Below are 288,358 nucleotides of genomic sequence, written 5' to 3' on the forward strand. Positions count from 1 at the left end.
GCCCATCCTTTGAGTGTACCTGGGACTGACATCCAGTGAGTAGCTCATGGTTGATTATCCCTGGTCAGTGTCAATATAAGTAAAGACATGTGGGTTACTACATGGTAGAGTGGACTAGGATGGCCAGGGAATAGGTGCTCTTAGACCATTGGGTAGACATCTGCTGTTACTCCAGCATATGATTACAAGTTTTTCACATAATAATAAAAAAGAAGTCCTTATATCATACTTCTCAGAGCAAGCCCCTGCTTTAAATGCTGATTGTATTTTACCTTGTTTATTTCTTGCATCAACCCTATGAGGAAACAACAGCACAGACTATAAATGAGCTACCAAGGTCACACTGCTTGTGGGTCTGAGACCTGACCTCAGGCCAACTGGTTCCTAAGTGTGTGTTCTCACCCTCACATCCGGATCAAGGAAGGATATTTGGATACTGTATATTGTAAACAAGTTGAAAGATTTTTTTTTTTTTCCTAGCACAGTGGCTGAAAACAACTAAAACGTCTGGAATATGTATCAAGAACCTTTTTTTTTTTTTTTTTTAATATTTTATTCATTCATGAGAGAGAGAGAGAGAGAGACACAGGCAGAGGGAGAAACAGGCTCCATGCAGGGAGCAAGACATGGGAATCGATCCCCTGATCCCCAGGACCAGGCCCTGGGCTGAAGGCGGCACTAAACTGCTGAGCCACCTGGATTGCCCCTCAAGAACCATTTTTTTTTTAAAGATTTATTTATTTATTCATTCGTGATAGACAGAGAGTCAGAGACACAGGAGGAGGGAGAAGAAGGCTCCGTGCCGGGAGCCTGAGGTGGGACTTGATCTGGGGACTCCAGGATCGCGCCCTGGGCCAAAGGCAGGCGCTAAACTGCTGAGCCACCCAGGGATCCCCAAGAACCATTTTTAAAAATGGATCAGTGAACTGCAAAATAACAAGTCTCAAAACTTTAATGCTACTTCCATAGTAGAAACACAGATAATTAGGACACTCGTGCCACCTTTACCCTTAGGATATTTGCCAAGTATCAAAGTGAGCTTTATTTTTCATCACCTGGGTTGGGGAAGAGACATTAGCATAGCAAACAAAGCTGAGGGCCTGCCCAAGGTGAGAGGGATAGAGACCTCATAAAGTTGAGACCTCGAAAAGATAGGCTTATTGTAAGGGCGAACTGAACAAATCTGCCTGCCTCTTCCCTCTCCAATCTCCATTTGTCCTCCCTCACTCCCCCAGGTAGCAAGGAAGATTGCCAGTCCTGAGAGAATACATCTCCATCTCCCCTGAGAATATATACAGATTTGCCACAAGCAGCTCTGAAGGTGGTTTGTTTGAACCATCTGGGTAGTCTTAAAACAATCTCACGCTGAAAATTTAAAGTGATATCAGGTCTTTAGGGCCTTCCAGGTAACCGACGGAAGCAAAACGTATGGTCTTTGGAAGAACTCAAATGGTTTCAAGGAATAGAAGTTGGCAGTCAAAAATCAAAAACACAGATAGATGAGAGCCAGCAGAAACAGTGGACAGAAGAAGCAGACCTACAAAGACTTAAGCTATTAAGACTTACCAGACATAATATAATCTATGTTTTATATTTAAAGAAATAAGGGAGATTAAAGAGCATGATTGTAAAAATACCAAATGGAAATCTAGGAATAAGGAACACTAATTGAAAGTTCAGTGGATTGGCTTACATAACGGCAGGCTAGGTACCACTGAGAAAATAATAATAGGAAGGAAAAGGGGTGTTTTCAGACTTGCAAAAGACTTATCACCAGATGTTCATTATGAGAAAAAGCTCTTCAGGCAGAAGGAAAATGATAGCAGATGGAAATCTAGATCTACACAAAAGGCTGAAGAGCGCTGGAAATAGTAACAATGGGTAAATGTATGATTTATTATTATTTAAACCTCTAATACTTAATTGTCTAAACAAATTACAGAAAAGTGGTGTGGACTTAATGTAGAAGCAGAATGGATGACAAGAATAGCTTAACAGCAGGGAAATAGACTGTAAGTAAGCATACTTTTTGTTAGGTTCTTGAACCATATCTGAAATGAGTTACCATTATTTAAATGTAGACTGTGCTAAGTACAGATGTATACTACAAGCCCTAAAGCAACCACTAATATAACCAAGGATTATAGCTGTGAAACTATACAGAGAAAATGGAATAAAGACAGTGAATTAATCCAAAAAATGACAAGAGATAAAAGGGTAGAGAACAGATGGGATAAATAGAAAATAAATAGCAAGATGACAGATTCAAACCTAACCATATCAATAGTCACATTAAATGTAAATAGTCTAGACATCCCAATCGAAAGCCAGAGATTGCCAGATTGGATTTAAAAAAAGCAGTGTGCCTTCAAGAAATGTACTTTAAAGATACAAGTAGGTTAAAAGTAAAAGGATAGAAAAAAGGTAACCCATGCTAACATCAAAAGAAAGCGGGAATGAGCATATTAATAACAAAATCGATTTTAGAGCAAAGACTATTAACAGCAATTAAAGATTATTTCATACCGATAATGGGGTCAGTTAATGAGTAGCTGATGGCAATCCTAAATGATAGGAAAACCTCACTGCAAGGAAAAAATGGACAAATACACAATTATCAAAGATTTTAGTACTTCCTTTATAAACTGAGAGCAAGTTGGGAGAACAAAAAGATAGTATATTTGAACAGTAACAGCCAATTTGACCTGGTCAATATTTATAGAACATTTCACCCTGCCACAGCAGAACACAAAAGTGCACACGGAATATTTATGAAGGTAAACCACATTATGGCCCATTAAAAAAAAATCTCAAATTTGAAAGTATTCATCATACCAAGTATGTTCTTTGGCTACAAGGAATTATGTTAGAAATCAATAACAAAAAGATGCTTGACAATCCTCAAATATTTGGAAACTAATGAGTCCCAGAAATCTAAAGGGAAATTAAGAAAGTAATTTAGAGTAAGAAATTGTAGGTTGCGGGCAGCCCCAGTGGCGCAGCAGTTTAGTGCTGCCTGCAGCCCAGGGCGTGATCCTGGAGACCCTGGATCGAGTCCCACATCAGGCTCTCTGTATGATGCCTGCTTCTCCCTCTGCCTGTGTCTCTGCCTCTCTCTCTCTGTCTCTATGAATAAATAAATAAAATCTTAAAAAAAAAAAAAAAGAAATTGTAGGTTGCACTAAAGCAGTACTTGGAGGGAAACTTGTAGTATTAAGTACTAATATTAGGAAGGAAGGTCTCAAATCAGTGACCTGAGTTTCCACTTTAAGAAACTAGAAAAAGAAGAAATTAGATACAAGGTAAGCAGAAGAAAAGGAATAATAAAGATCAAGATCAAAGTGGCAATCAATGAAATAAAAGACAAAAACAATAGAGAACAATCCGTGAAACCAAAAGCTTGTTCTTGGGGGGAAAGACCAATAAAATTGGCAAGTCTCCAGCCACAGTAGGGAGTGAAAAAAGATAATGTAAGGACTGAGAGAAGTAACATCACTACAGGTCCTACAGATGTTAAAGAGAATATTAGAAGCACCTTTTTGCCAATAAATTCAACATCCTTGAAGAAACCAACAAATTCCTTGAAAGATATAAATTACCAAAGCTCACTAAAAAAGAAATAGATAACCTGAACAGCCCTACAAAAGAAGTTGAAATTGCAGTTTTAAAAACTTCCTATAACAAAAATCCAGGCCCAGGTGGCATTAGTGGTGAGGTTTACCAAACACTTCAGGAAGAAATAATACCAATTCTACACAGACTCAAAAAAATCAAAATGGGAATACTTTCCAATTCATTCTGAGGCCAGTGTACTGTCACCAAAATTATCCTGGTACCTCAGCCAGACAAACATTACATGAAAAGCTGCAAAACAATTCCACATAAACATAGGTCCAATAATTCTAAGGAAAAGTTTTGTAAATCGAATCCTATGGCATAATGAAAGGATAATATATCATGGTCATGGGATTTATCATAGGAATTCAGGGTGGATTAGCATTCACATAATCATCTCAATCAATACGAGAAAATCATTTGACAAAATCCACCATCTATTTCGGGGAAAAACTCAGGGAAACTAGGAATGAAGGGAACTTCTCCAATTTGATAAAGGACATCTACAAAAACCCTAGAGCTAACATCCTACTTAATTGTGAAGGATTGAATACTTTCCCCCTAACATCAGGAACAAATAGGGATGTCTTTATCCAACATTGTAAGGAGATTCTAGACTGCACAATCGGGCAAGAAAGGACATCAAGATTGGAAAGAAAAAACAAATTTGCCTTTATTCACAGATAACATCTTCAGACATGAAAAAATGTACATGGAATCTACAAACTATTAGAATAATTGACTTTATCAAAGTTGCAAGATACAAAGCAACATATAAAAACCATGTTTTGCATGTATAGTAACAATTTGAAATGAAAAATTTGCAATAGCTTAAAATAGGAATTTAGGAAAAAAATCTGACAAAAAAAAATGTGAAAGACCCATACTTTGAAAACTACACACACACACACACACACACACACACAAGAAAACTACAAAATATTACTGTGATAAAACCTAAATAAACAATAATATATACCATGTTTGTGGGCCAAGAGATTCAGCATTGTTAAAATGTCATATTCCCAAAATACAGATTCAATACAATCCCAATCCAAATCCCAGCAGGTGTGTGTGTGTGTGTGTGTGTGTGTGTGTGTGTGTATTTCTGTAGAACTGCAGTGGCCCTAGAATAGCCTCCAGGACTGCTTTAGAACTTGACAGTATTAACACCAAAAGCTTCCAGCTGCTCCATTCTCTGCCTCAACATGATGCAAACCACCAGCCCAAGCATCGGAAGGTGTTCCCGTTCCCTCTGATTATCTGTGTGAGCGCATGCCAACTGAGAGGAAGTATTGTAATAGGGAACCTAATTTAGGAGGTGTCAATTGAATTTGGGAATAAGATTTATTGCTGTTTCATTCTTTGGAATAATCTGGGGTTGATTAGTGTTTTCAAACTGTATCTGCCAGTTAATACCATATTCAACTATTTTCTACATAAGATTAAAATAAAAATCTGATATAAAGGATTTTCTAAAGACTGAGGTGATGAATTTATATGCATAGGAAGAGACTTGTAGCTCTTCAAGGAACAAGTGTCAAGAGGTTTCCAGAAAAAAAAGAAGGGAGAGAGAGAGAAGGAAAGAAAGACCTACAAATTACCAAGGCAGTTTTCTTAAGTTTGGAGCAGGGAGATGGTAACATAGCAACCGACAAAAAAAACCTATGCCAGAAGCATCCCTTTTAAGGAGCTAAGATTGTGCTCAAATTCTTTTAGTGTCATTTGCTGGGACTTGAAGACCAGAGGGACTACTGCAAGCATATTCTTCAGAATCCAGATTAGGGGAAAAGGTTATGCTTTGGATGCAAAGTTACTGCTGTATTCATCTTAATAAATCAAATTAAATTACTTGGCAGAAAGCCAAGTGTGGCCCACCCATTTCTGAGGAAATGACCAGAGGTCAAAGATGATTATTTTCATCTCTTAGAACTGAAGAAATATTCGTCTTGTTTTCCTATTGCCCAAGGTTGGTGTTTCCTTCCTCCTTCTGGCATGTTTTCTCTAAACCCATGTGCCATTTTCACCACAAAGTTCCCTGGATTCTTCAGAGACACGGAACCAATAGAATATGTATTTATAGGGATGTCTGGGTGGCTCAGCAGTTAAGCATCTGCCTTCAGCTTGGGGCGTGGTCCCGGAGCCCCTGGATCGAGTCCCACATCGGGCTCCCTGCATGGAGCCTGCTTTTCCCTCTGCCTGGGTCTCTGCCTCTGTGTGTGTGTGTCTCATGAATAAATAAATATTTTTTTTTAAAAAAAGAATACGTACTTATACATGTTTTTATATATTATGAAAATGTATAATGACGAATTGGCTCACAGTTTTGGAGGCTAGTAGTCCCACAATAGCCGCTGCCTGCAAGCTGGAGAACCCAGGAGAGCTGGTGGTGTAGTTCATTCCAGCCCAAACCCCTGAGGACTAGGAGAGCCAGTGGTGTGAGTCCTAGTCCAGCGGTCAGGAAGAGAGGGTACAGATTCCCCCTTTCTCACCATTTTGCTCTATCCAGGCCCTCAAGGGATTGGATGAGGACCCACCCATACGAAGGAGGGCAATCTGTTTACTGAGTCCACGGATTCAAATGCTAGTCTCATTCAGAGACCCCCTCCCAGACACACCCAGAAAGAATGTTTAGCCAAATATCTGGATACTGCAATGATCCACACAAAACTAACCATCACACACCCTCATGGATTACTACTTTAGTCTGTAGTGTTTGCTGAGCATCTAGTTTACACCCAGTAGTTCCCTGTGCAGGCTATGAGAACAGAACAAATTGTTAACATGACTTCTCCTTTTGAGGAAAAGCTAGTCAGGAGGATTGATGTCTCTACCTTGACTCCATTAGCTCTTGACTCCAGCTAACATGGTACACTAGTCCATGAAGGAGCTGAATGAACAGTCTGGAAGGGATGGAGTTTCAGGTCAGCTAGGGCTCTTCCCTTGGGGAGGAAAACCACCTGGGAGCTTCCTGGTCTTGGAGTTACTCTCTTTCAGTCTACCCCCTCAACCCCTGTTTGGGAAGACATTGCTCAACAGGACACCAGCTCTCTTTGGCTAGAGCTTGGTAGGAGCCATTTTCCTCTAAAGATGAAAGAAAAAGTTGTCTTAAGAGAATGCATTAATTTATAGAAACAACCATTTTCCTAGGTATAGCCTGGTGCCCCACTTACGGGCCAGCTGTTCATGCATTGCTTCTAAAGAGTGACTCTCCTTATATTAGGACAGAGAAAACTCATGGAAAAGGCATCTGGGCTTGGGATAGGATTGGTTTTTTTCTTTCTCTTTTAATATCCTCATTGAGCTGGGCGGGTGGGGGTGGTCAGTGGAGGAGGTTGCAGCAGCCGACCAAGTGTGAAGGAACTGCCGAAAGCCATCACAATCACTCAAGCACCATTGGCAGGGAAAGCCTCAGTGGGAAAGGTGGAAATGTAAAGAAATTCAGGGGCTGGAATCTGGGCTATCACCCTATTAGCATCAGTGAGCCCTTTCTGAGGGAAAAACAGGCCCACACACAAAAGTATATTCCTGCAGACTTTCTTTGTTTCCCTCAACTAATGAGGAAAGTTGGAGCCCTTTTCATTTATGAAGAACTCACATCTGGCTCTTATTTCAGATAACAATTGGCAGCTTCAAGGCAGTGCATTCTGTAAATCTTAGTAAGTCTCTTGGCTTTTAGGCCAGGCTGCCTGCTACTCTTCTGGGTGAGAGACCCAGATAAGATTTGGAGGCCTTGAGAATGTAGGGCAGTCTCTTGGGTCTCTAAGCGGACAGAATTTGTGATGTTTCTCATCGGCCTGTAACAGGCCTCAACGTCTTTGTTCCTGAGGGAAAGTTATGGGCAGATAACGCCTTCCGAACTTCTAACGCTTGTCTCGGTTTCTCAACTGGTAAACTTTGCCCCTGTTTCATTTCGAATTTGTTCTAAAGTCCTCAGAATAGAAGTAGCAGCCAGTATATCCAATCTCATAGTAACAGCTGACCTTTACTGAGCACTTACTGTGTGTTTAGGCAGGCTAAGCATTTTATACACGTTCCGTCAGTAAATGCCCACTAAAGACACTTGAAGCGGGCGTTATCCATATTCTGCAGGCAAGATTGGAGAAATTAAGTAATCTTCTCGAAGCTACATGGCTAGGTAAGCAGTGAGACCAAACTGACAAATTAAGCTTGGTTTGGGGTACCGGGATGGCGTAGTTGGTTAAGTGTCTGCCTTTGGCTCGGGTCATGATCCCGGGGTCTTGGGATGGAGCCCCACATCGGGCTCCCTATTCAGTGGGGAGCCTGCTCCTCCCTCTTCCTCTGCTCCTCCCCACAACTCATGCTCTCTCACACTCTCTCTCTCAAATAAAAAAATAAAATATTTAAAAAAAAGCTTGATTTCATAGCTGGAGATTTTACATATGAAGACATAGTATCTCTTGCAAATTCCCTTATTCCTGTGTGATAACCAAAATGAGGTTGGGAAGATGAAAAGGAATTGTTTCAGCCATCCATCCTAAGGTCACAAAACGGCCCTACAACTTAATGGCTTACCACGACAATCTATTATTTCTCATGACTCAGCTGGTTGACCAGGAGGCCCTCTGTTTTACTTTATGATGGGTTGGCTGGACAGTCCGAAATGGCTTCTTTCGCATGGGCCCCTCTGTGTGACTGCTTGGGATTTCTCACAGCATGGTTGACTGGGCTCTACGAAGGAACATTCCAAGAGGATAAGCCCGGTCTTGAGAGTGTGTATTAAGGTCCACTTTTAACATACTTGCTAATGGCCCATTGGCCAAAGTTAGTCTCATGGCCAAGCCCTGAGTCAGTGTGGGAGACTATACAAGGACATGAGTCTTAGGAGGTGTGGTTCACTGGGGGCCGAGGTAACAGTAACAGACATTATGTGGTAATATTTTATTTACCTGAGAAGCATCCATCTCTTCCTCTCAGGCTCATAGCAAAGACACCAGTTAGAGTTTCAAATTACACATATAGCTATTGGCCTATAAACCTTGCAATTTTGAGTGGCGGTGTTCAGGTTGCTAAATAAATCAATAATTGGCAAGTCCGGGCAGCCCTGGTGGCCCAGCGGTTTAGCGCCGCCTTCAGCTCAGGGCCTGATCCTGGAGACCAGGGATCGAGTCCCACGTCAGCCTCCCTGAATAGAGCCTGCTTCCCCCTCTGCCTTTGTCTCTGCCTCTCTCTCTGTGTGCGCCTGTCATGAATAAATAAATAAAATCTTTTAAAAAAATAATTGGCAAGTTCATTTATTAACTTAATATTCTCTGTTTCCAAGGAGAGTTAGCTTGTCAACACACTCATTATTTGGTTTAATAGTCACAAAACCCCAGTTCTATTATGATCTCTACTTTACAGATGAGAAGTGGAAATAACTTGGCCCAGGTCACATGCCTGGTTCTCAGTGGACCTAGTTTTGAGGAGCTATTGGACTCCAAAGCCATGCTCCTTCCTCCTTCCCAATCCATCTCTGGTGCTGAACAGAAATTTGGGGATCTAAGGAGTAAGCAACACGGGACACTTTTGTAAGGTTTGTAAGGAAGGGTGAAGTTGTTTTTGTTTTGTTTGTTTTGTTTTTAATTTTTTTAAAGATTTTATTTATTTATTCATGAGAGACAGAGAGAGAGAGAGAGAGACCCAGGCAGAGGGAGAAGCAGGCTCCATGCAGGGAGCCCGACACCGGACTAGATCCGAAGGCGGCGCCAAACCTCTGAGCCACTGGGGCTACCCATAGTTTGGTTTTTAAGTAAGTTCTACATCCAACACAGGGCTTGAACTCACAATCCTGAGATCAAGTTGCCTGCTCTACCTACTGAGCCAGCCAGGCACCCTGCGTGATTTTTTAAAAGCAATTGCAATCAAGTGGAAGAAGAAGCTCACAGGAGCAAAAGCTGGGAGCTTTTGGTTCATTTTGTGCTGCTGTGTTAAACTAGTAGGCCTGGTCTTTCTCTCTCTCTTTTTAAAATTTTTATTTATTTTAGAGAGAGAGAGAACAGTGGGAGGGGCAGAGGGAGAAGGAGAGAATCTCAAGCAGATTCTATGCTGAGCATGGAGCCAGACGTTGGGCTTGATCCCACAACCCTGAGCTGAAACCAAGAGTTGAATGCTTAACTGACTGAGCCACACAGGCACCCCTAGTGGGCCTGGTCTTAAATTTTCATCATCTCTAACACTTAAAAAAAAATTACATTGAAGTATACATAAGATGAAATTTACCATCTTAACCATATTGAAGTTTAAAGTTCAGCGGCATGGAGTATACTCATTGTGTGACCGTCACTATCAGCCATCTCCAGAAAAGAAGAAATTTTGAAACTGTATTTGGAAGGGAAGTGCTGGGTACCTGGCCTTTATTTATTTATTTTAAAGTCTTTATGTGTTTATTCATAAGAGATACACACACACACACAGAGAGAGAGAGAGAGAGAGAGAGAGACCTGCAGAGGGAGAAGCAGGCTCCCTGCACAGAGCCCAACGTGGGACTCGATCCCAGGACCCCAGGATCACGCCCTGAGCCCAAGGCTCAACCACTGAGCCACCAAGGTGTCCTGGGTACATGGCTTTTATCAAGGCACGTTGGGCTGATCAGGACTGGGCACCTCGAGGTCCCATCAGGTCACCTTTGGAAGTTTTCCTAAAGTTAGAGGGGCCACTTGGGGTACACGGTCACTGAAAAGGCAGCCACGATTGGTATCATCGGGAGGTGTTTAGAGGGAACTTGCTGTTATGGGCTGAGTTATGTCTCCAAAAATTCATATGCTGAAGTCCTAAACCACAACCACTCCACATCAGAAGGCAAATGTATTTAGAAATGAGACCTTTAAAGAAGTGAATAAGGTAAAATGAAATCATATAGATGGGTGCTAAGCCAATATAACTGGTGTTTTTGTTGAAAAACGAAATTAGGACACAGACACAGAGGGAAGACCATGTGAAGTCACAGGGAGAAGGTGGCAACTGCAAGGCAAGGAGAGAGGCCTCAGAGGAAACCAACCCTGCTGACAACCTTGATCTGAGACTTCCAGCCTCCAGAACCGTGACTGAATGAGTTTCTGCTGCTTAAACCACCCAGTCTGGGGTATTTGTCATTGTGGGCCTGTCAGACCAACTCAGTGGTGAAGGGCCCAGAGGCTCGGGGCCCAGAAAGCTGTGGGGCCTCAGTTCTGAAATGGGCCAAGGGAGGGAAGCTCCTGGTGGTCACAAGCAGTAGTGTCAGGAAAAGAGAGGCTGATTGCTAATGTCCCCGCCACGGGGTGCAGGTGCTTTCAGCCAGAGGGCCACCATGTGCTTTCAGAAGCTCCGCGCACACCTGGCGGGCCTTGGGTTGGGAACTGCTGTCCCACTGACAAGACGGAGCCGTGGCCGTCAGCACTGATTCTACACGTTGGGCAGCAGCCCCCTCAGGGTTTTCGTTTGTTTGCTTTTTGGGGTAACTTTTAAGTTGTGACAAAAAAACGGGTACAGGCATACCTCGGAGACGTTGTGGGTTCTGTTCCAGACAATAAAGTGGACAGCGGTAAAGCAAGTGAAATGAATTTTTTGGTTTCCCAGTGCATGTAAAAGTTATGTTCATACTGGAGTCTATTAAGTCTGTGATAGCATTATGTTAAGAAAAAAACCAAAACCCAAAAACCCGTGTACAGGGTACCTGGGTGGCTCAGTCGGTTAGGAGTCTGGTTCTTGGTTTCAGCTCAGGTAGTAATCTCAGGGTCACAAGATCAAGCCCCAGGTCAGCCTGCATGCTCAGTACAGAATCTGCTTCTCCCTCTCCCACTGCTCCTCCCCCAGCTCTCTCTCTCTCTCTCTCTCAAATAAATAAATAAATAAATAAATAAATAAATAAATAATTTTTTTAAAGTACATTAAAAAAGACTTCATTAAAAGGACTTTACGGCCAAAAAAAAATGCTAACCATCATGTGACCTTTTAGTGAATAATCTTCTTGCTGGTGGAGGATCTTGTGTCCATGTGGACGGCTGCTGCCTGGTCAGGGTCATGGTTGCTGAAGGTGGGGTGACTACGGCGATTCCTTAAAATAAGACAACGATGAAGTCGGCGACACCTCCTGACTCTTCCTTTCAGGAACAATTTCTCTGTAGCTTGTGATGCTGTTTGATAGTGTTTTACCCACAGTGGAACTTCTTTCAAAATAGAGTCCATCCTCTCCCCACTGCTTGATCAGCTGAGTTATATCATATTCTAAACCCTCTGATGTCATCTCAACAGTCTTGATGGCATCTTCCCCAAGAGTAGATGCCATGTCAGGAAACCACTTTCTTGGCTCATCCCTAAGAAGCGACTCTTCATCCCTTCAGGTTTATCATGAGATGGCAGCAGTTCAGTCCCGTCTTCAGGCTGCGTTTCTAACTCTAGTCCTCCTGCTGTTTCTACCACATCTGCAGTTCCTTCCTCCGCTGGAATCCTGACGCCCTCAAAGTCATCCATGGGGGTGGGAATCAACTTCTTCCAAACCCCTGTTCATGTTCATATTTTTACCTCCTCCCCTGAATCCGGAATGTTCTGAAAGGCATGTCGCATGGCGAAGCCTTTCCAGAAGGTTTTCAATTGACTTGGTCCAGCTCCATCAGAGCCATCACTACCTTTGGCAGCTACAGCCTCATGAAATGTTTTCCTTGAATAATAAGACTTGAAAGTTGAAATGACTCCTTGATCCATGGGCCATAGAACGGATGTTGTGTTAGTGGGCCTGAACACAACATTTCATCTCTTTGCGCATCCCCGTCAGAACTTCAGGATGAACAGGTGCGTTGTCAACAAGCAGGAATATTTTTTTTTAATTTTTTTAAATTTATTTATTTATGATAGTCACAGAGAGAGAGAGAGAGAGAGAGAGAGAGAGAGAGGCAGAGACACAGGCAGAGGGAGAAGCAGGCTCCATGCAGGGAGCCCAACTGGGACTTGATCCCGGGGTCTCCAGGATCACGCCCTGGGCCAAAGGCAGGCGCCAAACCGCTGCGCCACCCAGGGATCCCAAGCAGGAATATTTTGAAAGGAATCTTCTTTTCTGAGCAGTAGGTCTCCACAGTGCGCTTAAAATATTCAGTGAGTCAACATGGGATTCCTCCTCTCACTTGGAAATCTAGAGGCTGTTTCAGGGTCATCAATTGGTCTGACGTCAATACTGTTGTGTCTCAGAGCGGGGAGGCCCGAGGAGGGGGAGGGGGTCGGAAACAACGGGCTGGTGGGGCAGTCAGGACACAAACACATCTGTTAGGCTTGCTTCTTATACGGCTGTGATTCACGGTGCCCCCAAATAGAGTAATCTCGAAAAAGTTTATAATATTGCAAGAATTACCAAAATGTGACACAGAGATGTGAAACGAGGAAATCCCGTTGAAAACAACGGTGCCAACAGTCTTGTTTGACCCAAACCTTTAATTTGTGAAAAACAAAACAAAATGAAAAACTGCAGTATCTGCAAAGCACAATCCAATGACGTGCAATAAAATGAGGTCTGGCTGTAACATACAGTGGGCTGTCCTAACCATTTTTTTAAAGATTTTATTTATTTGAGAGCGAGGGAGAGAGAGGGAGCGAGCACGTGTACGAGCAGGGGAGGGGCAGAGGGAGAAGGAGAAGCAGGCTCCCCGCTGAGCAGGGAGCCCGATGCGGGGCTCGGTCCCAGGACCCTGGGGTCATGACCTGAGCCGAAGGCAGATGCCTAACCCACTGAGCCACCCAGGCGCCCCCAGCTGAACCATTTGTAAGTGTGCAGTTCAGTTAACATTAACTGTGTTCACACTGTTGTGTGACAGATTTCCAGAAGTTTTTCTTGCACAACTGAAACTCTGCACCCATTTCAGATTTCAGAGGGAGGACCCGCTGACCTCAGAATTCACCCAGCTGGCTCTAGGAGGCTGAGCACCTTGGATTCTTGGTCTACACGTTGTGCAGACCCGCATGTACTACCCGAGGACTGAATTCTGACTGGGGCCTGCAGTCGGAGGAGATTAAATCGACAGAAGCCCTGGTGCAGGCCTTACCCATCTCGTTCTCCCCGGGACCCAGCAGGTGGGCTCACGAATGGTGTCCCTCTCGGGCAAGTCTGTGCACCGAGCTTCTCTTTAGTTTTTATTCTCACTGCCGTGGTTCGAAGTCATTTGTCGTCACTCGGGGGAGTGGGGGGGTGATGGCCTTTGTGCACTGGGCCCTTCTGGTCTGACCATGAAGCCAGCGTCTGACTTTGGGGGGGGGGGGCTGGGCTGAGACAGGGCCTTCAGCCCGGACGGAAGCAGGGCCCTAGAACAGCTGGCAGGCTGGCTCCCACTGGGGGGGGGGGGTGCAGCCCCCCGGGGGGCAGAGGAGGACTGGAGCTGCCGCCCGCTCCTGGATCCCATCCCTGAAGGAAGATGCTCCCGGGCTGGGGCTCCTGGGAGTCCCTGGGAGCCAGGTGACCCAATTCCTGGCCTTTCTGGAAGGGGGCTTCCCCCAGCCCCTTGTGTCCGGGCATCAACCGCCTCTGGCCAGTGTGGACCACCCGGATCCAGGCCCGGCTCCCCGCAGCTTCACCCTCGTGGAGTGTCTCCGTGTGCAGGGCGGCGGGAGAGGAGCCGCCTGAGCCCCCAGAATCTTCCCAGGTGGACTCACGGGGGAAGCTTCTTTCCCAAGATGCTGTTTTCCAAAAGGAAGCACGATGCTGATCTTCACCAGGATGGATATTTGCGGCGCTTCGGGGCACCGGTGAGCGCCGTTGGCTTGCACGCGGCCCGGGAACCTGACGGGCAGAGCGAGGCGGCTCAGCTTGTCCTGACGCCCGGTTCCGGGGCGCCCGCTCCCGCCGCTGGGGAGACCCGGGGCCTCGGAGCCTGCAGGTGCAGCCACCGGCCTGCCTTGGGCATATTCCAGAAGGAAACGTGTATTTACGGGGCCTGAGTTCTATGCACAAAACAAGTGGACAGGACCGGTTGGGGCGCAGCTCGGGCATCTGTCGGGGCGTCCGGCTTGCACCCCGACCCATTCCCTCGCACCCCGATCCACTCCCCCAGAGCCCCGGCGCCCCGGGCCACCATGCACAAGGCAGGCGGGCGACTCGGCTGTGCCCGCAAAGTGGGGAGTCTCAGCCCCCCGACACCTGCTCCCCGTGCCCCGCCGGCCTCACCCCGCGGCCTGGGGTCGTGGGCACAGGCTGGGCCCCGAGCCCCGAGCCGCACGTTGCACGTTCTCCTGCCCAAGCCCGAGGCAGCCAGGGAGTAGTCAGCTGCAGTGTGTAAACCCATCCCATTTGGCAACTGCTGTCTTCATTCAGAATTTTCTGGAGTTCCAGTGGCCAGCCACGGCGGGTTTTTTGTTTTTGTTTTTTTTTAAATCTTCAGACGTGTGAGGCACTTGGCCCCCTCCCTGGATGGGCCCCCCGAGGCAAGGGGACCCAGACACAGCAGGGCCAGCTGCAGGAGCCCCGTGTTCGGTGTTCGGTGGCTCCCTGGGGCCCGGCCGTCCTCCTTACACGCCAGATGCCATTTGTGACACAGCAAAGCACGGGGAAATGCGAGCAACACAAACACGTGATAGGGGCCCAGTGAAGGGCAGTGGCCCCCACTGCTGCTCTGGAAGGTCTTGCTGGTGTCCGAACCCCTGAACCCCCTCAGGCTTTGAGAAGGCCCGTACCAGCCCCTGGTAGACGCAGGCCCGGCGAGTCTCCTGCCTCATGCTTTTTTGTTTCAGATTTTATGATTGATTCCTGAGACACAGAGAGAGACAGAGACAGAGAGATAGAGACAGAGACAGAGACAGAGAGAGGCAGAGACCCAGGCAGAGGGGGAAGCAGGCTCCACGCAGGGAGCCCAACGCGGGACTCGATCCCAGGACCCCGGGGTCACGCCCTGAGCCGAAGGCAGGCGCCCAACCCCTGAGCCCCCGGGGCGCCCCGAAATGCAACACCAGTGTAGTCACCATACCGTGTTCTATCAGTTTCGGATACACAGCAGAGGGACCTGACAACTCTCTTCCGTCCTCAGGCCTCAAAATGATAAGGGCAATAATTTTTTTTTTTTTTAATTTAGAACATACCTTGAGGCTAAGGACAAAATAATGTTCTCGTTCACAAAATCCAAGTTTCTGCTCTGTTAGCCTCTGTGCCAGTCCCCTGTGCTCTCGGCCGGCCACCAGCCTTCACCGGGGGCAAGACCCCAGTCTCGAGGGGGCAGGAGTCAAGGCGAGCCTGGGTGGGCCCCTCCTCGCAGAGGGTGTAGCCCAGGGGCTCGGGGTGGGCCGGCCTGTCCCCCAGAGGCCTCTGCCTGTGCTCCCATGGCCCCCCAGGGAGGGGCCCCCGGGGTCCTGACCTGCGGTCCCTGCCCACCCCCAGGGATGCTGCCCCGCAGCCGCCCCTGCCTGAGGCTCTCCTGGGTCTCCATCCCGATGCCCTCTGGCTCCTGCCCTGGCACCCCCGGGCCCCTGCCCTGCCTCTCCTGGCATCCGGTGTCCCCAGCCCCCTTCCTGCCACCTGCTGGCAAGACAAGGTTGAGGTCGGGGGTGGGCCCATCCTGAGATGGGGACCCAGACACACCCAGGGGGAGGACCGCCTGAGATGGGGAGGGAGGAGAGGTGGCACCTGCACACGAGGACAGCGGCCTCCGGGGCACCTTGGTCTTGCACTTCCAGCCTCCGGAGGTCCCTATGGAGCTGGTCCTGGTCCTACTCGCCCTCCCCTGGGCTCCCCACTCTGCTAGTCCCGGGGTGCTGGTGCCCGGATGTGCTGTCCTTTCCACCTGCATCCCCCGGCCTCCCCATCTCCTGCCACCTCCCACCTCCCCAGGCCCCCTACCCCTGCATCTCCCACCTCCCACCTCCCAGTATCCCTCTAACCCTCCCCCCCCATCTCCCATCTCTGCCGGGCCACCTACTCCCCACCTTCCCCTACTCCCCCACCTCCCACCCCCCAACCTCCCGCCTCCCTGGGCCCCCGGGGAAGCCCCCTCCTCCCACCTCCCCTTACCTCTCCACCTCCCCCCACCCCCTCCCACTTCCTCCTACCCCCTTAGCCCTCCCCCCTCCTCGCCCCTCCACGCCACCTCCCCAGGGCCCCTACCCCCCCACCACCTCCCAGCTCCTCCTACCCCGCCACCTCCCCCCTCTGCCCCCTCCCGCCTCCCGGGCCCCCAGGGCGGCCCCACCCACCTGTGCCCCTGGACTTTGCTCCATGAGCGCCTGGCACCCGAGTGGCTGGAAACTCAGTGCACGGCCCTCCTCCCCCTCCCCCGCTCCTCCCCGGCCCTCCTCCCCCTCCTCCCCCTCCTCCCCCTCCACCTCCTCCCCGAGGCTCCCTGCCCCCTCCCCCTCCTCCCGCCCCCTCCCCCTCCTCCCCCTCCTCCCCTCCTACCCTCCTCCCCGACCGTCCTCCCCCTCCTCCCCGGGGCTCCCGGTCCCCTCTGCAAACCAGAGGCTCCCCTTTCCCTCCAACCTAACCAAACAGGGTCCCGCTGCTTCACCCTCGGCAGCTGCCGTCCCTTATGGGCTGAACCGGCAGGGGCCCGGGGGCGCCGAGGCCCGGAGCCCCCCCCCGCCCCCGGCCGCCCCCGCCCCCGCCCGCGCCCTCTCTAGCTGTCGCTCCTCTGAGATCCCCTCCAGGGGCGCCGGGTCCCTGGACCCAGTCCCACGTCGGGCTCCCTGCACGGAGCCTGCTCCTCCCCCTGCCCGGGTCTGCCTCTCTCTGTGTCTCTCACGAATAAATACATTTTTTCCTTTAAATCTCCTCCAGAAAAGGCACCGTGAGCTCCTCGGGGGGTCTTGATGCTCCCATGGCCACCGGGTGCCCCCCATCACTGTAACCGTCCTCTGCTCCTCCTCATCCCAGACATGGAGCAGGGTCGACCCCAGGGCCCGCACCGTGTGTGGGGCACTGGCTAACCACTTTAATTAATTGATTGATTGATTAATTAAAAGATTTTATTTATTCATTCATGAGAGACACAGAGAGAGAGGTAGAGACACAGGCAGAGGGAGAAGCAGGCTCCATGCAGGGAGCCTGACGTAGGACTCGATCCCAGGACCCCAGGGTCACGTCCTTAGCTGAAGGCAGATGCTCAACCACTGAGCCACTCAGGTGCCTCTGCTAACCGCTTTACGTGCTTGACCTCGCTTCATCCTTCAACAACCCTGGGAGGGGGGTGCCTTCTGTAACCCCCAGCTCACAGATGAAGAAACTGAGGCACAGGGAGGTGCAACAACCTGTCTGGGGTCATAGTCCACGGCTGGTATAGTTGACAACGTTCCTATCATCCCCTTGAATTGTGCTCTGCTTCCGTGGCTCCCTGCTCTGGAGAATAGGAACCACATCTGATTTATGGTGGGGTCCCTAAGGCTCAGGATGACTTCTGATAAGTAGTAGTTGCCATGTGGGACCGAGGAGAGTAAAACAGCATGTCCCCCTGGGTCAGCCGGCCCAGCAAAGGCCAGGTGCCTCAGGAGGCTTGGCTCGCGTTTGGCTCTTGCTGGGCCGAGGCTGGCTTTGGGGTAGGCCCAGTGCGCGCCCACGTGTGATCCGTGCTGGCTCTAAGAAAGGAAGCCTCCCTCGCCAAAAATGAGCTTTCCTACCTTCTCTACCAAGTTTCGAATCTCTGCAACTGAACAAAGACCTTCGATCTGTAAGTATAAGCAGAGATTCCAAAGAAAATACAGCCAGTTTTTGGTTTGGCATTTCCCGATTTTACCTGTTGTTCACTTTGTTGATATAGAGACTAACCCTTCCCCTTTATCCATTAAATCCAGAATCCATAATGCTCTTTTTTTTTTTTAAGTCACAACGAATGTATGTGTAAGTATAGTTAGCACGTGGCCACCAGTCTACTAAAAGCTTTCCAGCTTTTTGTTATTTTATGTGGGGCATGAAGATCAAGTGAGGATGATAATTAGAAGGTTTGTTTTAAAGAAAACAGAATGCCTCTTTATCAGTAGGAGCTTTATAAAATAAACTTAAAAATGGGAGTGTAATATACACAGAGAAAACCCACCAATCCTGAGAACATAGCCCAGTGAATTATCACAAAGTGAGGCATCTGGACCACTGGCCTCCAGATCGGGAGACAGAGCATTACCAGAGTCACCTTCCCCCCCAAGCACCCCCTCGTAGCACTAGGGTAATCGGTGTAGTGATCTGTAATGCCGTAGGTTAGTTTTACCTGCTTTTGAACTTCATATCTATGGACTCCTATAGGACGCATTCTTCTGCCTCTGGCTTCTTTTGCTCATCATCATGTCGGTGGGATTCATCAAGTAAACACAGGAGCCACATACTAATCCGTTTTCACTTCCCTAAGAATTCCTTTTATGGATGTACTGCCACGTGCCTATCCGTCCTCCTGGTGCTGGACATTTGGTGCTGTTATGAATATTGCTGCTGTAAACGTTCTAGTGCCCCTCACCAGTGACAATATGCACGCATTTCTTTGGAGTCTATGCCTAGGACTGGAATTTCTGGATAACAGGGTATGCTCAGCTTTACTGGATACTCCTAAAGAGTGTCCCAAGGTGGTTGTGCTCTTTTATACTTCCCCTGTGGAATGAGTGGGAATGGGTGGGAACGAGTGGGAATGAGTGGATGACGCCGTGGTTACTCTGCATTCTCCCTGGCCCTGGGGATTAACAGTCTTCAATGTCAGCCATTCTGGTAGGTGTGTGCTGGTTTCTTACTGTGGGTTAAGTTTGTCATATAGCTTATGAGGTCGAATATGTGTTTTTTGTTTATTCATGAGAGACACAGAGAGGCGGAGACACAAGCAGAGGGAGAAGCAGGCTCCCTGCGGGCAGCCCGATGCGGGACTCGATCCCAGGACCCCAGGATCATGACCTGAAGTAGATGCTCAACCACTGAGCCACCCAGGTGCCCCAGATGAATACTTTTTATATGCCTTTTGGACATTCAGATACCCGTCCTTCCCTTTTTGGTGAGGGATCTGTTCATTTATTTATTTAATTAATGAGATTACTTTTTATTATGGTGACATATATATAGTATTTAACTTTTTTCAACATCCAATCCCATGGTATCAGTACATGCATGCTGTCATGCAGTCACCACCATCCACTTCTAGGTTGCTCATCTCTTAAGTTCTTTTTTTCAATCGGGTTATCGCCTTTTTCTTCTTAATTTGTAGGCCCTCGTTACATTTTCTGGACGTGAGTACTGTGTCTGTTATATATATTATGAATATATTGCTCCATCTATGACCCTTTCACTCTCTTATTTTATAACTAAAAAGCATAGAAAAAATGAAAATGCAAAGGCAACCTATGGAATGGGAGTAAATATTTAAAAAACACACATCTAGTAAGAGGTTCAGATCCAAAATAGATAAGGAGCTCATGTACCTCAATAGCAAATGATGATAATAATAATAACACAATAATAATAATCCAACTTGAAAATGACCGAAGGGCCTGAATAGACATTTTTTCCAAAGAAGACATCCAAATGGCAAAAGGGACGTGAAAAAGTTCTCAATATCACTCATCATCAGGAACCAAATCCAGGCCACAACGAGATGGCACGTCACACTTGTTAAAATGGCTATGATCAAAAAGACGAGCGAGAACAAGTGGTGGTGAGGATGTGGAGAAGAGGGGACCTTTGTGCACTGTTGGTAGGGATGTAAATTGGTGCAGCCACTGGGGAAAACTGTATGTGTAGATTATTTTAAAAATTAAATATAGAACTACCCTCTGATCTGGCAATTCTACTGCTGAGTGTATTTCTGAAGGAGATAAAATCACTCTCTGACTGCGCTCTCTGTGCCTCATGTTGGTCACGGCATCTCCTACAAAGGCTAAGACACAGAGACAATCTAAGTGTCTGTCAATGGATGAATGGATAAGACGGGTATAGGTCTATGCATCTATATGGAAAGGAATATATATGAATATCTGATATATCTGAATTATATATATGAAACCATATGAATATTATTTAGCCATAAAATAGAGGAAATTCTGTCATTTGTGACCGTGGGATGACCCCGGAGGGCATTATTCTAAGTGAGGTAAGTCAGAGAAAGTCAGATGCTGTATGTCCTCACTCATATGCACCCCCTCCCCCCAGTTGAACTCACATCAACAGGTTGGAGATTGCTGGAGGTTGGGGGAGGTGGGTGGAAAATGGGTGCGGGGAGTCAAAAGCTAGAAGCCTCCAGTTACAAGTAACGTGTAGCCTGGTGAGTAGAGTCACTGCTGTCATAGTGCATATTGGCAGTTGCTGAAAGAGTAAATCCTGAAAGTTCTCATCACAAGAAAACAGCTCGCAACCATGTGGGGGACAGATGTCAACTCAACTTCCTGTGGTGCTCATCTCACAGGACGTGCATGCGTCAGGTCGTTGTGTTGTAGGCCTCGACTTACACGGCGTTATAGGTCAAAACCGGGGAGAAAGGGATTCTTCGTTTTTACTATGGTCTGAGGTACCCATCCCTCCAGGGAGAGGAGCCGAGGCTGTGTGTGCGTGTGCGTGTGCGTGTGCGTGTGTGTGTTCTGTTGAAGAAATCCTCACCTGCCTCCTAGGGAGCTTTTAGAATCCACCCATCAATGCAGGGCACACATTTAAGGGGTGCAGGTGTCCGGGAGGCGCCCCAGCCTTTTGTGCGTCTCTGTTTCCCTCACTGTCTGGGAATGGAGAACTTTAAACACACAATAAAAAGTTCACCTACAAAAACCACCTATTTGCCTGATGGGCTCCGATCGGGTATTACAAGGAAGTACAGAACCATGAATTTGTGACAAAGAACAAGTCAGGGGCTGCTTGGGGAGAGGGAGTGTGGGGAGGGGGCAGGGGGCGGGAAGCTGGGGTGGTGGATGTTCACTATCTTTTTTATTAGAAAAAAAAAAGGAAGATTTTGTCTATTTATGAGAGACACAGAGAGAGAGGCAGAGACCCAGGCAGAGGGAGAAGCAGGCTCCTGCGGGGAACCGCATGTGGGACTCGATCCCAGGACCCTGGGGTCACGACCGGAGCCCAAGGCAGCCACTCAACCTCTGAGCCCCCCGGGCGCCCCAGATGTTCACCGTCTTGATTATGGTGATGACGTCACGGGCGTACACATACATCAAAATGGAGCAAGTTGCACCCCTTAAATAGGTGCCCTTCATTGCACGCCAGTCGGCCCTCAGTCTCCCAACACGCACACAGGCGCACATTTGCACACACACGTGTGCACACAGCTCGCTTGCAGTGAAGTGTTTCAAGAGCTGCTTCAACCACTCGACCAGGAGCATCGGTCTCCTCAGAGCCACCTGCTCTGCGGGAGCCGTGGTCCTTCCGTGTCCTGGTCACCGGGAGGCCCAGGCACCGGATGCCACGCAGGCCGGCAGAGGGAAGGCCTGGCCGGAGTCCCAGGTGGGGGGTTCACTCCTACCCCATCCCTGTCCCCGTCCCCGTCCCCGGGCTGCTACCACAACACGGTGGCTGGAGCTTTCGACTTGAAGCTCAGGGTCCCCGCCTGTCCTTCGCTGGGTCAGGGGACGAGGCCCAGCTGAGCGTCTCCCAGGTGAGCTGCGCACCGAGCTGCTGTGACAGCCGCCGTCTGCAGGGACCAAGAGTCACAGGCCACTCTGCTCTCTCCCAACCTGTTTCTGTAACAGCTCTCACCGCGGGGGCCTTCGAGCTCCAGCCGCTCAGCTTTCCAGGGATAAAGGGCAGAAGCAAGCCCAGTGGTGACTGTCGCGGGGACGGCGCGATGGGCAGGCCCTTCCAGCCACGTGTGAGCCTCGGGGACTGTGTTTCCTTCATTAAAACGGTGCTGCTGGTGCTGCTGCTGGCCCAGGGGGCGGTGCCGTGCGGGTGGTGGAGGCTCCACCTGCCACCGGGGATGTGCAGCCTTCTCTGGGGGCCCCGGCCCGTGTGTCCCGCTGGGCTGGCCCCTCCGGTGAGCAACGGCGGCTGGGGCCGCCGCCCTCGCCCCTTGGCCAGGGCTCGCAGGCCGGAGCGCCCGAGCCCACCAGGGCCTGGTCAAGCGCCGGCTCCACCGTAGGAGGAAGAGCCGCCTTGCTGAGCCCCAGAGCAAAGCGTCCCAAAGGCTCCCACTCAGCAGCCCCCAAACGCCCAGCAGTGGACCGAGGGCGACCGCGGCCTGGGGAATGAATCGTCTACTTCCTAGTGAAGTCTAGAGAGTTCACATCGGCCGTGAACGGCTGCACCTTGAACACAGGGGCGTCAGCCCAGCGAACCAGAGGTGACACCAAGGAAACCCCCATAGGAGCCAAGATCTGAATGGGGAAACCAGGGGGACAAGGCCTATGCTTGTCTGGCTGAGGGCGTTGGTGCCCGAACACTCGGGCAAGGCCTCCTGGGAGAATCTGGATTATGATTCCCCGGATAGAGACCAGGGGTATTGCACCAACTGGTGTATTTTATAGAAATCAGTTCTGGGGCAGCCTGGGTGGCTCAGCGGTTTAGGGCCACCTTCAGCCAAGGGCCTGATCCTGGGGACCTGGGATCCAGCCCCATGTCAGGCTCCCTGCTTGGAGCCTGCTTCTCCCTCTGCCTGTGTCTCTGCCTCTGTCTCTCTCTCTCTCTCTGTGTCTCTCATGAATAAATGAATAAAATCTTTAAAAAAAATAAATAAATCATTTCTGTAAACATGCTTGTAAAAATCAAAACATCACACCAATTTAGTTGAAAAGTAAACTGGCCCTTGAGGTGACTGGTGAGAGCCAAATCAAAGTCTGGTGCACTTTCTGCGCATGTGTATCGGTCTCTCACCACCCAAAGGTATTTGCTTCCTGATTTGGGCAATGAAAGGCAGATCCCGAGCTTGAGTCAGGAGGGACAGCGCATATTCCAAGTGAATTTGTTTCCTTAGTTTAAGACAGTGAAGAGCAAGAGTTTACATAACAAAGAATATATCCAAAAAGTCATCTGACTTTAGTGGGGGCCCCTAGCTGGCTCAGCCAGTAGAGCATGTGACTCTCAGTCTCAGGGTCATGAGTTCGAGCCCCATGTTGGGTGTAGAACTTACTTTAAAAAAAACAACCCGACAAAACTGAACCATAAAATTCAAGTGTAAAAAATAAAAGTCATCTGACCTTATTTGACTCTTAAGCTCGACAGTGAAAGTTTGGACAGCAAGGATTCCTATAATAACATACGTGTCACAAGTATACAAATTGCTTCTAAAGTTCAAGAGGCCATAAATGTCACATTTACATATATTTCTAGATATATTTCTAGACAAAATCAAGTCTGCTTCTTAGTTGCTCATGAGAAATGAGAAAATGGGCAAGTTCAAGGGATCACAGCTCTTTCTCCCTTCCTTGGGTTATGTATTCCAGGACCCAAGGGTCCACAGAGCTCAGGGGACAATGAGGCAGAGAAAGTGAGGTTTTGTTTTTTTTATGATTTTATTTTTTGTGTAATCTCTACACTCAACATGAGGCTCGACCTCACAACCAAGAGTCACATGCTCCGCTGACTGAGCCAGCCAGGCGCCCTGAGATAGTTGTTCTTGGGTGCAGTTCAGTTGCTGTCAAACACTGCCCCAACATTTACTATGGAATGACCTTATTTTTTTTTTTTTAAGATTTTATTTATTAGTTCATGAGAGACACAGGGAGAGAGAGAGAGGCAGAGACATAGGCAGAGGGAGAAGCAGGCTCCATGCAGGGAGCCCAACATGGGACTCAATCCCAGGACCCCAGGATCAGGCCGCTGAGCCACCTGGGCTGCTTTACGGGATGGCCTTAGAGAAATTATATAACCTTCCTAAAACTCATCTGAAAAATGGAGTATGTTATAATTCTAATACAATTAGAAATAATTAATAATTACCACTCTAAGAGATTAATATCATATGAATATTTACTACTACTACACCATCATCAATATCATATTCATTTTAAGAGTTGCACACAATTCCATTGTATGAGCATAAAACCACTTATGCATCCAGTCCCTCATAAAAGGATATTTAAATGCAAACAATAAATAGGATGTTAAAATGAAAATTTTATCTAAGACCCTACTACCTATCCTATGTATCTTTATATTTATATGTATACTTCTTATCTACCTATTGATCAAATACCAAAGTAAGCTGTGAGACTGGTCACCCCGAGCGTACTCATTATCTTCCATTGCATAACAAATTACTCTAAAACTTAGTGTCTTAAAATATCAGCGTTCATCATCTCATAGTTTCCGGAACACAGATCCAGGTATGGCTGAGCTGGATCCTGTGGCCAGCGGTCTCTAGCTGGCTGCGCTTAGAATGTTGGCCAGGCTGCATTCGTCTCACAGCTGGACTGGGTGGGGCAGGATTCCTGATTCCTTCCAAGCTCAATCATGTGGGCACTGGCAGGATTTACTCCTCTTGGGTTGTTAGCCTGAGGGCCTGAGCTCCTCACTGGCTGTTGGTGGAAATTGCCCTGTTTCTTGGCCTCTCCTGATAGCACCCCACAACCTGGCAGCTGGCTTCCCCGGAGTGAACAAGATGAGGCAGAAAGAGAACAAGTGTGTGCAAGGTGGAAGTCACCATCTTTCACAGCCAGATTTCAGAACTGACACCCCATCGCATTTTCCATAATCTATTTGTTAAAAACAAGGCATTTGGTCCATCCCACACAGAAGAGGAAGGGATTACACAAGAGTGTGAGTGTTGGGAGTTGGGATCATGGGGACCCGATTTTTCTAAATCGTTTCTATTGCCTACCAAACCCACACTCAGGAACTTGCAAAGATAAAATAACTTCGAATCAGGTACATGTTTGTTAAATTCCACACCCTCATTGAAAATGTAAGAGGGTCAGATCCTATCATTTACTGAGTAGGGTCAAAATCTCCCATAATGATGTTGTGCTTGTCACTTTTTTTGTAGTAGAGCTGTCAATTTTTGCTTTATATATTTTGGGGATAAGTTAAGTAGGGCACAGAAATTCGGTGTTTCATCTTTCAGTAGTACTCAGTCTGCTGTCATTATAAAGTAATGCTTTTTTCTAACATGCTTTTTGCTTTAATAGTTTTTGACAATATGGTTATAGCAGGGTTTTGTTGTTGTTTGGTGTCTGCACAATATATATTTTCTACCTCTTTATTAATTGAGCTTTTCAGTTTTTGACATTTTTTTTTTTTTTGGTAACTAGCATATACGTGTTTCCAGATATTTCATACATTCAGTCCCTTTCATTTAATTTTTTATATTAATATTTTGATATTAATACCATGTCAAATGTGTTTATTATTCATCCTTTTTCATTCCTTTCTTGCTTATTTTGGATCAATTAAGTATTTTCCCCATTTTCTCCCTATGTTAGTTTAGAGGATATAATAACTTTAAAAATTTTTGAGATATAATTCAAATACCATAAAAGTAACCATTTTAATGGCAGTCAATGGTTTTTAGTAGTTTTCACAAGGTTGTGCAAACATCACCACTAATTCCAGAACATTTTCACCAACCCAAAAGAAAACCCTGTACTTGTTAGCAGTTCACTTCCTATTTTGTCTCCCTTCCCCCACTTCCAGTTCCCTGGCAACCACTAATCTACTTACTGTTTCTATGGATTTGTCTATTCTGGACATTTCATATAAACGGAATCATACAATATGTGGCCTTTTGTTTCTGGCTTCTTTCTTCTACTTAGCATAATGTTTTCAAGGTTCAATCCCATTGTAGCATTTATCAATATTTACGTCCTTTTTACTGCCAGATAATAGTTCATTATTTGGATATACCATATTTTGTTTATTCGTTCACTAGTTGATAAACATTGGGGTTGTTTCCACTTTTTGACTATTATGAATAATGATGTTATGGACATTTGGGTACAGTATTTGGTTGAGAACTCGTTTTCAGTTCTCTTGAGTATATAGCCAGGAGTCCATTTATTTGCAGAGTTCACAGTAACTCTATGTTACAGCCAAGTTGTTTAGCATGGTGGCTGCACCAATTTGCATTCCTACTAGCTATGTAAGAAGATTCCAGTTTTTCCATATATTCATTGGTATTTGTTATTTTCCATTACAGCCATCCTGGTGTTGTAAAGTGCTATCTTCATGGTAGTTTTGATTTTTCTTTCCATAATGATTAATGATATTGAACATCTTTTCATGTATTTATTGACCACGTATATCTTTGGTGGAATGTCTATTCAGATCCTTTTATTATTATTTTTAAATGAGTTGTCTTTTTATTGTTGAGTTGCAAGATTTTTTGTATGAAGATTTTTGTATATTTTCTGGACACTAGACCCTTATCACACATATACTTTGCAAATACTTTCTCCATTTTATGAGTTGCCTTTTCACTTTCTTGGTAGTGTTCTTTGAAGTACAAAAGTTTATTTATTTATTTATTTTTTGAAGTACAAAAGTTTAAAAAATCTTTTAAAATTAAATCTAATTTATTGCTTTTCTTTGGTTTGCCTGTGCTTTTAATGTCATATCTAAAAAAATTATTGCCGAATTCAAGATCATGAAGTTACACCTTTGTTTTCTCCTAAGTTTTATACTTGTAGTTCCTACATTTAAAGTGTGATCCATTTTGAGTTAATTTTTGTATATGGTGAGTTCAACTTGATTCTTTGGCATTTGGATATCCAATTATCCCAGAATCATTTGTTGAAAAACACTGTTCTCTTCCCATTGAATGGTCTTGGTGCCCTCGTTGAAATTCAATTGATTACAGATGTATAGGTTTATTTAGGACTCTCAATTCTATTTCATTGATCTTTATGTGTTTCCTTAGGCTGATACCACACTGTCTTGATTACTGTAGCTTTGTAGTAAGTTTTGAAATTTGGAAGTGTGAACCCTCCAACTTTGTCTTCACTTTCAAGACTGAGTGAGTTGGCTATTCTGGGTCCCCTGCATTTCTATATGAATTTTAGGACTAGCGTGTCCATTTCTGCAAAAAAGGAGGTTGGAATTTTTACAGGGGTTATCAGTGAATCTGCATGTAGACATAGTTTTTCCATTTTAACAAGGTAAGTCTTCCTGTTCATGAATGTTTTCCTGTTTATTTAGGTCTTCTTTAATTTCTTTCAGCAGTGTTTTGTAGTTTCCAGTGCACAAGTCTTGCATTTCTTTGGTTAACTTATTCTTAAGTATTTTATTGCTTTTGATTCTATTGTAAATGAAATTATTTTCAGATTTATTGCTAGTGTATAGAAATACAACTGATTTTTGTATATTTATCTCATATCCTGCAACCTCACTGACCTTATTAGTTGTAATAGGTTTTTTCAGTGGATTCCTTAGTGTTTTCTACATATAAGATCATGTTACATGCAAATGATAATTTTACTCCTTCTTCTACCACCTAGATGTCTTTCATTTCTTTTTCTTGTCTAATCGTTCTGGCTAGAACTTTCAGTACAATGTCAAGTAGAAGTGGCAAAGGCAAACGTCTTTGTCTTGTTCCTGATTTTAAGGTGAAAGCTTTTAATTGCACCATTAAATATAATATTAACTGTGGTTTTTATGGTTTTTTTTCTTTTTAAAGGTTTTATTTATTTATTCAAGAGACAGAGAGAGAGAGGCAGAAACACAGACAGAGGGAGAAGCAGGCACCATGCAGGGAGCCCGATGTGGGACTCTATCCCGGGTCTCCAGGATCACACCCTGGGCTGAAGGCAGCACCAAACTGCTGAGCCACCCAGGCTGCCCTATTTATGTCCTTTATCAAGTTGAGGAAATTCCCTTCTGTTAAGTTGGTTTTTATTGTGATGGTTGTTGGATTTTTACTTTCCTGCATTTTTTGAGATGATCATGTAATTTTATTCTTTATCAATATATATTTTTATTATGTTGACCCAACTTTGCATTCCTGGGATAAGTCCCACTTGGTCATGGTGTATAATTTTTATATGGCGCCAGATTATTTTGTTGAGAATGTTTGCATTTGTATTATAAGGGATATTGATCTTTAGTTTTCTTGTGATATCTTTGTGTGGTTTTGGTATTAGAATTGACCACACAGAATAAGTAGTGTTCCTTCCTATTCTATTTTTTTAAAGATTTTATTTATTTATTCATGATAGACACAGAGAGAGAGAGGCAGAGGGAGAAGCAGGCTCCATGCAGGGAGCCCGATGTGGGACTTGATCCCGGGACTCCAGGATCATGCTTGGACCGAAGGCAGGAGCCAAACTGCTGAGCCACCCAGGGATCCCCCCTATTCTATTTTTTGCAAACATTTGTGAAGGACTGGTATTGATTACTTTTTAAGCATTTGATAGAATTAATGAATGAAGCCTTCTATTCTTGGACTTTTCATGGTGGGAAGCTTTTTGATTACTGAATCATTCTTTTTGTTATTGGTGTCTATGCAGGTTTTCTATTTAAGTCAGTTTCAGTAGTTTTCATCTTTCTAGGAATTAATTCATCTCATGTAGTTTACCTAATTTGTTGGCATAAAATTGTATTCTCTTAGAATTCTTTTTATTTCTAAAGTGTTGGGAGTACTGTCCTTCTTTTACTCCTGGTTTAGTAATTTGGATATTCTCTCTTTAAGCTTTTCAAAGAACTTTCCTTTTTTAAAAAATCTTTTTTTATATTCTCCATTTATACCTGCTCTAATCATTTTCATTTCCTTCATTCTGCTTGCTGTAGGTTCGGTTTGCTCTTCTTTCTCTAGTTTCTTAAGGTAGACATTAGGTTATTGATTTGGTATCTATTTACTTTTCTATTTTTAAAATACAGATGTTTTGTTAAATGAATAATTTATTATGTTTTCTTACATTGTGTTTTCAATTTCATTCATCTCCAGATCTTTTCTAATTTCTTGTAAAGTTTTTCTCTTTAAGAATGTGAGGTTTAATTTCCATATATTTTTCTGTTTCCTAAATTTGTTATTAATACCTAACTCCAACCCACTGAAGGACACACTTTCTATGATTTGAATCCTTTTAAATTCATTGAGACTTGTTTTATTGCCTAACTCATGTTCTGTTCTGGAAAATGTTCCATGTGCCTTTGAGAAGAATATGTATTCTGCTGCTGGGTGGAGGGTTCTACAGATGTGTGTATTAGGTTTACATTTTTAAATTGAAGTACAATTGATGAATATAATCTTATTATTTTCAGCTGTACATCATAGTGATTAAGTTTTTAAAAATTTATTTATGAGAGACACAGAGAGGCAGAAATATAGGCAGAGGAAGAAGCAGGCTCCCCATGCGGAGCCCGTTGTGGGACTCGATCCTAGAACTCTGGGATTATGCCCAGAGCTGAAGGCAGACGCTCAACTGCTGAGCCACCCAGGTGCCCCGTGATTCAGTATTTTTATACATTATGAAATGATCCTGTATAGGATCCTGTATATGGATCCTATATGTCCTGTATAGATCTGTATGGTCTACACTGTTGTTCAGGTGTTCTATTTCCTTGTAATCTTATGTCTAATTGTTTTATCCAGGTGATTATATATATAGTCTGTATGGATACTGATACAGTTATACAGCTACCAGTTTTAGAATACAATGTAAAATTAGAAGCTACGAATTACTGTTAAAACTAGTTAAGACGGGGATCCCTGGGTGGCTCAGCGGTTTAGCGCCTGCCTTTGGCCCAGGGCACGGTCCTGGAGTCCCAGAATCGAGTCCGCGTCGGGTTCCTGGCATGGAGCCTGCTTCTCCCTCTGCCTGTGTCTCTGCCTCTCTCTATCATAAATAAACAAATAAATAAATAAATCTTTTTTTTTAAACTAGTTAAGGCTTTAGCTTTTATTTTTAAAAATGTTCTTATTAAACATCTTATTTGTTATCTAAGGACATAATATGGCTCATATGGATCATAAAGTTGGCTTTTAACTCAGGTTTTCTTTCTTACCAAAAGAGTCACTTTTAAACCAGTGTTCAAAACCATTTCCAAGTGCCATTTTCAGAATCTCTTCAGAGACAGAGATTTCCAAGCGTCTTCAGTAATCGAAACACTTCAGGAATACTTTCTAGAGAACAGGGGGGAGTTTCCTGGGATATAGTCCTTCCTGTGTTGCCAAACATTGAGGATGTTTATTTCTAGATGCTAGTATTTAAGGTTTTGTGGACTGGTCCAGTTCCTCCAGATGTAGAAATAGTCTGTAAACCATTGAAACTCTCTAGGGAAAGGCCAGCCTCCACTTGAGAAAGCCCTAAATCCCAAGCCACCAAGCAGCCTGAAACCAGCCACTCTGCCTCACTGTCCCACTTCCACCCACAGAATCAGGTCCATGAGATGCCATAATGCATTGCGTTCTCCAGGCCACGTTCCTACCCATCACCACCCCCAGGCACGGACAGGTTAGGCTACCTGGGGTATTTGAGCATGGATCCCAGCTCAGGATTGGGATTTGTTTTCATATATAGCCAAGGCATTAAGAGTTTTCAAAGCTTTGTAGGTGATTCTAATGTGCAAGAGGTTGGATAACCACCACTCTATACTACCTGTAGCCAGTTTTCATCTCAATCTGAATTTGTCCAATAAAGGTGCTGAGGAAGGCAGGCAGGCAGACAGAAATGGACTGTGAAGAGCACTGGCTCCTCCTGGATGCCAGGCCGCTTACAGGCTGTCCAATGACGAGAAGGTCACCTGACACCTCTAGTCTGTCTCGTGTATAAATAGATGCACGCAATGTCACAGATCCTCTCCCACTCTCCAGTTCTGGGTTTTAGTCCAGGGCTAAGGCCTCTTGGAGGACTTTCACTTGCCTCGGGTCTCTTTTCCTATGAAGGCCAGGGCTCCCCCTGGCATGTTGTGCAGGCCACGAGAGTGCACTCTAGGGCAGGAAAGGCATGGACTGGGCAAAGTTGGTTATGGGAGGATAGAAAGGTGAGTAACAGGCCACCAGATAGGCCAGCTGGATTTGGGGGCAAGCAGAGGAGACTGAGCTTCCTGAGAGCAGTGACAGACCCAGCTGACACAGCTCCACATCCCCAGGCTCTCCCTCGAGGATATGTTTGTATTTGGTAAGTGCCAATTTTCCTGCGACACACACAACTTCCTTCCTTTGGAGAATAACACTTGTTCAGACAATGAACAAGATAAGCGATAAGCGAATAATGATAGGAGTGGGCTGGAGCCTCTGTGGTGTGGCTGAGACAGCTGGGCATGGAGGCTGGCCCCTGGCCCACTGGGCTCTTGCTTTGCCCAGAGGCTTGGGTTACCCCTCATTCACTCCCGACCAAGCAATGACGCCAGGGAGCAGCAGGAGCAGCCTAGCCAGCAGCTGTCCAGGCACCATCCCTCTTACATCCCGGGCATGATTTCCTTCAAAGATCTTTAAAATTCAGGGTTCTTCTCGTTTCTTGTCTTCAGTGGTCTTCTTGTCAGTCACTAGCAACTGAATCAGCCTATCAAAAGATTTTTTTTTTTTGAGAGCTTTCATTTCAGAGTGATTGTATATTACATTAATAAATCTCTGGAAATGAAGTTCCCTCAAAACAACCATGAGCTCATACAAAAGAAAAAGTGTCTGGGACAGCGCCTGGCACATCCTGCAGTGTACATGCTAGCGGTTTCACTATTAGCACAGCTGAGGAATGAAGAACAAGGGTCGGCTCTGGCCAGAGGCCCAAGAGGGCAGCAGTGCCCATCTCTGTCTGGCTTTCCACCTCCACTTGCCAAGGGCTGAGCAGTATTGAGACCCAGGAGCTGGGAAGCACATCATTTTAAGCTCTTAAAAGCATACGATGGGTGTTTTTGAGATAAGTTGCTTGATAACATGTTTTTCACCTATGATTTATAAATATTTTATTCTTAACAGCTGTGTATTACATTGCGTGGTGGTGGCATAATTATTTGAAACCCTACTGATGAGTCTGTATGCCATTTCCAGCTTTTCACAGTTAGGAGAAATCCTGAGATGAACTGCATTGCATTATGTATCTTTATTCTCGTATGTCCTGCAAGGGTTCATTCCTTATGATCAATCCTTTTTTTTTTTTTAAAGATTTTATTTATTTATTTATTTATTCATAGAGATGCAGAGAGAGACAGAGTAGCAGAGACACAGGCAGGGAGAAGCAGGCTCCATGCAGAGAGCCCGACATGGGACTCGATCCTGGGTCTCCAGGATGGCGCCCTGGGCTGCAGGCGGCACTAAACCGCTGCGCCACTGGGGCTGCCCATGATGAATCCTACGTGCACTTGCTAGATCCCGTCACGTTCTCCTCGAAGTGGAACCAGTTTAGACTCCCGCCGCTCTGAAAGACAGCATTTCCTGCCACCTTCACCCACACGGGGCACAAGCATAAGGATTTAAAGTAGCAGTTCTTCCTCCTGCTTGGGCTCGACTCGTGCGCCAGAAGTCGGAACACGAACGTTTTGCTTCAGAGAAGACAGAATGTGGTCAACGTGGCCCGGAGGTTGCAAAATCCAGGAGGATGTAGTCAGGTCTCTACCTGGAGGGAACCCGGCTGAATCAGTTCCCTCTTTGTAAATTCTAGGAAACACACAGTACGGGGTTGCCGCCAGAATCCTGGTTTGGCCACACCGACCCAGGTGGGAAGCCTGGTCCTCCCCCTACGTCGGGTGTTTCAGACTTCACGTTCTCTAACAGGAATGAAAACGCCCACATTGTGGGTTTGGGCAGAGAAGGACTAAGTTCTAAGCCTCTTAATGCTAAATTAGTCACTGAGGCTTACAGGAGACACAACGTATGAATTTCAGAAACAGGCAGGAGTCAGCCATGTACTCAGCAATGTGCACCCGACACAGGAGTGAGGACATGGGGACAAAGCCCAAGAAGCGGCAGCCTGGGGACAGTGCAGTGGGCGTGGCTGGAAGGACGGTATCTGTCACCTTCCGGCTCCTCTCCGGGCGCGGTCCACAGGTGTTCCTAACCCTCCAGCCTGTACGGATGCCCACGTGCGTATCCCACGAAAATGACTGCACATCCCACGAGAAACTTCAGGAGTGAAGAACGAGACAAACGTTTCAAATGTGTTAAGAAATATTAGTTTTATTTAACCAGTTTTCACAGCTGAATATTTATTCTATAAAAACTTTACAGATTGTACAGTTTATTATATATAGTTCAAACTACTGAACGAAAAAGTAGGTCCCACAGATGCAAAAATACTGCACCAACCAATCCAAGGTAAAGGCAGATTTACACACTGTACAGCTCTCCACGTGGCCGGGAGGTGGTCGGTTCTAAGTATAAACTTCCAAACTGTACAAAAATAAGGTTTTGATTTTATTTCATTCTTCATACATTCAATATGATTGCAAGCCCAGAAGCCTAACTAATAATAGGCGTCTGTTATCAGGAATCAGTCCCCACTCCTGAAAGGAATGTGAATGTCTATTTACACAGGGCACTCTTGGACACCACACTGTACTCCGCATATTGCGTAGACATGAAAGCAGAGACCGGGAACATTAAACAATGAATATAAGGTAGTTTTTTTTTTTTTTCTTTTAAAAGGAGTTTCTGCATTTAATAGTGTGCCAAAAGAATTTTAACTTATTAAATAAAATATATTCTAAGTGAACCTAAAAATTACACTTTATAAACATAAAAATACTTTTTTTTGGTGTAATACATCAATCATATCTGCAAATAGAAAAACCAAAACTGTATATAAAGTAGTATTTCTCACCCAGCAACAAGAAGCACTTATGTAGTTATTTTTCAAAAGGGTCAGAAAAACTCTTTAAAATCCACTAAGATTAACTTATAACTTAGATATTCATACTTAAGCTATTCAGTGATTCACTAATACTGCAAAACAAGCTTTCTTCTGGAGAGACAGTGGTTTCTTCATGTTAACTGGGTAAGAACTGGACATATGAAAAAGGAAGAATCAATGGATTTTCCAGCATGAATCCTAAGTGTACTTCAGTTTAAGGGTATGTTCGTCAGTGGGTTTTTCATCAGAAATACTTATCCTACACGATAAGTCTTACTTCTGATTTAGGACATTCCATCTCTGAGGTATCTGTACCTTTCTGGAGACAAAGGCACATCTCAGATCTTTCTGTATCTCTAACTGGGGCAGGGGAGATGAGGCTGGCTAACACCTCTTTAGATTCTGTGTTCTAGAAGGAAAAAAGATAAGGAAAACAAACATTATTCCAGACTTTTCTGCCACCCAAAACCAGCAAAACACACTTCGTTTCTTTTTTTATACAGTACTAGCTAAAGATAACAAAAATTAGAGCTTCAAAGAGCAGTCTAGAGCTCACCATTATACTTTTATACTTGTGTGTATATTAAGTATAAAATAATGACGTTTGGACAAAGGAGCTTTGTAGTTATTTATTTTAAAGTTACAGTACTTAAAAACTCCTTGATAATAAATAGCTTGGATGTTGCAAGTCCTGCTTCCAAGCATGAGCTAAAAGTGAACTTGTTTCGGGCGGTGAGGATGGAGAAGGGCAACCTGGCACCGCAGATGTCCTGCTCTATAATTCCAGTGTCACCAGCAGGCACCTGCCAATCAGAACTCATCAATCTTCCTCTGCAGGTACTTCAGCATGGAGTCCATCCCCTGGGCCGAGCCCCAGATCTTCTTCAGCACTTCACACTCCCTCTCGTTGGCCTGCTCCAGCTCCATCTTCATGTTACAGCGCACAAGGGCTTTGGATTCTTCCAGCACCTGGACCAAACGATGAGCAGTGAGTCAGCAAGGGTGCGCGTCCGCAAGCACTGGCTCTATTTGTCCCCACATTGATGGATGCACTTATCACACTTGAGTAATTGCCTGTTAAAGCCTTAAAAAGGCCACCAGTTTTTCTCAGCGCGTATCGGGTCTGAGCTAAGTCTGACGTACGCTCACACTAGGGACCAGGCAAATTCTCAACTTCAAAACAGCCACTGAGCTACATCCGGAGAGCTACGTTTCTCGTACCTTGGCACCTCTGCACGGAGACCGAGCAGCCCGGGTCCCCTGGTGCTGCTGCAGGGCTGGCCCCTGGGCGGACGTCAGCTCTTGGGATGCTCAGTGAGCACTCCACCAATCCCTGCTCGGGGATTTGCTGACCGAAATGCAGTACCAGTAACGAGGGCTGTTATGTCAGGGCGAGTCTAGATGGGAGTCCTGTCAACTGATATTAAATAACATTTCATCTTATAAGGTGCTAAATGCAGTTCTGTTACAAGGCTGAGTATTACCCAATGGATTAAACCAAAGCTCACACCTGCTGTAAGGGACAGGGGAGCAGACATGGTCATGGAGAAAAGCTCTAGAAACAGAAGGAACTATACTGATGATGTTTATAGAGTTTTCTAGGACATTTTGAAGTTACTAAATCTGACTGAAATGCATCCCTTTCATTCCTAGGCACCTGCAACCGGGAGGTAAGGCAAGCACATGTGCAAAGTGGCATCAGCCTCCACTCTGGCAGCATCTCACGTGCAGACGGCTGAGCGGAAGCAGAGGTCGGGGCCTCAGAAGACACCGTTACATGTGCGAGCTCCCTGGGGGAAAGGTCAGAGTAAAAAGAAGAAGAAAAAAAAAAGGTAACGTGTGTAAGAGAATGAATTCCACCTACAACTGGATTACAGGAGGCGAGCTCCTTGATGCGAACCATGACCTCCTGGGTGAAGGTCCCTGGCCAAAACACCTGGGACACCAGGCCTTTGCCGCATGCCTCCTGCGCCGTCAGCTTCCGTCCACTGAGCAACATTTCATTTGCCTGAAAGCAAGAAGAGTGGATACTGGTGTGAGATGTGAGCGAGAGGCAGGCGGACAAGACCCGGCCTGAAAATTCATCTAAGAGCATATTCAAAGTGAGGACGGGTGTTTGAACGTGTGGGGCCTGGTAGGCACGCGCTGCACTTCCTCCCTGGTTCCATCTAAGGAGCACTGTTCTGCAGCCCACGCACCGAGAATAAACCCAATGAGGCACGAGTGACTACGCATGACAGGTAATATACTAAATGGCAATTGAAAAAAGAAAGGTAAAAGGCTTATTTTATGATGTAATACAAAATCACGTGGGCATGACCAAGAAATCTCCCTTAGAGAAGGTGTCCTTTTTTATTTTTTTCCAAGATTTTATTTATTCGACAGAGAGCGAGAGAGCAAGTGCGCGCAGAGGCAGAGGGAGAAGCAGGCTTCCCGCTGAGCAGGGAGCTGGGTGCAGGACTCGATCCCAGGACCCTGGGATCACGACCTGAGCCGAAGGCAAATGCCCAACTGACTGAGTCCCTAGGGGTCCAGGTCAACTTGTCGTCAGCCTGAAGCTACTGGCGGGCCCCTCTCCAGTTGCCTCTTCCTTCGCAGCAGCAGCCCACATGTGAAGTCATTTAATACACAAAACAGTATCCTGGGAAACTGAGGCATAAGCAAAGCTAGAAAATTTGTAGTTTTAGGGATCTAAATCAGTCACAGTTACTACTCGGTATTTTCTAGATCTGAGAGAGGCCAATGGAGACTTCTCAGTATTCACGGACAATGTCCTAAGGGCAGTGAATGTTTCTGCTGGAGTATGACTTGGCCACATTTTACCACTTGGATGTTACAGAAACTATTCAGCACCTGAATGCATCCAAAATGACCACTACTGTAGGCTTCCTAGAAGGGTCTGACTAGGGCGTGGGTGGCTCTGCTGCTTGGGCGTCTGCCTTCGGTTCAGGTCATGATCCCAGGGTCCTGGGGTTGAGTCCCGTGTGGGGCTCCGTGCTCAGGGGGGAGTCTGCTGCTCCCTCTCTCCACCCCCCTCTGCCCTGTTCTCTCTCTCTCAAATAAGTACAGAAAATCTTGTTTTTTCTTTTTTAAAAGAAGGGTCTGACTATAATTATTTCAAATGGCTCAGTTGAGGAAATATTTGTTTTTGCATAAAAGAAGTATATATGGACACGTGTGTATGTGCACATACATGAAACTGATCTTAACTTTGTCCTGGATTCTATTTCACTTAGAGTCTCAACACGATGTGCGTAGATTTTCTCTCATTCAAATCACAGGCTCACGGATAACCAAAATAGGGAGAAAACCTAAGTGACAAGGATAGGTTCTGATCCGATGTGACAATTCCCCGACTGCTAACCTCAAACACTCGGAAGGTCACGATGAGGGCCTGACCATAATCTACTGGGCTTCAGGTAAAGCACACTCTTGGGACGTGACCTTCCTTTTCCAAAAGAGGTAAATATATTGTTATGGGAAGGCCTTACGGTTACTCAAGTATCCCTCTCAGTCGACCTGTGCGTCCCCCGTAAATGCATCAAGACGTTTTCTGCACATGAAATGCACAGTGTGGACGGCACCCAAGGAAAAAGAGCAGGTAAAGCAAGCGTCCGGGCTCGCTCACTACCCTTGTAACGCAGGCAGAGGACGGAAAGCAGGGCGGAGAGCTGGGTCCCCACGAGGACTGCAAGGTCCGTGACACTCATGACTTATTTTGGCCCCAACGTGGATCTGTTATTTGTGCCAAGTCTCGAACAAAGTCATGAATGTTTGAACAGTCTGGAGATGTTCTACTCGAAAACCTGTGTGCGAAACACCCTCTTCTCAACGAAAAGGTCTAAACAATGTGTTTAGAAATCCGACTTAACCTTGCTGTTAGCTGGTGAGATAGTTCTCCTGAAGACAGATCTAAATGCCTCGAGGAAGAGGGACAGGAGCGCTCACACAATGACTGGGTGGGAAGTGCTCACTGGTTTTCCTAAGTTGTGCTTCTTTTACTCACAACACACAGTGAAGACAACACCAGATTATGTCACTTAAGACCAGCTCGGACCACAGGGTCTTGGCTCAGGCGGGGGGATGCGAACGGGAGCCGGTTGAGAGTGGGGCGTGGGGAGGGAGTCTCCTTCACGGGTTCCCTCTCCACCCCTCTATGGGGCTGCCCCCACCCTGCCGCCTCTCTGAATACTGCTCTTTGCCCCCTGGAGGTAGAACAGAGCCCTACCCCGTCCCCCAGCCCTTTCCTGTCCCCAGGCCCGTCCTGTGCTAGCCAGCCGGGCCACCAGAGCAGTCAGTTCCGCCACGCGGTGAGCGGTCACTGCCCCAGGTCCTCCTCCCAGAGCCGGGCTAACTCCACGGCCGCTGTCCCCGGAGTCTTCCCCTCCTCAGTCTGCTCTGTTCTACGTGCAGGACAAGAGGGCGTTTCTGACTTTACCCAAGAGCACAAAAGTAGGACCGACTCCAGGTTGTTAACGTTCCTCGTGCAAGGACAGGGAGGGAGCTGGTTTAAGTTATAGGTCAACGGGTAAGACCGTAAGATCGTGGAGATCCGATGTGCACAATTTCAAGGAGCACGTGCTAGTATGCTCAACTTCCAGCAGCTTGAGCACGACAGGTTTCTAACTTCTGCTCGAGAAACGGATTTGCAAAGATCCGGTCACGGGAGGTTCACTGGCTGCCTTTTGGTTCCAGGATGGCCTAGTGTTTGTAAGAAGTTCTAATGGGACTCCCCAGACAGCCGAGTGAGAGACGCCGGAGAAGAGCAGGGGCCCCTTTTCCTTCGGCCGGAAAGGCCACACAGGAGGTGTGGTGGGGAGACCCGACCACCTGGGGAGCTCCGGGCCCTCGAGCCCAGAGCCGCAGCCTCTCCGGGACCCGCCGGAGCAAGAGCTGCCAGCTGCGTCAGCGGGGCCCCAGCACGGTGAATGCGGCGTGCCCCGAAAGCTTCCTGGGGACGGGGCGCAGCAAGCTCCAGAAGAGCAGTCCGGCCTGTGGCGAGGCTCCGCAGCTCGCTCGGGGCAGGCCCTCCTGGGCCGGGACGGGGCCCCGTGTAGAGCGCGACACGCCCTGTGCCGAGCCCACCTGCCGGGGCCTTGCCTGGGCTGCCAGGAGCTCGCGCGCACCAGAGGCTCAGGGAGGGCCTTCCCCGCAGGGTCACCTTCCACGGGCTCACAGAGGGACCTTCCCCGGGGGGTCACCTTCCATGGGGCTTACTGAGGGACCTTCCCCGGGGGGTCACCTTCCACGGGCTCACAGAGGGCCTTCCCCGGGGGGTCGGTCACCTTCCCCGGGCTCACGGAGGGCCTTCCCTGGGCCCTTCCATGAGAGCCGTCCGGGCGTGACGCAGGCCGGCGGCATCAGTTGTCCCCCACAGGGAGGCCCGAGTCTGCAGTTTTCGAGCGGACTCTCCGCTCCCCGCTCTTGCTCCGGGCAGGGTTTCTCGGCGGGCGCTAGAGGCACCGGGCCCGAGAGCCCCGAGGTGGGAGCCGGTCCTGCGACCGGCGTCGCCTCAGTGGGACGGTCGGGCCCCCGGACCCCGGCGGCCGCCTGCGGGGAGGGGGCGACGGGACATACCGCCCCGTGGGAACCCTGCACCCCGGGAGGCCACCAGGCGGCCGGGAGGGGCGCGTCTCGCAGACCGTTGGGTGAGGCAGGCGTCCGTCCGTCCGTCCGCCGTCCCGCTCGCCACCGTCCAGCCCGGAGCAGACCCCGGCCCAAGGGCTCCAGTTCCAGGAGGTCTCTGGTCTCTGCCCGAACTGCGTGTAAGCGTCAGGCTGGGAGTGCCCCGCGGCCGGCTCCTGCGTCTGCGTGACTCGGGCGTCGGCCCGGCTCCCGCGGCCTGGGCACGGAGCCCCTCCACTTCCATCTCCAGCGAGGCCTCAGGACGCGCAGGACGCTTTCACCCCGCTCCGGAGTCTCTACGACCAGTGAACTGCTAGCAAGCAACCTACCACGGTAGTGACTCAGAAGGGACCTGACGTACTTGCCCTGAGGACGACTCTGCTGCCAGCCCCGGGGGGACCCGACAGGCGGGCGCCCACCCTGCACCCGCACAACACGGAGCCCTCCCCAGGGCGGACGCATGTGCCTGCCGGTTGCTGCTGGCCGGGGGCTCGGGGACGGCCCCTCCGGGGCCCCCCCACAGCCACGCCCGCTCCGGGGCGCCTGTGCACCGGGGGCACCACTCCTCACCTCACCCTCAGCCCAGTCCGCCTCCTCCCTGCCCCGCCAAGATGCTGACCCGGTGGGCGGCCTGCCCAACCCCCAGCCTCTGCTTCCAGGAACACTAACCCGTCCCGAGTGGGAATGGGAGAGAGAGGGGACGAGGGGGCTTCGGGGCAAGCTCGCTCCCGGGCTGCCCGGTGACCGCCCCCCTCACGGGCCAGCAGAGCACCCGGGGTGCCCGGCACTGGTGGGGGCTCAAGCGCTAAAACCCTCGCGGGTGCGGGACAGCAGCTGCTCTTTGTCACTGATGCAGGCAGAGGGGCTCCGGGGTAGCAAGAAGGCAGAGAAGGCGCAGATCCAGACCCACGCTTATCATCTGGGTGGTCAAGCTGCAGACAAAGTCAGCCACCAGGAGGGTCTGTTGGGCTGCGTGGGGAGGGGCGGGCGGAGGAGGTCCTTAAACCAGGCATAGGGACTTCAGGCGGACACCCCAAGCTGAACCGCACACTCCTGTGCCCTCTGTCCCCAGTGGAACAAGCGCTGCCATCTGGCTGGAGACGACACAGAGCCCTCCCCCTGCAAGACGGCCCACTCCCCCGAAGTCCTGCCCTGCCTCCCCTCCCGGCCGCTAGGCCTGTCACCTGCTTCCTCCGTCCCAGGAGCTGCACGAAGACACAAGGGTGCCGGACTCAGAGCCAGGACACAGGGCCGGAGCTCTGCTGGGATACAAGGTTTACCTCCCTGGCAAGCGTCCGGCAGATGGTGCGACCCTGCTCCTGGGGGCGGGGGGGGGGGGGGTGCTGGTCCCCAGGCCAGGTGGAGCTGAAGTGTCAGAGCTGCCGAGCCGCCGGCCGAGCGGGTAGGACCAGATGCCTCAGGGAGCCCGGGGCACGCGCCAGAGATGACCAGGGCAGGCCCCCGGGCTTCTGAGCCGGGCTGCGCTGCTCACGGCAGAGAAGAGCGTGTCTTTTAGGAAACAACTGTGAAGTGCTTCCTGAGCCCGGGCGGAGGCGGACACCCAGCCACGGGACCCACGACCACACGTCGGAAACGTCGGCCGAGAGCCGTCCCATCGGGCCTGCCCTGGTAGGGCGCGCACCCGGGATAAGGCACACACGGCCCAGGGCAGGGTGGGCGCACGGGCGGCTGGCCCAGGCCCCCGCCTCGGCTCCCACCTGCAGCCGTTCGGGGAGTCCTGATGAGCAAGCGGGGTTCGTGGGTGGGTTGGCTCAGTCCGGGGGTTGCAAGCTGAAACACGGGCGGCGAGGGCCCTGGAGCCTCCGTGGGCAGGGGCTGGACCAGACAGTGACGGAGAAAAACACTCCAGAGCGGATGTGCCGGACCAGCTGGCGCGGAAGGAGAAGCGCATTCAAATCGGGACACGGTGCCCGAGGGCAGCGGCGACAGCCTGGCTGGCTGCTCAGGGGCCTGGAAGGCTGGGGGCCCGGGGGCCCGGCCTGTGGTGGCTGGGGAACTGGGTCCACGTCTGTGTCACACCGGCGACCCCCGCGGCGGGAGGAGCAGTCCTGGCCGCTGGCTGCCCCGCGCGGGTCTGATGCACACGCAGGGGTCCATGCGCTCGGGTGCACTGAGGCTGATTCAGTCGCTGTCACCGCAGAACAGCCAGCCTCCGGCCAGACGCCGATGCCGAGCCGCCTGCTTGGCAACGCTCCTGGGGAGACCAGCTGGTGGGCCACGTGGCGGCCGCCGACTGTTCTCACGGGAACAGATGCCTACTGTAGTCCGGGCTTGTCCTCCTGCCCGAGGTCCTCATGAGGACCACGCTCCGAGGCTCGCAGGAGGCCCAGTGTGCAGGCAGGGGCAGGCCAGGCCAGAGGACGGGGGACCAGGCCCAGGGCCCGGGGGTCCTCTGGCCACCGGAGCTGGGGACAGTCTGAGGGGCAGGCGGGGAACCGGCTTGGGGGCGGCACCCTCTCCCGAGCGACGGTGTACACAGGGCATCACAGACCTTGCCGCGGTACCATGTCCCTGACCAGAACACTCGGGACTGGGCAACAAGGGGTGGGAGCAGGCCGGGGGCACCTGCCACTGCCCCTGCGCCCCACCTGTGATCCGAGGGCCCCTGTGCCTCCTGCCGCTGAGACTGGGCTCCGCAGGTCCCCAAGGGGCACACACGGCCAGCGGACGCAGCAAGGGTCCCAGGGAACTTAAGGCTAGGACGCTCCCTGGGCCTGTGCTGCCCGCTGGGGACGTCCTGGTGCTCCCTGGCCCAGCCGCGGCCACGGGGCACGAGGGCAACTCCTCGGCAGTGGTGGGGCGGGGGGGACACCTGTGTTCCCCACACAGCACGGCCACTGGGGCTGGCAGGGGCGGCTGGGGGGAGACGACAAGGATGGGGTGGCTACTGGAGCTATGTAGGTCCACTCAACTCCTGCCTCTTTCCTCTACACTTCCTGCCAGACTTACGGAAGGATTATAAAGGCAGCACGGAGACCATACATACACCCTTTACCCAGCACTGTCTCTAACGTTAACGTCTCACATGACCTCTTACAACGAACAAAACCGGAAAGCGACTGTCAGCATGGTACTGAGCTGAGCCACAAACTGTCTGCAAAGGTCGACTGTCTTCCTAGAAAAGTCCTTCCTCTGACCCAAAAGCACGTGGGACACCCCATGGTGTGCACAGGTGCTGGGCCCCTCCGTCCCCTCCAGGGTGGGGCGGCGCCCAGGTCTCTGACCGAGCAGCTCTCTGGAAGGGCCCTGCTCACAGTCCAAAGACTGTCGCTGTCCGGGCCTGTCCAGTGCTCTCTCCAGGCTGGACGCAGGTGATGCCCACCTGGCAGGACTGGTGGACTGATGCTGTGTCATCCTCGTTGCAGCAGGTTGGGGCTGAAGACGGGCCTTATTTCTGGGAACTCCGAGCCCTTAGTAAGGTGGTGCCTGCCAGGCTCCTCTACTGTAAAGTTGCGATTGTTCCCACCGCAGATAAGGAGAGGATGCAAGTAGCCGTGTTCTCATCATACGCTTACCCGCTAACTGACATCCAGGCGGTTCTCGCCCACGACAGTCATCAGTGGCTAATCCCTGTCCTCCACATCTTGCCCTGGGAAGAGGGCCCCGAACAATGCGTATGAAAGGTGGATAGGAAAGGCCAAACGGTGGACTGTGATGGACACGGGGAAATGCCACCGAGGCCCGTCCAGGGGACGTTGTGCTGTCCCAGCTGGTGGGAGAGCTGTCAGCAGCCAGCCACCATCAGCTCCTTCGGGGACGTCCCCTGCTGCAGAGAGTCACCTCGTCCACGGTCACGACACTCTTCCCGGGCAGCCCACACTTGGCGGTGATGGACATAAAGGAACCAGCCATTTCAGTCCACTGTGGGACAACCGTGACAAGGCCGTACGTGCTCCAGGGCTCCCCACAGGTGGCCCAAGCTTCGCTGGGCCTGCCTTCTGCTGTCCAGCTCCCCACCTGCTGCCACCCTGCCCACAGGTGCAGACCATCTGATATTTCTCCACCATGCCAAAGTCCACACCTCAGGGTGGGCTTGTGGAGACCCCAACCCAAGACACCACCACTTGCCCTACTTCAAGGAGTAAGAAATACAATGTATGTAACTGCTTGAAAAAAATCAAAAGCTACAAACACTCTTATCATGGATAGATTAAATAGTTAAAAAGATAAAGCTCCACAATCACACAGGAAGACTTCTCTTATCCTGACTCACTTTGCCTTTTTTCCCTTAAAAGTACAGCTTTTAGGTTATTGGCTTTTAAGTTATCAGGCCAAGAATGGTTTGATGGCACACTCTACTGTTTGGGTTACAAACTGGGTATTTACTACGAGTGCCTATCAGTGCTCACCGAGTAAAGTCCTTCTCTAGGAAATGATGCAATGTGTCCATAAATGTTCTATGAACCAAAATATGAAAATCCATGATTTCATGAAGAATATGAGTTAATGAACAGAACTGAACCACAAGTGCATTTGATAGAAGTCCCCACAAAAATGACACCCTGTATATATTTAGAAAACCAACGACCAAACTAGATTTCCTCAGGAAGTTTTCTAGAATAATTTTTAAAAATAGAGATACTCACAGATGCTCCTCCCATAATCTTGGGAAACATAACGGTGGAACAGCCATCTGGACTCTGTCCGAAGGTAGTATAGGGTGTTTGAAACCAAGCCTTTTCATTGGCCCAAACCACATCACAAAGAGGCAATATGGAGGCTCCTAGTCCAATGGCTGGGCCATTTACTGCTACAATAATAGGCTTCTTAAACTGAATGAAAGTATTCACGAAGTTTCTAAAATGAAAAATAAATGGGAAATTACTCAAAACATTGTGTATCTGAGCAACAGAAAAATCTACTATTATAAAGTTCAATAAACCAAGAGGTGAACTATAGAAATCGGTATGAGCTGAGGTTCGCTGAAGGCCTTCTCCCGGAAGCAAGCCACGGACTTATTGACCGTGTAAGGGCCCAGAGGTGTCCTGGATGCTTTGAGAGGGTGGCTACAGGACCTGTATGAAGACTGTGGGTGAAGTCCAGTCAGAGGCTGCTCTTGGATTTGCAGCTGGCGCTCGGGCTCCAGGGCCAATCCATCTTTCTCTTCAACCTTTCTTCCTTTTAAGACATAAGGAGCCCAATAAACACTGTGGGCTTCTGATGACCAATCTAGAACTCTCCCAAAGGAAACCTGGCACAGGGCCTACCAAGACTGTCTGGTGTTGAGCAACGACTAGGAGGTTGGGGTTAGGACCCATGGCGTCTGGGTCTGGACTTGGTACGTAATTTCAGACAACTCACTATTTGGAAACACCAGAGATTTCTGGAGTGTATCCAGAATTAGATGGAATGACTCGGGGGTGCAGAACCAAGAAACGTCCAGGCTAGTGTAAGACAGGAGATCCAAGGAAGAACAGCAAGCAGCAGAGACCCATGCCTGTGCGCCACTGTGTACCCACTGTGTGCTGTCGACCATAATCACATCAGGGCTGCAAAGGAGAGCAAGACCAGGGGTAGGGAAGCCTTCACAGAGGATGTGCAGTTTTACAAAACTGAGCCAATGCTATTTTGGGATTTATTTTAGGATCAGACTGGAAAAGTGAGCTGCTTTTCAACTGAGGGTAGTAGGCTGGTGCCATGCCATACTGGGAACGTGCAGCTATCTTCCTCCCACTAGACTTTAACCTTATTTTCAGAGGTTGCTGCTTGTTAGGATTTAAGATGGTGAAGAGGACAAACATGTACTAACAAAAACAGAAGAGAATTCCTTTAAGGCAGTCAGAGTTCTAGCTCAGAATCACAGAATTCTAAACCTGACCACGATCTTTAGGACCAGAATCAACAATCTGGTTGCTCTCTGCAATTCAGCAATTTAAAGGCTATAGCACATCTCTTCAGATTATCTCTGGAAATCATGACTCATCATCTTTTTTTTTTTTTCCATGACTCAACATCTTAAATGCTCTCCCCATTTCCCCAGATAGTGACACGAGGGGTCATATATTTTTTTGGAAAGGGCAGGTTAGGAGGTTTGGGGAGCACGCGTGTGTGTGCGTGAAGAACAGAAGAGGGGACACACTGCAGAATGTGGCAGCTTGCACGCCCAGTTCCAGGGAGTGATCTCAAAGGCACCCTGCAGCCAGTGTAGACCTCAGCCCAGCCCCCAAGGTCCCCTAAGGTTTGTGGGATCTTTACATTGAGTGAGAATTGACTCATTCGAATGAATGAGTGCAGTGAGACTTTCTAAACGGGAGCCTGAGGCATTGTTAGAAAGATCACTCTGGGTTTTAATGATACAAAGAGAGCCAGACAACCTTTTAAATGGATTCTTGAAATAATGTAGACAATTTACATGAAGCTACTTCACTTGTGCCACCTCTTGAGGATTCTGGGTCAATGACATGACGGAAATACATTTTCTTTTTTTTTTTTTTGGAAATACATTTTCTATGCTCAGTCTGATGACTCTCGAAAAGGTCTCCATGATACAGAGCAGACGTTTTCAAAACACGTCCCCGGGTGCCCTGGAGTCGCCCTGCTTTCATCTGCCTCGTGTGGACAGGCGCCCGGTAGGAACTGCACCAGTGCTAACAACATCTGGAAACCATGAATGGGATGGCAGGGTAACATGAAAGAAATGACCACATATTGCAGTAAGAGAGTGACTTTATAGAGAAATGGTCAAAGGAATCAATCACCCCCCAGAGCAAGCGCTCCTGCTCACGTTGTACAGAAGAAAAAAAAAGTGCTTCTAAAATAGATACTGCAAAATCAAAGCCTGGAGAATTGTTTGAGGTTGATTCCCCACCCCCGCCCCTCAAGTTATTTTTATTTTTGCTTGGGATGATAGCTTCATTCGAAACCGGTGGCTGCTTCTGGGACACCTGAGCAAAGACCATCTTTCCTCTTTTAGAGGACACAGCGACCATTCTGACATGTGAGCTCAGAGATGTCAGAAATGAGCGTGCCCCGCCCCCGCCCCTCAAATTTGTTGTTTGAAAACAACGACAACAAACTTCATAGAAATGCTTTTCTGGGGGATCCCTGGGTGGCTCAGCGGTCTGGCGCCTGCCTTTGGCCCAGGGCATGATCCTGGAGTCCCGGGATCGAGTCCCGCATTGGGCTCCCGGCATGGAGCCTACTTCTCCCTCCTCTTGTGTCTCTGCCTCTCTCTCTGTCTATAATAAATAAATAACAAATAAATAAATAAACAAATAAACAAATAGAATCTTAAAAAAAAAAAAGATGCTTTTCTGTTTAGCAGAAACTTGCAGAGCCACAAAGGCTTGGCCACGTGGGCTGCGTATGGAGCCACCCTGGGACCAGAGACAGGGAGGCAGGGGCTGCCTTCGGGCCCAGGGACACTGCCCTCGGGAGTGTGGCCTTCAAGGAGGCACCTCTGCTGCCTCCAGGGCATCTAGAGCATGCATTCAAGCAAAACGCATGCGAGTCCAAATGTGCTCAACGCAACACACTGGATTTAAATTTCAGCTTCCTGGGAAGTGAGTGTGAACCGAGCTATCGAGGCTGTGCCGGGAATGGCACGGAAGGAAAAAGGTTATATTCTGGTCATCAGAGGAGGTGGAAAACACAACTTAACAAAAGCGAACTTCTCACCCATTCTTTGGAAGAACATTTACTACTTCATAGATGTCACCGAGAAAGTGAGAAAACCACCTCGGAACAACAGGAAACGAGGCCACTAATCGCCAGCTCCCTGCCGTGTTTCAAAGGACCTCTGCCCTCACTGTGACCGTCCGCACAGGCCTCAACGGGGAGAGGTCGCTGCCAGCTTGGCCTCCGGGTCCGGGCCGCGGTGCAAGATTCTTGCCCCCTGTGGGAGGAGCCTCCCGGTCCTTCAGGGGCTAAGAGGGAGCCACTGGTTCCCACAGACTTCCAAAGCCTCATGTTATAAATGGAGTCACAGTAACTGTGTTTTTGTCACCAACGTGCCGAATGTTTGATTCCACTGCCCCTGGTTAGGCCTGCGGCCCCAGGACCGAACTCGCTGTAGCAGGAACCCGACCGGCCCATCCGAGCCCCAGCTTCCCATTTCCCACTTCTTATGGAGGAGACTTGACACGGGGACGTCCTTCGCCCCAAAGTTTTAAGGGATCCAAGCAACACGGCAGCAACAAATATACAGCTTTATGTGTAAAGCCCATCTTATACATATAAAAATTAATTTAAATGCAAATGAGCAAGAGCGGAGGTTAAGTGAATCTGGTATAACTAATTATTGTCACACCCTGCCAGAGTACATGAAGAGGAATTCACATTGACAAAAAAAATCACTTTAAGAAGAACCAAGTGGGTTTCCGTAAAGTAGGATTTGGTCTTTTTGTTGGGGGTGAGGAAAGGGACAGTCTGGACAAGAAACGGGAGAGGGCACCTGTCTGATAAACTCCTGCAGTGACCTAAAGGTCCCACAAATGTGGTCTGTCCATCCATCTTTCCTGGATGTTTTCCAGTACCCACAATGGAAGCCTCAGCCACCGTCAAGGGCAATTCAACATGGGAAGAGTGGGCCAGGCTTGGGTGGAGACAGCGAGATTTAGGAGTGGAGCTCAGGGAAGCGTCTCCAGGGAGAAATGAGCCAGAATGCAGAAGGCACTGGCTGACAAATCCAGGTCCCTTTTTACGGCAGAGCTCCTCAAATCACAGCATCATGTGTAAAGTCAGTGTGAGCTTACAGAAAATCTACAAAGTCACCGCCTGAGGCGCAATACTTTGTATTTAAAAAATGAAAATTAAAAAAAAAAAATGAAAATTAGACCCACGTAGTTCATCCTAAAAGGATGGGATGGGTTAATAATCAGGAATACCTACAAGTTGTCTTAGAGGTACTGAGTCAAGTAATTGTGTGTATTGATCAAGAAGGTCAATTGGAAATTGAGTCATAAGATGGTCCAGTCCAGGGCACCCTGGGGTGGCTCAGCGGTTTAGCGCCACCTTCGGCCCAGGGCGTGATCCTGGAGTTCTGGGATCGAGTCCCGCATCGGGCTCCCTGCATGGAGCCTGCTTCTCCCTCTGCCTGGGTCTCTGCCTCTCTCTCTCGGTGTCTCTCATGAATAAATAAATAAAATCTTAAAAAAAAGAAAAGAAAAAAAGAAAAAAAAAAGATGGTCCAGTCTACTACACGTATGAAATTATGTAGGAGACCAGAGACGATACTTAGACAATACTTAATTAGACTGTAAAACTTCAAACTGTTTTTGAAAAAACTATCATATAATAATCTGAAAAGTGGTAATGTTTAAAAAGACGAAGGAACCTGTTGTATGCATGCATGCATCTGTATACAGTGACAAAATATACGAATTTTGAAAATTTTTAACAATTTTAACAAAGGCCAAGGCAATGCCTGGACACCCCTAGGTATGGGGTTCCAGGACTCCTCTGCCCCAGTCCGCACCACCAAGACAGAACTTCCACTGATCTCAACGTGCACCTATAGGGATGGTTGGGGGGACCAGGAAGCCCTGTGCCTCCAGGGTCAGGGCACAGGATCTTAGCCACAAAGGGCCCAATAATCACCCAAAGCAGCTCAGCTTCAACCCCAAGTATCTGGGGATTTGGAGAAGATCTGACCAAGTTTACTTTGCATGTCTGTGTGTCTAAGTTCCCATCTTCTTGAACCCCATGCAAGGCAAAAGCACATGGGAGGGTTCTCAGGGGTCACTCGGGGATATGACATTTTAGGGAGGTGGGTTAAGGCAGTACAGTGGTCTTCCTGGTTGGTGACTGGGTTTCATTCACTCCAAATAAAATTAATTTCTGAATAATTAGATATTTTAAATTATCCTTACAGTTTATTCCTCACTGGAAACTATGGAAAATGAATATGTCCCTAGATAGGCTCATGGCAGCGTCAGGTGATTCTAGGGAAGCTTTTTGCAATATTATGATATGGCAGTAAAAGATCCCCAAACAGGGGATCTCTGAAGTCACACGGTTAAACGGAAAATGCAAGTTGCAAAAGAACACACAGTATAATTCCATTTGTTTAACGGAACTAAAAATAAATCTATATTATCTGTAATACGTAAGGAATGCGTACTTGACAGTGTTTAGAAAAAGGCTGGGAAGACCTAAATGAATGGTGGGTCCCTGGGGGGCGGGGAAGACGTGAGAGAAAGGGAACTCTCACTTTCACCCTACGGGGTCTAGTTTTATGGGTCGCTGGAGCTCGGGATGGACTTGCACAAGAAGGTGCTTGTACTAAAACACGCTTTTCATGTGATGTTATGGCACCAGCGTGTCATGTAGCCCAGCCAGTGTCTTTCAGAGTCGAGCAAACGGTAAGTCATTATGGGAAAGACAATGCATCTTTCAGGGCTGAGGACAGAACCCGCTCACGGTACACACAACGGGCGCTCTGGCTCTGTGCTGCTGTCCACGCTGACCGCTGGAACGTTCCCTGAGCACGCGCTGGGCTCGAGCCAGCCTTGAAATCAGTGATTTGCTCAAGGCAAGCAGCACTTGACGCCAGGCCCACAGGAAAGACAGCTGATTTAATGAGTTTGGATCCCGGTGTCTCAGTGGAGGGCGGGCTTGCTGGAGCCTATTCTGGGGCGGGGGTCGGGGGTGCGGGGTACGCGAAAGGCAAGACCCTCCCAGAGCCGTGAGGAAACACCGGGTCTGCATACCTGATAGCTTCTGCCATTTTAGTGCTTTCTCTTTTCCTGTCGTCTGTTAAACGTCGTATAAAATAAATAAAGTCGAGCCCGCAGCAGAAGACGCTGCCCACCGCGCTGAGCAGCACGAGCTTGCTGTCGTCGGCGGCGGCCGTGCTCAGGGCGCTCTGGACTTCTTTCATTACCTGGAAGTCACCAGAAGTTAAAGTGGCAAAGAGTATTCTCGAGACAGAATCCTAAGAGCGTTCTGCGACCGGCCAGCCTGGCCCCAGAGGAAGCCTCTTTCCTGTAGCCAGCCTGGGAACGCTGGGGGCGGTGTGCGACAGGGACAGGTGAGGCCGAGTCACCTCCGCTTCCTGTCGCTGGGACTCTGGCGGGCGAGGCAAGGGACACAGGACTTCCACTTGGCATTTCTACAGTTCGGACAGCAGGTGGCACATTCAACCAGTTGAAAGAAACTAGGGTTCCCTGCTTTTTTTTCCCTTTTTTTTTTTTTTAAACACCCGCCTGCCAGAGCTGGGACGGAAACCCCAGCAGTTTGGTGCAGAAGCACAGTAAGTGCGAGCACAGCAGCAGGGGTCGTTCTAGAAGGGCACAAGCCACTGAAAAGAGAGCACGATCCCTCTGAAGCATTTACAAATACCCAGTGAAGGGACGAAGGGACAAGGGACTCTGCAGTCTAAAGGTGTACCGGATGCCAGCCCCGAGCAGGTTGGCCACGGGGCCCGGCCAGACCTACGAACTCTTGGTTTTCTCGTCTGGAAAGCACTTGGCCTGGGCGCTCCCAGGGGGAATGAGCCACCCGCGGCGTGCAGGGCTGTAAGGACGCCCGGCGCCGGCTCCGGCACTTCCCCGGAGACCCCGAGGGTTTGTTTCTGAACGTGTGCAAGCACCGCTCCCTGGACCCCGAGAGCCGACCTCGCCAGCTGCTCCCTGCGAGGAGCACGAAGGCCCTGCAGCGGGGAGCGGCGACACCGGTCCCCTGCGAGCGGGGCAGGCCAAGGGCGCAGCAGGAAGGGCGCAGAGAGCACCGGTTCGAGGCAGGCCCCGGGAACGGGCGCGCGGGGAAACGCGAAGCACGAATCGGCCAAGGAACGTGTCTCACCTCTGGGTTTAGGGAGTTATTCTCTGATGATTTTGTTGACAACAAGATGTGGGTGAAGCCATCCTGCTTCCTGACGACAATATCTCTGTATCTGTAGGCACTTTCCGTTTGCCGCACGCTGAAACGCAACCGCTTGTCAAAAGGCTGGTCTCTTCTGTCGTCAATAAATTTCCTTTTCCCGGCTGTCACTCCTGTAACAGACGTCTGTATGTTGGTCGTCCCGTTGGCTGTTAACGCGTCCATGAACGGAGACGAACCTGCCGAGAGCGTGAAATCACAGGGTCTGTGGTCTGTGGCGGCCTAGTCACCCCCGCCCCAGGGCCGCCAAAGGTCTGCTGTTAAGGGCATTTGCTTTCCTTCCAATCTCACAAGGAAATCACCCTCTCTTGCTTATCTCTCCTAAATAAATAAAGATGGATTGCTGAAAAGCTACAAACTTTGAGACTCTTAAAGAATGGGACCGAGAGAGTGGGCCTCAGGAAGAGTGCCTATTCCGGGCTCGAGAAGTGGAACGCAAAAGGGAAATTGCTTCAAAACATATCATTATTGGAGCCAAAGCTACCTGCCATTCAGCTGAAATTTCTTTTTCTGAATGCAGCCCAGCGCCCCCTGCGGGCCCCGGGGCCCCAGCCTCTCGGGAGGGCTCCCTCCCTGCCCTGGGATGTGATGCTCTCCGCCCAGCCCCTCTTAGAAACAGCCTTCTAACTAGCACTTCAAGACAATTCTCTTTCCTGCCACATGAAGTGTTGTGCTACTTCTCCCTCCTGAGTCAGCACATCACCGTGGCTGCTGCGTCTTCAACACGCGGTCTTCTGAATGGAGTGTTTCTTAGAATAGAGGCCAGAGTTTCATTTAATGCTTTTGCAGAGTTTATCAAGTTACATCCGGGTAAGAATTCAAGTATTTTCTTTTAAAGATTTTATTTACTTGACAGGGAGGGAGGGGGAAGAGGGGGGGAGGGATGGGGGAAGGGAGGGAGGGAGGGAGAGGGAGAGAGACAGAGAGAGAGAGAGAACACGCACAAGCAGGGGAAGGGGCAGAGGGAGAAGCAGATTTCCCGCCTGAGCACAGAGCCCCACCTGGGACTTGATCCCAGGACCCCAGGTTCATGACCTGAGCCAAAGGCAGATGCCCAACTGACTTGAGCCCCCAGGCGCCCAAGAATTGAAATATTAATAAAGAACTATAATCATCCTATTCATATGAATTGTCGGAGTATTATTATCACATCTGATAATATATAGAGCCTTGGGTGAAAGAAGAAAGGGAAAGAAATGTAAGAAAATTGGATCAAGCTTAACTCATAAAATTAGCAAGGGTAGAAGTTCTGTGAGGGGAAGAACACGAATTATAGGTCAGAAATATTTCTTCCACAGTGAAAGGAAATAAGCCAAAGCCACCAGAAAAGACTCAGGAATGGCCGTCTAGAGAAGTCAAATAATCTCCCTGGTCAAACAAAACGACTTTCACATTCAATTGGTAGAAAAACTTCAGAGGTTCTTTAAAAAACAAATTCAGTCTTTTGGAACTTTGGAAGAGGTTAAAATACATGCATAAGGTTCAAGAACCTACAGATGTAAGAAGGTGTGTGGTACGAGGCCCCCCAGCACCCCTGCCCTCCCCCTGCCCAGGACCCGCACCCTCCAGGTAACCACTCAGTCTGGTTTCCCGCTATCCTTCCACAGTGTCTGGATGTATCCACAAGCAAGTAAGAATATAAGTATTTCCACCCACCTTTAAAGAAAACACAAGTGGTAGTTTAGTAGACATAGTATTTTGTCCTCTCTCGCTTTTATCACTTGACAGTATCTTAGAACTTGTCTTAGCAGGTCAGCTCTCGGTCTTTTCTAAGGCTGCATTATCAGTCCACTGAGTGGAGGCTCCGTGATCCACTTTACTGACCCACACTGCAATAAACACTAACATTACCTTGGCCTCCGTCACTCCAATGCTGGGACTGCCAACTGAAAGAGCATTTGATAAGCTGCTGTTGCCAGTAACACAGGGTGTCCTGAATCCCGAGGAAGCTAGTAAGGGCCCTCTTTCTTAACTTTCAGCCTCTCCTTCATCAGAACCTCCCCCACGGTGTTCCCTCTGTCCACCATCCTCAACACACTCCACTGCAGCTAGAGGCAACGTGACCAGGTAACTTCTTGAGTAACAGGCAAATGGATCACAGATGACCCTGAAACCACTGAGCCTGGGTGCCCAGCAGATGGGGCACCCACAGGGGAGTCTGACGTAGGCTGCGGGAGGGCGAGAAGGGAGAAACGTGATTTTATCCACAGCTATTACTCAAGTGTAGATGCTCCAGAGCCCAGAAATGGGGGTGAGAGAAATCAGGGTAGAGATGAGTAGAGCTGGTGCCCAGAAGTGATGGTTGAATTGAGAAGCAGGAGCTCCAAAGGAAGAGTGAGGAGTGAGGAGCAAGCCTGCTGGAACCACATGCAGGGCCAGGAGGCAGTGGGGAGGCAGGAAGGCAGTAAGAGGCTCCCCTCGAAGGAGAAAGAAGAGGCAATGGGAGGGGAGATGAGAAGCCATTAATAAACTCGGGCAAGCAGTGTCACTGGAGTGCTAAGGGAAAAAAACCAGACTGCAGGAGACAATGAAAGACAGTTAAAGTTGTTAAATAAAAAACCATTCATGGTCAAATCAAGAATCTATTAATATGCTGTTTTAAGAAACACAGAGCTACAACTGCCAGGTAAGAGGATGCTGGGCTGGAGAAGGCAGCTGACAACAGTGACTCCCCTGCCCTAAAAGAGACCACATGAGGAGCCATCCTGTGCAGACAGGCAAGCCTGGAGGCCTCCCAACTCCGAGGTGAAAGATGATGTGACAAAAGCAAAACGAGCGGAGACGGGCTGGAGGCTCCGGCGGGCCCAGGAGGAGGGGGTTCTTGCAGACTACACAGGCCAGTGTGCTAACAAGAACAGGTGGAGAGCTGTCTGGATCCTTAAGAGTTACTAACTGCAAACTGAATTAATTGGTGCTGTATGAGAACACAGGGAGAACGACCCGGCAACCCGACCCAGCAACCCGGGGGATGGTCTGCTGAGGGTTGGATAGCTGCCTTCCGCCAAAACAAAGCCTGCTGACTTCAGATCGGGCCCCTTTCCCCTCCCTGAACTGCTCTTGCTTCTCGCAGTCTCTTCTTTCCCTATTTAAAAGGCGTGCATTCCTTAACTCTACAGGCAGATTTCCTGGTGGCTTCTTTCCCCAGAAGCGGGATTTCTGGCTATGGGGTCCGTGTAGTCTTTTTATGTGAACTTCACAAAAAGCCCATTTTCTTTTCTTTGAGGCAACAGGTCCTATGGAGCTATCCGTGGTTCTGCAAATGTGGATATGGATTCATGCTGGCTCATGCTGACCAGGATTGTTGAACTTGGCCTTCATCTCCCTGTTAAAACTGCACTGGCTCCCTGGTGCCATTTCAGTCCCTGCTGATTTCAGACCTTGGGATCTCACCAGGGCCTCAACTACCACACCCACCCCAGTAAGGACTCCTGGAACCCTCTGTTATCTACCTATGGGGCCACGTGACATCTAACTGTGTGCCCTATGTGGGTAGAGAAGTGTCACAGCAGGACTGAGTATCAGAATCAGACTGCCAGCAGGAGCCGGGTCCTGATGTCCCCCACCACCACCCCCTGCCATCGTTTGTGCCCCTGAGCCCCTCACTCATGACAACCTAGCTATGGAGGTCTCTCACCATTCTGGGTTTGTGCTCACCTCAAGGCCTTTACACTTGGCTCCTCCTTCTGCCTAGAATGTTCTTGCCTTATAGCCTCAAATGGCTGGTTCCTTCTGCTCATCTGGATGGCAGCTCGAGCATCCCATCTGTAGACAAGCCTCTGAGGAGCACCCCCTAACATGGGCCCTCCCATCACCACTCATGTTGCCCTTGTATGTTTTCCTCACAGCTCCCTTCACCAAAGGTATTTCTCTTCCTCATTTGATTTTTTTTATTTGTAGCGTCTATGTCGTTGCTGTACTCCACTGAGCTCCGTGACAGCAGCATCCCTGCCTGTCTCATTTACTAATGTATCCTCAGGGCTTGGAACACTCAATATCCACTGAAGGAAGGAATGGAAGGGCCCTTCAAGTCCCATCAGCCCAGCTCCCTCCACGGAGGGATGAGAAGGTAAGTGGCCTGCCCGACGTCACACAGCTGATCACCTGCTGCCAATCTGGGGACAGCAAGTAGTATGCTTCAGTGCAGAATCAACTGCTAATGACCAATCTAAAAGGTAAACACTGAGATTCGGGAAAAAATATCCTCCACATGTAAACTGTGTGAAAATTTACTGTGACTCCCTAAACCAACAGCTCTGATGAAAAAATGGAGCAAACGTTCTCAGCAAGCTGACAGTTTCTTAAGGATTTGGATTCAGAGACTACTAAGTGCCTTCCTAGGATTTACTGGCAGAAAAACCATTTTAGAGCCTCTCCTAATAAATGTTTTTTTTTTTTTTCCCAACATGCTCAAGAACAAAAAGGATACCCTCAAACATGTGTTTATTAATCTGTTAGAAATCACTGCTTCAAAAAGCATGTCTCTCGAAAAATGAAATGTGCCTTCTGCTTCTAAACATCGAGAGAAACAGCTGCATTTCCTTACTTGCCCGCGTAAGTGGAAAACCGAAAGGTAAAAAAAAAAAAAATCCACCAAACAACTATTTCAGATGCTGGACCATGGGCAGGGCAGGACCACGTTCTGAGCATGAAGGGGACCAAGCCTGGCAAGCTCAACAACATAGCAGGCTTTCTGCCTGGAGGCCACGTCCACACGGCGGGTGCAGGGAAGGGACACTGCATGCTGCCCAGCAGAAGTCCTAAAATCAGGAGGAGCCCAGGAGGCTATCATCCGTGGGGTGGGGTGCTGAAAAAGGAGGGAGCCACACAGAAAGTTCCAGAATGGCCTCGGGACCCTCCTGAGTCTTCCTTGAACACCAACCTGAGTATGTATGAGGTGAAATTCCACAAGGGTTGCCAGATAACAACTTTTGAGGAAAAAATGACCTATAAACCATGTAATTGCCAGAGTGTACATGGGGCTGGCAGTCGTCCCCAGCCAGAGTGGAAAGACTTCACTGAATACACTGGACACGGGGTCGAGACCCCGGAACAGGCACCTCTGGCTCTAGAACAAAGGATACTCTAGAAGTGCACTGACCACGCTTAAAAATACAAGCCTTGAAAAGGTCAAACTGATTTGCAAGTAACAAGTGGATGTTAGAACAAACCTAACACTTTTAAAAGCATAAAATAAAACCAGTGCCCCAAAATGTAAAAGTCCCAACATTTAGCAGCCCACAAACTACAGACAATGCAAAGTAGAAAACTCGGACCTATGATCAAGATGAACTCATTTAACAGAAAGAGATCTAAAAATGAGAGGTGATGGAATAATAGAAAAGGACATTTCCAAAATTGTTCTCAATCACCTCAGTGATAAAGCCCCTCAGTGTGCTCAAGAATTTAGGAGACAGCATGAATATATGAATTTTATTGGATACGTTTAACAGATTAGACACTGCACAAGAAAAGATCAGAGAACTTGAGACCTACCAACAGATTCTACCCAAAATGAAGCACAGAAAGAAGAAAAACCAAAGACTAGAGCCCGAGTGCCCTGAGGGAGAACATCGAACATCCAGCATATGCATAACTTGAGCCCAAGATGTGGTGTGTGCATGTGTGTAAAACACATTTGCAGAAATAAATGGCTCAAAGTTTTCCGTATCTGATGAAAACCAGAAGCTCACCGACCCTAGAAGCTTAACAAATACCAATCAGGATAAGCATAAAGGAAACAAAAGTAAGGCACATCATAATCACTCTGCAGAAGCTAGTGATAAATAGAAAATCTTCAAAGCACAGAGACGGAGAGAGAAAGACCCAACAGATAGAACAACATAACAGCAAGTGCATGTTTATCTTTGAAAGCAGAGAACCCCGCGGAGAAGGCTCGCATCTTTACAGTGTGGGGGGCACAAAATACGCGAACTGCATACCTGTGGCCTATCCGTCCTGCACAGAGACAGATAAAAACTTTTCCAGGCAAAAGCTGAGGAAATTGGTAGCCAGCGGACCTGCTCTACAGAAAGTGCTAAAGGAAGCTCTTCAGGCAAAAGCACACAGAAGAAGGTGGAGCCCCAGAAGTGTGAACACATGGGGGCAAGTGGCCCTGCACACACTGCACATCCCGTTCCACTGATTACAGGCCGGAGGCAGTCACTGGCCTCCTCACAGAAACGTGTCCCCTGCTTTCACACCAACCTAACCAGAATGAGTAAAAACCACTTTGTGGACGCTCCATGAATACCTTACAGTAGCTCCGAGGAATTGACAACTTTCTGGAAAAATATGCATTCTCAAGACCGATGTCTGGCACGATGAATATCCGAGGGAAGATAGAAGTAAGTTGAAGAACTGCCTCTGAAAAGTGCTGCAGGGCTGGGCACGGAAGAAAAGGCTCTGAGGCTCCGAGGAAAGCAGGAAATCTGCCAGATTCATTTTGCGGGGAAGGTAATTTAACTCTGATGTCAGCATTTGACACTGATGACACAAAACCAAACCACATGCCAATTTTACTTATGACTTGTGACACCACAGTTCTATTTTGCTAACACCAAATATCATAAAGAGATCTGTCTTCTTGATTTTAATTCTAACAGACTTCCAATTGCAACCTCAGTGGCTAAGGTTTGGCTGGAAGACAAGCTAAAATTTTTTTGAAGAGAATGATGAGCAAAATGCGCCCTGATAATTACGTATTTATAGCTCTTGAGGACATGGGGCTAGTGTAGGAGAAGATGACTAGAATTAACCTAGGACTAGTTCCTATGATGACAATCTATGGCATTGCAGACATAAAGAAGTCGGTAAGGATCATTCAGTAAGTGGTAATGAAAAACAAAGTAATTAATTTTCTTAAAACCGTCTGTTTATGTCTTTATTCAAAATAAAACACAGACACACATGAGAGATGAATACAGAAAATTCATTTGATGGAATGAAAACAGCAAAACATGAAAAACTGATCTCACAAACAAAAAATGAAACGGTCCTTTCTACCTACAGATTAGGAAACCTTTTTAAAAATGACAATTACATCAGGGCTGGTGAAGAGCACACACGCATAAACGGATTCACTTTTAGCAATTTTGTAAGGTGTATCCACCAACCTCTGCCCTTGTGATTCCACTCTTAGAATTCTAACAAAAGAAACTTTTTTGTTTCTCTTTTCTTTCTTTCTTTAGATGAGGACATGTTTTCACATATAAAAGGTATTCTTTTTTTTTTTTTTTTTTAATTTATGATAGTCACAGAGAGAGAGAGAGAGAGAGAGGCAGAGACACAGGCAGAGGGAGAAGCAGGCTCCATGCACCGGGAGCCCCACGTGGGATTCGATCCCGGGTCTCCAGGATCGCGCCCTGGGCCAAAGGCAGGCGCCAAACCGCTGCGCCACCCAGGGATCCCTATAAAAGGTCAAAAAATAAAAAATAAAAGTATCCAAATAACTTTATTTTTAAAATGGAAAAACTGTAAAGAGGCCTAACCTTAAGAGTAAGGAAATGGTTAAATGACCAACGAGATACATCTTGACACATAGGAAGCAGCCCTTACTGGGATGTTCACACTGTTAACACCCAGGTCTAAGTGTGTCACAACAGCTACCATTTATTACATGATATGTTACATATGCCAAGCTTTTAACGTAAATCTAGTTTAAAACTACTGGGGATGTCTGAAAGTGGGGCTGTGTCTGCAGATCTCCCAAGCTTGTATTCTTTTACTTTGTTACTCCCTAAATTATACAGTACAGAAATGAAAATGAAAGATCTCAAAAGTAGTATATACAGTGTAATCAACAATGCATATGTGTGAGTTTATTGGAAATGGAAATACATAAAAATGTTATTAATGGCTCTCTCTCGGTGACGGAGTTATGGGTGATTTTTAAAATATTCTTGGTACTTTGTAAACTTGTACACTATACTACCAATGTCAGGGTAAAAACCACTTGGAAACAGACTATAGCAGCCAAAAACCAGACAAAAATTTCTGGGGTACTATTTTTAAAAAGGTAAAGATTTATTGGTATTTTTCTAAGTGTATTTTAGCATAGGGTTGTTTAATCAAAAGCTGGTAAATTAATATGTTGTCAAGGCAGTATGGGTCTGAGCCGTAAGAAAAGTTCAAAACCAGCTGTTACTTTCTTTAGTCTAAAGTTACAGAGCAAACACTAGAGTGTTGATAGAATTATTAACCATCCTTTATAAAGTTTAACATTTCAAAACATCCTCCACACCGACCAACCCTAATCCTATTTAACCATAGAGAGCTTACTGCTTTATTGAGATTATATAATCTGCAAACTGAATTTATTAGCAGAGAACTTTCTGAATGAATGTGGAAGTAAAAGGGAGGCTTTAAACACAGTATCCCTTTTTTCCAGAACATGTTAAATGATTGAACCCTTTATACATAATTATAAAAGTCTCTCTGCTCCAATTCCTTCAAATACAGGTCCCCGTGTGTAGGGATCCCTGGGTCTAAGGCTATATATGCTTATTCTGAGCTGTCTTCATCAAAGACAATAATATATGGTCAGTGCTGCTAGAGGCTTTTGCTCCAACACGACTGATATACAAGTAACAATTTTGAGCATGCTGCAAATTTCATGTTCTCTTTATGCCTAATTTTGTCTGGAGAGAGTTGGTGAACGCACAACCACAACTCAGGTGACTCTAGTTGGGCAGAAAAACACAAAACACACACTGCCACCAGCCACCCCGGGTTTCAGATGCTCCTTCCACAGCCTCACAAGCTATAACCCTTCGCACGCCCACTTCCACCAGCAAACTGCATGCCTCTTTCATGATAAAGAACCACATTTATTGTAGTATTTGTTTTTCTTAAACATTTAATATGCCAAACTGTAGTACCGTTCTTATTAGGGACCTTCCTTATTTTTAAATATGCCAATGACATGATTTTTGAGTGCCGGGCTCCTATCCGTTTCCCACCTAAGCCCATGGTTTTTAGTGCATGATTTTGCATAGTGCGGTAATTTTCAGGAGTGCATACGTCGCATTATAGCAGAACTGGCTGTAAGTTTTCTTTCCATTGCTCAGTATCAAAGTCATTCTTTTTGCCTGAGTCAAGAAAGAATTTATTCACAGCCACGTTTTAGACCTGGCCTTAAAAATAAAACCATCTAACTAATGATTTGCTTCAAGAGGCCGTACATAAACCAACAAGCAACTGCTCAATGGGGAATTAGGATGGAAATGCGTACAATCAAACTCCAGATTCAGAGAGCTCTTTGGTATTCATCAGCCCAATCCTTCCCGGAGAAACTCCCTATGTCAAGCAGGGGCTCCACCCAAATGCCACCGCACAGTGCCTGGATGCTGCAGTCCCCACCCCAACGGAGTGGGCTTCCATGGCAAAGGGCCCCTAGGCTTCTGGAGCCGAAGGAAGATTCTCCCAACAACTGGAGAGAGCAGGGTGCTCTGTGTGTGTGTGTGTGTGTGTGTGTGTGTGTGTGTGTGTGTGTTCCAAAGTCCTTAAGTGGGCTTTGCTTTCTCTGTGGATCAGTCCTTTGTTCTCCACAGCAGGTTGCCCCCAAATCTCTCTTTCTACCCACAAATCTGACTTTAGAGCTTCATGATCACTTTCAAGCTAATTACATTCCTTTTTTTTTATTATTATTATTTTTTTACATTCCTTTTTGTTTCAAAGGGCAACACCTACCACCACAATCCTCCCCAAGAGACCTGTGTTTAAGGGCAATGGTACCTCAAATGCAATCCCCGCCACCCTTGATGTGCAGAGGAGCTTCTCCTCTTCCCTTCAGACCACATCACTGGCCACAACAGTCGGGAAACACGGAGGCCCCACCTGTCACCCCACAGGAGGGTTAGGAGAGTGCAAATGGTCTTTAGAATCCGTCAACACTTGTTGGCCTGTGACTCCCAGCCCACCTAGACCCTCCCTGGTAGGTCCCTCAGGATTAGCCCACAGGGCAGGTCCCCCCACAGCTGGTAAGATGTGCCTGATGACCACCTACAGCTCAGGATTTGGGATTCAGACATCCAGTGCAAGCTCATTTTTATATCACCACTGAGGCCCCTGAGTGCTGTGCTTGGGGGTGCTTTATTTTTGTGCACTGTATTAGGACAAACCCTAATTCAGAAACGTAAATTACTTAAGACATGTAATCAAATTGAAATATAAGAATCACTATCATTAAGACTAAGTCTGCGGGCACCTGGGTGGCTCAGTCAGTTAAGTGTCCAACTTTATGATCATGGGGTGATGGGATCAGCCTGAGATTGGGCTCTGCACTCAGCATGGAATCTGCTTTACCCTCTCCCTCTGCTCCCCACTCCCCTCATGCTCTCTCAAATAAGTAAATAAAATCTTAAAAAAAAAAAAGAATAAATCTGCCCAGTTTCTGCTGTATACATACATCTCCCCTGTCCTGTCCATTCCCAATGCTCGGCTATGCTGTGGATGCATTGGACATCTCTGCCTCCCTGGCCCGGACCACGTATTCTAGTCATTAGGTCCTGTGGCTCCAGCCTCTGGACCCCAAGATGGTACAGTGGCACAGCAAATGAGAGGGAAGGCCAGACTATCCTCAGTGACTAGCGCACACTTTCCATAAATGTGCTGGAAACCACAGCAATGCTCTGCGCAGGCCAGGTGAACCTGCCAGAGTCAGTCTATGATCTTAAAGCCTGAGGCAGGTGCCTTCCTATTCCAGCTGTTGCAGCAATTGTTATCCACTCTGGGTCTAGATTAGAAGGTCCCTTTCTTCTAATCATTTCAGTGTGGCTACCCTGCACCTAGACTCATCATCAGCTCTGGGGTTCTTTGGGGGTGGACAGGCAATTGAGTGCTGTGTCACCTTCCCCTGCTTACACAACAGTGCTTTGCAAGCTCTGGGACACAAAATCCCTTTCGGGGATACCAATCAGTATTCCTTTATTTAGAGAAGACTAGGAGAAACCAGAGATGGTGGCCAGCAGGACCCGGGGCCAGCAGATTAAATGTGTGTCTTACTGTGGACTGCCGCTGAAGGAGTTGGAGAAGGCTGCTTAGACTGCCAAGCAGCTGTGCATGCAACACCCATCCAGAGAGAAAGGCTGAGTAGTGTTTCTGGACACGGCCTTCCCAGGGGTCTTCCTGACGCACCAACCTGGTGTTGGTGTCACTTGAACCCTCTGGCACTTGTTGCACTGGGCTGTAAGGAGCCGACTCCCCTGAGGACACCTCTGTGCCTGGACCTCAGTATCTGATAAATGAATAAATCTGAGGCCCAAATGCCACCACTCTGATCTGCATGTCTTCGGCCTTCTCAACAGCATGATCAAGGTCTCCCCTTCCTTGGCCTGCTGTCACTCTGCGCTGCAAACACTGGGTCACTGTCCTGACTATGGCTAGAGACCTGTGGGGTCACAGGCCTCTACGTGTCACGTCTTCCCACCTTTGGAAATGGGAAGAGGGGATAGATGATTTAGGACCCTGCACACTCACATCCCGTTTGTTAACCCCTTCATAGCTCTGCCTCTGCACTGTTCTCTTGATTCGCCTGATTTTCACAGTGACTATTCTATACTGTGACCGCTCCATTAGCCTCACTGCTCCTCTGGCTTCTACTATGCTACTGCACAGTAGCCACGACAACTCTTATTGCCATGATAACTTTCTTCAAACTTTTTTTACTCAAGTGTTTTCCTTTTAACCAAAAAATTCAAACAAACCAAAACTGATCAGATGAAATAATTAAGGTTTTCCATAAGTTCAGTCTCTTTTGCATCTCTGACATTATCTCTTAAGAATTAATCAGGCACTTTGCTCCAGGGTCCAGGCACAACCATATGCATCCAAGATGTTTAATATGAGCTGCAACCATGCTAGCTGGCTGAGTGGGTTCCTAAACTCTATACCGAGTGGCTATAGGCACAGTATTAGCACTCAGAGAAACATACTCCAAACAACTCATTCTCTAAAGAGCAAAAGAATACTTAAGAATGGAGCCTGCATAAAAGCCATTTTAGTCCATGAAGCATACAAATTATTTCCTTGAAACTACTAAATAACTCATGAATGCTAGGAATATACTCGAAACAGACAAATGGAAAACTGTGAAATGAGTTAGTTAAAAAAAACCCAGAGTACACAGAATTAGGAAGCATTTTGAAAATCAACAGAAAATAGAACAGAAGCTGTGGTTTCTTCAATTAAAATCACCCTGTGTAATTATTAACTTTCAGAAAGAACCAATCTAAAAATATTAGGTATGAAAAAGCAATGAGAAGGCTTAAAGAGAAGAATATTGAGATTAAAAAGTAGCAATCGAGACTAAGTGATTTTGTTATTATTTTTTAAAGATTGTATTTATTTGAGAGGGTGGGACGAGGGAGAAGCAGACTCCTGTTGAGGAGGGAGTCTGACGCAGGGCTTGATCCCAGGACTCCAGGATCACGACCTGAGCTGAATCAGGCAGATGTTTAACTGAGCCACCCAGGCACCACAAGGCTATGGAACTTTAAGTAAACTTTAGTTAGGGGATCCCTGGGTGGCTCAGTGGTTTGGCGCCTACCTTCGGCCCAGGGCCTGATCCTGGAGACCTGGGATCGAGTCCCACGTCGGGCTCCCTGCATGGAGCTTGCTTCTCCCTCTGCCTGTGTCTCTGCCTCTCTCTGTGTGTGTCTCTCATGAATAAAGAAATAAAAGTTGGAAAAGAATTGGTTGAAATCAGCCTGTTAAGGGTTATACCAAGTTAAAAATAAGTTAAAAAGAAAATGGATTGAATGCTGGAGGCAACAGAGGACCTGCCTGTAACACCTAAACATCCAGCCTAGGAAAAGAGGACCGTGAAAGACCTTCCAGGGGCCAGAAATGTATTCTGAGCCACTTGGGGGGGAAAAAAGACCTCAGAGGCTGGAATAAGTCCCAACACATGCCCAGTCAACTGCTTGCTCAGCTGTAAGGGCTCCCAACTAGAGCGGCACGGTACTTCTGGCTCGGGTGGAGAGGAAGGGTGGGTGGAAGGGATGGCTTCCTGCGAACGGGGAGAAAAGCTCGCGGAGTCCAGTCCTGTGGACGCAGTCACCACCCGGCCTGCCCGGCCTGCGGGGAGGACGCCAGGAAGGCGCCCCGGGCAAATGCGTCCTCCCGCGGCCTTCGGGCTGGGGCACGTTCTCTGCGAGCTCTGCCCACCGCAGGGCTGCCGGGGCCGGGTGGGGATGCGCCGTGCCAGTGTGGCGATCAGAACAAACAACTGACCCAGAATTAGGTGAAGAGCCTGGCTTCGCCACTTGACTTTCACGGCCCCGGCTCTTACCCCAAGTAACGGCTGGAGCTGCCGAGGGGCAGGCGGCACCTGACTGCTCACACGGCGACCCAGGACCCCGGACGCAGTTCTGCCCCTAGAGGACATCGGCGGGCTTTGTGCTTCAGAAAATTACAGTCCAGGGCCAGCACGTCGGCCTGGTCCCAGAGCTCATCTAGTCTGTCCCCTGCCACGTGGACTCCGGGGCTCACGCAGACAGAAACGCAGGCCCCGGCCGGGGCCTACCCCGCAGGTCGCACCCACACACCTTCCACCTGCACCACCTGCCCACCACAGCACGGGACAGCTCCTCTTAAACCTCAACTGCACGTTACCACCTCAAACTTCTTTGCTTTTGTGTATCTCTCTAGATCTTTTGCAAAAGGCTTAAATAAAATATTAGCAAACAGAATTTAGAATATGCTTTTTTTTTATCGTGGACATATTATAAATTTACCATTTTAATCATTTTTAAGAGCATGAAGTATATTCACACTGTGCAACCATCACTACTACCACTCTCAGAACTCTTTGCATCTTCCCAAACCAAAACTCTGAACTCATTACACAAGAACTCGCCGTTCCCCAACACCAATATTCTACTTTTTGTGTCAATGAATTGGACCATCCTAGATACCTCACATACACAAAATCGTATGAATCTGTCCTTTCTGCCTAACTTATTTCAGTGAGAATAATGTCTTCAAGGCTCACCCATGGTGGAGCCTGCATTAGAATATCATTTCTAAGGCTGAATAACATTCCATTGTGCTAAGCCACATTTTGTTTATCCATTTATCCATCAGTGGATATTTCTGAGTTGTTTCCAACCTTTTGGCTACTGTGAATGCCACTATGAACATAAATGTACAAATATTTGAGTCCCTGCTTTCAATTCTTTGGATACTCCAGCTAGAGGTAGAATTGATAATTCTATGGATTATATAGAAACATCTGTATCTGTTTATATACAAATGGATCATCTGATAATTTCATGTTTGCTTTTTGAAATTATATTTAATATTTTCCTAAATTAGTTAGAATGTGTTTAATTAGTAATTATAATCAAACTCTTGGAGAAGATCCAAATCATGGACTGGATGGTGATTACTTCCACTTCAGTGCTATTTTCTATTTTTGTTTGTTTTCCTGAGATTGGAAACCAGAGAAGACAAGGATGTAAAATCCTTTACATGTTGAAGAGGAGTTAATATAATCACAGATAAATCGCACAAAGATCCACAGCCAATTATGAGGCGTAGTTTAGAGACAAAACCCTCATAAAGTATATCACTTGTTTCTTTTTATGGCCAGAAATTGTTTTCTGCTAGCCAATCTTGCAGTTTAAGTGTCCATATACAGGTCACATGCTTCCCTGTGGCTAGGGTCCAGGCCTCATCAAGCTTGTGCCTCTGGTTCTGACCAGTAACCTTGTTACTGAGGTCATTGAGGTCACTAAGTCTGCTGATTCTGACAGTAGGAGAAAAAAAGAATTTACGGATTTTTGTTTTTTAGAACAGAAACACTCGAATAAGCAATGTTACTGTAAACTATGCAAACATCTACGGTCAGTTCAGAGTGTAACTAAAGACAATCAAATGCCCTTGTCCACGTTTTAAAGTTCTGACGCATAAAGGTCAGTACTCTGCAGCATTATTATATGGAGAAGAATCCTCTGTCAATTTTAATCTTCATTTTGAGTTCTGTTGATCAAGCTCCTCAGAGAGCATTAAACTCTAAAGGGATTTGGATTCCCAAATCTAGAAAAGCAATGAAGTCCTTAATAGACCCAAAGAAATTTAAGCATCCATCTTTACTCAGCTTTTCAACACATATGGTGATAACACAGTTACAAAGCTGTTAGCAACCAACATTTTAGAATCAAAGTTAAGAACACCGAGGAAACTGAAATCCTTAAAAGTGAAGTATGTTATTTGAAGAGACTGACGGAAAACTTTATTTAAGCATGATCAATCTTTAATTACAAATGCAAATTCAAGCTATTAAAGTTTAATTGTACTATGACAAACCAAAACAAAAAAATGAAAAATTACTAGCAATATAAATCCTATTATTCAAACTAAGCATATCAGGGTAGGTTCAAAAATAAATCCAGTAAGATAGGCGATACTTTAAATTTAGTATATTTTATTTTCTCATTAATAGCTTTGATAGTAAGTCAAATATCAGAAAGAAAAAAAACTTACTGAAAATCTCTACACTATAACGTCACCTTAAAGTACCAAAAAACCAGAACAGAAGATAACGAGACTTACCTTCCTCTTTAGTGCTCAGAATACAGAAGGATTGACAAGAAAAACAAACACAAACACAATATAAGAATGACAACTATCTACAAGGTATAATTCTCCAACAGTGGAATCTTATTATTTATTACATCCATAAGAATTTTATTTCCTGCAATAATGATTCTGTCTTATTTGACGTAGCACTGAATTCTCTCAACACTTTTCTTCATAATGTGTACCTTGACTTTTAGGACCAACTAGTTTCTGCCACTATTGCTTTAGTGAGATAGTGAATCAATAATAATCTAATTTTTCTATTTCATTTTAATAGTACATGGGCATTCATTTCAAATTTTAGATACTAAAGGAAGATACTATCTAGCTTAGATACTTGTAGAGCATAACCAAATTTCTACTCCAAATAGAAGGAACCGTCCTGTTCCCCCTTCACCTTGCACTTTCCTACAACAGCCTAGCAAGAACTGAGTAAAAAATCAATAGAAGTCTTCCTCTAGGAGAGGGGCAAAAGCACGGAGAGAGAAATCCTCTATGACTCAGGCAGATAGAGACAACTGAAAGCTTACAAGCACACTGAGAAAACCCTTCCAGCAACCACAGCAAGGCAAAACACAAACCCAGCTCAATTCCTGGCTAGAATGACAGACTCATCCCCTACACTAGCTGCCTGAGAAGAACCATGCTCATTTTTAAGCATACATATTATTTATCTCAGTCTTTCCTATTTTTACAAGATGTCCAGCATTCAATAAAAAATTATAAAATACACAAAGATCAAGGTAAAAATAACTTATAGTCAAGAAACAAAGCAATTGAAAGAAACAGACTCCGAGATGACGGAGATAATGGTACTATCATATAGAGACATTAAAATAACTAAGATACATGTGAAAGAACCTACTAGAAAAGGTAGACAACTTGCATGAACAAATGGGGCATTCCAGTAAAGACACAGAAACTGTAAGAAAAAGTCAAGTGTTAAAACTCGAAACAACAACAAACCTTGGTGAAGGGAGGAATCTGATTTCCAGAGTTGCCATATTCTTTTAAATGTACTGTGTGTGTGTGTGTGTGTGTGTGTTTAAGATTTTACTTATTCTCATTTTGAGAGTGAGAGAGCATGAGTGGGGTGACTCACCCAAATGCCCTAAAAGTCCTGTTTTTAACAAGTCACAAGACATGCAAAGATACAAGGAAACATGACCCATACCGTAATGAAAAAAGAAGTCAACAGAAACTCACTTGAAGAAGCCCAGACACTAAACTTAACAAACACATTAATTAGCTATTTCAAATATGTTCAAAGAACAACAGAAAATAATGTCAAAGGATCTAAAGGGAAGTATGAGAAAAATGCCTTATCAAATAGTATCAATAAAGATAGACTATTTTATTTTATAAAATATTTTATTTATTTATTCATGAGAGACAGAGAGAGAGGCCACAAACATAGGCAGAGGGAAAAGCAGGCTCCCTGTGGTGAGCCCACTGTGGGACTCAATCCCCAGACCCTGGGATCATGACCTGAGCCACCCAGGCATCTCAAAATAGATTACTTTAAAAAATAGAAATTCTTGAGTTGAAAAGTACAATAATTGATGTGAAAAAAATCACTAGACCAGCTCAAGAGCAGAAATGGACTAGCAGAAGAAATAATCACCAAAGATAGGTCAATTTAGATGATCTAGTCTGAGGAACAGGATAAAAAAAAAATGAAGAAAGAGAACAGAACTTCAGAGATGCTGGGACATCCTTAAGTATAGTAACACACATTACGGGAGTCTTAAAAGGAGAAGATGGAGGCAGAAAAAATATTTCAAGAAATAATGGCCAGAAACTTCCAAAACTTAAAGGAAAACATTACTCTGTATACCGAAGAAGCTCAAGGAATTCCAAACAAAATAAAGAGATCCTTGCCTAGGCAAACCATAATGAAATTGTTGAAAGATAAAGAAAAATAATCTTGAAAGCAGGAAGAGAGAACCAACATGTTATGTTCAAGGACCTTTGATAAGATTAACAGCTTAATTCTCAGTGGAAATTATGGAGGTCAGAAGGCAGTGGAATAAATATATAAAGTAATAAAAGAAAGAAAGACTGTCAACCAAGAATTTGATATCTAGCATAATTAAACTTGAAAATGAAGGAGAAATTAAGACATTCCCAGATAAACAAAAACAGAGATTCAGTGCCTAGCCGACCTATTTTATAATACTAAAGGGAGTTCTTCAAGCTAAAATGAGAGAACACTAGATAGTAACTGAAATCCACACAAAGAAATAAAAGATACTGGCAAAGGCAACTGAAAAGGTAGTTATAAAAAAACAGGGTAAATGTTTTTCAGTTCACAATTCTCTTTCTCTTATCTAATTTAAAAGGCAAGTACATAAAGCAATAATAATAAATCTGTATTGATGGGCATATAAACGAAAATGATGGATTTTGTATGACAGTTACAAGCACAAAGGAGAGAAGAGAGAACAATGTTATTCAAGAGTGAAGTTTTTATATACTACTGAACTTAACATTTTCCTAGATTAAAATGTAAAGGCAACAACTATGAAAAAAGCTAAAAATATATCGTAAAAAAACAATAAAGGAATTAAAATGGTACATTAGACAATACCTATATAACATGAATAAAGAAGGCAATAATGGAGTAACGGAGGGAGAAAAAAAGGTGTGAGATATCAGTAATTACAAACACTCAATTTAAAAGGCAGAGCTTGGCAGAAAGGATAAAATGACCTGGTTTAACTCTATGCTATCTGTATGAGAAACACTTTATATACAAAGACTTGAAAAGGTTAAGAGACTGGGAAAGACACACGGTACATAAACAATAACCAAGAGAGACCTGAAATGCCTATTCCAAATGAGGCAAAAACAGACTTTAAAACAAATAGTTGGGGGCGCCTGGGTGGCTCAGTCAGTTAAATGTCTGCCTTTGGCTCGGGTCAGAATTCCAGAGTCCCTGGGGATCAAGCCCCGGGTTGGGCTCCTTTCTTGGCAAGGACTCTGCTTCTCCCACTCCCTCTGCTCCTCCTCTGGCTCACTCTCATTCATTCTCTCTCAAATAAAAATAAATAAAATCTTTTAAAAAATAAATAGTTATAAGAGAAAAGGAAGGCTATTTTGTAATAATAAAGTGTGAAATCATCAAAAAGCCATAACAATTATAAACTATGTGTCCCCCAAAAAAGAGCCCTAAGATGAAGTATGACAGAAATAAACCATTCAACAGTAATCACTGAGGTCTTTAATAAGTGGTCTTTAATCCACTTTCAAAATAGATACTGACCTAGATAGAACAGACTGAACAAGACAGATATCAGCAAGGAAAGAAGACTGAATACCACCATGAACCAACTAGACCAACTAGACATCTGGAGAACAACCCACTCAAACACCTGGAAACACAATGGAATGAAATTAGAAATCAGTGACCGAAGGAAATTTGGTAAACCTCCACATCAAAAAAGAAGATCTCAAACTATTAAGCCTAAGCATCCACCCTAGGATACTAAGTCAAAAAGTAAACTAAACCCAAAGCAAGCAGAAAGAAGAAAATAAAACTGAGAACACAAAGTAATGAAATATACACTAGAAAGACAAGAGCAACAGTCAAAGAAGCCAAAAGTTGGTTCTTTGAAAAAAAAAATCAACAAATTCAACAAACTTTTTAGACTGACTAGGGAAAAAAAGGAATATTCTAATTATCATAATCAGGAATGAAAGAGTGAATACCATCAACGACCTTATAGAAATAAAAAGGATTATAATGGAATACTATGAACAACTGTAGGTCAACAAATTAGATACCCTAGATGAAACAAATTCCTAGAAGGATATAAATTACTGAAACTGACTCAAGAAGAAAGAAAAAATTTGAAAAGACTTGCAACAAGAGATTAAATGAATAATCAAAAAACTTTCCACAAAAGCGTCACTGGTTAAGTCTACCAAACATAAGAAAGAATTAAAACCAATACTTCATAAACTTTTCCAAAACAAAACAAAACAAAACAAAACAAAACAAAACAAAACAAAACAAAAAAACAGAATAGAATACACCTCCAAACATTTTATGAAGCCACTCTGATACCAAAACCTCACAAGGGTAATACAAGATAACTCCCGACCAATAACCCTTATGAACATAGATCCCAAATCCCCCAACAAAATGTTAGCAAGCTGAATCCAGCAGCATACACAATTCAGTTATATACCATGACAAAGTGGGATTCACCTCAGGAAGGCAAGGTTGGGTCAACAGATGAAAATCAGTCAATGTAATAAACCACATGAAAAGAAGACAAAAAACACATGATTTAAAAAATACGGAAAAAGTGTATGATAAAATGCAATACCCTTTCATGATAAACACTAAAGAAACTAGGAATAGAAGGGAACTTTTTCTACCTGATAATGAGTATCTGTGAAAAATCCACAGCAACCATCATATCTAATTATGAAAGACTAAACACTTTCCCTATAAGATCAGGAGCAAGTCAAAGATGCCCACTCTAGTCACTTCTATTCAACACTGAATTGGGAGGCCAGGGCAATTAGGTAAGAAAATAAGACAAAAGATCAGAAAGGAAGAAGTAAATTACTTATTTTCAGATGAGACATAACTGTAAATACAGAAAATCCTAAGGAATTCACATACATATACACAATTGTTAGAACTAATGAAGGAGTTGAGCAAGGTGGCAGGACACAAGATCAATGTACAGAAATCAACTGTATTTCTCATATAGTAGCAATAGGAAATAAAATGAAATTAAAGAAACAATTTACATTTACAATAGCAGCAAAAAGAATAAAATACACAGGAATAAATTTAACCAAAGAAGTGCAAGACCTGTATACTGAAAATAACAAAAGCCACTGAAAAAAAATGAATGATCTAAATAAATGGAAAGAAGGTTCATGTATCAGAAGATTTAACATTGTTAAGGTGGCAGTTTTTCCAAAATTGATCAATGCAAATCCCAGCCGACTTTTAATAGAAATGGACAAGGTGATTCTAAAATTCATATGGAATGGCAAAGAACCTAGAATAGCAAATGATCCTGAAAAAGAACAAAACAGGACTCATACTTTCTGATTTCAAAATCCACTACAAAGCTACAGTAATCAAGGCAATGCAGAATTGGTATGTGAATAGCCATATTGATCAATGGACTAGAATTAAGAGTCCAGAGATAAACATATATCTGTGTTAACTGGCCTCTGACAAGGGTACCGAGGCCATTCAATGTAGTAAAGAATACTCTTTTTCAAATATTGCTGCTGGAACAACACAATAGCCACATACTTATACTATATATAAAAATTAACACAAAATGAATCAAAGACCTAAATGAAAGGGTAAAATCTATAAAATTCTTGGAGGAAGACCAGTATAAATCTTCCTAACCTCAGATTAGGCAAAGGTTTCTTAGCTATGACACTAAAAAGTACAAGAAGCCAAAGAAGAAAAAGATTAGATATCATCAAAATTAAAAATGTTTTTGCTTCAAAGGACACTATCAAGAAAGTGAAAGGCAACCAACAGAATGTGAGGAATGTTTGCAAATCACATGTCTCATAATGTCTTATAATATCCAGAATATATAAGGAGCTCATACCACTCAATTAAGACCCCCCCCAAAAAAATCCCAACTTAAAAACCAGGCCAAGGATCTAAACAGACCCATCTCCAAAGACATGCAAATGGAAAATGAGCACATGAAAAGATGCTCAACATCATCAGTCATTATGGAAACACCAAAACCACCTCATACCCACTAGGATGTCTATACTAAGAAGAACAGCAATAATAACAATGACAAGTATTGGTAAGAATGCAGAGAAACTAGGAACCTCCTCCACTGGTGGTGGAGATGTAAAATGGTACAGATGCTCTGGAAAAGTTTTGCAGTTCCTCAATTATTAAACACAGAGTTACTGTATTATCCAGTTATTCCCATGTATATATCCAAGAGAACTGAAAACATACGTCCATGCAAAAGCACGTATCTAAATGTTCATAGTAGCATTATTCACCACACGTAAAATGTGGTATATCCATACAATGGAATATTATTCAGTCATAAGAAGGAATGGCGTACTCATTGATGTTATGTAGATGAACTTTGAAAACATTATGTTAGGTAAAAACACAGGTACTAAATCCATGTATCTGCTTTCATTTATATGAATTGTCTAGAATAGGCAAACTCATAGAGGCAGAAAGTAAATGAGTAGTTATCAGCATCTGGCAGGAAGGTGGAAAGGAGAGTGGCTGCTGAGTATGGGTTTCTTTTTTGGAGTGATGTGAGTGTTCTGGAATTAAAAATGTCGATGGCTGCATGACTTTGTCCTTTTTTGTAAATGCAACGTAAAAGCACCTTTCAAATAGCAGAACCTCAATAGACAGTTGCTGATAGAAATAATATAAATGTTTACACTTTGCTCTGTAAGGTATTACAAGATTAAAAACAGTGAAAGTTAAAAAAATTTGAATAGCCAGATTACTACACACGAAGGGAAATGTTAGGTCAATGTCAACAATGAACTAGGATCCTTTATCTGTAACATGATTTTAATAAAGCAAATCCAGCCACATATAAAAAGCATAAAACAATCATTATCAGTTTGGGTTCATTCCAGGAACGCAAGGGTGACCTGGTGTTTTGGGTGGGCAAGGAAGGAAGAGAATCCAATGGAAATACACCTGCTTAATAAAATAAATGAGAAAGGCAAAATCTCAAAAGATAAAGGTAATTCAATATCCATTCATGACAAAAGATTTTTTTTTAACAAATTAGAAATAGAATGGAACTTCTTCATTAGTGATGGCCCCAACTGTTAACTCTTCTTTGTATCCATATGCCTTTGCCATGTAGCTTTATGTTTTTCTCCCAATGTGGATTGGCTGTCACAGTTGGTGAATCTGGAAATAGAGGTTTGAAATGGGCTTTGAACAGGAGCTTGCGCTCTTCTTGTATCTTTGATACTGCTGTGACAATATGATTAGTCTGGTTTGCTGGAGGAGGAAAGAACCAATCTGAACCACCCCAGCTGTTCCAGCTGAGGCCATTCAAGATCAGATGAGGATTTTAAATATTTACCTTCATCTGAAGCAGTACAGCTTGGGGTCCTGAATTGGACTATTTCCAGTGCTTTCTTAGCTCTGTCACTCACTAGACTAGTTGTGTGTCCTTGAGCAAGCTGCTTAGCTCTGCCCATCAATACATGGGAATGACAGTAACAGCTACATCACAGGGCTTTTATGCAATCAAATCACTGCTGTACGTAAAGTACTTACAACTGTGCCTGACATGCATTAACCAGTCAATGGACACATGCTACAACTATTACATGCCCAATATTTTAAATTGCTCCTTTCCTATCCCCTTTGGAATTGCTGTTATCTCCCATCTTCTGAACTATTTTTCAGAACAACCTATGTTCATCTTTTATAACTCTAGAATTAGAAAAAAATTATTTTTAAGAGATTGTCACTGTATTTTAATCTTTGGATTATATCTTTAGAAAGGAGTCAAATTCAATACTAATATGTTCCTATATAAAAACAGACCTGGAAGAAAGCCCAGGCAAGATCAGGGCTGCCCATCCAACAACATCAGATGTGTAAATAACAAATGTTCTATGGTACTGAGGTTTTGAGATAGTTTGTTACACAGCAGTGTAATGGCAATGGATAACTGATATGCCTGATACACAGTATTTAAAATCTCTACAGCAAACATTATTCTTAATGATGAAATCTTGCAATTTTCTTTCAGAGATTAGGATGAACAGAACAATAAACATAACATGAAAACAAAATTTAAAAGACACCATTTATAATAACATCAAAAAAATATATTTTTAAGATTTGTTTATTTATTTATGATAGAGAGAGAGAGAGAGAGAGAGAGAGAGAGACAGGGGCAGAGACACAGGAGGAGGGAGAAGCAGGCTCCATGCCGGGAGCCTGACATGGGACTCAATCCCGGGACTCCAGGATTGCGCCCTGGACCAAAGGCAGGCGCCAAACCGCTGAGCTACCCAGGGATCCCCACAAAACTTTATTAAACAACAACAACAACAACAACAACAATCTGAAGGAATCCATCTAATAACAGAAAACATGTAATAAGGTCTCTAACTCAGAAAAAAAAAAAAAGACATTAATTTTTTGTAAAGATGCCAATTTCTGTAAATGACCTGACTGAATGCTGTCTCAGTCAAAATTCCAGGAAGTTTCTTCCTGCGGAGTGGAAAATGAAAAGTTAACTGTACACTGTACAGTGACCTGGAAAGGGACAAGAGTAACCAAGGCACTGGAAGGAAACCAAGTAGGAGGGCTTTCTCTACCAGATTATTGACAAGACTTAAAGATACTACAATTAAGACAATGTGGAATTGGTGTAAGCATAGATAACAGAACGGGCTGACTTGTATACAGACAGTCCCTGGGTTATGCAGCAAAAGTGGTGTAAAACTGGACTCCTATACATACACTAGGGGAAATGACAGACCTAAATGTGAAAGCTTCTAGGAGACAACTTAAGAGAATGAACTTGGGGATTAGGGAGGATGTGTTAAACAGCATGACAAGTAGAGGGAAAAAAAGACAGATACACTGGAGTACACTAAATTAAGAACTCTGTTCATCAAAAGACCATCAGAGAATTAAAAAAAAAAAATCAAGCAAAGACTGAAAAGAGAACTTTGCAACACTTCCGACAAAGAGGTTGTACCAGAGGCTGGTGCAGAGTATGCAGGGCTTGTATTTGGAATATGTTCGGAACTTTTACAAATCGGTAAGAATAAGCCGCTGAAGTAGCAGCATGCATCCTGTTCACGTAGATGAGACGGCAGCAAAAATATGGAAGGGAGTCTAGGGTATTTTCAAGATCGTTAGGGGGGAGTGCCCTAGTTGTAGGATATCAAACTATACTTCTGAAAGTGATGGGGACGGGGGAGAAGATGGGAAAGAGCTCTAGCCAGTAGGCTAGATAGGGGTGCACGGCCCAAATCTGGGCTTCCGTCTCTGTAAACAACGTTCTGCTGGAATATCCAGCTACTACACTCATCTGTTCACACACGCTGTCTAGGGCAACTTTCCTAGGCCGAGACGTTGTAACAGGGAGCGTAGGCTCCAAAGCCTAAAATACTATCTGGCTCTTTACAGAAAAAGTGTGCTGATCCTTTGGCTACACTGTCCTCTTATGTGCAGTGTAATCATCATAGAAAGGAAGGGGGGGGGGAGGTTAGTTCCCTGGAAGACTAGAAGGAGGTAACAGTTTAGCTATTAGCAGGATTTTAAAGCAAAGATTATTTTCTACCTTCTAAATTTGTTTTGCCAACGTGCAGCCAGACTTTCTCTGGCTAAAAGCAGAAAGTGTGGCAATGTCATAGAATCACCAACCAAACAATGCCAACACAGAGATATGGGTTGTATTTAAAAACTATTAACTTAAAAAAATCAAACAAACAATTAACTTAAAAAGGGGTTACGGAGTAGTTTTTAAGGAAACCACAGATACTCCCAAACAGGTAACCTGTAACTGATCTCTTAATCAAAGCAAGCAAACATGAGCAGGCGCTAGTAATGTTACTGAGGATGAACCACCTTCAACAGGTAATTCAGGAACCTATATTCGGATATGATGCTGTCTGTATGTTGTACTCAGGCCTATCTGAGGGGCAGGTATAAAGTTCATGTTCAAAACAATTCCCTGTCCCCTGACAGTCCCAGAGCAACAAAATTATTCCTTCTCATACACTCCACAAGTATTTCTCATCCCTCACTATTTTTTTAAAATAACCCAGGCTCCCCTCTCAGTTGTCTTCTTAATTATATTTGAAACTTTAATGTACTGGAAAACCATTACCATGATTAAAAACAACTCAAATTAATGGTCATTTTTGGAGAAAAATTGTCTTGAAAACCATACAATTTTGACGTTGATCATATGATATCAGTGTGAATATTGGGTCTGCTTATTCTCCACAAATTAAAAAAAAAAAAAGAAACTGGCTAAAAATCAAATGTGTTTTTGCTGCTTCTCCCCACCCACTCCCAACAAGATTCTGATGTTTCTGATGCTCTCAGAATAATGAAGACTAACCTCAAACTCTTCAAGATTCCTATAAATCTTTTCAAAAGCTCTTTTCCTGTATCTCAAGATTTTTTCCCACATTACATCTATCTTCAGAGCTTTCACCACCTAGATGTCCATTCCAACAATCTTATAATATATTGTACCTTTCTCAAAGCATACTTCAAAGAGGTGGGCTTCCTTTCTGTTTACACAGATACAAGACAGATTGATCAGTGATTGCTTATCTCTTCATACTAACAGGCATGTCATCTTTGAAGATAAATCCACTGCCTGAAAACTGAAACTAAGAGTCTATCTGATGTTTGAAATAGGCTCTCCCACTCTTGATTAGAAAGTAATTCTTGGTAAGGATTTGTAAGAAATTTGGCACACACACATCAGCAAAATTCACTGAGGTGGCTCTGAAGTCCACCATGACTCAGTCCTTTAACGGTAAAGTTCTGAAATCAACAATTCTGAGATACGTATTTATTTTTTTTTTGAGATACGTATTTATATTTGTCATGTGACATTTAAAAAGCTGATTTAAGTTTTTATTTTCACATTAAGAGCACACAATCTAAACGATATTTTAAAAACTATGCCAACTTTAAGTTGTGAAGCAAGACCACCAGACATTTGTTACTGGATTCCCAAGGCCCTCCCTTGTCTCCCAGCCTCTTCCCCAATACATTTATCTCCCCCGATTGTAAGCAATGCCACATTTTTGGAAAGGATAATATCAGGCTTACTTGGTAGTTTCCAAAATCCCAACTCTTTTGTTAAATCAAGTTTTCATTCATAAAATGGAGCAGTACAGTTAGCTTTCAATTCTCCGTGGCAACAGGAGTTCTGCATAGTGCTAAGAGCTTGAAAACAGAAAAATAAAGATGAGCCTTCTCATTACTCACTCATTGGTTTTATGCATGCCCATGCAAGAAGGATTTTGGCAGTGTTAAAATACAGGCAAAACCTTGTGGGGTTTTTTTTTTTTTTTTTTTTTTTTTGTGTGCTTTGCTTTACTGGACTTTGCAGATATTGTGGGGTTTTTTTGGTACAAATTGAAATTTTGTGGCCACTCTGGGTTAAGTAGATTGGTACCATTTTTCCAACGGTGTTTGCTCATTTCGTGTCTGTCACATTTTGATAATTCTTGCAATATTTCAAACCTATTTCATTATTATTATATTTGTTACAATGATCTATGTTCAGGGATCACAACTTGCTGAAAGCTCAGATGATGGTTAGCATTTTTTAGCAATGAAGTATTTTTAAATTAATATACACTGTGTTTTTAGACATAATGCTATTGCACATTTAAGAGACTACAGTAGAGTGTAAACATAACTTTTATACGCACTAAGAAACGAAAAAATTCACTCTAAAAAAAAAAACTCACTTTGCTCGCTTTACTGTGATCTTCACTTCATTGCAGTGGTCTGGAATGAGCCTGTAGTACCTCTGAGGTCTGCACATATACTACCTCTTGCGGTATATCAGTGTGTTTTTACAAATTATTTTGGTTGTTTCAATCTGGCCACTCAAGTTTGATATGCTTCCGTGTCTTCTGTTTCATATATACCATCATATCTTTAAAGGTTTGTCCCATCAGGATGACCCTGAGAAGTCCCAGGTCCTGGCCTCCTGGTCCCACTTACCTTGAGATAAAATGCTAATCTGAACTTCCTGCTCTCCACAGTGTATGACCCTGCTAAGTTATAAGGACCAGCAGGGTGAAGGCTATGGGTCGCTTCCTCTTCTTTTAAGAACCTGAGACACTGTTGCTGCTGCCATCTACCCATCATCCTGCCCCTCCCACTTCGTGGCAGACTTTGGCCTCTTTACTAATTTGGAGAGAACCTTCTCTCCGTCCTCACCTGAGGGTGGGCAGGCAGATGGCCAGGTCATCTTTACTCAGCCTGGAAGACCAGGGGCAGCAGGCAGCCTTTCCCTTTCAACAAGGCTTTCTCTCCCAAGGACATAGCTGAGAACTGCCTTTGAATTAGAGAAAGAGCTCCATGGAGCCCCTCTCCACTCCTCCCAAATACACTGAAAACAACTGCTTTGGACACCATATTGGTTTGATTACCACCCAACCCCACTTCCTAGTAAGAAAGTAGCTTTTCCCTCCAGACAGGCTGCCTCCTGCTTCTGGGCTTCTGTGTACAGATGAGAGGGGGCAGGTCAGTGTCCCCACTCTCTCAGGACTAGGGGCTGCTCTGTAACACAGGATTTTTATTATTTTTGCTAACCTGGAGGTAGTGGGAGGCTCCTGCAAGAAGCTGTCTGTGAATCTGGATCCACCACAGCCAGTAGCCCTCTACCTTCTTGCTCAGAGCACTTTGGCAGAGATGTCAGAGGACCTAGTTCTGTCATTTACTAGCTCTGCGACCATAAGCCATTTGTTCTTCCTTATTGTTAAACAAGGGACAGTAATACATATAACATTTGCTTCACAGGGGACCTCAAAGTACTCAAAAGTGATTCAAACCAGATACTATACTATCACTATTACTAATATTATTGGTAAATATGCTCTTCTACAGAACAAGGCGAAGGACAGAAACTTGACGCCTCACTGGAGACCTCCTGGGAATGGCTGTTGTCACATGCCTGCACTAACACAGCGGGGGCTCTGACGCGGCTCTGTGGAAGTGCATTTCTGATATTCATGGGTATTTCTGGTCCATACCGCTTTCTGTTCAATGCAAAGAAACTAAAGGGCTTCACGAAACTCCTTAAAACCATGTACTTATGCACATACAAATATGACCATCAGCTGAAAGACATAATCACTCCTCTTGAAAAACCACCATCGACCACAAGTAAAACAACACCCGACATCTACCAATCTTCAGGTGAGGTCAGTGATGGGAGAGGACACCTGAATCCAAAGCACAAGCTCAGGTGCTTCTTTCGTTACCCTGGGAGGCTGTTCTGATTGGGATTTAGGATTTCTTTCCACCAGAGTGATTTTATTTTATGACACAGTGAAACAGACCCAGAGACAGATGTTGGTTCTTCAAAATGTTTGTAATCACACATGCACAAACGCCAGGTTGGACACAGCCCCTCCCGTGAGCCCTTCCTCCAGATTCAGGCCAGTTTGGTTAAGTGTTCTTTGAACCTTGTGCCAAAGGCAGGATACCGATGGTGGAAAGTCCACTTGCCCCACTGTGCACCTCCTGCGCTGCTTCTCCTGGGCAAGTGTTCTTTGTATGGTGGCTGGCCATTCCACCCTACCAGGAGCTCCTCAGAGGGACGGAGACTAGCTCAGCACGCCTGCCCTTTAAGTCAGGTACCAAGGGTGTAAGTACAGAAACCCCTTAGGGGGCTGCTTCACTCTTTGTGGAGTTGGATGTCTGAACGGCTATCACCTCACAAGGTCAGTGCTGAACGAAAAGGACTCATTCTTCCACCATCACTCTCTCCACACAATACCATAACTAACTCTTTAGGGTCTTTTGATGATATGGAATGTTGGTGCCCTTTTAGTATTATTTGTATGATAAGCACTATATTTTGCATATGCTACTCTGCTAAACAGAAAGCTTAAAAATAAAGACATTTAAAAACAACCCTAAAATAATTCTTAAGTAATAAGAAATAGTGTCAAAGACTACAGCCACACTGCAGAGATTTTCTTTCATTTATAGTCAACGATCAATGTCAAAATGTCAAATGGTTCACATCATGTTTCTACTTCAGCCCCTTCACCATACTGAAAAAAATTCAACCTCCTTACCCTGCCCTACAAAGCCCTACATGATTCGGCCCCTGACTATCAGCTCTTTCAACCAGCACTTTTGGTCTCTTCCTTTGATGAACAGGATGCTACTTCTCTCCTAAGCATACCCTGCAGAAAACAGATGACCCTCAAGGCCACATACAGATTAACAATGGCCTGGAGTTGTCTGAATAAATGAGAGGTGGCCCTGCTATCCATTTACTCCTGGAAAGAATGGATCAGATCAAATTCTCTAAAACCAAAGCCAACATTTTTCATCATGGTCCGAGGGAAAAAAAAATCTCCAAAGTGGAAACAAGGCTGAAGGCTAAAACAGGATGCCTACATATCACTTCAATGTCATGCCGGAGCACTGTGAGATGTGTCCACCAAAGATTATGGCCTTCTCTAGGGCTAGGTACTTTCATTTGACTTATGAATTTGGCATTGATTAGGATATTCTAGAAGTCTGTAAGCATGAATGTTAATTTTTGAGAACTGATGGTGATATACAATGAATAGCATTGGTTAGAGATACAAAGGGCAACCGCTCAGGAGAGAGGTAACACCAAAGGTTGGCTTGATGGTCCAGAAGGACGTTCACTGGTTTTGTACTTAACCCTGGGACTATTCAGGCATTCGTTCAGTGACTCTAGTCAGTCCCCTGAATTTTCTTTGAAACCAACTTAACCATCATTTTGATTCCTGCAACAAATTTTTGACATATAGTCATTCTGTATTTATGAGACCTGTGTTTATTTTTTGAAAATCTTAATTTGACAGATGCTACAGGTTTAAAACTAACAATGCTATCTCCATGTCCAGCATGGAGCCCAGAGTAGGGTTTCAAGTCAAGACCTTAACTGAGATGATGAGTCAGCTGCTTCATTGACTGAGCCACCCACGTGCCCCAAGAAGTTACTTAAATGGATCCCCTCCTGAGATTTCATTTTTATCTAAGGGGGATTTTTAGACACACTATCCTTTTTGACTTGGAACACTGAGGCCATGAACTATCATTGTTCTCTAGAACAGATACCCAGATTGCTTGGGTTTATGCCTTAAGTCACAAAGATCAGCTATTAAGAAACAACCTCCGAACCTTATATTTACTGCGAAGATGGTGGTGTTCACCAAACAGAGAAATACTCTTTCAGGTCTTACAATTGTGCCTAATTGTACTTTTACTGAGCAGCATGTGTGGGCGCGAGTGTGTGTGTGTGTGTGTGTGTTTGTGTACAAGTGTGCATGTGCTCTGTGAACGTGATTCACCTGTTCATTCTCAGGATATTCTCAGGTGAACGTGATTCACCTGTTCATTCTCAGCTTGAAGCCACATCTGTGGCTCCCTGGCAATGTTCAGTGTTGTGCACACATTCTCTACATTATCATGCTCTCAGTTTCATCGCGCTTTCATTCCTATTTGTCTTGATGTCTTCATTTGGAAAAACCAAACCTTGCAGTTTCAAATTGTAAACTGCCTTAGGTCCTTTTTCAAGTTGTGTATAAGTCACCAGAATCACTCCACTATTACTTCTTGGACCTCTGCTTACGCTTCTCTACCTAGACCACCTCTCCCAGTACAGCTGTTGTTTAACAAAACCCTACTAAATGCTTCCCTGGAGACACCTCTACCCTCTTCACCATGTTACTGCTGATCTCAGCCAGACACACTCTCTCAAGTCACTTACAGACATTTGTACACTGCCTTATGTTACAGCCTCCGTAACTGGCTTCTCATCCTAGCAAACACCAGCTCCTGGAGCAGAGAGACTAGTCACTTGTATGTCACCAGTTGGAGCTCATAATACTTGGCACACAGTGTGCAGGATGCTTAATAAATCAAGTTGAGGGAAGAAAGCAGAAAGTACAAAGGTAAATGGTCGTTAAATGCAGAGCATTCGTTCATTAATGAGCACCTACTCTGGCCAGGAACAGAGCTAATCTGGTAGGAGAAAGACAAGAAAATCAGAATGACCATTTAGCAAACCCTGGGCAGGCAGCCATTGTCTGGCGCTGTTCTGGATGCTGAAGATATGGGGCTAGAGAGTATATATAGCGTTCAACCTCCGGCAACCCACATTAATAAACACACTAAGTATCCAAGTAGAAATGTGGATGATGCTAGAAAGTCACAGAACATAAATGGTCTACTTTAGAGGTAGGGGAAAGAGTTTGGGAGAAGATCAAGGAATGCTTCTTAGAGGAACTGCCAGGGGCCCGGAAGATAAGGAATTAACCAGACAATAAAACAGAAGCACGTGTGAAACCCTGAGAAAGGAGAGAACTTAGCCAATTCCAAGACTAGAGGAAGCCTAGTGCACCTGAAGCAGATGCACTGAAGGGGCAAGCCATGGAGGGCTCTGCAGATCACAGTGAGGAGTCTGAGTCTGATCTCAAGTACATGAGAAAGCCAAGAAAGATATTTCAGCAGGATATTAATGTAGGATTATATCTCCAAAAATTCTTCTGGCGACTAAGTAAAAAATGGATTGAAAAAGACAATTAAGAAAGATGCTGGGGAAAAAAAAAAAAAGAAAGATGCTGGGGGTGCCTCAGTGGCTCAGTTGGTTAAGTGTCTGATTCTTAGTGTCGGCTCAGGTCATGATTTCAGTGTCATGAGATCAAGCCCTGCATCAAGCTCTGTGCTCAGAGAGGAGTCTGCTTGAGATGCTCTTGAGATGCTTTCTCTCCCTCTGCTGTGCCTCTCCCCTGCAAAATAAATAAATCTTTAAAAAAGAAAGATGTTGGTTACCTAGACCAGGAGGTGGCAATGGCTGGAGGTCAGGAAGGAGATGGACACTGGCACACTTGGCATGGAGTGGAGTGGGCGGCGGGGTGGTAAGGATGAGGGAGAGGGGCAGGCATGGCCCATCTGTGGCTTGTGGCTTGAGCTATTAGAGAGATGGAGGTAGCACTCACTGAGTTCCCTGTTCTCCCTGCCAGGATGAAGGAGGCCAATAATTAATGCAACTGTTTACAATGCTCCTGGTAAACAGACTCACTGTTTACCACACTCATGATGAAATTTATCACTTTAAAAAGCCTATTACAAGGACGTAAGTAATGACATGATAAATAGATCATCTTTCCTCCTGATATACTTGATTCCTTTCCCGTTCTGGATGGGTTCCTTTATGAGATTTCTCTACTCTCACAGAACCACAAGACAAATATTTTCAGATGACTGAGAACGCCTCTCTTGGCTTGGGGTCATGAGGGGTGGGGTGGGACTGGGATGGTAAGTTCGCTCACGTACACTCTAACTGTCCACCCTGGTGCATGGGCATCGACACTTGAGCCTGTACCTATTGTTTACAGCACAGAACCCTTTGTGGATTAATCAGGTGAGCAGAACCCAGTAAAGAATGGGGCATCTAGATAGACACAGAATGTGACCCCATGCCCTGAAAGCAGACCCCCTAAAGAAAGTATCACAGTATTCACTAAAGTCACACAGCACATTTCCAGGTAGGTGTAAAGAGTTGCTGGTTGAAGGATTTACAGTGGGTCAAAATGTCACAGGGCCATGTGTGGCCTACTGGTGGCCCTGTCAGAAGTAAAGTTTCATTTTTTTATGGATGGAGAGGGAAAAATGAGAAAAGACCGTGGTAAGCTCACAGGTCAGGCACTGTCTTTTAAGGAATAGCTTTAAAGTAACAGAAGGTTTTATGCTTCAGAAAATAGACCCTGCAACTAAGGGGAGCCAAGGATGAAGGCCAGCTAATGCACAGTTCCGGGGCATGCCACTAACGCCAGCCGCCACAGGAAGAAGTTCCTGATGCTGTTGCGAGGCTGGCCCGCAGCACCCGCGATCATGGAGAGCTGCCCCAGGGACTCTCGCTGTGCGTTGTCACTCTAAGCAGCCAGCTTCATCTGCAGAGCGAAAAGGCTAAGCAAACTAGACTGAAATTAAGTATCTCCTAAAGCAAATTCTAAGATAAACATCCAGCTTTAGTCCAGATTAGCACTTCTCTCTCTCTTTTTAAAAGATTTTATTTATTTATACATAAGAGACACACACAGAGAGAGAGGCAGAGTCACAGGCAGAGGGAGAAGCAGGCTCCATGCAGGGAGCTCGATGCAGGACTCGATCCCGGGTCTCCAGGATCATGCACTGAGCTAAAGGCAGATGTCAATCACTGAGCCACCCAGGCGCCCCTTAAATCCTGCACTTTTACCCTTGTGATCATCTACAAGGACTGATGATGGCCTGCCATGTGGCTTTCAGGCTCCTTTCCCATCGGGTGTAATCAGGCTGTTGCCAAGGCTCGCCGCCTTCAGCTGTGGCTCTGAGCCAGCCTTCCACAACAATCATTAAGGACGGGCCACTTCCCTCTCTGCCAGGGAGCACAGGTATTCCTAACACGCAGCGAGGGCTGAGAGCTGCGGGGACTCTTAATCAGTATTCCTCCAACTGGGGTACGAGAAGCTTCTCAAGGGTACTCCATGTGTTTGGCCTTTAGAGGAGTCCACACACCACGGACACTGAAGAATGACAGCCCTTGGACCCCTTGACAACAGGCAGGGGACTCAGAGCTCAGGACAGAGCCACGCCATCGCACCGACTACTCAACTTGACAAGGGATGTTTTGGCTGAAGGTTAGAATCACATGTTGAAAGGCAAGGGCTCACGAGAAAACATTTAACGCATCATTTTACAGATGAGGACGAAAGCTACTCAAAGGTTAAGACAGAAAACTGACCTCCACGCAACAGACTCAAAATACAAAGCAAAAAACCTGAAATACAGTGTAAAAAAAAATAAGACAGTGATTTTAAAATCCGGTTTTGAGCATCACGGACTACTTCAAAACTGTACTTGAGTCAAGTTCCAGTAGTCAGCTTTTCTTTTAATTCTTCCAGAAATCCAGGAAACAGACACCAGCAGCGGCCCCTCCGTTCCGTGTCGGGCATCTTGGGGACACCCTGTCCCTCCAGTGGTGAGGCTCTCGGGGCCACCATCTGACTTCCTCGAGCCCCCGTTTCTAATGTGGAACCCTGACTCAGTAACGTGTGCAACCCTGACGCTCGTGGCGGAGTGCCACCCTCGGTGGCCACAGGATCACCCAGATGAAAGGAGAAGGAAAACCCGGTGTGTAACTGCTTGTTAAATGCACATCAGAAAATCCCTCGAGAAAACTGGATTAGTTTGCAAGTGGAAAATTCACTAGGGCAACCGCTCCTTCCCAGCCAGACTGAGACTCCTCTTATGGCCCTCCTTGCCCCGTTATAAAGCCGTGGCAGTCCTGTCCCATCACGTGCGCTTGACCTGAAACACCAGAGCACACACCTGTGACAGGGCAACGGGACATGTGTCCCACTTTCCCTGCCAAGTCCAAAAACCAGTCTGGGTCCCAGCAGTCAGAAACAGTGTATCCAAAGCCACACCGTGGGTAAGACACGACATGCTCCAACACTGGCATGGGCCAGTGGCCCTGTCCTTCCTCCTCCAGCCCCTACGCTCGAGCTGCAGCTAGGAAGGCAGGAGGAGGCGATGCTGGCGGAGCTCACTCCGCTCTCTGGCGACACAGCAATTAAACAGCGTGAGCCTCCGCAGTCATGCTGCTAATGTTCACGTTACGTTTCCACAGTGTTCTTACAGAACCAAAATGTCATTTAACCTTTAGAGGTAATGCCAAGAACTAGCTACCAAGCTTTGCTGAAAAGTGTCATCCAAAGAAGAAAATACTACAATTACGATACTCACACGGAATACATAATTTAAGACTCTAACAGCAAGATGAAAAAGAGTCTCTGTCCCGTTATGAGCTCCAGGTAACAATGTGTGTTACATTTAATAAAAGTCCCCCTGCACATCCTTGTGGCAGGCAGAGTGTCATTTACTGGATAAAATGCAGAGCCCTCCCTCCATTAGCAACATAAAACTTAATTAAAACTGAGGGTGCACCTTCTCATATACCATGTCATCTTATTATTTGACTTTAAAATTTAATTAGAAGTAACTAAGTTCTTTCAGGGCTCCAACCACCAGAGACACAGGATTCCCACGACAATGACAGTTAACACTAGAAACGGTCCTGTGGGTCTGAGGATAAAGGTCCTGGGTGTAAGGTGTCTGACAGGTGGAAGCCAGCACTGGGGAAGGAGGGGCTCCTCCGCACGGAGCGTGCTCGGGTCTCCACGCCGCGCGGCTCTCACCCCACTGGGGCCAGTGGCCTCGCCAGTTTAATCAACGGAAACGAATGTCGTGACCTCCTCCCTTATTACTTGAAAATAATCCAGGGATTCATCCTTCCCCGCAGACTGCTTCTGAACCCACCCTCCATCAGAATTTGGCATGCCACTGCAGAAAAGACACCGAAACCCTCCTTGGTGACAGAGTACAGTTTTCCGAATGAGCCGAGCATGTCTCCTGGGAGGAGAGGCCAGCACCCATGGGCACATCATCACCTCCCATGTACTGACTCGTGACCACCCTGACATGTGGGACACTGAGCTGTCCCAGAGTGATTAAGACAGTCCTTTAGAGGTCACCAAGGACTCCAGGCAGTTTGATATTCTTAATCAAGTCTCGAGAGGGTTGGAGAGAACAGAAACTCATGTTAGTAGCCCAATCATTGAAACCAACTTCATTAAGACTGCGATACACATAATTTTTACAACCATGCTAAGGGGCCTACTATTCTTATCCAACTTTTACTTTCTGAAATTCAGGTTAACGCTGGGGTGGGTGGTGCGTCTCAGGCTGGCAAGGCAAGGCTGGCACCGTTGGCAACCTGGGGCCTGAGGATCTGCTAGGGATCAATGCCACTATTTCAGTGCACGGACTGTGCAACAGGTCCTTCTCAGCACAGAAGTGAGGGGACTATCTACAGTGCACAGCCGCACTCCAAGTGGCTAATATGGTCCTAAGTACAAGCGGCACTTGTTCCATGGGAGCAGATTTACACCTTCTCCCCAACAGCATGCTTCTCCCCAGCCCCCCAGCCGCACATACATAAATAAGAACTTAAACTGCAGACAGAAATTAGAGAGAACCGCAATTGAGATAACTGGGCAGGAAGGAGGCTGTTTGAAGGTATTTTGGGAACCCAGTATTGTCCCCATTAAAAAGACTCTTTTTAAGCACAAGCAACTCTTAAATAATGAAGCAGGAAGGGCAGACCAGATGTGATCATAAATAAACCTGATGATCAAGTGTCATCTTCCTAAAAGGTGGGGAGGGCCGTGGCATGGAGAATGGAAGAGCAAATACACAGTTCAGAAAATAACCCAGAGGAAAAAATACTTTGAAGGTTAGGATTTTAAAGTGCTTTCTTAATATTTCATATTTTGAATGCCTTGGCAGAGCCTATTTATGGTCCTAGACTGAGAGGCAATTACATTAGGTCCTTACCACTCGGGGAGATGGGTATTTACTACATGAGGGTAATTACTTTTTTTTATAGAGATAGTTCATCTCATTAGATGTCATCATTTCAGCAAGAACAGGTCTGCACAAGGATTAGTTTATTATAATTTCCCTATCAATGGTCTGGTGTGCTGTTCCTGCATTAAGCAATGTTGCCTATAACCCTAGGGTTGAACTTTCAGCACCGCAGTCTGGCCAAGAGCACAGTAGGGCTCCATCCATTTTGGGCCATTTCACCCTTGACTTTGGTGGGGAGGCAGTTTTACCTATGTTGCTACTTTCTGCCAACTGCGATGCCATTCAAATGGATCCCTAGGGTCAGAAACAAAGGCTCTTTCATGAACATTTGTCCTACACCAGGCTATGGGCTCCTAGAAGTCAGGGGCCGTATTTCACTGGGCTCTGAATTATCAGCATCCAGCAGAGCCTGGCACACAGTAAATGCTCACTGAATGCACGATAAGGAGGTGCATTCCTTATGGAAGGTGAAGCTTCCAGAAACTTCCCTGTACAAAGGTGGCTGACTGGAACATAGTCAATCAGAAATTAAAAGCAGAGTTTAAAACATGCCTTAAAGCCAGAGGAAAAACTATTTCAGGAACTCGGACTCACCAAAGGCAGTTCATCAGGAGCCAGCAACCATGCTTGGAGCCACGTAACGTGAAGCAAGCGCAGACAATTCTAGCCAAAGCCACGGGGTGGGAGAGGTAAGGGGATCCAGGAGCCCTAGTGGACCCACACTCCTTTGGAGAAAGTAAATTAGAAGCCTGCTGGTTCCCTGAGCACTCAGATAATGGCAAGTAGTTGTACACATTTTAGAGGAAAAAGTGTGCTCTTTTATCATTGCATTTGTTCAGCGAATTTAAATGAATTCTTTTAACTAGATTTTGCCCAGATAAAACAATATTGCATTAATCTTAATACGCTGTTAAAATGTAACTTTCAAATTCAATAATATCAATTAAACAGTAATTACGAAGACACGTTAGGATGAGCCATGAAGAGGAAAACGCTTTCTCTCCACTTCCCACACTGGGTGGCCACCTGTTGTGAGGCAGGGAATGGAAACCCTGGGAGAAAAGTCTTGGTTCTTGTTCTCAGGAAGGTCCCTGTACATGGGGGACACAGCTGTAAGGAGGAGCGTGTCGGGGTGCCTGGCTGGCTCAGCTGGTGGAGCATGCTGCTTGATCTTGGGGTCATAAGTTCAAGCCCCACAATGGGGGGTAGAGATTACTTTAAAAAAAAAATAAAGAGGTGTGTCAACTCCACTTACAGGGACATGTGCAAGTAGAGCGGCGCAAGAGAACGGGCGGCCTGCAGACCTTGACTGCTTTGGAAGAAGGACCCTAAGGGCTTAGGCAGCAGGAATCCCCAGCGGACGGCCCTTGGCCCCGGCTCCTGTTCCATCAGCATCCTCCCGGAGGCCCAGTGCACCAAACGTCCTTCTGCGTATGGGTGGCCATGGCAAGCAGTCTTAGGGGCTGTGCCACTTAAGGGGTAACAGAAGAACAGACACAAGGGCAAATGAGAAAAGAAACAGCCAGAGAAGTAAAAGGTGCACAAAAAACAGTAGTGTTCCTGGAACAAGCATCCCAAAAACAAAGAGGAAGCAAGAAGTATCGGGGTGAGGTTTTAAAATGTGGCAGGAAAGTAAAATGGTTCAGCTGTTAAAGAAAAGTGTCGTGGCTCCTCAAAACTAAGAATAGAATTACCACAGGATCCTGCAATTCCACTTGTGGGTGTTTATCCAAAAGCACTCAAAGCAAGGTCTTGAAGAGAGATTTATACACTCGTGTTCACTGCAGCATCAGTCACAACAGCCAAGAGACAGGAGCAACCCCAAGTCTGACAGATGAGCGCACGAAGCAAGCATGGTGTATATGTAACATGGAATATTATGCAGCCTTAGAAAAAGAGGGAAATCCTGTAACAGGCTTCAACGTAGATGAATCTCTAGGACACTGTGAGGTGATGTAAGTCAATCAGAAAAGGATAAATACGGCAGGATTCCACTCATAGGAGGTATCTAACGTAGTCAAAATCACAGAGACAGGTGTTTGCTGGGCTGTGGGGGGAGAGGGCAGAGAGTGCTAATGTTTAAAGGGTAGAGTTTGAACTGTAAGGTGAAAATGTTCTAGAGCTCTGCAGCACAGCAACGTGACTACACTTTCACCGTTTCTCAACTATACAGTTAAAGATGTTTAAGATGGTAACCTCAGGGTTTACGTGTTTTTGCCACAAAGTGAAAACAGAAACAAAGCCATGGTGCTCATATAAAAGGCTGGGAGTGGCCTGTACTGGTGAAGACAAGCACCGCACTGGAACTGGAGGTGACTGGGGCCTGGGGCCTGAGAGCACCTGCGGAGCAGCAGGGCAGGAGCCACTCTAGGCGTGGGTGGGAAAGGAAAAGGGCAAGTGATCATGGATGGAATGCTCCAGAAGTGTGGCCTAGGAGGAAAAATCAGAATCGGGGTGCAAAGCAGCAGAACCCTGAGGAAAAGGCATTAGTGAATTCTAGTCCCTTCCCGTCTTTCAGGCTGGTGTCATCAAAAACACGGGCAGGACTTAGCAGTCCCAGCCGGGGTGACCAGCAGCACATGGATGGAGTGGACCCAGCACACTGCAGGGACGCAGGAAACGCTGCCAGCAGGATGAGCCATGAGGCTGTCGTGGCTTCCGTGTGGAGCCCAGTCCTCTGGAGTGATGGTGAGCACTGGTGGGAAGGGCGGGCCAGGACCCCTAGGCCTGTCTCTGGGGAACGCGGACATAGGGCCAAGAAGTCGGTGAGGCAGACAGTAAGGAGGGGCGAGGAGAAGGAACACGCAGGCCCCGACAGAGAATTGTCCATCTGGGTTGGGAGGAGGCTGCCTCTGGCCCCCCAGGCCTCGGAGGACTGCGGATGAACACTCTGCAGTCCAGAGGCCGTGAGGGAAAGCAGGGGACCTGCGAGCAGGGCAGGTGTCTGGTTTCAGGGAGGGCAGGAAGGAAGGCGAATGGGAAATCCTCCTTCGGGAGGTTGGGAGCCTTGGGGAACTTGAGGAAGACACAGCTGTTAGCGCTGCAGGTGTGCTACTACGGTGGGGGCAGATGAGAAAGGGGAAGAAAGCAGTTCAGCGGGGATCAGATTACAGGCACAGGCTGCAGGGGCTCAGGGGCTCAGGGGCTGTGGCTTGGGAAGGCAATGAGGAAATGCAGAGAATCCCACAGTGAGGTTATTTCCATCTCACAATGACCAAGAACTAAGGCACTAGAAAGGCTCTACTGGTCTGAGGCTCAATCTAGTGACACAGCTCTGGCAGTGAATATATCTGGGTGAGGGGCCCTACTTATTACCCATAAAGTTGCCTCCTGGATATTGTCATACGGAGCAAAATTATTCACTGGTATTTTTAAAAGATGTGTGCACCATGAACCTACAGATGTTTTCTTGAGTTTTTCCAGCTCAAAGCATTACGTATCATTCCGTGTTTGCAAGCTCAAAACTTGCCCTGGCTCTTACTTCCTCAGCAATTTCTCCCAACCACCCCCACAAACCTCGTCTCTTTTTCACACGTTCCCTTTTGGGAAGACAAACACTAATGATGAAAGTAGAAGTGAAAAAAACTGCTCAGACAACTTCTTCCCTCACAACACAAATGTTAATTAAGCACCTATTATGTGTAAACAATGGGACTAGACAATGCAGAAGATTCTAAAGATTACAACGTTTGCCACAATGCTTTCCCATTCTATTATCTAAAGTTTTGTTGAATTGAATTCGTCTGTCTGTTCTGGATATTTCTCTGGCTCTCTTCCACCAGATTTTACTTCCTTGGAGATTCCCCTAAGGAATCAGGTCTCCTCTACCTAGGCTAGGCGTCCAAGCCACTTAAGACTCCACTCAAAGCAAAAGCACGCTGGGGAACAGGACTCTTTAGTGTCTTCTTTCCAGAGTTTCCTAATAAACTGATTGGAACATAGCCTTTCCTCCTTTGTAATGAAAAACGCGGCTGGCCTTGAAAAAGGCGACGTACCAAATTAGGAGGAGATAGACACCATGCTCAGCCCCCTCCAAAACAGCCACCAAGGAGGAAGAGCACACCTAGACACACAAAAATAGAAAATGCAAAGGCGAACACAGAGTTCAAGCTCATGGTGAGCAACATCCAGGTGTACTGGAAGGTCACATACGCTTTGAGAGGACTGCCCAAAAGCTCAAACATGAATTGAGACGATTGTTCAATTACTATTCCATATTTAGCACTCACGGTATTCCCTAACTTAGGAAAGCACTGTTGGATTTTAAGGGTGCTCAGTAACCTCAGGCCGGTCAACAGCTCAGCCCCCACTTCCACTCCTACCATTGAACAGCCCTGGGGTTCGCTTGGGCAACCAGAGTTTGGATGACGCTGATCTTCTCTCTTGGAACTTCTGGGAGAGTTAAGACTCTTTTCTGCCTGGCTTACTGGGAGGGTTGGGATGCCACCCAGAACTGCAGGCAGCACCAGTCTTCCCCGCAGGATGGGTCCACCTGAACGCAGCCAAGAGAGCCCAGAGGTGGGGAGAGGGACTGGGGCTGAGGGGGGGGGGGGGCTGGGGCTTGGTTACTTTTTAGGCAACGGATCCACCTATGCCTGAGCTTGCTCACCTGAGCCAACAGATGGCATTTTTGTTTGCTTGTCTGTTGAAGCCAATTTGAGTTCGGTTTCACTGAAGAAAGAACAAGTTTCGTCTAATATAATACTAGCAACACCGAATTAGGCTTGCAAAAAATGCCTTTCGCCAGCCTGACACAAACTGAAGTCAGGAGCAGGCTATAATGGGACCCTACTGTCTTATGAACTCTGCTGAGTGACTTTTTATCAAATCCCTTTCTCTTTCCCAACCAGGCTCACTTATAAAATAAGCATTCTCTGGAAGACGAGGAATAATGTGAAAGGAACTGAAGACAATAAAATCAACAGTATAGTTGGGATAAGGCTGGATGGGCTGTACACTATATACATACGTAGCTGCTCTCACTTCTAAGATATAGGATGTCCTAAGAGGAATATTCTAGAAGACCAGGACCCTGCTAAAGATAACAGCAATAAAAATGGGAATGAAGTAGTAGGGATTTGTTTCTTTTTTTAAAAAATGATTTATTTATTTGAAAGAGAGACAGCGAGCGAACAAGAGAGCCAGAGCACAAGCAGGGGCAGGGGCAGGAGGAAGGGAGAAGCAGACTGTGCTGAGCAGAGCGCCTGACATCAGGACTCGATCCCAGGACCCTGAGATCATGACCTGAGATGCAGGCAGACACTTAACCGATCGGAGCCACCCCGGTGCCCCAAGACAAGTGGGATTTGTAACAGGTGTTCAGCCCCTGGCAGCAGGTGCCAACAAGAGCACATATTTCCAAGAAAAGGAATTTCACTTGAGTTGATGACTTGTTTTTATTCTGCCCTTGTGCCAATCAGTTACAAAGTTCAAGAGGAGCAGGAACTGCAGTCAGATTCTTTCCTGACATAGGACCTAACGAACCCAAATTTCTTGTAAATTGTAAAACTCCAAGTTAATAAAATACACTTTGGTATATTCAAACCTGAGCAGGAACCATAAAATCAATGCAAATTAATTTGAGGCTTTCTCATTAAACTCTTGTAAATCCCTTAAGGCAGAGACTAGATGGCACTATTCATTCTAACCTCTGGCATGAAAGTATCTGTCCTTGAGTGGGTACTGGGAGAGCCAAAGTCAGTGACCTCTTCTGAAATGCTCCTGTTCAAAGTATGTACTTGGCAGGCCAAACACGCGGAGATTAGCGTGGCCCCTGGGCAAGGATGACGGGCGTAATTCAACAAAGTCTTTACATTTTGGAAAAACTGCACTACTCTGTCCCCCATCAACAGGCAAGAGAGTATATAAAGGGAATGAACAGAAAAAGAAATGCAAACAATTCTAACCTGTAAAAGCAGAACTTTCACAATTTAAAATTAAAACAAGGAGATACCATCTTCTACTTTAAGTATGTGACAGATATTTAAAAGTTGATTAAGAACAATAGGAAAATGGGCACTCGCAATCTTTATAGCTTGTTTAGAGAGCAATTTGGCAACATCTAGCAAAATCTTAATTACAAGCTTGTACTTTATTCTTGTTTACAGCAGCAAGTCTCCAGCTAACACTCAAACGGGTGGGAGGGGGTGCAGGGTGGATGCATATGCACATGTGTGTATGTACGTATGTGACTATATAAACACAGGCACACGCCTGCGCCTGCGGGAGGGAGAAAGTCAATGAGGCCAAACGGAAACAACTGCAGAGAAAGTGATAAAGTGTACATGTTCTTTTTGTACTGTTTTTGCAACTCTCCATAAATTTGAAATTGCATCCAAAAAGACACAAATCAAGTTTAAAACTTCAAAAGAAGGGGCAGCCTGGGTGGCTCAGCGGTTTAGCGCCGCCTTCAGTCCAGGTCATGATCCTGGAGTTCCAGGATCGAGTCCCACATCAGGCTCCCTGCGAGGATCCTGCTTCTCCCTCTGCCTGTGCCTCTCTCTCTCTCTCTCTGTCTCTATGAATAAATAAATAAAATTAAAAAAAAAAAAAACTTCAAGAAGTAAGAGTTCTGACTCTTAAAACAGAAAGCTCTCCATGACATGACACATGATGTTAAATGAAAGAGGCAGATACCAGAACAATGTACATAGTATGATTCCATAATAAGAGTGTAAGTATGTAGAAGGTCTGAAATGACACCTGTCAAACTATTAATGTTCCCTCTGGGGGAAGGAATGGTATTCTTAGGGGAGAAGGTAATGGTAAACTTTCCTATTTTGCTCAGTGTACTTCTAAATTACTTGTATAAAAATTCATAGTATTTATGGATTACTTAAGAGGTTTAAGACAGGAGGTGCATTAACATTTCTGCTGTTGCAACATCGATAAAATGTATCCATCTGTGTGGAAAAAACTCTTAACGTCTACAGCTGAGATGCTCACACAATGGATGTACCCAGACACAGGCCCTGGGCAGGCAGATGGGAATAACAGACACTGCGATCTGTCACGATGCCCAAGGCCATTACTAGCATCTTAAGGGCAGGGCCTGAGATGCTAAACCAGCAAGTGTCCAGGCCCAAAGGCCAAAGCGCCCCCTGCCGCGAAATACTGACACTAAGTCACCAGGGAGCAGGCATGTACAATAGAGTCACACCATAAAGATCCACAAAACATTTTAGAGGAACGAGATAGGGCTATTTGTGTGGATATGAAAACATATCCAAGATCTATCAAAATTAAAAATAAACCCCTAAGTTGTAGAACCGTATGGCAAGTAGGAGCCCACTGATGTATTTACAAGTTGTGCATGTTTATAAAATTTCTGGAAGGAATAAACTGTTAACAGCAGTTTTCTCTCTCTGGAGACAAGGAGGAGGAGGTGGGTCCTGGAGGGGTGCTTCTGTTTTTCTTTGAGATGTTTTAATTATTTTATAATTCTTCCTTGTCATTAAAAATTTCTAATTATAAATATTAAGACAAATTACAAAAGCCTGAAGATAGTTTTAAATCAAGCTATACGAAGGCTAAGCAACCTCATGAGAGAATAGGATCTAACTATAAGAATCTAAAATATGCTATAAACAGAAGAATTTTGTAGCGTTTTTTAATTTATTTCCCATCTTGCTGTATAAAACCAAATTTAAAATAAAGCATGGTACAGGGGGGTCGTTGCTGCACTTTGGCGAGCAGCAGAGCCACGTGGGGGTCCTGGGAAACAGGTGGCTGGGCCCAACAGACATTCCAATCCAGGAGGCGAGAGGGGGGCTTGAGCACGTGCATTTCTAACAGGCCCCCAGATGCCACTGCGGCACCTGCTCTTGGCATCAGGCTTTGAGAATTGCTGGTATAGGAAAAAATACCCAAGAGAGTGGAAACAAAAAGAGAAAACTAAACAATCACAAAAGCTCTGAAACAGGTTCATTGGGTTACCCCTCCCCAAGTCCTAATCACCTCTGAACACCACCATCAAACCCTGGAAGTTCAGGGGGCGAGGGGGTCTCTGGCAGCAGCCCCTGGGCTGCTCCTCCTGGGATGTGTGTTGGCCAAGAGCTGGCTGGGCTTCTGTCCTAAATTTCTTAGGCCAGTGGAACTTGTTACTGTATTTAATTCATTTTTACATAAGATAAGAGATATGGTTACAAGAGGTGAGCTGAGGCCTCAAGGGAAATGATGTCTAATGCTCTGGAAAGGCTCTAAGTGAAAATAACTGTCAAGTCAGGTCTAAGTGAGAAAATGGGAAAAATGAAAAAATCCCAGGACTGTGGACCCAAGACATATAAGCACCGACGTTTCTGCTCCACTTCAGTGAAATCCAAACTGGCAATAGTAGATGATGCGTTATGGATGCACTTCCCATACAACTGAGCTCCAATCAATAGATCCATTCCCAAGGAAAAGGGCTTGATTCACCAAACAAGTGGCATATCAAAGTACTCCTTTATTTAAAGGCATGGGCTTTAGATCAATGGCAAAGAGCTGCATATTTTTAGCTTTACAATGAAATGATTATGGTTTTATGTTCTCAAAGATTCCTGGAGGTGGCCAACTCTTGACACTAACAGATGGCTGCTGCTGGACAAGAGCACCTTCTGTAAGAGCTTTGTGCCTAAAACGCCACTAGATGCTTGAGTACAGGGAGTTCTGAGCCCACTGGGATCCCCTCAAGGAAGAAGGAACAACTGTGTCTGGCTACCACATCCTTCTGCCTGAAGGAAGCACCTAGTAAAATGTTCTGTGGGGTGGGGAGTTGCACATCTGCTTGCCTCAAAACTTTACTTGGTTCAATTTTAGCTTCTATAATCTGCCTATGAATAAGGTTTTTTTTTTTTTTTCCTGCAAAAAGCTTTATGAATAAGTAGGTTTGTACCCTGTGATAAGTGGAACTATCTACCATGGAATCCATTTACAAGAGGCTCCAGTAAATGTTGGTTTCCAAAGTCTTTTGTAATCAAACCCTCACTGGCACGGTCAATTGACTACTTGTTAGGCACAGCTTCGACTGTCCTCTCTTGACGTTTCCTGTTGAGGTCTGCTCAGTGGCTTCTGCGACTGGTCTCCTGATTTCTTAACTTTCCCTGGAGTTAATTCTAATCTCGGCATATAAATTGTAAATGGCCCTAGGGGACTGTGGGTCTCTTCTTCGGTTGGAGCTACTGATTTGGAACATCAGCTTCCCTGATAATGATACAGAAGGGAGGTAGATCATCAGCTTCATATTTTTATTTAGGGGAATTTATACTCCAGCTCCTCAGAAGAAGCCAAATCTTCTGAACAAGTTCTCCTGGGAGCCTTTCTTGGATGGAAATGCTCATGGGATGAAAGACTTGTGGGTAAGTTAAGGTACTTCTTCATTTTCTTCCTGAATCTTCTGGCTTTTGACTTAATAGCAGCAACCCCATGCAGTAACACTGATTGGGTTTAGACCTTTTTTTTTTTTTTTTTAAAGCGTGTTAGCAGTGTTTTCTCAAATGTCATACTTTGTCAAACGAACAATTATATATTTGAATTCACAAAAGAAAAAAATAACAAGACAGCTTTTAAAAACAATTGCTTCTTTTGTAGGATTAATTTGTTAGGCAATTAAAAGAGCAAGAAAATACTATCATTAGCTTATTGATAAAGAACAGTAGAGGGGCAGCCCAGGTGGCTCAGCGGTTTATCACCGTCTGCAGCCCAGAGCCTGATTCTGGAGACCCGGGATCAAGTCCCACGTGGGGCTCCTTGCATGGAGCCTGCTTCTCCCTCTGCCTGTGTCTCTGCCTCTCTCTCTGTCTCATGAATACATAAATAAAATCTTTTTTTTTTTTTTAAAAAAAGAACAGTAGAAAATAGACAGTGACATGGCCTAAACTTTAAAATTTTTCATATTTCTAAAAGGAAGCAATATAGTCCTCTTTTAAATCTTTGTTTCATACTTAAAACAGTTACAAACCAAATATACATATGGTTATTCTGTAAAAGCAATCCTGTGTGTTAAAATTCTCCAGAAACATTTACTCTTTTGGTTAACAGATATTTAAATATCTGTTGTGTTTGGTGGCAAAAATATCCTTCATACACACGATTAATGCTTTGAATAAGATGACTCATTTCCCAGTGACTCCATGAGTATCTGCTTCAATTAGTTTTAGAAAAACAAATCAGTTTTCTATGTAGCCCTAAAATTAATGTGGAAAGTAAAAACAAACAACTACTTTAAGAAATTACGAGTATGGACCAACAACCTGACACAGCTTCAGTACTGCTCTCTCAGAAAAGAAATGCCCTGAGGGCTAGTAATCGGTTTTCTAGAATGTTCCTGTACTTCTGGCCTCCATACCTTGTCATCTCAATAGCATTTCTTCCCTCACATTCAGTGTGACCCAGCTATAGGGTTACAAAGAACTCACTACAGTTCCTGTCTTCAGTGAGAACCCCTTCTATTGGAATCATTCCCTCCACAAACACTGGCAGAGCATCTACCCCACACAGGTACTCTCTGGACATGGTAGGATCTAGCACTGGCAAGATGCCATCCCTTCTTGGAGCTTACTTTCCAGAGGAGGGAACAAAAGCATCTTTCTGTATACAAAGAAAAGGATGAGGAGAAGCAAAGGCTCTAATCCTCTGAAGCATCTGCCTGTAGACAGCCATATATTGTCTAAGACACCATTTGCTTTTGCCGTCATATTTTGTTCAGAAAGGAAATCCCAATGGGAGGCTCCAGAGGGAAGAAGATGGTTCTTTCCCCCCTCTTCATCTGAAGCCTGATTTGATAGATCATGGCCATGTCACTTATCACTGTCCTAAAACTCTTCCCCAGTGGCTTCTATTCTTCCTTTCATCTAAGTGGAGAGTGTATTCTCAACACCATATAGGACTCCCGGCCAGGAGAAGGAGGAGGTCACAAGGGCCTTGCAAATACAGTATTACTCTCACCCCAACCAATCTAACTCCACAGAGCAAGATAAAATAATTTAAGATTTTATGCTCACACATCTCTGGTGGTTTTAACCAAAGCCACCTTTAGGGACATTTAAAAATAGTTCAAAATGGGAAGAGTAATGAAAAAGGAAGGCACTAATTCCTTCTTTAAACAGAAGTCACTATCCTTTTATAGGAAACTGAAGGCTTTGCGGAGGAAAGCCAAGCCTGTGTAAGTGTGCTCAAGAGAAAGTTTGGGAACTTTAAGGTCAAAGAAGTTCCAAAAATCAAGCCCCACATATCCCATAGAAGCTGCACGGACATACCACCTCTGTGGACATGGGGAACCACAGGTCTTCTGAAGCCCTTCGTGTCCTCTTACTTCCCAAAAATACTGTCCTAGGAGTGTGACCTTCTAGAGTAAGGATTAGCAAACTTTTCTGTGAAGAGCCAGACTGAAAGAACTCTTTCAGCTTTGCAGGCTATATAGCCTCTGTCATAATGATTCAACACTGTTGAGAGTTTAATGAGAAAGCAGCCACAGACCATGAGTGAATGAATGAATGTGTCTGGGTTCCAATCAAACTTTATTTATGGAGGGGAGGGGAGCCTGGGTAGCTCAGTCGGTTAAGTGTCTGACTCTTGATTCATGCTCAGGTCATGATCTCAGGGCTGCGGGATGGAAACCGGTGTTGGGCTCCGTGTTGGGCTCCGCGCTAGGCATGGAGCCTGCTTGAGATTCTCTCTCCTTTTGCCCTCCCCCCATCTATCTACCTCTCTCTCTCTCTCCAAAACCAAAGAAAGAACAATCTTTTTCTCTCTCTCCCCTTCTCTAAAAACCAAAGTAACCCCCCCCCCCACAACACACAAACATTATGGACACATATTTGGATTTCTTATATTTTCAATATGTCATTAAATACTATTCCTCTTGATTTTTTTCAAGCATTAGAAAACATCAAAACCATTTTTGGCTTGCAAGCCATACACTACAGGTGATGGGGTAGGTTTAGCTAATGGGCCGGTTTGCCAACACCTGCCCCGGAGTCAGCAGATGCCTAGCCCTTACCTGCTGCACCACAGCCCAGGGGAGTGCACAGCCCTGAATAATTAATCAAGAAGTAAATGCTCCTTGTCTAGTGAAGGTAGCAAGCAAAGGTGAGAACATGGGAGTAGGAAGAAAGAAACGTGTTCTGACTCCATCTCTGCCTTCAGTTCTCTCTGAACATCACAGTCTCTGTGGACTTGACTTCCCACTCCATGAAACAGAGCATACGGTTAGATGGCTGATAAAGTCTCTTCTGCCTCTGAACCTCTATAATCCTTCATTTACAACAAGGTAAAAGAAAACCGTATCTATGAGCAGGCCAATAATTCGGGAAGTCAACTCGGTAAACAAGCTCACACAAGTCCCAAGTAAGGCCGAAACTTTTAGAGTGGAAGAAAAGCAGCATTTGGGGTAAAGCGTGTTATCTGAAAGACACTAGCCAGATGGCAATTTACTGTCCAAAGGGATACCCCAGATTTCTGGATCCATCCATCTTCACTACCACACAAAGGTCTAAGCCAAAACTCACTGATACACCACAGTGAGTTGGGTTGGGCAGCATCTCAGGTAAACATTTCTCCTTTAGGGAAACAGCTCCTCCCCTCCAAACCAACACCATTTTATTTTATCTTACTCTACTAAGCATGAGGTTACAGAAACACAGAGAAAGATACAATTACAATACTGCAATACACAGGACGTGGACAGCATATGAGGCCAGAAGACACAGAGCCAGAAGGCAGAGGGGCAGTCCCAGAGGTGATCGAGGAGCAGGGGAGATGTGACGCTTCTGGCAGAGAACGGCAGGAGTGCCGACACAGAGGGAGCTGAGAGAGGCTGAGGGCCAAGCAGAGACCCAGGAGCACACCTGTTAACTAAAGCAATGGTGGCATGATCAGACTGGTGACGGGGGTGGGGGAGGGGGGGCTCCTCCCATCCAACAACTACAGTAAATGGCCAGGAACCATCAAGAGGCAGGAAGCAGGGAGACCAATGTGAAAGCTATGGCAGGTAAGAAATGATCAGGGCCTAAAGTGAGGCAAAGCTAGTGAGGCCTATATTAGAGAAACCCATAACAGAATTCTATAAAAATCAGTGGCCAGCCAAGACATGGGGACAGTAAAGCTAATCCCAGCTGGGCAGTCTTTGGAGCTGGGTCATGGAACAACCAACTAAGCTGCAGAATCCAGGAGCAGGAGCAGAAAATACCATCCCTGCTGAGTGGACTCCTATTCTGAAAAAAGGACAATGTGATCTGAACAGATGATAGATTACAGAGAAGCAAATGAAAAGTTCTATTAGGTGAATGGTACCTTCACTTGAAAGGCATTTCTGGTTATTTAAAGGGGTTGGCCAAATAAGGCTCATGACTTCTAACCAATACTGGTCACACTTAGAAAATTCAGACTCCGTATCTAAGATGTATAAAGGTTCTCGAAGAAACCTGCTAGGAAGATAAATACCAAGCGTGGTGTGCCTGGGGGGCCCAGTCAGTTAAGGGTATGCCTTCAGCTCAGGTCATGATCCGGGGTCCTGGGATGGAGCCCCACGTCGGGCTCCCTGCTACCCTCCCTTCCATCGGATTCTGCTTCTCCCTCTCCCTGCTTGTGCTCTCACTTGCTCTCTCTCAAAGAAATAAATAAAATCTTAAAAAAGAGAAAAGAAGAGAAGAGAAGAGAAGAGAAGAGAAGAGAAGAGAAGAGAAGAGAGAGAAGAGAAGAGAAGAGAAGAGAAGAGAAAAGGAAAGGAAAGGAAAGGAAAGGAAAGAAAAGAAAAGAAAAGAAAAGAAAAGAAAAGAAAAGAAAAGAAAAGAAAAGAAAAGAAAAGAAAACAGAAAAATCCCAAGCGTAACTGATTTAGAGTGGGGAGACACTGTAAAGCAGGTTGATGCGGCGGGACAGTTTGCGGACACGATTCAACAGAGACAGCTAGCGCTGACTTAGGAGAGAAATGGCAAAGTCTTCAAGGAAAGGCAGAGGCTGTACCAGCTCGGAGCTTCTAGAGCAGGCCCACCGCGGCAGCAGGGGTGCCAGTGCACCTTGAGGACATCGCCGGCACGTGGAGCCACGGCCCGTGGCCACAGATGGGGACGCTGCCGCTGAGCAGCTCACCTGGACACTCACCTTTTCCGTTGACAGCTAATCCCGTGGCCATGGCTGCAGTCACGGGCCCAGACACCTGAGGCACTAATGAGTGTATCCGGGGCCTGCTCCCCATCCTAGCTCGCTCTGCACCAGGGCCCAATAAAGCTCCGACTGGCTTTTCAGCTGCCACTTCGGGGGCCACCGTGTCCTCCTGACCCTGTTCGACGGGGTCCAGTTTCTCAGGGCTCTCACTCTGAAAGCCGTCCACTGCGGTCCTGCTCTTAATGGGGCTCTTAGGCACAAGGATCTTTATACCTGATTTTGCTAGGTCCATGTTCTTCCGGGTTGAGAGAGATGGAGCTGTGTTTTTCCTGAACTTCTGGCTGGCAGCAAATAACTGACTGTTTTTGGACTCGTGGTCTTTGCCAATCACAAGCGATTTAGGAGAGGTCTTGGAAAAGTTGCTGTTGGTGGATCTGGAGATCTGTTTCCTGGCATTGTTTGGGGATGTCCTGTTTGTTCTGGTTAGTGTGCTCTCTCTCTGCTTTTCGGTGTGGCGTCTGTTGAAGTCGTGAATGTACTCCTCACAGTTCACAAGGTGCTGTTCTGGTTCCCAGGTGTCGTCCTCACTGTCATAGCCCTTCCACCGAACCAGATATTCGGTCTTCCCTTTTTTGTTTTTCCTTTTGTCAACGATCCTTTCAACCTGTTCACACACAGAAAAGAAAGAGGTGTCAACGTATTGTCTGGAAAAAAGAGGCAAGTTTCATAAAGAAGCATCAAAAATAATAAAAACCGCAACAGGTACGGAGAATGACCTCTCTCCTCAGCCGAATCATCTGAAAAGAGAACAGGAACGGAACACTGGGGATTTTAGCAATTTCTGTGAAATTAAGTCAGACGAAATGCTAAAATTTTATGCCCAGATCACATGGATGCACACTGGGTAGCTTATTTTTCTGTATTTCAAACGGGGCTCTGTTTTTACCTCCGCCCCTGACCACCCGAGTTGGTTCTCAGTTCCAGCTGCAACAGACTAGTCATCTACAGTCTTCTGCGTGGTCATGCTTAGGGTACCAACGGCAGGTCCTCAAGCACCAGCTTGGCTGTGGTAAACAGCTATGCAGGGCTCGGAGCCTTCTGAGGTGTGCAACTGGCTCACTGAAGAAACATGGTCAGTATTGCAAGTATTATTTACTCGGTTAAAGCCGAGAGAGGTCCATAGAATTCATGATGTTGTATCAATAACAAAATGGCAAGTTATTCACCTCCGAATCTTGGTTTGAACTAATTTGGGGCTAATGTCTTTAAAGAAGATGCTGCTAATCTTTGAATTTGGTGATCAGTACATCCAGTGGCTAATTTATGAATTTACACAAATTTACGAATTTGTCATGAAAGATAGTTATAACTGTGACAAATTCTAGTACCTTCACGTTCTTAAGTGTAAATGGGAGATATCTGATGACTCATGTGAACAAAATATATTTGACCTAATATTCGGCGTGTAGTTGGGAAAATGCTTAGAATCTAGTGGAACCTCTCTATAGTTAACGTAAACACGATCAGCCTGCTCTCCCTGCGGCAGCGTGCACCTCTCTGTACCTTGCAGGGAGAGGCCCACAGCCACAGAGCAGCTCTTTAATTAAGGATGCAAAGTCAAAGTCCATCAATTACCAAGAACATCAATAAATTTCTGGCAAAGCTACAGGTCAGGTCAGATGACATAATGGTATGCCTAGTTCTCCAACATTCCAATGTAACAGGGGCTAACTTGGAATACAACAAGAGACACTTTTGGAGAAAGGGAGAATACCTTACCCCATCATTTTCCCCTCTCAAAATCCACCCCCCCTTAAAAAAAAACTCTCCAATATGTCTATCTGGGATATAGGGAATTAAAGCCCTTAACTATAGAAAAGCCTAAAGTAAATATACATTATGGCTTCTGTGCAAAAAGGTAAAGAAAGGACTTGTATCAGTAGGTGGCAGGTTTCATGCCTAACAAATCTCTACAGAGATAACTAATAATCTCTCTAGATTATTAACTAACAACTAACGTTGGATCTGCATATATAAGTCCACACAGTCCATAATGTGGCACTGAAAGCTTTGATAGTGATTTTCCTCCCTGCTCCTTTGCTTGTGAAAAATTACATATAAAGACTTATTTCTAGAAAATTCCACGTGAATCAATTTTACAGCAGAAATAGTTTAGAAGTGTTAAAGACAAGGAGTAAAGGGATGATCTCTCAAGAGAAAGCTACATTTTAATCTTATTTTTTTTCTACCTCAATTTCCATTCCAGAAGCATGAGGTACAGTTGATCCTTGAACTACATGGGAGTTAGGGGCACTGACCCCCCACCTCAAGGCAGTAAAAAAAAAAAAAAATAAATCTGCATATAACTTTTGACTCCTCTCAAAACAACTAATAATAGCTTACTACTGACTGGAAGCGTTATCGATAACATACACAATTGATTAACACATATTTTGTACATACGAGACATACTGTATTCTTATGATAAAGGAAGAGAAAAGAAAATGTTACTAAGAAAGTCTTAAGTATGAGAAGATACATTTAGAGTACTGTACTGTATTTATCAGAAAAAAATCTGCTATAAGAGGACTCATGTAGTTCAAACCTATGTTGTCCAAGAGTCAACTAAACCACACTTTCCGTCTTCCACTTTCTTAAAGCTGAGGGGGAATCTGGTAAAGTGAGATGAGATTCTTGCTCCTCCTCTCCTCGTATCATTGGTGTTTTCCTCTAGGGCCAGAACCCATGGGAACCTTCACTTGGCAGCCCCCCCACCAGGCCTGTCCCTCTCTGTCAGAGCTGTGCTGGTACATATGCTGTGTTTCATGTATACTCAGTGGCCAGACTTTGTGTAGACATGGGAGGCGGGCAGAAATGGGGGACACATTAGATTGGGGATTGGCAAACTTTAGGGGCACATGAGCCATATGGGCTCCCAACCACTGAACTCTTGTCACTGCAGCACAAAAACAGCCACAAACAACATGTAAATGACAAGACACTAAAAACAACACAGTTCTATTCATGGACCCTAAAATTAGTTTTATAAATTTACTTATATCATGAGATATTAAGCTTTTGATTGTTTCTCAAGTATTTAAAAAGGTAAACACCATTCTTTGAGCTAACCTGTAGGCCACAGTTTGCTGAGCCCCGCAGTAGACTGTGAGTAAACAACTGGACATATGACACTCAGGTTGCAGACTTGCTGTCCTACTAATTCTCATGGGGAACATGGTTTGCAAACTGACAAGACACATATGGCGGATAAGGAGCCAGCAACCATACCTTTCAAGTGGAAGGTCTACAAAAGTCACTCCGGGCACTAGACGCAGAGTAGGGTTTAGGCCAATGACCACAGTCCTCTGATACCAACTTCAGACTAAACTGGGTACATGACACCCTCTCTCCACCAGTCAAGGACACATGTTCTTCTTCCCCCTTTGAAAGCTTAAAGGTAAAGTCCTGTTGATTCCTGGGGCTAAAATAAATTAGTTTCCCACAAAAAGGCATCACCCGATTCAAAAAAATTTTACTGTAATAATAAGACTAAAATTATTTCCAGAGCACTTTTATGGTGCTAAGGGAGGAAAGCCTTGATCATAAGAGAAACACGTGAATAAATCTTCCGTCAGGTTTTCAGTCCCTTCCCGTGGAGTTCTTCCTCTCCCTGCTAACATCGCTGTTTCTACAAACTAGTGTCAGTGAACAGTCTTTTTAAAGTATATCCACGGGTATCGCCCTTTGGTTATAGAATCTCAATGCAAAGAATTTTATATAAAACAAACTTCAGAAGTATAGAACTGCAGACAAGTTCTCCTAAGATTCTTAAAAGCCAAGACAAAATGAAGAAATAAAGGCATGAAAATCTCATCCAAATTACCTAGATGTTCTCATCCAAATCACAACAGCCTTGACTACAGGTGGCAAACATAGTAAACTGATCAAAGTTCTTTTTGTTGGGATTTCCTTCTAAAACTCAACCTAAAAAGCCAAGATGTGACACAAGTCAAACAAGGCTTTCCTTAACATTACAAAGTCCTCTGATGGTTTGTGGAGCAGTGAAATTAGTCAAAAGATCATTCCAAACACCTAATCCGCCTCACTTACCTCAGAGCACATCCTGGTATCTGTGGCTCTGGGAATGTGCTGAAACGTGCCACAGAGCGGCAGAAGCCAGGACAGGATGGACAAAGGTTCCTTAACACAGAAACAAAAACCCACAGAGAAGCCCAAACTGGGTAAAGAGCTCAGGAAGAGCTGGAAGAAAGATTAACTCTGCAATTGTTACAATTAAATGCCAAACAGCCTAGAAATTGTATCAGGGCAAGGCATGCAAATATATCAGCTTACAAGAAAAGACCAAAGTTGCAAAAAACTCACAGTAGGAAAAGTTTGGCACATTGTATCATCATCGATAACCTTGTCAGCTAGATGCTGCTTGCTAATACTTGCTGTGATTCCTCCCAGCCAGAACAGTGGGAGCCGGCTGCCAAGATAACTTTGAAACCACAAGAAAGGCTGAAAGCTTTTTCTCAGATTTGGGTCTTACACCAATGGCTGGAACATTTGGGACAAGAGAGCATTGCTATGGAAAAAATGAATAAACAAAACCCCTGCTTTTATCAAGGAATTCTAGTGGATCTGTAGAAAGCAACAGCTCTTTATATAAAGAAGATGTGTTTCACCGGCCATTTAAAAGTTGTGTTTACTATTAAGAACAGGAAAAGTTGCCTGAATTACTAGGAACATTTGTTAACTATTAAAAACACAGGCAGACAGTTCCCTTGCAAGAAGTAAAGGAATAATATAGACATAGGCATTTGACAACAATGTAAAGAAACCAAAAGCCGGTAGAAATGGGGTCGGGGTGGGGGGTGGGGGAAGTGGACCCTTCAAACAAGGAAGCCCAAAGGCTTTTGCACCCCCCAATCTGCAGCTGGGAGGACTCACGCAGAGTGCAGTCTTCCGGGAGTCGGGAGTCGTAAGGCAGAGTCAGGAGTTGAGAGAGTGCTAGAAATCCAGTGGAGGTCGGACAGGAGGGCCCCACAGAAGGGGGAGCCTCCTGAAACAACATTACAAACCCTCTCAAATCTCAGGCAGATTCCTGAACTACAATAGACTGGTAGAAAACAACAACTGGTGTGTTGGGGGCACCCAGGTCCACCTCCAGGTTTGAGGACTCACTAGGAGGACTCACAGGACTTGGCATACAGTCTCACTCGTGGCTATGATTTAACACAGTGCAAGGACACTCAGCAAGATGAGCCAAGGGAAAAACATGTGGGAGAAAGTCCGAGGGAAACTGAGCACAAGCTTGCAAGGGTCCTTTCCCGGGGGAGTCACACAGGATGTGCTTCATTCCTCCAGCAACAAGTTGTCACCAACACATGGAAAATGCTGTGTATCAGAGCTCATTAAATACTTCCTGCCCAGGAGTTTTTATTGGGGCCTGGCCACAGAGGCATCCTCTGCCTAGCATGTATCAAAATTCCAGAATCTTGGGAGGAAAGCAGGTGTTTAGCATGAATCATACCAATGGACATCATAGTCAAACCTAAACAAACCAAGATAAGGGTAACGTCAACTAGCCAGCGGGTAGAGGATGGGAGGAGAAGACATTATAGACGGGGCCAAAACAATGGGGGACAGGAGACAAAGGAAACATATTTAAAGCACTGAAGGAAGGACCTGTCAACTCAGAATTCTTTATTAAAAAGAAAAAAAGCTTCAAAAGCAAAGGTGGAGTTCCAATTCAGGGATGGCGGTAAAAATAAGGAGCTCTATAAACACATTCCTCAATCAAATAAGCAAAGCTGGTAAAAACTATTACAAAAAAAAAAAAAAAAATCACAAAACCCTAAAGTCTCTGGAAATTGTCCTAAGGCCATAGAGCAAACGAAGGAACATTTATTCAAGAAAGTCTGTTAACACTCAATAAGAACAGAGAGTTTATGATATCTGAGCCAAGACCTATTTCTTTCCCCACCCACCCTCAGTTCATTCAGTATGACAGAAGCTCATTCTGAGTATGGCCAAGAATACAGGCTCGCTCTCCCCTCTCTCAGCTCCCAATCAAAGCTCATCAAATGTCGCCAGGAGAGACAGGCTACCAACATTTCTCCTCTTCCACTCAGAGTAGAAGAGGTAAAAACCACTGATTAGTATGGCTGAGAGGTCAGGGGCTCATTTCCTCTAGCTGACCCCTATTCATAAGGAGGTTCTATCCCAGGGGGACAGGGCAAAAATATTGGGGACTGTGACCAATTCTGCCCTGAGTCATTCCTAGGGGAGAGGTTTTATGTTGGCAGAGGCAAGGCAGAGAATTATCAGAGGCTACCAGTCCACTCAGCACCCAGACTAGTGGTTCAGACGGTTTGCCCTGGGGGAGAGGTAATCCATAAGAAAAGAAAACTGTTCCCCCTCCAAATAACTGACTTTGTATGAGACAGAGTAGGGGTTAAGTTTAAACCTAAGGATGCTCTTGAAAATGATAATGAAGACAACAAACTAAACCATAACTCATCTAGTCACCAGGGAAAGCCAGCTAAGAACCCTCCTAGGATAAGAACAAACCTCAGACTGCTCTCAGAAATACCTTTATCCAAGTTTACTTGGATCAGACTGTTGAGCAATTAATGCACCAGACATTGTAAAAAAAAAAAGCAAAAAAACACAAAAAACAAAACAAGAGAGTGGTCAACCAGTCATCAGTGGAGTCTTAACAGGCTAGGTGTAATACCAAATAAAGTTAGCAGCTTACAGAACCAGGGAAGGAGAGAGCCAAAGAGAGCTCTATGAAATCACTATTATTCCAGGACTGTTCAAGACTGTGCCCACTGAGGAGTCCATGGAAGTCTTTGCATAGTAGGGTAATAGATTTCACCAAAATAATATAGTCGGTCACAAAACAAACCACCAAGCAAATAACAACAAATGGCCCACACATCAGGGGGAAAGCAGGCAACAGGAACTGCTGGTGAAAGGGAGAGATATCAGGTACAGCAAACAAAGACTTCAAATAAGGACACCATGCTTAGAGAAGTAAAGTATGAAGACAGGATCACCTTAAACAAGGAATATTGTTAATGAGCTAGAAATGCAAAAAAGAACCAAAGGCAAATTCTGGAGTTGAAATGTACAATGACTAAAATAAAAAACTTTTTTTTTCTTTTTTCTTCTTCTTTTTTTTTTTAAAGGCAGGGGGCTGGGGCAGAGGGAGAGAGAGAATCTTAAGCAGGCTTCATGCTGAGTGCAGAGCCCAACATGGGGCTCGATCTCATGACTTGAGCTGAAACCAAGGTCAACCAACTGAGCCACCCAGGCATCCCTAAAAGGAACAACTTTTTAATTATGGGTGCTTGACAGACCTAATTTGGCAGAAGAATCAATCGACTTGAAAAAAAAAGATGGATGGAAATTATGCAAAGAAGAATACAGAACATACAAACGGAACCACAGAGAAAAAGGAGACATGCATCTGCACACCAACATATGTGCTAATGGGGAGCATGAGGAGAGGAAGGAGCAGAAAAGTGTTCGAAAAAATGGGTGACAACATCCCAAGTTTAGGATAAATGCAGCGATCCAGAAATACATGTTATAGTCAAAATACTGGAAGTCAGGGCGAAGAGAAAACCTGGAAGCAGCAGGAGGGATACAACTGCTCAGTTACAAGGGAATTCTAATAAGGTTAACAGCTAACTTCTTATCAGACATCATGGAGGAAAGAGGCAGTGGGACAACATTCAAGGTACTACACGAAAACAATGCCAGCTAAGAATCTGATTCAATCCAGCAATGCTATCCTTCAGAAATGAAAACAGAAAAGGGGGGACACCTGGGCGGTTCAGCGGTTGAGCATCTGCCTTCAGCTCAGGTCATGATCCTGGAGTCCCAGGAATGAGTCCCACATCAGACTCCCTACAGGGAGCCTGCTTCTCCCTCTGCCTCTGCCTCTCTTTATGTGTCTCTCCTGAATAAAAAAACAAAAAACAAAAAACAAAAAAAACAGAAAAGTTTTTCTGTGTGGTTTCAACCGTACAACAATTCTGGAAAAGGTAAAACCGTAGAGACTGTAAAAAGGTCAGTTAGCGTGGAAAGAGGAACGAACAGGTGAAACACAGAAGAGTTTTACAGCAGTGAAATTATTCTCTATGATCCTAGAATGGTAGATAAATGTCATTACGGATTTATCAAAACCCAGTGCATGTACAAGGCCAAGAGTGAACCCTAATGTAAACTATAGACTGGGTGTGATATGGCTGGTCAGTGCAGGTTCGACTGTGACAATGGCACCACTCTGGTCAGGGATGACCATGACGTGGGGGAGACCGTTCATGTGTAGGGGCAGGAAGTATATGGGAACACTGTTCTTTCTGCTCAATTTTGCCGTGAATCTTAAAACTGCTCTAAAATAAAAGTCTACAAACCACTTCCTTTCCCAAAATGAAAACAAAATAAAGATACTCCCAGATAAATAAAAATAAAATTTGTTGTTAGCAGACCTGCTTTGCAAAAAATACCCATGGAAGTTTTTCAGGCTGTAAACAGATATAAGCCAGAATTCACACACAAAAGCCCAATGAGGACCGGTAGAGATAATTATGTAATTCTTAAAGTTCAAAATGCCCATTTTTCTGCCTTCTTCTTACATAAAGAACAATTCAACAAAACAACACATATACAGTTGCACTGCTAGATCTATAACATACAGAAATATGTAATTGTTACAAGCATATCTAGTGAGAGCCAAAAAATACACAAAGCTAAGATTGACAGAAGAGTAAGAAGAGAAATGACACTTCAACAGTAAGAGTTGGAGACTTCAACTCCCACATTCAGTAATGGGCAAAGTACACAGAAGATCAACAAGGTAACAGAAGTCCAGAACACCCAGCAGACATCCAGGGAACACTCTGCTCAACAACAGCACAATGTAATTCCTTTAAGAACACATGGAACATTCCCCAGCAGGGACCATATGCCAGCCCAGAACATGAGCCTCAATAAATCTGAAGATTGAAGTCATATAAAGTCTTATCGCCAATAAAATGGAGTGAAAATGAAAATTAACAGAAAAATTTGAGAAACTTACTAATGTGGGACAAGGAAGAAATCACAAGGGAAATTAGAAAGTCCCTCAAGATAAGTTAATACAAAAACACAACACACAGTAATGAGAGGGAAATTTATAGTTGCATATGCCTACATTGAAAAAGAATTTTTTTTAAAAGATTTTATTTATTTATTCATGAGACAGAGAGAGAGAGACAGAGAGAGAGAAAGGGACACAGGCAGAGGGAGAACCAGGCTCCATGCAGGGAGCCCAACATGGGACTTGATTCCAGGTCTCCAGGATCACACCCTGGGCTGAAGGTGGCACTAAATTGCTGAGTCACCCGGGCTGCCCAAGAAGAATTTTTTTAAAAAGATTTTATTTATTTATTCATGAGAGAGAGAGAGAGACACATAGGCAGAGAGAGAAACAGGTTTCCTGGGGCAGCCTGATCCGGGACTTGATCCCAGGACCCCAGGATCATGACCTGAGCCAAAGGCAGATGCTCAACCAGTGAGCGACCCAGGTGTCCCAAAAAGAAAAATTTCAAATCAATAACCTAACCATCCACCTTAAGACACCGGAAAGGGCATCTGGGTGGCTCAGTCAGTTAAGTGTCAGACTCTTGATTTTTGGCTCAGGTGTCAGGTCCTGGGACGGACTGAGGCAGGCGTCATCTCCATGCTCAGCACAGAATCTGTTTGTCCCTCTCCCTCTATCCCTCCCCATCATAATGGATGGATGGATAAAGAAAAGAAAGAAAGAAAGAAAGAAAGAAAGAAAGAAAGAAAGAAAGAAAGAAAGAAAAAAAAAAGAAAAAGAAAAAGAAAAAGAAAAAGAAAAAGAAAGGGAAAGGGAAAGGGAAAGGGAAAGGGAAAGGGAAAGGGAAAGGAAAGGAAAGGAAAAGGAAAAGGAAAAGGAAAAGGAAAAGGAAAAGGAAAAGGAAAAGGAAAAGGAAAAGGAAAAGAAAAAGAAAAAGAAAAAGAAAAAGACAGATACTGGAAAAAGAGCAAACTAAAGCCAAAGCATGCAAAAAGAAGAAAATAATAAAATTAGAGTAGACATTCATGGAACAAAGAATAAGAAAGCAATATAAAAAAATCAACACAACTAGTTTCCTTGAAAAGATCAACAAATTTACTGAACTTGTTAGGCTAATCAAGAAAAAAGAGAACACTCCAATTATTAAAATCAGGAATGAAAAAGGTAACTACCAAAAGCAGAGAAATAAAAAGAATTATAATACCGTGAACAACAATTTGGATAACTTACAAGTTAAACGAATAACGAAATGAATAAATTCCAGGAAAGACAGAGACTCACGAAGCAGACTTAAAAATCTAAATAGACCTATAACAAAAAGATCGAATGTGTAAAAAAAACAAACCAAACCAAAATACAAAACCAACAACAAAAACAAAATGAAACAAAAACTTCCCACAAAGAAAAAGCGCAGGATCAGATTGCTTTTCTGGTGAATTCTACCAAATTTTTAAAGGAAAGATTAAGACCAACTCTTTGAATAATTAGAAGAGAGAACACTTCACAACTCATTCTATGAGGCCAGTATTACCTTGATAACAAAGCCAAGACATAATAAGAAACTGGAGATCAGTATCTTTTACAAATTTAGACACAGAAATCCTCAGCAAAATATGAGCAGTTGAATCCAGCAATATGTTAAAAAAAAAAAAAAAAAAAAAGACCATGGTCAAGAAGGATTTATTCCAGGAATTCAAGGTTGACTTAACATCTGAAAATCAATTCATTAATGTAATTTGCTATACATTAATAGGATGAAGAGAAAAATCACATCTCATTTCAACAGATGAAGAACAAGCACTTGAGAAAATTTAATAGCACTTCAGGATAAACTAGAAACTAGAAACAGAAGCTTCCTTAACCTGATAAAGGCATCTACAAAAACCATAGAACTAACATCACACACAATGGTGGAAGATTGAATGCTTTCCCCCCTAAGATCAGAAAGACAAGGATGTGTACTCTTGCCACATCTACGCGACAATCATACTAGAGCTCTTGCTGGATAATTAGGCAAGAAATAAGAAAGCATCCACACTGAAAAGGAAGAAGTAAAATTATCTCTACTTGCAAATGACATGATACAGAAAAATGGTAAGGAGTCCAATAAAAACTATTAAAACAAACAAGTTCAGCGAGATCGTAGAATACAAAACTAAATTGTATACCAGTATACTGAATTCATTGTATATAGTAGCAATGATCAAACCAAATATGAAATAAAGAAAACAGGTCCATTCAAAATAGCATCAAAAGGAAAAAATATTTAGGAATAAATTCAGCAAAAAAGGTACTAGTCTGTTACATGGAAACATTTAATTTATAAAACATTGTTGAAACAAATTAAAGACCTAATTAAATGGAAAGAAACCGCATGTTCATGGATCAGGATACATAACAATATTACTATTATTGTATTTCCCAAATTAACCTAAACATTCAATGTAATCCCTAGTAAAATTCCAGCTGACTTCTTTGGAGAAAGTGGCACGCTAATCCTAAAATCTTTATGGAACTCCAAGGGACTATATAGCTCTTCAAAAGGAAGAACAATAATCTTTAAAAAAAAAGTTAGACTCACACCTCTCTATGTCAAAATGTCCTACAAATCTATAGTAATTAAAATAGTGTGAGACTGGCATACAGACAGGTATAGAGACCAATGGGATAGATAAGAGAGCCCAGGGGAGCCTGGGTGACTCGGTTAAGCGTCTGCCTTTGGCTCAGGTCATGATCTCAGGGACCTGGGATCTGAGCCCCACATCAGGCTCCCTGCTCAGCGGGGAGTCTCCTTCTCCCTCTCTCTGCTTCCCATTCGTTCTCTCTCTCTCTCTCTCTCAAATAAATAAATGAAATCTTAAAAAAAGAGAAAGAGAAAGAGAGAGCGAGAGCCCAGAAACAAGCCCTTGTATAATGGTTTTGTATAAGTCAAATGCTTTCTACAAAGGTGCCAAGGCCGTTCAATGAGGGGAAAGAACAGTCTTTGACAAATAATGCTGGCACAGCTAGATATCCCCATGCAAAAGATCAAGTTGGACTCTTACCTCATACCACATGCAAAATTTAACTCAAATGGATCGAAGATTTATTTGTAAGAGTTAAAATTATTAAACTGGATCAGTCAATGATTTCTTAGACATGACACCAAAAGCAAAAGCAACAAAAGAATAAACTGGACATCAAAATGAAACACTTCTGTGCTTCAAAGGACCCCGTCAAGAAAGTGAAAAGACAACGCACAAAATAGGACAGAGTTTTTGCAAATTATAACTGGTAAGAGACCTATATTGAGGATACAAAAGGTCTTACACCTCAGTAATAAAAAGATAAGCCAGTTTAACAATGACAAAGGATCTGAACAGAGATTTCTCCAAAGAGGATGTACAAATGGGCAGCAAGCACACGAAAAGATGTTCAGCATCATTAGCCAGCAGGGAAATGTGTATCATAACCACAAGGAGACACCACTTCATACTCAATTAGGATGGCTATATAAAAAAGACAAGTGTTGGCAAGTATGTAGAGGAAATGAACCTTATATGCTGCTTGTGGGAATGTAAAATGGGGCAGTCATTTTGTAAAAACAATCTGTCAGATTCCCCCAAAAGTTTTTTTTTTTTTTAAAGATTTTATTTATTTATTCATGAGACACACACAGAGAGAGGCAGAGACATAGGCAGAGGGAGAAGCAGGCTCCATGCAGGGAGCCCAATGCGGAACTCGATCCCGGGACTCTAGGATCATGCCCTGGGCAGAAGGCAGGCACTAAACCCCTTGAGCCACCCAGGCACCCCGGATCCCCCAAAAGTTAAATATACAGTTACCATATGACCTAGCGATTTCACTTTTAGGTATCCACCCAAGAGAAAGGAAACTTCTGTCCCCAGCAAAACTTGTATATAAATGTTTATAGCAGCATTATTTGTTAATAGTAAACAGGTACAAACAACCCAAAAGTCCATTAACTGATGACTGGATAAACCAAATAATATATATGTGTCTACATGAGGGATTATTATTCAGCTGTAAAAAGAAATGAAGTACTTGCCACATACTACAATATGGATAAACCCTGAAAATATTAGGCCGAGTAAAAGAAGCCAGTCACAAGAGACCATAAATTATATGATTTCATTTCTAAGAAATGTCCAGAACAGGTGATTTTAGAGATAGACAACAAATTAGTGGCTGCTTGGGGCTGGAATGGGGGGCAATGGTGGGGAGAGAAGGCCATGCAGGTGGGCGTATAAGCAGGTGACAGCTAGTGGATATGGGTTTCTTTCTGAAGTGATGAAAATGGTCTAAAATTGACTGTGGTGATGGATGCAACACTGTATAAACCACAGCCAATGAAAGGTACAATTTTTTTAAAAAGATTTTATTTATTCATGAGACACAGAGAGAGAGAGAGAGAGAGAGAAAGAGAGGCAAAGACACAGGCAAAGAGAGAAGCAGGCTCCACGCAGGGAGCCCAACGTGGGACTCGATCCCAGGTCTCCAGGACCACGTCCTGGGCCCAAGGCTGTGCTAAACTGCTGAGCCACCCAGGCTGCCCTGAACTGTACAATTTAAATGGGTGAACTGTTTAGTAGGTGAATTAATCTCATAAAAGCTGTTTAAAGAAAATATTAAACATATTTTCAGGGAAAGAAGAGTTGGAAGAATTTTTTGCAACAGACCTCCAATAACTAAGAAGAATTTTTACCTGAAATTTTACCTATTTACAATCTGCTGAGTCAGCTTTTGACATTTTCATGGATGCTCTAATGCTTCTTATCAGAGAAGAAATACTCTATTACTGAGAGCAAGAGCAATAGCAATTGTCAGAGTATCAGCATTTGGTGGTACCAGCCACCTGAGCCCCAGTTCCTACAGGGCAATAGAAAGAGGGCCAGGTGACAGCTGCTCATGCAGTAGGCAGGCAAGACAGGAGTGTAACTCTCAGCCTGGGAAACCAAAATCTTTCAACGGTCAGTTAGGACGCCTACCCTCCCTTGATCATCCAAAGCTGTCAGCAAATCTACCCTAAGGTCTGAAAGGAGCCACTGTGTCTCCAAGACTGTTTGCTATACCAATATTATTGAAAAGGGTCTGGGACAAACTCGCAGTCTCTGTTCCCAAGACATAAGGAAATGCAAGAGATCCCTCGAGAACTGTGCACCAACGGTATCTACCCCTTGTATTCACACTGTCTTGGCCTCTGGCACATTTTCCTAAGTATACCACTCCATCAGCTGCTGTGATCAATCTGACCAATAGAGGCTGGGACCAAATCCATTCAATTTATCTCACACAGCACTTAATTAAAGCTACTATCTGTAGGACTCCAAGCATCAGAATGAGCTACCCGGCGGTCTTGTCTTTAACCAGGCCTCCAGTGTCCTGGACCCAGGTGGCTGAACAAATCCCATAAACTATTAGGATCTATCTCAAAAAGCCAGGTGGCTTTCTCCTTAAGTTTCTGAATTGATTTTTCCTCTTGCTCTGGGGCATTAATACAGGTACAACGGGACGCATTAGTAATTGCATAAGCTCTGTCTTCGCCCACAAGGAGGAAATCCAGAGCAATTCTAGCATCCATACAGCCCTGGCCAGTGAGCTGAGGCTGACTTGAACATCTTCCAGGGCCAAGGCATTCTTACTGCTCACTTCAGAGAAAGCCAGGAACAAATTTCCTACTGCTTTTTCTATGGCTCTCATAGTAGGGCTAACTCTCTGCAGGACATAGTAAGTCAATTATCCCTCCAGCAATTTGCTCTGAGTAATCAAGAGTAGCCTCATTTTGGAGATCTCCACAGTCTTATGAGGGTTCTATGACCTACTGGCTGCTCTTCTTTAACCACTTCTAAGTCTTCAGTGACCACCCTCAGGGTCTAAGTCACCACGTGTGTGGGAGAGAAACATGTTAATTTCTGGATTTTATACAAATACAGTCCCAATGGTGCACATGCTGGTCCTGGAAAGTATTGTTTTCGGTGACTGGGGTTCCTCCAAGTGGCCCTTTCATACACTGAAAGTGCCTCCAACATAGCTTTTCAGCTTGTTAAGGCTTACGGCTCAGTTAAAATAATTATCTTGTCCTAGTTTTCGGAGGGACTGCCTGAGCGCAGTCCCTTGCAAAAATTTGAGAGAACCACACCCAGCTCTCTTCCCCAAGTGTCAGCACTGGTGCCTTCCCTCCAACACCACATGTTCCTATTACGGCACCTGCTTGTTAATCACACCTTACCCACACCCAGACCTCTGCAATGAAGGGCCAGGTACAGGAGAAGTGAGGGCATTTTTCTGCAGCTCACACAGTCTTCCACCTTGGCCAATGTGGACCCTGTTGGTAACTCAGCAGCAGGATTAAAATAAGTGGTCGTTATCCTAATAATCTAGGTTCCCCCTATAAGTCCAGCAAGACAATTAATTCAGGTGGCTAGAGCAGAATTAAATTCAAATTCCCTAAATCCCCATTGGCTCGGCTGTCACCTAAAGCAGTCTGCAGTTGCTGTTATGGGAAAAAAAGATACCCATGAATGATCAAGGATGGAATCTAGAATTTTTGAAATGGATATATAAAAAACGTCTCATAACTTTTGTCCTAATCAAAACCCAGGAAGTGGCTAAGATGAAATGATCCCTTCCTGGGGAAACCTATATTCAGCGATCCAACTGCTTTGCTATGTTTAGAGTAGGAGGGGATGAGATGAAGGAGACAGAGTCAGAAACCTTTCTGCATGGGTTTCGAAGAGCCTAGTCCAATTCCCCCTGATGCCATATGCTATCTGTGGATGGTAGGGAACATGGCAGGCCCACTGAATGCCTTAATGGTAAGTCTATTACTAAGTGGCATTGGAGATAAAGGTATACCGATGTCAGACTGCACACAGTCTGGGAGGCTGAAAACATGGAACAGATTAGTTTCACAGGTCACTAGGTATGGCCAAAGCTGGCCAGTCGCAGTAGAACAGCAACATCATAACCTGAAAGTGTCCAGAGTCCGGAGGCACCCATTAGCTCTGAGTAAGGCTCAAACGTCCCACGTAATCAGCCTGCCAAGAGGCAGGTGGGGCAAAGACCCATGTGATATGGGTCCCCTGTCAGGCAATTAGGTAAATGTTTGGCAGGAATCGTTATGTTGGACATGCAGTGGTCACGTGTGCACCAGAAACATGAGAGTTTTTATAAGGCCTCCAGTCTGTGATGGCAGATGTGTTGTCATGTCTGGCACAATGATAGCTTAGATGGTGCAGGCTCAACCAGCAGCTTGATTCCAGCTGGTCTCATCAGACAGCAGGCACTTACCAGGGGTGTCTACATGAGCGACTACATGAGTGACTCAAAACAGTCCAGAATTTTCCAAGTGGCAGACCAAAGGCTAAGCCACAGCCCAGGAGCCAGTCCACATCTCACAGGGTTCACCAAGGGCAGAACTGAGCAGAACACTGAGCACCGCCCTGAGGTTTGCCTACTGAGCAGAGCAACCGCTTCCCATCTCAAGAGCAGGTGATGCAGATGAAGCACCATCCGTTTTCAGCTCAACTGAACCATGAGTGAACCAGGCTTGGCATCTCAGGGAACTCTATGAATCAAGGATCCTACTGAGCCAGTGGCTTGGGTTAGGGTGAAGGAGTGGGGGATACAGGTTCCTCCCACTTTTCACATAAAGCTAACGTGCCACTGGGACCAGGCATCTAGTTCTTCAATACGGCATTTCCGTTGAACAATCCAGGCCTGTTGGGCCCTTCCCGTTGGGTTAGTCACTGATTCCAAATTCACCATTCAAAATTAGAGTATCGGGCCTGAGACTTACAAGACCTCCATGGCACAGGCATTCAATTTCGACGAGGGCCTGGCAGCAAGGTGAGAACAAGCTAATAATAGCTAGCTGCCTTTCAAAAGGGGTGTACCTGCAGCCAAGACAGCTGCAGACCTCTGGACAGCTTCCAACACAACCTGCTAGACTTGGCCTCAGAGGATGCTGATTTGCAAGTTGGCCTATATAATGGACCAAGTAGAATAATGCCCAAGTGAGGCATGCACTGTCTCCAACCTCCAAAGCTCAATAAAGCACTGGACTTCCTTTCTGATGTGGGGGTTAAAGAGAGAAAAATTATTGTTGAGTGCACACGGGGGTCCAGACCATGAGTCTGCCCATAAAGCTGCTACTTTACAAAGCAAGTAGACCTCTCAATTATGTTGGGAGTCAGTCACTCTTGCTGGTGGTGATACTGCAGACAAGGCTTTTGAGACCGAGGCCTCTGACATGCCTACCAGGACACTACCCATAGAGTGAAAGCTGTGATTCCAGAGGGCAAGGGCAGTCAGTCTAAATCCTAACCTACTCACTACGGGCAATCTGCAGAGGAACTTACATACCCCCAAAGATGTACTACAATCTACACAAAGTTCCTTCTGATTGGGAGACTCCTCCCTGAAACTTACAGGATAGGGAAGCCTGTAGTAACAACACATCAATTCCCACAGCAGATTCCGATATATAGCAACAGGACACTGAACTGGCCCAATGCGCTCTACCCAAGAGGTCACGTTAACTTCTTCCCCCATTGTACAAAGCTTGACCAAAGCCCATCAGCTGAATTCAGGTCCCACCTACTCCTGCAAGACTGGACAGGATGGTGACTTGGGTGGCTGTACTCAAGAGATTTAAAAATGTTTGAGCTCCTCCCCTGTCCAAAGTTCCTAGAATATGGGGTGGGTGTGTATGCAGTCCCCTTTGAGGACAGGCAGGGCTTGGTCAGACCCCTAAACATCTTCCCCTAAAGCAGCTGGGGTCAAAGTAGAGGTGGAGAGAGGGTCAGGGGTGCAGAGAGAGGGAAAAGTGCTGTATTGGTAAATAAGCACATTCGAGTAGCACGGCAGCTCCTCCTGGCTCAACCACACTTCTAGTGTTTTCAGTCCATTGTAATGAAGCCCTTTACCAGGTGGCAAGGCCATCACTGACATCACTGATTTCAGCAGTCTCATCTGGCTGGGGCCAGTCTGCACATTTTGGTTGATTCAAGCCTGACTTGCTGAGCAGCAATTTCACGGCGTGTGACTAAACTATGGCTATTCGATGCTCCGCTGTCCTGACATCTTACATGGTTTTAGCAGAAAGGTCAGGGGAGAATTTTCCAGGCAGAGAGGCTGATGGCAACAATTTATCTCCAACTTTTAGGGCTTCTCACTCCTTAGTGGGTCACCTTCATCAACACTAGAAATCCAATCTGGGGCAGTCAAAACCCCAGGAATACCAGTCAATGTATCATCAATATTTCCCCACTGGTATTTGTCTGTCTCTGGGAAATCTCCACGAGGGCCAAACCTACCCCCCTGGCAGCCAGAACCCACTGAAAAAAACAAAACAAAACAAAACAAAAAAAACCTGAGCCTTTTACTGTCACCTCCCTATAGACCTGATGGTGGCATGACAGTGTTGGAGAAACGGTGCAGCAAGGGAGGGCAGGGCTTCCTCGCTGTTCCTGCTTTAACAAGTCCCAACCCCTCATCTCCCTAGAGAACCAGCCAAAGTCCTAACAATCCACCTGCTTTCTGCCCATTGTGGTTGTGACTTTCGGTCCTTTAACCATTCGAGAAGGGCCAGTACCGTCTGCCCATCAAACCAGTGAGGATGTCCTCCTGTCCAGGAAGGAGGTACAATAATCAGAGCAGTGTTTGGCAGCCGTGATCAAATGTGACCACGTAGTAAGGAGCTCAGTGTGCAATCACCTCCCACAATGAAGTAGACGACCATTTATTGCCAGGTTGAGGAGCTGGTCAACATGTCAAGCTACTGATCTTCATGGATTTCCCTCAAATCTCTTCAACTGACCCAGGAGGCTTTCATCCTTCCCTCTGAGAAAACCACATCCTTGTCAGCTTCCTGTCACCATAACTGAAACTGTTAAGAACTGCGACTGGTTTGTGATTTTACACTATTTGCAAGCTAACAAGTGAGCCTGCCAGTTTCATGGATGTGGGAGGAGGCAAGAGACTCCAGAGTCACAGATAAGAGGACTTCTGCTACTCATAGCAATTTGAATAGTCAGAGTACCAGTATCTTCTTTTTACAGTTCCCTGAGCCCCAGTTCCACAGGATGACACACAAGGGCCATACAATGTTTATGTTACGAGAGGAATATTGAGCTTGGGAAGCTGAGTTTTTTTATGATGGACAGTGAGTGTGCCTGCCCCAACCGCTGGTGGGAGAAACTACTGTTGTCCTCTACACAAATATCCCTAAATGATGTTCAAGGCAGGGGGTGAGGGAGGTGCAGGAACTGGATGAAGGTGGCCAAAAGGTATAAACTTCCAGTTATAAGACAAATAAGTACTGGTGATTTAATGTACAACGTGACTAGTTAACACTGCTGTATGGTATCATTTGACAGTTGCTAAGAGAGTAGATCCTAATAGTTCTCATCATATGGAAAATAATTTTTTCTCCTTTTTTGTATCTATATGAGATGATGGATGTTAACTAAACTTACTGTGGTAATCATTTTGCAAAATATATGTCAGGTCATTATGCTGTGCACTTTACACTATTTTTTTTAAGATTTTTTAAATTTATTTATTTAATCACGAGAGACATGGAGAGAGAGAGGCAGAGACACAGGCAGAGGGAGAAGCAGGCTCCATGCAGGGAGCCCAATGCGGGACCCAATCCCGGGTCCCCAGGATCACGCCCTGGGCTCACGACGGCGCTAAACTGCTGAGCCACTGGGGTTGCCCTGTGCACTTTAGACTTATACAATGCTGTATGTCAATTCTCTTTCAATGAAACCAAAAGAAAAGATGTTCATGAATTAAAAGAATATTGTTAAACAGTAAATTTTTCTCCAATGCATCTCAAATTCAGACAATCTCAATAATAATCCCAGTAAACTTTTGTGTGTAAACTGCCAAGATTTTAACATTCACATAGAAAAGCAACAACCTGAAAAGAAACCCTAGGGAATCTTGAAAAAGAAAAAAGTAGCTGTACAGCATTACTTCAAGACCTACTACCATAAAGCAACAGATTTCAAAGAGTATGGTCCGGATACACGGCCTACAGAGAGATCACTGACATAGAGCAGATAGCAAGGGAGCCCGAAGTAGACTCTCACTGATATGACCATAGATTCATTCATTCATTTATTTTTGGTAGGAAAGGCTTCCAAAGCAATCTATTTGGTTGAGTCCTTCCAGTAATCGGTGCTGCGATACTGGCTATCCATAGGTTAAAAAAAAAAAAAAAAAAAAAAAGTGAATCACAACCGTTATCACAACTTTTATACACAGAAATTGATTCAAGATTTATTACACGTTTAATTATAAAAGCTGTAGGATGTCAACTTTGTGACTTGGCTTCGAGGCAAAGCTTCCTTAGGTGATAAAAAAGATAAAAAAGTACTAACCTGAAAGAAAGAAAACTGATAAACCTGACTTCATCAAAACACCATGCTGACAAAATGTATAAACAAGTCATATATTGGAGATACTGTCCATAAAGATATCTTCAAGGACTGGTCCCAATGCCTAATAAAGTATTCTTAGCATTCAATAATGACAAAATAGAATTAAGAAGCGGGCAAAAGATCTGGGCACGCATTTCCAAAAGAAGACATGATAATGGCCAATAAACACAGTGAAAAGTGATGAATATCATCATTCTTGAGGAACGGATAGATTAAAAAATATGAGATACTACACACCCAATAAAATGGCTAACATGAAAACACACCAATGATGACCAACTGAGATATTCACACACTGTTGGGAAGATTTTAAAATGGTGCAGCCATTTTGGTAAAAGGTCTGACAGCATTTTATAAAACTAAACAAATACCTAGCCAATGATCCAGTAATTCTAATCCTAATTACTTACTCAAAAGGAATGAAAACATAGGTCTGCAAAAGATTTGTACAAAGCTATTTATAGCAGCTTGGTTCATAATGGCCCCAAACCAGAGAGAGCCCAAAGTTCCAGCAAGTGACTGGACACAGTGTGGTAAGTACAGACAGTATCATCTAACAAAAGAAAGCATTCAACTAGTGATGCATACAAGAAAATAGCTGAGCCTCAAAAACATGCTAAATGAGAAAGTCTTACTCAAAAGAATACTCATTGCATAATTCCATTTAAATGGAAATTCTTAAACAAGCCAAAAAAAAAAAAAAAAAAACCCACACCCTGTTAAAAAAAATGAAAGCAAAACAAAGGTTGGTGGGGAATTGATTGGGGGATTAAGGGGGAGCATCAGAGAACTTCCTGCGGTGACAGCTTTCTAGATTAATAAGCACTTCTGGAGTACAGAGGTATGTCTGTGCCTTTATTATTATTAATAAGCTCAGCAAATGGTATCATATTTAAGACCAGTGCATCGCATGGTTAGAAAATTTTATATCAAAGGTAAAAAGCTATAAACAATACGGAATTCTAGTTAATGAAATGCATGCTAATCAAGTTTTGTATAGGGAAATGCCCTGAAGTCAGCGTTTACTTTGAAATGTGTCAACAAATGAGATGATGGATGGAGAACGGGCGGAAAAATAAAATGTTTGTGGAAGAACATGTACTAGGCATATGAACGGTCTCTGTAAAATTCTTTCATCTTAGATGTCTAAAACTTTTTTGTAATTAAAAAATCGCGAGAAAAAGTCAATGTTGATTCTTGATTTTAAAAACTCAGAAATAAAGGAATCTACAAACAACTACTAGGAAAAAGAAGTGAATTCAGTAAAGTCACAGGATTAAATTTCAAAAAACCAAATGAATGTCATGAATTTTTATATAACAGTAGTAAATGATTAGAAAACGGAAAAAATCTCCATTTATAATATAATCAAAAAGCAAAATTAATACGAATATATTTAATAAAAATGCCTAAAACACCTATACTGAACATGACAAAACATGGTGGAGAGAAATTGAATACTTCTAAATTGAGAGACATGTCTGTTGGCAGACTCAATATAATTTAGTTGTCTATTTTTCCAAAACTGATACAGATGCAACATAATCCCAATAAAAACACCCCCAAAGCTTTTTAATAGAAATTGAAAAAGCTGACTCCAAAGTTTTATACATAGCCAGGACAATCTCGAAAAAGCAGCACAAAGTTGGACGGCTTATGTTACCTAAATTCAAGACTGACTCTACTGGCTAAAATTAAAACAAGGGTAAATGTTGATGAGGATGCAGAACACCTGGGACTCTCAAACTCTGCTGGCGAGTATGGAAAATGTCACAAACACTCTGGAAAACTGGCGCTTCCTACCTCAGCAATTCTCTTCCTAGGTATTGTACCCAAGAGAAATGGGAACAAAGGGCAACAGTAAGCCTTATGCAAGAATGTCCACAGCAGCCCTAGGTGAGGGCCAGGAAACCCTGCAGAGTGCAGCCACACGAGGAAGCATCCTCACGCCATGGACTGCCGCTCCCAATAGAAGAGCACTACTACGGATTCATGCAGCAACGCGGGTGAATCCAAACATCAGGCTGAGCAGAGGACATGAGACCCAACGGGATCTGTCCTATGTGGTTCCACTTGTATAGGGCCCCAGAAGAAGCAAAACCCACCTGTGCAACAGTGGCCGTTTGTGGCTGGGGTGGGGGCCGCAGTGGGATGCGAAGAGGGGAATGGATGGAGGCACAAGGAACTAAAGTGGTGAAAATGTTCTCTCTGTCTCTAGCAAGACGGGGGTGCCACAGGTATACGCGTTTGTTAAAATTCATCTAGCTGTACCTTTACGCCTTTATCGCATGGGAGTCATACCTCATTGAACAACCTTAACAGGAAAAAACCTAGGCGGCTCTCAGCCTGGGATGAGTCAGGGAATGAAAAGATGCTTCTGGCAGAAAACATCTGCAACCGCTGCTGCCTCCTCCCGGGCAGAGCTTCCCGCCCTGGGCAGAGCCCGCTGGTTCCCAGGGCAGAAGAGTAGGGAAGGCCCTGCCAAGCCTCAGCCCAAAGCTGGCAGTGGCAGGTCTGAACAGAAGCACTGAAAACATGTGACTGGATATATACAGGTGTATATATCTATAGAATTACCATCAAATAAAACTGACAAGCTATGGAAAGTAGAGATTAAGAGGCTATTAATCTTACTGCAGAAAAAGCCCTTTCAAATCAGTAAGGTCAGCACTGTGATAAAGCAGGTGCAGAACTGTGAGTAAGCAATTCGTATATGAAAATACAAACGGCAATAAGCCTATGACAACGTTTAACCTCACCAAGGTAAGATGTCACTTCTGTCCGTCAGGCTTACGAGGGTGTGAAGAAGCTACTTTCTTAACTGCTAAGGGGGTGCATGCGCTATTTTATGGAGGGCAATTTAACAATGAACGTCAAGAAGGGTTGTCAACAATCTTCCTCTGTATGTGAGAATTTAGTTAAGGAATAAACTCAAGGAACTAACTGAAGACATGCTCCGGGGCGCTCGTGGGGCACACACAGGGGAGCAGGGGAGCAGATGAGGTGAAATCTGCAGGCTCGAGTCCGTGATCACCCTCCCACCCCTGGCCCTCGCCCTCGCCGGGAGAAGGCATCTCCTCGATGGCTTCCACCAGGCTCTCCGAGCCCTGCTCACCGGGAGATGGGTGCCCATAGGCAAACTGAATCTCAGCTCTGAATTCTTTCAATAATGACTGGTAAAATCCTGTGTTATTAGGTCTTCATCAATTTACTCTTGAAGGAGATAGAATCAAGGTGTAAGAATTTTCAGTGGCTGCGTTTTCCAAAAGGTTAAATGTAAGTCAATCTTCTGACCAAAAACAAAGGAGAAATGCTATGATTTAGGTTGTTAGTAAATGTGGATTTCCACCTGCCCCAACAAAAATGTACGGAACAGTATCATCACTGTCCACATCTTCCCCCTCCCATAAGAATACCAGATACTCCAGCAACGTGATGCCTCTCAGTACATACACACGAAGGTGTGCGGAGGTCCTATGTACCCATCCTCTTCCTCCTTAACGTGAGATTCAGAATTCTATCTATACACAGAGTAAAGGGATTCCTTTGGCTGTAAGTGGCAACACTCACCACATCTATCCACTTTTTCTTATGTGACTTTACACAAGTAAAAATGGATAAAAAATGTTTGAAGGTTAAGTCATTTAGAAATCTTACCAGTAAGTCACATTTCTGGTGTTTTGTTCTGAATAAGAGTAGGATGGTATCTGGTACAAATAAAACCACTTGCTTCTTGCATACTTGACAAACAAATCACAAACTGAATCAGATCTATATGTGTGTAATGTATAAACAAGGCTGAATGAGAACTTTTCCTGCACAGCTGCTACAACTGAAAACCTATAAAAACATATTCATAACAACTGTATTACTCTTCAGATACCTCAAAATAGAATAAAGCATTTGTTGTTTCCACTGACAACACAAACCAAAAATGCTAAAGAGGGAGCTTGAAGAAATAATAAAGAAAATTCTGTTCTGAGTCAGAATGTTTGCTGCTATGCTTTACTGTCTGGCTTTATTAAATGAATAGAGACAAAGATGAAACTGTTCAGGAACTCAAAATAGATAAACCAAGATTTCTGAGGCTGGGAATCTGGTCCTATTTTCATAACAAAACAGCAAAATTAGAAATGACAATGGTATAGGCAAGGTTCCGTGTACTTTACATTATAAAAACCTTGTCGAAGTGTGAATTTTTAAACCTAAATGTTTTACCAAAAGCCAAAACCTACCAAAATTAAGTTAAATAATTTTGGAATATACCCAGCACATAGTAAAAGTAACATCTGTGACAGATTTCACTGATACAGTTTGATGAAAATCTCATAAACTACAAGATGACTCATGAAGAAGGTATCTTTGTGTTGAAAACCTCCTAAGTCCTCTGCTCAAGCAATGAGTACATCCACCAGAGGAATACAACCCACTCTGGGATGAAATGCAGCAGAACTGTTCTATAGCCCATAAAAGACTATTAAAACTACACAGGAATATACTTGCACACACATACTTAGACCAGTGAAAAACAAATAAAGCATTTAGGAACCAGAATATAATTGCTTTGGCCAAAACCCAAAATCTCAACTCCTGCACAGAGATCCCAGGTGCTATTATGGTAGTCATATTCCAGTTCCACAATGCAGGCTCCCAGTAGCATCTGTCAGAATGCCAATGAGGAATACTTAAGGTCAGTGCAAAGGGGTAACAGGAACTTTGGTTAGGGTTAGGGTTAGCATGAACATTAGAGACAGCATGAACCAGGTTGGGGTATTTTTTTTTGTGAGAAAGTACTCCTTTATATATCCTCCAAAGCCCCATCTAGATAAGGGTATTTAAGGGTAGACACAACACTGCCAAATGTAACTTTTATACAAAACCGTAACAAGCTACAAACTATCATGGAAGTAGTAGTCAATATATGCAGATTCTAACTAAGTTGGACAAACTCACTTTGAGATCTGCTAAATAAGAGATTCTGATCTAGAGACCCTGACAGTCTGGCTGGAGGCCCCTGAACTGAATGGATTCTAAAATCCAGTTCCACTATCATAGTCAATCCCAACAATGCCACCAATATATATGGAGACCCTACATCTGGCTGCTTCTTTTCTGAGGACACAGGAGGATACCAAAAACAGTATTTCTATTATTTTACATTCAAGTGAAAAAGTCAGGCTATATAGATATGGAAGATGTTACACATATTTAAGTGCTAAAAAGAAAAAAAAACACAGGAAGAGGACAGGGTAATGGTAGAGAGGTTGTTCAGGAGGAGGTGAGCCACTGCTGCGTGAGTGAGGAACAGCAAGAAGGCCAGCAAGGCTGAAGTGGAGCTAACAAGGGATAAATGGAGAAGACCAGTACAAGAAGGCTTAGAGGTGGGGGTAGAGGGTGGGGAAGGGATTATTTAGTGCCCTGTAGGAAGTATATATTTGGGGTTTGCTTTCAGTAAGATGGAAGCCATGGAAAGGTTTTGGGCAGATGGTATCTATTTTACATCTCAGAATTATGAGTCCAGCAACCCTGTGGAAACAAGGAAGAATGACTGGTAGGCTACTGTGATAATCCCAGTGAAAGAAGGTATCACATGGACTAGAATGGTGATACAGTACATGGTGAGAAGTAGCTGCATTTGGAGTCCAATTTAAAGGAGTGCTAATAAGATTTCCTAATGGACAGAAAGCAAGATATGAAAGAACACAAAAAGTGAAGGTTAACCAAGATACCTGGCCTGAGTAAATGAAAAGGTGGAGCTGACATTTACTGGGATGTGAGAAGACAAAAGAGTTCATTTTAAAGACATTCAGAGCAGATGCAGAATAGGCCATTTGATTTACATATTTGGAATGCATACTAAAGAAAGAAATTTGGAATTTGTAGGCATTAAAAGTCATTAAGTCTGAGATCAAGAAGGGAGTAAAGATACAGATGGATAAAGAAAAAAAGGAAGGCGTTTGAGAAGTGGGCCCTAAGATACACATTTACAAGACAGAACAAGACTCCAGCAGAGATTACAAAAAAATAATAAAGGAGTGGTGTTGGAAGAGATCCAATAAAGTGATTCCCAGAAGTCAAGTATATTAAAGAGGAGTCAATGATCACACCACTGATCTTAATGGACTAAATCAGACTTGGAAGAGTGGGACTTCCAGCTCTGGAGGAATGAAAGGTTGACAAATCCTTACCACTGAAAAAAATCACTATAAAACTTGGAAGTGGTCAAACCATTCCAGGCTTCTGGAAATCCAATAAAAGCAAACAACAGATTGAGAAACATATACCCATGAAGAATTGCTGACCTTGGGGTAAGAGTGGAAGCTGGTGGCCCTATTGCCTGGGGCTGCTCCCCACCACTGCTCCAATAGCACGGTGGTTCTACCGCCATGGGGCTAGCCTTGAAAGCCTACAGGTTGGCTGTCAAGGGGGCTGACATGATTTGAAGCAAAGGGCAGAAAACCCAAGCCAGGAAACAGAAGCTCTCCTAGTGAGAGGCTGGCATCCTGCATGTGACAGAATGGAGGAACTGGTAGAAATTTAAACTGAGACTGAGATTCTGGAAACGAGATCATGCCTTGAAGAGTCTGATGAACACTCCACATGCCCCAAATACAGTGGACATTCAAGAGAACTAGCACAGAGTAAAACCTAGGGTAGCCCTGAAAGCTGTCTGAACTTTGAATGTACTCCCAAACCAAGCATAAATCGAAAGCAGAGGGTGGAAGTCTTATGGGCTTGAAGTGTCTAAACCAAAACATGGCCCACAGATAAACTATGCAGATAAACTATGCAGACTGGCCCCTATAAAGTCTGGCCAAAAAATAAAGATGAGAACTGGGATGGAGATAGTTGGAACAGAGAAGTCAGTGGCCACACAATGTAGGGTTGACAAGACTGCTCAGATTACACCCAGGTAAATGGCTTAAAACATTCTCTCTCTCTCATTCTCTCTCTCTCTCTCTCTCTCTCTCTCTCTCTCTCACACACACACACACAAATGAAAAAAATTAAAACCCTGAAATAAACGTAAAACACCAGGAAAATAGGAGTCACATTAAGGTAAAAACTGTCCATGGAAACCATCTTTCAGTTGTCCCATAATTTGGATTTAGCAGAAAAATACTACAATTATTATAAATACATTTAAAGACTTGGGAAAAAAACACATGTAAAGAAAAGAAAAAGTGATGAAAATGACTCAAACAGGAAATAAGAAATAGACAATCAAATAAACAAAAATTCTAGAGTTGAAAAACACAGTAGTAACGGAAATGAAAAAAATCACTAGCAGATTTGAGATGGAAGAAGACTGAGAGACACACAGACTTTATCCAAACTGAAGGAGAGAAAAAGATAGAAAAAAGAGAGAGATGGTGCTATATTTTTAAAATAATGACTGAAAACATTCCAAATATGATAAAAAGCAATTATTCATTGGTTCAAGCTCAACAGAACCCAATTAATATCAATTAAAGAGCTCTTCAGAGATATAATAAATCAATGGAAGCTAAAACAAAAAATATCTTGAAAGTAATTGGAAAAATAACAAGGAAAATAACAAGTTAACATGTATTGGGGAATAAGAATATAATTAATAGTTGGCTTTTCATTAGAAACAATGGAAAGCAGAAAACGGGAATGACACAAAGCACCATAAGGAAACCAGGAATTTTATATCCAGCTAAATTACCCTCCAAAAAAAAAAAAAAAAAACGAAGGCAAAATAAAGACATTCCCAAATAAATGATACTGAGAAAATCCACTGCTGGCATAACTGTCTGGAAAAAGGAAAACAAAAAAAAAAGCAACAACACTACAAAAAATCTTATGGGTTAAAAGGAAGAAGGCTCCAGACAGCAATGTAAAACCAGGAAAAGGAAGGAAGAGCACTGGAAATAGTAAATATGTGGGTAAATATTAAAGACTAATTAAAAATTATTTTTCTTTACTCAATTTCTTTAAATAAAACAAGACTGTATAAAACAAATTATAGCACTGTACCTACCTAACAATATACAATATACAGAACTCTAACAGCCCAAAGGGGGAGAAAATGGAGATATACTGGAGTACAGGTGATATGTTGATTGGAATTAAATGTAAGTGTAAATGTAAATGTTGATTGTATTAAATGTAAGTAGATTGTGAGAAGTTAAAACATATATTATAGGGCAGCCCCAGGGGCTCAGCGGTTTACCGCCACCTTTAGTCCAGGGCGTGATCCTGGAGACCCGGGATCAAGTCCCATGTCAGGCTCCCTGCATGGAGCCTGCTCCTCCCTTTGCCTGTGTCTCTGCCCCTCTCTCTCTCTCTCATGAGTAAATAAATAAAATCTTAAAAAAATATATAATAATAATCCTTAGAACAATCACCAAGAAAATAATCCAAAGACATAGTTTTAAAAATCATACAGATTAATGTGGTATGGGTAAAAAAAGAGTTTAACATAAGAGAACACCAGAAAGGAGAAACAAGAACAAAGCAATGAGATGAACAGAAAAGAACTAGCAGATTGAGAAAGTAAATCCAGCCAAATCAATAATTACACAAAGTATGAAAGAATTAGACACTCCTAACAAAAAGCGGAGGTTATCAAGCCAGATTTTTTTTTCAAAAAAGCAACTATATACTATCTATGAGAGACACACTTTAGATTCAAAGAAAAAAATAGCATACAACTAAAAGGGCAGAAAAAGATATACCATGACTATAGTAACCACAGGAGAGTGTATTCATATTGGAGAAAACAGACTTTTAGCCAAGAAATATGACCAGAGACTGAAAGGAGCATTTTATTATGAGAAAAGGGGTAATATTTCAGGAAGATAAAATAACTATGAATGTATATATCTAAAAGAGTCTTGAAATATATGAGGCAAAAATGAATATACATGAAAGGAGAAATAGACAATACTATGTTTATAGTTGGAGATTTAGTATCCAACTACCAGTAACTGACAGAATACAACAGAAAATCAGCAATGATCTAGAAAATTTGAATGCTATCTATCAGCACTATCTGACGTTTACTGAAAACTCCATCTAGGAACAATAGGATGCACATTGTTTCCAAGTGCACACAAAACATTTACCATGTTTGAGGTAAAACAGACCATGTTTGAAGCCACACAACAAGCTTTAATAAATTTGAAAGAATTAAAGATATACAAAGAGATCCTTACTATGACACCTAATAGTCACACTAATGAAAGCTAAAGACAGAAAAATCTTGTTCACAGACAAGGGATTAAATTAGAAATCATCAATTTTGGAAGTTTTCCAAAACTGGCCATCAAACAACACATTTCTAAAAAATGGGTCCAAGAAAAAAGTGTAGGGAAATCAAAGTATTTGGAATAGAAAGAAAATGGGAAACATATAAAAACTTATGGGAAACAGCTGATGTAGTGCTTAGAGGCAATTTTATAGCTTTAAACACCCATTTAGAAGAGAAGTTAATAAAGTAAAAAAAAAATCAATAATCTAAGATTTCCACCTTGGGAAACAAAAACAAGAGAAAATTAAGCTCAAGGCAAGCACAAGGTAGTAAATAATAAAGATCTGAGCAGAAATCAATACAACAGCAAAGACAAGAACAAACCAAAACGTCAAAGAAACCAAAAGATAGTTCTTCAAACAGGTCAATAAAACTGATAAAACCTTTAACTAGACCAACTAAAAAAAGAAGAGAACACAAATAAGTAACATCAGAAATGAAAGAGAGGGTATCACTATCTACCTGGCAGAAATTAAGCAAAGGACTACAAGGGAAATACTAGGTATTATGAACAACTCTGCCAACAAATTAGGCAACTTAGATGAAATGGTGATATCCTAGGACATCTGAGTGGCTAAGCAGTTGAGTGTCTGCCTCTAGCTCAGGACACCAGGATTGAGTCCCATATTGGGCTCCCTGCATGGAGCCTGCTTCTCCCTCTGCCTGTGTCTCTGCCTCTCTATCTTTCATGTATAAATAAGTAAAATCTTAAAATAAAAAAAAAAAGAAATGGAGATATCCCAGGAAGATAAAAATTATCACAACTGACTCCAGAAGAAAGAGAAAATTTGTATAGATTTGCAAGTAAATAGTATATTTAGTAAAGTCTTCCCACAAAGAAAAGTACAGGCTCAGATGGCTTCAGTTATGAATTGCATAAAATGTCTTAAAAAAAGAAAAAAAAATCCTATAAAAACACTGCCCAAAAATAGGAAAGACCACTTCCCAACTCATTCTATCTGAGGCCAGTATTACCCAATAGTAAAGCCAAACAAAGACATCATAAAAACAAAACTAAACAAAAGGCACCCTCTACGGAACATTATTTCTTATAAGCAAAGACACAAAAATCCCAAACCAAATTGACCAACAAACATATACATAGGACTGTATACCATATCTTGCAAAACTTATCCCCCAAATGCAAGGTAGGTCAGTTGCAATCTGAAAATCAACTAATGCAATAATACACCATACTAATGGACTATATAACAAAAGCCACATGATCATCTTAATGGCCAAAGATAAAGCATTTGACAAAATACAAACTTATGACTAAACTCTCAACAAAGCAGAAGTAGAAGGGAACTTTCTTTTTTTTAAAAAAAAAAATTTTTTTTTTTATTTATTTATGATAGGCACACAGTGAGAGAGAGAGAGAGGCAGAGACACAGGCAGAGGGAGAAGCAGGCTCCATGTACCGGGAGCCCGATGTGGGATTCGATCCCGAGTCTCCAGGATCGCGCCCTGGGCCAAAGGCAGGCGCCAAACCGCTGCGCCACCCAGGGATCCCAGAAGGGAACTTTCTTAACCTGATAAGGAAGTCTACAAAAACTCAGCTAATATCATCCTTAATGTAAAAGGCTGAAGACATTCCCTTAAATATCCTAGGAACTAAAAAGGAGACGTTTATTCTTACCACTCCTACTGCCACTCCCTGTAGGCTCTACATAGCACAAAAAACACAGACTGGAAAGAGAGAAAATTGTCTCTAATTGCAGACGATGTGATTCAGTGTGAAAAAGCTAAGAAACCTACAAAATAACTATGAGAACTAATAAATGAGTTTAGCAAGGTTGAAGGATATATAGGAAGTACATAAAAATTTTGTAAATTTATTAAAAATTAAAAACCAATACATAAAAATCCATTGTATTTCTGTATGCTAGCAATGGACAATCCAAAAATGAAAATAAGCAATCTCTATTAAAAAGAATAAAAATACTTAGAAATCAACTTAATGAAAGAAGTTCAAGAATTTTACACTGAAATCTTCAAAGCATTACTGAGAGAAATTAAAGAAGATCTAAATCGCTGGGGCCTATGGGCTTCCATCTGGGGGAACGCGACAGATCTGGGAAGTGATGGGTCCTACCGTGCCCTGTGGTAAAGAGACACCAGTACTCTGGGTGCATCTTCATAGAGTTGAAGCTGGGAGAGGAAAGAATTTAAGGTTGAGGACTGTTGTGATTTGGAAGAATGATGTTGCTTGAAACCTGTGACTAGTCATTGCAAAGTTGCTGATTCTGGAGAAGCAAGCCGCAGTGTTTTGTGTCTTTGAAACACTGCTTCAGACTCTGATTTGTGGCTGCCTTCTCATGGACCAGGTATACAGCTAACATGCTGGAGAAGACGCCACCCTAAAGCAGCACTAACAGTTAGGGTTGCTCAGAAGATTAGCATTAACCATACAAGTTTGGCAGTAAAACTGGAGAATGGCACCATTTGATTTTAGAAAATCTGTAGGTCGACGCAGGCTCAGGACTTGTCCATGTATCAGGCTTAAATTTTCTCTTCAAGGTGCATTAATCTGATTTTGCCTAATTATTCTGCTCACCTGCAGGGCCAAAGCCAACCACATCCTAAGACTGGCTCTTGCTCGAATAAGAAGCACAGAAAATATAGTCTGAATGGGACCAAAAGGAAGTTTGAGTATTTCCGTTTTTGTTTATGTCCAGAAGCAGTTCCTGGCTGTGGAATCCTGCTTTACCATTATTGATCCCTTAGCTCTGGTACTGGTGATGTAGTGGTGTGACATTCCAGCTGCAGATTTATACTCCCAGCACTTGCCTTTCAATAATGATTTTAAAGTCTATACTTCATTATAAGTACTTCTTACCAGATAGATTACCCTTGCTTCACTTCATGGCAATGTTTTTTCTGGACTCCCAAAAAGCAGTATTTCAACCACACAGAAAAATGGGAGTGGTGGTGGTAGATTATCTATTATTTTGACAGCCCACCTAACTGATCAACTTTATAGGTGATATAGGGTTTTGTTTTTGTTTTTTAAAGCAATATGATACAGCTGAAACCCAGTGAGCACCTCTCTGTGATTCCATCTCCTGTCCACTTCTCAGAGGTAACAACTATTTCAAATCTGATGTTTATCATTCTCATACATTTTTGAAAAAGTATATTACTTGTGTGTGTCTAAATAGCAATATTATTTTGCATAGTTTTAAGCTCTAGACACTTTATAATCTTCATCAGTGATTTTGAAATTAATCCATATTCATACATATAGATCTAGGTCATTCATCAAGGCTATATAGTATTCCACAGTAGGAATAATTCCCTCAGCTACATATCCATTCTCATGCACATTTGAGTTGTTTATTTTTTTTTAAGAAACAGCAATGTAACAAGTATCCTTATTAACAATTCTTCATGCACATGACCTATTCTTCTAAAGTATATATCTAGAAGAAAATTAATTAAATCAGATGGTTAGAAGCACTTTCAAGTCAACTAGATATTATTAAATTGTCTGAAGTGGCTGGTTAACCATTAATACTTCAAATGAGCACAGTTTCTTCACCCTCACCAGCAAACTACTATTTTAAAGTCTGACTAGCATAGAATGCTAACTTGTTTTAATTTGTACTTTCTCAATAACTGGTGAGAACATAATTTTTTTTTTAAGATTTTATTTATTTATTCATGAGAGACAGAGAGAGAGGGAGAAGCAAGCTCCATGCAGGGAGCCTGATACCGCTGAGCCACCGGGCTGCCCCAGAATTCTTATAAAACTTTATCTTTTATTCTGGTTTCCTTTTCTGTGAAGCCCTGTTCACATATTTTGCCCATTCTGTGGATTCTCTTTTTCAATTTGTTTAAGGTTGCTTTTATAAGACTTTTGTTGTTATTGTTTTACTTTGACTAAATCCAGTTTTTTTTCTTTATAATTATTGGTTCTGATGTCTTGCTTAAAAAACTCATCTCTTTCCCAAGGTCATAAAGATAGTCTTTGATACACATATAAATGGCTTCTGTACAGTGTGAGATAGGAAATCTAATTTTGTTTCTTTCTTGCTAGTTTCTACATGACTCACTTTTATGTACTATTTGCTCCCAACATCAATACCACATTGTCTAAAATGACCTTATAATAAGCATTTGGTTCATTAAGTCATTCTACCTTGTTCTATTTGAAAACTATCTTGGCTATTCCTGGCACAAAGTTCTCCCATATAAATTACAAAACAAAGTAGTATCACACAACGACAACCCAAAAAAGGGGGCAGGGAAGGAAGAAGGCAGCAAAACAAATGAAGAATACAACATCTGATGTTGGGATTTTCATAAAAATGATTCCAAATTCATAGATTTGGGAGAACTGGACATTACAGTTATAAGCCTTCCCATCCATAAGCATGGAACTTCTCCATTTATTTGGTTCTCAAATTTCCTCCAATAAAGCTTTAGAATTCTCTCCATTAAGATTTTGCATATTTTAAGTTTGTGGTTATAGTGCTGGTGCTCTTGTCAATCTTTCAAAATTATATATTCAGATTAGTACCCTGATATACACAGTTATTAATCTTGTGTCTAACCTTACTGATGAACTCTTAATTTCTAAAAATTTGTCTACCATTTTTATGCAGTCTTATTTGTGCATAAGGATAGCTTTATTTCTTGCTTTCCAGGGTTTCTACCTTGATCTATTCCCAATTTTAAAAGTTAGGTTACTTTCAACATTCTATTATTACTATGTTTAGAGGAAGGTTAAGTAGAATTTCCTAAGAGTTTTTATCAATAAAGGAAGGTAGATTTTTTAAAGTGTTTAACCTACTGAGATGCTGTATATTAATGTAGGTTACATTAAATTTTCAAGTGTTGAACCGTCTTTGCGTTCCTAAAATACATTTCATTTGATCCTGCTCTTAATATACTGCTAAATTTTTAAATTGATACTCTAGAAAATTTTTTTGTCTATGTTCATAGATATAACTTCTGAATCTACTAATCAACCTTAATTAACATCACTATAAGTTCCACAACCAGACATCAGGTGCTCCTGATAGGATACAACAGGAAGGAAACAGTACTATCTCAAGTATTCTTGCCAAAGTGATGAACGCAAATCTAACAAGCCTCTAAATCTAGTAATTATCAATTTGTAGTAAATATAGGGGAGTGGAAGATAAGTTATACAATATTACAAGGATACAATCAGCCAGACCATACTGGAGAAATTCTAGAAGACAAACGACTTGATTCCTTCAATAAATGAATAGGATGAGGGGGGAAAAAAAGAGAAAGTTGGAAAATATTTAAGAGCCATGTCAACCAAATGTAAAGTAGTCATAATATGAATTCTAATTAAGACAAACCATTTATAAAAATGGCATTTTAAAATCTACTTTTAGTCAATGTTGTTGGCACAGTAACAGTATAATTATGTTCTTAAATCCTTACAGAGATATTTACTTAAGTATTTAGCAAAGAAATGACAAAAATGGTATTTCCTCTAAAATATCCCAGAAATGACAAATGAAACTAACCAAAAAGGTATATATGAGGAAGTACAGACAAAACATGAATGGCAAAATATTCTAATTGTTGACTGCAGATTTGTTTGCTTCAAAATATGTAGAGGAAGACAAAGCTGATGTCATTTCAGATCTATGTTCAGGGGAAATTGTTAAGTAACTTCTCTATAAGTAACAAATAGATTGAGCAGAGAGAAATTAGAAAGGTTACAAGATTTGCATATCGGAGTTTTGTTTGAGGTAGTGAACACTGCCTTCAATAAGTAGATATGTTCTTTTAAAATATGAGACCTATTCTTGTATGATGAATGATGGATGATGGGTTCAAGAGAGTTTATTATACCATGATATAATTTGAGATTTTTCATAGTAAACAGTTTAAAATAAAAAGAAAAGATCTTTCCAGAAAAGATCAATCCAGTCTCTTTTCTCTAGAAATATCTAAATAATATGTAGAGATTCCATTCCTTTGAGGTTCTGGTTGAACACATTAGTGAGCTTTCTGGGTCTGCTATCGGGGTAAGGTGCAGGGGTGGGCATATAGACTGCTGTGATTAAAATTTTTAATGGTTTCCTACTCTTCTTGAGTCAATTTCAAGTTATATATATTTCTAGGAGATCACAAAGCATTATAGCTTCTCACACTTGCTGGCACACACTTGTCTGTAGTTTTACACATTAAAAACACCTGTTGCACCTGTAGATGTAAACTCCTGTCCATTCCTACTGCTGTTTACTCATTTTTCTCATCCTTTATAAGTTCTGTCACATTTGGTATCTTCTAAGAGCTAACTCTTGGATTGGTATCCTTGTTTGGGGTGAATTTCTTTTTTTTTTTAATTTTTATTTATTTATGATAGTCACATGGAGAGAGAGAGGCAGAGACACAAGCAGAGGGAGAAGCAGGCTCCATGCAGGGAGCCCAATGTGGGACTTGATCCCGGGTCTCCAGGATCACACCCCGGGCTGCAGGCAGCACCAAACCGCTGCGCCACCAGGGCTGCCCAGGCAAGCAAGTTTAAAATTACTTTAACTTCATGGAGGATTGTTCCTTTTATCACTATTATATAATGACCCTTTATATGTTTGTCCCTTTATTGCCTTAAAGTTATATTATCCAATCTGACATACTCTTTTAAGAGACATGTTCCTTTATTTATTGTGATTACAAATATGTTTCTATTTATAGTCATTCTGACCCTGTCATTCTATTTGTCCTTGCTCTTCCTATCATTCTTTCCCCCTTCTTTCCTACATTCTGTATTTTTCTTAAGTAGCTATACCCCCCTTAAAGCTTTAGCATGTTTAACTGTTTTATTAAAATCTAAAGTTGGTTTAGTGGTTAAGCATCTGCTTTTGCTCAGGGTTGTGATCGCCGGGTCCTGGGACTGAGTCCTGCATCGGGCTCCCTAGAAGAAGCCTGCTTCTCCCTCTTCCTATGTCTCTGCCTCTCTCTTTGTGTCTCTCATGAATGAATAAAATCTTTAAAAAAAAGAAAATCTGTTCCAAGTAATAAAAGGGCAGGAGACAGCATAAATTCTGATCACCTATCTTCTCGTAACTACAAATTTTCGTTGCATCTAACTTATTACGACCTAATTTATCAACAATTTAACTATTACTGTTTTATACAACTACGGTGTGTTTGCCTGTTATTCCCAATTTCTTTCCTTATTGATCATTTATATTTCATGTCTTTCTGGGTACAACAACTTCTTTTTGAATAACTTTTGATGATCTTCTTAGAATCTACCAGCGATAAAACCTTCAGAACTTGTCTGTCTGAAAGCGTGCATTTCATTTTGCTTCTTGAATGATAGTTTGCATTAGTAAAGCAGGGCAGGTCGGCAGCTCTTTTCTCAGCTCCAGCTTCTGGCTTCACTGCCTGGTGTTCATGTCTGTGGTCGGTGTCCTGGTTGGTCTTTCTGAGGTCATCTTTCTCCATGTTTTCTCTTTGCTTCTTCAAGATCTTCTCCTTTGCCTTTCATGTTTTGCAGTTTACTCTGTCAGGGTCTGGGCTCAATTTCTTTGAGGTTTTAGTGCTTCAATTGGAGGACTTCTTTAAAAAACAAACAAATACCCAATAATGAGGGACACCTGGGTGGCTTAGTCCATTACGCAGCTGACTCTTGATTTTGGCTCAGGTCATGATCTCAGGGTCCTGGGATTGAGCCCCACACTGGGCTCCCCAACTTGGCAGAGTCTGCTTGAAGATTCTTCCTCTGCCTCTCTATCCTGCTCTCTCTCTCTCTCAAATAAATAAATAAATAAATAAATAAATAAATAAATAAATAAATAAATCTTTTTTTAAAAACCCCATAATCATATCTTCCTGGCCATTATCTTTTCCAATATTATTTCTCTAGTCCCTTGGAGTCCACTTTTCTGAAAAACATATTTTACTTAAGTTGGACCTTCTCTGGCTTGAGACAAGGCCTTGGGGGACCTGAATGAGGCAAGGAAATAGGATCTGAGTTTATCCCAACATAGACATTAAAATCCAATTCAGTCTGAGATTGGCTTCTGTGTTAAATATTTGTTTCACATACCTATAAATACCTGCAGAAGTGTATTGTTTTCCTGACTAATTTAGATGTCTGTGACACAAAATGGCTTTCTGGGAACAACAGAACATCAAGCTTTATGGGAAGTAGCATTTTGCACCAGGAAAGGGTTGCATCGAAGCTAGAGTCATTTGCAGAAGAATGTCACTACATGGAAATATCAAGCCATACCCAGGAGCTGCTAATTCCTTTGGGAGGATCATCCTTTATTAACATAAAATTGACTTTTTCTAATCCAAAAAGCATAAGGAATCACTGGACTGTTTTTTTCAATTTTTGCAATAAAGTAGGGAAAGATGTTTTAAATAAATTAGCTATCTGAAAGGAAGTCTCATTCAAACCAAGAGACACTGACGAGCTGAGAAGACCTGCCAGGTCTGTAACACCATGTTAAACCAGAGAGTCGCCACAGATAATCTAAAAAAATTACTGCCAGGGAATTTCCTTTTGAAGCTATTAATGATAAAATGATCTCGGAATTATAAACGAAGGATGAGTGAATTAGGTAACAGTCCTGATGGAAAACTTTTGCAAATTGAGCACACTGCCTGATAGTACATATTCACATGTATTAACTGGACTGCCTCCAAAGGTAGCGAACTTTGAGATTTTTACTTATTAGATGATATTTACAGCTCTAAGCTTAGTTACATGAAATATGCTTTAATAGATATAATACTTATTATTTTACTGTGAATTTTAAGTTTATATGGCTAGAGTAAAAATAGGATATGTCGTCACTAGATGGATTTGTTCATGTCTTATTTGTGGGCTTAAGGTCAACTTTATAAGCTTACACCAGAATCAAAATAAATTCACCCCTCCAGACACACACATCCCAAACAAGAACACAAACATTTAACATTTCTTTCAAAGCTAGTATGTACATACTACACCAGGAAATCAGGTGTAATTACAGGGAAGGGGGAATTTTTAATTCCCATCTTACAGTTATTTTTTAATTGAAGGATAATTAATGTATGGTGTTATATCACTCTATAACGTTTTATTTAACATGAGACATTAAAACAAAAATGCCAGGCACACACACAGACCTGCTTGGTTACTCAAAGAGGGCTATCCAGCACTCGAACAGTTCTTTTTGTCTGATTCACTACTTTCTTGTTTATTACCAGGGCTATGGAAGGCCTGTTGTGATTTAATAACAAATATATACTTCATGGTCATTGCTGGATTTTAGGAGATGGTCAAGTTAATGTAACCAGATTCATGCACCTGTAACCCAGAGTGGTGTAAACCTTTGAGTTTAAAGGTTTGTTGAGTGGACGAATAAAATTGTTCAGGGACAGAAAAACACCAGGGAGCCACTCTGTATACTGAGCACATTTAAGGAGAGAGTGGCACATGGCAACAAACCCAACTCAAAAGGACAGTTTTCAAGGGCAACAAGAAGCATACCGTTTCTTTCTACTCTTTCTAGAGAGCACTTCCATAAAATCAAAATACCTTCAGTAATAGCTTTATTAATGAAAACATCCTCAGGCATATAACACAGAGGTGAGCCACGTCTTAAGAGGTAGGTTTCCATTTCTTATCCTACCAGTTTCTTCTTACTACTTGAGGAAAAGGTGAGACATGATATACTGGCCGTCTTGGTCCTCAAAGGAATCTGATGCAGGAAAGTGGAGCTCACATGTGGCCAGGGCCTGGACCAGCTCCAGCTCAGTTCATAGGTGGCCACAAAAACCACCAGGGATGAGTGACACAACAACCTCCAAAGAGGAGTTCTGGGTCACCTCCTCTCCAGCCACCTGCCTGGTTCTGAGACAACTACCACCCTATGTGCCACCTTAGTGGTCTTCAGGCCTGGGTGTACATCGGGAGGATGTGAATCAAAGCATCACTGTGTAAGTCATTAATAGACAAAACTTAAAAGAATATGGATATTCTTCCGTAATATTTTGCTCACAGCACTACATTTTCTATGGACATTCATACATTTTAATTGCTTTGTATTTTTAGGTCCTCTGTGTCAGAAAATAAGTAACTGCTGTCAATGAATTAATCTCACTCTATACTATTCTAATTATTGGTAACAAGCTCCTAACCACCCATATGCTAACGCCTACAGGTTACAACATCATAAGCTATTAACATAAGCTCCTACCTGGTAGGTGGGGGGACAAAGAGGGAGAATATGGTTTGTAAGAGTGGCAATAATAATCATACACATTAGATACGTGTAATAACACTCAAAGGCTATAGTTCAAAAAAACCAGGAAGTATAAACTTGTTATTAAGATTCTTCTTCTTCTTTTTTTTTTTTTTGGTCTACAAAAGTCATAGTGTCAGGTTAGTTCCAAGACAGCCATCTAAACCCTTCTTTTGCTCCCTGCAGTCAGTGTAAGGTGCTAAGAGGAGGAGGAAGCAAAGCGTCAGGAGAGGTGATGCTAGTGAACAGACACCCTTTTGTTCAGCAAACATGGAACTTAAATTTTAAAAAGCTCTTTTAGGAACACCTAAAAGACAAAACAATCTCCTAAATAAGGCGGAGAGTCCCTGAAAATGCAAATTTTCAGAACTAGCCCTAATCAAAATAATCTAATAAAACCCCTAATAAAAATGTCCTTTCATGGAACAGTCACAGAAAAGGCAGCCACCATTAAATCAAGCTTCCTGGGGATCCATGGGTGGCGCAGCGGTTTGGCACCTGCCTTTGGCCCGGGGCGCGATCCTGGAAACCCGGGATCGAGTCCCGCGTCGGGCTCCCTGCATGGAGCCTACTTCTCCCTCTGCCTGTGTCTCTGCCTCTCTCTCTCTCCGTGTGACTATCATGAATAAATAAATAAAATCTTAAAAAAAAAAATCAAGCTTCCTGGACAGAATAAATGTGGCAAAAGGGCAGGGAAAGGCTCTGGAGAGCAACACTGGTTCTGCCAGGAAACCATGGCAGGTACATAACCCATGTCCTCATCGACAACACAAGGGCAAGCAACTCGAGGTGTTGAGAAGGTGAAATGACGTGTATGCTACATTAAGCAGTGCACCCAGAGCATAGCAGACCAGCAACACATCACAGCAAGTAATCCAAGGTGACTGTAATCGGAAGAAAAGACTACATGTGGAAGCACACAGCTCATGGAATGGAGCTCCCGACTGTAATAAAATTACCCTGTTGTGGTAATCCAAGGGCAGGTTTGTTCCTCAGAACACGCCTTCTACTGTGTGATCTCTATTGTGACTCACTGAACACATCACAAAATAGAAATTATTAAGGAACGTGGAACGAAACACTGCCCAGCCACCAAACACCTTACCACGGACAACACTTAAAGAAATAACATCATCAGTAAAATATGTGCACATGTACTCTAACTCCGGCACCACTGAGAGCGCTCCAAGAAAGGATCACTCATGAGTAAGCCCAGAACCATGTGAGGACACAGCAGGCAACAGACATGTATCATACTATTAACATAGCAGGACATTAGCACTTAAGGGCTTATTTGGCCATGGCTATGGCTATTTTAAGCTTTTTACATGTATTTACTTATTTAATTCTTGTAAAACCCTAGGAGGTAGATCATATCCTCTTTTTACACAGAAGGAACTGAGGCAGTGCCAATGTAAACCAAGGCAATCTGACTCCAAAGTCTACACTTAACCACCTTCAGGATGATGGCCTTAAATTTTAAGTCAATGTGTAAACAGTGAAAGAATTTCACTATATCCCCAAATTAAAAAAAAAAAAAAAAGGCAGGTTAAAAGCATGTATGGTATGTAGGGGACACTCCAACAAATGAGGGGGCAATTCCAGAGACAGCGGCTGGCCGGGCCTGGCATGCACGCCGCCGGGCTCCGGTGTGGCTGCCGGCTTGTGTGGGCTGCAGGGCTCTAGCGCACTTGGGGGCTGCAGGGGGTGGGGGGCCTACCTCCCCTTGAAAGGCTGCTGTGAGAAGTAACTGATGTGCGTAGGCGTAAAGCATTTTTGGTGCTTGGCACCTGCTGAGACTGAATTTATGTTAGTCATTATTACATATGAATAAGGAGATAATCGGTAAGAATGATCAATAAAACAAACAGTGGTTTGGATCTGACTCAGATTTTACATGTTTCCCCATCCTGCTGTAAGTTACTTTACTGCTTGAATTTTCTACATATGGCTTTTTTTTTTAATAACAACAATCCAAAAATCAGAGCTATTTATACCTGAGGGAGGAATAAAAGTCTCACTTTGGATAAGAAGAATATTTTGAGATAAGAGGAGTCAGAAAAGAAAGTGAATAAATAAGGTTTCTAGTTGAAATTTTTGCATTATTAAGTAATTTTGAAGGATATGGAAAACAGTGATCAGTGAGGTATTACAATACAAAATAAGGAAATGCGACCAGCGGATTTGTGAAGCAGACAAATCTTTAGATGAACAGATCCACACCTTTATTTTTTAAATCATGCTATTTTACCAGAGAGGTGCTCATTTTTATTCTTTAATTTTATTTTAAATTCCAGTATAGTTAACATACACTGTAATGTTAGTTTCAGGTGTACAATACAGTGATTCAACACTTCCATGCATCACCTGGTGCACATCACAGCAAACACCCTCCTTAACCCCATCACCTATTTTACCCATCCCCCTACCCTCCTGATAACCATCTATTTCCTCTCCATAGTTAAAAAGAGTCTGCTTCTTGGTTTGTCTTTTTTTTTTGTTGTTGTTGGTTTGTTTCTTAAATTTCACATATGAGTAAAATCATTTGGTATTTGGCTCTTATTCTACTTAGCATAATACTCTCCAGCTCCAACCATGTTGCTGCAAATGGCAAGATTTCATTCTTCTTCTATGGCCGAGTAATATTCCATTGTACATATACACACCACCTCTTCTTTATCCATTCCTCAGTCTGTGGACACTTACCTTATTTCCATAATATGGCTATTGTAGATAATGCTGCTATAAACATCGGGGAGCATGGATCCCTCTGACTTAGTATTTTTGTATTTTTCATGTAAATACCCAGTAGTGAGACTTTTTTAAATCAATAAATTGTTTTTAAGATTTTATATATTCATTCATGAGAGACACAGAGAGGCAGAGAGACACGGGCAGAGGGAGAAGCAGGCTCTGTGCAGGGAGCCCGATGTGGGACGCAATCCCCAGACCCGGATCACACCCTGAGCCAAAGGCAGAAACTTAACCACTGAGCCACCCAGGTGTCCCCCCAGGAGTGAGATTATTGGGCTGTCAGGTAATTCTATTTTTGAGGAAACTCCATACTGTGTTCCACAGTGGCTACACCAGTTTGCATGCATTTCCGCCAACAGAGCACGAGGGTTCCTCTGTCTCCACATCCTTGCCAACATCTGTTAATTTTTCTCCTGCTCAGAAGACTTCTCTAGGGTGGTTGAGAAAGGAACAGTCAAGAATTTAACCCCACATTAAAGTATCCAGGATAGCCGTGGACAAAAAACATCATGACTATATTTGTCAGAAAAAGTTTAGAGCTTCTCTTTCAAGCTATAATGAGGAAATGTCCGAAAATTACAAATTAAGGATCCTAATAACTTCCTGACTTTCCCAATTGCTGTAAAAGGCATGTCAAATTTTCACCTGCCCCAAACCATAATCCCCAGACCTCCAATCTAATAACCCAACGCAGCCTCCTGCCTCCAAGTTTTTTACTTGGTCACCAATTCCTCTTCTGGTTGGTGCCAACCGTGGCTCTTTTCTTTTCTACCACTTCCCGACTTTCCATAATCCAATCACCTCTCGATGTTCCCATAGCCATCATCCTGGTCCACATCACCACCTGTCTTCCTGCCTCTGCCTTTGACACCCTTCAGGTTACTGAGCTTAAGTCCTCCAAGGGCACCTGTCACTCCTCTCCTGACACCAGGAGGCTCTTGAGTCCTCCCACCCATTAGGCATTTTCTCTCTCAGGGCCTTTGCACTTGCTGTTGCCTCTGCCTGTAAAGTTCTATCCTTGAATACCTGATGGTTAAAGGATTGACTTCCTTCAGGTCTTTACTCAAAAGTTACTTTCTCAGTGAGTTTAACACCCCAACTATGCTACCTAAAACTTCAAGCTGTATCTCAACATTTCATACCCACTCCCTTTAGTTTTTTTTTTTCTCCTTAGCATTATCACAACCTGATATACTACATTTTTTATTTTATAAGAGATATTGCTTACCTCTTCTATAGAAGGCAAGAATTTTTATTTTATTCACTGTTATACCATGATGCTCTTTGTGAGCACAAAGGATGTGTGCTCACGGAACATGTGTGACTTCTACAACCTATATGAATAATGTGGTTCAGATCTCAGTACTTTTAATTGGTCATAAACTAAATTGTAACCCTCTTCTTCTAACTGCTTAAGGTAAGCATATGGCCAAGCTCAACCTGTCCTTTTCAGCAACAAATGGACACTGGGCATAAAAGCTATGTCTCAACAATATTGAATTTGACTATGATAAGACAAAGATTCTACACTTCAGCAACTTTGCACCCTGAGAGTTATATTTTTCTAACGGCAGGTGAAGACTCGTTAGTGTGTCATAAAAATTCTACCGATGACCTTACATACATGTATGGATTGTGATATAAAATCTAGTTCTAACTATGGGTTGTGGTCAAGAAAACTTTTGAGAAAAAGGGTCCAGAAATAACTTTCAAAGGGGTCTGTGACTTCTCTGACTCTTCCCCAAAGGGGGAAAAAAAAAGCTATGTGGAAAAATTCTGAGTGTGTTATGTGCAATTTTCCAGATGGAGAGTCCATGGCCTTTTGGCAGATTCCAGAGGGATCCATGGCTTAAACAGGTTAAAAATGATTGACAAAGAGGATATTAACAGTGAAAAGGGTTAGTTATTGGGCTTTCTCTGATACCTTTTTGAGAATCCATTATGGATCAATTAATATATGTAAATCATCCTTCAATCCATCTAGTCATTCTAAAATCTTAAGCTAATTATCCACGAGATAATTATTTTTGTTCATTTAACCCTAAACCAGCCTTGTCTGGATAGAGACTAGGTCTAGAATTCCAGCACTTGGTAAAAAAGTTCCTGTTTGTCCTATCCATGTATTTTATAATTGTAAACACACCTGGTCAAATTACCAGAAGCCTCATTAGACTTGCCCTGTCCTTAATCGTAGCTAGCTCTTTTTAATTTTTTTAATTTAAATTCAATTTCGTTAACATTAGTATATTCTTAGTTTCAGGAGTAGAATTTAGTGATTCATCAATTGCATGTAATACCAGTGCTCATTACATCACATGCCCTCCTTAATGCCCATCACCCGGGTACTCCATCCCCCTACCTTGCCCCCTCCAGCAACCCTCAGTTTCCTATAGTTAAGAGTCTCTTACGGTTTGTCTCCCTCTCTGATATCATTTTATTTTTCCCTCCCCTCCCCTATGATCATCTGTTTTGTTTCTAAAATTCCACATTATGAATGAAATAAAATGAATGGTATTTGTCTTTCTGACTTATTTCACTTAGCATAATACTCTCTAGTTCCATATGCATTGTTGCAAATGCAAGATTTCATTCTTTTTGACGGTTGTGTATATATGTATACATATATATACATATATACAGGACCACCTTGGCGTGTTCGGCGCTACACACACACACACATAGAGAGAGAGAGCGTGAATATATACACCACATCTTTACCTAACCTGTTGATGGACATCTGGGCTCTTTCCATACCTTGGCCATTGTGGACATTCATCTTAGCTAGCTCTTAACACAAGTGACCAAAAGAGGACTGCACAAACATAAATCACTGTGGGTGCTTCAGATATATTTCCCTGCTACATACATATAGCCTGAGGGTAAACAGATCTGGGGAGTGACAACGTCTTGGAACTGAGTCTTCCCTGTTCTGCCACTGAGAGGCCACAACTTACCTTTTCAGTAGACACATGCTAAACAGAACAAGCTTTTACCTGCCAGTCTTGGAATTACTTTTCTACTCACAAAGGACCATGAGTGTTTGGAATTTTATCCCAGGTGACTAAGCTCTCACCCTTTGAGAACACTTACCATATTGAAAGACTTGGTGTATTTATTCTCTCTCTAGAAACACGTCTAAAATGAGAGCACACATATGGAGCTCCCAGCTGAGTAAGGGCCCATGTCACCTCTTCAATGGAAATGATTCATTAGGGACCTACAGGGTACACAGAGTTCTTTGCAGTGGGAAGAACTCTCATGTTTAAACTGTGAGATCTGGTGGTAAAATACATAATGAAATGCCAAATTGTATAAAATCACATAAATAGGGTCATGTGAACTGGAGATCCTGAGTTTTTAAGAAAACAGGCATAATGAGGAAAAATGTCTTGCAGAAGAGGAGTTCTGAGCTACATCTTGCAAGATGGCTGTCATTTGGGATAAAGGAGAGTCCAAGTGACAATTCCAGGGAGGAGAACCAGAAGTCATTCTGCTCAAATGCCTATCAAAGGTCATGTGGGCTGAGGGCTAAAACGCCGTATTTGCGGGCTGGAGGAGCTGCGCGAGAGATGGGGCAGGCAGAGGTGGAGAAGGCCATGTGCGCAAGGTGGGCTGCACCCAAGGGAGACACTTCAGGGGGCATGCCGGGAACACAGACACCTTGTACAGAGAGTCAGGAAAACACATTCCCAGAAGGTGCCCATCTGTGCTGAGTTTCAAAAAAAAAATAAAAGTGGGAGGAGAATTCCAAGGAGAAGAAACCAGGTGTGCAAAGAGAGGTGCAGGAATGAGCGTCAAGCAAGGGTTCTGAGGACTGCATGCTGCTCTGTTCTGCACCTGTGCATGCTGTGGGGGGGCCCTGGGGTGTGGGGGAAACGGGCCTGTGGCTGGCTCAGGGGACGGAGCCTGGAGGGCCCGTGTGCCAGGCAGAAGAGGCTGGACTTTACTCTGTAAGCAAAAGCAATACTCACTTTATTTTTTTTTTAATCCTTATGGAAAGAATATAGATATTGGAAGGAGAAAGGCAAGAGGCAGAGAGTCAGCAGTAATCTAGAAGGACTTGAAGCAAGAAAGTATTCAGGCCGCTGAGACAAAGGGTTCAGGGGCTACTCTGGCACTACACACGGGGGAGTAGATGCGTGGGTAACATGCAATCTGGTTGCTTTGGAGGCTCTGATGCTGGAAGCCTGGATTCAGATGCAGACTCTGCCATTTAACAACTAGCTCTGGAGAAGTCGTATCACCCTTCCTTAACCTCTCTGAGGTTTAGTGTGCTCATTTTACAGAGGAAAATAAAAGTACCCATCCTCAGGGCTGCTATGAAGTTTGAATGAAGTAATGCTTTTAAAATATGAAGCAGTACCTGACATACAGGAAGTGTTCAGTAATGGTTATCTATAATTACTGTCATCAGTTACATGGGGGAAATACAGGGGGAGCCTTATTGTGCCAAAATGCAAGGAAAAACTCAAAGACTAATGAGGGGGTGTGGGCAGATGTCAAAAGAACAAAGGAGCCCACGAGAAAGAGTTCCCGCTGGCTGAAAATTGGGACAATCCAAACAAAAAAAGAATGACTGTATCAGAATCATGGAGTAAAAATCCAAAGCCCACAATGATACCCACAAAAAAATTTTAAGCCTGCACTTATCAATGAAGCTAAGAACTCTTACACTAGATCTAAACTTGGAAAATTGGTAAAATGAATTAAGCCCTGCCTTTCCCAGGAGGAACTGGAGTTCATCCCAGTTGATGAGAAAGAGAAAGCTCTTCTTTACAAAATAATTCTACCTACTAAACACAGAAAAAAAAAATGACAGAATTAGAAGTCATTATATTGCAATACCCACAGAAGATTCAGGAAGGACCATTGGCAGATGCCAAATTCACAGGCTGAGACATTAACGGAAACAGGGCTTCTGCCTGGGGCCAGGTGCGTTCCTGCCAGGCTCTGTACTAAGAGCAGGGGGCAATGCATCCCTTTCTCAATGGAGACACCACTGGCTAAGCCCTCAAGGTTGGCATTCACCAGCAGGACAACCTGCCACGGGGGTGGCAAGTAACGGGATGTGACAACACAGAGTAGCCGGCCTTCAATCCAAACTTCCAATTTACAGAAAACACAAGAGGTAGAGAAATGAGTTAGAAAACACCACCAGGAAACAATCAGATAAATCCAGGAGGCAAGACATTCAACAAAAAACTGACCTGAGCACCTTGAAAAGTCAATGTAAAAGCAAATAAATAAACGTAAGGGGGATTGTACTAGACAAGAGTATAAAACAGCACGCTGTGTTCATTAGTATCCCTATCACCACGGCTTACGCCTAGCATTTCGGTTGCTGGTGGGTGGTTTTAGCACCCTCCAGCCTGTTATCAGACCATTCCCTACATTTGATTGTTAGTCTCTCACGGTTAAATACGAAGAATGATAGCTGCGGGGTTCTACTGAAGCCGGGCTGAGAAAGCCTGACTAGATGCAGAGCCACATTTCCAGGCCTGTCAGCATCAGTGACTGCCCAGAGGCAGGTGAATGCAAAGCATCAGTAAAGGCAGTGAGGAGTTAGACAGGGATTATGGTTTCCTGCTTGGTCCTGGGGGTGAGGGTGGGGGGTGCAAGCAAATGATCTCCATTGTTTCTACCTTTCCAGAGATCCCTTAACAAGAGACAACTCCCAGACTCGAACTTCTTGCACCCACACAAGGCCGGAGGAAGTGCCGTGAATCTTGCCTGCTACAGTGACTCACTCGCAGCCACAGGGAGAGCTAAACCCTTCCAAGAGCAGGGCCCCTTCGATACGGTGGAGCGCTCATGCTTCGGAGAAAACCCTTCAGCTACACCAGTAACAACAGCTAATGATCATCATGCACTTCGTGCATCTGTGTGCAAGCACTGGGTTAGGTGCTGCATTACCTCATTTGAGTCCTACAGTCCTGTTATGTCCATGTCCAGGTGAGGAAACCAGGAGCACCAGGACGCTGGGGGACTTGCCCAACACTGTTGAATTAGCAACTGAGCTCACAGATGCTGAACCCAAATTACCTTCTATTAAACACATGTCCTCCAGCTCTGAACTATGCCTACCCATCCAAATAAGTGCTGTCACTGTCATTCATGGAGTTACGTCCCCAGAACTGAGTGTCAGCATTTTGTCTGAGTCAGTGAGGACACAGTGCTGGCTGCCCAAAATTTCTAAGGGCCTTAAGATTAAATCATAAACCCGAGTCAGTCAAGTCTTTGCTAGCCCAAGATTCTAGGTACAGAGTTGATCTTAACAAGTCACAGTGACAATGCTTGATACCTACTACAAAAGTAGTAGGAAGTAGGAAAACCCTGGTAATCAGCTCCTCCCCTCGCCCCCCAATCAGCAGGATTTTCTAGTTGTTCAATTAAGAACTCTATATTGCCTGGTAATGCATATTATTCATTTTTTCAAAGAACTTTTTAACTATTGATAATTTTTTCTTAAGTACTCAAATTATTTGTATCCTTTCCACTCCTTTTTCCCAAATGGAGAACTATTTACCTCATTTACCAATCAGCACTTCATCAGCATAGCTAAATTCCAGTACATGATTTTCACAACCTGACCGCTTTCAATTATCAAATGACATATTTCTATTTCCTGATCTATACTGTCTTCACGAAATTTATTATATTCATCATTCTTACTGAACACCATTATAAATCGAGAGCTACAGCAGAATTTTTATAAGGAAAGGAATAGAAGGAACTTCATGAATACTTTTAAAATCGATGCTTACGGAGCAAAAGCAATTACTATTTTGAGTGGTCCCAAGACCAATTAATGGGACAATGAAATCATAATGAGTTTCCTATCATAGGCTTCACTAAAATATAAACTTTTCTGGCTAATTGGCAAAAGATTGCCAAACTGAACTTTTTAATAAAAATAAAATATACAAAAGCAATTGTGAGAGGTACTAAATGCTACTTCTCTTCAACTATACCTCAAATAGAATGAGGGCAGAGATTTCTCTATTTAAAACCTAGCAATATCACTAGTGTCTAGCACAAAGACACTCAGTAATTATCTGCTAAATTAATCAAGGAATTAATCACAATAAAGGCAGTTGACTTACAGCGTTATTGTAAGGATTCAATAAGCTAATACTAAAAAAAAGGTTAACAGTTATCATTATATGAACTACTGATAAGGCCTTTTCACTAACAGTATTCCTTCTACCCACACAACCTTATGTAGCAGGTTGAACATGTACTATTTTTATCCATTTATTCATGAGAACCCAAGTTCCAGAGTTAAATGACAGACCTGTAGTCACCCAGCTGAACTGCCCTGTGTTGTGCCCACATCCCAGGGCTATGTATCCCCTCTCCTTGCTTTTTTTAAGACTTTATTTTTAAGTAGTCTCTGTACCCAACGTAGGTCCTGAACTCACAACTCTGATGATCAAGAGCTGCCTGCTTTACTGACTGAGCCAGCTGCACGTCCCCTGCCGCCACTTTTCCTGGTTTTGTTTTCTCTTGAGTTCTCAGCACCCTGTCTCTCTCTCCAGGATGGCATGTCTTTCTTCTTGATCCTGTGGGGTCTACCTGTGAGCTTTATGAAGGCAGGCAGCCCATCTGTTTTGTAGCTGGCTGTATCCCTTGAACTCGGCTAAGCGTGGGCATATAGCAGGTGCAAAATTGGAGGACTTACCTAACTGATTAAACTTGGTGGGAGGGACTTTGTTCCGGCATGACCAATTTTACCATGTGGGGGAAACTATATTAAAAATAACAAATAAGTTAAATGAACAAAGTTCTTTGAACAGTGAAGTTTATGTCCAAAAGCACTGATGTGAGAAAGAAAATACGGACACTTATTTAAATGACTGTCCCAAATAAATTAGTAACATATCATGCAGACAGAGCATTTAAAATGAATGAAATCTTTGGAAGAAACATACTGCATAAATATCATGCTGCTCAGTACTAACCTTTCTGTAGCTTCCTGTTTAAATTCAGTTACCTTCAAAAAGCACTTGTACTTGACAATCATTAATATATATTCTTCCAATGAAGATTCATTTTGTGAAAAATTATTATCTGTTTTAGTAATTGGCCTATCACTTCACATTTTTAATAAGCTTCAATACTATTACAAAGCTGCCCTACCCATAAAGTGGTGCTTCACCCAATTGTTGATTTTTAAGAAATACCAATACTTGGCTAGGGAAATTCAAAGAAAAGATTAAGAGTAAGTCAAACCGTTTTATCCAGATGGCCTCAAATAATCAGGACACTCTTATTAAATAAGACCATTTTTCTAAGGTAAACATGATTAAATTTAAAATTTGATCAATAAAAAGTATGGACACAATAATGACGACTAGGGCCTAACACATTAACGTACCATCTTTTTAACTTTGAGGTTACACAAAGAAATGTTTGGGAAAATTAGTCAAATATTAACAAAGTAAACAACAGGCTTCAAATATCCTCTCTGTGCAATAATGTTCTGCTCCTTGTCCTAAGAGGTTTCAGAGAGAAGCCTTGGAAGCAACTGGCTCAAATTCTGTCAACCATACAATGAAGGCTTAAGACCCTCAACACTCAGGGGATCCTAAAAAAAAATCAAATAAAAACTAAAACACAAATCATTGGGAAGATATAAATAGCTACGACTAAAGCTGTCCTGGGCTATTTATATACTCTCCAAGAAGAATTCTTCTCCTGATCAAAACATTTGCCTTTTCATTGACTTGAATGAAAAATTCAGGCCAGCCACTCACGCGATGCAAATGCTTTCCTGCCAGGAACACCTTCATTGTTGTCATTCTAAACAAGAAGCTGCACATTGTTCTTACATGCTTCTTCATTTATGCATTTGTCAAAAAGAGAGCATTCTCAGTATCTCGTAACAAGAAGTATTAATCTTGCTCTAAGTACTAGCAACTTAATTTCAAACTAATGGCTTAAAGAGAGGATAGCATAGATAATTCTGGGTATTTAAAAATTTTATAAAACTCTTCAATTTCTGTAAAAATTTGCTAGCAAGAAAAATTTGAAGCATCAAAGAATCAATTTGCTATACTCAAACTTTAAGTCTGAGTATATTCCTTAAACAAATATTGAGTGCCTACTATTTGTCAGATGCTGTTCGAGATCATGGAGTATCAGTATCCCGATTTCCAGCCAAGAAAAAAAAAAAATCCTATCTTATATACATGGCTTTTTTTTTTCTTAAGAAAGCCTACCACATTTAGAAAGATATTAGGTAATCATGGTTGAATTTTATGAAACTTCAATATTTATAAGCAAAAGCATAAACAAGTAACAGAAATTTGTGAATTTAACACTAGTCGTTAACTAGACTCTTACCAGAACTTAATTCAAAGTGTAAGACGTGTCCCACTGGCACAAACTCTCAGGAAAGCTTGAGCAGATATTCCCTAACCATCCTGACAGCAATCCTGATGTGCAGAAAGAACCTTGAGAATCTTACTAACACAGCTCTTGTGCTATCCCCACCGAGCTGGAGGCTTCCAACATCTTCTACTGTTGAGCCTTCACTGTTGAGCCCTATCCTTGTTGTAGAAAGGTATAGTTGCTGTTATATTTTAAAATAAAACAGTGGTTGTTAACATTTAAGGGGTTCATCTGCTCTAAAGCACAATTTTTAAAGCCTGAAACTAATAATCACCAGCACACTGATTAATTTTGGAGAAAACTTAAGTTTTAAAGGCAGAACTTAATAGGCGCAATGAGCTACGTGAAGGGACTATACAAACTCTACTTTGATTCACTCTTAACTTTCAGCTCATGACAAAAGAACAATGGAATGATCCTTACCTTGAACTTTATACCCATAATAATCATCACTAAACGGCTGCCATGAGTTTCAGGTGTCAGGTTAAGAATACAGGAGTGATTTGAGATCTAGAACCTGCTATCGCAAGATGCTTAGTCTAGAGGAAAATGGAATCAAAAAGCAATAAACATAATTTCAACACAAAGGTGTATGGTAACAGTCCTCTTGGCTGGTGGGAGATGTCCAGGTCCATGAAACGAGACACAGGGAACTACAATAGTTCAGACTGTGAGACTGGAGGGGGGATGGGAGAACACTGAAGACAGCCTGATAAGGGCCCCAACTTCCCATGTGCCAGTGAATCTAAGTCTCTGCGACAGGAAACATATTTGCACTTACCCTCACGCACTAGAGACTGATGCACACAATCACTGAAAGTCCCTTAATGACATTCATGGGTAGTTAACATGAAGTTTTTAAGCATAGGATAGACGTGATTGGGTTTGGGTCTTGTTAGCTTGCTGGATTATGTAAAAGCAACGTGTGTGGAATAAGTGGATGTGGGACCGTCAGTGAACCCTGTTAAGAAGCTACTGTGCTGACCAAATTGGGAAAAAGAAAAGAGAAGAACCATTCAAATCATAGAAAAGCTTAATTTTATGTATTGAAACAGAAGAACTGTATGTTCTGGTTTGCCTAAGACAGTCTTACTCCTGCTGTTTCAATGTCCAACCAGGTTTTGCCTGTGTCCATTTTTCACTTTTATTTAAATATTATGACTCATCATCACGTTTAAATAAGCCAGTTCCAGTAAAATATACCTCTATTTTCTGTATCTTGCTTCTGCTACAACCTCATCTAGTAGTGTACAGTGAACAGACTTCCCATTTTACAATGTGGCTACATGTGAAAATCAACCAGCAGTAAACCATCTATCTTCCAAACTCCTTCTAGGTCTACAGTTACTCCTTCCTTTTTAAAGGACACACGGCACTCATGGATTGAACAGGGTATGCTAGTGTTAAGACTCTTGTATACTTCTGAAGTCTGTGGGAAGGAGTTACATATAGAGAACAGTCTGATAGTTCTTATTACAGTGATTCTGGCATTCACTAAATGGTGTAAATAACTTTTGATTTTATTGCTTTGATTACTTGTATTTTGCAAAAAAGCATTTTATTAGCAATGAACTAAAAAAATTAAATACAGATTTAATAAAAAGATTTCATAAGTACTGCATTTCCACTTCTTAAGGAAGTTAATGATGAGTGTGTGTTTTGCAAATGTTTGCCCCTGTCATGCTCCATGAGACGCCACAGTCAGTTCAGTGAACACCAGAAGACATGTGTTCAACAAGCAACTTTAGAAGCTACCTGGTTTTTTATTTAAAACAGAGTGCCCGAAGAGAATTAATTCAGGAGTGCAGCTACAGAAGAATTTCCGTTTATAGTTATAGCATGTATATTTCTTTCTGAAGCATGACTTTTCATTTAGATCAAATAAGCATTATAATTGTGTTCATTTTCCCCTAAATTTTCTCCTACACATATAAAACTCTAGGCAGAACAGCCATTAAACACTGGCTCATTTTAAAGCAATGGGAGAGCTTTACAAGAAGTCAATTTGCGCTTTCACACAGAAAACCGATTTCATTAGTGGTTCTATTTTTTTTTTTTTCCATCCATTTCATGGAACAAAGGTCAGCAAAGTATGACCTGCAAGCCAAGTCCAGCCTGCCACCTCTTTCTTGCCATGGCCTGCAAGATAAAGGTATTTTTTTTCAGTTCTCAGTGATTGGAAAAAGGTCAAAAAAGGTATAATAACTTTTGATATGTGAAAATCATATGAAATTCACATAAATAAACTCTTATTGAGACACAGTCATGCTGATCTGTTTATATATTGTCTATAGCTACTTTCAGGTTACAGCTGCAGAACTAAGTAGCTACAGCAGATCTCTGGCCCTACAAAGTATAAAATGTTTACTATCTGGCCCTTTACAGAAGGGCTGAATTTTATCTTTGAAGACTGAACATCTGATATGATTATGAACAAATACTGTAAAAGCTCAATGTAGGACACTTTTTGTGATTTTAACATGAATACAAACTTTTATATATACACAGTGAAAAATTTCTAAAGACTGAAGTTGAATTTAAAAATGCTTCAGAGAAAAAAATAAAAATGCTTTAGCATGACAACATGCATTCTCTTTTTGCTGCTTAAGTCTTTAAGAAACTACTTTGAGGGACGCCTGGGTGGCTCAGCAGTAGAGCACCTGCCTTTGGCTCAGGTCGTGATCCTGGGATACGGGATCAAGTCTTGCATCGAGCCTGCTTCTCCCTCTGCCTGTGTCTCTCTCTGCCTCTCTCTCTTTCTCTCTTTCTGTGTCTCTCATGAATAAATAAATCTTAGAAAGGAAAAGAAAAAAAGAAAAAAGAAAAGAAAAGAAAAGAAAAGAAGAAAAGAAAAAAGAGAAAACTACCTTGAAAATCAATCCAGTATTGCAAAAATGATTTAGATTATTTTTTGTGAGAATACAAAATTTTGGATGAATTGTACTCAAAATCAGCTGGATATCTTTGGTCAAAGCTTTTATCAAACAATTTTTTTTTAAGTCTGCTTTTGAAGATTTTGGCAGACTGCAATTATTGAAATGAAGATTTGCAAGTAAGACAATGAAATTAATCCCTATTAAAAAAGCAAGGAATTAAAATGATCAAATACTCAGAGTTTAAGAAGGTATATAACAATTTTGAAATTCATTCAGTGCACTTTAGAATATATCAATTTATACAAAGAATCATTTTATAGAGCTTTTTGTTTTTAATTGGATAAATTTATATTCTGTAAAAAGAAATGAAATAGGAACTAAAAATTTTATATCATCTAAATTTCACAAATACAGTCAAAATAATCAAAGAGAAGTAATTTATTTGACAATTTTTATCTTATAAAATTATTTGCTGAACAAAGGTATTCTGAAGAGAAGTAAAAATGACTCTTGTGAAAATATTTGAGCTGAAATATTTCTCATTTTAGTTTTTAAAAAAAGACTGAAAATGATCTTCCTTCAGCACAAGTTGCTCTGAACTTACTAGATGCCTTAGCACCCAAAGGATATTATTTCAATTAAAAATAAAAAATTATGGCACATGGAAGATAAACTCAAAATGTTGACAATATCAAACCTATTACTGAAAAAAACAACTCTGAAGAAGCTTGCAGGCTGTATTATGAGAATTCTGGAAATAAAACCATGTTGGTGAAAAACATTCTTCAGAGTAACATCAGTAACACAGCACATGATAAAAGAATGAGACTAGACCAAGAATAATTACCAGCGCCTACAATACTTGGGATGACCAACTTACAAAAATTTACTTCAGATCATTTTATTTTGCAAAACAGTTTATTAAATAGAACTATTTTACAGGTCTATCAATACAATAAATTTGGTCAAAAATATTTTGATGATTATGTAACTATTTTTAGTCGCCCTTTTCCTCTCACATGTGTCCATGTGATGATAAATTATATAGTCGCTCTAATTATAAAACCCTGTGAAGGGGGTGCACACGGAGTTAAATTGGTAAAATAAAATCAACTGCCAATTTATACCGCTGGACGTGTGAGAGTTAGTGCTCGGGTGCCCACCTCCCAGAATGGCCCTGCTACCTGGTCTGGATACTGATCCATCCCACAAGAGGACAGAGGGGTGAGCCAGACAGACATGGGCAGACGTGAGCAAGCACACCCCCACTTTCCCCCTCCAGGCCAGGGACACCAGAATACAAACCCCACTTTGTTCCGTCAGGCTTCCTGGTTTCCAGGTCTAGTGGTACATGCAGGACAAGGCCTCTAGCCTCACAGGTGGCTCCTCACAGCAAGGAGCCACCTCCCCCCTGCCCCCCTCCCCCAGACATTCAGTGCAAGCACCTGTGCAGGTGGCATCCCCAGCTTCTCTCTCTTAGGCAAACTGACAGCCAAACCCACCCTGAAGTGCACGACATGTAAGCTCTTGCTGTCTTCCATCCCTTGCATGACATATGCACAAGTTATTTTTTCCCTGCTGCATGGTGGTGTGCATAGAAGAAAAAAAAAAGCCCCCTATCGTTAACAGATTAAAAAAATTTTCTCAGTAAGAAGCCCTTCAGGAGACTTGTAGAGAACAAAGTGTCTCTTGCAAAAATTGGAGAGAAGATAGTGAGAGCCATGCTCCGTGGATGCACAACAAGTGACATCATGGGAAAAGGGAAGTAGAAGGCTCAATGCCTAGGACTCTCGAGAGAGGTAGAAAAATGAAAAAATAGTAAACTAAATCACACTGAGAATTTATTACACTGGTTTATCACACCATCTCCTCTAGTGGGGGTACGTGCATAAAATAAATGAACCAAAACCTGCTTTTGGTTCCACAGTATTTTCTACCTTCCATAAGTTATGGGTGGCATTTATAGCAGACTTGGAAACCTAAACCTATGAATAACACGGAGTCATAAGTTCCCAGATTCCAGGGCACCAGGGGTGGCTCAGTTGGTTAAGCATCCAACTCTTAATTTTGGCTCAGGTCGTGATCTCAGGGTCATAAGATCGAGCCCCATGTAGGGCTCTGTGCTGGGCATGGAGCCTGCTTAAGAGTCTCTTCCCCAAAGCCCTCTTTAAAAAAACAAAAGTTCCTAGATTCAAAAGCACTAATTAAAAAACAAACAAAAAGACTTTCAGACAACAAAGCACACATGAGTTGTGAAGTGCAAAGCAAAGGTGGCTGTCACAAAGTACCTAACAGGGAAGCCTGGTCTAGAATGCAGCAGGGGCTGCTGAGACAAAATCGTCACTGCCATCCAAGCTCCCTATATACAGTAGGCAAGTATCTCCCAAAGCACAATATATGTCCTGCAGAGGCGACCCAAGATAACTTTTAGGTGGCACAAGGGTGAACGTTTCAATTTACTAACATTATATTTCAATGTGTATTAGAAAAGCCATAGCTGGGCAGCCCCGGTGGCACAGAGGTTTGGCACCGCCTGCAGCCTGGGGTGTGATCCTGGAGTCCCAGGATCGAGTCCCACATTGGGCTCCCTGCATGGAGCCTGCTTCTCCCTCTGCCTGTGTCTCTGCCTCTCTCTCTCTCTGTGTCTATGAATAAATAAATAAAATCTTAAAAAAAAAAAAAAAGAAAAGCCATAGCTAGCACCAACTGCTTAGCAAATTTACAGGGGTAGTGTGGTCCCTGTATACAGACCCTTGCACTAGTGCCCATGCACACCTTCAACATTTAAGATTTTAAGTGACCTCCCACCAGAGCCACTCAGGAGTATGGAGAGGCTCGAGGAGGTGGCGACTAGGAAGCTCTGATTTCTCACCCCCCCAAAGGAAAGAAAAAAAACAAAACCAGCAGAAACCGTCAGAAACAACTTTGTCAGAACTCTGGAAAGAAGGCAGAGACTCACAGCAATTTAGTGAACACACACTGAATAGTGAAAAAGTAACTTCCAAACAGAAAGCTTTGTGGTGTATTCACCAGGTCTCGCCCCCCCCCCCCCCCCCCACGGGGGGCAGCAGTTTGAACAGAGGCAGCTTGCATTCCCAACGTGGGCCCTGGGTCCCGGGGTGGACGGAGCAGAGCAGACTTTCCTCGGAAATTACTGTGTAGGTTATGTTCTGACCGGACAGGGCGGGCTACCTAAAGGAGTGACACAGGATGTCTGAACTTAGGCCAGAAAAGTGGTGCTCATTGCTCATAAACACCGCAAGGTAACGCAACACCATACACACCCAGGGCACACGCAACAAAGTGTAGGGAAAAAAAGCTGGGGGAGAGAAATCAATATACTCAAAAGTATTGTAAATGGGGAGATGGAAAGCCATGCACGTGCCCAAGGAAAGATGCGTGCTCAGAAAAGACCCAAGAAGACCTTTAGTTTTCACTTCAGTGCAAACCTATCTAAGTGCTGAAGGAGTGCCCTGTCACAGAGCCAACATGCAAAGACTAGGAGTGGTGGTGTTTTGTCTGAAAACAAAGCTCTCTGGTAAAGGCATATATATAAGCCAGTATTACTGTTTTTTGGGGTGGAAATCTACTTTTATTTCACACATGATTTAAAAGACAAATGCAAAACAAACCCCAACTATAAATCTATTATTAGCAACACAATGAATAAAGATATAATTCATGACACCAACATAGAGGGGGCTGAGAAAGCTATACAGAGGCAGACATTTGTACGCTACTGAAGTTGGTAGGAAATCAAGCTACACTGCTACAAATTTAGAATGTTAAATGTAATCCTCACGAAAAACACAAAGAAAATACCTAAAAAGTATATACACAAAAGGGAATGAGAAGAGTATCAAAATCGTTCACTACAAAAATCAACTAATCACATAAAGCAATAATCAAAGAAATGAAAGACGTACAGAAGAAGCGTAAGACGTACAGAACACTGCAACATGGAAGAATTAAGCCCTCCTTTAGCATATATTTTAGTGTAAACTTTCCTATCAAAAGGCAAAGTGGCAAAATGGATATAAAAGCATGATCCAACTGTAAGTTATTTACAAAAGACTCATTTTAGATCCAAGGACACAAAAAAAGACTGAAAATGGAAAAAAATAGGAAAGGATATTATATACAAATAGTAGTCAGGTGGCTATGAAATATCAGATAAAATGTATTTTAAGTCCAAACTGTTCACAAAAGACTTAGGGACACTGGCAAAAAAGGATAATTCATTGAGATGATACAACAATTAAAAGAGTTCTACATATCTCTGCCTCAAACAACAGGGCACCAAAATACATGAAGCAAACATCAACAGAAGAGCTAGACAATTTTACAATAATAATTGGAGACTTCAATACACCACTTTTCAGAAAGAACATCCGACCACGAGACCAGTAAAGAAACAGGACTTAAACAACACTGTAAACAAACTAGACCTAAGAAACATTTACAGACCACCTAACAGCAAAACACACCCTCCTTTCAAGTGTCAATACAGATCATATACTGGACCTCAACACAGCCTCACATTTTAAAAGATCAAAGTCATACAAACCATCCCCTGGAATGAAGCTAGAAACGTAAAAGGTAAACTAGGCAATTCACAAATATGTGGAAGTTAAATAAAAGAAACAACTGAAAGGGTCAGAAAGATCACAAGGAAATTAGAAGTTACTTAAGGACAAATGAAATAAAAATCACAATGTATGTTGTGATGTTATCAGATGCAGTGAATGTAGTACCTAGAAGTTTAGGGCTTTAAAAACTTACATTAAAAAAGGAGAAAAATCTCAAATCAGTAACCTAACTTTACACTCTGAGAAAATGAAGAAAGAGTGAACTAAACCCAAAGGTGGCGTAAGAATGAAAAAGATATTAGAGCAGAGATAAATAAAATGAAGGACAGAAAAACAATAGAGAAAAACCAATAAAACCAAGAGATGGTTCTCTATAAAGAGTCAATAAAATAAACCTTTAGCTGGACTGACAAAAAAGAGAAAGATTCAAATAATTAAGATCAGAAATGAAAGTGGGGACATTTTACTACCAATCTTACAGAAATCAAGAATATTTTAAGGGAAAATTATCAACAGTCATATACCAACAAATGGATACCCTAGATGGAACAAATTCCTAGAACCACACACAAATTAACTAAACTGCCCAAGAAGAAATAGAATATCTCCATCAACAGACGTGTAACAAGAGACTGAATCAGCAATCAAAACCTCCTAACAAAGAGAAGTCCAAGACCAGGCAGTTTCACTACCAAATATTTGGAGAAGGGGATCCCTGGGTGGCTCAGAGGTTTAGCGCCTGCCTTTGGCCCAGGGCGCGATCCTGGAGACCTGGGATCGAGCCCAGCATGGAGCCTGCTTCTCCCTCCTCCTGTGTCTCTGCCTCTCTCTCTCTCTCTAGGTCTATCATAAATAAATAAATGAATGAATGAATGAATAAATAAATAAATAAATAAATAAATCTTAAAAAAAAAAAAAACAAATATTAGGAGAAGAATTAGCAACAAACCTTCTCAAATTCTTCCCAAAAATAAAAGAAGAAGCACTTTCTAGCTCATTCTGTGAGGCCTGCATTATCTGATTCTAAAGCCAGGTAAAAAATATGACAAGAAAAAAAAAATCACAGGTCAATCTCTCTTATGAATATAGATGCAAAAATCCTCAACGAAATACAATAGAAACCAATATTCACAGTAGTTATGTTTTATAAAGTTGCTGCAAATACTGAATCACTGGTCCTACAGAGGTATAGACATACAAATACACCCTGCACATAGATTATAATCTTAAATCAAAAATAACTTATACCTACAGATTTTTATTTTACCAAAGAGAAAGGGAGGTTGCAAAGTGTTAAGTAACTTACCTGAGACTACCCCAAGTGCCAGAGTCAGGACTCAAACTCCGTCAACAGGCCCAGAGCCACAGCCTCTTACATTATGTTGCACTGCCCCCTACTGTTTCCATCCCCTGGTCATCTCTGTGAGAGCCAAAGTAAGAAGGCACCGGCTCCTTAGTCAATTTCAAGCGGGAAGGTGCAAATGTAGGCATATTCATGAATAATCATGACAATGCCCTATATTCATTTTGGGGTTACAAATAAACTCTATCAACATGTAGGAATTCACAAATATGGAATCCACAAAGGAGGACTGATGGTACTAGCAGCAAACTGAATCTAACAGCGTATTAAAGGGATTATGTACCATGACCCAATGTGATTATCCCAGAAATGCAAAGGTGGTTTAACAGAAGAAAATCAATGTAATACGTCACATTAACAGAACAAAGAAAAAACATATGATCATCTCAATGCAGAAAACGCACTGACAAGATTCAGTACCCTTTCATGATAAAAGCATTCAACAAACTAGAAACACAAGGGAATTTCCTCAATGATAAAAGGTATTTATGAAAAACCCACAGCTAACATCATACTCAATGGGTTAGACTAAAACTTTCAGGAACAAGACAAGGATGCCCCACTTTCAGCATTGCTATTCAACACTGTACTGGAAGTTCTAGCCACAACAATTAGACAAGAAAAAGAAATAAAAGGCATCCAATTAGAAAGGAATTAATAAAGCCATCATGATTCACAGATGACATGATCTTGTGTAAAGAAAACAGATGTAAAGTACTCACAAGAAAGCTACTTGACCTAATAAATTTAGCAAAATTGCAGGACACAAGATACACACACACAAATCAACGTGTTTCTATACAACAGCAATAGATACTAATCAAAGGGATCTATAGATTGAATGCAATCTCTACCAAAATTTCAATAGCTGTTTTTATTCCAGAAATGGAAAAGCTGATCCTTGAACTCATATGGAACTGCAAAGGACCAAGAGCCAAAACAATGTTGAAAAGAACAAAGTTAGAAGGCTCAAGCTTCCCAATTTCAAAACTTACTACAATGCTATAGTAATCAAAACAGTGTAGTCCTGACATAAGGGTAAGCACATAGACGAATGGAATAGAATTGAGGCTCCAGAAATAAATCTATATATCTATGGCCAGCTGACTTCTGATATGGGTGCCAACCTCCATTCAATGGAGGAAAGAATAGTCTTTTCAACAAATGGTTCTGGGACAACTGGAAATGCACAAGTAAAAGAATGAAGTTGGAACCCAATCTCACACCATATACAAGATGTAATTTAAAATGGATCAATAGGGATCCCTGGGTGGCACAGTGGTTTGGCGCCTGCCTTTCGCCCAGGGCGCGATCCTGGAGACCCGGGATCGAATTCCACGTCAGGCTCCCGGTGCATGGAGCCTGCTTCTCCCTCCCTCTGCCTATGTCTCTGCCTCTCTCTCTCTCTCTCTCTCTGTGTGTGACCATCATAAATAAATAAAAATTAAAAAAAATAAAATGGATCAATAATTTTAACATATAAGCAAAACCCAAAAAACTCTTAGAAGAAAACGTATAGATAAATCTTCACAACACTGGATTTTGGCAATGGCTTCTTAGTTATGACAACAAAAACTTGGGCAGTAGGGAAAAAATAGAGGTACTGGACTTCATCAATTTTAAAACTGTTGTGTTTCAAAGGACATTATCAAGAATAAAAAGACATCCTATAGAATACAAATATCTGCAAATCACATTTGGGTTAAGAGTTTAATATTCAGAATATTGTAAGTTTCATATTCAGAATATACAAAGAACTACAATAATGACAAGCAAAGCAATAAAAAATGGGCAAAGGACTAGACATTTCTTCAAAGATACACAAATGGATAACAAACATAAAAAGATACTCAACATCGTTTGTCTTTGGGAAAATGTAAATCAAAACCACAATAAGATCCCACTTCATACTTATCAGGATGACTATAATTTTACAAAAGGGAAAACAAGCGTTCTTGATGGAAATGTAAACTGGTGTTGCCACTGTGTAGAACAGTTTAATGGTTCCTCAAAAAGTTAAACACAGAATTACCATATGACCCAACAATGATCCACCAGACAACCCTTATGATCCACTCCTAGATAATACAACCTAAGTAACTGGAAACAGGGACTCAAATATATATATTAACGTTAACTGAAACATTACTGACAACAGCCCAAATAGGTAACCAACTCACATGACCACTAACAGATGAATGACTAAATAAAATGTGGAATATACATACACAATGGACTATTATTTAGCCATAAAAAGGAATGTGATTCTTACACATGCTACAACATGGATGAACTTTGAAACTAGTTAGTGAAGGACGTCATAAACAAAAGGACAATTATTATACAATTCCACTTATATAAAATATCCAGAATAGGCAAACGCATTGAGACAAAAAGTAGAACACAGGTTTCTAGGGACTGTGGGAAGAGGAGAATAGGGAGTTATTACTGAGTGGTTAGAGTTTCTGTTGGGGTGATGACAAGTTTTGGAAATAGTATAACCGTGTGAATGCCACTGAACTGTACTTAAAATGGTTATAGTGGCAGAGGCACCTGGATGGCTCAGTCAGTTAAGTAAGTGTCTGACTCCTGATCTCAGCTCAGGTCTCAAGTCAGAGGTGAGTTCAACATGCTGGGCACAAAGCCCACTTAAAAAAGAAAAAAAAAATGGTTATAGTGACAACTTCTGTGTTATATTTTATCACAAGAAAGGGGGGAAAAAAGTACAGATAGATGGGCCATTATGCCCGAAGGCCAACCAAGACTTCTGAACACTGAATCTCAATGTATCAATGCACTCATCACTGACAGACCAAAAGTTTGTCTTAGTTGGCAGTACTTTATCATACAAATATACATAATTGGGAAATGGGAGTTGGGACTGTTCTCTGAATTTCTCTTCTTTCTGTTAAACTTATCATAAGATTAAGTAATTAAAAAGAGTCTTTAAGGTCATGATGGAAATATGGACACTTGTGGGAACTTATAAAATCTATTCCCTGTTTAGACAGAGAAGTAAACTCAAAATGTTACCATATATTAAGGAAAGATGCTAAATCCTCCTGCCTCCACTTCCCATAGAGATAGGTAGTGAGTCTGACTGCCATTTAATCCTGAAACTCCAAAGCTTTGAAGGTCTACACTACTACACTCCTTGCAGGAAGAGATTCTCACTCTGATGGACAGATTATGTCCATGTCAGGGCATAGGCGCAAATAAGCAAAACTTCACGAATCATCATACCCTGCAAAGACATTGGCTCATTTTAAGTCACCTGGATTTATCTTTACATAAGTAGTAGTCTACATGCAAGATGAAATGAATTCCATTATGAGGACAACTTTGGGACTAGGGACTGATAAAAGTATATGAGGGTCTTTTGTTATCTGCATGACCTAGAGATAAACTGACTTAAAAGACCTACGGATAGAGGGGATCCCTGGGTGGCTCAGTGGTTTAGCGTCTGCCTTCGGCTCAGGTCGTGATCCCAGGGTCCTGGGATCGAGTCCTGCATCGGGCTCCTTGCAGGGAGCCTGCTTCCCCCTCTGCCTGTGTCTCTGCCTCTCTCTTTCTGTCTCTCTCATGAATAAATAAATAAAACCTTAAAATGAATGAATGAATGACCTACGGAAAATATTTTACATATTAAGAAAACCTGAAAGACCTAAGGGTTTCATTTGCCATACCAAAATGGCAACAATGAGTGGCTATGGGACCCCCTTCCATTGTCTCACTACTAATTGGAGAACTCAACACATTCAGACTATTTTATGGAGGATGGCTTCTTGCAGCTCCTTAAAGGCAAGGTCACTTTCATCATCTGTATTAGAAATTCCTGGTATTCAAACACTATCAAATAAAATAGTTAAATATCTTTTGTACTTTCAATCATGTACATGTGAACTGGCTCTCAATGTGGCTGACAAAAATTATAAAACTATTAATCGATCAATCAGTAGTATTACATAAAAAATCTCATTTTTGCCTTCACTAGGGAGTATTAAACATTCTTATCCCTTTATTATTGACTGATTATGAAACAACTACATTCCCACTGATAAAAAAAAAACATTTTCAGGGATACATTTTTGTAAATCAATTTGCTGTGGTTATTGTATTTTTCCCCAAAACTAATATTATTGCTTTGTTTTTGTTTTTTTATACCTCTACTTAAGCTAAATGACCCTAGCAAGTATGGCAGTGAGAAAGTTTGCCTTTAAAAAGGAAAGTAAGCTGATTTAAAGAAAAAATTCACCTTGTTGATGGTACACATGCAATGCAAAAACCAGTTAAGTAAAATTTGGGGAATTATGATTTGGCTGTGATCATCTAATGGATGATCTAGATGCATATTTTAATCTACATGATCCCAAAGGAGGGTGCTTTATTAAGTTTTGTAAATCACGCATTTTAAGAACACATGAAAACCCAAGGAGAACTTTTATAGAAACAATTACTCTATGATAGAGATCTCCCCCTCCCCCCTGGGATTTGCATTTTGTGCTTCTGAACGGTCACTTGGCCCACAAAGGCACTACAACTCACTAAGATGAAAAGGTGAGAAAGAGATGAATAGTGATAATGAAACATGAAAATCTACATTCCATCATTAATAAGATTAATACAAACAAAGCAAGATAAGAAAATTTTAAAATTCAACCGCTAGTATTAAGAACGGAACAGGCCTCACTATGGACCTTACATTCTGGATGTGAGGTAAGATCTTTTAGATTTTTTTTTTCCTTCCTCGCTCCCTCCACAAATTTTGGGATGTTTCGTTATTCTAAGTCATTTGGCGTATGCTAAGCCTGCCTCTGTACTTTTACTTTCACAGGTGTTTGGGAAGACGATTTCCATCCACGCAAGTAAGCTCAGCCATCCTGTGGACGTGGTTTCTTATCACCAGGGAACTAGCGCTTTGATTTGATCTTGCCTTCCTTCGTCTAGCTCGAGGGTCTCCCTGTCTACACAGCCTCTTCCTAAATACAGTGTGAGGGGGGACCACGCACGGCCCTGGACAAAGGACTGCAGCGAGCGCTGAACACCTGTTCCTCCCTGGGGACGCCTCCCCGAAGGCCCAGGGCCTGTCTCAGCACCCTGAGAAGTCGGACGCTACCAGAAAGAGAAGAGAAAAGGGAACAGCAGAACAGCAGACAACATCCCCGAGGAACCACCGTGAGGACCGGGCTGGAGTACCGGATGGCTAAGCAAGGGCCAAGTCAGCCGGCGACCGAGCTGCAGGAAGGGAAGGACCCTGGGGTGGGAGCCGAGCCGACCGTCCTGCGATTTTGTCTTTCACCATCTGCTATTTGCCCCCCCCCCCCACGCCCCCATCACAGAAGCATATGCAGGGCCCTGAAGCCATGGGGAAGGTGCTGCGGCTTGAAAGCTTCTCATCTACTCCTGTGCTCTGGGGCAATACCCACGTCTCCCACGGGTTACCGACGTGCGTCCTAGGACCTTCCTGGGACCAGGAGGACGGCAGGGCCAACCGCCACGGAGCCTACGACCGAGGCAGGACAATCAGTCGCCCGTCCCTCCGCTACTCCCCGCGACAGCCCCTTCTCCTCAGTCTCCCAGACCACCTCGGCCCTGCCACCCCACCGCTGACCTCTGGCCCGTTCCCAAGGCCCGGGTTCCCGCCCCAGCACCGCGGCCCACTGGGCCGGGGACTTCCTTACCGTGGGGCGTGTCCTCTGCACTGTCCGATGTCAAACAGCACCCCTGGCTCCCACCCACTGGGTGCCAGGAGCACGCGGCCCCAGCCCAGTCAGAACCATCAAAGATGTCTCCAGGCGTTATCAAATGTCCTCCGGAGAACAAACAGGATCTGCCCCCTCCTCGGAAGGGCACTGCCATAAACACTCGCTGTCAGGGATCCCTGGTGGCGCAGCGCCAGGGTTAGCGCCTGCCTTTGGCCCGGGCGTGATCCTGGAGACCCGGGATCGAGTCCCACGTCGGGCTCCCGGTGCATGGAGCCTGCTTCTCCCTCTGCCTGTGTCTCTGCCTCTCTCTCTCTCTCTCTCTCTCTCTCTGTGACTATCATAAATAAATAAAAATTTTAAAAAAATTTAAAAAACCCACTAGCTATCAGATTACATACGGAAAGGGGAGAAACGAGAAGCATCACCAGGAAGCTGTCGGACACTCCTCTATAAATTGTGTCCACCTCAAACCTCATGATGTCGCCGCCCTGATGATACCTTTAAAGTGAGGAGCCCCACTACGTGGAGGTTATCAATTAAGCGGAAAGACAAAGGCCAGAAGCCAGCACCATCCGGTAGACAGGTCGCTGGGTGGATATCAGAGTAGCTGGACTCAAGTCCCAGCCTGACCAGTGTGACTCTGGGCAAACCCCGCAACCTCTGGACCTCCAATTCTTCCCTCTGTCCAATGGTGAAATCTCAGAAGATCACATCATCTTCCAGCTTGAACTGACATTATCTATGCTGAGGACATCTTAGCAAAGGAAGCTCCAGACCCAATAATTTAAAAATATAAATAATTCTTTGTATTTCTTTTAATTGACCGTAAACAAAACATTACCAAATCTCAAAATAAGACTGAGATTATAAAACACTAAATCCAACACACATGAATAAATCCAACACACATGAGTAACTCCCCCAATCAGAAAAAACTCTGAAGATACCTACACACACAAAAACCAGAAAACCTTAACAAAAAAAATCCAGGTAGTATTATGATTATCAATGTAAATACAGAATTAGATTTCAAGACAATAGCCAAATTTCCAACACTCATTTTTGTAGGGGTTGCATTCCCAATTCATAGGGACCTACACAGTTACACAGCACTTGTGTTAATTTTCACAACAGACACTTGGTCTTAAAAGTAGGAGGGGATCAATCCCTAGAAAACAAAAACCAAAAACCAAACATAGTCCTGGGGCCCCTGTTCCAGCCACCTGGTAAAAGAATAACACTCAAGTTAATATGATTTTTTAAATCTGTGATTTTTATTTTTTAATTTTTTTAAAAAAATTTTATTTATTTATTCATGAGACACACAGAAAGAGAGAGAGAGAGAGGCAGAAACAGGCAGAGGGAGAAGCAGGCTCCATGCAGGGAGCCCGATGTGAGACTCGATTCCGGGACCCCAGGATCATGCCCTGGGCCAAAGGCAGGCGCTAATCCGCTGAGCCACCCAGGGATCCCCCTAAATGTGTATTTAAATGCTAGCATTTAAATGCTAAAAAGCCTGTGGTAAGAGTTCACTTTTATCATCTTTCCAGTTTAGTGTTTTTACTAAAGAATACAATGGCTTTCTTCCTCTTGAAGAACAGAAGTTAATATGATGATAAAAGCCCCCAGATACAGTAGGCTGGGCAGACCATGAGTAGGAAAACCGGGCACCAACAAAAGAAAGATCCATTTGCTCGTGGAAGACAAATGAATTCCGGCTGAAGGTCAGTAAACCCTGTAAGTCTATTGAACACATGTCCAGCCTCAGACTTACACTAGAGAAAGAAGTCCCACCCCCACTAACCATACAATCCACTAGGGCAAAAGACTGCAACTCTAATTCACCTGCACACCATCCGTAAGCTATACAATATACACAGGGAAAAAGGTCTCAGACAGTCCTTTAAAATTCCCTTCCTTTCCTAAAACAAATGATCTTTCCTAGAAGGGTTTATCAATACCACTCTTATTACCCACACCCTTTCCTGGCATTTCCTGTTTTAAATTTTAATACTCTAATTAATGTTAATAATTTCCTGTTTTAAATTTAATACTCAAAGATACAAAGGCTGAGAAAATGTAACATTGGTGGCTACGCAGACATTAAACAAGAATTACCAATGTTTAAATAAACATTTCAAATATTAAAAAGATATTTTTTCGAAGTTCCTTTAGAGAAATGCTTTGTCCCAAGAAATGAGATGGGCAGATAGATTCATCTACATTTGACTTAGCAAATCAGTCCAAAGCAGATTCTAGTACACACGGAAGCTTCAACTTCTGGTAAATGGGCAAGATGAGTCATAAATAACACTGGAAATACTGCCTAATTGACTGAGAATTAGACCATCAAGACACAACACAGGGCAAAATAAATTCCAGATAAATTATAAACTTTTTATAGTTTTAAAACTTGGAGCGCCTGACTGGCTCAGTCAGTGGAGCGTGTGACTCTTAATCTTGGGTGAACTGGAGCCCCATCCTGGGGTAGAGATTACTTAAAAATAAATAAAGGTTTATTTAAAATGATAAAGATACTGAATTTACACTTGGGAACGAACTGTTCAATCTCATATGATAAAGAGAAAGACCAATGGACCTGCCTACATTTTAAAGAGTAAAACTCAGATAATAAAAAGCACAGAAGTATAAAGAAAACAAATTGAGAAAATACATTTGCCACAAAAGGTGGATGTCCTTAATATAGTTAATAGAGAAATGATTTTGAAAAAATCTAACTATAAAAGGACTGCCAGAAATTTCAAAACCATTTAGCTTCTAGTCATTGAGAAATACAAATAAAAAGAGAACTTTTCTATCAGGTGAGCTAAATTTTTTATTTGATTTTTTAAAAAAGATTTTATTTATTTATTCATGAGACACATTGAGAGAGGGAGAGACACAGGTGGAGGGAGAAGCAGGCTCCCTATGGGGAGCCCGATGTGGGACTCGATCCCAGGACCCTGGGGTCACGCCCTGGGCCGAAGGCAGACACTCAACCACTGAGCCACCCAGGCGCCCTTGAACTGATCTGATGTGTAACACCCAACACTGGTAAGGAAATGCTGGGATACCCTTTCAGGTACCGCTGGTGGGAGTGAATGCTTGACTCCGACAAAAGCTTACAATGTTCACAGCTTCCAAACCAGTAATTTCACTGTATTAAAAGAAACAAAAACTCTCTCTTAAAAGGAGGAGGACAACCAGAGAATAGGTCACAGTACTGTAACTGTGTAGCTTTAATTAAGACTTTTAGGGGCTGCCCGGGTGGCTCAGCGGTTTAGTGCCTGCCTTTGGCCCAGGGCGTGATCCTGGAGACCCGGGATCGAGTCCCACATCGGGCTCCTTGCATGGAGCCTGCTTCTCCCTCTGCCTGTGTCTCTGCCTCTCTCTCTCTCTCTCTTCTCTCTCATGAATAAATAAAACCTTAAAAAAAAAAAAAGACTTTTAGGAGAAGAGCACACCGTTCCATGCACGACTATTAGACAGGCTCTCATTGAAATCAGGTTGTTCCCAGGTGTGCCCATGATTATTATACTTCAGTGTGACCTACTCTTTTGCATGTATCAAAATTATGAAAGAAAAATGCAATTAAAAGACAAATAAATCACCTGTAAGGGTTAGGTAGATTTTGAAACAATGTAAGATATAAAACAGTTATTGGTTACATTTATAAAACTGTTTTGATGAGATGGGGAAATGCTCCAAATTTACAGAAAGCAGCACATAAATACATAACACCCTTAATACATAAATCACGTTAAATGTAAGCGTACAAAAATTAGGTGTGCACATGGAGGAAATAAGACTGGAATTTTGGTTGGTGCATTTCAGACCCATACTTATATACTATCTCTACTGTCTCTACTAAAATATATAGTTGTTGGCTTGTTAATGTTTTCTTATTACAGTCATTCCATCAGGCTAACTTTCTGCTTACTGAGAAATGAAGGTTGTAAGTGCTTTTCCTGTAACAGTATTTGCAAAGCACTTAAAACAACATCCAGCACACTGGAAAATAAAAATAAATCTTGGGTAAGTGCTAATTTCTCAAGGAGCTTTGTATTTTGCCTTTGTAAAATGAGGCCCCTTTACTAGTTAAAAAATCCAGAATAAAACTTTTTTTTTAAAGATTTTATTTATTTGAGAATGACAGGTAGGGTGGGGATGTGGGGAGAAGCAGACTCCCCACTGAGCGGGGAGCCAGACGTGGGGCTCAATCCCAGAGCCCTGAGATCATGACCTGAGCCAAAGGCAGACGCTTAACCAACTAAGCCACCCAGGAACCCCATTCAAAATTAAACTCTTAAAATGAATCCACATACACATACAAAAATACCCAAAAGAATTTTGACTGAAAGGAGCAAAATTGAGGGAAACTTACATACAAGGTTATCAAAACATACTGTGCAACTCCAGTAGTCAGAAGTCTGTGACACTGCAGAAGAGATCAATTATTCAATGGAGCCGAATAGAAACTTCAGAAATTTATGGAAACTTAATATATGCTAAGTGGTAGCATTTTCAAACAGCAGAAATTCAATAAAATAGTGGGAAACTGGCTATTTCATACAGTAAAATGTTAAGGTCAATCCTATGTCCCCAAACTGTAAATATTATTTTTCCAATACAAAAGAAAACTATAAAAATATAAAAAAATACAGGAGGGTGTTTATCATGTTGCTGTAGGAAAGGGACTTCTTGATCAAGACACAAGTCAGTAGTAATAAAGAAAGAAGACAGTTAACTATCAAAATAAAAACATTCTGTAGAGCAAAAGATACATATATTTAAAAGTTATGGCAGGTAGTAGGGTTAGGAAAAAACACTGCCAACACAGGACTACGATTTATAACATGCCTGATTAAGACAATCACAAAGCATATTTTGTCCATTCGATTAACGAAACTTAAAGACTGGTAATAAATAATCAAAATTGATCTACCTACAGGAAAACAGGTATTCCATTTGAGGGCACACAGCTCAACTATTTGGAAGGCCATCTGGTGCGAGAAAGAATTTTTAAGTACATATACTTCCGGACCCAGCAGTCCTGTCTACACACACGCATGTGCAAGTATGCTGTGAAAGTTCTAGGACGGAGGAGGAGAAAACAGATGTCCCCTTTAACGTCTGCAATTATTTATTATTACTAGCCTAAGAGCAGGTGCCACCCAAACTGGAGCTCCTACTCATGGCTTAAAGAGTGATTTTGACATTGAAGACTGGGCCGCTGGGCAGTGACAAAGAGGGTAAACTAGGGGTGTCTGTGAAGCAGGGTACTGGGATCTGTGACCAGGGACTCGGCTGCTCTCTTCATTCTCTCCCCCTTTTCAAATGGATTCCACCTCAAAGCCACAACAAGCTGACACCAACCCCACTTGGCAGGTCTCCAGGACCTGTTCCCAGGCCTCAGTCCGCCTGTCCGCCCTACTCCTCTCCTAGGAAATCCTCAGTTAGTTGAAGTAGAATTTCCTTGAATTCTAAATTCCTTCGCCTTCTCTGGTTGGCCCTGTCTGTACTCCACAGGACAGTAAAACTTCCGTTCAGTTTCATTTTCCAACAGGTTCAAGTCAATTACTTAATGGTTCTTTTTCCACCTAATTATTTCAACTCTAAAGTAATTCACTAAGCATAAAAAAAGAGTTGCTTACACAAAGTTTAAGAAAATGTATTACTCCAATATTTTCAGGAAATGCAGTTTTATTCCGAAAGCTTTGCTGAGAAAAATTTTAAATGTGGAAATAAAGATAATTTGAATGCCACACAGACCTGCCAAAAGCTAATGTTCACTGTTATTAGAAATAAAAATACTTAAAAAATCATAGCACCAACAATCCTGTTCACAAGAAATGTTAAGACAAATCCTACCAAAAGGTCAAAAATCAAAATTTTTTTTAAGTTTTTTTTTTTAATTTTTATTTATTTATGATAGTCACAGAGAGAGAGAGAGAGAGAGGCAGAGACATAGGCAGAGAAAGAAGCAGGCTCCATGCACCGGGAGCCCGATGTGGGACTCGATCCCGGGTCTCCAGGATCGCGCCCTGGGCCAAAGGCAGGCGCCAAACCGCTGCGCCACCCAGGGATCCCCAAAAATCAAATTATTAACATTCTATTAACATCTGATATCAAACCAAACCCGAATAACACGAAGAAAAAAAAATGTGTGGGTCAATCTCACTTGTATTTCTTTTCTTGTTTTTTTTCCTTTGAAAATTTTATTTCTTTATTCATGAGAGACATACAGAGAGAGAGTCAGAGACATAGGCAGAGGGAGAAAGAGGCTCCCTGCGGGGACTCGATCCCAGGACCCTAGGATCGCACCCTGAGCCAAAGGCAGACGCTCAACTGCTGAGCCACCCAGGTGTCCCTCTCACTTGTATTTCTAAACAAATAATTTAGCAAACAGAATCCATCACTGGCAAAAGAATAAATGGTGACCAAGTAGAGTGTGCCCTAGGAATACCACGATAATTCAACATTAGAAAATCTATCACTACCATCAAAAAGCAGGAGAAAAAACAGTATCAGTGGATGCTGAAAAGCATACCATCAAATTAAAAACCCACTCATGATTTTAAAAAGTAATAAACGCCTTTTACCCAGAAAATCTGGATGGAAAAATATCTACTACAAAGTCTTTTTGGAAACTATCATACTTTAATGGTGAATTATCAGAAGCACTCCCCCGTAAGTGAAGAAGATGACAGCAATGTTATCATACTACTATTTATTCAACACTGTCCTGGAAGTTCTCAGCCTACATTAGATGAGAAAATGAAATGGATGTATGAATACTAGGAAAAAAGTATAAAACCACAATTAATTAGAGGGCATGTGATTGCCTACTCAGAAAATCCTAGAGCTCGAACAGATAATTAAAACTATTAGTGTCCAGCAGAAGCAGGTACCAGATTAACACGCAAAAAAAAAAAAAAAAAAAAACCACAGATATACTAAGAATCCATTAAAAATCAATCTTTTCAGGGGGATAAAAGGTACAGCACAGGGAATATAGTCAACGGTAATATAATGGCATTGCATGTGACAGACGTTAGCTACACTTGGGGTGAGCACAGCCTAACAGACTTGTTGAATCACTGTGCTATACATCTGAAACTAATACAACATTGTCAACTATACTTCAATAAAAATATACATAATAAAAATAGACAAACAGATTTTCAAAAATGCCACTTATAATAGCTAGAAAAATTAGCGAAGAATAAACCTAACAGAAAATAAGTAAAACTATAATGCAACCCACACATACATAAATACATCCATATATGCAACCAGCAATAAAGCTTTACTGAAGGACTTAAGGCTGAAATGAATTGAGAGAAATACCATGTTCAGGAATAAATATCAGAAGGCTTGACTTCTCCACCCAAATTAATCTAGAAATTCAATACAATCTCTTGCCATGAAAACCCTAAGAGATTTTTTTTCACAGAACCTGACAAACTATTTTAAATTTCCTACAGAAGACAAATGCAAAATTTCTTTAAAAGTCAATATAATTTAAAATTACCACGAAGAGGGAAATTGGGCAACTTGATAAAGCTGCAGTAATTAAAACAATTCTATAAAGAATTTAAAATATGCAAATTAATCCCTGAACAAAAGAAGAGTCAAACTGATACAGCCACTTTGGAGGGCAAATTCAGCAGCATCATTAAAACGTTCACACCCCTCCATCTAGTTATTTCACTGACACGTGCACACAAGATATGCCCAGGAGAGTGCACTGCCAAACTGGATGTCTCAAAAAAACCAAAAAGCTGCCAACAGCCTTAACATCCCTCAATGGGGAAATGACTGGCCATTTAACAACAGTACAGAAGGGAGTGGGGCGGCTGCGAGGGAAAGAAGGAGCCAGGCCTAGGGAACGCCAGCGGGACGGACAGTCTCCAGGGCAGCTTGTTGATGGAAATACACAGCAGCAGGCCACGGGCGGAAATTTCCAACACACACCGGCAGCATTAATACACGTACACAAAACCACGTACGTACGAAAACCTAAGGACCCTGTAAACGGTAGATTCTGCTTGACAAATGTACATAGTCCTGTATATCTGCCGCAGAGGCAGTCCTTTGCTGGATATACCATGTTCCAGCTGCTTCTAGGGTTTTTTTGCTATTACGAGTGAAGCTGTTATGAACTCCTATGTTAAAAAAAAAAAAAATGCAGACTCCGGCTCTCAACAAGTTGGCAGTGGTACCTGGGCTTCTGCATTTCTCACCAGCGCCCAATGAGACCCTGGCGCTGCTAGTGTGCAGACCACACGGAGGAGAGGAAGGTGCACAGGCGACCCAGAGGCTCCAGGGGGGCTGGACACCAAGGAGAACCGAAGCGGGACGGGGTGGCAGGGAGACCATCCGCAGGACTAAAAGGGGGCTTCAGCCTTACTTAACAGCGTTTTAATTTAACAAGAATAATGCGGTCATGTACTGTGCATTAAAAGCTAGTTTTAAAAAACCCATACAGACCATTTTTGAGTATACAGTTACTGAATTCTAGGAATTGCATGGCGCCAAGTACACAGAGAGGGTCAATTAACACTGGCCACCTCTGCTCCTCAAATAATACTCAGTAATTGGCCAGAAGAGAGGAGCAGCTGAGGGAAATTAATTGATGACCTGGTGGTGACAGCCCACAGCTACAGCAGAGGTACTTTTTTCAAAAACACTAGTTTAAATCAGGTGTTCTAGTCTTAAATTTTTTAGACCTAATAAGTTTATTAAAAATAAACAAGTGCTATTTCCACCTTTAAGTAGCATCTATGCAACATAGTTCAGGCGTTTTTCACCTGGCCTACCAGGCTTCATCTCTACCACATATACTTGCTAATTAATCCTTCCAGAGGAATCCTTCTTAACTACTAAAGAATTAACGAGCATGCAGAAGTGTCCCTTCTGTAATGACAACTATGAAAAAGTCTCCAGGCCTGGCCCTTGCCAGAGAGGGGACCTGAAGCTGAAGCTTCATTAGCTCCCAGTAAATTGGCCTCTCTGTGGCTGCCCTGACAGGAGATGGTAGGCACTGACCAGCCATTTCGCTGTTTATTGAAGGAGCTGTCTGCAGTAATTGAATGTACAGAAATGGCCACTCAAGTTAACAGCGGGACTTATACATTTTATTATATGCCAGGGCAGAAAAGGGTTTTGGTGGAAACACATTCATGAAATCATAACAAATTGGGAAAACAAAGTCGCAAATCTAGCAGCGAATCATTCCATATAGGCATGGCAATGATGAAATCTGAAAGGAACTCTGACTTCGTTAACTAGTACTAGTCACATAATCACAGAGAATCATCAAACCATCAAATATGAGGATCAAATAACTATGAAAAGCAGCATCCTCTGAGGAAGCAAAAGATAATTTCTTTCTTTAACCCATTCTAGTTGAGGAATCATTTGGAAGGCAATGCTTGACTTGTCTTTGGTAGGAAGTACACTGCAAACAGGGAATAGCAAAGGGTTAGCAATGGTGCATTTAGAGAACTGTGTATTAATTAGAACCTCACTCCCTAGGCAAGAGGGAGTCATTAAGGTAAAAATAAATGCCATAATCAAAGTTGAAAGACAATGTGTGTGTTGGGGGAGAGGTGTAGTTGACAAAAAAAAAAAAAAAAAAAAAATCACCAACAGCTGATGTACAGAAGAACTCGTAAAAGTCAGAGGATACAGAGAACCAAAATCTGATAGAAAAATTGGAAGAACAGATGAACAGGCAATTCATGTAAAAAGATACTTAAAATATTAATGTACATATTTTAAAGTCACAAAAAGATAAAAAACAAGTCAAACGTGAAAAATTACCGAAACTCATTAGAAAAACTCAAGTTAAAAACACTGAGATAACACCAGTAAAATAATACGAAAAAAGCAGGACAATACATTCTGCTGGTGAGGCTGCAGGGAAACGCCCTCTCACACCTTGATGCTAAATGCAAAGTGGGGCAACCTCCTCGAAGGGAATTTGGCAACAGCTAACAAAACCACATGTGCACTTAGCTTCCAACCCAGTGATTCCTCTTCTAGGAACTTATACTGAGGGCAGGCCCCCAACCTTATATGAAAGTACACACACAAAGGTTATTCACTACAGCACTGTATGTGACAGCAAAATGTCAGAAACATTCCACATGCCATACACAGGAAGGTGGCTGACTCACCTATGGAACATTCATACAACGGAGCTCCTACGCAGGTACTCTAAAAAAGTGGGGGATGATCTTTATGAACCGTTTGGAGTGATTTCCAAGACATCCGCTAAGGGAAAAAAAAGCAAAGCACAGGAGTATCTACAACAGGCTACTCTTCTTGTAGGAAAGAAGATATAAGGAAATACATATGTACCTGCTAATCTGTACAAAAGATATACATGAAGGAAAGTCAGAGATTAAAGAGGATGGTTACCCACAGAGGGTGGGTGGGAAAAGAGGGCAGCATGGCGGAATGGGAAGGGGGTAGTAGGAACGAGGTGGGGAGGGCCATTTCTCATCATCCCCTTTTGCACAGCTCCCACTCCTAAAGCGGAAGTGTGTTTCACATACCCCAAAATAAACAATTACAATCCACCAGGATACTGGAGAACTCACAATGGAACACACACAGTGATACATGAATCTAATTGTATGACAAACTATTAATCTACAGCTTTAGTTACTACACAGAAAGAGATAAAGGGAAAAATAAGTTTGGAAAACAGTTATTTTTACTAGGATGCCAAAAGGCCAAAGACAAAAGGAACTGTGTACAAAATCCATACTCTACAGTTTAGGAATCAGCAAGCTTTTTCTATCAAGAGCCAGACAATAAATATTTTCAGCTTTGCAGCCCATATGCTCCCTTTTGCCACTGTAGTGAGGAAAAACCATAGACGATATATAAACAAATGGGCGACTGTATCCCAATAAAATTTTATTTACAAAAACAGGAAGTGTGCTGGATTTGGCCCATGGGCCACACTCTGGTTTAGTTAGTAAAGCTCTTTCTTACCTAGTTTGGGTTAGCAACTCCAAACTCCTAAAGTTGAGTGAATGTATGATAAATAATGAGGACCAGGTTTCTCACTTTTGGGGCAAGAAGCTACAAATAAGGAGAGGAGAATAGTTACAGTGAATGGTAAGATGCTGGCTGAGAAATGGAGGTTTATCAGCTTGAACTTTTTTCAATACAGACCCAGACAGATCCACGACAAGATGTGTGGGTCTGTGGGCCAGTTTACATACACACATACAGCTCTGTCCACCAGGAGGGTCTAGACACAATGACACCCCAGTAGCAACAAGCACACCTTGCGCCCAGATCAGGGTTTTTAAACGTCATTCTCCAATGAAACGAATCACGGCTGTTTGGAGAAGTGGCTGATTCCAGTGCTGGGGCAAGGAAACTTCAGGTCGAGTCCCGAGCACCCTGTGGTAGATGAGGGTAGGGAAGTGCTCAAAAAAAGGGAGGGAGGGAGGGAGAGTGACCAAAGGACACAGAAGCCACACACAGGAACTTTCAGCGGCCAAAAGCAGAACAACGGAACAACAGAAAGAGAGTCCAGGATTATAACCCAGAGAATGTTTAAAGTCGGGGATTCCATAAAGACAGGTGTGACTGAATGAATGTATACGGGGGGAAGCAACAGCTCTTCCCAGAAAATTTCCCAATAAATGGGAAAGAGAGGTCAGGGCAACAGAAATCCCCGTTAGGTAGACACCAAGGAAAATCCACCGCAGGCCAGAGCCGCAGCTGGAGCGTTCCAGTCCGCGGGCCGCGATGTTCCATCTGCCCAGGCTCAATGCGACCTCCCCCCAGATATGTGTTAACTACAAGGCACAAGGACGGACCCGGCAGACACAGCTTACCCAGCCACCGGTAGTAAGACAACGGCATCCTATCCCCTCCTCCTGATGTGATGCACTGGGAAAGGGATACGGGCTGGATTGTGTGTGTCCCCCCCAACCCCCAAGTCACTACACTGAAGTCCTAAACCCAGAACCACAGAAAATGACTGTTTAGAGACAGGGCCTTTGAGAGAGATCACTAAGTTAGAATAAGGCTGTCAGGACGGGCCCCAGTGCAACCCGACGGGTGTCCTTAGAGGAGCGGGAAGTGTGGGCCCAAGAAGCCAGGCACACACGTATGCAGAAGCCGGAGCGGAGGCAGCCAAAAGCAAGCCCAGGAGAGAAGCCGCAGAAGAAACCAAACCTGCCGATCAGCACTTCAGCCTTCAGAGCTCTGAGGGAGAGAGGGCGTCTGTGGCTTAAGCCCCCGCGGCCCTATTCTGTTAGGGTAGGGACGCGGGGACGTGCACTCTTTGCGCCCAACCCTGCCCCAGGATGCGGGAACCCCCAGTTTAACTGCGAAAAAGCACAGAGGAACCTGGAATTTAGGGACACTCTCTCTACGAAGTAACTTACAAATACTCTTCAAAGATGACAAGGTCAAGAACGGAAAGACTGCCACAGATTAAGGAGACCTGACGATGAAACACAATGGTGAATCCTAACAGAAAAAGGACATTAAGAGGAACACTGGCAAAATCTGAATGAAGCCCGTAGTCTGTCGACGACTGCTAACTGTGCTGGGGTTATGTGGTTATGGAAGATGCGAAGATTCAGGAAGCTGGGTGAAGGGTATATGAGCACTCCCGATCACTTTCTGCAACTCTCCCGAAGTCTAAAGTAACTCCAGAATTAAAAGTTAAAAAGGCTCTTTAAAAAAATGTTGAACCAGTAAGATATTTGGGTAGGGGAATGCTAGGAACGGTTTTTAAATTTTAGAAAGATCACTCGGGAGCAACGTGGAGGAGTTACTAATTTACTGTCACTCGGTTCCAAACTCTGCTTTGTCTTGTCTTTGTGACACAGGAGCAGGACAAGGCACACATTCCTCCCTCCTCTGCCGACAGAGGGTGCTGCAGGGCCACTGCCAGAAGGGACCCTCCCTCTTCCTACCTCCTCCTCCAGCGGTGGGGGCAGCACCAGCTGGGGGGGGGGGGTTGGGGGCCTTCATGCACCACTCCCCCAAAGGTGGGGGTCAGGTGAAGCTCCTTTCATACCCCCCCCCGGGGGGGGGGCAGTATCTGCCTTTGTCATTCTGCTTCCCTGTGCATGAGTCTTCTCCATCCCCAGCTCTCACCTCTCACTGAGGGGACCCCCTCAGATTACCCGTGTGGCTTCAGAGTCCTGACTGGACTATGACAGACTCAAGTCCTAGCACCACTTCCCCTGGCCATGACACCAATTACATTCCTTTCTCCTTTAACCAACCACATACCTTACCCTAAAGAAGCAGAATAGATCTGTGCTGCCACCACAGCTGGACTAACAGGAACATCACGCTAGGTTTTAGAAATTCAGAAAGTAAGCAAAACTCACTCATCACTTTGAAGGGGAAAAAAGTTAACTCACTCGCCAATTAGCATATTAATAGCCTTAGTATCTTGTGATACACATTAGTTTACATACATTATTCCCAGTCGAAAGCACTTTCTAGTTTACTTTTTTGTGGGCAGTTTGACATTTTGATTAAAATCTTTACTCCAGCTAAAACCATTGTTAACTAAGAAGCCACTATGAACAACTTCTCTCTTTAATATTCAAAATAGAACTTAAAGTTAATGTGCAATCCAATGTCAAAGCGTAGAGACTACCTTCAAAATAGTCAAGGAAAATCTCTGTATCATCTCTTCTAAAAGGAAACCAAAAAAAAAAAAAAAAAAAGAAGAAAGAAAAAGTGAGAGTATGAAGAGTAACCTGGATCACACGATAAAACATAGAAATGTGACAACTATATATGCTAAATGGGCCAATAGTTCCACAACATTTTTCAATTTTATGTTTTCATTTAAGTGATGAACTAAAAAATAATCCAATTATTAAGTCTAATTACTCTTCTGGAGGGTTAATTTGCCACTGAAAGACATTTTCTCAAAGAACTAGGAATTTCTATAATTAGTATGGGATAGAGAATATATCTAGAGATGAGCATAAGAATTTCTTCCTTTACTAGGCTTTTGGATGTTAGTCAAGTCTGAGAAACAGTGCCAGAAAAAGATCAGAGGAAGTGAGTGCGGTCTGTCGTTTACAGGGATGGGAAGAGAGTGATGGGTAGGTCCCACTAAGTTTAATCATGGGAGGTACATTTTAAATTTACTAAAAATCTGAGCAAATCAAGCAGCATGACCCATCACCTTCTTGGGGTTGAGTACCCCTAATGGGGTACTATAGGTCAGAAGAATGGGGTCAGAAGTCTCTGAGATCTGAACTGTAATTCTATTTCAATACTTGACTCTCTGCTTCAGCTCTAAACGGGGGTGATTAACATCTGCCTTGCAGTGATGTAAGGAACATGAGTTACCTTCCTAGAGTTTTGCACTTCATCATAATTCAGTAATTAGCTTCTCAGTGTCAGTTATGGTATCCTTGCGCATGAAAGTGCAAGAGGTGGATGAGGCAAGATTATTGCCAAAGGACCTTTCTCACTATAATATTCTACAAACTCGCAAAATGTGGGGAGTGACCTCTGTCACCCAGATCTAATAACATCAGTGTTACACTTCTCTCCCTTTTATCCTTACTGGCTAGTCTGTAAGTGACCCAAATCCCAAGCCTGGGGAAAATTACAGATCGTGCATTGGTTTCTTGAGGGGGAAGACAGCAAACTTTGAAAACAATGGTATTTCAAAAACCACAAAGTTTAAGAGAGCAAAGAAAGCATGCTAAGCAATCAGACAAAACACAGAAAAGACAAATTTCAAGAAAAAAACATGAAATTTTCACATTTTCACCAATATGGTAGCAAAATACCTTAAAAAAGCCTCCTAGAACAATAAACACACAAGCAGAAAACTAAGATATTTTAAAAATACTTTTTGAAATGCATCACTCACAAGCTGGCAAGAAGGGAAATCTTCAAGAACATAAAGATAAGAATCCAAAAACCCAGAAAGGTGAGCCAAATAGGAAGCCAGAGAATGGCCCCAAGGGCATCCACTGATGCTTGGTGATCTAGAGATCAGGAGACAGCCTGTGGGACGTAGAAAGTTATCTCAGAGACCCACAAACACAGGCAAGATGGCAAGCTACTCTCTCAAGTGAGTGACAAGGGGACAGAACAAGGAAACACGTTTTTAGCAATCTCAGCTGGAAGAGGAAGTTGGTGAGAGGAGTCTCACCCGAATTCCAGACTTCAGAGCAGGATAAAGCCCTGCTCCACCTCAAGAAAGGAGGAACGATGGGAGAATGAGGAGAGCAGGCTCTCAATATCCCCACTGCCTTAATAAAAACCAAAAATCTTCAGTTAAAAAAAAAATCTTCAGTTATTAGCCAAAAGAAAACAAGGCACCCCACAAACTACAGAATACTATTGAGAAGGAACAAATCACTGAAAGCTACAAGATGGAGATGTACCAGGGTCTGTGCTGGAAGGAGAGGGAAGCAACAGGGCACCTGACTGAGGCAAACAGAGGAACCACAACATTATCAACAGGTACCCGCTGGAAAACACTGAGCCCTGGTGAGAACAACAATCAGAAGTGGAAGGAACTTCTGCACAAGGGAACTAGTCAGGTCCGAGGGGACTAGGGTTGTCTAGGCTGAAAAGCTCTTGAAATCAGCCAACTCAGGTACCCTTTATGAAGGAAACCTGCTGAGAACAGAATACAAATTGGGGAGGACAAGGACACTGGGGAAAATGGGCAGAGAAGGGCCAGATGACAGTGGAGGGGTAGGGACAGCAGGACAGAGCCGGATCTCAGGAAGCACCATGCCATATTTTCAAATACGACAGAAGAGGGAGCTCTGGAGCTGTGACTTCAGAAACCTTTCCTGACCCATCCCCCTTCCTAAAGTACAGAATGACTAATTTCAAATAAGATTGAACAAAAGAAAAAGGATAGTAGTCGAACTTCATACAAACATACTATAAGAAAAAAGAAAAAAAAAGAATGAGGACTAGGACGACGCTACCAGCCACAAAAACACAGCAGGAAGACATGCTCATAAATCAGATAAACCGTATCCTAATATTTCAAAACAAATGAAAATTGCCAATTTTCTATAATACGCAGGAAGAATGAAGAGATCATATGAATACCCACAGATAACAATAAAAAAAGGGGGAATTAAAAAAATCTAAAGACAATGTTTACAAAAGCTAGGGAAAGAGTAAGTCTTAAATGCTATAACCCTGAGGGGTAAGAACTATTGAGTATGTGGTTCCTTAACTTGAGAGCACCGCAAACCCCAGAGCTATGGCTGCAAAACTGGTGGCAGAAAAAAAAACAACAAAGCCTTACCAGCTAAAGGTGCCAGGTATCAGAGTTTAGAGCTGGGGAAGCAACCAGAAATTCAGAGCTTTCTGACAGCACAAGAACTGTAGAAATGACACTCAAATTCGGAGCATAAAATGCTAAAATCCCCGGCTGACAGCTGAATTACATATGCTCAGAGGAAACCACAAACAGCATGCCGAAAAAGCAGTCAGGGACCAGAAAGAAATCTTCTTTTTAAAGAGTAATATGGAGCCAAATCTGTGAATCTGATGCTTTTTCCCAATTGTGCTTAGCTAGGGTAGTAGAAAGCTTGATATACCAGAATGGTGCCCAGAGCTGATAGGCCAGTTAGAAACTAGGGAAATCCCCCAAAGAAGGACAACCTCAGAGACTAAGTCCATCTCTACGCACTTGCTTCCTGACTTCTGAATCTTACAGGCAGAGGAGACCTAAAGGACGTCAGACTAAAGAAACATAAGCAGAAAGACCTAGAAACAGAGATTTAAGTAGCTGCATAACACAGTGAAAACTAAGCTTACAGTTTGACTCCAAGCAAGTTAACTGTCTGTATAATAAAACCCAATAATCCTCAGAAGAACACCGAAGAGTTCAGAGTCACCACATTATCTAATTTTCAACTAAACAAAGAAAACAAGAGGAAAGTATGACCCGTGAGCAGGTAAGAAGATAATCAATAAAAACTGATTGCAAGACAGCCTGGATGTTGTATTTAACAGACTTTGAAGCAGCTACCATAAATATCTCAAAATATTGTAAAAATGTCATCAAGGAATTGAAGGGCAATGTGGTATCAATGAGTAAACAGGGCAATATCAACAGAAAAACAAATAAACATTTACTAAAATGAACTCACTAGATTGGCTAAACAGATTGATCTGCCATCTGTAACGAAACTTGTATATAGAAGAATCTGAATAAAATAAAGAGATGGATGAAAAATAAGTAGAATTCAAAACCATAAGTGACAATAGAGATGAGCACAATAACTGGAAGCCCAGGAGAGAAAGGAGAAAAAAGTAACTGAGATGTAACCTTTGAGAAATCTCCCCAAAGCTCAATGTACTAAAAGTGAAATAAACACAAATAAAACTACTAACCTGCATCTTAGCCATTCTGCTAAAATACAAAGATAATCTTGAAAGCAGCTAAAGAAAACTGACATGTTATACACAAGAAATATGACAAAATGATAGGAATGTGGACTGACTTCTCACTGGGAACTATGGAAGTTTGAAGACACTGGGACCACATATTCAAATTGCCAAACGGGGAGAAGAATCCTGTCAACAAAGAATCTAATATCCAGTTAAAAAAAAAAAAAGATTTTTAAAGATAAAGGTGAAACAAGGACATTTTCAAATAAAAAACAATTTATCACCAGATCTGTACTACAAGAGATGCTAAAGAAAGTTCTCTATTCCAAATGGAAATTACACTAGATGGCAACTTGGATCTACAAGAAAAAAGGAAGAAAGCCAGAAATGGTAATTATGTGGGCATATATAACATGTAATTTTTTAGTGTCTATAAAAGAGACAGTTTAAAGCAAAAATTATAACATTATTGTCAGGTTAAAGAGGTATACTGACATAACACATATGACAATACTGAGGACGGGGGGTAAAATGGAAATGTGTTACTGAACTAAGTATTCAGATATAATACAGTATTAGAACAATAATATGAAGAGTAAGAAGAAAGTAGAGATATACTGTTTGAAAAACTCTGTGTTTTACTCAAGATGATTCAATATTAACTCTAAGTAGATTGAGATATAGCTAAGAGGCAAACTGTAATCCCTAGAGAGCAACACACACCACCCCTTCAAAAAAAGCAAAGAAAACCAACAGAAGAATTAAAATAGAATTTAAACACTTTAATACAAAAACCAAAAAAAGAACGAATAATGACAAAACTCTCTCCCTGAAAAAGCACAAATGAAAGACCTAAGTACAACCATAGCAGTAACTATTTTAAGTGTAAATGTACTAAACATTCTCATCAAAAGGCAGAGATGTCAGATTGGATTTTAAAAAGTGCAAACTCCAATTATATTCTAGTTTCCAAAAAATCTTTTAAATATAAAGAAACAAACAAACTAGGAAACTGAATAAATATATACCAAGGTTGCAATAAATATATTAATGCAAAACAAAATAGGGGCACCTAGATGGATCAGTCGGTCAGGTGTCCAACTTGTGATTTCAGCTCAGGTCATGATCTCAGGGTTGTAGGATCAAGCCCTGTGTGGGGCTCTTTACATAGGAGAGGGCAAAAAGAGACGTTTCATGACTTAAAAGATTAATAGAATGGCAGATCTGCCAAAATTATAACTATACACACATCTAATGACAGCTTCAAAATATGTGAAACAAAACCAGAAGTAAAGAAAGAAAGAGGCAAATGTACGTTTGTGGTTGGAGATTTTCTCAGTAATTGATAAAACTGGACAAAAACCAGTACAGCTAAAGCAGATCTAAATAATAACATCAACCTTAATTAGCTGGTATCTATAAAACACTCTGCCAGCAACTGAAGAATTACATAACCTTTTCAAGGGCACATAGAACATTCAACCAGGATGGTCTATATTCTGGGCCATTACACTTTATAAGATTCCAAAAGACTAAAGTCTTACAGAAAATGTTCTCTGACTACAACAGAATATCAAAAAATCAAAACATCTAGTACATCCCCAAATATCTATAAAGTAAATAACCTAATTCTAAACAACTGAAGGACCAAAGAAAAAAAAAATCACAAGGGAAATTAAAAACTATTTTGAACTAAACTGAAATGAAAGCATAGCAAATTTCACAGGATACATACAGCAGCAGGGCTTTAGGGAAATGTACAGCATTCAATGTTAATTTTAGAAAATAAAGAAAGTCTTAAAACAATGGCCTGAACTTTCACCTTATAAAATTAAAAAGAAAAGCAAATTAAATCAAAAGTGGAAGATAAATAATAATAAAGAGTGGAAACTATCCATTAATAAGTTCAATACTCTAGATAAAGTAAATTCCTTAAAAGACGCAACACCGAAACTCAATAGAAAGTTTGAATAGCTTTATATGTCATTCAAGATAGTTAATATATAGTCTAATTAACCAACAAGAAAATTTCAGTACCACATGGTTTCACTGATAAATTCTATAAACACTCATGTAAGAATCAAAAGCAACTTCAGGAAATAACCAATTTCAGAAAATAAAGGAATGCTTCCTAACTCCTTTTATGATGTCAGCATAACTTTGACATGAAACAAGGAGAGAAAGTTACAGACCCATGTATCTCCTGAACATTGACAACAATTCCTCAAGGCATTAACATTAAAAGGACTAAACATACTCAGATCTAAAGTATATCACATCTACTCTTAGACCCACTGTAATAAAACTGCAGAACTATCAAAGGTACGAGATCTTTTTTTTTTTTTTAAATTTTTATTTATTTATGATAGTCACACACACACACAGAGAGAGAGGCAGAGACACAGGCAGAGGGAGAAGCAGGCTCCATGCACCGGGAGCCCGACGTGGGATTCGATCCCAGGTCTCCAGGATCGCGCCCTGGGCCAAAGGCAGGCGCCAAACCGCTGCGCCACCCAGGGATCCCAAAGGTACGAGATCTTAAACTACTGGAAACTCAGATGACCTATAAATAGGGAAATATTTCTCATCAGCTACAAAACTAATAAAACTTACACTGAGCTAAAAAGCCAACAAAATTTACAACAGAAAGATTATCTACAGGCACATAAATACCAAGAATCTAATATCCCAAATTTTCATTAAAATAATTAGAAGTTGGGATCCCTGGGTGGCTCAGCGGCTTGGCGCCTGCCTTTGACCCAGGGCGCGATCCTGGAGACCCGGGATTGAGTCCCACGTCGGGCTCCCGGTGCATGGAGCCTGCTTCTCCCTCTGCCTATGTCTCTGCCTCTCTCTCTCTCTCTGTGACTATCATAAATAAAAAATTAAAAAATTAAAAAAATAAAAATTAAAAAAATGTTAAAATAATTAGAAGTTGTGGTTTGTTCTACTCCTAGCTATACACTCAAGAGAACTGAAAGCATTATGTCCATATAACTTCTACATGAATGTTCACTGCATGCAGCATTATTCCTAACAGACAAAAATAGAAACAATTCAAATATGTATCAACTGATGAGTGGATAACCAAAATGTGCTATATCCAAAAAACAGAATATTATTCAGCCATAAAAAGAAATGATGTGCTGGTATACTCTACAATATGGATGAACCATGAACACATTATACTAGCTTATTAGCATGTTATGAAAGAAGTCAGACAGAAAAGACTACATACTATATGATTCCATTTATGTGAAATGTCGAAACCCGTAAAGACAGAAAGTAAATTAATGGTGGTCAGGGGTACGAGGTGGGAGTAGGAATGGGGACTGACAGACAGCTAATGAAAATGTTCTGAAATTAGACAATGGTAATGGTTTTACAGCTCTGAATATACTAAAAATTACTGAACTGTACATTCAAAGGAGAACTCTATGGTATGTGAATTATATCTTTAAAAAAAAAAAGGAAAGAAAGAATAAAATAAAATTCAGGGGAAAAAAGCCCACAAAGAAGGGATAAACAAAACAGTATTCAAATATAATGTTAAAAATTTAAATAGCCTGAGATTTATAAAAAAAAAATTATTAGTGTATTTTTGAAGGATAGAATAAATACAAGACAGTATTAATCTAGTGGAGGTAAAATTGGAGATTTCAATAGTAGTGTGTTGTGTCCCTGCTATATTCTCATGGAAGATAGACTAACTTAACTATTAGATACAGATCTCACTTTTGGGTACATTGAAAAAAAAAAAAAAAAAAAAGTTCTGGATGAGCAGAAAATGAGTAGACCTATTCCCAAGGTAAAGAATGCTGACATTCTTGTCACATTTCAGAAGATGAGAAGTTATTGAATAATTTGATTATTCAGGAAAAGTTAAGCAGAGTTTAAGGAAATTAATGGCAACCACAAGGTCAGACAAAGAATCTGTATATTCCAAACCAGTAAAGGAATAAACAGCAAATCCACACAGAATATTCTCTTAAACCAACAGCTGAAAAGAAAAAAATATGCAAAGGATAAACAGCAAAATTAACAAGTCCAAATATTTCATAAATCCTAACAAAAATATTAAACTCATAAAAGACATCCAAGTTTTTAAACTTACTATGCGTTGCTTACAAGACAGTTCTAGACAAAACCAGAGACTTTTTTAAAGAGGAAAAGATATGACTAGTAAATACAACCCAGTTAATATAACAATATAACTAAAGCAAGTGTATACAACATATAGAAACAAATTTTAAGAGAATAATTCGTTAATAGAGGAGTACTACATATTGAACAGTATGGTCAATATTTAATAAATTTTCATATACATGTATATAATATTTGAGCCCTGAATCAATTATTGAACTCTAACCCCAAAATAAAACTTTTTACAAGATCACAAAAGGAAACCTCCCCCACGATTTTCAAGGATTCATAAAAACCATTTTCTGACCACGATGCACTTCAGTTCAAAATCCATATTTCACCTTTAAAATATTTAATACATTTAAGTACTCAAATATACACAGAAATCTTCCTGACTAACTTCTTAAAATAATTTTTTGGCTTTTAAAACATATGAATAAATAGGTTAATAAAAATGTTTTAATAAACACAAGGGAAAAATCTAGAGACCAGATTGAAAAACAATTTATCAAACTTGAAAGAAGTGGCCAAAGCTGTACTATAGGTCATTTTATAGCCTCATTAAAGAACAAATGAGCTAAGTGTTCAATTCAATAACCCAGGAAGAGAATCCGATAACCTAAATAGGCAGAAGGAAATAAAGAGCAATAAATAAAGTAGATGACAGAGATAGAAAGAGCCAATAAAACTAAAAAGTGGTTCTGAAGGTATATAATCACAGATTCAGTAAGATTTTTTAAAGGTCCGAAGAATATTCTAATATAAAAAACTTTAGACCACAATTGACTTAACAAATGGAAAGCATTACTAATCGATGAGAGCTGATTTTTTAATGGATAATCAAATGGTTCCTCTCCAATCTTAAAAGTCAACAGAAGCCCAGATGATTTTATAGGCAAGTAAGCCCAAATCCTCAAAACAAAAATTCCAAAGATCCTGCAAATCTTTCAGAATAGAAAAAAAAAAAAAAAAGTGAAATTGGTTACCTCTCCTTTCAATGACTATTCCAACACTGATTCTGAAAAGAATTTAACAATGTACATAATATAATACACTGTGACTATGCAAGGTTTAAACCAGAAAGGTGGGAACCCTGGGTGGCGCAGCAGTTTAGTGCTGCCTTTGGCCCAGGGCGTGATCCTGGAGACCTGGGATCAAATCCCACGTCGGGCTCCCAGTGCATGGAGCCTGCTTCTCCCTCTGCCTATGTCTCTGCCTCTCTCTCTCTCTGTGTGTGTGTGTGTGTGTGACTATCATAAATAAATGAAAATTAAAAAAATAAAAATAAAAAATAAACCAGAAAGGCAAGGATAGCTCAACATCAGAAAAAATATTAATATATTTTATCAAAATAGTAAAATGGGGTAAAAATGACAACTTCTAACAAATGCAGAGAACACATTTCAATTCAATTCATTAACCATTCACAATTAAAAACTCAAACTATAAGTAAAAAGAGCTTTAAACAAATTTTTAAAAAGAGTAGCAATTATCTACAGCTTTTACTTAATAAAATTTTATAGGACTTTCAGAATTAGAAATAAAATAAGAATGTTGTTAACTTTTTATTCAACCCTCTACCCGATGGTCCTGTCGAATGTAATAAAAGAAAAAGAATAGGTATGAAGGTGAAAACAAAAAAATGTAACTATCCCTATGCATTAAGATAGGATTACATGTGAATCTAAAAGAGCCTACCAATTTTCAAATAATAAGATAGTTGAACAAGGTAAACAGACCTAAAAAGCAGGTATAAATAAATAGCCTTTCTGTGCAAGAGTAATAACTAATTTGAAAATATAACTTTAAAAAGTATGCCTCTAGGAATAAATCCAAGAAAGTCTGTGCAAAACTTTAAAAAAGTCCATAGCATTACTGAAGAACCAAAAGGCGGGGAGATTGGGAGAGAGACAGAGAAGAGAGAATGTGCGTCCACCGCCCCGGTGCTCTTGGATCAGATCCCCTCTTGCAGACTGGCGTGAAGCATTCCAGTTAGTGCCTTCCCTCCTGCTTTTGATTCGTTAATTCCCCATTCCTATTAGCTCTTTCCCATCATCACACAACACACTCTAATTTCCCCTATCTTAAAATTAAAAGCAAACTAACTCTGGGGCCCACCTCGCCCTCCTGGTTCCCTTTGCACAAAACTGGTCGTGAGAGCTGCCGACAATCATCAATCCCTCCTCTCTCCTCTTCCCTCGTGAGCCCAGGCCAGCCCCTCATCCCCAGGACTCCACCAAAACAGACGGTGCCAAATCCCAACCAATCCTCAGTCCTCAGCTGCAGCGTAGAACACACGGGGTCACGCCCTCCTTGAAATGCTCTTCACCTGGCTCCCACCTACTCCCATTTCTCCTACCTTCCCGGCCACCCCACTTCTTGGTCTCCTTCCACTGTACCTTCATCTCCCCCAAGCTCTACACACGAATGCTCCCAAGACTGAAGCCTCGCATCTCTTCTCTACCTACATTCTAACACTTGGAGATTCAAAACCATGTATATACACTGGTATCTCCCCATATCATCCACCCCCAAGCATATGCCCTCACCTCTAAGCTTGTAGAGCCTGCTGCCGCTCAAGCCGTCCTCCACCTGCACGTCTATAAGGCATCTCAAACTTAACATGGCTAAACTCCAATTCCCATTTATCCACCACCAGCCCTCACTTCCAATAAAACCAAAGGTGCACCTTATGTGGTGACACCTGCCTGAATAAATGGCAAATCAATCCTAAAAACTTGGGTTCTTTCCATTTTTCTTGTTATTCCCTCATATTCAATGTCCAATTCAGGAGTAAATCCTGCTCAGTTCTACCTCCAAAACATGCCCCCAATGCCATCACTGTTCACTTACCCCACCTCCAAGCATTATCCCAGCACCTGGGCTTCAAACTACCATCATCTTTTGCCTGAATCACTCTACCAACCTCCTAAGCAATCTCCCTGCTTCCTACCTCGTCCCCCTACAGTTTCTTCCTTATATAGCATCCAGCATAACCTCTTAAAATTTTTCATTTGATTACAATATTCCTCCAATGGCTTCCCTACCTTAGTAAAAAAATAAAATAAAACTCAGAACCTTTAGAACACCTACAAAGAGCCTGCACGGATCCCCCCACCACTCTGCCCTCATCTACCATTCTCTCCCTCAGTCTTCAGACACAGTGGCCTCCTGGTTGCAGCTCAAACTTCCTAAGCACAAGCCAACAAGGGGGAGGGGAGGGATTCCTTTGCTTTCAAGACCCTAGTGTCACCATATCAATGAGGCTTTCTCTAACAATTTACATAAAAATAACACACGCCCCAAGCCACCAGCAGTATCCTAATCAGTCTGCCGCTACCACTAGAACATAAGGCCCTTGGGGCAGGGACTTTATCTATTAGGCCCACTGCTGTATCTCCACTGCCACATATGAATCCACAGGCACGATGCAGCATCAATCCCAACCCCAACATGGTTTCCTGTGTAATTCAACACAATGATTCCAATGTTTAGGTGGAAGAGCACACCATCAAGAGGGACTAAGAAATTTTTCAGAAAAACAGAACAAGATAAAAATATCTGGTAGGGCAAGTTTCCAAGACTTACTATAAACCCATAACTAATCACAACCGTGTGGTGTAATCAAGAAAGATAAATAGGAACTGAAGAAACTGACCCACACGTAAATGAAGCCTTTACATTATGGCAAAGGTGGCAAATGAGTGGGGGAGGGATGGACTATCTAATAAAAGGTGACAATAGATTATCCACATTTTAAAAAGAAATCAGATCGCAATTTCATATCACACATAAAAACAGATGGACCAAAGTTCATCCGACAAATCAGTAAGAAAAGGGCAAACGAAAAATGGACAAGGGAAAAAAAGTTTATATAAAATTCTACAATTCTTTCCTGTTACTTTCTGTCTTCTATTAAACAGCAGGCACATCAATTCTATTTTCATGAAATAATTGTTATCTGTATAATCCATTCTTCTAACTGTACTTATGCATAGAGATGGCCACAATGGTGGTCCTCTATGGTTCATGGTAGCTGATCTAGGGAAGCAGAGCAAAGAATTTTCTTTCCCTCTTAGACTTCTCTCCCCTCCTTTTCTCAGTAAACATGCATAGGGCCTTCACACACAAACCACAAGTAAGGTTAGGAGACCATGTAAATTCTGACACTATGAAATTCAAAGGACCTGTCTGCCGAGCGGATGTCAGCTGGTTCAAGTACTGACTTTAAAGGCCAAACTCTTATTTCAAAGAGGCAGTTAACACAAAACATTCCCAGAACTTTCTCCTGGTCTAGGACTGCCCTCAGACACAGTCTTTTGAATATCCTCTGTGGCGCCCAATCTTTACTGCCTAAGGGAGAAATGAATTTTGGAATGAACATAATTCAGCACTGTAAGTCTAGTGACTTACATTGCTGATATGCTGTAAATCAAAAGTGGCTGCTCACAAACAGTATGAAGCATCCTAATAAAGAAACCCATCACTCAGGCCTCGGGTGTGTTCCTTCTGCATCTCATGACTCTCCACTTTCTCATTTCCACATACTAAATCTATGTGGGTCCCTACGGAATCAGTTATACAATGATCAGTGCCACTGGTGACAAAAATCTCACGCTGATTTGACACCGCTCCTTTCTTGTTTCCTGGGAATGTTAATGCTTGCCACCATGCAGGAGTCGTTTAAAGTTTACAGTGGACATGTCTTAATACACTATCCAAACCCATCACTTTGTTCTCTTTCTTTAAAAAAGTATAAAGGAAATGTTAAATCATCATTGTTTGTATTCAGCATCTTTGAGGTAACTTCTTATTTGAGGTAACTGCTTATTTTTTGTGGACAACAATACGGGACAAATGGAATCTCTTCTGTTTTCATCAGTGTTTTGTGCTTCACTATGAATACCTTGTTTAACTTGAAATCTTTGAGAACACTCAAAAATTGCTATCCATGATGGAGCATTAAGTTCATTCTCCTTGCAAATTTGTTTAATCTCGTTCAAAGCTTATTCATTTTCTACCCTATATAGTTATTATTATTAGGCCCATACAGAAGATTTTCAAGCTGCTGGGCATGGGGAACCTACTGGCTGCCTTTGAAATTACAGGTAATTAGTTGAGTTTTCCTGTTATGCTTCCACAAACTACATCGGAAAATGCCATTCCTTTAGTCACATATGCTCTACATTCTGCTTAATGACCTCGAGTATGGTGACCATGGAAGAAAAGGCAGATTAAGATACTGATGAGGATCCTGTCTATCTTTTATAATGGAGCTACTACCATCATCTGTTAATTTATACTACACAAAGAGCTTAAGAAACCCTTATAACTGTAGTCCTCATAGCAAGGAAAATGAGTGAGTTTTTGTTGGTTAAGGTACAGATGTATGACTTCTTACAGGGCGGTAACATCAACAACTTAAAGTAAACCCGAACCACAGAGGTAATGCCTCCTGGACTCAGAGAAGTTTCTATATAGCGTGCTAATGCAAAAGGCCACCTACACATGCTTAGAGTACTGAATCACGTTATTAGATGCTCATTAAAATTTATTAAGTAAAAGATCTTTTAATTTATGCAATTTTCCTATTTATTTATTTATTTATTTAAAGATTTATTTATTTATTCATTCAGAGAGAGAGAGAGAGACAGGCAGAGACACAGAGGGAGAAGCGGGCTCCATGCAGGGAGCCCGATGCAGGACTCGATCCCGGGTCTCTAGGATCACGCCCCGGGCCAAAGGCAGGCGTTAAACCGCTGAGCCACCGGGGCTGCCCACAATCTTCCTATTTAAAAGGTTTCAAGAGTATTATTTATAAACTCTCTTGAAGAAATCTTTCAAATGCTACTTTTAACAAACACACATCAATTAATGATGTTTACTAGTTTTTTGCCAACATAGACCCAAAAGAGATAAGGAGGGTGAAGACATCTTTCTACATGTTTGTTGCTCTTCTGTGTTTTTACTGATGCTTTATATATGATAGATAAGCAAAAACCTGACTGGATGGCATGTCCTAAATTGATAATGATGTACAGCAGGAGTGAGAAATCCATTTTCAAACAAACCACAGGGAAACGGGGGGGACAAGTAAAGAGAAGCTGAGTCATTTGAAAGTTTATTGTTTTAGAAAGACAGGATTCTTTGTTCACCTGCTTGTTGTTTTTCATTAAGAACAGGAAACTAAACTTTTCTGAAAAGTTCGATTCCATATTATATGGAGTGCAACAGGGTAGTGCTCTCCAACAGGAGGCTGGGTGAGGACAGAGAGGGTGGGCAGGGGGTAGAGACGGCAACTCGCAGTCTCATGCCCTTGTCCCAGAGGTAGAAAAGGCCAAAAATGCAACAGGGGCTAAAGAAAAAAGACAAAGCAATTTGGAAACAAATCTTGGATGGTTAATCGATCCTATCAATGCTCAATGCTCAATGATAGGAGCTTCTGATCCACATCTCCCGTCAAAGCTGAGAACCCACTGCACGTGGCCCTCGGCCACTCTTTCTCTGCAGCTACGAGGTACGGCAGTGTGAACCACTAGAGCTCCCGGCCACAGTGACTCAGAGACGTGCGTGGACCGGGAGGGGGCCAGATCAGAGTTGGCCCAGCAATGAAGTCTGTGGTGTGAGGGTGGATGGCGAGCACAGGCCGCTCTGCCCCCAGATCCCTCCCCTTACCAGGGGAGCTACCCAGGAGGGAAGCACAAGGAAAAAGCAAAAACTCCTGTGCCAAGGTGAGGGCTCTAGCTGACCTCATGTCACCTGGGGAATTATGGGAAGCAATTCCACTCGATTCGGGGAAGGACAGGAGGACATCCGTCCCCCCAAGGAGCAGAGCAGATAGTCAGCTGTGGCCCTAACAGGCGGGAGCTCCTGTGTGTGTGGTAGAAGGACTCTGGAGAAATAGGGCTCACTCTTCTGAGTGTGGAAGGTAGTGCAAAAGCACCTGAAGGATGGAAACGTCCACCCTACTTGTCGCTCCCACCCCAGTCACCGGGGTGTGAGGGGCATCCTGCCTACCACCTCAGAGGGGAAGCAAAGTTCTCAAAGCCTTGGTCACATTAATGTCCTCACTTGCTCCAATCATGTCCCCTTCTCAAGCTCGAAGAACACTCTTCCTCAAGGGGAGACATGATCCACGATAGCAAAGGCTTTTTAAGAGCTTACCAACTTCTAAGGCACGTCCCTCTACTGCAACAGAAATCAGTCAAGACAAGGACTCCAGGGTTTCACCTTCTTTGAGTGGGATTATGCATAAAAGAGGCTTGAATTTGAGAACAATCCTTTCTCCACATCTGATCCTTCACTTCATGGTTTTGGTCTCTCTCCCAGGCCATTGTTTGACAAAAGTAGGGCTGCAGCACTGCCGTAAAGCTGTCCACTCGTGACCACAATCTCTTTTCTGTTGGCTTTGATCAGGTTCCTGGGTAAACTGAAATGTGCCTGGTCTTAACATATAACTCCCTCCTGCCAAGGTGGACCGACATACCTTGACAAGATCTCATTCCACAATCTTTTATTTATTTGTTTAAATATTAATTTAGTTAAGTAATCTCTACACCCAATGTGGGGCTCAAACTCACAACCCTAAGAAATCAAGAGTTGCATGCTCCTCCGACTGAGCCAACCAGGAGCCCCTCATTCCACAATCTTTTAAACTCATTCTATAAGATCATTGCAACCTCATCATTTTTAAGCAGTCCTAACCTACAGTTACTTAGGATCATTTCCCTTAGGAATACATTTTTAGGTATGTATCTATTTAATCAAGACATTCAAAAAGCTCAGTTATCAGCTGAAGCTAGCTAGTGGTGTTGAATGATGGCATATAAAATAATTCTGGAGAAAATTTTACTCATGTATACTCTGAGGGAAGAGTACTACAAATCATATTCTAGTTAGCACCCTCTGCCACATACACATGACTCTCCATCCTTAAAAATGATAATAAAATAATCATTTCCCTCTTGCTTTAAGCTCAAAAGCTCATCTGCATCCAAGAGGGAAGTTAGAGCCTGCTTCTCCCTCTGCCTAGGTCTCTGCCTCATTTGTGTGTCTCTCGTGAAAAAATTAAAAATATCTTAAAAAATAAAAAAAACTCTTCAGTGGTAGGAATGACTGAAATGAGATTTAAACAAATTTTTTGATCACTCCATTCAAATATTCTCATTTGCATATCCCCATCCAGCTAATAATTCTTCTACCTGGCGTCATCATGAAAGAGAACACAGCAAGCCCTTGCTCCTATGTTGGGTACACACAGCCAGAGGGAGATCAAGAGTTATATGAAGACACTAAGTGATGATGGCTCATCTCCCCAAAACACCAACCTGATCCAAAATTTTATGATGAAGTACATACCGGTAAACATGTTTAAGGGACTTAATATCATACCATTTTCTACGGCACACACTGTTAAATTCACAAAGGCTTCAGGTAACATGAGAATTCGAAAACAGGCCAGGCCTGCAGCAGGCAGGCCATTCAATCCCCAACTTCCACCTCCATCTCTTTACTAGGCTATCTGATCTCTTGCTTCTGCTGTTAGGAACACTTGAGTGGAATCTCTGGAAAACATACCATAAAAGTAAACTGAATGTTGCCACTTACATGCCAAAACTTTTAAAAATAATTTTTGACAGCTCTTTTCAACATATGCCTTTCTTTTCATAAGCATGCCTTTCACATGCTCTGGGGGCTCAGGAGCTACTTGCTATCCATGACCTGGAGGTGCCGTCTCACCAGCTCAGCTCACAAACAATTTTATTAATGTCAACTCACCTGCCTTAGACAGCTCTTTCCCTTACCAAATATCTGTCCCTAACTTGATAAGGAAGCCAGTGAAGTCCAAGCATATCATGCCTCAAATAAAACAGTCTCCAAGAGAGGCCCAGAGCTGTTTAATGTGTAGAGGGTGTGACACCTTTTTACAGGCCAAGAAGGCTTTTATCTGGTCCTGTTTTCACATATTCTAAATAGCTGAGGCAACCAAATTAGTTACATGTTAAAATAGGAAATGCTTCTGTATGCAGCTCTGTGATGCCCTAAAATCCTAAATACTAAACTACTGATGAAAAATGGGTACATTTTAACCACAGATATTCATATACGCAATCAACATCATTGAGCTTTATCAACAAACACTAGGAAAATATCAACCTCTTAAAAACTTCACACTGCAGAGCCCATTATAAATGAAAATAAGACAAAAAACAAAGGCATTTCCTAAATATATTGTGGTTAACTTCTCCAACTGGAGAGTATTTTTAGACATCTCCCCCATTCCCCAACACTTTTCATCAACAGCTAAACACAAACAGTATGATGAACATTTCAAATGCTCTTTCTAGGAACACAATTTTCTTCCAAATTATTTGTATCAAATTTAGAAATAATTTTCCTAAAAACACAGTGTAGAGTTTTTGTTAAAAAGATAACTAAATGCATAATTTTTACATATATGGTATAATTTCAAACAATGTAACTCCAGACACTGTAATACTTGTATTTTAGCTAAACGTTGGTAATCACTGACTGCTCACCACATTCAGGTCTTCAGATTGAGCACTGCAACAAACCAAAAAATTGCCAAATATAGGGGAAAATATACATACTATTCAATACCTAGAGACTAATTTGGACTTAAAGTCCAAATTAATAATCAATAGTGCAAAAGAAATGAGTAAATTAGTTACACAGAGTTTGGAGGGGAGGATTCTTGCCAGGTGTGAACTCTAATGAGGTCCTGAATGAAGATTGACACTGAAGCTAGCAAGCTGGAGGACTCACCTATGGGAAAAATGACAACACTAACGTAGGAAAGGATGGGCTGTGCAGGTGTGGACAAAATAAGTCAACAACTATGGTTTCAGTAGCTCAGACCCACTGAGCAGGACAATCTCAGGTAAAGAGAAGTTAGAGAAAATATGCTTATAAAATCAAGGCTGACAGAACAAAGATGCCTTAGAAGCATTAGTTCTGAAGCTATTACATCAATTTTCATATGTTTTCAGTCCCCTTGAAATCTAGTTTGTACTTTATCTGCATTTTCAATATCTTTATGTAAATCTCAAGTGTTGGCTCTAGCCCAATTCGTATTACCACAAATTCAAAATCAATAAGGTTTCTTCCAATTCTGGCAAAAAAAAAAAAAAAGAAAGAAAGAAAGCAAACAAGATTCCAAAAGGGCATTCTCACCACAAGGTAACTAGATCTTCAATACAGTATATTGCTTAATGCTTTATTGAACTTGCAAGAGGGAAAATACCTGAGTGCCCCATAATTCTCCCCAACCCAACCATAAAGAATGCTTCAATCATAAAAGTAGACAAACCCAAAGACTAAGAAAGCAAGCTACAAACTGGGGGTGGAGAGCCCCAGATGATCAAAACTAAAAAATATAATTGTTGAAATTAAAAACTCAATAGGTGGGTTAAATAAGGCACAGTTCATTAATGAACTAGAAGTCAGATCCAAGGAAAAACCCAGAATGCAAACAAAACTAAAACAAGATTGAAATGAGAGGGTTCTTACCCTTTGACAGGGAGGAGAAAATGAAAAGACCTTATAAATACCTACTTGGTGAAATTTCAGAAGTGTATAAAAGAACAGCAGTATTTTATGATAAAATGGATATTTTTAGAACTAATACAGCATAAATAAATCTTATTAATAGAAAGTCTCACAGAGAGACACTGCAGTAAGTCTAGAGAACACCAAAGTCAAAGAGAGGATCTCAAAAGCAACCAGAGACAGAAGACAGATCTCTTAAATAACTACACCTAGGCTGACAACAACCTCGCCATCATAATGGGAAAACCAGAAAACAATGGAATACTATCTTCAAAATGCTTAAAGAAATTAACCAATTAATTGGTTTTATTTAGAATCAATTGTTTTCCTAAAATGAAGGCAGAATGAAGACATGTCCAGACAAAAAAAAGTAGACATTTCCACCAATGACCCTTTACTAAAGAAATCTCTAAAGGCTATACCTAAAAAAGGAAAAACTAGTCCCACAAGGAAGTTCCGTAATATAAGAATGAAGATAGAAGAAGCTGGTAAAAATATAGGTAAATCTAAACAAATATTGTCTGTACACAATAATAATGTCCTATTTTGTAAGGTTTTGTCTTTTAACAGATGATAATAAACACTGGAAAATAACAGCATGTAAATAAATCTGGAGGGAGGGAATCAAAGTTAAGGGATTCTAAAGTCCTTATGCTGTCAGAAGCGAAGCTAAATTACTGCTTCACTTTTTTTTTTTAACCGAAATACAGTTAACACATAATGCTACATAAGTTTCAGGTGTACAACATAGTGAGTGGAGAAGTCTACACATCATGCTATGCTTACCCCAAGCATAGATGGCTATCATCTGTCCCCATACAATGCTGTTACATTACCATTGACTATATTCTCTATTCTAGATCTTTCAGCCCCATGACTCATTCATTCCATAACTTGAAGCTTGTATCTCCCACTCCCCTTTGGATTGATTTTAGACTTCATATATGGATAATTTTGAGAACAGCCGCTTAAAGAAATAGCACACAACTTCCAAACCCAGTCAAGTTTTTAATATGATTTTACTGTGGACTCTTGTTGAAGCAGAACGGAGTTTGGCAAAAATAACATCAGAGTAGTCAATGAAGGACAGTGAAAGTCAAGTCTTAGGCTCAAAGATCTCAAGAACAATTTCAATACTTGCTTTGGGCCACAGCTCCCTCTGAGCAACAGATGAAAGCTACTGATTCTCTCCCTGAGAAAAACTCTCATAGAGACTTGTACAAACTTTCACACAAATGAGAAAGACTTTTTCCAGACTCCCCAGAGAACACAGGTTCTCCAAGGCCTTGCACAGCTTAAAAAGCTAAAGAGAATTAAGTTTGTGTGGGAAACAGTAAAGTTAGAAGTTCTCCTATCCAAGAGTTGAAACCACATATGCAGAGGAGGAACTAAGGCATAATGTTTGGGGGAGGGAGATTCTGGAGGGAAGGGGTCCAGAATGGAGAGTCATTCCTATAATCTACTCTTTGATTAAACCATATTTCAACCATTGTGCAACTATTGCAATATTTAAACTCTGGAAAATAACAAGCAGAAAAAAAAAAAGCCTAGGTTTAAATATTGTAAGCACCAGCCCAACAACCTGATGGACAGGTATGCCATACAATGAAGACAGAAAGCAGACATTACAGCACCCTTAGCTAGCTACTGAGTGTTTTTAGAACCCTTCCTGGGATGACTCTGTTAAGACCAGCAACAAAGAGCCTGCAAAAAGGCCTAGTATGGTCCGCGTGGAGTTCTTCTGCTAAGGCAGATCCCAACCCTTCCCAACCTCAACACGCTGCTGTCTCAGTGTCAGAAACACAGACCACTGCAAACCAAAGGCCCCTACTACATCTGCCTGCATTCCATATACAAGCTTTTTGGAAAGACAGATTCTAGTTTCCACCCAAACTTTGAACACTACACTCTCATGGTTTGGGCCCAAGAATCTGTATTTTAAAAGGACCCGAGATGACTCTGTTGCCTCTACAGAACACACACAATATGAAAACTACATCCTGTTCACAAAAATTTGACTCATATTGGCTTTGTGCATCACAGATATACAAAACTGTGAATCAGGACACTGCAAATAAAGTATTTCCTATATACCACTGAAATACCTTTGATGGTTAAAAATCATTATAGAGTATGAAGAACAATGGAATGATTCTTAGATATTATAGCAAAAACAAAACAAAAAAAAGATTTATTCTAGTATGCAGGAATTGAAAGCAAATTTGGAGGAAAAGCACATGGGATGTCTCCACACTGTTACTTAGGTAAATAAATAAATAAATAATATTCTTTGCAATTCACATTCAAGATGTTAATTTTCAAAATACACATTTGACTTCACTGTCCCACAATCAACTCCAAAAATCAAAACGACTCTTTTCTTTTTCTTATCTCGGTCAATCTTTTAAGAGCCAGCACACCACACAACTGATGCGGGTTTATCTTGACCAACATCCACTGAAGGTCTCTTGATCTTTGTGACTTCCACTTGAATGACCCAAGCAGATTTTATTTATAACTGTGCTTTTGGTCAATGTTCATAAAATTCTTGTGATGCAGAGGCAACAGGAGCAATCATATCCCAAAGTAATAAAAAGAATTCAAAAAGACTTACCTTTCCCTCAAATCCTGATTATCCTTCCAAGCTAATCAACTTTAAGACATTTTCTTATAAACCAGGTGCAATTTCATCCTTAAAAATTTACTTCCATTTATGATGGACCAGAATATGCATGTATTAGATAAGTTTCTCAAAAGGCCAGGACTAGATCACTGAGATCTTACTAAAATTTAAATTAGCAATTATAATAGTTCTCAAGGGAACAGCCCCATATCCACTGAGAAAAAAAGGAATTAATATACGCATATAAGGAGAATGCATCTCCATTTTACTACAGTGTGTATTCCTTATTCAGTCCCACATGAACAAAGTCTTATGCTGGTTACGTGACCAGTAGATAAAGTCCTCTTGATTTCAGTTTTCTTTGGTAATAATCAATTTACTTGATGTTCTGAAATACCAAGTATCAAAGGAAAACAGGTTTGGTTTCAGGGTTTGAGAGTTTGGTAGCTTTTAAGAATGGAAGAAGATAAAGAAGTTTCCTAGAATAATATAATCACTTAACACTTGGGTATAGGACTTTATCAACTACAAATTGCACTTACATGCTAATGTCATTCAAGCTTCACGTTTTACTGAAGAGGAGGTTCAAGAGAGAGAGTTACTGAAGACACAGAGTTACTCCCTTCATTATACAGAAGAGTGGACCCCACTCTAGACCTGGGATTGGAGCTGGAAGGACTTTCATGACTCCACACTCCACCTCCATTCGCCTCAACCTGAGTTCCTGAGTAGCTGGTCATCTAAAGCAGCGGTGAGGAAACAAAGTCCAGCCCATAGATTTTGTGGAACCTGTGGGCTGAGAACGATTTTTACATTTTTAAGTGATTTGACGGGGGGCGGGGGGGAACAAGAATATTTTAGGACATGTAAAAATCACACGAAATTAGAATTTTACTGTCCATCGGCAGTTTTATTGGAAAATGGCACTCATTCGTTTAGGTATTGCCTATGGTTGCTTCTGCGCTACGACAGCAGAGCTGGGGAGTTGCAAGAAAGACCGCGTGGACCGAGGAGTCTAAAATATCAACTGTCTGGCCCTTGACATAAAGTCCGTGGACCTCTGATCAACAGGATGCTTGTCTTTTTGTGAAAGTTGAAGTAGTCAGGAGGAGTGAGTAAAAGATCCATCTTTCCTAATCCTAGCTGCTAGAGATACAGGGAGTAAATCCACTCTATCACCAACAGAATGCTCTTCCAATTTTGTAAGACTGACGCTCCATCCCAGCTCGTTTCCTTATTTTTTTATTCACAAACAGAGCTATGCCAGCCACTTTGAACATTTCCTAAGGACCCATTACCATACGCAGGCACCATGCTAAGTACTGGAGATCTCATTTCTTTTAGGTGACAAAACAGAGGCTTAGCAATCAGATTAATTCACACAGCTACTGCAAACCCGTGTTTTTACTATACCAGGTTACACGAAGAAGCAAGACTTTGAACTTCCTCCTTTGTCAATACATCCCTACAGAATTGTAGAGTTTGAGGCCAAATATGAAACTTGTCTTCTGATTTAGACCGAACCAAACAAAACAAGGCAACTGATGTCCCTGACCTTATTACTAATGTACCTTAGTGTTCTCCCCAGCTTTGTTCAAATAGCCTGTTAGACTGTAGTGTTTATTTACAAATGCACATCATTTCCACCTCACAAGTAATACTGCCTCGATTAAAACAATACAATTCTCTATCTTTAGAAACAAAACCAGGCCTCAGGGAGGTGTGTCAGAGCGGTTAAAATATAACAATAACCATCACCTACTGAGTAGTCATTATGGGAACTGTGGAGTATGCTTTGTATATGTATTTTTTCACCTAACCTTCACAGTTCTGGGAGGTAAGCACTGATTCCAATTTTGCAGATGAGGAAACTGAGCTCTCAAGGCAATCTACCCAGGGTGACAGGGCTGGAATTCAACAACTAGGTTTTCTGACTCCCAACTCCAGGCTCTCAACCACTATGCAGAACTTTCAAGTATCAACTTTGAATTGTAATAGAGTCACGGAGTCGCAGTGCTGTCTACAAGTAAAGGAGAAGAAGAGAACTTATCCCGGAGAATACGTTATTTACCGTCACTTCAACTCCACTCCTAGAACGCTTTTTTTCAAAACTAACCCCAAACCCAGAATCTAAAGGTCAATTGTGCAAGTGTATCATCATTTCTTTGCCATGTACTTATCTCTTCCCCAATCAATGACGAGAACAGGAAGCATCCTCATACCTTCCACCTCCTTATCTCCCTATGGCACCTCTGTAGGGCAGACATTCAACAGGCAGGCTGAATGTGCACAATTTCCAACAAAATGTAACTTCTACATGAATTCCGCCAAGCCTCCAGTGACCAGGAAACCTGAAGACATGACTAAAGAAAGAAAGAAATCTAGTTCACACCGCACTGGCGGTAAATGTACAGTCTTCAGGGTCACGTTTATAAACCCTAAGATACAACTTACGTATAAGTTTCTGCCTTCACCCAACTTTCCCTAATGAGATGACCTACACGACTGCATCTTTAAAATCACAAAAATTAAGAAAGAGTGAGTACTCAGACCTGAACACCAGCACAGAATAACCTGAGGCAGAAACCAGAACCCCTCACATGCATCTCCCCAACCGTATGTCAGCCAGAAAGACCAGCATCTATCTCAGCTACCAGCCTCTGCTTGTGGACCTTTCCCATGCACACCACTTTCCCTCCTAGAAGGGAAACTTCTTGAGGACAGGACAGGGAGTTTTTCCCACCCCCCTTCACATACCCAAATGACCCAAGATAGTATCTTGAATACACCAGGGCACAGCTAATGTGCAAAATGGCTGCAGTGAATAGAACATTCTCAAGCACCAGCTAAGGTACACTGACCGCGTACAATGTAAGGGGAGGCAACAATCTTACCATTACGTCTACAGAAAGCAGCCTCCTCCTGAGAACTTTTGCAAACACTTGCCTCCAAAAAGCAACAAAAAGTTGCTAGAAGGCCATCACTGTGGGCAGGAGCGTGCCATTCTGTGCCAACAGCAACAGCAACACCTCCTAGGGCTTGACAGGGACCACGGGGCTCTATTGCTTACAGACGCTGACTTAAGCCCCCCCACCCACCCCCCACCCAGCCAGACACCCAGGTCTCTAAAATGCATCATAGAGGCGAACCCACGGAGTGCCCACAAGTTCCTAAAGCCCCTTCTGAAGATGCATCCAGACACACCCATAGCCAGAAGAGAGAAAGAGCCTCCCAAAGCTTAACTCTCAGCAAGTCTACTTTGAAAGACGTCGAGAAGTTAGCACCGAGGCAGCCACGTTCTGTCTAGAGATCCCGGCAGATAACTCCAAAACTTGCAAGTTAGGGAGCTGGCGAGCCCATCGTCCCTAACTCGGAGAGCTCTGTGCGCGCGCGTGCCCGCCCGTGTGCCCTTTTCTCACTTGCAACGCATCTGCGGGCGCAAATGAATGACGGTGTATCAGCGTTAAATTCAAATTTCCTGGCTCGGGCCACGATGCTAACCTAATTAAAGCCTGCGGTCTCGGCCCTTGCGGTGCGTTATTTTGCATCGCGACGGAGCCCAGCCAGACAGTTGCGCTCTTCCTCTCCGTGCCCCCCCCCCCGCCCCGGGGGCACACGCTCCCCCAGCCGGCAGGAGAGCCGCCCCCGCACGGCCCGCAGCCCACGCCCCGGGTGCGGGGGGGGGGGGACCCCGGGGCTTCACGCCCGCCGCCCCCGCCGGCTGCACTCGGGGCTCCGCGGAAGCCGGGGCGCTGGTGCCGGCGCTGGCTCCCCGCGGCCGGAGCCTGCACCCCCCGCCCCCGCCCGCCGCCCGCGGGCGCCCCACAACTCCGGGAGCCCCCCCGTCCCCTGCCCCCCGGGGCGGCGCGGCCCGGGCTCCCTCCGCGCACATTTCCCGTCCAGCAAACTGCGGCCGCGGAGGGGGAGGGGCAGGGCAGGGGCAGGGGCAGGGGAGGGGGCGAGGCGGGCGCCCGCGGCGGAGCGGGCCGTCGGGCTGGGCGCGGGCGGGGGCGCGGGCGCGGGCGGGGGCGGCCGAGGGTCCGGGGGGAGGGGAGGTACCTCGTACAGCTCCTCGGAAGCCATGGTGGGCGGCGGAGTTGCGGGCGCGCGGGAGGGGCAGGGTCGGGGCGAGGCGCCGCCGCCGCCGCCGCCGGGCGGCCGACACTTTGTTTCAGTTGGGTCCCTGCGTGGCCTGCGCTTCCTGCTCCCGCGCCCGGCGCCCGGGGCTCGGCGCAGGACGAGCCTCTCGCACTCGCGGCCGGTGCGGGCCGGCGGCGGCGGCGGCGGCGGGGTTGTGCGCAGGAGCAGCTGCGCAACGCGCCCTCCGCGCCCCGCGCTCACTCCCCGGCGGGCCGGCTGGGGCTCGGGCTCATCGCGCCCCGCCGCGGGGCCGGGCCGGGCTGGGGCGGGCGCGGCGGCGGTGCACGGCGGCGCGGCGGCTCCGTGGCTCCCCCTCTCCGGTGTAGTGCAAAAAGCTTCCTACTTGCGACCAAAAAACCTGCCCCGGCTACTGAGCATGCCCAGTGCGGCCGCCCGGCCCGGCGGAGCCGCGCTCCCGCGCTCCGGGTTTTCGGGCCGCCCGCGCGGGCGGGGCGGGGCGGCGGGCGGGGCGCGGCGGCCGCGGGGAGCGGCGGGCTCGGCTCCGGGGCCTGGCGGGCGGGCGGCCGCGGGGAGCGGGGCGGCAGGAAGGGGAGGAGCCAGGCGCGGGGGGCGGGGCCGAGGCGCGGGGGGCGGGGCCCGGCGCGGGGGGCGGGGCCGGCTGAGCGGGCGCCCTCGCCGGGGTCGGACGCCCGCGGCCCGCGCTGCCCGCCGGCGCGCCCCGACGTGGGAGCGGGGCCGCGGGGCCGCGGGGCCCCGGGGCGGGCGGGGGGCCTCGAAGGTCGCCGAGGACGCCGGCGGGCCCGGAGCTGGGCCGGGGGCCGTGGGGGCGCCGCGCCGGCCTGCAGAGCCCGCCGCCCCGACGGCAGCGGCTCCCCCGCCCTGCGCCCCGCTCCCGCCCCCAGACGCGCGCCCCGGGCCAGGTGGGTCCCCCCGCCCCGACACGTGCCCGCCTCCCCCGCGGCGGCCGCCAAGACCCGGAGCCCGAAGCCCGCGCCCCGCCGTGCGGCCCGGAGCGCTCGGGACAGGCTCGCGGGGCGGGAGGCCGGGGGTGGGACCGGGGCGGTGCGAGGGCGCGGCCGCCGCCTCCCCGCCCGCAGCTTCCCCCACGCCGGGCCTCCCTGTTCCTCCCGGACGGGGAGCGGGGAGGAGGGGCCGGCATCTGGGCTCCCGGGAGGTCTGGGTTCTAATGGAACGAGGCTGTCAGTGGGGGTGGTTCTTGGGGCGGGGGGGGGGGGACGCGGGCCCTCCAGTCCGAGCCGGGCGAGGGGTGGCTCTTGCTCCACTGCAGAGGAGAGATGCGCAACGTGGGGCGGCCCGCCCGGCCACCTGCCGGGGCACACCTGCCGCGCCCGGACGGCTCCCCAGCGGCGCGGGGCCGCGCCCGCCCTCCCTCCCGCCCCACAGCCCACAGCGCCAGGCCGCCCTCCCGGACTGCTCCCCGGACACTACGTGGACCTCGTCGCACGAGCGCGGCCACCCCTGCACCTGGAAGCCACCACCAGAGCCCACATCTCCCCGAGAGGGCCCTCGGCCGGCGCCGCGATCGCGGTGCTCTATCCGGCGCGGGTCCCTAACCGACCCTCCAGCCTCCAGGCCCCTCCCACTACTCTTCTTCCCGTAACCCGATCCGATTGGGCCCCAGACCTACAGTTTGCAGCCGCAGGGCGTCCACAGACCCCGCCGAATTTCCTGCCCTCCCCGCTCCCGGGACGAGCACGAGCGCTTGCCCTTAAGTCACTTAAAGTCGAGCCGCCCTCCTCGTCCCGCCCGCGCCGCCTGCGATCCCCTCCGCCCGGAATGCGCCCTCGCAACCCTCAACTCCAGCTCCGACGTCACCTCAAAAGCGTAACCTTCTGGCTTCCAGGGCAGAAATCAGTAGCTCCCCTCTCCAGGGGCTCCCGGAGCCCTCGGGCGTGCCCCCCTCGAAGGGCCCATCCATCCATCTCTGCCTGTTTTAACTGTTTGGTCCACTCTGCTCTCCCACCCCCACTTCTAGACCGTGACCTCCTTTCAGACCTCATCTGCAAATTGGACTCTCCAGCCCCAGCACCATTCTCTCTGCATAAAAATAAAAAAATAAAAAAAAAAGTTTTTATTCAATGAGTTGGAACTCTCGTGTTCACGGTGAAGTCTGACATGCAGACGTCCAGCTTCCGTTATCAAATGCCTTTTTTTTTTTTAAGATTTATTCATTTATTTATGATATAGAGAGAGAGGGGGGAGGAGGGAGAAGCAGGCTCCATGCCTGACGTGGGACTCGATCCCGGGACTCTAGGATCGCGCCCCGGGCCAAAGGCAGGAGCTAACCCGCTGAGCCACCCAGGGATTCCCCCGTTATCAAATGCTTTGACAACAGAACCACAAATGGCCCACCCCCTCTACCAAATAAGGAACTCTCAAGCTCTGCCCCTTTTTCTGATGGCCCAAATTCTACCTCCTCCTAATACTTGCTCCTCTTCCCCGCTTGACATTGTCATTATTAGGCTGCATCTAATCATGGTCTCTCCAGCCACACAAATAACATCAATGAAAGTTGTAAGCTCCCTGAAGGCAAGGACTAGGACTTCATATATAATCTGTGAAGTCTCAAAGCAGTTAGCTCACCTACTTACTCCAAACGCCCAGATGGTTAAAAGTCACACAAGTGTAAGAAAATGTAAATTAAAAAGGGATCCTCAGTCTAAAATGAACAGACACAGCTCACACATAGAAACCCATATGCAATAGGTTGATACAAATATAAACATTTCTTCTTCCCGCCAGGCCACCGCCCTAATTACTTCCACTCTTAGAACAAAATTTGTGAAGCATTCACCAGTGGTCCACCATGTTCTTAATGGTCCGTAATGTTAAATACGGCGTCCCTAAGGTCTCCAGCACTACCACTGTTGCCAAGGGGAAAGGAGAAAGAAACAAGGACAGAAAGACAGCCATACTCAGATATTGAGCTGGTACCTTCAGCGTGTATACAACAATCCTAATGCTAAGGTGACTTCCGTCAATGTGGAGAAAAAGAGCAAGGGGGAATTACAGATTTTAAAAAGGTAACTCCAAAAAGCCAATTTACAGGGACCTTTAATCCTGGTGACCTGGATTATTTATGCTGCTATGACTAGTCAACGACAGTAAAAGAACAACCACTGGGTAGAGGTCACCCCCATAACGAAGCGGGGGTAAGCCACTCTCCTAAGCTCAGCTCCAGCTCCCTCTCTCCCAGCAATCAGTGGCTTTCCACTGTGAGCAGTACTGAGATACCCAACCAGTGACCGAGAACTTGAGCAAGTTTTCAGCTGTCCACTTTGTTACTACTTCTCATCTGCCCTCCGCACGAAACACCCAACCAGTTTATGGAGTACTATTTTGTTCATGTATATATTTTACCTCAATTAATTCAAACTGTCTTACTTTTAAGCAAATCTTGCTTTCTTCCTTCATTTTTTTTTCAAATCATCAACACTTATCGGTGCTCATAAGAGAAGCAAATACGTCCGAGACCATAGAATGTCTTTGAATTTATACCACCTTTTATGAAATAGTGAAGTCTTACAGTAGTTACCATGACCACGTGTGTGGGTGCTGTGAAAGCACTTTCTCGGTGAATTGAGAATAAAAGTGGAATCACATCCCCAAAACTCATCAAGGGAGATATCGGCATTGTACCAAAAATACACGCAGCACAATGGGATGTATTAGTAAAATATGTAAACCTTGAGGATTATGGGGGTGGTCAACAAGTGAGCTGACGTACACGCACAGGATTAAAACACCCATCTACCGGCAGTAAGCTTCAGCTCTTACCTGACTCGAGCCAGTGGTGGAGACCAACACAAGCCAGTTTACTCCCTTTCCAAATTTATCTGAACAATTGGTAATAGACTATCAGCCCCGCTCCAGTGAAGACTCTTCAGATCCAGAGTCGAAGCCATTCGCCACCTCAGTCGAACAATAGAAAATCTCAAATTGGAGGGTCTCCTCTTTTCCCATTCAGCCAACCAACCAACCAGTCACTCCTTCCCTACTCCCAAGAATCTGCATTTCATCTACATTTGAATTCCAAGGCTACCGAGAATCGGTGGGGGTGGGGCTGGAAAGACAAAAGAAGTCAAAATCTAGCAGCTACTACCCTCAGCCTGAGGCAGGTTGGGTAGCAGTGGAAAAGCTGCTGCTAATGATTCCCTTCATTAATTTTGTAACCCAAAAACATAATCTATCTTGGGTACCTCCTCCAAAACCCCAAACTGAACTGCGTTTTTCATGAAGAAGTGACCTAAGTTTGTTTGTTTGTGCACACTGTAGCCAAAGAGAAATTAAATACCATTCTTGTTACAGAACATTCATTCCACAAAACTTTGGGAAATCCCTATCTCAATCACCTACTCAAAAGAAAGTAAGAAATTTCAAGCCGGAGAAGCAAAAGAGAGAAACAGAGAGAACCAGTCTTAAGATGAATTCAGATGCTAGGCCCTTTGGTGAACTTAGAGCCAAGCAGTTCGTTCCTTCTCTAAAAACTTAAATTGGATACCAGTGCCCTTTGTCTTTTCTGGACAACCAGTAATCTCTGATTCCTGGTTTCAGCTCCTGCTTCCTCCCTTAGCCAAACAGTCAATATCCCCATTTCAACGGGCAGCCTCTCCCTCCCTACATCTATCTTGGTCCCGGGTATTATTCTCTCTGGTATCTAATGCAGCTGCCACACTGCTATTTCTTGGCCCAATGCCACCATTTATTTGATCTCTGCCCTAGTGATATCAATCCTGAGACTTCTTCACATTTGATTTCACCAGTTTCCTCTTAGGCTGAGGTACCACCATTGCCCAAACCTCATCAATTCACAATTAAGGGTCATTTTCTTTCTCAACTAGATTTAGTTTCTAATTGCTGTTTGTTTTTCTATTTAGTTAATGGTGATTCTACCCAAAGAATCCTTGTAGTACGTATTTGTTGAACCATCTTTTGATTGAATTAATCAAGATTGAGAAAGTATTCGTTCATAACATTGCACGTTACCCCACCTTCTGGAAACAGAAAATAACCAAAAGTCATAGAGAGTAAATTGCCTTGAGGTCCTGGCATGACATTCTGGTTGACTTTTTACCAGAGCAGTAACTAATTCATTTTGGATTCTTCAAAATAAGCATCAAATGTGAACATTCCTTGAATCATTGTGAGGAATAATTATGTTTGTCACTCAACCGAGACCATCCCAATAACCTCATTACTTTCTGGACTTTTCTGAAGAGAGAGATTATCAATAAGAGAGAGCCACTAAGCAGGAGATGAGTGTGGACTTTCTGGCTCATAAGGAAAATAGAAACACCAGGCCCACCAAAATCAGTGGAATCCAGAATAAGCCCAGGACCAGAACAGGTAGGGATTGAATCTAAAGCAGAGATAAGAGGTTCAAAATGAACTAAAAAATAAAGCTGGTACCACGAAGCATATGGAACCATGTACTCGTGCTTGCTTTTTTTCAATCACTAGTATTATCTAGTGCAAAGGTTTTCAAATTGTGGTCCCCAGACCAGTAGCAACAGACTTACTCTCCACTTGTTAGAAGCACAAATTTTCTACCTACCACCCACCTACAGGCACCCAGAAATCTCTTTAATAAGTCCTTAGGTGATCTTGATGCATGCTAAAGTTTGAGAGGCAGTGGTTTAGAACAGTGTTGTTTATTTCTTCGTGGTTATTGTTTTTATCAAGCTACAGATTTCAAAACATTAGTGGATATTTAGATCATTTTAGGAAATCTTGAATAGCATTTTTTAAATGAGACAAAATGGAATGGATAGAATGGAGTGGATTTGGAAAAAGAATCAGAATGCATTCATTACTCCGCTAGGGTGACTCTTATTTCCATTGTACACACACTTATTTATATATATATATATATATACATATAAAATATATATATATATATACACCTATAAAATATATATACAAATATGTGCATACACATACACACCTATACATGCATATTATCACATACTAGGTCATAATGTAAAATTCGTTGCTACATTTTGATTCAGATCAAAAATTTTGAAAACTAATGTTTGGGAGATGGGTCCCAATTTATGGATCCCCCACATAATTTTCTCATGGTTGGATTACTAATAATATATTAATGGTATTGCCAAAGTGCTCTAAAACTATTTTCTTAAATGGTTTAATGATCCCTTTTTTATAGTACAATTTTTTTCTCCATAAATACTACAAAGGTGTTTGGACCAGGTTCTTTTCTGAATTATCACATATTCTAAGAGTAATATATTTTGAACTAATGAGGATTTATAGTATGTATTTTAGGCATTTTCTTTCCAAAGACTATGCATGCATTTCCAAAGACTATTGCTAACAGACTGTGCAAAGTGAATACAGCTTAATTTGGCCAACGGCAACATTAAAAAATAAATAAATAAATAAACACAAACAAGAAGCTGGGAACTATTATAAGTACTTTACAAATGTTAACCTTTTTAATTCAATGAGCACCTAATAAAAATTATAGCTCATTTGCAAAGAACCCTAAGCATGACCATCCATTCATAATGCACTTTTTGGAATAGGCACTATTATTGGCCTGATTCCTAGTAAGTAGAGAAACTGAAATTTATACTCAGGCCCAGGTAACTCCAGGGCCTGAGCTTTGAATCATTAAATTAAAGTCATTCATTCACCCTATAAATATTTACTGACCACTTATTGTGTGCCAGGCCCCTTGCTAAGCAAGATATACACAATCATCCCTGCTCTCAGGCAACTAGTAATCTACTGGGATGGATAGACATTAAATTGTCAGGTAGAGGGACCCCTGGGTGGCTCAGCAGTTGAAGATCTACTTTCAGTTTAGGGCGTGATCCCAAGGTCAGGGATTGAGCCCCGCGTCAGACTCCCTGTGAGGAGCCTGTCTCCCTCTGCCTTTGTCTCTGCCTCTCTCTCTGTGTCTCTCATGAATAAATATATAAAATCTTTTAAAAAAAAATCATCAGATAGAAAGTCTCAATTATAAATCAAGAAAAATGGCAGGGAGCTGTGAGCCCCTATTACCTGGAGATGAGTCTGGTCTGCTGCTTCCCCAAAGACAGTGTCCATCACCCGCTGGGTACTCTAGAGATATTTGGATACCAACAAAGCAGGATCATTGAAAAATTATTGTCCAATCATTTGATGCCTTAAGAAAAAGCCATCTAAGTAGCCATTATAGGAGAATCAACAATTCAACTGTCATGTAATTGCTTTATAATTTAGCATTTTAAAAAAAATGAAGTATTAAACTTTCAAACTGACATTAGAGAATACAACAGAAGTCTGTGTACCCACTCCCCAGTTTAAGAAAAATGTTTCTATATTCAAGCCAATACTTGGCAGACTTTTTTGAATAATTTATGGAAGGTAGAGAGTATACTATATTGCATTCAGTATTTAGGGTTTATTTCTTTGTGGTTTTTGTGAACTTTTAAAAATAAATGACTTAGATTTACCGAAAAATTACAAAAATGGTATAGAGACTTCCCAAACACCCCACACTGTTTCCTCTGCTGTTAACCTCTTACATTAGTATGGTACGTTTGTCACAATTAATGAGGCCAATACTGATACATTACTATTAACTAAAGTCCTTTATTCAGATTTCCATGCTTTTTACTTGATGTCTGTTTTCTTTTCTGGAATCTCATTCAGGATAATCTATTACATTTAGTGATTGTATCTCCTCAGGTTCCTCTTGCCTATGACAGTTTCTCAGATTTTCCTGTTTTTGATGACCTTGACAGTTTTGACAAGTACTGATTGAATATTTTGTAGACTGCCCCTCAACTGGGATTTGCCTGATGTTTTTCTCGACTGGGGTTAGATGTTTTTGAGAGGAAGACCACAGAGGTAAAATGCCTTTCTCATCACATCATATTGAAGGTATGTACTATCAACATGACTTATCACTGTTGATGTTGACCTTGTTTGCCTGGCTAAAGTAGTGTTTGGCAAGTTTCTCCACTGTAAAGTTACTCTCCCCTACCCTCCTTTCTACTCTATACTCTTTGGGTGGGAGTTACAATGGAAAGCCTATATTAAGGAATGAGGAACTATCCTCCTCCTCCTCCTCCTCCTCCTCCCCCTCCTCTTCCTCTTCCTCCTCTTCCTCCTCCTCCTCCTTCCTGAGGGCAGGGTATCTACAAAAATTATTTGGAATTCTGTGCAGGAGATTTGTCAGTTTGTTAATTTATTCAATCATTTCTATTAATATGGACTCATGGAAATTTATTTTATACTTAGGATTACAAACCATACTTCTTTATTTCCTGTGTTACCTTGACTATTCTAGCTTTGGCCATTAGGAGCTCTTTCAGTTGGCTTCTGTGCCCCTTTGACATATTCAGATCATGGGTTGGGGTGTTAAGTATGTGTGCCTGACCAATTCCTTACTTTCTGACATTATTAGATGCTCCAGGTTCATCTTGTAGATTTTCTGGCCCAGCCATATCTTCAAGTAGCTCTGTTTCCTTTTACTAAAGAATCATCTTAGAAAGCAAGATGTGGTGCTAATGTACTGATGGCTACTGTGACATCTTAGGTTTTTATTAGATTATCCCTAAACTGGTGAGGTAAAGTCTGAACAAAGAACTAGGTAAAAGAATGGTAGAGATGGTCTCAGCCTGGGATAAGAGCCTGTGGAAAGGTCTAGATGTGTAAGAAGCCCATCTTGGAGAATCTGAGAAAAGCTGGTGGGATTGGAATGCAGAGAAGAGGAAGAGGGACATTAAATATGATTAAGAATCAGGTGAGGTTGGTGAGTCATGGCAGTGTCCTTAGTGTCTTAAGTAATAATTGGATCGGTATTTTTAAAAAGCATGGCTCTATAAAGAACAAGTGGTTGGGGCAGACCAGTTAGGGAATTATTGCAGTATTGCATTAATTTTGATACTTTTTTAAGATATCAGATTATTTCAAAATAAATTTCTCAAGAATACTTTGCTGATGCTAGGCATGTATTCAGCAGGCCCTTGAGGTTATGGACACTGCCTTTAAGATCTACAATGCAACATTAAACAGAAATGGTGAGAGTGGGCATCTTTTCCTGATTTTTATTACCAAGGGAAAGCTTTTACCATTAGAAATGATAACTGCTACAGTGATTTTGTATTCATATTTAACCAGATTAAAGAAGTTCCTTTCTAACACTAATTTTTGAAAAATTTTATTAAATCATGAATGGATATTGAATTTTGTCATCTATTGAAATGATTGTAGATTTTATTCCTTCATTTTGTAAACATGTTGACTTACATTACTTATTTTTATTTATTTATTTGTTGGTTGGTTTGTTTATTTATTTTTGTCATTTTTTAAATTTTAAACCAATTTTCCTTTTCTGGAATAAGCCACATTTGGTTTTGATGCATTATCCTTTTTATAAATTGTTATATTTGTTATGAGAATATTGTGTTTAGGATGCTTATGAGAAATGTTGGCCTGAAATTTTCCTTTTTATGCCTTTGTTGGGTTTTGATATCAAGTTTTACATGTCTCATAAAAGGAATTGGTATATACGTCCTCTTTTTCAATTTTTAGTTTGTATGTGAATGCCATTATTTCTTCCTGTATTCTATATGCTTTTGCTTATTTAAGAAAAAAAATTTTTTTTTTTGCTTTTGCTTATAAAACCATCTGGACCTGGAGCACTATTGTTGGAAGGCTTTAAATTATACATTCAATTTTTTTCTTTTTTTTAACTGAAGCATAATTAACATACTATGTTATATTAGTTTCAGGTGTACAGTATAATAATTCAGGAATTCTGTACATTATTTAGTGCTTATCACAATAAGTGTGCTCTTTAATCCTCTTTTATAGATTCACAATTTTAATGAACAAATAGGTTTCTTTCTATGTCAATTCATCCATTTCATCTAAATTAATCAAATCTAATGGCATAAAATTATTCAGAAATTTTAGTATGGGTAGGGTCTGTAGTAATGTCCCATTTCTATTTTTCAAATTATGTGTGATTTTTCTTCTTTTTCTTTATCAGTCTTGCCAAAGCTGTATTAATCTATCAGTCTTTTGAAAAAAGCAATTTTGGACATTTTGGTTTTCTGTTTTGCAAGTGTCTTTTATTTCATTATGCTCCTACCATTATTATTTCTTTTTTACTTTGGGTTTTAGGTATTGTTATTTTTCTAATTTCTTTACATGACTTTATTGACTTGATCTTTCTCTTCAAATGTATGTATTTAAATCTATAAATTACTCTATATCTTTCACCTCTTGATATTTTCCATTTTCATTATCATTTCTTCAAAATATATTTCTATTTCATTTTGATTTCTTCTATGACCTGTTATTTGATTCCTGGCTTAATTGCATTATAGTTAAAGAACATGATCTGTAGAAGTTCAGTTCTTTGAAATTTGTTAAGACTTATTTTATGTCCCAGTTATCCTAATTTTCTATATGGTACTTCAAAAGACTATATTTTGCAGTTGTTATGTGCAGTGTCATTTATATATAAAAAATATATAATTTATTACATAAGTTATATGATGATCTATAAATTATATATTATTTATATAACACTAGATATACATTATATATAATAGTAATATAATAACATAGCATATGTAATAGCAATATAGTATAGTAATAATATATTTATATATATGAATATACACTATATTTTAATATATAGAGATATATATCCATATATATATTTCAGTTTAATATTTATCCTGTTCTACTATTTATGTTGTTCAAATCATCTGTCAGTTACTGGAACAGATGTGTTAAAAATTCCCAATATAATTGTGAATTTATTTAAGTCTTTTTAGTTCAGTTAGGTTTTGCTTTATATATTTTGAAGCTAATTTATTAAGTACATACAAGTTTAAACTATTATATCTACCTGCTAAGTGAGGCATCTTGTCATTACAAAGATACTAATAATATTAATATATTAATGCTAGTATATCAATTAATGCTAGCGTTATTAACACTAGTAGACTTGAAGCCTACTATCTGATATTAAAATATTTATAACTAACTTTCTTTTGATTCGTGTTTTTATGATAGATAAATATTTTTCTATCTTTGTGTTTTCAAAGTTTCTGGATCATTATGTTTTTTTTATATGTCTCTTATAAACAGCAATTTTTTAAAATCCAGTATGACAATCTTTGCATTTTAATTAAAGTATAGTCAATTTACATTTAAGGTAGTTACTGATATGTGTAGTAGTAGTATTGTAGTATCAAATTACTCAGTATTTTCTATTTATCTTGCTTATCCTAGGTTTCTTTTTTCCCCCTGTCATCAGTTTGTTTCAGATTGATTGAGAACTTTAAGAAAATATTGTCATTTTTTCATTATCTTGGAGGTCATATGTTCTCTTACAATATATATAATTATAACCCTAGAAATTATGATATTCATCTTTCTCTTAACTAAGTGTAATAGCAATACTTTTAAACTTTTTCTGCATAACACAATAATCTGAGAATACTTTATATCATTTATTCCGTATCCTACTGACCCATGTCTTACCCTAATTGTAGTTTTGTATTTTAATTCTCTATTTCAAATACCAAAAATCACTATAATTATTGATTTATGTAGCCAGTATTTATTTAGATTCACACGCATAATCATTTTTATTGCTGCTCTTTTTTTTTTTTAACTGTAGTTCCAATCTATCTGGAATCATTTCCTGCTTGAAAAACAACTAGTATTTTCTTTAGTGCAGATTGCTGATGATGGATGAATTCTCTCATTTTTGTTGGTCTGAAAATGTCTATTTTATTTTTTTATGGAAGGCTATGTCACTTGGTATAGAATTCCAGGTTGGCAGTTTTTCTTTTTTATATAAAATCATCAAGATTTCTTTTCTTGGGATCCCTGGGTGGTGCAGCGGTTTAGCGCCTCCTGCCTTTGGCCCAGGGCACGATCCTGGAGACCCGGGGTCGAGTCCCACATCGGGCTCCCGGTGCATGGAGCCTGCTTCTCCTTCTGCCTGTGTCTCTGCCTCTCTCTCTCTCTCTGTGACTATCATAAATAAATAATTAAAAAAAATTAAAAAAGATTTCTTTTCTTCTAGCTTGATTAAAATATAATTGACATTGTGTAAGTTTAAGGTGTACATTATGATGATTTGATATATATATATATTACAAAATTATTACTACTGTAAGGTTAGTTAATGCCTTCACCACCTCACATAAATACAATTCTTTCATGATGAGAATATTTAAAATCTACTTTTAGTTATTTTAAGAGACACCGTGCTGTATGTTTATATACCCAAAACTTATTCGTCTTATAACTGGAAATCTAGATCATTAAGATGATCAATGAGAAGATCTCATTGAGATGACGTTATAATTTAGTTTGGAAAGGAAAGATTACAAACACTTGGCCATTAATAGGTAGATGATGGGGATCCCGGGTGGCTCAGCAGTTTAGCGCAGCCTTCAGCCTGGAGACTCGGGATTGAGGCTCCATGCAGGAAGCCTGCATGGAGCCTGCTTCTCCCTCTGCCTGTGTCTGTGTCTCTCTCTCTCTGTGTGTCTCTCATGAATAAATAAATAAAATCTTTAAAAAAAAAGAGAGAGAAAAATAGGTAGATGAAGTTCATAAGTCATATGTATGACTTACACATGTGTGCTCAGTATTAGGAAAGTATAAAACAGAAACTGGTCTATTGTTATATAAGAGGTCCTTAAGAGACCTGATTTATTGGACAGATTAGAATGATTGGTAATTAGTAAATTGTCTTAAATGGTTCCTTTTAAATTATTAAAGGATGTGTTCAAGTATCACAAGAACTTGATAAATTGGAGCCCAGTTAATGAAAACTCTCAGATTGTTTGGGGCTTTATTTTTAGGAGTGTGGGAATAAATCAAAAGACCACTCAAATGAGAACAGTTCAGAGCTGCTATAGCCAAGAAGTCAGCCACAATCACTTGTATGGGGAAGAAACTCAAAGACAGTCAGAGGAATGTGAAAGCCAATCGTGAGAAAATGGGAAGTAGTCAGGTGTCTCCGATTAGAAGTTGTTGGCATGAGGAAGCTGGAAATGGGCTAACTAGAAGCAGGGCATCTTATGTGATTGGTTTGGAAATATATTTGGCTTTTCCTGGTTGTTCCTGAGTTGGAAGTGGGGGGCAAAATGCAGGGATCTGGCAGTCCAAATTCTGACTATTCATAGACAAAGGTTGCAGAAAACACAATTTGGCTTGGATTGGCTGTTTGTGAGAGTGTTTATTTCTCTTAGTATTTTACATATTTTTTGTCTTCTGATTTCTGTTGTTTCCACTGAGGAATCTGCTTTATTTTTGTTCTTTTGACAGTAATCTGTCTTCTATTATTATCTTAAAATCTTTCTCTTTGTCTTTGGTTTCCAATAGTGTATCTAAGGATTTATTTATTCTTCTTAGAGTTCATAGGATTCATTGAATCTATTGGTTGACATCTTGCACCAATTTGGGAAATTCTCTCAATCATTATCTTTTAATAATTGCTACTGCCACAGTCTCTTTCTTTCTTGAAATTCAGTGAACATATGTTAGAATTTTTCACTGTAGTTCTATATCTCTTGCCTTTTTCCCCCTGATTTTAATATTCTTTTTTTGTCTACTTCATTCTGGACACTTTCTTCTGACTTATCTTTCAGTTTACTAATTCTCTCTTCAGTTGTGTCTGATCTGCTCTTAAACTTTTTGTTGTTGTATTTAATCCAGACTATCCATTTGATTTATTAGTTTCTTTGTTCTTGGCTAAAATTTTCAATCTTGTTTGATTTGTAAAAATCTTCTTGACCTTAATAATACAGTTACTTTGAAGTTAGTCTCTCAAATTCATATTTGTAGCTTCTGTGAATCTGTCTCTATTATCTGCTGTTTCTATCAATTTTAGTTCATATTATTTTACTCCTTACATGTTTTTTTATTATGGGCTAGATACAGTATTTACAAAATTCTAGAAATGTTTGAAGACCAGAATAATGCTATCTTTCTCCAAAGAGGATTTATGTTTGCTTCTGCCACCAACCTAAGTGCTTTTAGAACTTATACTCAAAGGTCACCCAAAACCAGTATCATGGATTGAGATAATTCAAACCTGAACTGAAGTCTCCAGTAGTGATTTTTCTGCATTATGATTTTTCTGCATTAGTGATTTCTGCTTTTTCCTAAAGTCACTTTGAACATCTCTATAATAGAGAGTTCTAGCTTAATATTGTAACACATATTTGGAAATATAGCCAGAAGAGTGAGCTGGATCCTGCAATTGCATAACACTTTACACCAAATTGAGAACATGTTAGATTTCCACATCAAGGAATGACACAAGGCCAAGGACTTTATTTATGAAGGATAGGATGGGGCTGGGAATTGGCTTGGTTGGGAGAGAATTAGAGCGAAAAGCATAAAGTGAAGTTGCTTTTCTGAAAGTTGGGCTTATACTTCATATTTCCATTTATGGTAAAGCCATATTTTCCCTTATTTACTGTAGATCTTTTAACCAGGTATTTTCCATTCTTGCCAGATTTCTTTTTAGTCCCTTTGTGCTAATATTGTCATAGCTTAGGTTCAGATTTCTCACCCTGCATGGCTCAATTTCTCATATACCTTCCTCTATGCTAGAAATGGATGGCCTGTACCCTATTTTGCTGAGGCTTCTCCTTTCTTTATGCATTGTCATGAATATTCTTCTCAACGAAGCAAACTTTTTTTCTGACCAATCCACGAGGAACCAATGTCATCAGCATTTAGCACTAAGCCCATCGACACTGCATGGTCCTCTGAAAGCAGCATAAACATTTATTCTTGGTATGTTTACTACTTGGATAATCTTTCTTTTTTTATTAATTGCCATGCTGTTTTTCCTGTCCTTTTCATGTCCTTGCTGATGTTTGAATCCATCTCTTCTCTCTGCTTTAGGGAGAGAGAGCTCTAAACAAAGTTTTAGCCAACAATATGTGAACCCATGAGCTCCCAGGATATAGGATGCAGTGATCATATTGAGGTCAAAATGGCATCAACTCTACTGATACATTCCTTTCTTTTTAGTTTGTTTTATTGAGGTATGATTGATATACAAAATGGTAAGATATTCAAAGCATACACAATGGTGATTTGATATATGTATTTGATACACATACAAGTACATTGTGAAGGACTCTCCCACTCTAGTTAATTAACACATCCACTACTTCACAAATTTATCTTCTAAAAATTTTTGTGGGAATATTTGAGTTCTATTCTCTCAGCAAATTTCAATTATACAATACAGTGTTATCAACTATATTCACCATTTTTTTTTTTTACATTAGATCTCAGTCTTTGTTCATCTTAAACTGAAAAGTTTGTTCTACTGCTGCATTCTTATAGTAGGTTCTTTATGGTGCACTGAAGGGGGCCAATATTCTTTCTTGAGAGAATATGAGTGTATTCAGCTGAAATCAGCTCATGTAAATAAAAGATTGTTTCAATCCCAGACTGATTGACCAGCTTCAGTTGAAGAAACAATATATTTGTTTTTGGGACTAGAAGTAAAATAAAACTAATCGGTTTAAGGAAAGTTGTAACTAAGGCCTTACAATTTATAAAGTAAAAATATCAATGGATTCATTTAGTTTAAGCTATAGGATCTGAAATTTTACTAAAAATAAAGTATGAAAACAATTTTAATGTGTAATATATAAGCATGACTAAATAAACTATGGCATATCTACAAAATAAAACAATATATAGCACTTAAAAATAATTTTTTAATGGGGAAATGCTTATGTCTTAATATGGAGTGAAAGAACCTGAGCATAAGCATAAAATATCTCTAGAAGAATACACATACCAAAAATTTTAAAACTGGAAATGTTATTTTTTGTTAAGTAGGAGAAGAAGGTGACGGCAAGTTAGGTCAGAAGAGAATATTCACTCTATATTCTTTGTACTTTCTGAGCTTGAAACAATGTGAATGTATTACTTATATTTTAAATTTTGAAATAATTAAAATGAAGAACTCAGAAATAGAAATATTGCATATTTCTATTTATAGTATAATTTCAACTATGCAAACATGTATGTAGAAAAATATGTAGCGCCTAGGTGGTTCAGTTGGTTGAATGTCTGACTCTTGATTTCAGGTCAGGTCATGATCTCAGGGTTGTAAGATCAAGCTCTGCTTCATGCTCCCAGCCTATCAGGGAGTCTGCTTCTCTCCTTTTTCCTCCCCTCTGCTCCTCCCCCCAATTGCAGGTTTTCTCTCTCTCCCTCTTTTTCAAATAATAAATAAATAAATAAATAAATAAATAAATAAATCTTTTTTATTTATTTATTTATTTATTTATTTTTTTATTTATGATAGTTACAGAGAGAGAGAGAGAGAGAGGCAGAGACACAGGCAGAGGGAGAAGCAGGCTCCATGCACCGGGAGCCCGACGCGGGATTCGATCCCGGGTCTCCAGGATCGCGCCCTGGGCCAAAGACAGGCGCTAAACCGCTGCGCCACCCAGGGATCCCAAATAAATCTTTTTTAAAAATAAAAATATATAGTAGGAATTATGCTCAAATATCAACATGATTCTCTCTGGAATAATATGGTTCTTATTCCTCCTTCCTTTATTTCTGTATTTTCCATAGTTTTTAAGTAAGAAAATTAGTTTTGTTTGAAACTAAATGGAAAATATGAAATTTTAAAAACTTGGGAAACTATTTTAAATATCCTTTAAGAGTTTATAGCTTATTATTATTTCCAGTTAGGGATAAAGTCATCCTTTGGAATAAATAAGTTTATTATAAATGAATAAAATGTATACAATGCACTTTCTTCAAGAGTCAAATGGAAAATAGCTTTCCATTTCTATTAGTAGAAAAGATCAATTTTCACTTAAAGGATGATATACATTCTGAGAGTTTAGAGAGTTGAATTCTCATAGTAGGTCTGCACTAGTTTTGTGAGCTTGAACAAGTAATATAACTTCTGTAGGTCAAATAATTTTCCACTCTGAAACAAAGAGCTTGGGCTAGGCTAGGGTTTTAGGCATTTGGGTTAATGTGGACCTGTAACCTTTTAAAAAATACTGTGGAAATTATCATCCATTTGCCACTTTTCTGTTTCATCAAGGAAAGTCATTTCGGTTACCACAAAACTCACAACTGCTACCCTCTACTATGTATCATCAACATTGTTTCATAAAACAAAGGAATTTTAACATGTACACAATGTAGGAGAATCATAATCACAATATGTAGGGTAATATTTTAAATTATATTATTTGTTGTCACAAAAAAAGACCATTATAAAAATGTTTTTCTCAGGGTGCCTGGGTGGCTCAGGCGGTTAGGTGTCTGCCTTTGGTTCAGGTCATGATCTCAGGGTCCTTGGATCGAGCACTGTGTTGGGCTCTGCTCAGTGGGGAGTCTGCTTCTCCCTCTCCCAATGCCCCTCTTCCTGCTCATGCTCTCTCTCTCTCTCTCTCAAGTAAATAAATAAAATCTTTAAAAATAATGTTTTTCTCATTTTCTTGCAGACCTGTGTTGGGGAATCATGATTTAGATGAGAACCATTTCCACTCTAAAATAGTATGATTCAAAGCACAGAAATATGCAACAATTTTATTTTATTTTATTTTATTTATTTTATTTTTACCATAAAAAATAATTGACTTTATTACAGATAGAGAAACTGCATGTTTAATGACAAAAGATCTGATTCACCAGGAAGGTCATTAGATGCATAAAGTTATGCATCTAGTTCTATACCCTCAAAATATAAAAAGCAAGAATGGAAAGAGCTGCAGGGGAAAACTGACTAGTCCTTCATTTTGGTGGGCATATTTCTATGTAAGTTCCTATTAACAGATGAAGCAAACAAAGCAACAAACTTATTTTACATGGGCTGAGTGTATATTCTATACATTTATTCGTGTCAGTCAACTATAGACACAGTGGTGGCCCAAACTAATCATTTATGATCACATAGAGCTTAAAAAGACAATGACTCTCTTCAGTTATCAAATAACCATAATAATTTCATTTTTCAGTATAATCGATGGCAGGTACTGGCCTACATTCTCTGTACTTCACTGACTATCACAATAAGCTATGAGGTAGACAGAAGTAACTTCATGTTATTAAAGAATTTGAAGTGACTAAATTTGCACAGTTGATTGAAGGGGAATTCAGGTATTATAAATTCTAAAACCCATGTTCTTTTCATTTCTTCTATCAAAGTAATTTGCTTTCCTTGAATATTGTTTGTAGATGATTTATATTATAACTCATTTCAAACCTCCAAAGGATATAGAAGGTTTTTGAAATCCATCCCTGCCCTCTAGGAATTTAAAATCTGACCAAGGAGGCATAATACACATACACGCATACACACACACACAATTTTCCTTACAACACAAGGCAACATATAATTGTGCTGAATAAGTAATAATAAATACAACGGGTAAACTTTTGACAAAGGTAAAAACCACAAAACCAACTCTGAGGCTTGAGATGAGCATTTTAAGGCAAGAAGTGGGAGAAGGATATTTATTTCAAAAGAGAGAAAATTGTGTGAACAAAAGTTTAGAAGGGCAATTAAATGCCATTTCAGGGAGAATGAAGAGAGCGGAAAATTGAAATGGAGGTAAAGTGAAGGCCGACAAAACTGTAAAAATCAGTTGAATTGTAGAAGTCCTACACTGTTGGGCTAAGGGCCTTAAGAAAATGTGGTCATCTGAAGGCTTCTTTTGACCAGCTAATGGCAAGGCTGCCCTATGGAAGGTTCAACAGTCATGAATCAGGGAAGGAAAGCATGCAGGAGAGCTAGAGGCAGAAAGAGAGGAAAAAAATTTATTAGAGACATTAATGAATAAGTGTGAAGTAGAGAAAGGAAGAAAGAAAAATTAGAAAGAAGCAACATGGCAGGCCTTGGTGATGGATTTGATTAAGAAGAATAAAGAGAGGGAGGACCAAATAAGTAACCAAAGTTTTAAACTTCTATATTTAATAGGAGAATTACGGTACCATAGGCAAAAATAGGAACATCACAAAAGTTTATTTTGGAAAAAAAAAAAGAGAATTTAATTTTAGATATAAGTTTGGGAGGCAGCTTAATGTGACAGACTGGAGTTCAAATTTTATTTTTGTAATGTTGAAAAAAACATGGGCAAGTTTCTATTATCTCTTTCATTCCCAATTTCCTAATAGATAAAGTGAAGGTCACAAAATCCAGGATGGTTTAGAGGGTGGAATGAAATTTGTTTTTAGAGCACCTATTGTAACATGTAGTATATACAATCAATACAAAATTTTTGTGTGTGATTGCTAAGTGTTATGATAGCACTAACAAGGTTGACAGTATTTACTAACGGTGACCCAATGAATTGAGGTGTCCATGAAAGTATCTAGTAAATAATTTGAGCTGAGAAGTTGGAACTCAAGTGAATATTCAGATCAGAGAGTCAGCTGTTAGGAGTGATAGTTGATGCTTTAAGAAGGATTCATTACCCTAGCAAGTGTGAAGAGGGAAGTGGTCAGACTGAGCACTAAACTTGGAAAATGCCTCCAGTCCAAGGGTGTGAGGAGGAAGAGAAGACGCTCGATAAGACGAGGACTTAATCAGAGAGAGAACAAGAGAAGAAAGTGGATGCAATATTACAGAATTCGAGAAAGGGGGGGATTTCAATAGAAAGTGAATATCTCCCAAATGTTGCAGAAAAAGCACCTACCATGTATTACTTAAATTTTAGAGCAATTACAAGAGCTGGCATGATTGTCAAGACCATACATATTAGAAATGTTTTGGATATTTTTCAAGAGTGCATATTTATTATCATCAATGTTAGACTTTCTAATTTGAGTAATCAATTATTAATTTAGTAAATAGGGAAGGTTTGTAATCAGCATATCAAAGTACTAGCCAGCTCAATGCTCGATTATGAAGGTAATTTAATGGCATTTTAATATTCCTTCTTACAAATTACATTCTTCATTTGTTTAATGTATCCAGAGGACAAAGAGTAAACTTCAACCAGTCTTTCTCCAGATTGTCACAAAAATCCAAAAATACAGTCCGATAGAAATTTACTATTTTGCATGTTGATGAGGCCAAGAGCTAAATGTCAAAGGCCATTTATTTAACCTTAAATATCTGATTGTAAGTTCAAGAGATCTTATGGAGCTAACTACATCTTCTGATATAAAAATCTGTCAACTTCATGGTCTTGGAAATGTGATCTATTTACATTCATGACTTGCATATGCCTCTAAAAAAATCATAGCTGAGCATCATTTCCAATGCCCAGCTGCTGCAAGTACCCAGCATAAAGACTGAGCTCAGGCAATTCAATCCAACTGAAATTTACAAAGTTACCACAATGGGTTTATAAAAATGAGTTGGTTTAGGGGCACCTGGGCACTAGATTGAGATTGAGCCCCAAGGCAGGTTTCACACTCAGCAATAAGTCTGCTTGAAGTTCTTGTCCTCTCCCTCTGCCCTTCCCCGGTGTGCTCTCTCTCTCTCTCTCTCTCAAATAAATAAAGTCTTTAAAAAAAAATGAGTTGGTTTACAAAACATAAGCAATACAAAGAGATAAAAGAAATTGTCAAAGGGAAAAGAGGGTAAGGAAGTCAAAGCAAGAGTAAAATTATTATGGAGCAATGTATACCACTTGCTAAATAAATTTGGCTCTAAGTTTTCTAGCGGCCAGAGCAATGAAAGCACTCCTTGTTATGAGGTTGGTGCTGCTGTTTTTAAGATAAATGGATGTTTAGTAAAAGCCATGATTCTCCTAAACCTGCAACTCCAGGGAAATTTCTCCTATGGATCCTCGTAAAGAGGAATCTGGCCATGTAGCAGACTGGGTTATCAACAAAATCTCTGTTAGATACAGTGATACATTTCTTAGGGTTGGATCTGAGAGTAGCCCTCTATGTACGCACAGTCCATCTAAGTCCATTCTACTAGGAGGCAAATACCTGTGATCTAAGCACACAAGTACCCTGACAATCATGTTTGGTCCTAAGATAAATTGTAGGGTATCCAGCCGAATGGCTAATTTGCATACCCTTCAGGGTATTCCCACAAACATTATTTTTCAAAAATCAGTATTTGCTAATGGACTGGACAGTAGGAAGTTCAAGGTTGTATTCTCCAGTGACAGCCCTGAGTGCAAGTATCCTGTATGATCTAGGGCAGGCACAGGTGCTTTGACCACTGGCAGATCAAGGAGAAGGACAAGTTCTTTTGTGAAAATGATCTAGTCCAGTTGAGCTCACAGGTGGGTGAGCACCTCTAAAGGAACTCATGGCCTAGCAGCTGTGGACAAGTCACCATTTGACTCCTTTGAGCCTGTTTTTCTCAGTTTAAAATAACAACGAAGGGGCGCCTGGGTGGCACAGTCGGTTGAGTGTCTGACTCTTGGTTTTGGCTCAGGTCATGATCTCAGGTTCACGGTATTGAGGCCCGAATCCAGCTCCCTGCTCAGGATGGAGTCTGCTTGAGTTTCCTCTCTCCCTCTGCCTCCGCTCTCCCCACCCACTTGAGCTCTCTCTCTTTCTCTCTCAAATAAATAAATAAGGCTTTAAAAATATTAAAATAATAATGAAGATCACTAAACATATGTATTATTTTGGTTTGCAGAGTTTCAACGTAGTCTCCCATTTTGTTTGACACGGTCCTTACTGTAATACGATGAGGCAGGTTAGGTACAGACCTCATTTTATAGACAATTCCCCTTGAAAAAAAGAGGGGAGTTCTAAAGATCTTTCAGAGCGAAGACTCCATGATTTTCACTATGAAATAGCCTGTCTACATGACCTTTCGGGATGGCGGCCTCGACTGTTGAAGATTCATCTATGCTTTTTGGAACATAAAATTCTAGTCGGCAGGTAATGGCTTATGATAGGAGAGCACCATGAAGGTCCTTAGTCGGTATCACCCGATTTGAGCCCACACCATATACTTAAACCTTCCCTGTTCTAATTCTTCTTCACCGAAGTTAGGATGAAAGCCTGCTTAACTGCAAGTTCAGAAATGTACATTTTTAAAGTTGTCATGCCAGCAGGCAAAAGAGACTATGACTGAGTGACTTACAGTTTTAAAGGGCCATAAAAGATCTTTATTTGGAGGCATTCCCAACCCCCTCAACTGCCCTTCACAACAGTCATCTTGGGCAGGAAGGAAACTGAGCTCTCTCCCCTCGGTTCCCAGCCTCGGGGATGGTAATGGGCCGTGAGTGGATTTCTCAGAAGCACCCCGCCCAGGATGCATTGCAAATATGAACATGGGCAAGAGGCGGCTAGGAAGGCCCCGTGTCCCTGAGCTAATTGCCCTGCCCATTATTGTTGCTTCATTCTACAGGGGATTCATCGGGTCACATGTACAACAACACATGCTGGCGATCGGAGAAGTTATTTAATGGCTGCAAAAATAGAGATGCCACGCAGGCCGGCACACAGCTGTGGCCTTGCCCGGTATTACCAAATTCACACTGGGCCTGGAGCCAACAGAACAGTCACAGGAAAGATGAGCAAGCCACCTCTGAAGCGTGTGAATATTCCTTCAACTTATGAAAAGATAAAACCTCTGTGAAGCATTTACAATGAATGAAAGTGAAGATTTCCTAGATTCGTTTGCATTTCCAAGGATGCCTTCCTCTTCTCTCCTTTCCCCCCCTCTTACTGAGAGAAGGTTTGAAACCAAAATTGGTTGAGTGGAGTTAAAGCTGGTCTGCACCGAAATGGAGAAGCTTATCTTGCGAATGTGAATGCTTCCCATCCTCAGCCCCGGGCAGAGAGTGCATTTGTGGGACAAAGGGTATTTCTATCCAGTTTTCCTGTTCTTTTTGTAAACAAAGAGTCCTCCTCGTTATCATCATTAAAGTTCCAGACACTGACATGGCTGAAAAGCAAAAGGAAGTGCACTTTGAAGACATTTTAGAAGGGGGAGCAGGAGCAAAGAAGGAAGAGTATATTCCAATGTTTAAAGAAATGTTATTCTTTGGAAGAATCCATGTGCTATAGACCAATACTTCTCAGCTGTGATGTGCCCCCGGATCGTCCCAGGACCTCATTAATAGGTAGAGTCTGTGGATCTGGGGTGGGGCCGGAGACTCTGCATTTCTTTTTTTTTTTAAAGACTATTTATTTATTTATAATAGACACAGAGAGAGAGAGACAGAGACACACAGGCAGAGGGAGAAGCAGGCTCCATGCAGGGAGCCCGATGTGGGACTCAATCCCGGGACTCTAGGATCTCGCCCTGGGCCTAAGGCAGGTGCCAAATCGCTGAGCCACCCGGGATCCCCAACTCTGCATTTCTAACACATTCCCACGGGATGCCAGCGCTGCTGGCCCATCAATCACACTTTACATAGGAAGGGTATAAACCCTTGTTAACAACTCTTCTGTCATTAAAAACAAATTTCTAGACTCTCCTCATTAGACCATTAAAAAGGGCATTTTGCTCATTGTGCATCTGTAATTTAAAATGCTAGAAGGACAGTTTGATTTTCTCTCATGAGATAGCAAACTCATCTCCACAAACTTAAACAGCATTTACAAAATCTCCATTTAATTCTTTCTCTAGCCTCTATCACTTACATGCATCTTTCACAGCCATCTAGTGTATCATACTTCTTCATTTGAAGAAGACTGAGTAGTAGCCTCCCTTCATTCTCAAAAGGATCCCAGTTTATTTGTTTTTATTTATTCATGAGAGACACACACAGAGAGGCAGAGACCTAGGCAGAGGGAGAAGCAGGCTCTCTGAGAGGAGCCCGATGTGGGGCTTGATCCAAGGACCCCGGGATCATGACCTGAGCCGAAGGCAGATGCTCAACCACTAAGCCACTCAGGGCCCCAAAAGGGTCCCAGTTTAGGAAATAAGTCATAGAATCACGCTATTTATAGCCCACACCTGCGTGTAGAGTTACCTGGCTCTTAGCATGCTGTTGTTCTGTATTGCTTACTACTTACACTTGTGTCTACCAACTTGGGACTACGATGAGATTATACCTTATCTGAGGGCAGCCCATTGATTCACTTTATCAATATATATGGAGTGTTCTTTAAAACAACTTGGGGTCATTGTTCCATATACAATTGGAAGTTGGATTCAGAGAGCTCTTAAGATCCGAAAATGTAAGTCTATTCAATAAATATCTGGGTAGCAGTGGCAGCCCTGATAGGACACATTCATCCGTCCATCTATCCATCCACCTGTCTATCTGCCCATGCATCCAGCCATCCATCTAAACCTTATTTAAAATCACTCTGCCAGGTGCTGGGCTAGGTCCTAGAAGTATAGTAACAATCAAAACACAGGCTCTTCCTCCTAGATCTCTTGTTTATTTCTTCACATAGAAATGTTTATTGACTCATTTTAAAAAAAGCAAAACAAAGTTTTTTCTTTCACTTTATTCAGATGACAGAGATGTCCTCCGTTGAGAGAAATAGGAGCAGGAAATGAATATCTATTGGAATGAGCACGGATCTGGGAATATACAGACGGTGGTTTTGTCTTAGGCTTCAAAATGGCCCAACCCTGGGGGAAGTAACTTCCATCCCCTGGGCCTCAATTTCCTAATTTCCTCATCTGTAGACTAAAGGTTCTCCATGATTGCTAAGATCTCTTCTAGTCTTACAATTCTATCAGAGAAGTTTGAATGTTTTCTCCTTTCCTGTTAAAGACTTCTAAAAAGAGAAGAATTTTAGAAAGCTTTGAATAGTAGGACTAAAACTGTAGAAACCTTTAGGGATGGTTCATTGTAAGTGACTTTTTGGCTTTTGGCACATTTTCCTTTTTACCTTTCTCAACTCCATCATCAGTTCACAGTTTACTAAATTCACATATTTGCCATTAATCTCTCCCATCCAACCACAAACTTTTTCTTTCCTGGCTCCCAATCCTGTGCTCATTCATATTCTTCCTCTTGGCTTTCTTCCCTTACATCTCTTAATTCCATCATACCTCCATTTTGCTTCTAAATTCCTTTTTATTAAATGTATTGAGGTCAAGCTGACTTAAAATATTATTTTATTTTCAGGTATACAGCACAGTATGTATGTATACAGCATGATTTGATGTTTGTATACATTGTGAAATGGTCACCACTAAGCCTAGTTTATTTATCTATTTCACTTGTTGTGATCAACTTCCATTTTTGTTCACTCAATTCTCTCTTTCTCACACTCCACCAGAAGCCATCTGATATTTGTCACACAACCTGTTATTAGCACACATTCTCCATACTTTTTCCCAGTGGAAGATGGAATGGTAGAAATCCTCTATGTCCTGGAAAATTTGCCCGTGTGATTTGGTGTATCAAGGAGTTACCTGATACTCAGTGGTTGAGCATCTGCCTTTAGCTCAGATCATGATCCTGGGTCCTGGGATTGAGAGAGCCTGCTTCTCCCTCTGCCTGTGTCTCTGTGCCTCTCTCTGTGTCTCTCCTGAATATATAAATAAAATCTTTTTTAAAAAAAAGTTACCTGACATGCTCTGAATGGCTTATTTTTTAAAAAGATTTATTTATTTATTTGATAGAGAGTGTGTGTTGGGGGTAGGGAGGCAGAAAGAGGGAGAGAGAGAGAATCTCAAATAAACTTCCTGGGCTGAGCACAGAGACCAATGCAGGACTCAATCTCACTACAGGTGCCCCTCAAAAGATAATATATTAAGCACCTGCTATAAACAGCATGTGTCAAAGCACAGGGACAGGGAGTGAAAAGAAGGACAAGGTATGATTTTTCTCTTCCTGAGAAATAAAATATAAGAAGAAAAACTTGTAAACAAAAGAATTCCAATGCAGTATGACAAATGAGATGAGAACATGGGGTTGGAACCCCTAATGATTGCTGTGCCAAAGCTTCTCTGGGGTATTGCATTTGATTTCCAAAACACCATGGTTTCTTCTCTGCCACCCCCTACAGCGTCTCTAACCTACGGGCCTTGCATTGGTGGGAAATAGCTGCATGTTCTGATTGTGTTTTGGCAATGCCAGGCACTAAAATAGCCATAACCTGATTTGCTATTTTGTTAAATAAATGCAGTAAGTGCTTGTAGAGGTTCTCTTTGACAAAAAGGATCAGGATTTGGGAAGGCAACTTATACCTATGCTTTCAAAGCAAAAAACCCAGATACTCAATGTTTGGCACATCCGTGGTTGAGGAAATGGGAGTTATAGTGGCAGTGGGAGCTCCTAAGGGCAGTTCACCTCAGTAATAACCTACAACTCAAAAATAAAGAGAGAAGAAGAAAGGAAGAAAAATTTCTGAGATTTCTGTTAATTCAAATCCTATTGGTTCTCTTCAGTTAAAATTCAGAAATGTTTCAGGTAATAATCCATTAATGTCAATGAGTTTTTACCATTAAATCACTTATTAGAATAACTAGGAGAGAGATCCTGAGACAAAGAATCTAATTTTAGATGCAGATTAGAGCAACTATCCTAGAATGGGGTAAGACCCCAAAGAGTAATCTGAGTGGGGGGCCACCACAGTGGAAAGACCTAGGTGGTGTGAGTATAGCACAAAGTAAGAAAGACCTGTGACATCTGTGCAGGGAAGAAGGCCCACTTTGCTCCCTGTGTAAGCTCCCCCTGTCCCTGGCTCTAATTATGGCAGGTGCACAACCATACACCTTCTTTTCCAGGCCAGATCTCTCTGGTGAACTCTACACTCCTATGACTCCTATTAGATATCAACCTGTCTTCAGAGCTGCTCCTCTTCTTCCTGTCTCTGGTCCCCCTCACCCACCTAGTTTTCCAAGTGGAACCAGATGTGGAGCTGGACTCTTCCTTGTCACTCACCTACCACTCATAAGCAGGCATTAAGTCTGCTGTCTTCGCCTCCACAGCAGCACTTTGGTCTGTCCACTGCTGCCTGTTGTTACACCTGAGACCTGACCGTCAACATCTCAACACTACATCAGCTTGATCGATTACCCCCTAATTTCTCCACTTAACATCATGTTTCAAACTGTCCTCTACCCTGAAACTAGAGTGAACTCTCTAGAGCACAAATTGGAAATCTCTCTCTTGTGCTCAACATTCCATTAGCCTCAAGATACAACCCACACTGGTTAGTGTGGCACAACCAGGACCTTCAGGATTTGAATCCAGCCTCAGGCTGACTCTTCTCCCATCCCTACTCATGACCTCCAAATTCTAGTTATACCCACCAGTTCCCTAGATATATGCTTTCTCTTGCTTCTGGGGCTTTACTCATGTTGTCTCCTTGGTTAGGGTGGCCTTCCTGCCTGCCAAGACTTGGCTAATCTATTTATTTATACTTCTAAATAGACATTTAGACACCTTTGGACACCTTTTCCTAGAGGAAGGCTTTTGTCCTCTCATAGCCCCCCAAGACTGGGCATGACATGTTTCTTATGTGCTTACGCAGTGCCTGACCTCACCCCTCCCAGCACTTAATGCCCTGTTCTGTGAGTAGAGTGGAGCATTGAGCCTGGTGACATTTCCAGTCATAAGTGCATTAACTGGCACAGAAAGGACACTTAATATTTGATGAGAAAAGAGTAAAGGGAGAAAAGAGGTTTCTGAGAGTAGGATGAAAGGTGTTCAAATCATACTTGGCCTATTTATCCTTTCCCCTACCCCCCTTCCAGCTCATTAAGACCATAATACATGGTTTTAAAATTTCAATTAGTAATCTAGAGCTGGAGTGACTTTCCTCCTAATGAAAACAGATTGATTATATAGGTGATGAAGAACTGTCTAGTACTGACAAATTAACATGGCTAAGAGTCATTCCTTTCAGAAAAAACTCCCAAACCTCAAAATCCATGATGAACAATACACCATAGTGGTCAAAGAGTACCTTTGATCTCTGAAGTCTTGGCTCTGCCATTTGCTATGACCTTTGGTAAATTATTTAACCTAAGTCACAGTATCCTTATCTGTTAAGTGGTCATCACAGGAGTATCATAAGTTTTTGAAAATTACCTGAGGCACATAAGGAACTTAATACATTGCCATTTACTACATAGTGTCAAAAAATGTTGGTTATTATAATAACCAGTGGCAGCAGGACTCTGAAAGACTCTGATTTATTTCAATCCCTCTCTCTTTCTCTTTTTCTCTCACAATTTAGCAATTTATAGTCAGTCAGATTCTGAGCTGATGAGTCCCAGTCACCTCTCTTCTTTTCCTTCCATGTTCCCCTTACAATACCCATCTGACCTTTGTGCTAGGCATCAGTGATGACATCTCTAATCCTTTCATGGCCAATCTTTGATATTCTGAGTCAGGATTAGTCTACATAATCATGAAATCTTTGGAGTCCTCCTTATGAGGAATATCATCTCAAATCCTATTCCAACTTGAGAAAAGACTTACGAATTATATATAGGAAAAGGTTTTATCTAAGTTATTAACTCTCAGATTAATGTTATTTCTAGGAACTGTTCTAATTAATAAATATTTCCTATATCCTATATATGTCTAGTCACATCTTTGGGTGTAGCATCTTCTTCTTTAAGTCGCTTTTATCTTGTATCTTAGTATTTGATAACAACTAAAACTTCATCCTTATCAATATGAGATTTGGCACCTGGGTACTGAGTGATGTCAACAATAAAATCCAACAGTGTCATTGCCTTAGTGGAGAAGTTCAGATATTGAGTAGTGATGAAACAGATAATGTTGGTTAGAAAGTTAGGGACTCTTGTTATGCGGTAGCAGATCATCTGATCCAACTTGTCATCTGCTGAATTATGTAAATAAAGCGGCGAACTGAGGGTGTGGGTAGGAGAAAAGGTAGGAAAAGTAAAACTTTGGTTTGTATTGTTTGCTTCTTGTGGCTTTTATTCAACTACCACAATAAAGATGTGAACACAGGCTGGAGCTATCCTGCCTGCCAACAGAAATGGAAGGGAATACAGCTTTGCTAAAGGATTGTCTCTGCCTATGATCTAAATTGATTATGAGTCCTATAACTGGGAGTCTTGCTGGGGTGAAAAATCCAATTACTTTTTAGCCCATACTGAAGCAGTAGTAAGAAGCAACTGCAAGTGCATCCAGCCTTGGCAGGAGATAAGAACGTGGCCCCAAGCCCTTTTCAAGCATCTTCTCTATGTATTCAGTGCTAGACAATGGAAACAAGTCTGGTCATAAGGACAGATGAAGAGTATTGCCATCCCACCCAACTTTTTCATTCTTTGCTTCAAAAGGTCTCAAGAATAGTCAACTTCAATTTGAGAAGCAAGAGATTGGCAGAGCATAAAGACCTATAAATAAAAGACCAGAATTTTCAGGCATAGAGTTTCCAGACACAGTTTTAGGCTGTGGTAGCTCACACTTGGAACTGACTAGGAAGCAAATATGTTGGAAGCTTACTCCATTTGGACAGAAATCTCTAGTTTGGCTTGCAAAAACTTCTAATTATTCAATTCTTATAAGAATCCCTGGGTCCCTGCACCTGCACAAGAGAGAAATGGCTGTGGAAACCATACAGCTCCAAAGAATATCGTTTCTTCCACTGTCTATGGCTCAAATGCAGCCATGGAGGGAAATGGACAAGGAAGAGTGTCCCAAGGGGCAAAGCCAGAGGTCATGGTGGACAATGGACAAAGGAGTTCCTCCAAGGCATCAGCTACCGGAGGAACCAAGCAAGGCATGTACTCCACTGCCAGGAAGGGAGTGTTTGCCATTCTTATCTAGCAGGATTCAATAATTGCTGTAGACCATACCTGCAGTATTTCCTTTTCCCACCTTTTTGATGGGAGTTTTATTGTGGTTATTCCACTCCCACTTCAGCAATTATATTGCATGTAAATGCAGATAATTTATTTTTTGGTTTGTGAATTACCAGACCACGAGGAGCCACATCTGGTCGTGCTGGGAATGACATTACCCGGAGATTCTGGATTTTGAGTGAAATGCAATAACTGAATGAAATTTTGGAATTTCATCTAGTTACTGCATTTGGGGTCATCTCTTTTGCAGACAGAGATACATGTGTCTACGTAGGGGGAAAAGCATATGCATGATTATTTGGGAAGCCAAATTGCTAGCTGCCTTCCAAATCCACTCTTCTCTTCTTTAATGAAAGAATCCTGATTTTTAACTAGGCACATCATTGCCCAGCTAGAAATCTTTGTATCCCTGCCTTCCTTACTATTTAGGTATAGCCAAGTATTTAAGTTCTGACCAATGAGATAAAAAATAGTTGAGTTGCAAGGAACCCTCTGGAAGTCTCTTACAAGGAAAGGGCCTTGCCTATCCCCCTTCTCTTCCATCCTGCTGATTCGAAGGTGAACGTTCTAGTTGGATCTTCAGCGGCCATTTGGACTATGAGAATGAGGGCCACAGACAGTTCAAAGAAGCATGATGATGTCATGGAACTCAGAAATTAGCCCTGAATTGCCTTACCTCTAGATCTTTTACATGAGAAAGAAATAAAGTTCTATCTTATTTAAGCTAATGTATTTTTGCAGTTTTGACCTATGAAGCAGAATCTAATTATGATTGATAGACTATGTCTGATTTGGCCAGGTGAACTTTAATATAAAGTAGTTGGTTTAGTGTTGTGAGCTTGAGGTCTGGTCCACTGACCAGCTAAACTATTTCCTGGGCAGTTGAAAAGAAATGCCTATGTTGTTTCAGCTTGGAAGCAGCCAGTGTTGGACTGCATTAGGATGCAAGACTGATAAATTTTTAGTGTTGGAAAAAATTCTGTAATGTTTTGCCCAATTAAAATTATTATAGAGAGTACACTCCCTCTGGCAGATCGCATCTTGCCTACTGAGGAAAAAGAGAAAAAAAAACTAAGGGTTATGGACTGGGTGGGAGCAGCTCTGGTACCCATGCTCTCTGCTCTAGCCCTAGTATCCGGTATTAGAAAGAAGGAGTAGTTTCACAGGTCTGATAATTTAGAAAAATAGAAAACAAAACAACTCATCAGAAAAGTAGTTAAATTTTATATATTAAATTCAGTTCAATGGATATTTATTTTTTCTATGAGCTTACAACCTTGGCACTATTGACATTTTATACCAGATAGTTCTTTGCTGTGCAGGGGGCTCCCCTACACATTGTAGGATCTTCATCAGCATCCCTGGTCTTTTTTTTTTTTTTTTTTTTCCAGCATCCCTGGTCTTAATCCTCTACATTCTAGTTGCAATGCTCCGCATTCCAGTTGTGACAACCAAAATATCTCCAGACATCATCAGGTGTCCCCTGTGAGTCAACATTGCCCCCAGTTGAGAACCACTGAATTAACACTAATTTCATGTTGTTTTACAAAACATGGAGCCTATCATTAGCTGGTGTACTGGGTGGGTAAAGGCTACCAGCTTCCTGTAGCTGGGACATGAGACTGAAGTACACTTTAGTTACCTGTAGTTGATAGAAAATTTCAAAAATAGCTATAATTTAACAAATACCTAATAAAGGCCATGCACTCTCCTTAGTACTTCCCATTTGCTATTTTCTTTGGGAAAAATGTTTTAAAAATATAGGAAAATAAAACAGAGTAAAACCTGGAGCATATAGATACAGGAAAGAGGTTGGTGGTTGCCAGAGCTGGGGGATGGAGCATGGGCAAAATGAGTCAAAGGGCTAAAACGTACAAACTTTTAGTTATAAAATAAATAAGTCATGGTGATGTGATATACAGCATGGTGACTATAGTTAATAAGACTGTCTTGCATATTTGAATGTTGCAAGAGAGTAGATCTCCAAAGTTCTCAACAAAAAAAAATTTTAATAGAAAAAAATCTTTTTTAATTGTATGTGGTGATGGCTATTAACTAGACTTACAGTGATCATTTTGCAATATACCCAAATATCAAATTATTATGTTGTACATCCGAAACTACTGTAATGTTATATATCAATTATACCTCAATTTAAAAAGTGCAGTATAATAAAGTATAATAACAATTTTTCTATATTTCCTGCCCAATTTCCTTTCCATTAGAAATTTGGTATGTATCCCATCCATATTTTTAAAAAAGATTTTATTTATTTGAGAGAGAGAAAGAGCACAAGCAGAGGGAGAGAGGGGAGGAAGAGAAAGCTCTCAAGCAGGCTCTGTGCTGAGCATGGACCCCAATGTGGGGCTGGATCTCATGACCCTGAGATCACGTCCTGAGCTGAGAGCAAGAGTTGGACACTGAGCCATCCAGGTGCCCCAAGTTCATATTTTTGTATGTGTCTAGCTCTAAACAATATTCAGTGTTGCTTTGGGTATTTAAGGATATTTACATGAATGGTATCAGAGCATATGTAGTTATATTTTTTGTGATTCCTTATTCTACATATAAATCTGGTTGATTTATTTTAACTTGTATATAGTATTCCACTGTATGCATGTACTGCAATTTATTCATACATCCTTCTACAGATGGACATTTGAGTTGGTTCTAGTAAATCTCCATTATAAAACAAGACTACAGTAAACATCTTTATATGTCTGTGCACACATGCAACATCTGCAGGGGTTTCTTCAGAAGTAGAATTGTTGGATCAGAGGCTGTGACTATTTTTAACTTTACTGGATAATGCCAAGTTGTTCTCCAAAGTGATTGAATCAATTTACATTCCCACTAGCAGTGCATGAAAATCCCCGATTCCCCAGGATCCTCTCCAGTGCCTGATTTTATCAGAATCTGAAAGTTTTTCTAACCTCATGGGAGTGAAATGTCTCACTCTGGATTTATTTGCATGGTCATGTTTTTGGTGAAAGTGTACATCTTTTCCTATATTTGTTGGCTCGAGTGATTTCTTCTGTGAGTTATTTTTCGTGTCCTTTGCTCATTTTTTTCTATTGGGTTTGCATTAAAATGTTTTAGAAGAATTTTAGTGTGTCCCATAATAATGCTTTGCTTATTTTATAAATTACAAATATCTTCTTCCAGGTTTTTGTTTGTCTTCACTTTTTAAAAGATATCTTTTTTTTTTTTTGCGTTGAAGTTTTAAACCTCATTGTAGTCCAATTCATACATATTTTTCTTTTATCATTTGTCTTTTTTTCAGACCTTACTTAAGAAATCCTTTCCAAAGGGGAGGTGGGCGGGGGGAGGGTGGGGGTGACTGGGTGACAGGCACTGAGGGGGGCACTTGATGGGATGGGCATTGGGTGTTATTCTATATGTTGGCAAATTGAACACCAATAAAAAATAAATTTACAAAAAAAAAAAAAAAAAAGAAATCCTTTCCCAGAAATCCTTCCAATTCATTCCAAGGTCATGAAGATATTAGCCTGTATTTCAAAGAGTTTTCATGTTTTATTTAAACATTTATCTCTTTGAACCTTCTGGAATCTTTTTGTGTCTACGCCACGAACTAAGGACCTCACACACTATCTCTCAACCTTATAACAACCCTATGAGGTAGCCATGATTACCATTTCACAGATGGGAAAACCAAGATTTAGATAAGCGACTTGGCCAAGTTTCATAGATGGTATAAGGCAGCAGTGCCAGGACTTGAATCCGTTAGTTTGGTCTCCAAAGGCCATTCCATCATGCATGTGGCACCATGCATGTTCCAGGAGGCCAGTGCAAATAAACATCGCATTTTATTTCTTGAGAAATTTTCTTGCATTTTTATTGGAAGAGTATCATCTATCTCTAGGTATGTCTTAGATGGGAGATCAGGAGATCAACTTATTTCCCCTCCCGTAGAGAAGTTCAGGTCCACTGGTCCAAGGTCCTCCAAGCCTTATGTAGTTTGAAGCACCAGTGGTCAGTAACCAAATCTTGGACTGAAGTGGGGATAAAAGAGAAGTGGAAGTGGCCTCAGCCACCAAGGAATCTGAGATTTCATCCATATATTTAGGATTCTCTGTAGGTGAATATGGTGGAATTAGGGCGGAAAGAAGAAAGAGTACTGAAAAGTCCGGAACAGCTGTTTATAGCATGGGACTGTTTTTTCCATTGGTCCCTAAGATGGTTTCATAGGATAAGACCGTTAGCTCCTTTTCTGTAAGTTTTGTTGAAGATATCAAGTTTTTTTCTTTTAGTTTATGATATCATTACACTTTGCCTTATCTTTGTGTGTCATCAACCCTATCATCTTCCCCATCATTTTCTTATTACTTGTATGCTTGGAAAGTCCTCACCAGCCTTAGATCAGTTAAAATCACAACTAGTTTCCTTTAGAAAAAGTTTCAAAGTTTTCTTTAAAGTCAGTTTTCATCATATAAACAAAATATTTTAAACTTTTTATAGGTAGTACTAAACAGCTTCATATGAAAAGTCATTCCCTTCTCTTCATCCCAACCTCTCCCTCTACTCCCTGGAGATATTTACCCTTAACAGCTTCTTGGGTACCAATTCCATAAACTACATTTGCTGCAGCATCAGGTCATGCAGTGGACTTTTTCATGTCGATTCAGTTATGTGTCCCAAAGCTGATGACTATTGGATTTAATTTTCTCCAATCTTATAGGAGCTGCAAACCTCACCAAGAGGCCACCAAACTGGCCCTGCAGCCACCTCCCCTTTATTCTCTCTGACCTATATAAGCAGAAGCAGGAAGCCTGTGGGAGGAGTGTTCTCTGGAGTAGGAGACCTCATCTAGAGCAAGGTTTTTTGATCTGGGGTCCTTGGGGATTTGTGGATAGGATTGAGGGGGTTTATGAACATGCATGGGGAAAAGGGCCCATCCTTATTTTTGCTATCTTCTGGCTGAAATTTAGTATTTCCTTCCATTATGAATGTAGGCAGTAAACCACAGTAGTGTTAGCAACAAATGTAACTGTCACCAGAAGAAACCATAGGTGTTTTCATATTACGGTTGTTGCAGATACCTCAAATTATCATTTATGTTCATCACCACTTAAAATCACAGCTAGAACTTGTCACATAATGTGTTAATAAAGCAGCACACATACTAGAGTACAACTTTTAAAAAATGCTTTTGCCAGCTGCATCTAAAACATTTCCTTTGTACTACGGCCTACCTTATTTTATAAATTTAAAAACATTATTCTAAGAGGGGGTCTGTAAACCTTTTGACATAAGACTACCAAAAGAATCCTTGCGTAACCAAGATCTAGAAAGAGAGGGTGTGGCTTGGGGTGCTTCTCTTACTGTCACTCACAGCCCAATGAGAAGCTTCAAAGTTGTCCTAGTAGAAACTGAGGTATACCACCTTGCTGGTGCCTCACCCAAGGTGGCTGGCTGGGGAGGGCACTCCTATCCCCCACCCTTAGGCTGTGATGGGCATAGCAGGATGGGAGCCTGGGGGTGAGACTGTGAGGAGAGATGACCCTGAATGCCTCCCGGGTCAGACAGCAGTGCCACGGTGAGACTCCCGAGGGCCTCCAGGAGAATTCACGTGGGTGGGCCCTCTAGACCCAAGAGCACAGCTACCAAGATAGGAGGAGGTTGCAAGAGTCAAGTGAAAGTCCTTTTGCCCTATTCTTCTCACTCTCCATCCCTCCAACTCCATAAGGGGAAGCATCACAAGGGGAGAACCATGCAAAAGCAGAACTCCCCCTCCCTCCCAGATGGACCCCGGGGCCAGAAGTCCAGCCCGGGAGGGTTGGAGGGGAAAAGTCTTTGGATGTGAATGGATGTGAAATTAATCTTTGGCTTGGCCTTTAATAAATGAAATGGAATCTTAACGACCTGAATGAGGCTGTTCTTAAAGCTGCACGACTAAAGAGCTGTGTGTTGAGTCCAAGGAGTCAAGAAGAGACTGGAGAGGAAGCCATGAGGGCAGAGATTGAGGAAAAAAAAAAAAAGCCATTTCATGGTTTACACCATAAAGTCTGGACTGTCCATTACACCGGTCTCATGCACTTGTTTATCTATCTCGTTTTTTTTTTTTTTTTTAACCTTACTTATCTGAGTCACATACATTTTTATGGTTGCACTTTTTAAAGACATGTAACTCTTTAACTCAAGTGGAATTTTGCCACACTGGGGGTTGAGGGGGCGGGTGGGGAGGGCGTGGAGGTGGGGCTGCATGACTTTTACCCTGAAGTTAGGAGTCCCATTGTGACCAAGAAAGCCCTGGGTAGTCTGCACACCCACCTGGCAGGTTTCGCTGGAAAGATGTTGCCATTCCTCCTGAGGCTTGCAGGGTTCTTGCTGATTATAGGTTGGCAGGCTGCCGCTCAGGCCCTGGGGGGAGAGGAGGACAGCAGGTGGGTCACGTGGGGGCCACCTCCCATCTAGGAGCCTCTGCAGCAGAGCTGAGGGGAGGCCTGGTGGCAGCCCCGGCAGGACACGGGCCTCACGGCCTCCTGACTGCGGACCGTGGTCCAGATGTCGGGAGGACGCTGACCACCTCGGACGGTGGGGCCGGGGCCGAGGGGACCTGGAGTCCCAGGCACCCTCCACCTCTCCCGACCCCCATCTCTTCTGGCTGTGGCTACCTGGCCGCCTGCACCTGCTCCTGTCTGGTCCCCTCCGGGCCCAGCAGCCCACAAAGCCTCCTCCCCACCCCACGGGGCGCCTGGCTGCCCAGCTTCTCTCTTTTTTCTCACTTTCATTCTTTCATTTACCTTCTCCACCTTAAATCTTTTTATCTTCCCCTCATTTTGCTTATTTAATGCCTTCTCTTTCATTTCTCATTACCGCTTTTTTTTTTTTAAAAAAACCTCATGCTGAGGGAATATTGAGAATTTCTTCCTATTTTAAATCAACCCCAGATAGACCTTTTAAACCATTGTATATTTAAGATTTTTGTCATGAAGCACTACATACATACAAGAGTTCTAAAATAAAACGATCTCTTTGCATTTGACACCCCAAATAAATATTGCAACCTCCCCCTTTCCCCTGCACACGTTACCGCTATGCTGAATTTTTTAACATATTCTTTATTTTTTTATTTTTGTTTTTATTTTTTTACGTATTCCAAGGAATATGATGGAAGGATGGGAGGTAGAGGGAGCAAAGGGCAAAAAGCCCCTTTCTTGCTCACAAAGCATATGTCTTACACTGAGGCCTGGCACAGACCCTGCGTTCTCATCGTTTGAGTTAGATCTCGGGGGCCCCCTTAGAAGGCATCCTGGCAATCTAACACATCAGCACCCCTTACTCCCCAAGGAAGGAACTTCTAAACCTCCCCTAAATATGGAGAGAGGATGAGAGACTCGTGATTTAGCAGCACCTCATGCGAAACCTAGAGGCTTTTTTTAACTACAAGATTTATTTATTTATTTTTAACAATTTTATTCATTCATGAGCGACACAGATTGAGAGAGAGAGAGAGAGAGAGAGAGAGAGAGAGGCAGAGCCTCAGGCAGAGGGAGAAGCAGGCTCCCTGCGGGGAGCCCGGTGGGGGCTGGATCCCAGCACCCCGGGATGAGGCCCTGAGCCAGAGGCAGATGCTCAACCGCTGAGCCCCCCAGGCGCCCCTCACTCTAAGATTTAAATCAGCCACAAGTGTTAAGTGGCTTTGAGAGAGACGAGCACAGTGGCAGCTTGTGTCACAGGCCGTGCAAGGTTGCAAACACAGGAGGCCTCCGCACTTGCACTGGTCACGCTCTGGCCGGAAGGTCACCCGCGATGCTCAGCATCCAGACGGCCTGATCCGATTGGACCTGCTCGGGGCCCAGCCTCCCAGGACTCAGCCCGGCGGCACCCAGGATGCGGGCATCCCCTGCTTCTCCTCTGGCGGTGGCCTTGTTGGGGCTCTTCTGCATTCCCACCCCTCCTCAGCCTGGTCCCCAGGCCCCGCCTGCTTCGCTTGCACCCTGGAGGGCACATCTCACCGTCCTGGCTCCTAGGGGGCCGGGGCCAGACTGACCTCCCTTGCCTTCTGTCTTCACGGAGGTCTGATTTCATTCATTCATTGATGCATGCATGCAGTTATTCATTCTCCAGCGTCAGATTCAAATGCTACCTCCTACTTCCTTGCCCAAGTCCCTGGCTCAGCTGGCACTCGTCCCTCCACTCTCAGCAGTTTGCCTTCAACACAGGCTTGGATTTGCACGTCTGTCTGGGTGTTAAGCCCCTTAAGGTCAGGGAGTCTGTGAGACCTTTATTTACATGACATATATGTATAATATTGATTTAAATAGAAATATATATACACTATGCTATATATTTTTTATTTTTAACGTATAAATTTTTATATAGTGTATATATAAAAATATTTTTTGCAGCATCTCTCCTCCATCTGAGGACAGATGCGCTATGAATGGGCGTTGGCTGCTTTGACTGCCTGTTGGAGGACAGTGCCTGCAGGGAACACAATGGATGTCTCATTGACTTTACTTCGGCCCCCTTAGTCCACTCCAGCGTAATCCTGAATGAGACTTAAAATGGACTTGCTGGGCAAAAAGACAATTGGTGCCAGTGCTGAAGCCATTCAGCTTTGTCTCCCGAAGAATTTCCTTCCCTCACTTGGGAGCACGTAAGTTTCGTTATCTTTTCCAAAACACAGTTTTGGAAAAACACAGAATTAAGTCTCCTTTCTCAATTCTATGGTTTACCTTCAGCAGATGCTTTGTATCTCATGCTGGTTTCACTGTGCCACCCAGAATTTGCCTTGATCATTTTGCAGACTACCTGTGGTTGTAGACACTTACTCTAATAACATTTCAATCCAAACATCATCAGGAAACTATATTTGCTGGAAGAAAATCGGCTGATGCTTTCAGACCAGAAAAGCTTTTGGAGTTTTGGGTGTTTCAGGTTACCTGTACTTCTAGCTCCACATTTTAACCCTCATAGTCAAAAGATGGTTGGGTCCCGTTGATGGTAACAGGGCTGGTTGGATCTATGTGTTGGTGTGACATGTATTCCCTCCTCCAAAACAGTGAACAGACTGAGTAACCCCGTGTCCGGACTATGGCTATACAGGAGGTCTGAGAACAGTCTGGAAATATGGATATGGATTCTGTATTCTCAGCATGACTTGTTGATTCTGGTGTGTATATTTGTGTGTGAGTGTGTGAACATGTGTGAACGTGTGTGTGAGCACGCATGACTGCACCCACGCAAAATGGAGTTTCACAGAAAGTAGATTCACACAGAGCTTGAAGGAGAACTGAGCAAGAAGAGGCAGCAGGGCCTCTTTGAGATCTTTGAGGCAGGCTGTGTGCCAGCAGGAGGGAGAGTCTGGTTTGGGGAGATTCCAGGGGCGGATGGAATCTACATCTAGAAGGATGCTACAGAGGTGGAGTTCATGTGTTTGGAGAAGAAGGTATTTCGTCCCACTTTTTTCACTGTGATCACTCTGTGTTGTAATTTATGACTTTATGTCGCTGGCTACCATGCTGGCACACAGTAGATGTTTAAAAAAGTTGATTTTTCAATTGACTTGATACTTAGAGGGAGATTGGGATACTTAGGAGGAAAAGAAGAGCTCTGGGAAGGTTCACAGCTGGGACCGGGCTTGAGAAGCAGAACTGAGACCTGGTCCAGGCCTGTGTACATACGGGTTTGTCCTAAATAAATGGAACAGTGTGGTTTGCAAATAGCTTAAGTTACCTCTAGATTGTCCCCAAGCCTGCTTTGGATTGGAGAAAACCATTTTTTCCCACTTCAAATGGTCAGCTGACCTTGTTATTTTGGAGCAGACAAGATGTGAAGTGCACAGAAAGGGTCCTGAACCCATGGCACGTCTTTGAAAGTGAATAGCTCTTGGATCTCTTTACAGCTGGAAGCAGACAGCTATCTCAGTGGCCAAAGTCTTCTGTCCAAGGGCTTGCTGGAACTCCTAACACGTCTTTAGTTGAAGTGTACTTCCTTTCCCTTTATAAGCAAGAGTCCGCATCAGGAGTAGAGTGGAAACTGTCCTTCCTCAGATCTTTGGGTGCAGCCATTTTTTTTTAGTTCAGCCAATAGTCCAGATCAGGACCTTGAAGCAGAAATAACTGGAGGTTTCCTGGAACTATGAGGGATAAGGAGGAAGGTGGTGTAAGGAGGCGGAAGTCAACTGAAGGAAGCCTCGGTGACTGAGACATGCAAAGATGATTGTCTTTGAGAGCTGCCACTATGGCTAGGGAGGGGACTCTGAGATGGGAAAGGTGACATATTAGGTGCTGAGCTTGAGCCAGAGTCCATTATACCAGTGAAGCCACTGGGATGTTTAGAGAGCAAATGTGACTCAGATGTGGACCAGTCTCTGGCTAATCATATAGGCACAAGCCTAATTTTACTGGGTGTGACTGGAGATAAAAGAAGGAGCAGTCAAGGGCCATTGCACGCGAGGTGGAGTGATAACAACCTAATGAAGAAACATTTTTTAGCTAGTTGAAAAAGAAAACCCTTAAAAAAATAAATGTAAATTCAGATCCATGGACTAACTGTAAAATCAGTCCTTGCCAATAGTCTAAAATATGAACCTTCTACTCCACAAATGGCTTCTGTCAACAGCACAGAGCTTGCTGCCAGAACCCTGAAGGGGAGGCAGTAACAGACTTTAAATGTGGAAAAGGTTGGTCACACGGAAGCAAGAGCCAGCAAGGCTGAAACCAGCGAGTCCTAAACCACAAACACCAGAAAAAACGTCAACATACCATTTGTCACCATTTCACCACCAGCCTGCTTAAATAGCCCTCATTGAGTGCGCTGAGCCCCCAGGTGGCAGCTGAAATCCTCAACAAACACTGCATTTTATTGTGGTGGTTGTCCCACCCGAGGGGCAGCTGGAAGCAGTTTGTCAGTGAAAATTCAAGAAGGAGAATCCATGACTACCCAGGGCTGACACTGAACACAGTATCAAATGGAGGTACTTGAAAATTTTAATTTCTTTCGGTGGGGGTGGGGGAATTGGATGGAACGGAGAGAGAGGAGGAGAAAAGAAACACCAGGCTTTGAAAGAAAAAAAAAAAAAAAGCTATTTGGCCAGAAGGATGACTTGACCATTTTTCTCATTGTCCTGTATTGATTCATGTTCCCCACAGCAGGTGAGCTTGAGTCTCTGAAGGGATGTGCATTGCCAATCTACCTCACATATGGACAAGAATGTGTCTGAGAGGACCCTTTAAATTTTCTTCTCGATAAATATGTAAGATTTCTACCCTTTCCCCTCACCTGAATGCATGTTGCTGAGCTAAACCTCATTTCTTACTGATTTGGATGACCTCAAGTGGGTTAAAACAAAGAAAGCTCATACTTCTCTGAAAACCCTTTGTTCAATGGAATGCCATACTTGTCTCAACTCATCCCACATATTTGCCGATGGCTACTCAGTGTCCAGGAGCAGAGATGAGCAGATACGTTCAGAGATTCTATGGCATACGTTTCTTAAGTTATTCAAATATAAAGTTACTAGAACTATATATCTAAATGTATATGTAATATATAGGAGGGTAAGTCACAGTGTGTGTGGACATCAGTTTTGGGCCTACTTCTTGTCAGATAGTTTCTGAAATTACGTTACTTCTTAATCTTTATGACAGTCAATGAATTACCCATTAGTTCCCTCATTTTATGAAGGAAGGAATGGAATCTCAGAGTAACTCACTCACAATCACTTTAAAGATAATAAGCATCTTGTACATGAAAAGTTGAGGTCTTTTCGAGAGACATGAGCAGCCATGATGCTGTGATTGTGTGAGGAATTTCAGCGGTTTGAATGCTTTCAGAATGAGAGCTAACTTTATGATACATTCACTGGTATTTTAAAGATTTTACTAATTTATTTGAGGGAGAGCACACGCAGAGGGAGGGGCAGAGGGAGCCCGAGAGGCAGACTCCTTGCTGAGCAAGGACCCTGACTCAAATTGGGGGCTCAATCCCAGAACCTTGGGATCATGACCTGAGCTAAAGGCAGATGCTTAACCAACTGAGCCACCCAGGTGCCCCCATTCACTGATGTTTTAACCTCTAGAAATTGGACTAATGATGGCAGAGGTGATAATACTAGGGAAGGATTTTGGGGATCACATTGGCAGTGATTTCCTGTCACGTGTCTTCTGTAAATCTAAGTGGCCGTGGAGCAAACAGTGCTTGCGTTACTGGGTGACCTGCCCATTTATTTTCAGCTTTGACAGGAACGGACACACTTTGGGAAAGCATGAAGACTCTCACTTTCGATATGAGTGGGTTGCTTCTGAGTAAAAATGTTGGCAGAGTGCTGTCGAGTAAATCCAACAGTGTAACTCAGTGCCACCCTAGAGATACCCTCAAATTATTTTGTTGGAGTTATTAAGAGAGTGAGTACATGCACGACTCTAACTCAAGCCTAATCATGAAAGTAGCAGAGGTAATACTTTAAGATTTATACAAATGCCTCTTTAACTCTCAGGTTCATTCATTTTGAGTTGACTAAAGACAGACCAGGCCCAGAGGCATAAAGAAACTCGATTTCTATTTACTGCAGCAAAGACTAGTTAGCAAGACTCAGTTTTTTGGTACTAGCAAGTTATCTCAGGGAAACTGTATGTGTGCGTCTAAAGTAATGCTTTAAGGGGCCCCTGGGCACTTCAGTTGGTTAGGCATCTGACTCATGGTTCTGGCTCAGGTCATGACCTCAGGGTCATGGGATTGAACCCTGTGTTGGGCTCCCCACTTAGCAGAGAGTCTGCTTGTCTCCTGCTCCCTCTGCCCCTCCTTCCTCTCTCTCTCACACACACTCTCTAAGAAATAAATAAATCTTTAAAAATAAAATAAGGTAAAATACTGCTTTAAGGGGTGCCTGGCTGGCTCAGTTGGTAGAGCATGAGATTCTTAATCTCAGGGTCATGAGTTCAAGCCCCACACTAGGTGTGAAGCCTATTTATAATAAAATTCAGCAAAAAACAATGCTTTAAGATTTCTCCCATATTTTAAATAGCTAGGGATCCCTGGGTGGCTCAGTGGTTTAGCACCTGCCTTTGGCCCAGGGCGTGATCCTGGAGTCTTGGGATCGAGTCACACATTGGGGTCTCTGCGTAGAGCCTGCTTCTCCCTCTGCCTGTGTCTCTGCCTCTCTGTGTGTCTCTCTTGAATAAATAAATAAGATCTTAAAAAAAAAATAAATTGCTAAAAGCAGACCAGGCTTAAGTCTCTTTGGGCCTCTGCAGACCCAGTCTGTGCTGCTCCATGGCCTGGGATGTTGACATATGAGAATTCCATCAACAGACTTCCTTCCTCTGCCTTCTAGTTGGATTCAGACAAGGAGAGGCATCGATGCAAATCTGGAGAGTGGGATGAGAGAGAGAGATCTAGGTTCTCTTCCTCCTGAGCTGTGTCACCACAGGAGCTGTGTCACCATTTAGGAGGACTGCCCTCATTGAACAGTTGCCTTTGGTTCTGATAATTATTCCCTCCCCTCCCCCTGCTGCTGCTAGCCCAGGATCCTGCCTGACATCTTATTGAGTTCCCTAACTCTGCCCATACCTCTGTACCGTAACATCTTTGTGAAACTCTCCTCAAATTACCCTGTTGGGCTGTGCCATCTTGTTCTTGCCTGAACCCTGCCAGACACCTATTGAGCACAGTGCTTTACGCATGGCAGGGCACTCAATAAAGCCTTTTTAAATTTAGTGAAAAAGAGTGGTCTGACAGTTCTGATATCTGCACTCAAAGATTGTTTATTTTAGGGTGACCAGTTGTCCTGGTTTGCTTGGGTCTGAGGGGAGCTCCCAGGATGTGGGACTTTTTGTTTTCAAATTGGGACAGTTTTAGGCAAACCAGATAAGTTGGTCACCTGTAGCCTATACTCTTTTAAGGTTTCCCATTGGTTTAGAAAAAGATTATCTTATCTTTGAAAAGATTTCTAGGATCATATTTAAGCTAAAGTTATTTTGCTCAATAGAGTCTTTCCTACTAATGAGAAAATGTGTGTCTGAAATGCTTCTCTGAAGGCACATTGGTGTAATGTGAACACAGGATGCATTATTTTGTCTGTTCAACTCTGTTTACTCTCCAGAGGAAGTCACCCAAGGAACTAGTGAGGCATCGGGAGTGATGCATAAATGCTTACCAAGAAGTTTTGAGTGAATAGAGTGACCAAGTACATTGCAATGAAAAATGGGGCTGCTTGAATATGGTTTTCTGATTAAAAAAAAACAACACTTTGGGGCATTTTAAGTGACAGTTTTCTGTATCCCAGTCCTTCCAGTGTGCTGTTATCTTGAGAACATGGGAAGATATTTGCATATTATGAAAAACGTATTTTATTGCTTTGTGTAACTAATTTCATTTGTTGGTAATTTTAATTCCTATGAGAATTAAGGAAGAGAATTCCGAAGAAAAGAAAAGCAACTACCTCAAACAAAGCTAACATTTTAAGAAGAAATCTTTATTTACATGTTGAATATAGTTGGATTATTTTATTTTATTTTTTCCCCCAACAGAAACATGTTTATCAAATGACAATATTAACAGCCATCACACTGCTTTAGTAAATAGACTACCTGGGAGGAGGAAATTTAATAGGGTTAGAAATCCACCACAATCTAAATGCTTTTCAATTCAAGATATTATTTTCTGGTAGGAGAGCTTTTGAATATTCACCACAGGAAGCCAGAATTGCAAATATGTATCCCTTTACCCCTGCCATTTACTCTCAATTTTCTTGATCTACTTGTTCTCCAAATCATTGTTCCCTTCTAAGAGTTGGACAAGTTATTTAAAACAAATTGGTAATATTGGCTGGCTAAATGAGCATTTAATAATTTACCTCCGGTATCTCAAGAGAGCTCCCTTTGGTATTATCTCTGCACTGAAATGGCTGTTGTCAATGTGGTTTTCCAACCATAAACTACTATAGGGAATGTGTGAAAGATATTGATCTAAGTGTCTTAGCTTCAGCTGGTTGTATAAACATTTATTGAATGCCTACTATGTGTAAGAAGATAATAGAAAATCAAATTTCACAATAGGAAGGTACTAACTGAAACATCAAACTAATGGAGAGAAAAAAATCAGTAGTCACTCATTTTGGTTAGGTTTTAAAACATTGCATTTAAAAAAACATATAGGTATTTTTAGGCTGAATTTTCAAGATTGGATTCCCTTTTTCTTTTGTAATGTGAAATTTGTAAGAATTTAACTAAGTGTTTATAAGTAACATTTTTTTTTTTCAGAGAAATGTGAGAACATGAAATGAGATCCTAGAGTCCCACAGTAAATTTTCCATGGCCTCCCTGGCTTGCCCACAGATGTGCTTTGCAAGATTAGGATGTGATGCTTGTGGCTGATAATGCAGTGGAATTTGTTACTGGACTTAGTAATTATTGGTCATAATCCTGAGTTGTTATTACCATTGAGATGGGCTGCAGAAATGAACACAAAGGCCAAGGGACCTGTGCCTCTATTGAACAGAGAGGGGAAGGTGGGATCCAAAACCAAATTTTCTTTGGTGGCAATTCTCTTTCTCCATAAAGGCAATAGAAGGTAGGTTGGAGAAATGACAAAAGACCTTAAAAATGGAAATGTTGGTGATCATGTCAGTGCAGAAATTGTGCTGATGAAAGATCAAGAAAATCTCACATTGCAAATGGACCAATTATCTGATTTTAACTCAAAATGCCTCATCCTGGCTAATAATGGTGTGCTTTGAGGTTTATCAGTCAGGGGTTCAGACCATAAGAGTTCTCCGGTCCTTGTTTTCTTCATTATAGCTTTATTCCTTTGGCTCCAGACACCATTTTTATGTTCAGGAAAATGGGTCATTAAAAGCCATAAAAAGCGAATATCTTATTGATTAAAGCAGTTAGGTAATAGTCAGCCCAGGTCTTGTAAGAATGGAGATCAAGATTGGTGTACGGTTGAGGAGGGAGTACCACCTGATGTGTGAGGAGTTCTTCAAGGAGAGGAAGATGAGCTCAAAGTTTAAACTGTTTGATGTTAAATTTTGTCCAAGGACAATGTGTATTAATCCAGTGAAACATATCTTTTGGCCCTGGAATTCCACTTTAAAAAATTTATATTAAGAAAAAAAAGCCAAAATACTTGTGCAGAAGTGTACACACAACGATGTTTATCACAATATCATTTAAGAGCAGTTTAAAAGTGAAAGTAACCTAAATATCTGTCAATAGGGGTTGGAATTTTCTGCCCTGAACCCAAAATGATGATGTAGATGTGTATGTCAAGGAAGGCCATGGCATATTATTTACAGAGTTAAAGAGAAAATAATTCCAAAGGTTATGTCTAACATAACCCAATTGTTGTTTTTAAAAAATATTAAAGTAAAAAATGGAATTAATATGTAGATATTAACTTGCATTATTTATTTTGCAAAGCTTGTTACTATATATTATTTCTGGGTACTAGGAATAGGAATGACTTTTTTTTTTTTAACTTGCTTGAAACTTTGTGCAGGTATTACTGTAAAAATCTGAAAAACAACAAAAACAAAAAACTTTCAGTTTTAAAAACTGAAGTACAACTTTGCCTAAGCAGTCCTTTTGACTCTAGGTCCTGGGTACATCAGCTGCATCAGGAAGTCTCTTTGCTAGGAAATGAAAAGCCCCATCTATACATGGGGTCTGGAAGCTGTAGCAGTAAAAGCACCTCAGTAGCCCAACCTGAGTCAGGGAACTGAGAAAAAAACACTTTCAAACATGACTTTGGACTCTACTTCTCATCTGCCCTTCTCTTCCTGATTTCTGACCCATGTTCCTGCCACCCGCTATTACTTGCCTCTGAATTTCCCACTGATTTCAAACTCAACATTCCTAAAACTGACTGGGATCTCCACCAGGTCTCTGATGGGATGCAATCTGTCCCCCGTTTGACCTTCCATAGTTCTTTGTAACCTCTACTGGGACACCTGTCTCCTGGGACACCTGTGTCCTGCGACCTGTATCATATTGATTTGGACATCTGTCTTATTCTTCTTGCAGAATGAAAGCTCCTTAAGGCAGTGTTTTTGCCTTACTCTTGGCTATCTCCCCCCAAAGCACCAAATTCTGTGCTCCTCTGATGGGAGGCACCAAAACCACATACAGGAAATCACTGAGAGAATGGACAGATGACTTCTGCAGGTTGCTAGCTCTCATGACATCTGGGCTTGCTTGTTATTTCTTAGCAATGTAGAGAACCACTTTCTCGCTCTCTTTTGCCCTGTTGAAAATCCAGGCCTGCCTTAGTAGAGATAAGGCAGAGAGAATTAGTGCTGCCCTTCTCTGATACTTGTAAACACAGGGTGTAGGATGTGCTATCATTTGAGGAAGTGGAAAATGGTACCCAGCCAACTATTTCTTGGGTCATTAAAAGTTATTAAAGAAAGCAATAAGAGACATGAAAGTAACCATTGCAATAAAGTGGAAGCTCTAGCTCAAAAAAAAAATTAATTTAGAGAAGCCAGATGGGAGAAGATTTGGAGAATAGAAGGAGAATGCAGGAGAGGAGGAGTCGTCAGAACAGTTCCAGAACGATGGCTATGGAATAACCAGAATGCTTCTGTTGAATCATGTCTGCATAGGTACCGGTAAAATGAGTACTTTTCAATAAAAGGGGTCCCTCTAAGAATTCTTCCCTACTGCGTCAGAACCAGTCTGGGTGCTGGAAGGTCTTTCTTACCATTGTTTCACTTCAGAGATCTCTGCCTAGTAGTACTACTCCCTGGATTGCCAGTTCTTATTCCTGCTTTCCCCCAGGCCGGTCTGTGTCCTGCCTGGAATGCCATAAAATTCTTCTGGGGTCTCTGCGTTCTCTGATCACCACCTGCAATTACAATCCCCCCAAGAGGAATTTACTAATGTCATTGGAAAACGAAGTCTCACAGCATTTAACTACTTTCCCAAGGTCCACGTTGAATTTGAGAGTGAGCCAGCATTTTGTGCTTGTGCGGTGGAAGCAATAAATACCATTCAGCACCGCTTCCAAGTAGCAATGCATTTAAAATGATAAAGGATAAAAAACAGTTTTCAAAATCGTCAGTCCTGCTCTGCACCACAGCGGATGTTAACATCTTGCTTACCTGCCATGTATAATTGCAATATATCGAAGAGTTTGTGAGCCAAGTGGCCTGATGTTCATTGTGAGGGTCAGAGGCTACTATTTGCGGTTATGAACATTTGTTGGCCTCCTACCTTGAGGACCAACTTGGTGCTTCTTTTTACCACTAAGAGACTAGTGGACATAACGATGACAAGGAGGTGGCCACTGTCCTCCAGTGTAGTAGGATGACAAAGACGCAGCTGAACAACTCATACAAAAGATGTGAAAACGAGGAAGTAATGTGGGGTTCACGTGGAGGGGGGAAAGTGATTCATTCGGAGGCAGGGAGAGCAGGAGCAAAGGCACAGAGGCCCTGGCAAGAAGGTTGTGTTTTCAGAGCAGGGGGTGGATTGACAGGCTTGTGTAAGAGGATGTATGGAAACATGTAGTCAGAGCTGGAGTTGGAAAGCCCATACCTTTTGGAATTGGTTTTGGATAAATAGAAAAACCTGAGGCCATTCCCCTTGGCTTTTAAGACACTCATCTTGAAAACTCTTTTAATTCATGTTGTATAGAGCTGAGCAGAACCCTAACTAGGGTGGTACATCGTCACTGCTGCAGACACAGGGAATTGGGAGAAATGAGGTTTCCCTAAACCAGTAAGAAGGCTTAAGGCATTCAGGGATGGCCAGCGCCACCCCACACTCCTGGCTGGGGAATGTGTGACATGACCCTCTTGGGCTGATAGCATCCTCAGCTTGTCCAGCTGTCCTGACTGGGCTCCATATGAATGGCAGCTCTCTTTTACATCATAGTTTAATTTGAGATCAAATTGTGCTTTTCTTGGAAGCTACCTTTATGCTTTAAGTCAGGGAATGTTTAGCTTTCAGCTGCAGAAGCTAATGGCTAGGGAGCATGACCCCCACCCCCTCCCCGCCCAGGTTAACCAGCAGCAAAGCTATAAAGGGGCCTTTGGCCTCTTGAACCATAATGATAATATATTTATTGAGATCTTAGTATATACCAGGCATGGCATTGAGCATTGCAGATGTATTCTCTAATTTAATCTTCATAACAGCTCTGTGAGCAAGATTCTTTAATTCTTATTTGACAGATGAGGAATTGTAGCTTATAAAAGTGAACTTCAAAAAAAAAAAAAAAAAAAGTGAACTTCCTTGAAGTCATGCTGTTAGTGGTGAAGCTGGGACTTGAACCCAGGCACTGTGATGTTCTTACTCTTATCCCCTTTCCACCGTTTGAAATCTGATTTTTAGAAAAGGCATTAGAGACGTACGGATGCCAAGTGTAAATACCTATGGAGAGGCAATGTGGGTAGGAGTTAGGGATATGGACCGTGTAGTCGACCTGACCTGAGTGTGCATACTGGCTCCATACCTTGCCCGTGTGACCAGACAAAAGACCTAACCTTACTGCAGCTTTCAGAGTCCACGCTTGTAAGATGCTACTGACAGCTCCACATCGATTGTCCAAAGTGTAAAATGCAATAGTATACACGACTGCGTGGCCCGTGGTATGCTCTCAATAAATGTGAGCTCTTGTTGTTATCCATAAGGAGTTCTGTATGCATTGTCCACCACTGGGATATTTGTGTTTTACTAATCAAATACCACTTAAGCCAAAAGAAATTAATCTAATGGAAGAACTTGTAAGAATCTGTACTCAATTGTTTTTTAATTAAGTAATATGCAAATAGCAGGGCACCTGAGTGGCTCAGTTGGTTAAGTGTCTGCCTTCAGCTTAGGTCATGATCTCAGGGTCCTGGGATGGAGCCCCGCAGCAGGCTCTCTGCTCAGCAGGGAGTCTGCTTTTCTCTTTCTTTCCCTCTACCCCTCCCCTCTGCTCATGTGCTTGCTATCTCTCTCTCTCTCTCTCTCTCCCTCAGATAAATAAATAACATCTTTTTTAAAAAAGATAATATACAAATACTCAATGGTTAGAAGCCCAAGTAATACAGATGACCAAATTGTCTTTAAACACCCACTTGGGGGATCCCTGGGTGGCGCAGCGGTTTGGCGCCTGCCTTTGGCCCAGGGCGCGATCCTGGAGACCGGGGATCGAATCCCACGTCGGGCTTCCGGTGCATGGAGCCTGCTTCTCCCTCTGCCTGTGTCTCTGCCTCTCTGTCTCTCTCTGTGTGACTATCATAAATAAATAAAAATTAAAAAACAAAAAAAACAAAAAACACCCACTTGGTAGAATCTGGCTCGTCCTCAATTCTGTGGGGGAGCCCCCTGAAGGGGGCAGAGAGGTCCTTCCTTGGCATCTGGAAGTGATGCTTGCAGGCCACCTTATTGGGGGGCTGGCTTTTCTCCAGCCTTATTGTTCAAGGCTCCTACTCTCACTGTTCTTATTAAAAGCACAGCTGGGGATCATGTATGTAAGGAATGGAGGTGTCTAGTAGGCGGAGAAAGATTCAAGGTGGCAGTTCTAGCCCTGCTCTGTCCCTAACTGGCTGTGTGATCTGAGCCCTCACCTCTTGACTGTAGAATGAGGATTTGAAGTTAGAGTCATCAGTCCTGTCTCCAGGGCCATTTTGCTCTACGTCTGCACATGATACATGCAGGAGTGATGAAGCACTTCCATGCTAAGAGTTGCCCAGGGTCACATACTTCCTGAGTGGTGGAGCTAAGACTAGAAAGAACCCCTCACACCTAGTCCTCAGGGCTTGCATAGCTGTAGTAAATACTCACTTAAATGCTCTGTTTAATGCTTTGTAAATGCTTTGTTGACTGTTCTCTCATCCAAGTTCTCATAAACAGGAGTCATTTCCATTTCTATAATCCTCTGGCCCTATCATTCTAAATCTTCTTTTTCTCTCTGAGACTAGCAGAGTTGTCCCAGGATTTCAATAAATCAAGTTTCTTTCTGCCCTAGCTTGGAAGATCCCAGTGTGATAGAACACAGGGCACAAGAGAGCCCACCTTCAAGCAGCTGCCCTGTTCCTGAGAGCTCCTTCAGCTGTGCCTGGGAAGGTGGCTTTACTCCCCCACAGGTGTCCTACGTCTCTAATCAAAACCATCAACTGCTGAGAATGGGGAGAGCAGCCACTTGTGTAGACCCAACCCTTCCTGTCTTCTTCGCTCCCCTTATTACACTATTTCTATCTTCATCCGAGACCCTGCCAACAGCTTTGACCAGGAAGAAATTCAGAGGAATTTCTGGCATCTCTGCCACCCCCCCAGGAATGAAAATTACTTCAATGTCTACCAATGACTTGGGATAACAGAACTATTATTGCTCAAGTGCAGAATTCTGGTTCTCTTGCTGCCACATGCTCCCGGCCTGAAATCCTTCAGCTTGATGGCAGCAGGGTCTATTTCTACTAAACTGTTGTTTTGAAATTTTCTACTGCAGTGATGCCCTGTCCTCCTGTAGCCTCTGCTGAAGCCTCTCACCGGACCAGCTCAGATATGTAGTTTCTCCGTCCACCCAGAAGACAAACCCACATAGACACAAAAAATGATCATCAAGGAAGATTTTCAGAAAATAGCTTCAATTACCCTGAGCACTGTGGTTCTGGGCTGGTCTCTGGGCTCTGTTCCCAAATCCGCCCGGTGAATGACCCACCCCTGGGGAAGACAGCTCATAAGGCAAAGTCGGAGAAGTGACAAGAAGGCTTTCTGCTCTCCTCAAGGAGAAATCTGAGGAGATTCCAGTGTGGCAAGGACCCAGCAAGGAGGGAACCCATGAAGACGGAAGAAGGAAAGTCATGATTAAGCAACCAGACAACAAGAGCTACAGGTCTCAGTAGACTTAAGTAATTTTTATCTTGACTCTCCCATTCACTAGGTGTGGGACCTCCAATAAATCACTTTCGTCATATCCTTATCTGTAACAGTGTTGGATTAAAGCAGCCCTTCTGGAGAAAGCATTCAGTTAGCACACTATCTCTTCTCCACGCTGGCGAGGGGCTAGGTGGAGGGAGGAGGGGAGAGAATCTTCAGCTGTGGTTCTTGGCCCTGGGGAGTTGGTGATCTTGTTGGGAGACCAGGACATGGACTAGTGGTGGTGATAAATTTGTTGTGTGGGATTTTGTGCTGAATCCCAAGGCTTTTTTTCCACTACAGGAATTTAGAATGGGGCAAGAGCAGAGGACTGGGAAAGCTTCTTGGAGGAGATAAAATACAGGAAGGGCCATGAAAGGTGGTTAGAATGTTAGGAGGGAAGAGGAGAAAGGAAATTTCCAGGTGAGAAGAGCAAAGAACAAAGACCGGAACAGGGTGCATCTGTGGAATTGGGAGAGTTGCCTGCTGGAGGAAGTGGCTGAATAAAGTTTGTAGATGGGGCCCATTATGTAAGCCTTGAAAGCCATTGGATTTTTTTCCTTTCTTCCTTCCTTCCTGTTTGTGTATCTATTACATAAGTCATCTAGAAGTCTTTGGCTGGGGAGATTTGGGAGTAAGGTGTGCATGAGAGTTGTGTTTTTAAAAGATTTGTTTCTGGTATCAAAATTTTAGAAGTAAACTTGATTAAATTAAGAGTGACCAAACAGGCAGTGGTTCTTAGCCCTGGTGGTGCACTGAGAAATTATATACCTTGGCTCCTTCTCTCGAGATTCTGATTCATTTGGTCTGGGGAGAAAGTCTGAGCATAGTCCCTTCTTTTCATTTTTCTCCCTCCCTCCCCGTTTCCCTCCCTCCCACCCTCCCTCTTTTCTCTCTCTTTCTGCAGCTATTTGGATGTGAGGAGGATAAGGCCCTGAAATAAAACAGTTGCAATTGAAATGGAGAATTAAGATAAAGAGACATTATAAGGGTAAAAGTGCCAGGTGCCTTGCTAATGAGACATAGGGAATGAAAGAGAGATTCCATTTATTTTTTTGAAATATTTGTTGAGTACTTACCATATGCCTCTAAATCAGAAGCTATAAGAAATTCAGATGGCAAGACCCTGGTCCTGTCTTTAAGGAGCCAATGTCTAGTAGATGACAAAGAAAATAACTATAACACGAGGAGTATATGGAAACTGGTGTAGAGATACACAGAGAGGAGAGGGGTGGAAGGTTCCTCTAAGAGACAAGGTGAAGAAAGTTCTCCACAGAGGTCCCGTTTAGTGACAGCTAGAAGCATCAGCAGGTGAGCTTGGGGGAAGGCCCCCCCCCCAGGGTGAGTTAGAGTGAAGGGAAAAGTGTGGAGGCAGCTGGGTGTAATGAAGGACAGAATTAATGCATGATGAACAGCCTGATCCCTAAAAAAGCAGGTGGTGTGTGGAAGGCTTAGTGAGAAAGATAGATTACTGCCAGAAAAGGCTAGATTTTTTTGTGTGTTCCCTCTTGATTTTTAAATGTTGGCAATGTTTATTTATTTTATTTATTTATTTTTATTTTTTTTTGACAATGTTTTATTTCTCGAACTTAGTCATGATTAAATGAGTGTTCATTTTATAAGTATTTCTTTAAATGTACACAAAAGTACATAAGCTTTTTGCTTGTATATTATTTTATAGCTTTAAATGTTTAATTAAAGAATGGTAGATATAATCAGTGTGACATACATGCACCTAATAGTACAATCTTATGAACTTTATCAAATAAATAAACAGAAAAATATACATGAATTAACAACTGTAGTTGGAAATATTATAATATGCATCTCTAAGAACTGTGAATCAAATAGAAATAAGAACACTATGAAAAAAAAGAACACTATGATATGAATAAACTGAAAATACAATTAAATAGTACACATACATAAAAAAAAGAAAACATATTCTTTTTAAATATACATGGCACATTTACAACAGGAGACATGTATCAATCAGGCCATAAGTTCCAAAGAATCAATCCCATTTGGACAATGAGGTTATGGGATTCATATTTTTTAAAAGATAGCTAAAATGAAATACTACATATTTAGAAACTAGGTGACATATTATTATCAAGTGACATTTGGTTTAAAAAATAAATATTTAGAACTAAATAAAACACTAATGATAGAATTTGTGTAACACAGCTAAAGTAGTACTTAGAGGCAAACTTATAGCTTTCAATAAATACACTAATGAATAAGAAAGTTTGGAAACAAGTGAGTTACCACTTTACACCCATTAGGATGACTACTGTCAAAAATGCAAAATAACAAATGTTGTGAGCATAATATTAACTTTTCAATTAAGGTATCATTTGTATACAATAAAATTCACACATTTTAGAAGTCAGGTTTTTTTAAGGTCTCAAGTGACCAGGTAAGGAATTCAAATGGGCAGAGCTCATATGGTGCAATAAAAAATCCAATAGACTTGGCATTGAATTATATTGACAAGTATGTGACTTTGGACAAACTACTTGAGTCTCAGGGTCTCATTTTCTCATCTTCAATCATGACAGGACTCCATCTCCAGGGAAATGTGAAAGGGATAAAATAGTGTATGTACAGTGCTGGACATATAATAAGGATGTAAGAGGTATTAGTTCACTCTATTTTACTCATCAGAATCTTCAGGGGTGAGACCATAGTCCCTGCATATTTGAAAAATACCTTAGTTAGTTCTGATGTACAGCTAAAGTTTCAAATCATTGGTATAGGCAGCAGGGGCCATGGCAGGCTTTTGATGGGGGAAATGGCATGATTAGAGCTTTACATTAGAGCTATAGGGTGAGTCTATCGTGGCACTCACTGGGCCTGGAAGCCTGGGAAAATGTGGAAAGGGAGAGTGTGGAGAGCAGATGGAAGATTAGACCTGGAGGGGACAGTGATGAGCTTGGTTTTAGTTAATATTTATTTATTTATCAACAAGCAAACATTGGTTCAGGCCTACTTTGAGTGAGCCCCTGTATTTCATACAGAGATAAATGCATCTTCACTTCCCTGACTCATCATTTAAGGAACTATTCTTGGAAGGCTTTCTGTGGCCTCTTCTGCCTCATCCTCTAGCTGACTCAGGTGGTGATACTGGTAGAGGTTTAGGAAAGGTTAGGGGTTTCCAGTTGACTGGGGTACAGAGCTCTCAGCCACAGATATTTCACTGGGGCAGAGGCTGGTAGGATAAATAGTGGCTTTCATCTTTCTTTTAGGATCTTTGAGCCTGGGACCCATAACCACTTCCTAGTCTAGATCCCATTCTTGATACAAATTCCTAGATCAGGTGCTGATTATTCTCCTCCTCCTCCTCCTCCTCCTCCTCCTTCTCCTCCTCCTCCTTCTTTTATAACACTAGGAACTGCCAGGCAGAGTAGAATAAACATGAAACCATGATATCATTCATCTAGCATGATTAGGTAGCTGTAACAATGGTCACCAGAATGGGCTACACAGTCCCTGCTCATGTTTTCTGGACAGTTTCTTGAGGCAAATACATGTCACCAGAGGACTTATGCCGGCTACCTATCATGTTATCACAAGAAGGTAACTGTCACCAGACCTTGAAAGAAGGAACAAAATATCCCTTGTATCTTGTTTTGTTCTCAATAGGCCCACATATCCCTGTTTTGTCTTGACTTCAGGTACATGGTCCCATGATAGGGGGAACTAAACTAGGCAAGGTGGTCAGAGAGCGGTCCTAAGGAAAAGATTATTGATGTCATATTGGGAGGAAGAATGGAAGCTAACCCTGGCAGGGTTAGGGGTTGGGGATTGCAAGGCAGGTGGAGAGTGTTCAGCCTTATGAGCATGGAAATACTCAAAACATAATGAGCCACGGTGTAAAAGGAGATTGGAGAGGTAGTTAAGGAATGGAATAAAGCATCCAGCTGGCATAATTTTGTCTTTGCCCTAAGATCAATAAGATGGCACTGAAAACTTTTTAAAGCAGGGAGGTAAAATAAATCAGATTCATGTTGAAAAGATTGTGTGGCTGCTGTGTAAAGACAAGATTAGAGAAAGGCCTGAGTACTTTTGGGAGTAGTTCAGGTGAGCTATGACGATAGCTTGGGCTATGTGATGTACTAGAGATAGAAGTAAACCAAAGATTTAGGAAGCAGATTTGATAGTCCTTGGCGATGAACTAGAAATGATGATATGAATCAATGGAAGTGAAGATTAACTGTCTCTAAGTGGTGACCCTTGTGTCCTGTTGCCGTTCAACTCTATAGACCTAAAACAGGCCGCCTCATCTTTTCTCTGCAAATCTCTATCTGGCTTGCTGTGGATGGAATATTTGTTTCTCCAAAATTCATATTTTGAAACCTAACCCCTAAATGGTGTTAGGAGGTGAGACTTTTAGGAGGTGATTAGGTCATAATGGTGGAGCCTCATGAAAGGGATTAGTGCCTTTATAGAAGAACCTCCAGGGAGCTTCCTTGCACCTTCTACCATGTGAGGACACAGTGAGCAGAAGCTGTGATCCGGGAAGTGAGCTCTCTCCAGACACGGAATCTGCCAGGACCTTGATCTTAGACTTGCCAGCCTCCAGAATTGTGAGAAATAAACATCTGTTGTGTAAGCTGCACAGCCTGTGGTATTCTGTTATAGTGGCCCAAGGGACCTAAGACATGGCTTATATCTGTTAACCACCCATAATCATTTTTCCAGTCTTTTGATCTAAAATCTGGACATAATTATGGACTTCTACCTTTATCTCCAAACCTATGATGAATTGTCATAAAGTCCAGAATTTTCTCCTTTTGAAATGTTTCTTTCATTTCTCTCCCTCTCTTTTTTAGAATTCCAGTTTGGGCCCTTATAAAATACCTGGCATTTGGTGCCTACATTTTATCTCCCAGTTCTGGTCTCCATCCTGAACACTGTAACCCAGTGAGTCTCTTTTAAACATTGCTTTCACCATTCCCTTCCTGCCACAGAACTCTGCAGGGATTCCTCATTGGCCTGAAGTGAAAATCTCAATGCCTTGGTTTAGAATTCAAGGCTTTCTGCAGTCTGTCTCCGATCTGCTTTGCCACTCTCTGCTTCCCTACAGTAGTAGTTTTACAACTCTTTTAAAGTTACTGAACCCTTTGTTCAAATGGAATCCTTTGTTCAAAAACATGGCAGCTCCATATGTACAGCATGTGAGTGGAGCTTTTGGTTGAAGTAGGGATGGGGATTGATTTCCTCTCCCTCCTCCCATTGCCTCCTTTCCTTCCCTACCTGCTTTGTCCTCTGAGATGAGTCTGCTCAGAATGTTGTTTGAAGTCCATAGCCTTCCAGGAATGCTCTTAGGTAGAAATAGGTGTTCTCCTCAAGGAACAACTGGGTCACTGAATCCAACATATGTTTCCCTCCACTGAGCCTCTAGTCGGCCTCTCTGGTTGTTTTCTCATCAGGCAGGGGCTCTGCCTCATAAAAGGCCCCCTCTGTGATGTAATATGAGCATCTTTACCACACCTCTGTAGTGAGTGCAAGAGGAGTTTTGACATACTGCTTGTTACAGCGTCCTTCAAGAAGTTAAGACCATCACAACAAACACAGCCCCATAGAAGCAATTTTATAGGGACTGTCCAGTGTGCTACCAGCACTCCTCGGGTCTGACTTGATTTAGAAAATGTTATATTGAGATCAGTGGTTTCCAAATGTGGGGGTGGGGCCCTGGAATTTATGTTTATAAATAGCCCCCTGAGTTAAGAACCAATAAACCGAGTACTAGGAGCAGTGAAGTAGGATGGAGATTCTAAGCTGAGTCTGTGGGGCTATTCAGTGATAATACTATGATAGTGCTCTATGTGGATATGATAATTCACAATATATTTTTCTCATGAAGAAACAGAAGAGTTAGAAGAGCAGAAGAAGAACAGGTTTGCAGGGGATCATCTTTCAATTTTGAGCAGATGGAATTTAAAACACCTGTGAGCCATCCAGGGGCAGATTTCCAGCAGGTAGTTGAAAATTTGGGTCCACGACTCACTCAAGAACGAGGCTAGGGCTAGACTGATGTGAGTTTGAGAGTCATCTTTACAGGAGAGATATAGGTAGGGCTGTGAAGGCAGGTGAGATTTTAATTTTTTTTAGAAGACTGCTCACACAAATAATACTTTATTCCGACTTTGAATCCTACGCTCCTGCTAAGAAAGAACATACTTCTTAGGAAAAAAATACTTCTATGTGCCAATATAAAAAAAAAATCCAGGATAATATGTTCATATGAAAAGAGCAAGGAGTAGACTCATAAAATATTATCTTTTGCCTAAAGAGGTTGAGAGAGGGGTAAGAAATATTTATCTCTGCATAAACGAGCCACAAAAATACTAAGAAATCGGTAACAGGTAGGTGGGGGGTCAGGGAGACCATTTGCTTTTCCCTTCTTGATTTTTTAATTGTTTAACAATGCGAATTATTATCCATATAAAAATTAACTTACAACCTGATAAAAATGGAGGGGGGATTGTAGGAGTCCTGCCATGTTTACATTTTCCTGAGCGATGAAATAAAAAAAAAACCAGCAACAATCCTACCATTTATTATAACTAGTCATCATAAAAGAAAAGAAAGGGCATCTTGAAACAAAAAAAGCAAGAAAGAATACCATTTTTAAAGAAAGTCTTTTAACTTGATACAATATTGTTGTCTCTTTTGCGCTTTGCTGTAGACCGGTGACCACTTCATCACCACCTGGCTGTGGCCTAAAGAAGTCGTGGACACCACTAGTTAGTTAACTAGTAAATACAATTTTCTTTTTCTTTTTTATTTCTTTTAAAAACTGAAGTATAATTAACATATGGTGTTATATTAATTCCGGTGTACACTCTAATGACACAACAACTCTATATATTACTCAGTGCTCATCCTACGTGTCCTCTTTAATCCCCATCGCCTATCTCACCCATCCTCCCACCTTCCCCATCAGTTTGCCCTCTATAGCTAAAAGTCTGTTTCTTGGTTTCTCTCTCTCTTTCTTTTCCTTTGCTTGTTTGTTTTGTTTCTTAAGTTCCACATATGATTGAAATCATATGGTATTTGTTTTTCTCAGACTTATTTCATTCACCTAGCATTATACTCTCTAGATCCATTTACATTTATTGCAAATGTCAAGATTTCATTATTTTTTAATGGCTGAGTTATATTCCCCTGTGTATGTATGCCACAAAAGGGGTAGCCTTTTAAGGAGGAGGAGAGTGAGTCTGTGAAATGCCTATAGTGGGCCTCGGGAGGAAGGGAACAGGGTGAGTAAAGGAGGTGGAAGATGTGGCCAGAGAGAGAGGATAGAGACTTGCATCTGTTCAAGTGCAGTCTCATGGAAGGAAGAGCTTCGGGAAGGAGGGAGTGGGTGGTGGATGAGGCCGATACTGTCAACTGCAGCTACTGAGAGGGATACAGGGTAAGCAGAGGCCAGGGACTTTGGAATTCAGGGTTATCCTGCAGTTTTTGTAGGGCTATGTGTCCAGGGGGGAATTGTTTTTGCTGGCCTGAGCACTGATGGGAAGTGAGAGGTCCCCTTTTCCCTTCAAGGACTTCACAGAGAGAATTCCATCCGAAAGCCTCCTGTCCATCTTCCTCCTGCTTTAGAAAGAAAATGTTAGTTTTGAAGGAATCCAATTACTTAACAAAGGTTGGTGAAACCAGAAATACTGATTATTGTGGATGATTCTGAGAGTTGAGGTCCTTCAAAGGGGCGATTCAACTCCTTTTTTGGGGAAAAAAATTTAACTTGGAGAAGAGATCTTTCAACCTTTCAACCTTACATATAATCAGGGTTCAGAACCCTTCATTGCGAGACTTCTGTGGGGAACTTACTTCTGAACCTTGCAGCAGGTACTTTCAAAGTATCATCTCTTTTGATGTATACTTACCGGCAAGTGAAGGAGAGTTGCCAGGAGGCTCAGAATCTGGTTGGCTGATCCCAAACCACCCAGAAAGACTTGAAACAATGGATCAGAGTGAGGTGTTTCTGTGAAAGGAATGTGAAAATAGGTCTGTTTAGGAGCTGATCTCATTTTCTGACTATTGATAACTTGGCCTTTTTTTCATTCATTCTTTCTGTACTTACTACATATATCTATGCTGACAGCCTCCTTTCCAGGACAAATTTTATCCTCATATTAAAAATGTTGTGTATATGTATGTGTCAAATATTTATTTAACTGAATAATTGTTGAACATATTATTTAGCATTTTCATTATTTTTTTGTACTCTTATCCTTCCTTTTAAGTATTTTTTATTATAAAACATTTCAAATAATACAGAAAAGCAGAAAGAAGTGTCCAGCAAATACACGTGTAATCTATCCTTAGATTTAACAATTTTTGGTATTTGTCCATATTTGCTTTATATGCAAACATTTTATATGTACATGCACGTATGTAATATTTCTCAAAACTATTTAAAAGTTAAGTTACATCCACCCAGAAGCTTCACCTCTAAATACTTCAGCATACCTCTCTAAAAACAACGTTCTCCCATATATGCACGATACCAATATCACATCTAACCAAACTAACAATTCTCCTCTCTATATTTAAATTTCCCCAGCTGTCCCCCAAATGTCTTGTGTATCTGGCTGTTCAAAGCAGGAGCCAACCAAGAACATACCTCTTTTCTAGAACCATCGTTCCTCCCCCTTCTCCCAAGTTGATGGACTGAAGCGACTGGACCACTTCTCTTAAAAATGTCCCATTGTGGGTTGGTCTGATGGTTTCCTTGTAGTACTGTTGAGCTTGTCCCTCTGTTCTCCGTATTTCCTGTATCTGGAAATTATAAAGAACAAATGCTTGATTGGATTAAAATTAAACATGTTTGTCAAGAACACTTCATGGGTGGTGCTGTGCAACTTCCTATTGTTCCCATCTTCAGAACAACACACTTCCAATACCTCTGAAGCCTCTGTTTCCCTTTCCAATGCCACCGCTCCCTCTTCCCACCAGAGGCAGCGATTATCCTGAATTCTCTATTGACCACTTCCTGTGTTTTCTTTGCAGTTCTATCACAGACCTGTGTATCTCCAAATAATACATTGTTTAGTTTTAAGCTTGTGTAAGTGAAATAATACTGGATATATATTTTTTGTGAGTCATGCAGTGCTAAAATTGCAATTTATCCATGTCGAGAAGCGAAACTATAGGTCACTCATCTCCATATCTGTGTGGTATTCTCTTGTATGACTACACCACAACTAATTTATTCATTTTGCTCTTGATAGACATCAGATTGCTTCTAGTTTTTTTGTTATTAGAAGCAATGCAGCAGTAAATCTCCTCATGCGTATTTGTAGTCTACCTATCTAAGACTTTCTCCAGGGTATATATATCTAGGGGTGCAATTGCAGGGATGTATGGTATACGCAAGTTCAGCTTTGCTAGGTACAGTTCAGGGTACAGTTACAAAGAACACGAACCATCCCAGCTCATTAAAACAGAAAGGGATTTACTGTGTTACTGATCATTTACAGAATTGTTAGGAGGGTAGAAGGAACAGATTCTAGGCTGAGCTTTCAGGAATGATTTCCTAAGCTACCCCAAAAAACTGGGCCACCAAGAAAGCTACAGCTTATCCCATCAACAGGAAGCTATGTTTTGAATTGAGAGCTGCCAATATAGTTCTGGCTGCAAAGCCGCACTGCCTTAGGTACAATTAGGAAGCCACTTCAGCTAAATCAGGAAGCCACTGTTGGAACTGCTGGCTGCAAAACCAAGCTGCCTCTGCTCTGAAACCACCTTTTAAAACTGAGAAACCACCATTATAATTTCTGCCAGCAAAATAAGTGCCCTGAGACCCATGTTCCCCCACAGAATTCTGTTCAGGCCTCACTGAGCGCATTGGACACGTCAAGCCTCAGTTGTATCTGGAATCCCAGCTATAGGGGTGTCCTGGAAATGTAGATTTTAGTTTTCTGCCCTTTGGAATGTAAGATGGCCACGCAAAGGAGGTTGGAGCAATGGTTGAGCAAACTAGTTCACAGTACTGTCAAAACGCTCTCTCCTCTGATGGAGTCAGCCTGTGCCCCTGCCAGCGGCACATGAGAACACTTGTGCTTCTACATCCTTGCCAATGCTGGCTTTGTTGGGTGTTTGTGTTTGAAAAGCTATTTTATTGTATCTTCATTTGCAGTTCCACGGTCAATTACGAGGTTGAGCACGTCTTCATGTATATATTCATATGTATTGGCCATTCATGTTTCCTTTTCACAGATATGTCTGTTTATGTCTTCTGTATATTTCCTGTTCTTTTTGTTTCTTATTCATTAGGATTCTTCACATATTCTGGATAATAATTCTTTGTTGATCATATTCTACAATTGAAGCTTGTCTTCTCACTTTTCAAATGGTGATTGTATTGAACAGAAGTCCTTATTATTTGTCAATTTTGTTGATTTTTTTTCTTGCTTGTTTTAAAAATCTTCCCCTACCCAAGATCATCAGGATAGTTGTTTGCATTGTTTTAAAAAGTTTCGGTTTTACTTTTCCTGTTTAGTTCCCGATCCACTTGGGATTGGTTTGTATGGACGGTGTGAGGCAGGAATCCATTTTCATTTGTAGGAAAAGCCTTCTGATCTGCAATGCCAGATTTGTCATAGATCCTGTTTTAATTTAAATATAGATTAGTTCCTGGGCTCTCTCTATTCCATTGGTCTGTTCTTCATCCTTGTATTATTAAACTCATAATCCTGATTACTGAAACTATAATACATCTTGATTCTGGTGGAACCCATTCACCCGTCTCAAGTATACTCACTCAGCTTTTGGCTCTTCTTTATATATTTTATTTTAGTTTAGTTTTATTTATTTATATTTTTTCTTACTTATATATGTTAGAATTAGATTATAAAATTCTATAAAACATCTTCGTAGAATTTTTACTGGAATTTAATTGAATCTATAGAACAGTTTGGAGTGAAATGAGATCTTTAACATAATCCTCCTATCCATGGAAAAATTAGGTCATTCTGTTTATTTAGGTCTTTTTTGTTTGTTTGTTTATTTAGGTCTTATTTAATATCTTTCACCAAAGTTTTATGTCTTTCTCCCAAAAGTTCTTGCAGATTTTTTGTCAGACTTATTCTCTAGTACCTTATTTCATTGTTGCTATTGTAAATATTTTTAAAAATTGCATTTCTTGACTTCTTTTTTTTGCTAGGATGTAGAAATGCAGTTACTCACATTGATCTTATACCCAACAAACTTACTAAATTCTGTAACTAATGCTAATAATCTATAGATACTTGAAATTTTCTATGTAGAACATAATATCTGCAAATGATGACAATCTGGTTCTTATTTTTTTGAATCCATATTCTTTTCCTTATTCTTGCCTTAGCTCACAGGTTAGGATTCTAATACAGAGTTGAGTAGAAGTAGGAATAGTGTGTAACCTTCTATTATTCCTAATCTTAAGGAGTATCTGTTAGTATTTCACAATTTTTAAAAAAGATTTTATTTATTCATGAGAGACACAGAGAGAGAGGCAGAGACATAGGCAGGAGGGAGAAGCAGGCTCCCGGTGGGGAGACTGATGCGGGGATCATGCCTTGAGCTGAAGGCAGATAGATGCTCCACCACTGAGCCACCCAAACATCCCAGTATTTCACAATTGAGAACAAGGTTTGCTCATGTTAGTTTGAAGACATCTTTTTTCATATTAAGGACACTTCTTCCTCTTTCTAGTTTATAAAGGTTTTTTTGTTATTATTATTTGCTTTTTGTCTTATGAATGCTCCTTTGAATTTTATCAAGTGCTTATGTTACATCAATTTAGATCACAACATGACTTTTTTCTCCTACTAATGATATAAATTACTTTAATCTGTATTCTAGTGTTGATCTAACCTTTTGCTCCTGGAATAAACTCTATTTGGTCATGACTTTTTTCATTTTTTAAATTGCTGGATTCAGCTTGCTAATATTTTGTTCAGGATTTTTTTCATTCACAATCATGAATGAGATTGATCTTCAATTTTCCTTTCCAATAGTGTCCTTCCCTGAATTTTTGTATCAAGCATGCACTAGCACATAAAATCAGTCTGAGAAGTGTTCCCCTTTTTTCTGTTCTCTAAAGAGCTTGTATCACTGGGTTTTTAAAGAGGCTAAAGGGGGATCCCTGGGTGGCACAGCGGTTTGGCGCCTGTCTTTGGCCCAGGGCGCGATCCTGGAGACCCGGGATCGAATCCCACGTCGGGCTCCCGGTGCATGGAGCCTGCTTCTCCCTCTGCCTATGTCTCTGCCTCTCTCTCTCTGTGTGACTATCATAAAAAAATAAATAAATAAATAAAGAGGCTAAAGGCAGCCAATTTGGAGGAGAGACCAGTCCTTGGAGTCAGAGACATGTTTGAGCTCTCATCTTTACCATTTAGTAGCTGAGAGCTCTTGGGCTGGTGACTTATATCTCTGAGGTTCAGTTTCCTCATCAGTCAAGTGGAAGTAGTAATACACATCTCCTTGCCCTAAAGGGTTGTTGTACTATCATGAGCATTAAATGGGGTACTTTATGTAAAAATGCAATATAAATCCTATAAGTAAGATAACCTCTGCAAAGCTGGCCTTAGGGAAAACATTGTCCAGTGAATTGCTTCCAAAACAGTCTCTGATACTGCAAGTCAGATAGAGGGAGCAGACATGCTCTCAGAGACTTCCTCTCCTTATAACGTTGGAGTGAGAAGCATGACAATGTACTTTCAGAGGAGATGGTGTTGGAAGTTTCCAAAGTCAAATTTGTAGCCTTTCCTTCAGAGCCTTGGAGAGGGCCCAAGTCACTGAATCATTGAATGTCATGGCTGTTCTCATAGATCATCCAATCGATGGGGAACGGCAGCCAAAAAGGTATTTAACTTATATCTGGGGATTTATGATCTCAATTTTTAATAGCGCATTAATTTTTGCATGTGTATTTTGATTCACAAAAATAATACCTTCTCATGGTAATGGTACAAGAGAGATTTTAAAAGATGTGAAAGAGATAAATGAAAAGTCAAAAATTTCCTTCTTCTCTAGTCACTTCATTCTGTTCTCCTTAGAGACAACTTTTTAAACTATCTCCTTTTACCCTTTCGGAGAGTCACTGCCACATTCTAAGTGATAAGAATTTACCCTCTATTTCTTGATTTATAAGTTTTTAGACAGTATCTGTTGTCTCCCCACCATAACAGTGATGAATTTATCTTTCTTTCCTTTATTCTTCTTTACTTTCTGTTAGTCACATTTTATTTTTAGTTTCTCTTGGTTACTACTATAATTATCTTTAATAATGTTAATAATATTTAATATACAAAATCTTTAAATAATGTGAACTTTATATCTCGACCTATCAATTTTGGCATTTCCTCTAAATTCTCATTATATGAGATGAGAAAATTAGTTCCTTTGCATTTCCCTTCCACCTCCTCATACCTTCTGACCCCTGCCATCTGTAAAGCTACATTTTGAAGTCGTGGTTTATAACATACATTCTGTTCTGTAACCATATATGTCCTTTATGCTTTGTGTATAGGTTGATCCTAGAAACCAAAGGCAATATCTAAAGTTTATAATATTAAGATTACATAAATATGTGTTTGATAAAGACCATGTATGTGATTACAAAACTAGAGAAGGAATTGAGATCCTAGTTTAAGTGTGAGCTCCTGAAGGAGAAGAAAACTCAAAAATCAGCAGGAAAAGTAATTTTCAGGAGAGGGGAAGAGGGACAGCCTATTGTAACTACTTACTTTTATTATTACTTTATGCATCTGTCTTGTAATTGTCCAACGTTTACACCATTTCTTTCAGAGAATCCATCTTCTTTATGAATACACTTTTTATAGCTTGCTGAATATTTCTCATTTTCCTAGGTTCTAATTTAGACCTATAGCTTTCTAGACCTGTTGCACAACCATCATCCCGGGGTTTCTTTTCACTGTCTTTGAGGTTGAGACTACTGATCTGTGTATACTGTGTTACTGTCTTGCATTCCTTTCTTGTTTTACCATAACGTGTACTTGAGTAATGCTTTCAGAGATGATAACTGTGTGATAAATATCTGAGTCCTTCCATAGCTATTAATTTCCAGATTTTATTTTTATTTGTGATTGATAACTCAGTAAGATACAAAATTTTATATTTATAATAAAATTTCCTCAAAACTTAAAGATGATACTCCATGCTCTTATGCCATTGAATGTTGATGATAAGAAATCTGATAACAATATGATTCTGGTTCACTTGTAGAAGACTTGATCATATTTTCTGGAAACTTTATGTTTGGCATTTCAAGATGATGGCTTATGGTGTGTGTGTGTGTGTGTGTGTGTGTGTGTGTGTGTGGTGTTTTAATTCATCCTTTTCATGACTTGGTGATGTCTTTAGAGTGGCATCTTTCTTTTGCTCTGGAAAATTTTTAAATAATTTTCTATCTTGCATGTTTTCTGTTCTCCTTTTCTTGAATATCTATTAGGTGAATAATAAACTTTCTGAATTGATTCTCATAAGTCTCTACCATTTTTAAAAAGATTTTATTTATTTATTCATGAGACACACACACACACACACACACACACACACACACACAGAGGCAGAGACACAGGCAGAGGGAGAAGCAGGCTCCATGCAGGGAGCCCAACGTGGGACTCGATCCCACGCCCTGGGCCAAAGGCAGCGCTAAACCACTGAGCCACCGGGGTTGCCCAGTCTCTTTACCTTTTAATTGTGTTTTCCCCTAAATCTCTGCATTTTTTAAAAACGATTTATTTATTTTAGAGATAGAGCGAGCAAGAGTGGGAGGGACAGAGGGAGTGGAAGAGAGAATCTCAAGCAGACTCCATGCTGATCATGGAGCTTGAGTGGGGATTGACCTCAGGATCTGAGGTGATGACCTGAGCCAAAATCAAGAGTTGGATGCTTAACTAACTGCACCACCCAGGCACCTAAATCTATGAATTTTTAATTTATAATCTGAGAAACCAATGCTTTTCCTCTAGGTTTTCTATTGAACATGTTATTTTATCAATTAAATCTCTTAAATTCAAGAATATTTTTGTGTTATCCAGTATTTTGGGTGAGCATTCTGTGTTTTTTTCCTCCTCCTTTTCCTTTTCCTCCTGTATAAACTATAGAATTGTGTAATCTATTACTTTTCTCTTAGATACTGATAGAAAGTTTTGAAGGTCTCTTCTGTTGCCTGTATTGTCTGTTTCCTCTAGGATATTTTGTTTTCTTTTGTCTTATTCTTTCTTTCTTGGGCTATTTTTTTCTTCTAATTATCAGTTAATTGATTAAAATACAATTTATTTATTTTAAAGATTAAAAAAATAATTTATTTGTGCACAAGAGAGATAGAGCACAAGTGGGGAAATAGACAGAGAGAGAGGGAGAAGCAGACTCACTGCTGAGCAGGAAGCGGCTCGGGGCTCAATCCTAGGACTGTGAGATCATGACCTGAGCCAAAGGCAGACAGCTGACCATCTGAGCCACCCAGGTGCCCCCCAAATAATTTTTATTTAGTTATCGCTCTGAGCCAGATGCTGAGCAAGACTAACCAGGCCTCCATCCTCAGGGAGATTGCACTATGGTTGGGGCGGGGGGGGGGGGCGGTGATTTTTAATGATCAAGTAAATAAATGGATAAACAAGAATTTCAGTTTGTAATAAGTGTCATGAAAGAAATAAAGTGGGGTGATCTGAGAGTGAGTGATGAGGTGGGGTCTTGTAGAGTAAGTGATTAGGAAGGCCTCTTTTAGAATGGGACAGCTGACCTGACACCAGCAACATGACAGCGGTGGGGGTGATCAATGGGAGAAGGGTCAGATTATATAGCACCTTTGGGTAGGCTCTGGCATAAGAGTTTAATTTAACTGTGGCAGGAAATTATTGGAGCATTTTAAGAGGAAGGTGATGATCTGATTTATGTTTTTAATGATCAACTCTAGCTGCTGAGGGGAGAGTGAGGGGGAAGGATATGCAAGAATGCCAGCAGGAAACCATGAGGACACTTGCAGGGTCTAAGCAAGGAGGATTAGCAGGGTGATGGTCAAGAATGGCCACCAGGAGAAAGTACCGTGAGGGCAGGACAGAAAGTGTTCCAAGGAGAGAATGGTCCATTGTGTTAACTGCTGCTGTAATGTCTCAGAAAGTTAGGATAGAGCAGTGAGCATTGTACTTGGCAAGCAAAGATTATCAGTGACTTAGCGGTCTAGGAGATGGTGAAGGGGAAACTCAGATGGAGTGTTTGTAGGGCCTGGACCTCGTAACTGGGTAAGTTACTGTAGTGGTGGACTTAATCACTTTCTGCTGGTAGCTTGGAATTGAAAATTCCTTTAATATTTGTTCCTAACCCAAAACACTTTGTAGAACTGTCCATATTTCTCCCAAAGCCCTCCCCTTTTCTGAATATTTCCCTCTTATGATTAGATCAGAAATCATCTCTGGTGAGGAACAAATGGTTTTAATTTATGTTTATTTAAAAAAAATTATTTATTTATTCATCTCTCTCTCTCTCTCTCTCTCTCTCTTTCTCTCTCTCTCTCACACACACACACACACACACACACACGGAGGCAGAGACACACAGGTAGAGGGAGAAGCAGGCTCCCTGTGGGGAATCCAGTGCTGCACTTGATCCCAGGACCCCAGGATCACGCCCTGAGCTGAAGGCAGACACTCAACTGCTGAGCCACCGAGGCATCCCACAAGTGGTTTTTAAAATCTCTATTTAAAAAAAATAAATAAATAAAATCTCTATTTACTTCCATGTAGTTCCTGATTATTTACAGCCACAAAGGGCTCTTAAATTTCACTTTGTTAATGGGGTATGTGTGCAGACTGGGCTTCTTTTAGGCTGCTGCTGTTGAAGCCAGAGAAAACTGAGGCTAGAGCAAGTGGTAGGGAGTTATCAGGAAATGGATGAAGTTATTGAAGTTATGATATGCTGTTCGGGTGCACTCAATATCTAAAATCCAGAAATCAAACCATGAATCTGTAAACTTTCCTTTAAAACCTAAAACCAAAAAGCATGGATTTATTTCCATAGTGCCTAACAAATTCATTTTCTTTTCTCAAATTCTGAACTCTTTGAAGGTAGTGATCAGATCCAACTGGTGGAGGGTGTGTAAGAAATATCAAAGTGACTAATATGTGCCTGCAGTTCTAAAGATATGATCTCATTTAATCCCATCAACAGCCTTAGGTGATAGATTATTTTAATTTCTATTTTACATATGAGGCAATTGAGCCCTGGAGAGCGACTAGCCATGGTCACACAGCTAATGACAAACATATGTGATAGTCAAACCCACTTCTGATTTCAAAGCTCATGTTCATCCATTCCTTTTTCTTTTTCTTTTCTTTTTTCTCACTTAGCTTTTATTTTTATTAAAGATACAGATGCATAGACTATAAATGCAGAAATAATTCTACATGGGTGATTAGAAAATATTGCAGTTCCTTGTCCTATCTCCAGAAGCATCCACTTGCAATGCCTACCTGACTCTCTCGACATTCATTTCTAAATTTGTAAGTAATCTATTTCTTTGTTATTTAAAAAAATTGGAAATTAAGTATTTACCTCACACATGGAATACCAGGACTTTGTTCTGTATTACCTATCTGTTCCCCAGCACACAATTCATCTTCTCCATTCTTCCACTATAATTAAATTCTAATTTTGGTTAGCTCATTATTCAGAGTTTATTATGACAATGGATGCTGAATCATGCAATACACAATTATTATTTTATTTCTGTTATATCTTTCTGTTTTCCTGAGAGTTAATAATTGTCTTCTTGTTTCATTTACTTAGTTTTCTATATATGTGTCACTAATTCAATGCCAACTCTCCTGATATATTCAGTTTCATCTTCTCAAAGGAATCTCCTCTGGTTCTGATTATCTCCAAACTGGACTGATTGCTCTGTACATCAGTGATATATCTGCCATCCTGAGTTCACCTATTATCTTGATTAATTCTCTCACCTCTTCCTTATAAGTCTGAGAAAGTCTTTATTTTACCATCTATCTAGTTGACAGCTGAGTATAAAACTCTAGGTTTCAAAACATTTTACTTCAGAAATTTGGAGGCTTTGTTTCATTATCTTCTGGCTTGTTAAATGAAATCTGTGGGATAATCTGTGGGATTTTTTTTTCCCTTCTCCTCTCAAGTTTGTAAGGTCTACTCTCTGTTCCTAGTGTACTGAAATAGCACAATGATGTGTTTTGTTGTGGATCTGTTGTGCTTCCTCCTTGGAGACTTGGTGGGTCCTTTTAATCTAGAAGCTTTGGTCTTTCAGTTCTGGGAGATTTTTCTTGAATTATTTTGCTGGTGACTTCTCTGTTTTCCTTTTTTTTAAAAAAAAAAATCGTGGACCAATTTTCATTTTTTTTCCTCCCTATTTCTTTCTCTTTTGTTCTTCTTTCTGGGAATTTTTATTATTTTAAATTTTTATCTTAAGCTATATTATCTTAATCTCTTAGAATTATTTGAATGTTCTTTTTTCATAGATTAAAAAAAACAGAATACTGTTTTCCACTATCTCTCTAAGATATTGATGATGATGTGGGGAGACATTTTCTCTTTCTCCTTGCTTTTCTTAGTTTCTTTTGGTCTCTGTCTTTTCAAATCAACATATTTTATTGACTCTAAGACCCTTCAGGCTAGTGCATTCTTGACATTACAAGAAGTCCCTGAAATTATTTGGTATATAGCTTATTATGACTGCCTCCTAGCTGACAGTTATGCAATACCCTCAATTTGTAGGCTCTATCTGGACTTAAACAATGTTCATTCAGAAATGTCAAGCGTTTGCATCTTAGAATAACTGAAACAGGGTAAATACTCTTCAAACAGTTGGGGATCCTTGCCACTCTGCCCATAGTTTAAGAGTGTGCTTCAGAAATCCGTTTGAAGTCATCTCCCTGTGATGGTGATGATGGTGGTAGTGGTGGATGAAGGCTTTACTGCCAATGGGCCTTATTGTAAGGTGATTCAGCTTGGCTATTTCATTAGGAAACCCTGTGATGATTATTTTCTCTTGGGCCAATAGGATTCTCAAGAGAAGAGTTTTGAATCTTCTGCATGCTTGGCTGCCAGTCTTCTGAGAGTCAAAAAGAGAAGGAAGGGGGCACGTGGGTGGCTCAGTCTTTTGGATACCTGACTTCTGGTTTTGGCTCATGTCATGATCTCAGGGTCATGAGATCAAGCCCCACATTGTGCTCTGGGCTCAGCAGGGGAGTCTGCTTGGGATTCTCTCTCTCGCCCTCTGCCCCTCCCGTCACTGGTGGATGCACTCTCTCTTTCTTTGTCTCTAAAACAAATAAATAAAATCTTAAAAAGAAGAAGAAGAAGAAGAAGAAGAGAAGGAAGGCTAGGGTCCCAGGTATCAAGTACGTACACCTTTGCTTTAGTTGTGCTCTTCCATACAGTTTCCCTGCCCTCACTTCTGCTTGGTATTCTTTAGTCCAGAGATGTTCAGTTATACCTCTCCAGTGAGAAAACACCTCCAGGTCCTTTTCCTCTGTGGAGTTAGGGAGGAAAGCTGGTAGCGTCTAAGTGCTTTTCAAACAAACTCTCAACCAAACCTTCTGTTGTTAGTCCTTTTTTCTGCTTCTAAAGAAAACTGGTTCTGCTAATTCCTGAGTCTTTTGAAGGTGTGTGATGTGAATCAACCTGTACTTTGCTTTCCTTACTGTTGGCTCGGGTTAGCTAAACCATCCCCCCACCCCCCCGCCATTTTTTTCTATCCTTTTGGGTCTATCACTTAAAAATCACCTTACTGTTACTTTATTTTGGTTTTGGGAGGAAATGGAGGTACACATTAACGTTCAATCTGCCGTCTTTAACTGAAAGTCCTCATTTACTTTTTAACTCAACCTAAGAGATGTAAGCCAATTCAGAACACTTGGAAAACAATGGAAAAGAACAAAGGGAAAGATAAAACCCATAATCTTATCAGCAGAGATGACCACAGTTAACATCTTTGCACATAAATCTAAATATATGTGATAAATTCTTAATTTTGGAAATCATGCATAAAGTAGTATGCAGACATTAAGGACTTTTGATAAAAGAGTAGAAGAATTATTCCCATGTACAATTCAACCAGTACATACAACATCTATTTTTTTCAATATTGTCATCAAAATAATCAGTTTTTTTTAAGCTTTTGCCAAACTTGTTTTAATTTTTTTTTAAAATTTGCCTTTCTTAAATCTTAGTGACTTTAGGTCTTATAACACATATAGTCCTACAAAATCTGATGTGAATTGTCAATTTGTACTTCTTCTTTTATGAATTACATTTTTCATTTCCTTTGTCTGTTACCAATTTATGCTTTTATCTTATTGATTCAAAGAGCTCTATATATCAAGGTTATTTATTCAGTACTTAAATAATTTTCCATTTGTCTTTCAATTTTCTAAAGGTCTTTTTCATCTTGTGCTGTTAAGCAATTGATGCTTCCTTTTATACCTATGTTTTTGTTATTCTGTGTTTACCCACATGGTCTTCTAGTTCTTATATGGTTCAATAAGGCATAAAATAAAGCTCTAACTTTAATTTCTCCTTATATTACCAATTGTCTCAGCAATGTTTACTTAAAATATATTGTCACATTGATTTGCAAAGCTAGAGGCATCACAATCCCAGACTTCAAATTGTATTACAAAGCTGTAGTGATCAAAACACTATGGTACTGGCACAAAGATAGACAATAGATCAGAGGAATAGAATAGACAACCCAGATATGAACCCACAACTATATAGTCAATTAATCTTTGGTAAAGCAGGAAAGAATATCCAAATGGAAAGGACTTTTCAACAGACGGTGTTGGGAAAACTTGACAGTAACATGCAAAATAATAAAACTGGACCACTTTCTTACACCAAATACAAAAATAAATTCAAAATGTATTAAAGACCTAAATGTGAGACCTGAAACCATTGAAATCCTAGAGGAGAACACAGGCACACAGCAGAAACCTCTTTGACACTGGCCATAGCAATTTCTGTCTAGGTATGTCTTCTGAGGTAAGGGAAACAAAACCAAATTAAACTATTTTATTAAAGATTTTATTTATTTATTTATTAATGAGAAACACACACAGAGAGAGGCAGAGATGTAGGCAGAGGGAGAGGCAGGCTCCCTGCAGGGAGCTTGATGCAGGACTCAATCTCAGGACCCTGGGATCATGACCAAAGGCAAGTACTCAACCACTGAGCCACCTAGGTACCCCAGCAAAAATAAGTTGTTGAGACTCATCAAAATAAAAAAAGCTTCTGTACAGTAAAGGAAACAAAAATCAACAAAACTAAAATGCAATCTATGGAATGGGAGAATATAATTGCAAATGACGTATCTGATAAATGGTTAGTATCCAAAATATATAAAGAACTTATAAAACTCAACGTCCAAAAAATGAATAATTCAATTAAAAATGGGCAGAAGACAAGAATAAATATTTTTCCAAAGAAGACAAACAGATGGCCAACAGATACATGAAAAGATGCTCAACATCACTGATGACCAGGGAAATAAAAGTCAAAACTACAATGAGATGTTACCTCATACCTGTCAGAATGGCTAAAATCAACAACACAAGAAACAAGGGGTGTTGATGAGAATGTGGAAAAAGGGGATCTTCTGATCCCCTTTGAAGGAATGCAAATGAGGGAATGCAAATGAGGGAGTGCAAACTGATGCAGCTACTCTGGAAAACAGTATGGCGTTTCCTCAAAAAGTTAGAAATAGAACTGCCCTAGATCTAGCAATTGCACTACTAGGTATTTACCCAAAGAATACAAAAATATTAATTCAAGGGATAAATAAATGCATCCCAATGTTTACGGCAGCATTTTCTACAACAGCCAAATCATAGAAACAGCCCAGATGTCCATCAACTGATGAATGGATAAAGAAGATGTGATGTATATACACAACGGAGTATTACTCAGCCATAAAAAAGAACAACATCTTGCCATTTGCAATGACATGAATGGAGCAAGAGAATCTTATGCTAAGTGAAATAAGTCAGTCAGAAAGAGACAAATACCAAATGGTTTCACTCACATATGGAATTTAAGAAACAAAACAAATGAGCAAAGGAAAAAAAGAGGAGAGGCAAACCAAGAGTCTCTTAACTCTAGAGAACAAATGGGTGGTTACCAGAGGGGAGGTGTGTGGAGGGAATGGGTGAAATCATTGATGGGGATTAAGGACGGGACTTGGGCATTGCATGCAAGTGTTGAATCACAATATTGTACTCCTGAAACTAATATAGCAGTGTATGTAAAATCACTGGAATTTAAATAAAAACTTAAAAAATATATTGTCACATTGATTTGAAATGTCTCTTCTATTTGGATCTGTTTTAAAACAAAGACCATAAACCTTCCAGAACTCCATGCTCCCCCTTCAGAAGAGGTGAATTCTTTTTTCTTTCTGAGTCTCTATTTCTTCATCTGCCAATGATGTCAAGTAACTGCGTTATTCTTGCTGTTGCTGCTTTGTGGCCAGATACGCTCTTATTCATTAACTTCACAAACGTATATGGACCTGCTACGGTGTTGGTATGTGTGCCAGGCACGGGAATGCAAAAGAAAATTAGGCAAGCCCCCTGTGGTGGTCACTGCAATAAGCCAAAGACAGAGCTGTCCAGGTGTAACTCTGCTGTCCTTGGACAGCTCTTGGCAATGCAGGAAAATGCAGGGTTACAGAGCTTCTGGAAGACATTGAGCAAAACGGTAATGGTAGTTGTTTCTGGGAGTGTGATTGGAGTTGAATTTTGATTTCTTCTTTCTTCTTTTCTGTTTTGCTTCTAGTTTCTACAAGCATACACATTAGTCCTGTGGAACCATTCCTGTTTTCGTTAAACGAACCTCAGTTGTATTGAGTTGGCTTCCTTGTCATCCTTGGTTCATAATGCTCTCTGGGGGTCCCACATTCTCTTTATGAAAAGAAAACAAGGAGAAGGGATCTTCAGAGGTTAGTGCAGACCCAAGGGAGGGAGAGTTTCTCAAGAAGGTGATGGGAGGGTGCTCCTGGGGTAGATACATTGGGGGCCGTGTGGGGGTCCAACGTACAGCAGCCTGGAACAATGTGGCCTTTGGAGAACTACAATAATTTACCTTGTTAGGAGCTGGGGTCCTAAACAGGAGTGACCATGTGTTTTATCTGGTGTATGTAAAGAACGGTGGAAACGAATATTTTGAGGCTGTGAGCATTTGCATGTCTAAGGATCTCATATGTCCAATTAAGCCAGTCCTTTGGGGCATTTTCTCACAAATGGAGAACTAGAGAGTCATCTTATTAAAAAGTGTAACTTTTAAATATATCTCTGGCATTATACTAGCACCGGAGAAGTAGCCTCTAAGCTAAAGAATCCTTAGGTGAAATAAACGGTATAAATAAATGCGTCTTTTCACAAATTATTAACAAAAGGAAAACTACAAAGACCACCTTTCTATCCGCATCATCAGGTTCTCCCTCTACCACATTCTTCCCAGGGACCGCCGAAATGTCCTGGACTCTTCTTTTGCCTCCATGCCTCTCTATTTACCAATTCATTGCTCCGCTCTCTTTCCCAGAAAAATGACAACCATGTTGTCTGTGCCACTTGTCCACGTTTCCTTCTCTCCTGAATCCTCTCGGTCAGGTTTTCCACCCCACTGTACCACTGACATTGTTGTTACCAAAGGTAACAAAGACCTATGTCTTGCCCATGGTCCCATGGTCCATTGCCAGCCTCTTTTTGCTGTGTCTTTTGGGAATATTTGGCAAAATTGACCACTCCTTCCTTTGGGAAACATTTCTCTGAGCTTTCCTTCCATTCCATTCTTCTAGATTTCCTGCCACCTCACCAGCTCCTCCTTCCCAGTATATTCCACTCTAACTGTTGGAATATTCTGAGACTCAGCTCTGGATCCCCCTCCCAGCCCTGCTGCTGACACATACTCCTATTTTCTCCCTAATGTTCTCATTTGCAGCCTTGGCTTTCAATACCATCTATATATCGAAGACTCCCAATAGCTTGATTTCCCCCTGGATCTTGAGATTCCTAAACAACAAGCTAAGCACCTGCTAGCTTGACATGCCCACTTAGCTCTTTATTAAGCATCTCAGGCTTATGTGGCCAGGACAGAGCTTTTGCTTTTCTACTTCCTCATGGCAGCTTCTCCCAAGATTTTTTTGCCTCAGTAAATGGCATCACCATCTCACCCACTCTCTGGGACCTCAAACACAGAAATCATTCTTAGATGCATCTCTTTCTACTGCTCCTTACATTTATCACTTGTCTTGGCAGATTTATTCTGCAAGTGTATCCCAAATTGGACCACTTCTCCCGGATGGCACCACTCACATCCTAGTCTCAGCCACTGTCTTCCCTCAACTGGGTTATTCTAATAGTCTCTGCCTGGCACTGCTGCTCCTCTTCCTACTGCTTTCTGATCATTTCTCTGCAAGGTGGACAGAGTGATCATTGTGAACTGCATACATCTACTAATGGCTTTGGATGTCAATGGCAATGGATCCAAACCCTTCCTGAAGCCTACAGGACTCCATCTGATGCTCAGGCTCCATCTGCCTCACTGTCCATGTTCTATATATTACCCTCTCCTTCATTTTTTGCCTCCCAAACACACTAACCTTGTTCCTGCCCTTGGACATTGGAGCTCACTCTTCCCTCTGCCTAAAATGCTCTTTCCCAAGATCTTCACATGACAGGTCTCTGCTTAATTACCACCTCCTTGAAAAAGCCTCCCTGGAGTCACCTAGACCATCTCTAAACCACAGTGTTTTGAAAAATTCTCAGAGTAGAACTTATTCCTATCTGATATTTCTTTTTCTCTTATTTTTTGCTTTCCTGAACAGAACAAAAGCTCTGAGAGAGCAAGAACCTTGTAGGACATGTTTAGAGCTGTATCTCTGACACCTAGGACAGTGCCTGGCCCTTGATAAGTGTTCATTGAATGGGAATGTGATAGCTTGCTACACCTGCCCTGTGACAAAGATATTATTGTCCTCAGTTTGTAGGTGGGGAAATGACATCAAAGAGGCTAATGAGTTTGTCTGAGGTCTGGTAGCTGTTAAGAATATAAGTGTTGGGATCCAATTCCAGAGCCTTTGATTTTAATCCTCAATGACACTGCCTGCAAAATCTATCCTTCTGGAATCCAGAACTTATTTTATAAAAATGAGGAAGGATTCCTAAAATGTCTATAAACAGATGAGTTAACTTTTTATACCTGGGGAAGGAAACACAAGGGAAACTAAGTTTAATAAAAGTGTTAAAAACTATTTTTATCTGCAGAACTAATAGGACTGAAACAAAATTACTTTTTTTTAACCTGTAATTAACACATAGTGTCATTTCTGTTAGAACCTGTACCTTGGACACAGATCCTAATATTGAGTGCATAGAACTCTAGAAAGAAGACGGACGGATTGTGTTACATTCAGCTTTGGCTTGTCCCACGATGGTCTGAATGTCTCTCCATAAATTTTGCCCCAAAATATGTGCGTGAATGATTTTGCACACAAGAACCCTCGAAGTGTTTCAGAGTAAGATAGTTATGTATTTGTCCCTGTAAATACCTGATTGTACCTCTTTTCCTCACCGCCCCCCCCACCCAGGACTCAGGGTCTTGAGGCAGCCCATTCTAAGTATGTCCTAAGATCCATGGACTTTGTGGTCCACGCGGAGTCCCCGAGGGTCTACAGTGGGTGTCGCTGGTTCTTCAGTCAAGGTGTGCTCTCTGATCTGTTGGCACCTTATAGAAAGGGGACAGAGAAGGGGCTCTTTTCCAATAAGGTGGGATCTTCTGGAGTCAACACTACGCTTCCCCCAGTCCTACCTACATGGCTCTAGGACATCTTCCCTACAACTCCAAAAATGTCCCCTTGACCTTTGGCTCTGGTTAGAGAATGATGGGTGAGGTGGAGGTAGGGAGGAAGGGACGTTCCAGCTGAAGTCCAAAGGCAAGAACTCTTGTTTTTCTACTTTGATTCTCCAGAAGAATCCCACCTACTAACTGGAGAAACATACTTTTCAGACAATTGGGGAAAATCTAACATGAAATCTGTATTAGATGTTGTTGATATTGTTGGGGACAATGGTGTTATGACCATATTTCGAAAGTCCTATCGATTAGAGATACATCCTGAATTATTTACAGGGACAAGAATAGGATGGCTGAGATTTGCTTTAAGCTACAGAAAAAAGTATCTATGTATGTTTGTGGAGCGGGAGCATATAAAGCAGGTAAAGCGGAGTGTTGACAGCCGTTGAAATTGGGTACTGGAGGATTCTTCATGTTCATCTCTCTAGTTCTGCATGAAACTTCTTGAAACTTCCTCCATAAAATGGCTTTTAAAAAAACATTGTTACTATCCCTGATTATCCTGTCAAGTTTGTAAACTACCTTTTTTAGATAACCTAAAGAGCTTAGTGCTGCAGAGGGTCGTTTAAGGAGTTTATATAGAAGGAGTGTCAACAAAGATCCTAAGGCATGTATGCTCTTCGGCTCAGTACTCACAATTAAGGGCTTTAAAATGATGTGTTTTAATGATGATGAGCTTTCTATGTAGGTATCTATGGTGGTTAACTTTAGGTGTCAACTTGGCTAGACTGTGATATCTAGTTTGGTCATACACACCAGTCTAGACGTTGTTTGGAGGATAGTTTTTAGATAGAGTTGACATTTTAGTCTCTAGGCTTTGAGTAAAGCAGATCATCCTCCCTGATGTGAGTGGGCCCTATCCGATCAGTTGAAGGCCTGAAGAGAAAAGACTGAGTTCCCCTGAAGAAGAGGGAATTCTGCTTTTAGATGGTCTTCAGACTTGAGCTGCCATATCAGCTCTTCCCCGGGTCTCTAACCTGCCCACCTGCCCTGCAGATTTCGCGCTTGCCAGCCTCCATAATTGTGTGGGCCAATTCTTAAAAAAAAAAAGAAAAAAAAGAAAAAAATCAACCTTTCTTGCTTTCCATATATACATATCCTATTGGCTCTTTTTCTCTGGAGAACCCTAATTATTAGACTATCCTGATTGAGTTTTCTGGTCAAATTTCAACTCTTTGGTGCAAGTCTTTCTAAAGCATAGCACCCTTTTGGGTTATAATAACTAGATCCCACTGACCCTGGCTGAAACATTCTTGGATGATTCGTGGTACTGCTGAGTTTCTGGGTCACACTAGGGGTAGGTACTATGGATGAGATCCGTACAGGACTGTGGGGAGGCATAAATTTCGGGGGTTGCTAAGTGCTTAGCATATAGCTGGTGCTCAGTGAACTTGTCATGGTGGCCTTACCTGAAGGGTGCCTCACTAGGGCTTATACTTTGGGACTGTTTTTCCTTCTTTGGTGAAGGAGATGGCAACTGCTTCAAGGTCTAGGCAGGATGGAAGATCAGACCATCCTTGTTCTGGGAAGATTTGTTGACAGGGCGTCCCCTGCAAGGACAGGGTAGGTAGGCCACATCACGTTAGGGATTTGAATGGTCTAAAAAGCTGCTTTACCTCTGGAGGGGGGTCTCTTCAGGCAGGAAAAAGAAGAGGGGCTTCCAGCTCTATGAGTTGGACCTGGTTTTTCTTCAGCCTTGGGAGCTGCAGGATGCCTGGGAGGGGAGTTTAAATTAATGTGGGGTTTCTTACCCTCAGTACTACTGACATTTTGGGCTTAATAACCCTATAGTTGTAGTGCTGGCCCCGGCATTGTAGGACTTCAGCGGTATCCTTGGCCTCTACCCACTAGATGTTAGAAGCACCCCTTTCCTACCTGTGACAACCAAAATGTCTCTGGATGTTGACAAATGTCCTTTAGGGAGCAAAATTCCCTGTGGCTGGGGATGGCCGTGCTAATGGGAGAGGCCCACTTACAAGATCTGCTTCCTTCAGAGCTCAGGCCTGTTAGGTCTTGCAACTCAGCATGAAGTGGGATCCCTGTTCCCGGGAAGAAGCCAAGAGCCCCTCCTACAGGTTGGGTCCCAGTCCCCAAGGGAGGGAAGCAGAGGCACCAGGCTTCACATTAGCATTTTGAATAGACTTGCAGAAGCGAGTGCTGCCTGGGTGGGCCAAATGTCGCCTGGGTCAGTGTCACACTGCTGCTGGAGGGGCTCCAGCCCTGAGGTTCCCTGGGCTCCTGGACACAGCTTGGAAGCCCAACCACCACAGCACCACAGGCCAAAAGTCTGGAATTCCCTCCTTTCCCCAGGGTGGCCGGGAGGCCCTCTGCTCAGGCCCTCCCATGCCCAGGGAGCCCACGACTCCTCCCTGCTGTGGATGCCCCTCTCTGTGTCTGTCACCCCAGGGTGGTTGCCTACCCACTGAGCTCTAGACCCCACCTGCCAAGGTGAATGGCAGACAAAGCGCTGAGACGACTGAGCTGGACACAACCCCATTCGTGGCACAGTTTTGCCCCGGAGTGCTGCTGGTTGCCTAGTGCAGGAGGCGTTAGAGCTTGTGACATTACCTGTCTTCCATTCCTTCTTCTCCCTTCACACGCACTTGCTCGCCTGATGTGATTTTCCATGCAAACATTGCCTCCTTCCTCCCCCGCGCGGTGGGGCTGATGATGATGAGGCTGGTGGTTGCCCAACGGTCACATGGCCTGAGGGTTGCTGGCCCGGGCTGTGAAGGCCTGATGAGGCATTGTAGATAAGGCTCAGTAAATGCAAGGATTTGGATCTCGTTACCCACGAAGCCAGGGAACAAGATCAGAAGGAACTGGCCCACCCTGGGGGTGTCAGGTAATGTGGTGGTTTTGGAGCATTTCCACAAATTCTCTGGCACTTCTCTAT

At 42.3% G+C, this 288,358-nt stretch overlaps 1 protein-coding gene and 1 non-coding gene across 6 annotated transcripts; one reads left to right on the forward strand and one right to left on the reverse strand.

Annotated features, from left to right (window-relative positions):
* Positions 1–33,474: 33,474 nt before the first annotated feature.
* CDYL (chromodomain Y like) lies at positions 33,475–208,497 on the reverse strand. Of its 5 annotated transcripts, none has more exons than XM_072729209.1 (7): positions 208,012–208,497; positions 102,482–103,148; positions 51,556–51,812; positions 50,463–50,635; positions 44,400–44,610; positions 36,032–36,175; positions 33,475–35,136 (listed from the first exon to the last, which is right to left on the reverse strand). In XM_072729209.1, the coding sequence occupies exons 1-7, from the start codon at positions 208,033–208,035 to the stop codon at positions 34,978–34,980; spliced, it is 1,635 nt and encodes a 544-aa protein (XP_072585310.1). In that variant the 5' UTR covers positions 208,036–208,497; the 3' UTR covers positions 33,475–34,977. The 5 variants fall into 5 exon arrangements, with proteins under 5 accessions (XP_072585310.1, XP_072585312.1, XP_072585311.1 ...); XM_072729211.1 differs by having other exon boundaries at positions 102,758–103,148; positions 208,012–208,463; XM_072729210.1 differs by lacking the exon at positions 208,012–208,497 and adding an exon at positions 106,595–106,779.
* A 42,108-nt stretch (positions 208,498–250,605) lies between these two features.
* On the forward strand, positions 250,606–250,678 carry TRNAK-CUU (transfer RNA lysine (anticodon CUU)). Its single transcript has one exon. It is a non-coding gene; the product is annotated as a tRNA-Lys (tRNA).
* The last annotated feature ends 37,680 nt before the right edge of the window (positions 250,679–288,358 follow it).

Source organism: Vulpes vulpes, chromosome 12 (assembly GCF_048418805.1).
Source record: "Vulpes vulpes isolate BD-2025 chromosome 12, VulVul3, whole genome shotgun sequence".
Taxonomy (NCBI): Eukaryota; Metazoa; Chordata; class Mammalia; order Carnivora; family Canidae; genus Vulpes; species Vulpes vulpes.

What these genes read in the sequence shown, in the direction of transcription:
- CDYL (XM_072729209.1), bottom strand. Translation starts at nt 208,035, where the DNA reads ATGGCTTCCGAGGAGCTGTACGAG. An exon ending in AGATTATGGGAGGAGCATCT is followed by an intron (nt 36,176 to 44,399) that starts GTGAGTATCTCT and finishes TCTTGCTTTCAG; the next exon opens with GCAAATGAAATGTTGCTCAG. An exon ending in TCGCCTCCTGTAATCCAGTT is followed by an intron (nt 35,137 to 36,031) that starts GTAGGTGGAATT and finishes CGTTTGGTCCAG; the next exon opens with GTGCTGGAAGAATCCAAAGC.